Source organism: Astatotilapia calliptera, unplaced genomic scaffold (genome assembly GCF_900246225.1).
Source record: "Astatotilapia calliptera unplaced genomic scaffold, fAstCal1.2 U_scaffold_22, whole genome shotgun sequence".
Taxonomy (NCBI): Eukaryota; Metazoa; Chordata; class Actinopteri; order Cichliformes; family Cichlidae; genus Astatotilapia; species Astatotilapia calliptera.
In genome coordinates, this window is record NW_020535752.1 from 29856 (window position 1) to 318213 (window position 288358).

Genomic DNA, 288358 nt, shown 5'->3' on the forward strand with positions numbered 1-288358 from the left:
AATCCTTAGATTCAATTTCCCCCTCAATTCATAGTCTCCTTCTCTGTCATAGAACATCCTCTGTATATTTCCTGGTAACATATTGTATCTGGCCTTGTACATAATTTTTGCAGTTTTATATTTTATAAGATCCATAAACTTCAGTATTTTTAATTTCAAAAACATGATGTTAGTACAATAGCCTAACTGAAACTACATGTACTATGTTGAATAAATGTTTTAATCAAGAACCTCTACTAAAAGCTTAATATAAAATGACCTGACATAAGTGTTTTGTAAGCATGTATTGCAATCCTTCTCTTGTTCTAGTTTTCCCTCAGCATGGATCATCTGGACACTCTCACCAGTGAAGCTTAAGACCCTTAATGAACTGAACATCAACTCAAATAAGCACAGATATGCAAAATGTATAAAATAGTTATAACTGCATCTGGAATACAAGGTTAACATAATAACTGTGTGCATAAGCATCTTAAGGCCTTCTTAAAGCTATCTGTTACTTTGTTAAAGCAATGATCACACTGCAGATTATATTCTTAATGCAATGGTAATGATGATTCTTTAACAATAACAGTAAAATAATTTCCCTGCTCCACAACGTAGTCGACTTCAGGTTTAAACACTCTAATTAACAGGTTGAAAATAGTGACATTAAAGGAAGAGTATGCAGCGCCACCCTGGCAGACGCCAGTGATGGTGGAGCTCACTGATGAATCAGGTGAGCTGGATTCATGGCTGATTCAAAACTAAGATCCCCCTGCTGTGGTCAGTAAGGGGAGAACAGGGGGAAATAAAATTAAGAATAAAAGTGGCATTTATAAACGTTTATGGGTCAAGTGAAACGGGATAAAAGGGGGTTTTACTGTTATTTTAATATCAGCATTATTATTGTATGAGAATCATGCAATAAGCATTGCATTGATGATCATTTATTGAAGCTTTTGACCTTATACTAACATCTGTGTTCCTGTGATTGTTATAACTTCTGATGAATCTTCTATTTACAGGTGTTAGGATAATGATATAATTTTTCATTGCAGGTGTAACCATGATCATTTTCATACATATTGCAACTTGTTGCTCATTGTAGAGTTGTGCTCAAGTTAATAAGGGTTAAAAGCTACAGTCAGCGCGAATGTCTGACTGATCTATTGAGGGGAAAGGCTTCGAGCATAGAAGGCCGCACGCACTTACAAAGCACTGATATCATGTTATTCTTTGTGATCTTTTCTTAAATTATGTCTTTAAGTTTAGTTTAAATAGTGGCAGTTAATTAAACGACATTCATTAAAAATATCAAATGCCTGAGTCAGAACATTACACGCAGATCACCTTAAGAGTCTGGGAAACTTTGTAGCTGCATAACTTTTTTTTGAATGTTCTAGCTCCGTTGATTTGACACATTGGAATGTGTCAAAAAAGAGGGGGGGAAGTTGAGCTTTAACATCAAACAAGGATTATTTGAACATTTTATAACTTCATTTGTGTCTTTAATAACTTAGGAATGGTAAAGCTTAAGCTAATAGCGGTCCGAGAAGACGGACTTTTGTAGAGAATCAGTGAGAAGCATAGATCATCACGTCCATGTTTAAGCATTAATCATTGAAATGAACTGAATAGCGTTTAGAAGATTTGTTAATTTCTTTGTCTTTTGTTAAAAAGAGTGGTTTCAATAATTCTCAGACACACCTTGCAAATGTGCTTATAATGAGTTGGCACTTGGTCTTTTGAAGGTCATAAGCTTCATTCGGCGTGATGGTCCGGACTGATATATTGCAGGTATTGACTTTGAGTGCAGAGGGCTAAATGCAAACACGCTTACACACACATAGGATATGATTAGAATAAGTCCCTGGGACAGTCTGAATGTTTTAAACCAATTCTGAATCACTAGAAGGTCAATAGATAACAAGATTAGATTATTAGGGCCAGGAAGAGAGGTGTTTTGGTTTTCTGTCTCTTACAGAGAAAGGAACAGACACCAGACGAGGTCACAGAGATGCGAGGATCCTCCGCAGCAGAGACAGACACAGTGACTGCCGAGACATCAACTGGGTCCAAGGGTCATGGCGTTTGGGCTTGTTAAGGTTCAAAATTGAGGAGGGAGAGTACAAACCACTCTTGGTCCAGAAGCTCTTTGGTCAAACAATGATTTTAATGAACACACGTGTGGGAAGACACTCTGTACGCAGACAGCCAGTAGTCCTCGACTTAATCAAAGCATGAACAGATATTTTATAGCATCAGGGTTTGTTTACTGACGCCCCTTCATGCGTCACCGGTACATTTTATACATAGATCAGATCAACATCATCATGACTTTTCACCCAGAAAATCATCTTCTATTTTCATGGCTTGGTACTTTCCGTTCTTGTCTCAAAGTGAATTGTTCCTCTTTCTTGTCTAGACATAACTGATCTCTCCTCTAAATAAGTCTAACTAATATGTGTGTATGTGTTGACCTCACATGCTCTTTGTGTCACCTCTTAACTGTCTGTGTCTCGTCCTCAAATGCTCCTCAAAATAACCTGCACTTAGACTCTGCTTTCGGTTTCAGTTCTGCAAAAGGCACACTCTGCAAACCTGCAACTTCCTGTCAGCCTGCAACTTAGTCTCTCTGAAAGACACACACTGTTTAAACATCTGAATGCAATATAAACTCCAGATTATATTATTAATGCAATGGTAATGATGACAATTATTTAACAATAGCAGTAAAATAATTTCCCTGCTCCACACTCCCTCTCTCGACCTCTGGAACACCAGAGGTCGCAATACATTGTGTCCTCGCTCAGACCCTCTCTGGTGGTCTCGGACCTCGAGATCTCCAGGATCCTCGTCCCTCCTGTGGTCACCGAGATCTTCTGCAAAGGAAACAAAACACCTTTTCCTGCACCTCCCTAACTTATCCTATCTGGGACTCTTTAATCAAAAGCCTGATCCTAATTATCTTCTTAACTTATTGACTTATATTTATATATATTCTTCAACGTTACTCATCCCCTTAAAACTCTTTAAGCCCTGCTTTTACGTCCGGTTGCTCGCTCTATTTTTCCCTTATCTGATCATCAACATCCTGTGCACAAATTGTCGCTGCTGCAAGTTCCTCTACTCCAAAAGAAAACAACCACTTTAATCAATTAAGTTTAAGCATATAAGCAATTACTCCTGTATACATTTCATCATAGCTAAATGCTGCCTTGAAACAATTCCTATGTGTTAACTTCATTTTAACCTCACATTTCCTATGTTATAACCCATTTTGGTATAGCCTTTTAATTTCATTTGCTCCCTTTAATGTAACAATACCTCCTAATTCTACTTTATCAGACTTAACCAAAATATATGCTTTCCTTCCTCTTTGGTCCTTCTTTAAGTTCAGTTAAAAGCTAAATGAATTTGAGGCCTGTTGCCTGGAATCAATACTGTCATGTGTGTTTCTTAACTCTGTGTCTGTAAGCGTGTGCAATCCTTCATGAACTCATATTATCCTCACAGTAGATTGGCTAATCATAGCGCTAGCCAAAGGCTCGTGACCCTCCAGAGACAAATTTGAGCCACAACTCCTTTAAAAGCACAAAATGCAATATGTATAAAAATCATTTCTATTTACAAGCTCTCCCCTCTATCCTAAAGATAAACCTATGTAATATCTGTATGTGTACGCCTACATTATAACCACTTCTTCTAAAGATCAAAAAAATCAAACCTGTTCTACTCCTTCAACCCTCACTAATTTTCCCTCTAAGATTTATTCACAGCTTTGAAAAACCGGCATTGTATCTTCTAAACAGGATTCAGTTCTGTCATGGTCCTGGGCCATGTTGGCCCAGTATTCTTGGTTCCTTGTATTTTCGCTCCTTATTTAGGCCCGGTTTTCTGAGGTGTCCTGTTGTGGTGTTCCCTAAGTGTTTTTTCCCTTTGTGACTCTTACCCCCTTGTGCCCCTCTGTGTATTTATGAGCTCTCGTCTCTCTTTGTGTTTATTCCATGTTTCCCCCAGCCTGTTATGTCTGTGTTCTCCCCGTACTCTCTCCCCTCCTGTCTGAACCTCTGTGTACTTCCTGTTTTACTTTGACAGTCTCTCGTCAGTATGCGTAATGTTGTGTTCACTCCTGCCCTGTCTCGTTATGTTTATCAGTGTCACCTGTGTTCTCCACCTGTGTGTAATCTCCCTGTGTTCTCTGGGTGTATTTAAGTTGTGTCTTCTGTTATGGTAGTTGCTGGTTTGTCTGTGTTGTTTCCCCTCGGTCTCCCTGCGTCTCTTGTGTATTTCCCCGGACCTCCCTGCATCCTCGTTTCTGGTTTGTGTTATTAGCTTACCCAGTTTAGGTTTCCGGTTTCTTGTTTTTCCACCAGTGCTGTTTTGTGCCCACCGTTGTAAATAAATATTCACCTGCACCAGAGCTGCCGCCTTTTGGGTCCTTTTCTACAACTCCACACGGCTTGGCCCGCAAACCGTGACAAGTTCACTTTAATCCTTTAACCTTAACTTAAAACTAACAGTTTCAGTTTTACCATATCCAAATGATCAAAAACCCAAAAGGTCCTGAAATGATCCTAAATTATTAAACAATTAAATTATTAAACCCTAAACCCCCCTTTATCTTGATACATTTCATGTGTCAAGATACTATACAAAACTTAAAAATGCTCAGTTTTCCCACTCATGATCCAATGTATGTCATAAAAATAAACTTAAAACAGAACAGTTATCAGTCATGTGTTTCTTCAATTAATGATAACTGAGTTACATCAAAAACATTTCCCCTTTAGCATTTGGCATTCACCCAACAATATACTATAATCCCATAATCTAACCCCAGTCAACAAAACAAAACAGAAATTTTCTCTGGTAAAAGCAAATTGTTTGTCCACATTTATTCATCCTCACTCACATGCAGTCACACATTCACTCACATGCAGTCACACCATGTATTTGCTGATAGTGGAGCTTCCCACACGATCAGATACTCCACCCTCAGCAAAATGAGCTCAGTCATTTTTTATTTTCCATAGGAAAATATTTCTTTATGCTTTTGGACTGGATTGACTCGCATAAAATCCTTTTTACAGGGACTTACGACCTGAATAGTCCCCAGGTAGCTTTCTCCTCAGCCAATAGAAATCTGGAAAGCCGCCTTATATTTGCTCTTCCCGAGAATTTTCAGCGCCGTTATTCACTGTTGCAGGCCTGCTTAAAACAGAAATGAAAAAATAGAGCTGATTGTTAGCTCATAAAAACAAAACAAAATCACCTGACAGGTTTTCTTTAAGTGCACTGTTACAAAATAATGGGCCCAATTTTTAGACATGTCCATGTTTCCTAAAACTCCCTCTATTGAAAACAAAAATAACAACAACAACCTAACTGACAGAATCAACCCCTCACCACAACAACCTTAAACACACAAAAGTTTTGCCACCACATAATTTCACCTCCTCAATACACCGAAAGTCTCATTAAAACCAGTCAAGTTAACCTACAGGTTTCTTCCGACCGCTGCACGTGGAAAATTGATCCAGATCTGTTTCGCCCCTATAGAAACACAACTGAGACATTTTCATTATTATCATAAGTACTTAAACTATCCTTTTCCCTCTCTCTGGTCAGAGATCCCAACTTATGTCATGTATATACGTGTAAGCAGGTCTTCATTGCTTTTCCTATGTATTTTGTTCAGTGAGTGTAAGCTGCTTTCTTCATTGCCTCTATATGTTATAGTCAGGTTTAATTCATGCATCTTTTCTCTGATTTCTTAATTCAAAACTATCTCACTTCTGATCCTTTCCAGAAATAATTTCACATGTAACACTTTGTGTATGTGTGTTTTCTATTCTTGTTTACCCCTTTTTCTTTGTGACGGTGGACATCTCTAAACCATCATGAGTTCAAGCTTCACTTTCAGTCCAATTACACCCTGTATTCTCACAGTCGAACTCGTCCGGCTTCACCTCTCACTGGTCACCGTCCTCTTCTCTCAGTGTCCTTTTGTTGTCTTGAATTCCAGCAAACACAGTCTGTTTCTTCTCTGTTTCTCTTCAGTATTTTCCTTTTGGATCAAGTCCCAGCCTGGCAAAATACCACATTCAGTGCCTTTAAACAGTCATGTCACACTGTTCTTACCAGCCTGCTGTCCACCGTGCATGTTTCATCACGTGGTTTCTTCTTTTCTGTTGATCCTTTCACTCGTCCCTTTCAAGATTACTCCAAGCAAGACAAATCTGACAATCAATGTCCAGTGCTTTACCACCGTTCATTATCCCACTGTTCAACTGCCCAGCCTGTAATTTACAGTACATGTTTCCACCTCGTGGTTCCTTTCATGCTGCTGCTGGTGTCGTCAGTGTGGTTTCCGTTGCACTGTCTTTTGCCTGCTATTAATTCTTCTCAAGTCCACGATGTTCTGTCGGTCTTCATCAGGAGATTAACTGTCCTTTGAGCTTCTTCTCAGGATGGGGACAAGTGCGAGGTCAAGCTGTAAAATTTTAAGCCAAAATCTGGCCTGTTTTCTCCCAATTATGCTACTCTAGTGGTTTTGGCGCCGTACTCAAAATTCCAGGTTGAGAGAAGTCCACCTTTATTTATCTGTAATCTGTGTTGACACACTAAAACATACAATTAATATCCTTTTCATTTCTTTTCTCAAAACCTCCATACTTAATCTGCCTAGAGTTTAGCTCATCTGTTTCTCTCTCTGGGTGCTCACTCGTCACCTTATATGGGCATGCAAACTTCCTGTCACCCACACCATTTCCTGTTACACACACACAGCACGCAGCTGCTCTGCTGTTTCTCCAGGCTAATCAAACTTATTTTGTATTTACAATCTACAAACCCTCTGTAATTCTACTAACTTTTGATCTAAAATGTAGCATCATTCACACAATGATTTCATAATCCTCTCACACACACCTTTTAAATAAACTAAACTCTTATAACATCACTCATGCATCTCTTAAATTAAAAACACTTTCAAACTTTAAAACATCCTACTTTACATCACCAAAGAAATACCTCTCACACCTTTATTCATCATTCAAAACCTTCTAGTCACCGCATTCACACAAGAAATTGAAAAAATAAAACACACCAGCAACTATTGCTGGAGAGAAGTTACTACTGAAAGTAATATGTTAATCTTAAGTATACACAGTGCACTCAATATATTTATATATCTACATCCAACTTCAGTCAATTACTATACATCCCCTACGGCAACTCAAAACTTTATTTGTAGTCCTCTAATAAACATAAATGGCATTTTAAACACACACTCAACAATGTTTGCAGCAGTATTTGTAAAACCAACTGTGGCTTAAACAGTTCACTGCTTACTCATTTGCATTTTCACACTCACACACACCGTCTAAAAATAGCAGCAGGCAGTCAGTGCATTACTGACTCGACACACAGAGATCTCTCACACCAAATTTTCTTATTCTATATTACAACGACGTCTTATATTTACAACCACTGTCAGATCTGTCAGCTTTAGCGCCTACACAATTTAGACAAATTTTAAATAACCGCCCAGCGGATAAACTCCCTGAGTTTTTTGCGACCAATTCACCAGTATCAAGACTTTAACTGTTTCTGGCCTCATCTCTAAAATCCCTAACACAATTTAAAAGCGTCAACCAACCCAAACTTTGCCTGAAGCTCTATTTTTGGCATTACACAGCCAAGGCTTACCCTGAAGTTTTAAGTTAAAGTTACACGCCCAAAGTCCAACTTCTGCTGACCAAAAAAGCGCAGACTACCGTTCCAAACGGTAAGGAGACTCTAACTCCTAGTTATTCTGGAGTGCCCCAAGCTCCACCGTGACCAACTGACTATCCCTCTTCGAGGACAATGCCTAAGCGTCCTTGGCATTGGCAAGCGTTACCTCTGAGCACTGCGCTTCCTAGAACCCCCTCGGTTCCGTTCTAAAATAATTTATAATACTTTGGAACAACAGTAAAACACCCAACAAAGTGTAAGACTGACGCAGGTCCAACCTTATAACCAAAAAATAACCAAATTCCCTAAGATAGTAAAATCATTGAGCAGTCCAACTGCTTACCACGGTCCTAACCGTATTAAATCCTTTTAGCGGTCCAACCGCGTTCAATCATTACCAGCAGTCCAACTGCTTTTAAATCCTCAGTACTGTCATGAGATTCTCATCAAAATCAAAGCAGACATTTACCGGCAACTTTTACTGAATAGACATTTAATTTTATCATCCAATTCAGCACACTTCGGATAAAATCAACAGGCCTGTGCCTACCTCTTTTTAAAGGCGCCTGTCCCCTCAGTTTGGTTGCCGGGTCATGCCTGCCTGTCTGACCACAACGGACCATACATCACCGTCTACACCTCCAATCCTCCCTCCTCAACCACCGGACGAAGCCCCCAAATGTTAAGGTTCAAAATTGAGGAGGGAGAGTACAAACCACTCTTGGTCCAGAAGCTCTTTGGTCAAACAATGATTTTAATGAACACACGTGTGGGAAGACACTCTGTACGCAGACAGCCAGTAGTCCTCGACTTAATCAAAGCATGAACAGATATTTTATAGCATCAGGGTTTGTTTACTGACGCCCCTTCATGCGTCACCGGTACATTTTATACATAGATCAGATCAACATCATCATGACTTTTCACCCAGAAAATCATCTTCTATTTTCATGGCTTGGTACTTTCCGTTCTTGTCTCAAAGTGAATTGTTCCTCTTTCTTGTCTAGACATAACTGATCTCTCCTCTAAATAAGTCTAACTAATATGTGTGTATGTGTTGACCTCACATGCTCTTTGTGTCACCTCTTAACTGTCTGTGTCTCGTCCTCAAATGCTCCTCAAAATAACCTGCACTTAGACTCTGCTTTCGGTTTCAGTTCTGCAAAAGGCACACTCTGCAAACCTGCAACTTCCTGTCAGCCTGCAACTTAGTCTCTCTGAAAGACACACACTGTTTAAACATCTGAATGCAATATAAACTCCAGATTATATTATTAATGCAATGGTAATGATGACAATTATTTAACAATAGCAGTAAAATAATTTCCCTGCTCCACACTCCCTCTCTCGACCTCTGGAACACCAGAGGTCGCAATACATTGTGTCCTCGCTCAGACCCTCTCTGGTGGTCTCGGACCTCGAGATCTCCAGGATCCTCGTCCCTCCTGTGGTCACCGAGATCTTCTGCAAAGGAAACAAAACACCTTTTCCTGCACCTCCCTAACTTATCCTATCTGGGACTCTTTAATCAAAAGCCTGATCCTAATTATCTTCTTAACTTATTGACTTATATTTATATATATTCTTCAACGTTACTCATCCCCTTAAAACTCTTTAAGCCCTGCTTTTACGTCCGGTTGCTCGCTCTATTTTTCCCTTATCTGATCATCAACATCCTGTGCACAAATTGTCGCTGCTGCAAGTTCCTCTACTCCAAAAGAAAACAACCACTTTAATCAATTAAGTTTAAGCATATAAGCAATTACTCCTGTATACATTTCATCATAGCTAAATGCTGCCTTGAAACAATTCCTATGTGTTAACTTCATTTTAACCTCACATTTCCTATGTTATAACCCATTTTGGTATAGCCTTTTAATTTCATTTGCTCCCTTTAATGTAACAATACCTCCTAATTCTACTTTATCAGACTTAACCAAAATATATGCTTTCCTTCCTCTTTGGTCCTTCTTTAAGTTCAGTTAAAAGCTAAATGAATTTGAGGCCTGTTGCCTGGAATCAATACTGTCATGTGTGTTTCTTAACTCTGTGTCTGTAAGCGTGTGCAATCCTTCATGAACTCATATTATCCTCACAGTAGATTGGCTAATCATAGCGCTAGCCAAAGGCTCGTGACCCTCCAGAGACAAATTTGAGCCACAACTCCTTTAAAAGCACAAAATGCAATATGTATAAAAATCATTTCTATTTACAAGCTCTCCCCTCTATCCTAAAGATAAACCTATGTAATATCTGTATGTGTACGCCTACATTATAACCACTTCTTCTAAAGATCAAAAAAATCAAACCTGTTCTACTCCTTCAACCCTCACTAATTTTCCCTCTAAGATTTATTCACAGCTTTGAAAAACCGGCATTGTATCTTCTAAACAGGATTCAGTTCTGTCATGGTCCTGGGCCATGTTGGCCCAGTATTCTTGGTTCCTTGTATTTTCGCTCCTTATTTAGGCCCGGTTTTCTGAGGTGTCCTGTTGTGGTGTTCCCTAAGTGTTTTTTCCCTTTGTGACTCTTACCCCCTTGTGCCCCTCTGTGTATTTATGAGCTCTCGTCTCTCTTTGTGTTTATTCCATGTTTCCCCCAGCCTGTTATGTCTGTGTTCTCCCCGTACTCTCTCCCCTCCTGTCTGAACCTCTGTGTACTTCCTGTTTTACTTTGACAGTCTCTCGTCAGTATGCGTAATGTTGTGTTCACTCCTGCCCTGTCTCGTTATGTTTATCAGTGTCACCTGTGTTCTCCACCTGTGTGTAATCTCCCTGTGTTCTCTGGGTGTATTTAAGTTGTGTCTTCTGTTATGGTAGTTGCTGGTTTGTCTGTGTTGTTTCCCCTCGGTCTCCCTGCGTCTCTTGTGTATTTCCCCGGACCTCCCTGCATCCTCGTTTCTGGTTTGTGTTATTAGCTTACCCAGTTTAGGTTTCCGGTTTCTTGTTTTTCCACCAGTGCTGTTTTGTGCCCACCGTTGTAAATAAATATTCACCTGCACCAGAGCTGCCGCCTTTTGGGTCCTTTTCTACAACTCCACACGGCTTGGCCCGCAAACCGTGACAAGTTCACTTTAATCCTTTAACCTTAACTTAAAACTAACAGTTTCAGTTTTACCATATCCAAATGATCAAAAACCCAAAAGGTCCTGAAATGATCCTAAATTATTAAACAATTAAATTATTAAACCCTAAACCCCCCTTTATCTTGATACATTTCATGTGTCAAGATACTATACAAAACTTAAAAATGCTCAGTTTTCCCACTCATGATCCAATGTATGTCATAAAAATAAACTTAAAACAGAACAGTTATCAGTCATGTGTTTCTTCAATTAATGATAACTGAGTTACATCAAAAACATTTCCCCTTTAGCATTTGGCATTCACCCAACAATATACTATAATCCCATAATCTAACCCCAGTCAACAAAACAAAACAGAAATTTTCTCTGGTAAAAGCAAATTGTTTGTCCACATTTATTCATCCTCACTCACATGCAGTCACACATTCACTCACATGCAGTCACACCATGTATTTGCTGATAGTGGAGCTTCCCACACGATCAGATACTCCACCCTCAGCAAAATGAGCTCAGTCATTTTTTATTTTCCATAGGAAAATATTTCTTTATGCTTTTGGACTGGATTGACTCGCATAAAATCCTTTTTACAGGGACTTACGACCTGAATAGTCCCCAGGTAGCTTTCTCCTCAGCCAATAGAAATCTGGAAAGCCGCCTTATATTTGCTCTTCCCGAGAATTTTCAGCGCCGTTATTCACTGTTGCAGGCCTGCTTAAAACAGAAATGAAAAAATAGAGCTGATTGTTAGCTCATAAAAACAAAACAAAATCACCTGACAGGTTTTCTTTAAGTGCACTGTTACAAAATAATGGGCCCAATTTTTAGACATGTCCATGTTTCCTAAAACTCCCTCTATTGAAAACAAAAATAACAACAACAACCTAACTGACAGAATCAACCCCTCACCACAACAACCTTAAACACACAAAAGTTTTGCCACCACATAATTTCACCTCCTCAATACACCGAAAGTCTCATTAAAACCAGTCAAGTTAACCTACAGGTTTCTTCCGACCGCTGCACGTGGAAAATTGATCCAGATCTGTTTCGCCCCTATAGAAACACAACTGAGACATTTTCATTATTATCATAAGTACTTAAACTATCCTTTTCCCTCTCTCTGGTCAGAGATCCCAACTTATGTCATGTATATACGTGTAAGCAGGTCTTCATTGCTTTTCCTATGTATTTTGTTCAGTGAGTGTAAGCTGCTTTCTTCATTGCCTCTATATGTTATAGTCAGGTTTAATTCATGCATCTTTTCTCTGATTTCTTAATTCAAAACTATCTCACTTCTGATCCTTTCCAGAAATAATTTCACATGTAACACTTTGTGTATGTGTGTTTTCTATTCTTGTTTACCCCTTTTTCTTTGTGACGGTGGACATCTCTAAACCATCATGAGTTCAAGCTTCACTTTCAGTCCAATTACACCCTGTATTCTCACAGTCGAACTCGTCCGGCTTCACCTCTCACTGGTCACCGTCCTCTTCTCTCAGTGTCCTTTTGTTGTCTTGAATTCCAGCAAACACAGTCTGTTTCTTCTCTGTTTCTCTTCAGTATTTTCCTTTTGGATCAAGTCCCAGCCTGGCAAAATACCACATTCAGTGCCTTTAAACAGTCATGTCACACTGTTCTTACCAGCCTGCTGTCCACCGTGCATGTTTCATCACGTGGTTTCTTCTTTTCTGTTGATCCTTTCACTCGTCCCTTTCAAGATTACTCCAAGCAAGACAAATCTGACAATCAATGTCCAGTGCTTTACCACCGTTCATTATCCCACTGTTCAACTGCCCAGCCTGTAATTTACAGTACATGTTTCCACCTCGTGGTTCCTTTCATGCTGCTGCTGGTGTCGTCAGTGTGGTTTCCGTTGCACTGTCTTTTGCCTGCTATTAATTCTTCTCAAGTCCACGATGTTCTGTCGGTCTTCATCAGGAGATTAACTGTCCTTTGAGCTTCTTCTCAGGATGGGGACAAGTGCGAGGTCAAGCTGTAAAATTTTAAGCCAAAATCTGGCCTGTTTTCTCCCAATTATGCTACTCTAGTGGTTTTGGCGCCGTACTCAAAATTCCAGGTTGAGAGAAGTCCACCTTTATTTATCTGTAATCTGTGTTGACACACTAAAACATACAATTAATATCCTTTTCATTTCTTTTCTCAAAACCTCCATACTTAATCTGCCTAGAGTTTAGCTCATCTGTTTCTCTCTCTGGGTGCTCACTCGTCACCTTATATGGGCATGCAAACTTCCTGTCACCCACACCATTTCCTGTTACACACACACAGCACGCAGCTGCTCTGCTGTTTCTCCAGGCTAATCAAACTTATTTTGTATTTACAATCTACAAACCCTCTGTAATTCTACTAACTTTTGATCTAAAATGTAGCATCATTCACACAATGATTTCATAATCCTCTCACACACACCTTTTAAATAAACTAAACTCTTATAACATCACTCATGCATCTCTTAAATTAAAAACACTTTCAAACTTTAAAACATCCTACTTTACATCACCAAAGAAATACCTCTCACACCTTTATTCATCATTCAAAACCTTCTAGTCACCGCATTCACACAAGAAATTGAAACAATAAAACACACCAGCAACTATTGCTGGAGAAAAGTTACTACTGAAAGTAATATGTTAATCTTAAGTATACACAGTGCACTCAATATATTTATATATCTACATCCAACTTCAGTCAATTACTATACATCCCCTACGGCAACTCAAAACTTTATTTATAGTCCTCTAATAAACATAAATGGCATTTTAAACACACACTCAACAATGTTTGCAGCAGTATTTGTAAAACCAACCGTGGTTTAAACAGTTCACTGCTTACTCATTTGCATTTTCACTCACACACACCGTGTAAAAATAGCAGCAGGCAGTCAGTGCATTACTGACTCGACACACAGAGATCTCTCACACCAAATTTTCTTATTCTATATTACAACGACGTCTTATATTTACAACCACTGTCAGATCTGTCAGCTTTAGCGCCTACACAATTTCGACAAATTTTAAATAACCGCCCAGCGGATAAACTCCCTGAGTTTTTTGCGACCAATTCACCAGTATCAAGACTTTAACTGTTTCTGGCCTCATCTCTAAAATCCCTAACACAATTTAAAAGCGTCAACCAACCCAAACTTTGCCTGAAGCTCTATTTTTGGCGTTTCACAGCCAAGGCTTACCCTGAAGTTTTAAGTTAAAGTTACACGCCCAAAGTCCAACTTCTGCTGACCAAAAAAGCGCAGACTACCGTTCCAAACGGTAAGGAGACTCTAACTCCTAGTTATTCTGGAGTGCCCCAAGCTCCACCGTGACCAACTGACTATCCCTCTTCGAGGACAATGCCTAAGCGTCCTTGGCATTGGCAAGCGTTACCTCTGAGCACTGCGCTTCCTAGAACCCCCTCGGTTCCGTTCTAAAATAATTTATAATACTTTGGAACAACAGTAAAACACCCAACAAAGTGTAAGACTGACGCAGGTCCAACCTTATAACCAAAAAATAACCAAATTCCCTAAGATAGTAAAATCATTGAGCAGTCCAACTGCTTACCACGGTCCTAACCGTATTAAATCCTTTTAGCGGTCCAACCGCGTTCAATCATTACCAGCAGTCCAACTGCTTTTAAATCCTCAGTACTGTCATGAGATTCTCATCAAAATCAAAGCAGACATTTACCGGCAACTTTTACTGAATAGACATTTAATTTTATCATCCAATTCAGCACACTTCGGATAAAATCAACAGGCCTGTGCCTACCTCTTTTTAAAGGCGCCTGTCCCCTCAGTTTGGTTGCCGGGTCATGCCTGCCTGTCTGACCACAACGGACCATACATCACCGTCTACACCTCCAATCCTCCCTCCTCAACCACCGGACGAAGCCCCCAAATGTTAAGGTTCAAAATTGAGGAAGGAGAGTACAAACCAGCCTTGGTCCAGAAGGTCTTTGGTCAAACAATGATTTTAATGAATACACACGTGGGAAGACACTCTGTACGCAGACAGCCAGTAGTCCTCGACTTAATCAAAGCATGAACAGATATTTTATAGCATCAGGGTTTGTTTACTGACGCCCCTTCATGCGTCACCGGTACATTTTATACATAGATCAGATCAACATCATCATGACTTTTCACCCAGAAAATCATCTTCTATTTTCATGGCTTGGTACTTTCCGTTCTTGTCTCAAAGTGAATTGTTCCTCTTTCTTGTCTAGACATAACTGATCTCTCCTCTAAATAAGTCTAACTAATATGTGTGTATGTGTTGACCTCACATGCTCTTTGTGTCACCTCTTAACTGTCTGTGTCTCGTCCTCAAATGCTCCTCAAAATAACCTACACTTAGACTCTGCTTTCGGTTTCAGTTCTGCAAAAGGCACACTCTGCAAACCTGCAACTTCCTGTCAGCCTGCAACTTAGTCTCTCTGAAAGACACACACTGTTTAAACATCTGAATGCAATATAAACTCCAGATTATATTATTAATGCAATGGTAATGATGACAATTATTTAACAATAGCAGTAAAATAATTTCCCTGCTCCACAGGCTCCAGCTAGTCACCACAAAAGGATGGATCCCATAAACACAGCAATAACCATGAAGGGGTTGGCGGAAATCCGGGAACACCAGACCAACGAAGTTCGAGAGGCTTTTGGGCAAAAAGGGGGACACCTTCCTGTTCCTTTTTCTGGAGGATACACAGATCGTTGTTTGAAATCAGGGCAGAATAATCCCCTGATCTGTGCCACGACTGAAGGGTTGTCTAACCCCTAAGGTTGAAAAATGAAGAGCAGAGGATCACCCAACTGGACGACACTGGTAGCTGCAGCAATAAAATAAAGGCTAAAAGCTCTTTGGACAGAGGTTCTAGTCTGAGTACGTCGGAAGGGTATAAGGTAGCACCAAAATAAAGCTGTGGGAGAACTGGGGAGTGTCATCTATACCTGCTATTGTTGGAATAATAGTTTTTCTTGCATCTGAACTGCGCAAACATAGAGGTCATCCCACATATGGTTCGCCCCTCAGGGGGACAAAGGACCTCAGGAGTGAGAAGAGATGAACCCGGCCACACTGAATTGAAGGGTGTTGGTGAGGTCACTATTCTAATGACCTCATCAGGGGGAATTGTTAGATTATAATATTATTTTATGCCATGTTATACCCCTAATTAAAGATTGTGAATTATTAGGTAGTTTTAGTTTGCATTATTCTCCTGAATTAGAAGAAGCTGATAACTATTGCATTAGTTAAACTGATGTGCATTATATTAAACTGTTGACTTATTGTGAATGAATGATATTGTTTTATGATGCATTATACTGCTGAGTTATAAGAAATACTGTTCGCAGAAAGTTATTGTCTTATTTGTCTGATTAGAAGAGAACAGAATATGCTGGAGTTTTCTGCCCCATCTCAGCAAGAGCAGATAAACAGGGAGCCAAGGTCGTAGCTTAGGCGCCGTGTGAGAGAAAGCATGTGAATGTTTAGGCTTTTTATGATAAGGTGGAGGCACCAGAGGCTATAAAAGTTTGAGCAATGCTCCACCATTTTGAGATCAGAGGCTGTCTGCATCAGTGCCCATCTCCCACGTGTGTGATCATTAAATCATCGTTTGACTCAACCCGACCGGACCAGTGTTGTTATTGTGGTTTTTCTCTTGTCTCCATCCCCAATATTTTGAACCATAACAGCGTCGACCATGTTTTCAGCTCTTTGGAAGAAAACGTCGCCCTTTGCCATCCTTACTTTTCTTTGACTTCTTCAAATGCAGCTGAACTCCAGCTGGTGTTTTCTTGGACTTTGCAGCTGTCTCTGGTCATCAGTTCATTCCTGCAAACCTCTGAAGCTGAACAACAATGATGCTGCATTGCTGGCTGATCCCAAAAGGTTGATTCTGTTCATCTGGACGTTTTCAGAAACATTTGCTCACTGATCAGGTGACTTCTTCAGTCTCAGCTGACTGCAGCTTTACAAGCTTACAAACAGCACATTTGCACAATGACTGAAAGCAGCAGCACCTGATATATATGATACTAATATAATACATATACATATATAATCCATACTAATGATGAAGGAACTGAGCTCACAGTCCATTGTTCATTCAGTGAACTACTCAGTTTATTTTGGGCCTCAGAAATGCTCACTCTGTTTGTACATCACTGTCAGCAATAGACTCATTCTGCTGTGTGGACAGGAACACATGTGACATCACTTCCTTTTTGTTTGTGACTGAAGAGGAAGAAGTTTACAAGGAATCATTTAGAAGAGTTTCAAACATCAACTGATTGAATCCATGAATCTGAAAACGTGTTTGTGAGTGAAAGAGACAGACATGTACAGACTGAACTATCTGTTCAACAGTCAGAGTGTTTCTGTAACAGGAGACACTCTTTACACTCCACTCAGCACAGGGACACTGAGGCACCAGGAGACCAGACACTAAACCCAGGATAAAGAGTTTGAGTGAATGTGGTGTTGAAGGTGTGGAGGTGGATCAGAGTGTCAGAGGAGACTCTGTAGAAGGACAGAGTGCCAGCAGGACAGTCCACATACACTGCTGCTCTGTTAGAGACAGAGGAGGAGGAGGAGGAGGAGGAGATGGATGTTTGACTGTTATTGTGCCTGACATAATGAGGACCATCATCAGAGCAGAACAGACTCCAGGACTGATCATTCCATCCAAACACACAGTCATCACTGTCTCCTTTCCTTCTGATGCTTCTGTAACTCACTGATATACAAACGTCTCCTCTCCACTCGACCTCCCAGTAACAGCGACCAGTCAGACCATTTCTACACAGCAGCTGAGTATTAAAACCATCAAATCTGTCTGGATGATCAGGATATGACTGAACCTCCTCCACATGTGTCACCTTCCTGTTGTTGTCAGACAGTTGGAGCTTTGTGTTCACTGTGTTTGTGTCGATTGTGAGTTGACAGGAATCTGATGGAGAGAACAAACACAATCCAGCTGCAGTTATTGATCCATCATCTGTTCATTGATTGACACTTTGATGATGACTCCTGACATGATGAAGATGGTTGAATGTGTGCTGCTTTGTTTTCATGAATCCCATTAAAAACACACTTACACTTCCTCAGACCTGGTCTCAACCATCGGACTCCAGCAGGCTCCACCCTGAAAGGAGGAGGGGGGTCAGAGCAGCACAGTCAGCATGCACACATGGACATTACATGGCTCTCACACACACACTGTTACACACTGAGCTCAAAGCTCGGCTCCACTGTTTTATTCAAAGAAATCTACATTTATTTATCAGCACATTTAAAAACAGCTTGAGCCAAAGTGCTGCACAGAGTAGAGAGAAAATAGGAAACATACACAGTAATGACTATAAAGACTGGTCAGGATTGAAAGCTACAGAGTACAAATGTGTTTCCAACCGGCTTTTAAAAATGTCCAGTGTTGGTGACGACCTGATGTGAAGGGCGACTGTTCCAGAGTTTGGCTGCAGCCATCGATAAAGCTCACCTCTGTTTTTACGTCTAGTTCTGGTCAGAAGCTGCTTATCTGCAGACCTGAGGGCTCCACTTGGATTCTTTTGTTAAAGAGAGATAAGATGGAGCCAATCCATTCACAGATTTAAAGACAACCAGATCTGGAAGTGGATTCTACCACGTACTGGTAACCAGTGGAAAAAGCTGGTGATGGGTCGTCTAGCACAGACCCACCGCTGGAACCAGACAATTGATGAGGGAGAGAACTGTGACAGCGCCGTTCCTTCACTTGACCTCAGTCGCTCTCGTCTGCTCCCTCGTAACACTGCTCTTTATTGAGCTTACATGAATATGCACAAGTTCATTATGACGTCTTACACAGGTATGAACAAAGAGTACCAGTCTGTGCATAGTGTGTGTGTGTGTGTGTGTGTGTGTGTGTGTGTGTGTGTGTGTGTGTGTGTTCCAGATGTGACCCTGTGACCCCAAAGCTGGTGCTAAGAGTCCAGCGGTCCCCCTAACAAAGGGCTCTTATACTTAACCAGACACAGAGTAGGTGTCCTCCTACACCAGGGGTCTCAAACTATCGTCCTGCGGGCCGCAATTGGCCCGCGGGACGATAGTTTTTGGCCCCACCTTAATATGAAAATGTAATGTTAGTTTGATAATGTATGACACTTTACAGTGTTGTGGGCGGAGCTGAATTAACCCACCAATCAGGGTGGGATATGGATCTCAGGGGACACCAGCCGGGCTTGATGCAAGCAGGGAAACATTTCTCAATGAGTCAAAGTTCCAGCAGCGTTGCCCTGGAGTGTTTCTTTCTTTCCTGTGCCTGGCTGGCTTCCTCCTTTCTATTGGGCAAACGCCGACATTCGCCCCAGCGCGCTGCGTTCACAACACTTCAAAAAAAGTTGGTTTTTTTAAGTTGCTGCCCAGCGGGACATTATACGTATATAGATTTATACACACGTCAGTGGGATTTAAAGTTATTTTTCCACAGAGAGAGATCTCATATTAACTCTCACAGTGATGCGTAGGCGGCGGGATAAAAGAAAAGTCATGAACTCAATGCAGCCCAATTTAGTCTGCAGTCACATAGCGACACCTGTTCATCGGCAACAACAGTCCCCGGTAACCCGGACTAATTATAGGGTCGCACCGTAATTTGTGGCTCCATGTTTTTATTTGCATCACTGCGTTTGCATTGCAGCAAACATGAACATTACATATATTTCAATATAATGTAAAAGCAGTCAAAACAACTAACATCAGAAACAGCTGATGTTATTTGTTATATGTCACGGTGTCATTTCCGCTTCTTTCTCCTGTAACAACAGCCCAGCGCCGTGAGCAGTCAGCTTTTTTGCGCTCGCTATCCCTGCACTTTCTACCATCTGCAAACGCCACGGTGTTCGTGTCGTCATGAAAGACATGAACATCGAGCGTAAAAACAAAGGAGACTGCTACCGGCTTTTTATCTGCCGATCGCCGTGCTACGGTTGCAAGAAAAAGAAGCAGAAATGACGTTCTCTACGCGTTGAGACTCACAGTAATTCCAATGCATGGCCAGACCACCGCTCAGCAGATATTTACAAGCTGTGTGATGCCATTGAGAATGTTGGTTTGCCATGGAAGAGGTTTGTTGGAATAACAACAGATGGAGCGCCATCAATGACAGGGAGGGAAAATGGACTGGTGGCACAAAACAAACTGGAAGAGGAAGGCGTGGAGGAGGCCATTGCTCTGCACTGCATCATCCATCAGCAGGTCCTTTGCAGCAAATGCCTGAAGTTTGACAATGTGATGTCTATTGTTGTGAAATGCATCAACCAAATCAGATCCAGGGGCTTAAAGCACCGAAGGTTCTGAGCTTTTTTAGAGGAAATGGAGTCAGAATATGGGGATGTGCTCGACTTCACTGAGGTACGTTGGCTCAGCAGGGGAAATGTATTAAAGAGACTTTTTGAGTTGAGAGCAGAAGTGAAGCCTTCATGGAGAAGGATGGAGTTAGTGTTCCTGTGCTAACTGATCCCAAATGGCTCATGGACTCAGCTTTTCTTGTTGATATGACACATGAGCTTAATGTACTGAACAAGACGTTACAAGGCCAGGGGCAACTTGTCAGTGCTGCCTATGACAACGTGAGAGCATTCTCCACAAAACTGGCGCTCTGGAAAGCTCAGCTCTCTCAGACAAACCTTTGCCATTTCCCAGCATGCAAGGCACTCGTGGATGCAGGCACACCATTCAGTGCTGACGAGTATGTTGATGTCATTTTGAGGCTACAGGAGGAATTTGATCACAGATTTGCTGACTTCAAGACACACAGAGCCACCTTTCACATTTTTGCGGACCCCTTCTCCTTTGATGTGCAAGATGCCCCTTCTGTGCTTCAAATGGAGCTCATTGAGCTGCAGTGCAACTCTGAACTCAAAGCAAAGTTCAGGGAGGTGAGTGGAAAAGCAGACAAGCTTGGAAAATTTTTGAGCGAATTGAGCCCTAGTTTCCCTCGGCTTTCCCGAATGTTCAAGCGGACCATGTGCCTTTTTGGTAGCACATACTTGTGCCAAAAGCTCTTCTCCACTTTGAACTTCAATAAGTCCAAGTACAGGTCCAGACTTACGGATGATCATCTTCAAGACATACTGAGGGTCGCAACTGCTTCCTCCCTCAGGCCAAATCTGGCTCGGCTATGCGAGAGGAAACGCTGAGAAGATTGGAATTTTTTAACCATGCCTTTCTTGTGGAAAACCTAATGCGGCCCAGCCTCACCCAGACTCTGCCTGCAGCGGCCCCCAGCTAAATTGAGTTTGAGACCCCTGTCCTACACCATAAATCAGTAAGAGAGGGTACGACCTCTCTCATGGCCCCAAGTGGTGTGTGCATGCCAGAGCACTCTGGAAGGCACACAGAGTCTTTACAGACTACTCAGGATCAAACCTCTATCATCATGCAATCGATTATAAAACTAAGCATATAGGGCTTTGGAGCGTGATGTCACGGGGGTGGGCGTGGAAAGGGTTTTGGCCCGATCCGCCATTTTGGGGGTCTAGCGCAAGTGAAAAGGGAGCGAAGGCACACACAACAGCCATGGTTCGTATTTGCTGTGTGGTCGGCTGCAATGTTCGATCGCACGACCAGCAAGAAAATAAGCTTGAAAAGGGTTTATCTTTTCATTCTTTCCCAACCTGGAAGCGACATGAGGCAGCTCGTGTATCGGATGTTACCAAACGAAGGCATCCAGCCTGGAGAGCAGCTGTGAGACGAGCTGACGTGCAGTTCTCTTCCATCTCCAAATATCTGTTGGTGCTCCAGACATTTTCATTCTGGTAAGTTGTAAATATGTTCATATCACTCTTTATAGCCTATTAGTTTTATTTTCTATGCGCTCTGAGCTCATAGCAAATTAGAACAAACATCCTACTGAGTGATTTTGCAGAACTACCTTCTATTTATAGAGTTGCTAATTATTTGGCATTATTGCAGCAAACCAGCCTATGAAATGGATGAAACATCGTGACTGGGTTCCAGCGCTACACGAGGGACCTGCTTCAAACATACCACCATGCCAATCAGATTACTTCTTCCATGTGAGGGTGAAGAGGTGACCATTCTGGATAAGATGGTGAAGGTTTGCTGCGTTTGGTGAACAGTGTGATAATAAAACCAGGGAAAAATGAAACCTGCTCCTGTTAAATGTTCTTAAGTCTTGTGCTGTTATTTTTTCAAAAGATACAGTAAATAAAGTAATGTTAGTAGTGGGTGATATCATGTAAACACTCGTGATTTGGTGTAAACATTTTGTCATTTGTAAACTGTAAATGACATGGATTTTACACTGTTACTGATGTGATGTTCTATAAAGTGGTTTTAATAAAATAAAAAAGAGCAAAAATTAGTTTGTTTCTTTATTCAGCTTTTGAACAGCGGGACTCAGTCAGTACATATTCAGTAAATGCAAATTATTTACACGGCAGTGCACTACAGGCATAAATCTACACCCCTAGATAAAACATGGCATTATAGCAGTGACAACTCCTCCACAGTAGCAGGTGGGGTTTTTCTTTTTTGAGGACGGCTCCTTTTACCTGTCACTACAGATGGTCTGTTTATGTTTTGATCAAGAGCCTTTTTTTGGGCAGCTGAAGAGGAGAAGTCTATCTTATGGCCAACCTCTGGCTGTATCTTGGTCACATTACCCAGCAAAACCCAGTATGCAGGTTCATCTGTAACAGTCCTTGTGCCACAGATCAACACTGTTGCTTCTACATTAAACAGAAGAGCAGCGACGTGGGTGCAGGTCTCCGTGACTCCGGCCTTACAGCTGCAGCGGACGACTTCAACCTTCCCTGTGATGCTCACAGTGACCCATGGCTGCAATGCTGGTTCATTCAGTCTTTGAGAGTGCAGGACGTGAAACACACACAGACAAAGTTCATTTAAAGACAAGAACTATGAGCCAAGGCCGACATAAATGTGTTTTATCTACTTTATCATAAATGTAACAAATTGTTTAGAAAGTTAGCACATACATGTAATTTTTCATTTCTTTATGTGTCCATCTATAGAACGCTGCATGTTATAGTGTAAATCTGCCTGTTCTCTGTCAGAAACCTGCCTGCAGAAAATGAACCTAAAGTATGTAATGCAAGGATGTCATCACTTTAGAGATGGAGAAAGCATAAAGTGACAATTATGAATCACTTAATATGATAAGGAGATTCTGCAGGTCATTAATCAATGTATAAAACTAAAATAAAATGTATTTTTAGTGACACAGGATACAAACATGGAAGCAAGATGTGTAATTAGGATTATTTATAATAAATATGAATAAATTAGTGCAATTTCTTTAACCATAAAGAATAACTAAATCCTTCAGGCAATGTCACATCAATGCACTGAACTCACTGTTATCCCTCTAACAGCCTCCACATGTTCTCACTGTAATTTCCCCTCATGAATGAATTTATGCTGCACTAATCTGAATGTTTGCAGGGAAATCCAACGCATTTCACACGCAGTACTCGAGCTGACTTACCTTTGTTTGAATGACGACTTGTACGCGCTGACTCCACAGACAAGGTACGAAAATATGTCAGGCTACGTCAATACGGCTAGGTGTTCAGGGTTTCTACTCCACGGCCGTATGTCATACGGGTCCACATTTCCCATGCACGCTATTTTCTGCAAGTACCGCCGCTTCACCTCTGGACGCAATCGGTCTCTATACAGTTCATTCTCTTTTGAGCTGCTTTTAAGCATCTTTCTTATAGTCGTGGTTCCAACACAGTGTGTTTGTTTTGATTCGTAGACCCCGAAAATGGCGTTGCGCTCCCACATTGCATTGCAGCGTGACGTCAACTCCAAAGCCCTATATGAGTAAATATTTCTAAGCATAAATGACAATTAACAATATAAACCTTACAGCTGGTTTTAATAACAGAATTTATTTGTTTCTCAAATGAGAAAGAGCTATCGAGAAACACTCCTAAATCTTTAGTTCTGAACTTTTCCAGTGGGCCAAGGTCAACATCACCTGCTAATGCTAAATAGGCTGTCGTTATTAACTAATGCTAATTTGATGTGAATTAGCATTATGCACTAATGCTAACACTTACTTTTTAACAATGTGAGTAGCTAATGCTAACACTATTTCCCTTAACTTTATAACAATGTGAACGGCCAACACTCTTTTCCATAGCATTACAACAATCTGAGCTGCTAATGCTAAGTAGGCCACCATTAGCACCTACGTCTAATTTAAGGCAAATACGCATTAGAACCTATCGTTTAGCATTAGCTAATAACAGCAGTCTAATTTAATGCAAGTTAACCTCATTTGCATTATAACGATGTGAGGAGTTAATGCTAAGTATGCTGCCATTAGCGGGTAATTCTAATTAGGGGTGAATAATTATTACCAGCTAATGCTAATATCGTTTTCTCTTCCCTTTTAACAATGTGGGCAGCTAGAGCTAGGTAGGCTGATGCTAGCAGTTAATGCTAAAGCTAAAGCTAATTTGATGTGAATTAGCATTACATTAGTAAGGAGTTAATGCTAAGTAGACTTCCATTAGCAGGTAATGCTAATTTTAGGTGAATAGGAATTGGCAGCTAATGCTAATACCATATTTTCTTGCTTTATAACAATGTGACCAGCTAATGCTAAGTAGGTTGCCGTTATAAGCTAATACTAATTTGAGGTGAATTAGCATTATCCGCTTATGCTAACAATGTTTTTTCATACTTTGTAACAATACGCCATTAGTGGCTACTTCTAATTTTAGATGAAAAAGCATTAACAGCTAATCCTCATACTGTTAGCTTTGTAAGAATGACAGAAGCTAATGATACAAAGTCTACCATTATTAACTATTGCTAATTTGATGTGAATTAGCATTATCCGATAATGGTAACCCTTTTCCCTGCATTATAACGATGTCAGGAGTTAATGCTAAGTGGGCTGCCATTAGGGGCAAACTCTAATTAGGTGAAAAATTATTAGCAGCTAATGCTAATATTGTTTTCCCTTCCCTTTTAACAATGTGAGCAGCTAATGCTAATTTGATGTGAATTAGCATTATATTAGTGAGCAGTTAATGCTAAGTAGGCTGCCATTATTAACTAATGCTACTTTGACCTGAATTAGCATTATGTGCTACTGCTAATACTGTTTTCCCTTAATTTTAAACAATGGTAGCGGCTAATTCTAAGTACGCTGTTGTAAATAGCTAATCCTAATTTAGTGTGAATTAGTATTATTCAATAATGCTAACACTGTTTTCTCTTACTTATTAAAAATGATAATAGCTAATACTAATACTCTTTTCCGTTGGGTAACAACGATGTGAGGAGTTAATGCTAAGTAGGCTGCTTTTAGCGGCTTATTCTAATTAGGGGTGAATAATTATTAGCAGCTTATGCTAATGCCATTTTCTCTTTCCTTATAACAATATGAGCAGCTAATGCTAATTTGACGTGAATTAGCATTAGTAGCTAACGCTAATACCCTTTCCTCTTGTGTTATAACGTGGTGAGATGTTAATGTTAAATAGGATTCCATGAGTGACTCCTTTCCCTTGCATTATAAAGATGTGAATAGTTTATGCTAAGTAAGCTGCCATTAGCAGCTAATGCTAATACTGTTTTCCCTTGCTTCATACAACTTGAGCAGCTATTGCTAAGTAGGCCACTTTGCTCTGCTAAGGATTTATGTGACCATGATGGAAACTGATAAGCTAATGCTGCTAAGCTAATGCTGTTTATGGGCCCTGTTAGAATCAATATTTCATTCTCATTCTGTTATTTGAGAACAATAACAGAAAAAGGTGCACTTGAGAACAAATTTATTGTGAATTCAGCTGTGAATGTAGAGTTTGTCATTATTTAAGCTTCCATTTCCAAATGTTAGCTGACACTTTATTAGGTACACTGGCATCTATCTCAGGTACACCTGTGACCTAAATGTTCCTGCAAACAGATTCCTTGGAGACCCCTACATAAATATCCATGAACTATCCAGCTAGACTAGTGTGTCTGTCCCTGAAAATATTCCTGCATGTGTGATTGTTCATGTGTCATCTGCAGGAAACAAACAGGAAGTGAGTGAAAGACACAGGAAATGTTTCCAGCTATTCCTCCTCTATCAGACATTCTTCATACCTGAGAGTGTCCAGTCTCCAGCCTGGATCCTTCAGTCCAGCCGACAGCAGCTTCATTCCTGAGTCACCTGGATGATTGTAGCTCAGGTCCAGCTCTCTCAGATGGGAGGGGTTGGAGCTCAGAGCTGAGGCCAGAGAAGTACAGCCTTCCTCTGTGATCAGACAGCCTGACAGACTGCAGACACACAAAACAACAATCTATCTGTCAACAACCGTTTTCTCTTTGTCACAATAACATCTATCCATTTACATCCATTCAATGTAACTTTATTTATAAGTGAAAATACCCAACAGACAACAACTATCACTCCCTCCAGTTAATACACGACACCACGGTTATTCATTCACAGATGGATTTATTCTTCCGTCACACTTCTCCTCAGAAACACCATAAAATCCACCGTCAAACTGTTATTACATAAAAGTACAGAATGACCAAACATAAATATTACAAATAAACATTTAAACCCAAGTTAACAAATACGCGATAAACAAACACAGTTAACGTACCTCGCTGGCTGCACATAACTGTGAGGAAATGAGACCGCTTCAGGAACAAAAACTTAACGAAAATAATTCCCAATTTCTTCTTCTTCGCAGCTTTCTTTTACTTTAAACTGCTTATTTATTCCTTATACTGACTTAGTTAACTCATTAACTTAGCTTCTTTGCACATGCCTTTTACTTCCCTTTACGTCACTTAAAAAAGCCTGTGCGCAACACCGAATGAACCTTAGTTCCTACCTCAAAAGGAACAACAATAAATAAAGAAAATAAATAACATAAATAAACACAATAAATTAAACAAACTGACATAATTTACATTTATGGCAGTTAAAACAACAGTCATCTGAAGCTGTTTAACAGAGTAAGGTAACAGCCTCCAATATTAGAGAGAAAGCCCCAAACATCAGACAATCGACTGTGAGCAGCACTTGGTGATGGTGGGAAGAAGAACTCCCTTTGACACAAAGATCCTCCCAGTGAAAACAGGCTCCAGGAGGAGCATCTACCATGACTGGTTGCAGGGTGAGGGGAAAGGGAAAAGATGAGCTCAGAGAGACAAGAACAAAACACAAACTAAGGAGACAGAAGACAAAAGTTAAGGACACGCAGTAGTGACATATAAAAGCATCAGGAGTGAAAAGAGTGGAGAAGAAAGCAGAGCATCATGGGAAGTCCACTAACAGCCTGAGCCAATAGCATGGTGTATTTCTCAGTGTCCTGTCGGTGTGTGAGAGACAAACAGCCTCTGTATGTGTGTGTAAATACAGCATGAATATGTAGAGGACATGTTTGTGGATATAAGTAAATGAAAGCTCTGCGTCATTTGAATCTTTGACTCTTGTTTCTGTTGCAGGTCTGTGACTGAACTTCTGGGAGGAGAAACGTTGGTTTCATGCTCTGTGATTCTGTGTTTTGTCATCTCTCTCAGGTGATGGAGAGCTCAGATGATGACCCCGCCTACAAGGGACAGAGACTAAAGAGCTGTAGTTTCACAGCAGTGTGAACTGCAGACTGAACCCTTTGGTTGCTAATTTTGAGTTACTGATGTTTGCATTAAGAAAATTGTGTTTTATTAGCTGTGTTTTAATTAATGTATCATATTATATGGTTGGGAATGTTAAATGCTAAAGTGAAGAAAAGGTTTGATTCCACTCAGGACTGAACATGTTATTATTAACCATAGTGGGTAACTGCAAAGAGTCAATTAACTTTTATAGAGGAAAAAAAAAAAACAACCCTCCACCGAGGTCTGTCAATAACAGGGGAATGATAGACAGCCACACTCAAAATGGAGATATGTAATGATAAACACTGGTCCCCGTCTTTTGGGCGCTTTCTTGAAGTAGTCAACAATTTGAAAGTAAGATAAAATAACAGGGGCATGTGCTGAGGGGTGGTGCTGCACAAGAACAAGAGTAGAATAAAGAAAATATTGTTTTTAGTTTTGAGAAGTGCAAATTAAAATGTACCATTACACTCAGAGGATCAATATGAAGTTCGACATATGCTAATTTTGAATGAAGTACATGACTGGTGACTGTTCTGTCCTGAGCTTTTGTTTTTACAGCACCCGCTTGATCACACCAACAGTTTCTCGCCACCGAAGAGGGGTACTTGCAAAAATTAGAGAATGGGGAGGAATATCATCAAAACTGGAAAAAGGTAATCCCCAAAGGGGGTGATAACGCCATAACTTTCACTTATGGTCAAATTCTCAAAATTTGACCCTGAACTTGAAAAATTCTTCAAACATTTAGAGACAGAGTGGAGGTTTAGTTAAACATAATGTCACAAACCACGTAAGGATGGAGCACTTGAATCGATAAGATGGTGAATTGACACGCAGCAAAATGTTGATCATAGTGATTATGTTTATTCCAGTGTGCAGAGCAAGATTATTATTATTAAAGACAACAAATGAAATAATGAAAACTAGAAGTGGAAAAAAAATTGCGTTAACGGAAATAAAATCAAAACAAAAAGGAATAGTAACTAAAACTGTAATGAACGTTCACAAAACTAACTAAAATTAACTGGATTTATAGCAAAATGTGTTTAGTTGCATTGATAAGTATTTTCATTTTTTCTTTTTCTTTTTCTTTTTTCTTTTTAAGATAAATCAAGTGTTGGGACGGTAAAATAAACACAATACAAAAACAAATTTGTTTTTAACTAATTTTATTTAAATTTTACAACATGTGCACTACAGTGCACAAGGGGAGTTCATTGATCACGAATGTGAAACTAACAACATTCAAGAGCTATTTGAGAAGATTACATGTTCCACTGAAATTTTGTAAGCAGGATATTAAAACTTATTTATATAACAATATCATAAAAATGTAGATCAGGGATCAAATTAGAAGTCACTGACACTTCACTAGCTGTAAGCCACGGGTTCAGGAACAAGTGATTGCACTGGGCTTTCTATTTCACAAAAGTAAATTTATGATATCTGAGGAAGTACTGTGATTTTTTATTTTTATTTTTATTTGGAGACACAAAGGAACATTTGGCACTTCCCACATCTTACATATGTTTTCCTGTTGCACCCAACCATTCTACAACTGAAATGCCTTGGACTGTTAACCATTTCAGGCAAGTGGAGTGAACCATATTTTGCTACACTCTCATCTGATGGGGGCTTCCTTTTCTTGATTTTCGGAGAGAACTTTTCATTACTGGTACTATTCAGGTCTTGTTCACATGTTTGTCCCAGGGTTCTCAGCCAAGAGGAGCCTGAACTCCAGATACTGTGAGTTCTTTTCATACATTGAGATCACTGATAACTTTTAGCAACGACGTGATCTTGTAGAAAAAATTAGGTGTCATGGATTCAGTTATAATTGCGACCCTTATTTTTTACTTTACTGGAAAACATTTCTGCATTTTACCCATATTTTATTTTTAACTCAAAATCAAAATTCCAGATTCTCCTACATGTTGGTTTTGGACCAGATAGGACGACAGTTTCCAGGTGGCCCTGTGTCTTTCTCTATTACATCTGCCACTGCATCTCGATAATCTTTGTGTGGTTCTTCTTGGGTTCTCACCCTCTCATATCTGGCTCACATGACTCTCATATTTTGAAAAATCTATGTTTGAATCTCCCTCAATAATTTTGTTAAGAATTTTCTCTGCCTTTGTGAAAAGTTGTCTACTAGGAAACAGTGAAATAAATATAAGTACAAAGTCCCAATGTGTAGAGCACACATTAATAAATTAGTCATGTTCTCTGTGAAACTAAATAAGCTTAATCCTTAAAGACCCCTCAAATTATTTACTAGATGTTTATTTTTTGAATAAAATTTAACAAAACATTTTAAATGTGAATATCAAGCTTACCTTTCTTTCTTCCATAAAACGTGCTTGTGGGCACGCCAGCCATTTTGAAGAGGTGGGAAAAACAATTGGCAAGGCCACACCCCCACACATGTGATATAATTTTAAAGGTACTGTTGTCCTCTCTAAGAAACATCAGGACTTAGAGGAGTGGCAAGTAGAGTATGAGAGCTACAAGCAAAAACTAAATGTGTACTACAGTGCGCAAAAATGAAATACTGGGCCATCAGGGGGTTATGAGGGACATTTATGACACGAAAAATCCCACAAACCTTAAAGTGCACTTGAAAAGCTCACACAAGAAGGTTAACCTAGCTTACCTAGAAGACCTCATCAGGAGGAGCACTCTCCCCCTCCTTGAAGAGCTCCCCCACTCAACCCGCATCCCCCGAAGACAGCTAACCCCAGATAAGGCAGCGTGATGTATCCCGAGATAACAGGACTGGGACATCTAAACAAATGTGTGAAACAATCGCCTTCAAAAAGGTTATCAATTCACTTCAACCAAAATTAGGAACACTCGGTGCGGCAAGAGTTAATAGTGATTAGTCTCAACACCCAAGGATAACCAGAAGAGCATGATTGATATGATGGAGCTGAGATTTTGTTACACTTAATTTTTGCAAAACACAACTAAAACTAAACTGAAACTAAGGATTTTCAGAAAATAAAAACTAGACTAAACTAGCAAAGAATTGGTAAAAACTAATTACAACTGGTAAAAATTGAAAATCTGGAGTCGAAACTAAATAAAAATAAAAACTAATGAAAATGGCGAAACGTTTAAAACCCTGGTGCAGAGATTGGCAAATCTGACCAGGAAACGTTATAAAATGGATTGTCAGAACAGTCAGCGTTAAAGCCACTTTCAGTCCATACTAGGATGGCATTGGACATCTTCGGGGCGGAAAAGGGTTGGTGTGACCAAGGGGTGGTTTGGCTTGTTGCATGTATATTTGAGATCATATGGCTCTGGATGGACCAGTTACCAGGGCATGGAAGGAGGACAGACTCATTAAAGGAGGAGAAGGCATTTCCTGGGATTGGAGATCCTCTGGGTGAGTGGTTGATCAAAAGTATGTATAAAATAAAAGTTATCTGTTGTTATTGATTGGTAATAGATTGATAATTGGCCACATTTACAGCTGTATTGACTTGTTGTGGACGTAGTCGACTTCAGGTTTAAACACTCTAATTAACAGGTTGAAAATAGTGATATTAAAGGAAGAGTATGCAGCACCACCCTGTCAGACGCCAGTGATGGTGGAGCTCACTGATGAATCAGGTGAGCTGGATTCATGGCTGATTCAAAACTAAGATCCCCCTGCTGTGGTCAGTAAGGGGAGAACAGGGGGAAATAAAATTAAGAGTAAAAGAGGCATTTATAAACGTTTATGTGTCGAGTGAAACGGGATAAAAGGGGGTTTTACTGTTATTTTAATATCAGCATTATTATTGTATGAGAATCATGCAACAAACATTGCATCGATGATCATTTATTGAAGCTTTTGACCTTATACTAACATCTGTGTTCCTGTGATTGTTATAACCTCTGATGAATCTTCTATTTACAGGTGTTAGGATAATGATATAATTTTTCATTGCAGGTGTAACCATGATCATTTTATACATATTGCAACTTGTTTCTCATTGTAGAGTTGTGCTCAAGTTAATAAGGGTTAAAAGCTACAGTCAGCACGGATGTCTGACTGATCTATTGAGGGGAAAGGCTTCGAGCATAGAAGGCCGCACGCACTTACAAAGCACTGATATCATGTTATTCTTTGTGATCTTTTCTTCAATTATGTCTTTTGTTTAGTTTAAATAGTGGCAGTTAATTAAACGACATTTATTAAAATATTAAATACCTGAGTCAGAACATTACACGCAGATCACCTTAAGAGTCTGGGAAACTGCCTAACCTTTTCTTTTAATGTTCTAGCTCCGTTGATTTCACACATTGGAATGTGTCAAAAAAGGGGGGGAAGTTGAGTTTTAACATCAAACAAGGATTATTTGAACATTTTTATAACTTCATTTTTGTCTTTAATAACTTAGGTATGGTAAAGCTTAAGCTAATAGCGGTCCGAGAAGTTTCTGGACTTTTTTAGAGAATCAGTGAGAAGCATAGATCATCACGTCCATGTTTAAGCATTAATCATTGAAATGAACTGAATAGCGTTTAGAAGATTTGTTAATTTCTTTGTCTTTTGTTAAAAAGAGTGGTTTCAATAATTCTCAGACACACCTTGCAAATGTGCTTATAATGAGTTGGCACTTGGTCTTTTGAAGGTCATAAGCTTCGTTCGGCGTGATGGTCCGGACTGATATATTGCAGGTATTGACTTTGAGTGCAGAGGGCTAAATGCTAACACGCTTACACACACATAGGATATGATTAGAATAAGTCCCTGGGACAGTCTGAATGTTTTAAACCAATTCTGAATCATTAGAAGGTCAGTAGATAACAACATTAGATTATTAGGGGTAGGAAGACAGGTGTTTTGGTTTTCTGTCTCTTACAGGGAAAGGACAGACACCAGACGAGGTCACAGAGATGCGAGGATCCTCCGTAGCAGAGACAGACACAGTGACTGCCGAGACATCAACTGGGTCCAAGGGTCATGGCGTTTGGGCTCCAGCTAGTCACCACAAAAGGATGGATCCCATAAACACAGCAATAACCATGAAGGGGTTGGCGGAAATCCGGGAACACCAGACCAACGAGGTTCGAGAGGCTCTTGGGCAAAAAAGGGGGACACCTTCCTGTTCCTTTTTCTGGAGGATACACAGATCGTTGTTTGAAATCGGGGCAGAATAATCCCCTGATCTGTGCCACGACTGAAGGGTTGTCTAACCCCTAAGGTTGAAGAATGAAGAGCAGAGGATCACCCAACTGGACGACACTGGTAGCTGCAGCAATAAAATAAAGGCTAAAAGCTCCTTGGACAGAGGTTCTAGTCTGAGTACGTCTGAAGGGTATAAGGTAGCACCAAAATAAAGCTGTGGGAGAACTGGGGAGTGTCATCTGTACCTGCTATTGTTGGAATAATAGTTTTTCTTGCATCTGAACTGCGCAAACACAGAGGTCATCTCACATATGGTTCGCCCATCAGGGGGACAAAGGACCTCAGGAGTGAGAAGAGATGAACCCAGCCACACTGAATTATAGGGTGTTGGTGAGCTCATTAGAATAATGAGCTCATCAGGGGGAGTGTGAGATTAGAATATTATTTTATGCCATGTTATACCCTAAGTAAAGATTGTGAATTATTATGTAGTTTTAGTTTGCATTATTCTCCTGAATTAGAAGAAGCTGATAACTATTGCATTAGTTAAACTGATTTGCATTAAAGTAGACTGCTGATTTATTGTGAATGAATGATATTGTTTTATGATGCATTATACTGCTGAGTTATAAGAAATACTGTTCGCAGAAAGTTATTGTCTTATTTATTTGATTAGAAGAGAACAGGACATGCTGGAGTTTTCTGCCCCATCTCAGCAGGAGCAGATAAACGGGTGGCCAAGGTCGTAGCTTAGGCGCTGTGTGAGAGAAAGCATGTGAATGTTTATGCTTTTTATGATAAGGTGGAGGCACCAGAGGCTATAAAAGTTTGAGCAATGCTCCACCATTTTGAGATCAGAGGCTGTCTGCATCAGTGCCCATCTCCCACGTGTGTGATCATTAAAATCATCGTTTGACTCAACCCGACCGGACCAGTGTTGTTATTGTGGTTTTTCTCTTGTCTCCATCCCCAATATTTTTGAACCTTAACAGTGGTCAAATTCAAGTCTACATGCAGAACAGACCTGGAGACACGCAAGCAAAATGCCAACATTGTATATGTGAAAACTGCTGCTGGAGCCAGATTCAAGGAGCTCAAGTGTTTACCCAGATCTTACTGAACTCACTGCAGGAACAGAGGGTTGTTGGAGGGAAACCTGTGGAAGCAACAACATCCGAGCCACCAGAGAAGAAGTTGGCCCTGTTGGTGCTTCATCAGAGTGTGAACAGGAGGAAGACTCAGCTGAGAACAGTGTGGTGGATACAGAGCAGAGCCCACCATCAGTACAGAGGCCTGTCCATTAGAGTGCTGCTCCAACATGCAGCACATGTACTTGGCCACAGCTGCAACATCTGTACCTGTGAAAGCTTCTTCTCTGTTGCTGCTCATATTGTGCAGAAGAAGAGAGTTTCTTTATCATCAGAAAATGTCAATGAGCTTGTGAGTCTCAGCAGCTGGCTCGGTGCAGAGGAGGAAGAACATGTTGGTGGCTCTGGACGCTGAGGGAACTTTGTAAAAAACTAGATCAAATGTTAACGTCCTGGCAGAGGCAAAGAACTTTGATTTGATATTTGATTAGATTCATGTTTCAGCTCAGACTGACAGAAATATTTGAACTGCTGCTGTGTTAAAGGGAACACTGCTGTTAGAAAGCACCTGATCTGTTTCTGCACACTGAATGTTGCACTTCTCATACTGCAGTACTATTACAATAAGTACACAATGCACTACTTTTGAACTCATGATTGAATGTTGCTGTAACAAAGCCATTAATGTGATTCAAAGTGTTCATGGTTTCCCAGCACAACAAATGATCACACAAGTGTGACTGATCCACTTTCTAATGTGTGTGTAGCCCACACTGTGTGTCACTGTGTCACAGGTGAGTCTGTGTGTCCAGGTTCTATGAGGACAACAGGATATAGTGACTGAGTCCAGCAGCTTAAAGTCTGACTCCATCCTCCATTTAAATAACTCACAGCAACAACTGAATAGCTTTGCCTTTGTGTAGCTGACACTTCATTTTAATGTCCTTCTATTCTGGTTCATCTGGTCTCAGTTTCTATAAGCACACAGGTTTCATCAGGACTCTATGACCTCAGTAATCTTTGCTGGGCCTTAATGCTCTGAACAAAGCTGCACATCACAAGACTAAATAGAAATGAATCAGTCTTTCATTCTCACTGCTGTTTGACTTCAGCTCTCAATGTCCCACCATAACCCATGGAAAGAATTACTGTCCATCCAGGCTGCTGAACATGAAGCTGAAGAAGGTGGAGTATTGTGAGGGCTGATGGAGATGATGATGAGGAATCCAGGAGCAGTGGGTGGATGGCAGCATCAGCATGAAGGATCAGTGTGAGAACACATCATCATCCACAAAGGAAACCAGTCTGAGTGTCTGACGCTCTTGTTAGAAAGACGCAGTCCCAGCAGTTAGCTTGTCTGCTAGTTAGCTGAGAGCTAACTCACTTGTACATTGAATACCAAACTGTGTAAACCAGGGGTGTCAAACATATGGCCCGTGGGCCAAATCCAGCCCTTGAGATAATTTCATATGTCAAATATTGATGAATTTTCAGGCTTGCTGATAATCAATGTGAGCACGGCTGAGATGTTATTCTGATGAGCAAACCATGTGGCCAAACACTTTAAGAGACAGACTGGGATCATACCATTATGTGAAAGAAGACATGTCCCATAGACAGCAAGGGTAGTGGTAGAGACCAGTACACAGAGAAATGGGAGCTGTACTGAAATGCAAGCGTGTCAGGAAAGAGTGAAAAGGCAAAATGAGCAGCATCTGGCTGCATTTCAGTGATATTGGAGACCACAAAGCTGAGTGCAACATTTATACAGGAGATATACAGGAGACGCTGAGAGTAGAACTGATAAAATTAGGAGCTGGCTAAAGTGAGACCCATTTTTATTTCCACCCATTTTCCACTGTGGAGGACAAAAGGTTTCAAACTGGTCCAGGTCTTAAACCTCACGTGTTCTTCCTAATAGCAGTAAATGGATAAAAATAAGGCTTTTATGAAAACACTGAATACAACTTGCTGCCTTTAAAAAGACTAAATGTACAGTTCAGTATTGAACACTACATAAAATAAACTATATATAAAGTGTGTCTGAATGGCAGAGATGCAGAAATATGTGCATATAGCACAGAGCCACGGCTCAGTGTCTGAATGAGTCTCACAGACCTGAATGTGCTGTTGAAGCCATTTATAATTATAACGTAATTCTTTACTCGTTTGATCTGCTCCTTACCACAAGCCACCAGACGTAGAAGGTTTTGGACTTTTAACTATATTTTCTGAAGTTTTACAACTTTTCTTACTGTTAAAAACCTCGTTATGGCCATTCATGCTGTACAAAGTAATTAGACATGTGTGGTATCTACAGAAACGTCAGGATCTCAGCTAAAAGTTCACAAAACCATCTCAACAACCACCAAACAGCTGAAACAGCAGGTGAACAGATCACACAAAAAAGATGTAAACACAAATCCCCCTGATCATCTGTTTTTTAAACATGAAGCGTCGTTTTGGACGTTCATTTACTGCTGGTTCAGTGAATTTTGGTTGGACAGTGATGAAACCTGCAGCCTCAGAATCTGTGAGAAGTCTGCTTTCAGCACGCAACTGCATTGTTATGTTGTGTGGATTCACCTCTGCAAACTCATCACTGTTTCACCATCATGTTTCCACTTAGACAATAACAAAGGAAGCAGTTCCCAGGAACTACTTCCTGTCTTGTTAACATAAGAGTACGTTGCCCTTCAAAACACCTCCACTTCTCCTCTTATTAGAGGACTGCCTTATTATTAATCTGCTAATTCTGTCAGTTGATGAAAGAAAAATGCTTGATCTCACCTGAGAGTTTCCAGTGTACAGTGTGGACTCTTCAGTCCTTCAGACAGAAGCTTCACGCCTGAATCCTTCAGGTTGATGTTACTCAGGTCCAGCTGTCTCAGATTAGAGGTCTGAGAGCTGAGACCTGAGGCCAGAGCTTCACAGCTTCTCTCTGACAGGTCACAGTGACTCAGTCTGAAAAATAACAGATAAACAATTACAAAAATAAAACACTTATGTTGAAGTGTAATGAGATACTATTATATTTAGCAATATTTCATCTTGTTTTTGTCAGGAAACTGAGCACTTATGCAGAACAACATGTGGAGAGAATCAGAGGAGAAGAAGTGAAGAGAGAACAGCAGTAAAACAACAGATAAACAATTACAAAAATAAAACACTTTAAATAAACATTTAAAAACTAAAGCTATGATCACAGATTTACTTACAGAGCTTTGTTGGAGGCTTTAACCACTGGCAGCAGCCTCAGAAGAGCCTCCTCTGAAGCAGAGTATTTCTTCAGGTCAAACACATCCAGATCTTCTTCTGATGACAGTAAGATGAAGATCAGAGCTGACCACTGAGCAGGAGACAGTTCATCTGTGGAGAGACGTCCTGATCTCAGGGACTGTTGGATCTCCTCCACTAGAGAACGATCATTCAGTTCATTCAGACAGTGGAACAGATTGATGCTTTTCTCTGCAGACAGATTCTCATTGAGCTTCTTCTTGATGTACTGAACTGTTTTCTTATTGGTCTGTGAGCTACTTCCTGTCTGTGCCAGCAGACCTCGTAGGAGAGTCTGATTGGTCTGCAGTGAAAGACCCAGGAGGAAGCGGAGGAACAAGTCCAGGTGTCCATTTGGACTCTGTATGGCCTCGTTCACAGCACTCTGGTGGAGAGAGGTTAAACTCTTTAGAAATAATTTAGACCTCTTGGACGTAGTTTGTTGTTGTTCCAGCAGATTGAGTCCAGAGTTGATGAAGGTCAGATGGACATGAAGAGCAGCCAGAAACTCCTGAACACTCAGATGGATGAAGCAGAACACCTTGTCCTGGTACAGTCCTCTCTCCTCTTTAAAGATCTCTGTGAACACTCCTGAGTACACTGAGGCTGCTCTGATATCGATGCCACACTCTGTCAGGTCTGATTCATAGAAGATCAGGTTTCCTTTCTGCAGCTGATCAAAAGCCAGTTTTCCCAGAGACTCCATCATCTTCCTGCTCTCTGGACTCCAGTGTGGATCTGTCTCAGCTCCTCCATCATACTTGACCTTCTTCACTTTGGCCTGAACCACCAGGAAGTGGATGTACATCTCAGTCAGGGTGTTGGGCAGCTGTCCTCCCTCTCTGGTTTCCAGCACATCCTCCAGAACTGTAGCAGTGATCCAGCAGAAGACTGGGATGTGACACATGATGTGGAGGCTTCGAGCTTTCTTGATGTGGGAGATGATCCTGCTGGCCTGCTCCTCATCTCTGAATCTCTTCCCGAAGTACTCCTCCTTCTGTGGGTCAGTGAACCCTCTGACCTCTGTCACCATGCCAACACAGTCAGGAGGGATCTGATTGGCTGCTGCAGGTCGTGTGGTTATCCAGAGGCGAGCAGAGGGAAGCAGTTTCCCCCTGATGAGGTTTATCAGCAGCACATCCACTGAGGTGGACTTTCTAGGGTCAGTTAGGATTGTAGTTTTGTGGAAGTCCAGAGGAAGTCGACACTCATCCAGACCATCAAAGATGAACACAACCTGGAAGTCTTCAAAGCTGCAGATTCCTGCTTCTTTGGTTTCAGTAAAGAAGTGATGAACAAGTCCCACCAAGCTGAACTTTTCCTCTTTCAGCACATTCAGCTCTCTGAAAGTGAATGGAAATATGAACTGGATGTCCTGGTTGGTTTTGTCTTCAGCCCAGTCCAGGCTGTATTTCTGTGTTAAGACTGTTTTCCCAATGCCAGCCACTCCCTTTGTCAGCACTGTTCTGATTGGTTCATCTCTTCCAGGTGAGGCTTTAAAGATGTCTTCTTGTCTGATGGTTGTTTCTGGTCTGTCTGGTTTCCTGGATGCTGTTTCAATCTGTCTGACCTCATGTTCATCATTGACCTCTGCAGTCCCTCCCTCTGTGATGTAGAGCTCTGTGTAGATCTGATTCAGGAGGGTTGGGTTTCCTGCTTTAGCGATGCCCTCAAACACACACTGGAACTTCTTCTTCAGGGTGGATTTAAGGTTACGATGACAAACTGCAGCTTGAAGTTCTGAATGAGAAGAAAAACAAACACTCAATTCCAAAAGAATGAATCTTTAAAACACGTTGCTCCATCTCATAAGACATCAGTAAATGTCTCATTTATCCAGCAGCTTAAATCTTTAGATAAATCCTCTTACTGCTCTGCAGACGGTCAGCCAGCTCCTCCTGCTTCATTCTCCTCAGGAAGTCCACTGTGATCTTCACAAATGCCTCTCTGCTGCTGCTCCTCTGACTCTCTAAGCATTCTGGGTAATCTGGACTCAGAACCTTCTGGAGCTTCTTCAGCTCGTTCTTCACAAAAGTGATGATGTTGTCCTCCAGCAGCTGGAACAGAATATTTATGAATGAGCCAATCAGACTGAAATCATGGAGCCAAACATCAGATCCATGTTGGACACACTGACGATCCACTGGTCTACAAAGAGCAGCATGGAGATGACTGTGAACAGAACAGATGTAACAGTAGTTGTTGTACATGTACAGACCATAAATATGGAGTCCAGCTGTGTTTGATGCTGCTGGGCAGACTGACCACTGGGAACCTCTGAGCTCTGCTGGTCCACTCTGTGGAGGAACCATGAAGGATCAGATCAACACAGGATAAAGATCCAGGAGTTTCTGCTCAAATAACTTCATCTGAATCAAGTCTGTCAAGTTTTAAACTCTCAGATTGTGAACATATCAGTAATTTTCAGTCTGTTTTCATGGACGTCCTTTCAGTGGTGATGTCAGGGATGATTTTGAAGAAGCTCATCAAACTGAACCATCAGCAGATCACTGCTCCAAAACCAGAACATGATCCGAGGTCTCCCTCCACCACCAGAACACCAGCTTTACTAACGTGGTAGATCAGTGTAGTACAGATCAATAACTGATGAGTCATTTGATCAAAATCACTGAGTGCTTCACGTCTGACCCTCTGATGCTTCTGTAGACATTTTGCATATTTAATGAATGTCTGACAGTTTTACATTCATTCTATGAACACAGTGGAAATGTTGTGTTATAGTCTCCATGTTGTTTCCAGCATCATAAATTCTTAAGTTCAGAAAATTAGATTCTTTCTTCACAGCTGAAAAACAACATTTATTCTCTATTGAAATCTGCATCGTCCACTCCAAAGGTCACAATCTGAAGGTAACATCTGGTTTTGTTCCCTGTGGTTAACTCTGAGCATCAGTATGGTGGGATTTATCCACTACATCCACACCACTGTGGTTCAGTGTTGTCCTGATGGAGTAACAGCAGCCAGTATGATCCAGGCTTTAGCTGCTGGGTCTCTGTGTGACCTCTCAGACTGTTTAACAGATCAGACACAAAGAGAATCAGAGCAGCTCTGTTCTTTAAAGACAAACATGAACCCACTCAGGTCACACTTTCCCCACAGATATGAGCATCACTGTCCTCAAACAGCAAATGACCAAGTCGAACATTTGGATCTTTTCTCTTTCATTGTTTTCTTTTTAATGAATCTTTGTAACAATCTGAGGATGTTTCAGGTCATATTTATCCAGGAAACACAAACATGTAAAGGAGTCATCACAGCTCTCTGACCTCGTTGCTCCAGGTTCACCACTGAAGTTTGGATTTAGATCTTTGGACCGGTCACTCCTCACAGACGGACAGCTGGACCCTGCAGACTCTGCTCTGTCCTCCTCTTCCTCCATCATCATCTTCAGTCAGTCTGAGAGGTAAACCACAAACACTCAGTGAGTTCACATTAACAGGAGGAACTGAGTTACAGTCGCTGACCTCTGACCTGTCATGTGACCATGAAACCAGGTCAATATGTCTGTAGGTTCAGTCATCCAGGTCATGTGATCTAAGGAGCTTGGAGAGAAAAGAGACGTCTTTAAGTTTCTGGAAGACGTTTCATCTGAGAAGCTTCTTCAGCTCTAAAACCAAACGGTGGAGAGTCCCAGATATTTAAACCTGAGAGGGAAAGAAAGCATGTCGCTGACCCACCACTGATGTTATTTCAAGGAGGAAACTGAGAGCCTTTGCACCAGGAGCACAAACATCAGCTCCAGCAATGATCCACTGATGTGTTTTTATTCCATGTATGAATGTTGTTATTGACAGAGATGACGTTTGTGTGTCAGTGATGCAGTGACTGTTGTTGTTACCTGTACAGGCTGGTTAGACTCTATGAAACAGATCATACAGATCTCTGCATGTTAGAAGAGACTATTAAAGGTCATGAATGAGACAAAGGCAGGGAGGCGTCCTTTACAGCTAAACAGCAGAGTGAGAGAACAGCCAGCACCTCTACATTTATCACATTATACAGCACATGTATGATACTGACAGGGATGAGAAGAATTTAGTGATTCTGATCCCATCATTGATATTACTTATTGATTCTCAGTAGCTCTGCTCTGACAGTCACCACCATCACTGAGCAGCATATCAAAGACATTTGTGCACATTAACTGCATGTTGTGGCTCAAATGTTTGTGCATGTTGGAGGCATTTCCTCTTTGTTGTGATCAGTGTTGGTCATTACTCAAAACAGTCATTATTACACATATTACACAGAACACTTTAATTAAAAGTAATGGAGTACGTTACTTCATTACTCCTCATAACATTACTTTGATGTTAAAATGAACAAATGAGCATGTAACAACATAAAGCTGAGGTACAGCCCCACACACCAACACAGATCCTGATGAGGTCACGTGATGTTTCTCTGAGTGTTTATGAACACAAATCAAAGATGAAACAGCACAAAGACACTTCAAAGTGATTCTACTGTAGAAACATGAACAGGTAGAAACCTGCAGCCTGACTGCTCATCACTTTGTTACCTGTTCAAGTTCAGCAGCAGCAGCTCACTTTATCACGGTGCTGGTCTGGGGTCAGTGTTTACTCAGCTTTAACTAGTGATGTGACGTTCTGTATCGAGGCTTCGAAGTGTGTGTCGAGTAATGGAGGGGGCGTTTCCGCGAAGCGCGTATCGAGGCTTGCTTCATTTATGGGAGGAGCTGAAAATGATGACGTCCGAAGCCTCGCTGCCCGGCTGTACCACGTGACTGGTTCAGGAAGCGGTTCGAACTTTGCCGCGAGCTATGACAGCGATATAAACCCCTCAGACAAAATGTGGGCGTTTGATGGAGAGTTGCGGTTAGTGAGAGTTAGAGACAGTTTAGAAAAAAAAAAATCGCCTACGACCTGCCACAGTGGAGAAACTGTTTCTTTTTAATAAAAACCAATGATGTGTCCCCTAAACACTAATCACTGTCCTTGCCTCAATGTTACAAAAGCACAACCACTGTCCACACCTCACCTCACAGTATATGATCATTTCCATTTTAGGCATTTCCAAATAATCATGTTCCATACTGCCAGTATAAATATACACAGTACACTGCATCACTACAATATACATGTTTTACACACTCCTTTTGTTGTTGACATTTACAGGCTGTGTGCAAAAAGGCCACACTCTTCAAATTCATCAGCTGCTCTGCTATCAGTCCACTAGGTGGAGCCTGAAGCACACACGATGCATTCACTGACACACACTGAGTCACTGTGACTGGAAGCTTCAGTCAGTCCAACACGTGTGAACATTTTAAACCTTTCAGTTGATGGACTACTTTTAATTAACTGCTTTAGCCCACTTACAATGAAAATTTAAAAAAATCTTGTTCATGACGTGTGTAGTATGTTAACACTATTGGAAGGAAAAAAAAAACTTGAACTCCAATTTTGAAAACACAACTTTCTTTTTTTTTTATAAAGCTCTGACTTGTATTATGAGTCTGTGGTCTGGGAGAGAGTCTGTAACTCTGTCTGCAACATACAGTAAATAATGACCAATGTTGGTGATAGAGGATTTTTATTATGCAATATGATCAAGTATAATCAAATGTGCTTTATATTCAAATACAATATAATCAAGTGTGTTTTATTTTCTAGTGTTCATATATTTTCACGTAACTGAGTCTATTTGTTAACACAAACGCAATGTATTCTTTTTTAGTATCTGTGATGTCAGATAAGCATGATAAACTTCTGTATTCTTTACCCCAGTCTGAAAGGTCAGACAGGTTGAGATAATGCCTGAACTCTTGTTACAGGAAAAATGTTTCTATGTTTCTTTACCTTCTTTTAAATGTGCAAGCATGCCCTTTTGTCTATGGTTAGATTAGTTTAGAATTATCTTTTTAGACTTTCTCAGCAAAGACATACTGTTTTGGGACATATTGTTTTAGATTGTTTTATCTCTCACAGCCTTCTCCCAGCTCTCTGCTGACGAGACTAGCGCCACATATGGAGTTGTTTATTTTATTTGTTTTGTATTTTCTTATCCTGTTCTCACTGTCTTTCCTATAAAAATTACCAAGCCACTGTGCATGGTGTGAGTTGTTCGCAGCTCACCCGTGTACACGTTTGATAAAGAAAGTAACTTTGTCTCATTGTGTCTTTATTTCTCCTGGGTCTTTTGCAGAGTTTTCCCCCAACATTTCTTGGTCCTTCGACAGCCGGATCACCTCCATCGTGTCCCATCTCCGTGACCAGTCCACGTTGTTCGCCTGTCGACAGCCCACACACCAGGTGTGTGGAAAAAGACCAAGAGCGTTAAATTCGGGTCTTGGCCAACGTCTTAGAAAGCGACCCACGGTGGTGGGGCCCGATCGAGGTGGACCAGACCCGGCGACACTGACCAGGTAGATACAGACACACTGACACAATCTTGCGTAAAAGCGTATTTTAAATTCAGGGAATTTAAAATAGCGAAAGTAGCTCGTCGCGACTGGAAGCTCCCCACTTCTGTGGGTTTAAAGTAGCTCGTCGGCTGGTAGCTTGGAGCTCGTCGACTGGAAGCTCCCCACTCTTGTGGGTTAGGTTTGGAGCTCTGGGTAGCTCCCCCAGCTGGGTCAAGGGAATAAGTAGCTCGTCTACAGAAAAACTGGCAGCTCCCCTTATGATAAGGGTTCCGATCGCGCGAATAAGTGTGAATGTGAATGTATGTGTGTGTATTGTTTTAATTAACGGAGCAAGCTGAATTTTCACGGTCCAATAAGAGACTGAGCTGCTCCTACTGTGTTTTTCTTTTACTGCTATTCACTGACGTGCTGGTGAGTTGAGAGAACGGTCGAGTTCCGTCTCGTAAAGTTCACACCGCTTTTGGAAATAGTCCGAAAGTAGAAGGGCGTGTGAGCAACCACTCTCGTCTCTAATACCAGCGAAGGTGATAGCAGCTGTATTGTGTATATATTACTTAAACAAAAATAAGTAAATACATAAATAAGATGGGTAATCAAGCAAGTGAAATTAAAACTCACTCCTGCTGACGAGCAGTGGTGAGAAAAGAAAAGTCCAGGGGCCGGACAAAAACAGTGTCTGTAAACTGAGAGATTTAAGAAAACAAAATATAAACAGTCAGAAGAATAGAACTCAACTGCCAGTTTAGTAAAACCAGAAGACGAGACACTGTGCAGTTCCCACAATCCTTTTAGTAAACCATCACTCACTCCTGCAGCCGCATCTGCAGCAACACCCATATCAGGAAGAACATAATAATCCTTTATTAAGTGAAAACTAGAGATCACAGTAGTTTTGTAGTAGTTTAAAAGGGTTGAAAACAGACCCCACTGAGTAGATATAAATATAAAAAGTACGAAATAAAGATGAACAAAGGGAAAATTACAGTAGAAATTATCTTTAGAGTATTTGAAATTAATAATAGCAAGGATAACAACCTGTAAAGTGATATTAACAATGAAACACAGTTGGCATGATGACCATGCCCACAATGTATAAAATGAATATAAAGCAAATAATTCACACGAAAATATTTTAATAAAATAAATAAGGTATATTAAGGCTGTGTCATTGTTCAGCCAAGGACAGTGTGTGAAAAGGTAACTGTCTCCACCCTGGGAAAAGGATGATTCTGCAGGTCATCTGAAGCCCTTGATGGATACAAAGCTGGAGGAGACATTTATGAAGCTTTGCAGAATTTGTCCATTCTGCAAAAATATGTCACTGACCACACATCTGGAGCAGCTACACCGCCATGTCTAAGAGTAATGATTTCAAAGATGATAACAACTACAATGACTGCTTATGTTGCCGTGCCTCAAGAAGAACAGCATCCCGTTGCAATTCTGTTAGAGGAGAACTTGTAATAACTGCTAATGAATGACGTGGTGATTAAAAATGATTTCTGCCTTTTTCAAGTGATCATGCACTGATTAACACATTAGTAGGTTATGCAAGTTTTCATGCTTTTATTTTTTTTGAAGTCTTGAGTTTTAAACATAAGTTTTTCATTTTAAATATAACGTTTTCATGCTTTTATTTTTTGAAGTTCTCATCCTTTTATTTTTTGAAGTTTTCATTTTAAATATAAAGTTTTCAATTTAAGGTTTGCATCATTTTAAGTATAAGGTTTCATGCTTGTATTTTTTGAAGTTTTCATTTTACATATTAGGTTTTCATCATTTTTAAATACAAAGTTTTCATTTTACTTTTCACCCTTTTATTTTTTGTAAGTTTTCGTTTTAAAATATAAGGTTTTTATCCTTTATTTTTTGTAGTTTTAGTTTTATTATTTTTTCTTGTTTATTCCACTTGTTATTTCATTTACTATGATTTTCATTTACTATGTTTTTCTTTGTATTATTTTCTTTTGTTTTATTCTTTAGACCAAATGACTTCCATTTCTGCTATGCTGACATTTTGAAAATTTAAAAAATTGCTTAAGATACTTAATAAATAACCTTCACAGACAATTGTTGTATACATTTAAAATAAGTTAAAACAGGAGGGAATGTTACAGGAAAAATGTTTCTATGATTCTTTACCTTCTTTTAAATGTGCAAGCATGCCCTTTTGTCTATGGTTAGATTAGTTTAGAATTATCTTTTTAGACTTTCTCAGCAAAGACATACTGTTTTGGGACATATTGTTTTAGATTGTTTTATCTCTCACAGCCTTCTCCCAGCTCTCTGCTGACGAGACTAGCGCCACATATGGAGTTGTTTATTTTATTTGTTTTGTATTTTCTTATCCTGTTCTCACTGTCTTTCCTATAAAAATTACCAAGCCACTGTGCATGGTGTGAGTTGTTCTTCTTAAACGTTTCAAACTATTTACAGAACAATCAGCTGTTCTGCATCAAATCTGATGCCACACAAATTATTTGTGCCGCTCCAAAAAATAATTCCTGTCCACTATGAGATGAAGGAGAACAACAGCCTGATACCTGCAGGCCTGACAGCAGCAGATGTGTCACTGCTGTAACACCTGTAACACTCAGCAGTCGCCTCATTGTTCTGACACACACAACAACACTATTGACTACACTACACACTAACTACACACTGACTACACACTAACTACACAAGATTTGCTCTAAACGCCTCAAATCTCTCACATCTCAAACACGCCGTCACTCCGTTTCTTAACAACTAAATGCCATGTTTTGATTGGTTTACTTTAATTTCAATTCAGGTTAGAATTCTTTTTGTGTGCGCAACACAGATTTTCTCTGCGCAGAGACCGTGCCAACAGTGCGCAATTCAGAATCAGAATCAGAATCAGAAAGGGGTTTATTGCCAAATGTTGAGCAGGTTTACAACATTAGGAAATTGCTGCGGTGCTTCAGTGCAAACAAACTGTCATAAATTGCGCTTAAATAGACATGAAAAAAATAAAAGTAGGAATAAGAATTAAAAGTGCTACGTAGAAAGATATGTGCATGAGATATACATGAGATATATACATGAGAATAAGAATTAAGAGTGCTGCGTTGAAAGATATATACATGAGTGCAGGTGGTGATCAGTGCCAAACATGGAATGATGCAGTGAACACGTAGGGTCATGTGTTAGTGGCGGGGACAGTCATATGGTTATTGTTCATGTGTCCAACAGCAGAGGGGAAGAAACTGTTCTTATGGCGAGAGGTTCTGGTGCGAATGGACCGGAGCCTCCTGCCTGAGGGGAGCAGGTCAAACAGACTGTGTCCAGGGTGAGAAGGGTCAGCTGAGATCCGAGCTGCACGCCGCAATGTCCTGGAGGTGTACAGGTCCTGCAGAGATGGGAGTCTGCAGCCAATCACCTTCTCAGCAGAGCGCACAACACGCTGCAGTCTCTGTTTGTCCCTGATAGTGGCTCCAGCGTACCACACGGTGATGGAGGAGGTGAGGATGGACTCGATGATTGCAGTGTAGAACTGCATCATCGTCCGTGTTGGCAGGTTGAATTGCGCACGTGCGCAGCTTAGAGGGAACATTGCTCACAAGGTGACTACCAATAAAAATGAGTGTGCTTCACTGTCAGAGCTACGGTGATTCAACCAGTAGGTCGAATGACTTGATAATAAAAATGTTTATTTGATGCTTTGCATTGAGGCGCATTGTTGAATTTGCAGGGACACAATAACCACAGATCAGTTGTTCAAACCACTACAGTAGGGAGCCATGTCATGAATAATAAACAAATACTAATACTAATACTACTACTAATAATAATGTTAATTTAAGTAATTGTTTTCGACTGAACATCACATATAATGTAACAAGCAGTAAATTCAGGTTAAGTGCATTATCAGCATTTGGAGGAGCTCCTTATCCTTCTCTTTACTGCTCACCTCTTACAAAGTGTTCACACAGTTTGCTAGCTTCTTTCAGCCTGCTAGCTATGCTAACAAGTCTACTACACACACTTGACTCGGTCACATGACAGACAGCAGAGATAGCTGCTCTGCTAGCTAAGCTAACTCATGTTAAAGGTCAAAGAAATGAGGCGATGCTGCTGGGAGTTACGTCACAGACTAGCAGAATTTAGTTATTCAGCATAATATTTAATCCTTATTATCTGCTCCTCTCACCTCTGTTTACATCTGAAAACAAGAAAATTTAGCCAACAGTTTATTAGCTTCGGTGAAATTATAAACAGGCATCAGCGCAGTCACCTATACTGTGCTTTAATGCTGGAGCAGCAGGAACACCAGTTAATCTAAAATCTCCTTTTCTCTCTAAAAAGTGACAGCAGGCTGAGTCAAAGACAGAAACCTTATTTAAACACCAAATATTCACTTCCTGATCCAGGATTCAAAGAGGACGTTGAACTTACTCAGCTTCTTCTTCCAATGAACGTCTTCACTCTGCAGCTCTCTGCTGCCTGGACCAGGTCTGTGTAGAAACAGAGAAAATCCTCTGCTTCTTCTCCGTCAGCAGTCCTCTGTGTCTGCAGACTGCGTCACATTAAACACTTCACACCAGCAAAGAGGCTGAAGCTCACAGGTCAAAGGTCAGCTGCCACACTGTGTATAACAATTCACTTTTGAACAGTAGATAGCCTGTAGGCGTCTCTGCAGTGATAAACAGTTTACACATTAAACACTGAACCATAAAAGAAGCTTAAGCTGCATCTCACAGGTCAAAGTTCAGCTGCTGCACCCAGTTATGAGTTTAAATAAATCATGAACAGTCCAACAGCTATGAATGAAATTTAGAGGATTCAAAGAAATATTGATAAAAGTTCTCGGAGCTGCTGTACAAATATTTTTAACTCACTATGGAAACTCCTGGTTTCAAACTTTAAGCTTTTTTGCTGAAGCAGTTGTACAGAAATAATATTAAACTATAACAGTTCTGATATACAGTGATCCCCTCAAAAATAAACACAGAGATATAAAACTTCTGTCCATTCTGCCATTAAAACGGTAAAATAGATCCACTGATCTGATTTTTTTACTGTTTATGAAGAATAAGCAAATATATAAGATGATGAGAGGTGAGAAAAAAATGCTCAGAATCACTCGTTTGTATTCAAATGTCAAAGTTAGTATTCATCTGTTCCTCTCCTACACGTCACTATAAAGTTTAATCTTGTAAAAGTCAGAGTTTGAGTTCATATTCACTGCAGTTTAGTACAATATCTACATGTTAACGTTTGTTTGTGCTAAACTGTTCATTTGTTCTGTTTCATAATAAAATATATAAACATCTGTAACATCTGCACTTTAATATCTGGTATTTTGTACAGACAGAAGACAAAAGGTTTACTTTAGTATTAAAATATGAGTCCCGTACAAATCAAATATGTATATAAAACTTTAAACTGATTTTTTTCAAACTTTTTTCCTCACCAGGAAAAAAGAAAAACTTTTTACATGTCAAAGCTCAACATCTGACTTACTATTAATATAAAAACCGTGACTGAAGCATCTTTAAATGTTCAGATTTATTAACAGTGTTTTAAACTTAATACTTAAAACATGTTTTATCCTCCATCTTTGTTTCAGTGTGAACAGTCTGAGCGGACAGTTCGTGATATTTTTAACAGAGGCCGACCTGCTGAATCAAATTTGTTTTAAAAAACAAAGTCCTCTGCTGTCCCTCCACCTGCTGCCTCTGAACACGAAGGGTGAGAACTTTAAATTAACACTGTGGCAGATATGTAACCATCTTTAAATGATCTCACTGACTTACAGACAAATGAAGGCAGACGTCTGTGGTGGCTGAAACCTCCACCCAAAACATATCCACAGACAGCAAGGTTGTTGTAGTTTTGTAATTTTTAATTAGTTTTTATTTGCATTTCTTTTTCACTTTGTGTTTTTAATTCTGTTTAGTTTCAGTTAGTTTCCACGGTGAGTTTGCTTGTTTCAGTTTATATTTGATTTTTTATTTATTATATATTTACGGGGTCAGAGGCTGGACTGACGTAGATTAATGTAGATTTTATGATAAAAACTGAACTTTTTGAAAGCAGTGACTCAGTCTTTTTTTTTTAGCCAAACTAACAACACTAACAGGCCATTTCCTGTAAAATGTTAATCAGTTTTACAAAATCATTTCATTGATCATTCTCAATAATTTAGTTTTAGTTTGTGTTTTTATTTCTACTTGAACTTTTTTCAGATCTAGCTGTTCTAGTTCTAAGTTGAGTTTCAGTTTCGTGTGTTTTGTAACACTTCTTCCTGTTGGAGAGGAGCCAACAGTTTGTGACGCAGTATTTTTAAGACCAACATGTTGAACCTGAATCTAACACACATCTATACGAAGTATTCATTTACAAAGTGTGCTCTCTGTCTCCTGCTGTGCGTGTAAATAAAAACATCCGGAGCTCAGCGGCTCTCCGGTTGAGCTCAGGCCACATTCAGTATGTTTAGTCTGATTCCCGGACTCTGATCACACAAGCCCAGAAAATGGCGGAGACACTCGGCCTTGTTGGAAAACATTACACACTGACTTTAATGGAGAGACCGGAAATACAAACACACACAGTTTGTTGTGTGAAGAAATCAAACACGAGCTGAACAAACAGTAAAGTTCCTAAAGACAAACTGTTAAAGGAGGAAACAAAGCAAACTTACAGTTTCTTCACACACCAACAACAAGCTCCACTCCACACCTGGACACTAAACACGGACACACAGGTGAGCTGCTTCCTGGAAGGAGGCGGGGCTCCACCTGAAACTCAGCACAGGTGGGAGGGGCTCAGCTCTGTGTGTGCTGATGTGTTAACTTTAAAAATATGCCGTCTGACTGCTCAGACTGAGTCAGAGTAAAGTTCACATGCTGACGTGTGGAGACATGAAACCTTGTTGTAGCTGCAGGTGTGAACACACTGATCCCAGATCAGCTCTGCTGTGTTTGTAACATGAACATTTCTGCTGCAAAGCTTCAAATGTTCAGCATGTTTCTCTGTTTCCAGTCTATAGATCCAGTCACACTTTCTACCTTCACCTGTGCAGTAAAGACTGAGAGCAGAGCTGAAACCAAGCGTCCAATCAGTGAGCAGCATCAACACCTGAGCTTCATTCAGACTCTGTTATTGAAGATGTTGTTGGTACAAAGTTCATCTGCTGCTCACATGAATCCATGAAAGATTTATTTCACTGATGTTTCTTCAAAGCTCGTTTCAACCTGTTGAAGTCATGAATGAAAGTGCAGACTGAGAGTGGATCACATGATGTTTGAGGTGTGTCATGTGACATGTTCAGTATTGTCACACATGTCTAGATTGTCCCTGATATCATAACTGCTCAAACACTGATGATTATATTTGAAGAATTATTCCTGATGGCAGCAAAGTTTGAATGGAGCTCTCTGTCTGTGCTGATTTGTCGCCCTCTGGAGGTCAAAGCACAAACTGCATGATGTCACTGTAACCACCACAGTGACAGGAAGTGTTTTTATGACTGAAACACTGAAATGATGCTAACGGCTGTCGTTAGGCTCACTGACAGCAGTGCTGATGTGTTCATGTCAAACACTGGCTCAGGTCAGACTCCTTCATCCTTCTCCAGCGTGAGGCCGCCCTCAGACCCACAGGAGCTCTGACCTTTGACCTCCTGACCCTAACCATTTTAGTCTTGTTGCATCTTTAAATGCAAATCCATCCAAACTGTAGCCGAGCAAAAGAAGCTGGAAGTTGTTCTATGAATGATGTTGTTGAAGGAGCTTGGAAAGAAAAGCGTCTGGACTTCTTTAAGTTGCTTGAAGAGGGACATGGACGTCTTAACGCCCACTCACATCCTGGGACATTTGATCACAGGAAATCACATGATGGGGTGGGGCTAGATCTCACAATGGGTTCACCCAAAACCTTGGCTGATTGAGACCCACACCCGTTCTCACACCGTGGCTCGTGTGATTAGGTAGAGGATCAACAGGGGCTCCGTGTCCCTGAATTTAAACTGAATCTAAACACACCGTGCACAATGCCAAGTTAGATAATGGTTAAAAGAACAAGATAAGAATAAATAAAAAGATAAAATAAGGATAAGAAATAACTTAAAAAAATAAAATAAAAAGATAAATAACTGCAAATAAGTACAAATAAGTAACTGAAGACACGTGTGGTCTGCAGATGTCGATGTACATGGATGTACATGGAGTTTAATGTGCAAAATGAACTTAGTGTGCAAAGTGACCTGATGTGCAAACTGCAGTTTGAGGTCGGTCAGCTGTTCAGGAGTCTGATAGCAGTGGGGAAGATGGAGTTGTTGAGTCTGGATGTTCTACATTTCACACTTCTGAACCTTCGTCTCGAGGGCAGAGGTGTGTCTCTCCTCTGGACTCTGTGATGGTAGCTGCTCTGCAGAGAGGGCAGCGGGGTCCTGATGATCTTCTCCACAGTTGTTATCACTCTCTGCAGGCGTTTGCGGTTTGCAGTAGTGCTGCCGTACCATGCAGTGATGCAGCTGTCAGGCTGCTCTCCACAGTGCAGCTGTAGAACCTGCTGAGGATCTTGGCCAACATACCAAATTTCCTCAGCCTCCTCAGGAAATACAGCAGCTGCTGAGCCTTCTTGACCAGCTGTGTGAGTTTGAGTCCCTCATTGACTCAAACTCCTTCAGTGACACTTGCAGCCTTGCAGATTAGTTTGCTGATCCTGATGCATCTCTGCAGCTGATGCTGTCCCCCAGCAGACAACAACAACATAGATGCTCTCACTAGTCCACTTTACCCTCTAATCACATCTCTGACATCTGCAGGTTGCTCCATAGAGACTCTTGTGCAATGCCAGGTGTTTGTGTTTGTCTGTAGGTACACATTAGATATGACCATAGACGCACACACACAAGTGAACACAGCAGCACAGATGGTTTCCACCTGCTTCCCTCTTTCTTCACACAACTGTGAGGATGATGAAGAGGTTTCAGGACGAGGTGGTCAGCAAGCACAGGATAAAGCAGGGCCATGAAACTCTCTGGTGCAGCAGATGTTTAATCAGACTCAGCTTTAGGCTTCTTTTCCCACCTGGCAGCAAAGTAACAGCTTCACTAACGTGAACAGTCACAATGTTAAACGTTTCTATATCTTCATATATTTTTATCTGTTGATGCTGCAGAATAAAGTCTGTTAACAGAGTGCAGGATGTGTAGAGCAGGTCCAGCTCTCCCTTTACTGTGTCCACTTTCATCAGCCCCTGTGAAGTGACACAGAGTGCATGTGTGTCTGTCAGCTGTTGTTTGTTGTGAAGGATGGAACAAATGAACACACACTTTTAGAGAAATCTGAAAAAGCAACACGTGCTTGGGCTCCTTCTGTGCTCGTCTTCATTAATGCTGATCTTTCTTTCCTGTTTGTTCTTTGGCACAAGCTTCAGTCTTTTCTCCCAGGGCTCCTTCACACTTAGAAACACACCTACATTCATTTATACACAAACATCATGAAACAAAGGCTTTGGCTGGTGGCAGATCTGCATGCAGTGTCAATGAGAACGATCAACAACAGATCAGACAAAACACTCAGGCGGACACTCCTCTGTAGAAGGAAACATGGAGAAGTGTGAGGTAATCAAGTGCACAACATCACTTGGTATTTCAGGCTGTTTTATATAGAACTTCAGCACCAATGTAAAAAGTTCTGGTTTTAGGAAGATGAAGAACATTTTCAGGAAGGATGCCGTCTGCAAGCAGAGCTGCTTGAACCTCAGCGCTGAGGTCCAGGACTACTTCCTGTGAAGCCACGTGATGTAAATCTGCTGCTGTAACTTCACAGTTTACTGAAGCTAATGCAACGTTACCAATAATCTGTTTTCAACAAAGGTTTCACTCCGTCCGGTGTTGATGGAATGATTCAGGCCGTACTCGTCAGGCTTCCCGTCGACCACACGCATTTCAGTCACAAACCCGTGACTGACAACAAGGGAAACAGCAGAAGAAAAGATGTGAAAAATACTGGATGATGATGATGGAGGATTAACCGCGGTGGCTAAACTGTTTCCTGTCTTTGTGGGCGTACTCACAGGGAAGTTTCCAGGCACGTCAGTCTTGGTGGCTAAAGTCTCCATTTTCCAACATGTATCGCTACAGGTGCAAAGACACAACATTAATCATCAGTGTAAATATTTTAATGCTGTCCAAACGGTGTTTGCTTTGTCTGTCCTCTCGCACTCACAGAGGAAACGAGGACGCCACCTTCAACCCATCTTCAGTTGGCTCAACCATGGCCGGACTTCCTGTTGGCTTTGTGACAGCAAACCACTTGAAATGAGAGCAAACTGCAGTCAAGCACCACTTACAGCAACCTGTGGACACGCAAATGGAAAGCACTGAGAATCATACAGAAGCATAAGAGCTGTTTATTGTAACACGTGTGTGTGTGTGTGTGTGTGTGTGTGTGTGTGTGTGTGTGTGTGTGTGTGTGTGTGTGTGTGCACATTAATAACACACTGATGTATGTTAGTTTGATTTATGCTATATCTGAGAAAACAACTGCAGAATTTTACATCAAAGTTTCCAAAGCTGATGTTTTGTTGTTCACTCTGTTTTATATTCATATAGTTTGTTGTTTTTAAATCAGTGGACAAAATAAATATTATCACACAAAATCCAGGGTGACACATAACCAAATAACCTAAATGGTGAAGTCATTATAGAAGTACATGTTGCAAAGGTCAGCCTCCTGTATAGACTGCTAAACTGTCTGGGGGGCCCTGCCTGTCCTCGTTGGATAAGCTCCACCCCTTTTCCATAAGACGGAGACATTTGTATGAAAATAGATGGGCAGTAAAATAAAAAATAAAAAATATTATGGATGACTCTGTAAATCAAAGTCGGCCTGAGGCAGAAGCAGAAACCATGAGGAGCACAGCACCACTCCCAGAAGGGCACGAAGTGAAGCCATAGCTGCTGAAGAGTGAAGACGTGATGATGGAGGAGATCACAGATGAAGATCTGCTGCCTGCTGACTCTTTATATAGAAGAGTGAGACTATCTCCCCACCAGCAGCTGCACTTATACAAACCCCAGGTGCTGGGATGGCTTTGAACATGTGACATTCTCTGCAAACACATGGACAGTTTCATAAGCACAAAGATTATTCCTGCAGCGGCAGAATCGTATCCACTGTGTGAGAGGTGAACGTCAGACAGTTCTTAGAAAATGTAGTTTCTCTTTAAGCTTTTAACGTCTCTTTTACCCCCATTTGTCTAAAACTACTTGACAGCCCTTCATGTCAGAGGTTTATTACCTGTGCAGGATGGAGCACATGGTCTCAGTCAGGCTGGACACGATCACTCCTACAGGAAGTAAATGTGATTTTATTTCACCTGTGAAATGATGAAAAACAGCAGAATAGCTCACGCTAACAAACGGGTGTTGAAATGTTTCATTTTCTGCTGTTTCACAGGTCAAAAAGGGCGTCGAAGCAAACTGAAGCTGAGCTGCTGCTGCTGTTGTAGTGCAGCATCTGCTGTGTGCTTCATCAGAGAACCTTCTGTACACAGCAGACAGAGGCTGCTGCCACTGAAGTCCATCTGCTAGAGAGCTTTAAACACTGGTTATTGAAGTGGCTTTGATGATACTGATACACAGTCTTTGCTGCTGTCACAGGACAGGGATCCACCAGGGAGTAGTTGTCAGGATAAAGAGCCTTCGCTTCTCTAAATATAAACTGGATACTTGTAGGAAACTTTGGGAAGCAGCATTTTTCCTCATATCGTCTAAACTGAAGTTAGCTCAGGTGCTTCTTCCATACTTGCTCTGCAGAAAGCCAAAGAGTTTGGAGCTCTGCAAACATTTGCAGCACAGCTGGATGTTTGTAACTTTGGTCACCTCTGTATCATCCCTCAGATTCTTTCTGCACAGCTTTGAAACCACGACAGCACGAGTGATGCTGAGGAGACGTCCAGTTTAAACAGACCTTTATTCCTGGAACACAAACACATGAAGTGATGCTGCTAAAGAAGAACATTTAATCGCACTAATGAATCAAGCATCTGTTTGTCTGTCAGTCTGTCAACAGTTCCTCTGATCGACTTCAGACTTGGTGGGTATTTTGTTTTTGCAGCGGTCAAAGTCGATCAGCGTGTTGCTTTGTCTGCTGTAAATCTGCCTGTACAAAGGGAAACATGCATGTTTTAGATGCAAACTCACAACATGGCTGCATTTTTGTGATTATGTGTATTTTATATTGATTTATTCTATTATGTTTTGTATATGAATCTTTACAAGTGTGTCGATACAAAGGCTTGATTAAAACAAAGGTCTCAGCTGTGCTGTTAGGGATGCTCTCATATTTGTTTCAAATGTAATAAATCAAAGGATTTCAGGCTTTTCATCCTTTTTATTTGTTTGGTTCTAACAGCAGCTGGATAAAAACATGCAGGTGATGAATATAATTGTGTGATATTATGAGCATTGTGAATAAAGAAAGAGCAGAGATAGTAAAAAGGAAACAGGTGATGGACGTGAGATTTTCAGAACAAAAGCTCCTCAGTGAGACGATCACCTGGACACAAGGTCAGGCAGCTGGGACTCATCTAGAGAGCAAAATGGAAAAGTGATCTGTGCAGAACATCACTGTTGATTGCAGTTATTTACATCAGACTTCTTCTCTGAGATAAGAGCACCATTTGTGGGAAAGATGACAGTATTTCCAGGCTGGATGCTGTTTGCAGGGAGAACTGAATGAAAGTCTCCTGCACCTCAGCGCTGAGGTCCACACCTGTGAACACAGATGAGGTCAATATGCTGCAGCACGTAGAGCTTTACTGATCAGCAGGTTCAAAGGATTCAGCAGAGCGTAGAGTCAGAGCTAAATGCCACATCACCATAGAGTTTGTTAACAACAGCTTTCTTTGCCCTTTGTCTCGATGGACTGAATCAGGGATACTCGTCATACTTCACCTCAACCACGTCACTGAGAGACCCCAGCCTGACACAGCAGCAGAGATGATGAAAGCAGAAACAGCAAACAGATGCTTCAGTTGTGTTTCTCTCTGTGTGTGCGCTCACGCCCACTTGTGTGTGTGAACTTTCCACGTACCTCAGCTTGTTTCTCCAACATGAGCCATCAGGGCTGAAAAACATCACTAACACATGAATTCTTTCTCTTTTTGTTATCACCTGTGATCATGTGTCTCATGTTTCTGTCATTCACCAGTTCTTGTATAGTTACGTGTAACTAGACTTCTGTGGGACGTAAATGATTGTTTTGTATGCAGATCTGTACAAAGGATGTAAACACTTGATTACAAAGGAGATCTCAGCTGTGTTGTTGTGGATGGACTTCAACGTATTTGTTAAAAAAGAGAATAAAGCAAAGTGTTTTAGCTGTTTGGGAGTTTTTGTTTGATTCCATTCAGTTTTATTTCTATGGAGTCAAATAATAACAAAGGCTCTAGAACAGCCCTGAGTTTGTCCAGGTGACACTCCTCTGAAGAACAAAGACAAAGAGGAAGAAGGGGATTCGTTTTCAAGTCTTGTTTCTTTCAAAATAAAAGCTGAAATGTTTTGGAAGCATGATAATATTTCAGCCAGGATGCCGTCTCCAAGGAGACCTGCACCTCAGCGCTGAGCTCCACATCACGCCCTGTGAAAGCACATATATAAATCTGCTGCAGTGAGAAGAACTTTACCCAACACAAGTGTAGAAGTAGACATTTGACTTTACCTACAACCTGTTAACAACAAAGCTTTCATTGCCTCTGCTGTTGATGTCATGTAGGACTAATCATACTTCACATCAGCCATGCACACGTCAGAGGATCTCCAGGCTTTCAGTAATAAAGCCAAGCAGATGATGTGAACATAGCAATAGTAAAACATGCATCATAATCAGCTGTACAGTGGGGCAAAAAAGTATTTAGTCAGCCACCGATTGTGCAAGTTCCCCCACTTAAAATGATGACAGAGGTCAGTAATTTGCACCAGAGGTACACTTCAACTGTGAGAGACAGAATGTGAAAAAAAAATCCATGAATCCACATGGTAGGATTTGTAAAGAATTTATTCGTAAATCAGGGTGGAAAATAAGTATTTAAGTTTATTACTCTGTATCACACATGAGTGCCCGAGGGAGGCGGGGCTGACTGGGGAGACACAGGAAACAGAGAGACAGGGCTGACTCGACATGAAACGATGAAACGTGGGACACGGGAACAGAAACTAAACACAGGCTGAAATGAACACTGAGGGAGGGAGAACTAAGATTACTGAGAGCCTGATAAATAAGAAGAACAAAAACCAAGAAAAACAAGAGTCAAAGAAAACCAAAAACACAAAGCATTGGGCCAGGACCCACTGCTGTGACATTTATATGTGATAAAAACATTAAAAACTGCTCAGATGTTGAAATCTTTCTACGTATACTTTAGGTTCAGCTCTCCAGCCTGGCATTTGGTTAAGCATGATTCAAACATTTGATTTTGTTTAACTGGTTTTAATTATAGTTACTTTTTGTGAACATTTGTTGCAGTATTTAAAAATACATCATTTATTTTCAAACTTTTATTTGATTTAGAGCATCATATTTGACCAACGTAAATGTTTTAATTTCATATAAAATAACTGAAACAGTGAACTAAATATCTGAAATCTTTCCTGCCTTAAAAGTTATAATCCTACTTAAGTTATAGTGCAAACGCTTAAGCAACAAATATACTTGATGCTAATTAATTCATATTTCCCTTTGATGTTGCAACTATGCGGTCACTTCTGTCTTTAAACAAAATAATATTTTCCAGTTACAGAAATCATAAAGTCCAAACTAAAGCGCTACTGTTGCTATATGCATTTTATATAAATCATGGATGATGGTCCTGACATGAAGGAAGAGAAAGTTACAGGTTGCATCCTTTGACTTTGTCTCCGTGCCTTTGGGCGATTTTCAGAAGGACAGATGTTTCGGTTCAATTCTTAAATCAATTTTTTCAAACACAAACACTATTTTAAAGCTTGTAGAGAGTAAAATATTAATGATAATTATAATAACAATAATAACAACAAAAGCTCTCAGATCCATCAAACCAAGCAGCAGAAAGAACAATAACTGAAGAGAAAACTTTAACCTTGTAGACTTCATTATGTTCCAGCTGCTCTACAGACGCAGTGACCTCGAACTTAAGCAGGTCATAAAGTATGTGCAGCTCAATAACTTCATAATCAGACCCTGTGGTATTTAGGCAGCAGAACAACTAAGAATAACAACTACAAATAATGTTTTTAGGTTTCTGTTGTACTGCAAGGTTCTGTACAGGAGAACCAAACCAAGAGCAAATATTACGTCTCATTTACACCTGAGCACGAAGAGCCATCAACATTTAGCAAATTGAATCATCTTTGTTTAGATGCAAGAAGAATCATCTAGAAATGAAAAAATAGAAATAGAAATCCAGAGCAAAGATATCCTCTAATTCAGCGTAGCACATGTGCAGCTGCTGCGATTCACGTAAGCATTCGGCTCGTCGCTGTTGCAGATTTTTCTCTCGCTGTTCTGGCTCACAGCGCTGCAAACACAAAAATCCAATAACAAGGTGTGTAACATCTAGCAGGGTGACAGAAAAACCCAGGGTAACTTCTAAGGACCTCAACGTCTCTCTCACATTGTGTTTTTTAAACATGCTTCCATTTGTCACTTCAGTCTCTACTCTGAAATACAGGAAGAGAAATCATGGCTGAAACAATTTCTCATGAAACCAGGGGTGTGGTCCAACAGTCAGTTTGGTGAGGAAGGTTCCTAACTGAGAGAAGTGACCCAGAAGTATCTGTGTAGCAGCCACAATGAATCCAGATCATGAGCTTTATTAACTGATCAAAGTCTCTTCTTTCATCTTCTGTATCATTCAGTTTGCATTGGTAATGCCCATTATTGTAATGCTTTTTTAAGACCAGCAAAACTTTATTTCACTTTGGGTTAGCTGGGATAAGTGATGGATGGAGGGAATTTTACTTCAGCCACAGAAATCCTAAACAGGAAGGAGGAGCAGAGTTACAGTGGATCACTATCCAGCAGGGAAACAAGGTTTATTTCAATTTCTTGGCCATGAGTGAGATTTACTGAGTGGGCAATTTAGGGAGACGACACCATCAGATCCCGAGCCCTCCATGTGTTAATCAAGAGACGGCTGCTGTGCTACATCCATAAATAATGAATAAATTAGGAGCTAAAGCTGAAAGGACAGTTTATTTGTACCATCTTCACGTGAACACATTCAAGAACATCACAGATGAAGAAACATTAAAAACTTCCACACTACATAAAGCAAGAAAAATAGTTTTTCTTTCAGGTGGTTTCAGAAAAACAGAAACATCAAACATCTCCAAGACTCTCTTTGAAAGAACTAAAATCCTTTGTTCTCATGGTCCAATCATGAGTGAACTCCCCGATGAAGCCTTGTGTGCTAAAACATGTCAGAGTTTTAAAGGTTAAACATGAGTTTCCAAAACGTTTTGCTGGAGAACAATGAACTATTTGACTGAGTTTCAATCATTTACAGACGAGCAAAACCAGGACAGAGAAAAAAGGACAAAACTGACTCAGTAAAACACAGAAAAGAAGATCCCATGTAGATCTGTATTATGTAGAAGTTCAGCCCAGCAACCAGTTCAGTTCAACACAAGTTTAAATGATTCTATCTGAACTCTGTGGAGCCTGATCTCAAGCTTTTTGAGTCTGACACAGAAACCAGAGGATCTTTCTGTGTCTTCAGATTCACTGTGATCCAGTGATGGGAGTGATTTCAGCCCTGAGTGATCGCGCTGATGTTTGCACAGAGCAGACAATGAGGTGAATGTTTGGGCACATTGGTAACAGTGAAACAGTTTATTAGTAACGTGGGATCGTTTGTGTTCAGAGTATGAACTGAGATTCCTGAAGCTCTTGTCACACTGGTCACAGCTGTAGTTTCCTTCCATGTGTGCACGTTCATGCCTGTTACAAGTACTTGAATGTGAGAAGCTTCTGTCACAGTGTCTGCACTTGTGTGGTTTCTCTCCTGTGTGGACTCGTTTGTGTGTTTTAAGCTGACCTGCAGTGGTGAAGGATGACCCACACTGATCACAGAGGTGCTTTTTAACCCCACTGTGAATCAGTTCATGTTGTTTTAAATCACTTGGTGTGGTGAAGCTTCTCCCACATTCTTTGCAGTATTTCAGTTTGTCTCCAGTGTGTCTACGTTGATGTACTTTTAGGGTCTTTTGCTGACTGAAAGTTTTTCCACAGAGGTCACAATGAAAGTCTTTCCCACCACCACAGTGATGACAGGGTTGAGAACTGGATCCATCTGTGTCGCTCTGCTTCTAAACAAAGACACAAAGACAGTGTAAGTCAGTCCTTCAACATTTGTATCCTGAACGTCGCCTGAAATAAACAGCATCTCTGCAGACGTCCAACTACATTTGACTGTTTCAGTTAACACACTCAGTTTACTGGGCTGCAATAACTACAATACTACCACCATAATACTACAGTAATACTAAAATCATAACTGAAAGGAAAATCTGAATAATCACTCAGAGCTGCTTTTCCATGCAGTAGAATTGCTAACATGCTAACACAGTTTAATAAGCAGACTTGTTCCAAACAGTCAGGCTAAAATGACAAGATAACAATATAAATACATACCTCACAGTAGCTGCACTTGTAGAGTCTCTTTCTGGTGTGGATCTGTTGGTGTTCTCTCAGGTGATGTGGAGCTTTAAAAGTCTTCTCACACAGGTCACATCGATAAGGTCTCTCCTCAGTGTGGGTAAACATGTGTCGTTGTAACTGTGCGTCTGTTGTAAAGTATTTGCCACACTGTTCACAGCAGTACACATCATGTCTGGTGTGAATGCGTAGGTGTTCATTTCGGTACCCTCTCTGGCTGAAAGTTTTTCCACAGATGTCACAGCTGTATGCCTTAATTCCAGAGTGGGTAACTAGATGCTTCTGTAAGTGGCTACTGTGAGTAAAAGCTCTGCCACACTGATCACAGCTGTACGCTTTAACTCCACTGTGGATGAGCTGGTGTTTTTTTAGGGAACCCTTCAAGGAAAAAGACTTTCCACACAAGTCACAGCTCAACGGTCTCTCTCCAGTGTGGATGACCTGATGCCGTTTTAGTGAAGCTTTCAGAGTAAAACCCTTCCCACACAAGTCACAGCTGTATGACTTAATTCCAGAGTGGGTAACTAGATGCCTCTGTAAGTGGCTACTTTGAGTAAAAGCTCTGCCACACTGATCACAGCTGTACGCTTTAACTCCACTGTGGATGAGTTGGTGTTGTTTTAGGTAACCCTTCAAGGAAAAAGACTTTCCACACAAGTCACAGCTGAACGGTCTCTCTCCAGTGTGGATGACCTGATGCTGTTTTAGTGAAGCCCTCACAGTAAAACCCTTCCCACACAAGTCACAGCTGAACGGTCTCTCTCCAGTGTGGATGACCTGATGCCGTTTTAGTGAAGCCCTCACAGTAAAACCCTTCCCACACTCGTCACAGGTGTGTTTTTTCTCTCCCTTTCTTCTGTGAGGTTTGTCGGCCTCCTGAGAGCGCTGACTTCTGGCTCTATGTTGGTCCTGCAGTGACAGAGATACAAACAGAGGCAGTGAGTGAAATGCAGTCGTGGAACAAACTCAACCTTCAAACTCCATTAACAATAGTTTTAAACCTGAAGGTGGAGCGTGGCACCAAACACCTTAAAGGTCTCTTATCCCCACCTGCTGGTAGTTCTAACACATTACATCCAACCTGCTGTTAAAGATAATTCATGACTGTTCAAACACTAAACTCATGCGCACACACACACACACACACACACACACACACACACACACACATTATTTTATAATTTAGATTATTTTGTTGTTTCCTATTACATATTTCTATAATTTGTATAGATTTATACATAATTATTCAGTGATAATAAATCCTATGTTTGTTTATTCTAAAGGAACCCCGTCAGCTTCCACAACAGATGTTGCTCGTCTTCCGTCAAATACTCACATAAAATATTACACAATGAAGTGGATTCAAGATATCCACATAATTTCACTCTTACATCCACAGTGAGGTTTCACAATTGTTCAAATATAAGCAATCAATAATAATAATAATAATATTTCTCTGTCAGCCTTCTCGGTTACGAATCGTCTTCTGCTCCTCTGTCATGCGGCGTCCCACAGGGCTCAATTTTAGGGCCACTGCTCTTTTCACTGTATCTATTGCCTCTGGGTTCTATCCTTAGAAGGCATGGGATCTCATTTCATTGTTATGCCGATGACTGCCAACTTTATTTGACACTAAAACACATGGATGGCATCTCCATAAAACCTCTCTTGACTTGTCTAGATGACATTAAAGCTTGGTTGGCTCTAAACTTTTTAAATTTTAATGAAAAGAAAACAGAGCTGTTGGTGTTTGGACCCAGTGGTCCCTGTGAGTCCTCCCCTGTTGTTTTAGGATCCCTGGAAGTCTATTTTAAATCTGTGGTTACTGACCTTGGTTTTAAGTTGGACAGTGATTTTAAATTGGACAACCAAATCAGAGCAGTGGTGAAGTCCGGTTTTTATCATTTAAGGCGACTGGCAAGAGTAAAATCTTTTCTTTCGAGGCAGCACCTTGAAACAGTGATCCATGCTTTTATTTCTTCCCGCCTGGACTACTGTAACTCACTTTATGTGGGGGTCAGTGAGTCGTTGCTCTCACGTCTGCAGCTGGTTCAAAATGCGGCTGCACGACTCCTAACAGGGACTCAAAAAAGAGAGCATATAACCCCCGTGCTAGCCTCTCTGCACTGGCTGCCTGTGTCTTTTAGAGTTAATTTTAAAATTCTTATGTTTGTTTTTAAATGCCTTCACAGTCTTGCCCCGCCTTACCTCTCTGAGCTTCTTCATCTCCACACACCCTGTCGGTCTTACAGGTCAGCTGACCAGCTGCTCCTGGAGGTACCGAGATCCAGGAGGAAGCTCAGAGGGGGCGGGGCCTTCTCTATTGTGGCTCCAAAGTTATGGAATGATTTGCCCATGCACGTTAGAGAGGCCCCTTCACTGTCCACTTTTAAATCACGTCTTAAAACCCACTTTTATTCCTTGGCTTTTAACCTCAGTGAGACTTAGTTTCTTTTTTAATTGAAGTAGTTATTTAATGATTTCACTCTTCTTTTATTTGTGTTTCATTTATATCTCATGTAATTTTATTTTACAGTTCCAATGTACAGCACTTTGTGTCAGCTGTGGTTGTTTTAAAGTGCTTTATAAATAAAGTTCATAATGTTGATGATGAATATCAATAACATTGAGGCACATTACACAAATTTCAAAAACAAATCATGTCTTACAATATTTACAACAACTAAAAGCTCTGTAAATCGGCTTTTAAGTGTTCATTGAAGTTTTGAATAATTCTCTAATTTTTTAAGGCAACTTATTCCACTTAAAAGTTGCTCTAAATGTAACAGTTTAACAAAACGTTACTTTTAACTCGAGCATTTACTAAATTGCAGCTTGTTGAAAACTGTGTAATATGATGATGTATTTCATCTGGATACTGCAGCTGAGCAGAATAAATGTGGTGTGTTTAACAGAATTGCTTTCTTTAGAACTACAAGTAAGCCATAGAATATTTTAGCCTGTACAGGAAGCCAAGAAAGGTTATTATGCATTTGATCAATATTAGTATAGTATGAACATCTTCACACTAATCTGGACGCCTTATTCTGGACTAACTGAAGTCTGTTAAGATCTTTCTTATTAGCTGCTGACCAAATGATTGAACAATACTCCAGATGAGACATTACTAGTGGATTAATGACATCTTTCATAATGAAGAAGTGATACACAAAGAGCATTTCATAGCCATAGCTATGCCTTGTCGGCAGAGTTATGTGACATTAGTGATGTTTGTACTTTCAGCGTTAACTTGGTTTTAAAGCCTTTAAAATATACGCCGTTCAATAGTCGACCTTAATCTGACAGAGAATGTGATGATTTTGTGGATAATTAAAGTCAGTCATATATCCACAAACACAACAAGCTGAAAGTCAGTGATGCTGCTCGGTTTGCAGTCCTGAACATCACGGCACAAGCAGGATTCACTGCACTGTTAATGTTAGCTGTGTTATATTGCTGCCTCTGTTTGGTGGTGTCGAGCCAAACGCACTTTAACGTGTGTTTGAACGAGCTGACGGTTCACTCGTTAAGCTGAAAGAAAGATGCTTTAATCACAGCAGTCACACATGTGTCCACTGCACCATCTGGAACTCTTCTTGTTTACACTCGTAATAACACAAACACTAAATCCTGCTTCTCTGGTGCTGTTGTGTAGCAGTGTGTACACCTGAGACTGTCACCCGTCTGTCTGTCCTGCACTCTCTCTCTGTTTCTTTCTCTCTGATTGTGGAATAAAAGTATGAACATGTGTTTATAAGTTACACTTGTGTTTGAATCCTGCAGCTTATCACACATTTGATTTCCATGTGTGACGACTGCAAGTGTCCAGAGTGAGGACAGACTGAGGGACCCACTGCTGCACATCATCTGTGAGGCTTTGCAGCCCTGATGATCCACCAGGACAAACTCAGCAGTGTGTGAGGAAGAGGAGGAGGAAGAGCCAGCAGCAGCTGACAGATGGAGAGAATAGACAGACTGTTCCCTGTTTGTGAAGGACTGCTAGGAAAGTTTAACATGACTGTCTGTCCTGAATCAGTGTTGGTCAAGTTACTTGAAAAAAGTAATCAGTAACTAATTACTGATTACTTCCCAAAAAAGTAATCCCGTTACTTTACTGATTACTTATTTTCAAAAGTAATTAATTACTTAGTTACTTTTTAAAAACACGATTCTACATAATCCATCATATAAAATGTAATCAAATGGAAAAGTCTCTTTTTTTTAACTTGTTTTATTAGTTTTAATCTTTTAACTTTATGCATCAAGCAAAAATTTAATTATATGCAACATTCTCTGACTGGAAGAAATTAGTTTAACATTGAAACCTATTTTCTGCACATTCCAGCACATAAAATAAAATATTTGTTGTGTTTACACTCAGTCTTTCAAATAGATGCAAGTAAAACACAGCAGAACATAAATAAAGTCAAAGACTCAGCGGTCCTGTTGCTCTATTTTCACCTGTAAAGCAGGAGTTGGGTAGGCGGAGGTTTACCCTGGTGCAGGTGTGCCGCGGTCAGTGGAAGAATCCGCAAGTTTCTCTGTGAGTTTCCCATTACGTCGTTGCGCACTTGGTGCTTCCTTGGAAGTTTAGGGTTTTTTTTCCACTGTAAAAAGAAGTTTTCTTCCCACGCACGATGGACGCTAATGTTTTTGTCACTTCTTATGGAATCAAACTCAAAGTAAGGTCAGTACTTCCACGCTTTAAACGCTGCACGCTCATACTCTCTCCCACAATCGATATATGATCCAATGTTGATCTCCACACAGCTGTTGTCACTAACGGCGCACTCGCTTACGTCACTGTCGTGAGACATTCTCGCAAAGAAATCACGGTTTTAGTAACGCAGCGTTCCTACGGGAAAGTAACGGTAATCTAATTACCGTTTTTGCAATAGTAATCCCTTACTTGGGTTACAAGTAACGCGTTACTGCCCATCTCTGGTCCTGAATCAGTCTTATTAGGTAATGTTCAAATAATGTGATCATCCCAGTGTTTTCAGTGTGGGAGAAAGTACTCAGGGCCTTCAAGTTACACACTATGAAAGGCAGCAACAAGTTTAATGTTCAGAAACCTAAAGTCTGTATCAGCAGCAGAATGGAGCTAAAAATAAATGTTTGTTTCAGTTCTATGAAGCTTTGAGTATTTTGGATCAGTAGCTGCTGTGTTTGTTGCATCATATTGCTGTAACTGTTTATATGCTTTATATATTCTGAGCTAAGTTGATCTATAGTGTTACATCATATTCTATAAGGATGTTATGTGTTTGTAGACTTTCTGCCCAGTTTGACCCATTTAGCAGACGTCAGCCTGTTTAAGGCTCTGATATCTATTCTGTGTGACTTACAGCAGTTATGACATGGTCTGATTTTCTCACCCAATAAAGGAATATTTCATATATCAGTCTACTCTTCATTCTATCAGACACAGTTATCACAGCTCCTACATTTGCTTTTTACACATATATGTAAGCACTGAGCCACATTTAGTACCAACATATTAAATGAACAACATTTGTCTCTTATATATGATACATCTGTATACACACTGTCACAGATACTTGTCTGTGAGTGAAGTGATTAATATAATAACTATAATATTGGCCATATTATATTTACATTACCACAGTGTGATGACTTTAGTCTCATGAACAACATCAGCTAATTGTTATTTACAGCTAATCTTAAACGACTGTTCAGCACAGAAATGAAGCCCAACAATCATGTTTCACAGTCCTGTGGTCTCAGCCTCAGATACTCATCAAATCACACAGAGCTCATGTAGAAACAAATGAACTAAATATGTTCTCCTTCATTTCTGTCAAACAAAGCTGTATGAAACGTTTCCAGCTGTTAGTATCATGGTTGCTAGGCAACCTGGGCAGCGCGACGGAGGCTAGACGTCCCATTTCACGAGCCTACGAGCCTCGCACTTCGGCCTTAGCGGTCTTTGAGTACGCGGCCCTTGAGGACTTTAAAGCTGCAGAACCTGAATCGGGATACAGCCATGATGATCTCCAGCCTCGTGCTCGCCAACATTCTCACCTGAGTTAAGAAGACGATCACTGAAATGGTCTCAGCAGGTCCTTTGATGACAGCAATGAAATGCAGCGGTAAGGCTTTTTGGGAATTAAGTTCGTTTTCATGGCAAAGAAGGACGATGCAGTTCATCTGATCACTCCTCATAACATTCTGGAGTGCAGGCAAAATGCTATTATAAAAACTTAAGCAGCAACTTCTCCAGGTTCCAATATTTATGCAATTCTCAAACCTTTTGGCCACGACTGTATAACCTCTTCTGAAGTTTAGTGGATATTATACATGGTTATGCTCAGGATGTGTCGGCCAGTTTCCACTGGAAACGCCTTTTGGTTCAACTGTCAGCGAGGAATTTGCATTTGCACTGTTACATTTTTATATAACTTTAATGCACATAAACAACAGCTGCTTGTTTCAGTGAAAATACATTGATGGCTTTTTAATAAAGTTGTGCAGCTGTAAAGTATTTTGTCTGGTGTCAATTCTATCGTCAGCTACATCGTTATGGCAAATGTTCAGATGTATATGGTGATAAATATCTTTGGTCATATGGTCCTGCTCTGTCTGTCACCTTCTGTGTTGAGCTCATTGTTTCCTCTGTAGTGGCTGAGCTGAGTCCAAGTAGCTGAAAATGTTCCTCTGCTGCTCCGTCAGACTCTCCTCCTCCTGCTGATCAGCTGGGACACAAAACAGATCTTTGTTAGGCTCCACACTGCACTGAAGAGTCAAAGTGTCTCATATGTTCATCTGACAAGTAAAAGAACACATTTTTGTTTCCCGAGGTGGGCAACTTGTTGGAAACAAACACAAAAGCTTTGAGCACTGATACCTGCCATTGCTGGCATTGAAAGATGCAACGCCAGCAATGTGGATTGTCAAGACTCAAACCAATCATCAAGCAAAGACAACAGGGATCATTTGTTTCTCTTTATTTAGCATTCACAGCATTTGTAGTTGCCTTCTGTGCAGGGGAAGTCCACGCACACTGTGTGGTACCGCCATCCGCAGAAGGTGCATTCAACCTCTGTAAGAGAAACGAGGTTGTCTGAGACTGAAATGATATTCACTAAAGAAGTGGTGATTTGTAAAACTTCACATTTTGATCCGGGACGTACTCTGCATAAAAACAAGCGCTCACTCTTCCTGCTCAACAAATGACAAGGGCGGAGCCTTATACCACGTGATACAGAAGCTGTGCCGTGTGATGCTAAAATTAGCAGGGAAAAAACAACGGAGAGCACGTCAGGGATGACGAGAAAGTGACAGGAGAAAATCCGTCCCGGTCAACCACCCAAACATCAATAACGGGAACCTTATACAGCGCTTCCCTATACACGTCGAACTCCCGCAGGCACAAAGACATTACGGAGGCTATCACTTATCACCTGACCAAAGATATGGCTCCATCAACACTGTGCAAAACGAGGGATTGTCACCTGCATGAATAACAATCCTTGATCTAGTCAGGACTGCAGTGCTCCTGTGATCCCAGCTTATAGATGGAGGCTAGCAATGAGAGCCAGCAGCTAAAGCAGCACACCTGGTCTCCCAGCCTATTAAAAGCAGCCCTTTGCTTCACCTGCTTCACTAAACATTATTATTATTATTTAAGCAGAGTGGTGTGATTCATGTAGGCATTGCTGTGTGGACAGGAGGACTTTTCTTGAAACAGCTCGTGTGACGTGAGCTGACGTAAAAACAGTGATGTTAGCTTGATTCTCTTGGCTAAAACTATTTTAAAAGAGGGTCAATCATGCAAATCTGCCAATAGAAGCCAAAGTTACAGCCCCTCAGAGTTTAAAGAGAAAAGGCCCGTTTCCAACACTCGGTTGTGCAAAGGGAAAACAGGCCCACAGTGCCTGAGTGTGTGGGTAATTCTTCAAATAATATTCAAAAGCAAACATTTTTAAGCATGTAAATAAAATTCAATCATTTCTGCTCTTCAATACCTAAGAAATGAAAACTGGCAGATGGTCCAAAATGTGAAACGCCTGGCTATCTGTGCATTTAGTGCTGCAAGTTTTCACTGTTTACCTTCAGAAGCATAAATCTCTGCACAGATAATGTTCATATGTGGATTCCTGGTTTTCTGCAGTTAATTGTGACCCAAAGCGTATTTTTTAAAGTGGTTCCAGGCAATAAAGTCTAAAAATAAATACATCTACTTCCTTTTTCTGTGTTCCAGCCTCAGTGACTCTGACACAGTGCTGTAATATTTACACTTCTGATGAAAGCAGAGTTTGTAGTTGCAGAGAAATACTCGACTCATTTTGGGCATTTACGAGCAGGACCTCAGAAAGCCCCTCGCTGCTTCACTGGTTAAGAAAGCAAAGCAAACATTAGTTCACAGTGATGTTAATTAAGGCCCAAAGTTTAGGAACGAAACGTCAGCACTTCACTAATGAATGTAATGCTGATTCATGTGCTTGTTTTGTAATGTGCATGTTGTGCGTTGCTATTTCCCATATTCTTTGGCACTGATAGATGAAGATCTCTCAGGCAGGACCGAGGCTGCCAGCTGCTGACAGTGAGCAGGGAGAGAGCAGCAGAAGCTGGGCAAGAGCAGGGCACCTTCAGCCCCCTTTCATCAGTCAGAAATCATTTGGGTGTCTGTGTGAAATGTCTGATTTTTAAAATCTTTTTGTAGACATATTTATTAAATGTTTAACAATTATATAGAAGAAAGACAATGTAAAGAACAAAACATGACAAAACAAAAATGAGTTGAAGTTATGAACTGTTTTCTGAGAGACAAATAACACCAGGATCCTTTTTGTGTAGCTGACAGCTGGTAACTGTGCAGGGGCGGGTCTAGCAAAGTGTTGCCAGGGGGGCAGGTAGGGCATTAACAGGGAGGGGGGACACAAAAGAAATACTTTTTCTTTCTTATTCTCATTTAAAATGTCTCACTTTTAATAAATAATTATCTGAGGAAAACGATCAACACCCTAGACAAACGCTACACAGTGCCGTCCCGCAACTATTTTTCTATTGTTGCACTACCTGCTCTGTACACGCAGCGTCGAGCAACGGTGGAGACGGAATTTCAAGCAGTACAACATTTTGCTGCAACAACAAAACGAGAGACATTTGTTGTTTCATGTTTATTTATTGTTATGAGAGAATCATGATCTCAATTCTAAGCCAAAAAATCGTGATTCTCATTTTATGCAAAATCGTGCAGCCCTAACATTTCACACAACCCAGGATTCAGATCGTGAATCCATGATGGACTTGGATTTACATCATTATAAATGAAATGTGCTCTACTTGGAAGCAGCCGGCCCCGCCCCTTTTGACGGGTTGTGTGAGACTTTAAATCATCAAACTGTAAATTTTAAATTGTTATTGATCCTTTACCCCGAGTCCTAAAGTGTAGATTTATTTTCTTACTCTTCTTATATTTATTGTTTGTTTACTTGCACCGCTGTAACTGCAGCCTCGTCGTCTCGTCTCTCTATATGCTGGACTGTCTGTAGCGGAGATGACAATAAATTTTACTTTGACTTCAGCAGCGCGCAGGCGCACCGAGGGCTCTCGCGCTCACTTTATAGAATTTAGAAAAAACATCGGTGCAGATTATAAGTCTGTATCATAATATCTGTTTGTTGTTTTTATTTTGTTTTGCGAGTTGGTTATTAGATGCCGCTCCAGCCAGCCAGAGACTCCCCGCCGCCCCGCCCTCTCCTCCCTGTGCCGCCAGCAGCAGGCGCACCTCGCAAACGGAGAGCGCCCTTACTCCCAGCAAATGGCTGATAGAAAACCGATCGGTGCCTACGAATTTCCCAATATGCGCTGGCATGACGTCGGGGAAGCATGGGTACGACCGATTATTTTATTTTTTTCTTGCCCGTGATGCCCCCCCCCCACCACGATGCATTCTATTGGTTTGCACACTTACACACACCCAGCTGTGGTTTCCTGTTTTGCTGGACTCTGGAGAGCCCCGCCTTTAACGCTCTTCTCTCACAGAGAGCAACAGAAAACTTGGAAAAACTCCAGATTGACTGAACTCAGTTCAAAGTTACCTTGACACCTTTACATGTGAGACGTAGTGATGGTCCGCTTGAAGCTGACGTGTGTCAGAAAGATCAACGCGCTGCTTCAGAAGCACCGTGTCGAGGCTTGATTCGTTTGGCCAGAGTCACGTGATCAGTGACGTATGAAGCTTCGTTTAGAACGTACCTTTTTTTAAATCGAACTTTATTGAAACACAATGAGTATACAACATACAAACAGATGAAGTTTACAAAAGAACAGAACATGAACATACAGAACCAGGAGTAAAAAAATTATGATATGAGTAGGCGAAAAAAATCAACATATTGTAACGTGCAGTGGAGATGAAGCCAGCCGCGGAGGTGTGTAGGTGGATAGCGAATGAGCAACAGCTTCTGACTTTCCAAAAAGTACTCATTTATTTACAATATCAAAAATAAAAGTGCTACCTCTACCACACATTACTAAAGAGCACACTAGTCCGCGTACACACGGGAGCATCCATTACAGGAGGAGTGTGAAGAAGAACAAAAAGGGGGTGACACCAGTCGTGAGACAGGAGGCGCCGCCATGTGGTGATACACTGCATTACAATAGCAACTGTTACATAGTCCCCCCCTGGTGAGAAAAAGGCTGTCCTCAGCCGTACACAGCTGAAAAAGCACACACCACACCTAACAGTACCCTATACATAGAGGTTACAGCTAAGATTGGTGCACACACACAGGGCAAAAGACCATTTAAAAATGAAATTGGTGAAAATAAGACGAATATGTACAGTGGAAAATCAGTTTTCTTAGTTTTTTTTCACTTTTTTCTTTTGTTCTTTTTTTTTTCCTAAGTAAATGCCAAGAATGAACCTTAACGCACGAAAGAGCCATAAAACTGGATTAAGTAGAGCAAACAGAAACATCTACATATCATGACTCAAAGTAGCAATGCAACAAGACAGCATCAAACAGGTTTAACCAGAACATTTCACTTCAGATCAAGCCTGGTTGTGTGAAAATCATTAGTCCATCTTTTGTTGCTCCAGCCAGATGTAACTCTGGGGCAACGTCTGGGCCTGAGATTGTAATGTCCACCAGCAGCTGGGTGCTGGACAGATCTGGGTGAAACACTCTCTGGAACAGCGCCCACACCAGAAGAAGAGTCAATGTCCGGTAAATCAAAGGGGAATGGCTCAGAGTCAATGTCAGTGTCTGCAGGGGGGCCAGGGTGGGCCTGAGAGTCAGAGTTCAGACCCTCTGTGGTCTCTCTCTCAGCAGGCAATGAAACAGAATGTTCTTTGGAAGTGAGAGAGTCCCAGGTATGGAACGGTTGCATGTTCACAACATGATAAACACCTGCATCCACACCGGAGTCCACCCAAGTGAGCCTGTAATTAACATCACTGAGTCTGAGATACACACAATGGTCCCTGAAACAGTGGTGCAAGTTTAGCAGTAAAGTTAGACTGAGCGTCTGACCTGGGGTGCGTCTTAACTCTCACAAGGTCACCAACACGAAACGTGGCATGTCGATGTCTCAAGTCATAGTAATGTTTTTGTCTGTCATGGCTATAGTCCAAAGCTGCTTTGGCGTGGTCATGAGCTTCCTGCAGGGAGGCTCTCAGAGTCTCAGGGTAAGGCACACCCGGTTCATCAACACCTGCTGTAGAAGGCTGAGTGATAAGGTCAAGCGGGGTGTCTAACTCACGACCATAAAGCATCATGGCAGGAGTCATACCTGTACTGTCATGGGGGGCGGTGCACAGAGCAAAGCAAATCTGAGGGAGAAACTTGTCCCATGATGTGTGCTTATCACCTACATAAGCGCGGATTGCAGTTTTCAGAGTCCGGTTGACGCGTTCAGTAGCATTTGTCTGAGGGTGATATGCCGTAGTGAGTCTGTGCACCGAGCCTAAGGCAGAAACAACATGTTCAAAAAGCTCACTCACAAAAGGAGACCCTCTGTCAGAAATGAGGTAAGTAAGTAAGTAAAATTTTATTTATATAGCACATTTCTAGATAGAGATCACAAAGTGCTTTACAAGATATAACAGATTAAAAAGACAAAATACAAACAAAGTTAGCAAAAAGCAGTTTTAAAAAGATGTGTTTTTAGCTGTTTTTTTAAAAGTAATCAATGAATCAGCAGATCTTAAGTCCTGAGGAAGGGAATTCCACCGTCTGGCGGCCACAGTAGCAAAAGCTCTATCACCCCTAGTTTTCAGTCTCGTACACTGAATGACAAGTAGGCCCTGACTACTCGACCTCAGAGACCTACTAGGGGCATAGGGCTGTAAAAGTTCAATAATATATGGTGGTGCTTGTTGTTGAAGAGCCTTAAAAGTTAAAACCAAAATCTTAAAATGGACTCTAAATGCGACAGGAAGCCAATGTAACTGCATAAGCAACGGTGTTATATGTGAATATTTAGAAGCTTTCGTCAAAAGTCTTGCTGCAGCATTCTGAACGATCTGCAGACGCTCCAAAGAACCTTTGTTTAGACAAGTAAACAGGGAATTGCAATAGTCCAGTCGTGAAGAGATAAAAGCATGAATAACAATTTCCAGTTCGGTATAGGATATTATAGAGCTCAATTTAGAAATATTTCTTAAATGATAAAAGCAAGACCGAACAAGAGATTTAACATGACTATCTAACGTAAGAGCAGGATCAAGGATAATCCCTAAGTTCCTGACAGATGGTTTTACAAACGTTGAAAGAGGACCAAGAGCATTTATTATACTGGGTATATGTCTATCTGGGGCACATAAGAGGACTTCGGTTTTATTTTCATTTAGTTGGAGGAAGTTTTCAGCCATCCAGCCTTTAATGGTTTCCAAGCACACATTTAAAAGCCGCAGCTTAGAAGCCTCTTCCGGTTTAAAAGATATATAGAGTTGGATATCGTCTGCATAACAATGGTAACAAATATCCTCAAAAGGGCTCAAAATGTGCTGGAGAGGGAGTAAATAAACTAGAAACAGTAATGGCCCTAGCACAGAGCCTTGTGGCACACCAAAAGACAGGGACGCAGAAGATGATCTATACTTAGAAACTGCCACAGAAGAATATCGTTCAGAGAGATACAGGGAGAACCATTTCAATGCAGTCCCAGAGACACCGACCCAGTGTTTCAGCCTGTTAAGTAAAATATAGTGGTCAACAGTATCAAAGGCCGACGTAAGATCCAACATTAAGAGAACAGAACATTTACCTGCATCGCTTTGTAACAAAATGTCATTAGAAACTCTAAGAAGGGCTGTTTCAGTGGAATGAACTTTACGAAAGCCAGATTGAAATTTGTCGAAAATACTATATTTATCTAAAACTGCTGTAAGCTGCTTAGCCATGATCTTCTCTAGAATCTTAGCAATTAACGGAATTTTTGAGATCGGTCTATAATTGCTAGTGAGAGATGGGTCCAGCATAGGCTTTTTTAACAAGGGATGTATAACAGCAGTTTTAAAATAGGCAGGGACTATGCCCGAGGCCAAGGAGGTATTAATTATAGTAAGAATACAGGGAGCAGTAGAGTAAAAGACATTTTTGAATAATGATGCAGGTAAAAAAATCAAGAGAGCAAGAGGATAATTTTGTTGCACTAACTATTTTTCCCAGCTCTGGTAGTGAAACAGGTGAAAAACCTTCTAAAACAACAGGCCGAGCTGGCGTGGGAACAGACAGCGCAGACGCTGAAAAAGACAGGTTTTTCCTTATGTTGCTAATTTTTTCTAAAAAGAAAGCAAGAAAAGTTTCACAATCTTACACAGAAGAAATAATAGCAGCAGGTGGAGCAGGAGTAATAATATTAGTAATAGTATCAAATAAAACTTTAGGATTACCTCTGCTCTTTGAAACCAACTGAGAAAAGTAAGCAGCCCTCGCAACTCTAATAGCATTGTCAAAGGAGGCTAAAAGATCCTTTAAATAAAGGAGATGAACATTTAAGTGGGTTTTCCTCCATAACCGCTCAGCTTTACGACAATTACGTTTTATAAGACGAATGTTGTCATTTAACCAGGGTACAGACTTGGAAACAGGCACAGGTCTCATTTTAATCGGACAGATTTCATCTAAGATCGAAAGACAATGATAATTGAATAGATCTATAGAAAAATCAACATCGTTTTGTGGGGATAATGTTAAATTAAAAACATCAGAGAACTTCTGTGCTGTAGAGGAGTCTAAAGTGCGGGAAATAACTGTCCGATGAACAGGAGACATAGGCTCATAAAAAGACATATTAAAAAAGACACAATAATGGTCAGAAATAAAAATGTCCTTAGAATAAATATAATCAATATTCAGACCCAAAGAAAAAACAAGGTCCAGTGTATGGCCTTTGTTATGTGTGGGGCCAGATACATGTTGGATAAAATGAAAAGAGTCCATGATGCTGGTAAAACCCCTAGCAAAGAGGTCGGACTCATCATCAACATGTATATTAAAATCCCCCACAAGAAGCAATTTAGACAACCTCATAGTAGAGGACAGAAAATCACTAAACTCGGCTAAAAACGAGCTGTTTGGGCCAGGAGGGCGATAAACCAACGCACAGTAAAAAGGATCCTTCTTTCCGATTTTGATGAGCTGCAGTTCAAAAGACAGAAAGTGTCCAACTTTCACTGAACGGCAGTTAAAACGGCTCCGAAATGCCACCGCGAGGCCTCCTCCACGACCAGATCCTCGAGGCTGGCTAATGACAGAGAAGCCATATGGGCACATTTCAATAGTAGCCGAATAATCCGACCCCCGTTGCCAGGTCTCAGTCAAAAACAGGAAGTCCAGATTTTTAGAAACAATAAAATCGTTAAGCACAAACGATTTATTCGTCAAAGATCGGGCATTAAAGAGCGCCATAGACAGCGGGGTGAAAACATTGTTGTTGGAAGAAGCTCGAGTTTCTCGAATTAAAGGGCGTAAATTCTCGGGATCAGAGCCTTCACGTTCATATATTCCACTCACCGAGGGGATGAAAAGCCAGTCGACAGGAGAGTCTGGATGAACCCTTCTGAGATAACACGGCCTCGGAGAGCCAGGCCCCCTATATCCAAGTAGGGCCTTGGGAGACAGATTCCTCTCCATATAGCTGTCATGGTAAGTGGGTGTACCATGCCTAGCAAAAATGTCAGTGACGAATTTACCAGCTGCTACTTGAGATGTAGCTTCTTTGACAGCACTGGCTTCAACCCATTTAGTCAAATAGTCAACAAACACGATCAAATAAGCATTACCAGTGGGGGTGCGGGGAAGTGGCCCAACAAAATCCACACCCACATACTGCCAGGGTTTCTGGGGGACAATGGGAACCATAAGACCGGCTGCTTTTTTCTGACTTGGCTTGGTGAGTTGGCACACTGAGCATGAAATCACATAGCGTTTCACATCAGCTGCCATTTTGGGCCAGAAAAACCTAAAACGCAGTCTAGCCAATGTCTTAGAAACACCCAAGTGACCTGCTGTGGGGTGGTCATGGTAATAGTCCAGCAAGGTGCCTCTCATGGAAGTAGGGGCAAACAGTTTCAGCTCTTTCAAAGGGTGCAAAGCACATGTGGACTTGGGTTCTCTGTGATACAAAAGAGAGTCATACACAACATACTGTAACAAGGTGGCGTTGTCCGAGCTGTTCAGAGAGTCTGCTTCAATGTCTCTGAGGAGTGGACCTGTGACATGATCGTCTAACTGCAGCTGTCTGAATTGTGAACGGTCAGCCAGAATGACGGGGGGCAGAGTACGAATGTCCAGGCTGCCCATAACAGCATGATCTGGTAAAAGATCAGTCGGCCTGTCACAGGTCAGAGGCAAAGGGTTGCGTGACAGTGCGTCGGGAACTTTGTTCTGTGCACCAGGTTTGTGCACTATTGTGAAATCAAAGTCCTGCAAACGAAGTGACCAGCGGGCGAGTCGGCCCGTTGGGTTTTGACGAGGGCGGAAGTGTTCCAGAGCCCATATCACAGCGAGTCACTCATTCTCTGAAGTGCAGTAGGGGAGTTCAGCTTTGTGAAGGGAGCGACTAGCAAAAGCCACAACGTACTCACGACCCTTGTCATCCTTTTGCATCAACACTGCCCCAAGACCAATGTCACATGCATCGGCGTGAATGGAAAAGGGACGGTTGAAGTCTGGAAATGACAGGATCGGGGCTGATGTGACATAATCCTTCAAAGTGTCCATGGCCCTTCGACAGCTGTCGTCCCAGTGGAAAGCATTGTCCTTTCTGGTGATGGCGTGAAGAGGTTCGGCATGGCGGGCATAATTCTGAATGAAGCGTCGATAATAGCCAGTCAAGCCAAGGAACTGACGGATGTGTTTCACTGAGGTTGGGGTATCAAACTCCTTAACCGCCTTTACTTTGTCCGGATCGGGCTTAACACCTGATGATGTGATGCGGTACCCGAGAAAGGTGAATTCATCGAGGCAGAATTGGCACTTTTTGAGCTTCAATGACAAGCCAGCAGCCTGGAGTCTGCCCAGCACCTCCTCAAGATCCACTAAGTGCTGTTCAAAGGTAGGTGAGGCGATAACAATGTCATCCAGGTAGACTGCGCACGTTTTGTAAATGAGGCCAGCAAGCACACAGTTCATGAGTCTCTGAAAAGTTGCAGGTGCGTTGCAGAGCCCAAAGGGCAGCACCCGAAACTGGAAGAGACCGCAGTGAGAGATGAAGGCAGTTTTAGGCTTCGAGTCCTCTGCTACAGCAACCTGCCAATAGCCTCGCGCTAAGTCCAATGTCGAGACAAACTTTCCTCTTGCCAGAAAGTCCAAAGACTCATCTACACGAGGCAGGGGATAAGAGTCTTTTCGGGTAACTTGGTTGAGCCCTCGAAAGTCCACACAAAACCTTGGTTCCATGGCCGCTCTATTTACAATGACTACAGGAGCTGCCCAAGGGCTTGTGGAAGGTTCAAAGATGTTGTCCTTCAACATTTGTTGCACTTGTTCTTCAATCACACGTTTCTTAGCAGGTGACGTGCAATAGGGTGGGAGATTGACAGGTGTTGCATTGCCAGTCTCTATGGCGTGCTCAGTGAGAGCCGTTCGACCAAGTTGACCATCAAACAAGGAGCTAAACCTGCTGAGCAGATTTAGTAAAGCATCCTTGTTGTTCTCTGAGAGACTTGCTTCAGACAGTTTGGCTGTTAAGTCGGAGCGAACCAAGTCCAAAGACATCAGTGTTCCAGGTGAATGTGAGTAATCATTTTGAAGGTCCTCTTCATTGTCTGCGAGTGGGCAGGGGATGTCCTCAATGTAGACTCGTCTAGTGGGAATGTGAATAGAAACAGAAGCTCTTGCCATAAAATCCATTCCCAGAATGAAAGGAGAGGACAAATCTGGTATTATGGCAAAACGCTGGTAAAAGTTCTTGTTCATGAATCCAATATTGAGCCAAATAACACCAACAGGGATACAGGGAGCATTATTGGCGAGGTTAACTGCAGGACCATTCCACTCACTTGTGTTTCTAGGGTAAGAGTCATTTACTTGAATGAGATCTGCTCGTACAGCCGAGAGGGAAGCACCCGTGTCGAGGGTAGCATCCACAGATGAAGCATTGAAGTTCACTTTCGTTCTTAGTGGGGTATTCCAGTGGACTTGTGAAAAATTGTCTTCCAAGTGTCCAAGACTGTGTCCACCCTGTAGTGAATCGGGCGTGTGAGGCTCCGTTAGTAACTGGGGGAAGGTTGGCCTCTGTGAAATGTCCTCCCCCCCCCCCCCCTGTAGTTTCCCGACTGCCTGTATTGTGGCTGGGATGTGGTGCTGCTTAATTCCACCTTTTCATGGCCAGGGTCAGAGGGGCCAGGTGCTGGCAATGGCTGGACTGGGCCATGCCTAGTGGTGTTCGAGGCTCATTGTGGGTGTTACAGTTTGGGCAGGTGCGTGTAGTGAACCCTGGCTGAGAGCATTTGAAGCAGTAAGGTTCAGGCTTATAGTTGTCTTTGCTACATAAAGCAGGCTGTGGTCTTTGTGGTCCAAGCACTGAGTGAAGCTCATGAGCACGTAGCAGCAGGTCCATTACAGAAGTGACATTAGCGCCATACAGGGCAACTCTGTATTTTTCGAGAGCATGTTTACTAATTAGGTCAATTCTGTCTTTTTCAGGTGGGGGGCTCTTCAGTTTGTCAAACTCACTCAACATGTGGGCGACAAACGTTGGGAGCTCGTCCTGAGCCTGAACACGATCCAAAATTCCTCTCAGGATGCGTTCTTGGTTGTCGGAGGACAGAAAAACTGTCTTAAACAGTTGACAGAATTGAGCCCATGATGTGATGTGGGAGCTCAGTGCCTTGAACCATTTCCCGGGCTCTTTTGCAAGAAAGTGTGGCAGTTCGTTTAGCAATTGCCCATCAGTTAGGTTCAATGAGGCTTTGTATGTGCCAACTGTATTTAACCAGTCCTCAGGTTGCACTTTTCCGTCCCCAGCATACACAGGAGGCTCCAGCTTTGCGTGATGTAAAGCTGCCGCAATCACTCTGGAAGTGCTGCTGAGTTTAAGTGAGTGAGATGGGAGGAAAGGATTTGTAGGTTGAAATGGGTTGCTGGGCAGGAACGGATTGGTACTGTTGGTGGGTTCAGTTTTGTCCATCACATGAACATGAGGTGTCGATGTGGCCATTGGGAAAACAGGAGACTGTGGGACTGCAGGAGGGGGAGAGTTCCCCGTTGTGAGTTGGTCCCACTGCCTTAGTAAACTCTGCTGTATGTTCAGTGAGTCACGTAAACAATCACTAAGCTTATTCACCTCAGTTCTTAACTCCACCACTTGTTGGCTAAGGCTAGGAGTCACATTTTCAACTATCTGGCACATAGGTAACGAGGTAAGTTCCATGTCTGAGTCAGAGTCGTCTGGGCAGTGTGCCATTGCGATTTCAAAAAAATTAAGCCGCTCCAGGGCACAGCGCAGTTATTGATATAGCAGTAAAAGAGTCAGTTAGGTCAGACTAGAAAGACAAAACTGCAAAAATGCGTTCAAGATTAAATTTAGAAAAAACACATATAAAATTTCGCCCAACATCTGAAATTAGACTGGAGTGATCAGAACCATGTTATTACAATAGCATATCTGCAACACTAGAGCTCAATGCAAGATTAGTTTTAAGTCGTTTCGTTATACTGAGCCGAAGACCAGCACCAACGGTTGTAGTCGGCCAAGCTATCACTTACATGTGCTACAGTCAGTCTCAGCAGAGGGAAAGGGGAATGAAAAGCCAGCAGAAATGTTCATGTCCAGGCTCTCCACAGAAGAATTAATCCTTAGAAGACGAAACCAACAACAAATAACAAATCCACGGAGTCCATTCGCGTCGCGGAGTCAGCTTCTCTCTTTTTCTTTCTCCCAAGCGGAGCAGCGGCACACCACGGTATCCAGAAATTAGTCGGGTCCCACCTGAGCTGAGGCTGCGGCCATGGCTGGAGAAAACGTCCGAGCGTCTGCAAAACTGGGGGGATTTCCGAGACCGTTCACGTGCTAGAAGAGAAGAATCCTCGGCGGGATGCAAAAATTGTCTGAAGTCCAAGGGGAAAAAGTTCGGGCACCAGTTGTAACGTGCAGTGGAGATGAAGCCAGCCGCAGAGGTGTGCAGGTGGATAGCGAATGAGAAACAGCTTCTGACTTTCCAAAAAGTACTCATTTATTTACAATATCAAAAATAAAAGTGCTACCTCTACCACACATTACTAAAGAGCACACTAGTTCGCGTACACACGGGAGCATCCATTACAGGAGGAGTGCGAAGAAGAACAAAAAGGGGGTGACACCAGTCGTGAGACAGGAGGCGCCGCCATGTGGTGATACACTGCATTACAATAGCAACTGTTACAATATAAATATTGTTCTGAGAGGCTTTTTGTTGGTTGAGTCTGAAATTGATTGTATTTATAATTTATATCCTTATAAAAAGGCAGAAATATGGTGTTTTATTAATAAACTTACATTTATGGATATAAAATAGCTAAAAGTATTAACAATTTTTTTTATAAAAAAACATTTATCATTCTTCCTGGGGAACTTAAAGAAAAAGAATAAAACATTTTCCCATCGTAAAGAAAACTCCCTTAAAATATGGACAATAACAAAACTGCTAAATTCTTCCAGAATCTCTGTGTAGAGGAACCAAAAGAGATGTGCCACAGTTTCTGGATGATCCCCACAGAAAGTTCAATTAGTATTTATGTCTCTTTTAAATGTTACCATATAGTGACTGGCTGGGTCACATTTATGAAGAATTTTATATGAGATTTCCTTCACCTTGTTCACAATTAGATATTTATGGGATCATCCAGACTGTCTTCCAGGTGATATCTGGAACATGTCGGTTCCAGTAAGATATTCTATATATGGGAGAGACATGATATCTTCTTGGAATAAACTACGTATTCTCTTATTGCTGTTACCAAGTTCCTGTGAAAAGCAGATTTTTCCCACTGCTGACTCAGCTGGATCAGGGAGAGTGACTGAGGCAGATATTGAGCTGTCAGTGTTTTTATATAACATTAAAGTCCCTGAGGGTATGGCACCAAGCACCATTGAGAATTCCCCAACAGTGTTTGACAAGTTTGACGAGCATCTTGACTTTTGGTCTTTGGATGTTAACAGTCCTGGATATGTGACTTCTTGTTTAACAGAAATGTTACAGAGAGCATTTGCAGTGCAGCCTTTAATTGCTAGTAATTCACATTTTTTTAGATTTCGACATAAAGCAGATGCCTCAGAGAAATCACTAATAACACTAAGGGCTGGACGGATTTGATTTGCATTCTTCAAGAAGAGTGTGGTGTCATCAGCTAGCTGGCTGATGATGAGCTCCTTATCAGCTGTGCTGATTCCTTGTATAACAGGTCAAATCTCGGGATGGAGTCTTAATCGTTTTAATTGAGCTATTGCCATTCGTGTACAAGGTTTTGATAGCTTTACAGAAAAATGCCAAATTTTTCCAAAGAGTGGAAAATAAATTGATGTTCAATTGTATCAAAAGCCTTTTAAAAATCCAGGAAGAGAATGAAGCTATAGTCAGATACCAAATCAGAGTAATCAAGTAGATCTAAAACCAGTCTCATGTTCTTAGAAAGGTGTCTGTTTCTCATAAAGCCTGATTGTGTCTCATCGATAATTGTGTCCAAGAACTCTTTCATTCTGTTAGCAAGTACTAAAGCCATAATCTCATAGTCATCATTAGGGATGGGTATCGTTTAGGTTTTATCCGATACCGGTGCCAAATCGGTACTTTTGAAACGGTGCCGGTGCTCAAACGGTGCTCAAACCGGTGCTTAAAGAATGGAGAACACAAAATTGGTCCAAAAACCTCTCATGTTCAGCTGGTTTTGTGTAAAAAGATAACAATGTTAGCCTTTTCTGCAGCTATGGGGCATATATGGTATCACTCTTAGCTGGAAGCAGTGCTTAACCAATGGAAAAAATACAAACTTTATCCAAAAACCTCTCATGTTTAACTGTTTCCCTCTTTTTCTTTGGTCATTTTAGCCTTTTTGGCCAGGGTGAAGGGAGTATCTGCCATCAAACAAGAAGACAGCCGCATGTAGCTATGATGATGTTTGCTAGTTCACCTTACATGCATTAATGTAATAACGTGGTTAGCCTACTCAACGTAAATTACACGCGAACAACAGAGAAGAACGGCTGCTGCTGCCATCAAATACGGTGCATTTCTCGGCTTTAAAAAACCCGCTATGCGTCGCCAGGTGTTTCATCGGATTTGAGGTGTTACCCCCTTTGACAGTATCACAGTATCAGCTTAAAGCACTTGTTGCAGGCTGCTGAGTTTGCATATTTTGCTGTGAAGTACACCCAGACTTTTGACCGCTTCGTCTTGGGCATTTCTAATTGGTAGCTCTGCTCTAACAGAACGTACGTACCTGGCCCCGCCTACTATCCTCGGAAACGTAAAATGATTGGCCAGAAGTGTATCAAGGCTCAGGAAAAAAAGCACCGAAATAAAGCACCGAAATGTGCGCTGCTTTTCGGTCTGGTTGCTACCGTTTATGTCAGAACCGGTGCAATCATGGCACCGGACACCGGTACCCATCCCTAGTCATCATTGAGCAGACAGATGGGTCTCCAATTATCTTTGGAATAAGTGTTATGAGACCCTGAGTAAGAGTAGGAGGGAGGATGTTATTCTCTACACTTCCTATGAAAAGCTGCAGTAAGAACGGAGCCAGGAGATTAGAAAATGATTCATAAAACTCTGCAGTTAAACCATCTGTGCCGGGAGATTTGTTGGCCTTAAGTGCAGAAATAGGATTACAAACGTCCTCCACAGTCAGAGGGCTGTCACAGTGACTTCTATCTTCCACAACAATAGTTTTTAGGTTTTTAATATTATTGAGAAACAGCGTTGAGACATATATATATATATTCTACTTTTCTAAATGATTGACTATTTCAATGGAGAACCTAAATGACACGGACCCGTGTTTGTTATTACATATCTCTATTTTGAATGTGACAAGTCTATCATTCCCTGTTATTCATAGGTATTAACAGAGTTTTTGGCCTTTTTTTCCTCTATAACAGTTAATTGACTCTTTACAGTGGCCTGCTATGGTTAATAATGACATGTTCAGTCATGAGTGAAATCAAAGCTTTTCTTCACTTTAGCATTTAACATTCCCAACAATATAATGTGATACCTTAATTAAAACACAATTTTCTTAATGCAAACATCAGTGACTCAACATTAGCAACCAAAGGGTTCAGTCTGCAGCTCACACTCATGTGAAGCTACAGCCTCCCCCTTTAGTCTCTGTCATTTTTCTGCTCCTGCACAAACAAAGCAAGACAAAACCTCCACCCTTCTTCTACAGGCTGGGTGAATTGTTGTGGACATTCACTAATCCTAAAGTCGGCACCGTTTTTGTCTCAGTATCAAGTCAGTTAAACTTTTAGTCGTCAGTCCATCACAGTCCAGTCACATGCATACATCCACACACATTCATACCAGATATTGCTGATAATGGAGTCTCACGCGCAGCCTATTCGAGCCTCCATCGCCAGCAAGATGACGTCATCATTTTAAAGGAAAACAGCTCCTTGTTTTTGGACTGGATTGACTCGCTGCAATCCTTTTAGGCTCAGGATTTCTCATGTGATCAATGTCACATATAAGTGAATTTCTCCCAAGCCCATTATAATCATGGAGAAAAACACTTTGCCACTGTTTCCAGTAAGAATATTTTATAGCGCTTTAAAGTTCAACCTCTCAGGTCTGGATTAAAGAGCTGATTTGTTAAATCGGGAACTCACAAAATACCAAAATATCACCACCGGTGGATCATCCATCTTTCTCTCTCTTAGAGAAAGAAAACAATCCAAACCTCACTGATAAAATCAACCTAGTGTCAAGCAAAACCCAAAAATCAACCAAAACTTCACCAGAAAGTTTTTCTCCCTCCCGGGACAATATTGTGCAGGAATACAGGCACCGTAACTCCTTTTGCACTGACAAAAACATGTTGGATTTACTTGATTCAATAGTGGACACTGGTTGCACACAAAGGTTTTGCTTTGGCAGAAACTTAAACAACTGAGTTAAATCAACACAACCTTTTCATATTCAGTAAACCTGCATGTTGTGTTCATAAAACACGATTGAAACATGTTCAGATGGAGTAAGTTGAGCTCCTGGAACATTTTAATCCTTCAATTGAAATTGAATGGGTCTACAACAACTACCATCCTCCTATCTCTATCCTGGTTGCAGCAGGGCTGGGAAATAACCCTGAAGTGATAGGTTACCAGGCAGGGTACACCCTGGACAGCTCACCAGTCTATCAGATAGAAACACACAGCCGTTTACATTCATGGATAATTTAGCCCAGGACCTTCTTACTGTGGAGCAACAGCACTAACCAGCATGCCAACAATGGAGGAAATACAGGAAAGCTATGATTTCCTGTATTTGAGGCAGAATTCTTTTGTTCTTGCCCTTGACAGGTTAATCCACAATAAATAGCAACAGCATGCATGTGGTGTGTGTGTCGTTGTCTGCCTCTTATAACTCCAGTGATTTTCCTGTAGTTTGAAATCTTATGCGGTGTTGACACAATAATTTGTTGTAAACCAGGAAATTCCCAACTGTGGTAGAAAGCACAGCTTAGCCTTAGCAAATGTTCAAAGAAAAGTCGTCACTTCCTGATTTCTGCTTCACTGATAAATATTGTCACACTGGGGTTTTTGCAAATGATATCAGTGAGCACTGTGTGGCAGCTGGAGTCAGACAACTGAAGCTCCCACAATCAAGACCACAAACAGCTTTCAAAGGAGATTTGAAGCTTTTCTGGCAGCAAGCTTCATGATTTATGGGACTGGAACTGGAACAGAAACTACCTGATCACCAATGGTGAGCTGGCATGGAATTATTTTTATGACATTTTATCAAAGTTATAAATAAGCATGCCCATTAACACATAGTGAGTGAGCATGTTGTCTTCCCACGCAGTGAACAGCGGATGCTAATGTTTTTGTCACTTTTTACAGAGTCAAACTCAAAGTAAGGTCAGTGCTTCCACGCTTTAAACGCTGCACGCTCACACTCTCTCCACACTCGATAGATTATCCATTGTTCATCTGCACACAGCTGCGGTTTTAGTAACGCAGTAACGCAGCGTGCTTACGGGAAAGTAACAGTAATCTAATTACCTTTTTTGCAATAGTAATCCCTCACTTTACTCGTTTCTTGAAAAAAGTAATCGGATTACTGCCCATCTCTGGTTGGAGCTGTGCACTTGTGGGTTCCACCTTGTGTACACGTTTATCTTTGCTGTGTGTACTTGTACCTCTGAGTGGAAGCTGAACTCTTGAGTTCGAGTATCGAAGCATCAGCTGTGACGTTAAAGTCCAAACAGCTCGTTCATTTGACGTGCAAATGAACGAAGGTAACGCCGTTTTCATGTGGATGTGTCACTGAGACACTTTCCACATCCACAGCTCACAAAATGGGAAAACTATAGAAGTATAACAATGAAGAAGTTACTATGTTACGGGTCCCAAGGATGAAGACCTCGATGACAAATATGTTACCTGTAAAAGCAGGTGAAGAGCAGAGTAAGGAAGACACGATGCGTCTCTGCTTTCCTCCAGAACGTGTCTGAGTCTGATTTATTTCACACAAATAAATGCTATAAAACACTAAACATGAGCTTTCAATATACTGTTCAGCTGGTTCCTCATTCACATCAATTACATTTACTTATTTCACAACATCAGTGAAATATACTCTTTTTAACTGGTTCAGTTTCTCAAGTTCACACTTCTTTCCATAACAGCTACATCCTTTTATCATATCAATAAACACATCACATTGTCTTCTGCAGTGTCTTACTGGCTAAACAGTTCTATTCAATAACAGCATTGGTAAATACATTACATTTGTTCCCTCCAGTAATTTACTGGCAAAATCACTATTTAGTGCATCATGAAACACAGCTTGTTGAATCAACCCATGAATGCCTCTGTTAGCTACACAGAGTTGCTCAGAGTGCTTGTGTTACACTAGCTAATCTACTCAGTCACTTTAACAGAACTATTAACATTCACATCTCACAGAACTGATTTGATTGGAGCATTACAACACGTTTGCACAGAGCATAGGAGCGCACTGACTCTGCTTCACGAGCGCTCCACCTAACGAGCGGGCTCGCGGTGCGGTCGCGCGGGACACTCCTCTGGTTTTCTCCCGTGTTTACATATAAATAACTTTGGCGGACCGCCTTAACTCTCCCATTCACATTAACGTGGGTAACCATGGTGACAATAAACAACATTTTCGGTGCGAGCACCGTGTACCGACCTGTAAAAGCAGGTGAAGAGCAGAGTAAGGAAGACACGATGCGTCTCTGCTTTCCTCCAGAACGTGTCTGAGGAAGCAGCGGAAGGTGGGCTCCACTTACTGCTCCCCGAAACCCCGGAGCAAGCACCAAAGTTCCGCCCTCACTGCTTTCTAACATAAAATGAATCCCTGTTACATGGATTTTCTATCCTCTTAAAGAAACTGAAAATAAATACATATAGCAATGAAAAATGTCCCGTTACATGAGTGTTTTACACAAAATAATATTCATGTGGTCATTCCCTCACAGGGGTGCCACAACTACACTGCTGTTTTGACAGAGACACAGTGTGTTTATCTAACTTGGCTGAAGCCAAAGTTCTCCAGACAAATTCAGTCTGTTTCTGCCAAGTGTGAACTCACTGGATGAGCGCCAGATACACAGAATCAAAAAGGGATAAATTACTTTTCTTATGTCATGTTCCCGTCACAAACTGGCTCAAGGAGAGGGGAAGCAGGAGTCCACAGATGAAATGTTCCTATAAATAAAGTGGAATTTATTCAAACTTTACCAAAACTTCAACACATCAAATACAAGCAGCTCAGCAGGGAGTGGATGTGTGTTGCATGTGCCAGGTGGATGCAGAGAGAGGCCAGGGCCACGTTCAAACCTGAACACGCTGCACAGTGTTTTGTTCCATTTGTTAGGGATGAATGAAATGCTTCCTTGAAAGGATGTGTGCAGTCACCAGTGGGCGTGGAAGCATGTGCGCCCTCATTTGGTGGGTGTGCAAGAAAAGTCATCCTGTCACACAGCAATGCCTACATAAATCACACCACTCTGCTTAAAATAATAATGTTTAGTGAAGCAGGTGAAGCAAAGGGCTGCTTTTAATAGGCTGGGAGACCCAGGTGTGCTGCTTTAGCTGCTGAGCCTCTTATGACAGAACAGCGGAGAGTGGTAAGAAGGGAGGAGGGGGTCTGGCTGTGTTTGTGAACGATAGATGGTGTAACTCTGGGCATTTCTCTATCAAAGAGACGCTACGCTGTAAGGACATTGAGCTTACATTACATTACATTTTATTTATGTAATGAACACATTTTGAGCTCTTAAAGAAATATAACAAAGGAAAGCTGAACTACAATGATCCATTTAGCAAACACAAACTGTTATATCGCCTTTGGGCTTTTGGAGCCTTGACCTGACTTTTAAAAAAAGCGCGTTCATGCAAACATCGTCGGGTCTGCCGTGATATGTTTACAACGGGACTTCTGCTCCTGAACCTCTGCGCACAGCGTCTGCAGGTCGGGGCTGTACGAAGTCACTTTATCTCTACAGACTGTAAGCTGTCGTCTGTGAGGCGTGAGCGTGTTTGTTTGAACACAGTTCACGGTGGAGAACAGCTGCTGACATAATGTGGATCCGAAGATCCATAACTGGCCTACCTGGGGCTGAAAGTCTCCATAAATGCAGGCGTTTCGGCGGCTACACCGGCTTCCACGAGTGTGACGCTTATTTTGAGAAAATAATAGAATATAAATGTATTTTTATATTTCAATATCACAATAATCTTCCAATGTAGAACTACAAGTTAAAAAAGAACTAAGATAAATCAAATCCACTTCAGCTAAATACTTCTCATTTATTTCCATCTTACATGCTGTGACTGCAGCCATTCCCACATCTCTGTGAATGGGACTCATGGACATGGATCAGTGGTTGTTGATCAATGGTCCTGAGAATCTGCATAATTAAGATGAAGGAACGGAGCTCCCAGCCCATCGTTCCTGCAGCTGCTTTCAGTCTTTATGCAAATGTCCTGTTTGTAAGACTGAAACCTGCAGCTGAGACTGAAGACGTCACCTGATGATGACGACACGTTTCTCCCACAAAACGCTGCGTCCAGATGAACAGAAGCAACAGACTCACTTTCCTGGATGATTGAGATGCATCAAGACTTCATTGTGTGTTACTTCTCATTCAGCACAGACACATTATTCCTGTTAGGTCATGTCAGCTGTCACTCAGTACAAGCACAACTGTGAACAACACAAACTTCTCTTCAATGTGTCACAGAAACACTAAGTGTGAGAGCCTGTATGACACACAGGACAGACTGTAAGCTCTGCTGGCTGCACAGCACTTTGTAGCAGTTTTCCAACATGTCCTCCACCCGTGATGTCAGTGGTGGGACCCCAGTCACAGCACTCAGCACCACCTCCTTTAAATGTATTTTATAGCAGTTCCTCCCGTTACTCGGTGCAACGCTTCTTAAATGTGTTTTTGCAGGATAAAACACAGCAGGTGGTGTAGAGAGGACGTCAGCTGACGGAGCAGAGGGAGGCAGACTGTGGATAAATGACAGAGTGAGAGGAGAGCAACCATGACAGAAGCACAGGTGTGGCAGATAGAAGTGGCTTTATAGACACTTATTGTCAGTCCTCGTGCATGCTGTGGAAATAAGTGTCTGTGTCATGAGGTGACATGTGAGCTTATCTTTGGTCAATAAAGCTGAACGACCAGTTTTCACTTTGCTTGTTACGCTTGTTTAGTGACGTCTGGGTTTCTGTGGAGCCCGAATTTTGATGAGTTCTGGTGAAATCATCTGAGATCATCTGAGCATCGGTGAAGAGTCAGCAGAGAAAGTGTGGGACAGAAGTTTGCTTTGGACACATGGACTGAAATCAAAAAGTAACAAACAGGATTTCCAATGGACAGTATGGAGAAGTGAAAGTACACAAAGGCTGTGCTGGAACACGTGTGTTACACTTTTTGACAGCTGAGAACAAAACACAATATTTTGCATCATCTCTGCAGTGTCTCTTCTTTCCTCTGCTGTTGTGCTTTTAGCTCCAAACTGTTTCAAATGGTTTGTCAGCAAGCTGACCTCTGACCTCTGCAGTACTAACTCCTGACCCGTACAAAGAGCGGGCGTTTCTGACCTTTGACCTGCAGCTGTATGTCTCTCAGTCTCAGTTCTTCTCTCCGTCACTGATGGAGCAGGTGTAGTTGCTGCTGACAGTCAGTCGTTTGTTTTCTCAGAGTGAGGCTGAAGTCTGAACTGTTCAGAGCATCAGGTCTCATCAACGTGCGCTGCTGTAACGCCGCTTTGTCCTCTGAGATCACCAGGTATGAAACCTGAGTGCTGACAGAGCAGCATGTTCCCCCTCATTCACCTCCACCACCACAGCCAAGGCATGCTGGGAAACTGAGGACACACAGACGGAGAACTGAAGTGTCTGCTGTGTGTTCATCTCAGAGTCCTCACAGGTGACACATTAGCTCCAGAACACCAAGCCAGGTGTTTGAAGCCTGACAGGGATTCTTCCCATCCAGAGGGAGGATTTAGCTGCACAACAATGAACATTAGTGTGTAGTTTAGAAACACAGACTGTGCCTGCACTGCATCTAGTGAAGAAAAGTGTTACTGCGAGAGAACGAGGCTCCTTTAAAGCAGCTGATATTAAGGTTGAAAAATCAACAATAAGCTGATGTAATCAACGTTTCACAAAATGGTCAGCAGCTAAAATCTGGAGCCGTTCTTTGCTGGTAATTAACAGTTTGTTCTTGTTAGCTAATTATGTCATTAAAGGTAGCAGCAGAAGCCTTGTGTTGAAAGCCCATTCACTCACACATTCACACAGTATGTGTGTGTCTGTGTTACACTGTGGACATCCCTTCTGTTGGAGCGCCATCTTGTGGCAGGTTTAAGAAATGTTCTTCTTGTAAATCCAAACTGATGCACCTCCATAGCAGACTGTGGAGGCTTTCAGTGACATGAAGACTTGATTTATACTGTCATATTCTCCTGTTACACAAAGCACAGCACGCTGAACATGGATGAACTGAAACTCCCAGCATCTGACTGAGGAAAAGCACAAATTATTCTCACACTGACTCCTGCTTGATTTTAGATTTGCTTTCAAATAGAGATGGCACGATACCACTTTTTTATGTCCGATACCGATACCGATATCATAAATTTGGATATCTGCCGATACCGATATGAATCCGATATAGTGTTTTTTAATCAACAAAACTGTTTTTTAAAATATCTTGCTGCATTTTGCAAGTCTGCAAGTTCATACTCAAGTTTAAAACAACAACTACACTAAAGCTATTCTGTTATACCTGTATACAAAAAAAATATTTCATAGTTCAGCAATACTGATCAATCTAATAAACTTAGACCTACACCATCCTCCCTATTCTGGTATTTTAAAGAGTACTTAGCGTAAATATTAAGCAACCTAACTAATAGGGTTCCAACTCCCAGCAACAACAAAAAGAAATAAATAAAAAATAAGGAACCACCCCTCACGCTCCACCTCATGATGCTTAATCGACGTAATCAACCTTAATTTGATGCAGTGTGAAAAAAAATGCACAGAAATCAATTATTTTTCAAGAAATATTAAATAGATTCAACATCTTTCTTCAACAAAATTGCAGACTGCACAGATGGTACCTTCCCAAAGTAAAAAGTACTATAGCTTACTAGGGTATATATATTAGACTTAATAGTCACTATATACAGTAATTGACTTCTATTCATTTTACATCAAATTAAAACTTTGGGTGTCAGATAATTATTTATTAAAAGCTCGACATTTTAAATGAGAATAAGAAAGAAAAGTATGTCTTTGTGCCCCCTTTTCCCTGTTCATGCCCTATCGGCCCCCCTGGCTAAACTTTGCTAGATCCGCCCCTGCACAGTTACCAGCGTCAGCTACGTAGAAAAAGATCCTGGAGTAGAAAGTAATATTAAATACATTCTAACAACAGCTGATCAAGCTTAAACGTGCTGCTGTTGTTCAGCCGCTGGTTTCCTCTTTCTGGTGCAAAGTGGGCCAAAAACAAACAAGAGACACGGACTCGCGACAGAAAAGCCGATCAGCTGATCATTTAAGCAGTTTCACGATTGAAGTAGCAGCCGGAGAGCGAGAGGCAGTCGCTTGTTAAGCTTAACGTGGGAATGCTTTACAAACATTCAGAGATGGACTTACACACTTGCTTTACTTCTCTCGGGGATAACTTTGTCGGAGATGAAATGCCAGGTTGCTAGCGAAGCTCCACATGTTATCCAGACCACCGACAGGTCCTGCATGCCACAGCTGCTCTATCACGTGATGCATACTGCTCCGACTGCTAACGTTCTGAGGCGAGTTACGGCGTGTTGCAAGTTTTGTGAGGTGCTTTCGTGATATTTAATGGATCGGATTACATTTTTTATTTTTCTCCGATATCCGATCCAGTAATTTAGGTCAGTATCGGACCGATACCGATACGTAATATCGGATCGGTCCATCTCTACTTTCAAATCCTCACACTTTCATATGAAGCACTAAATGGGCTCCAGACTGTTTATCTCAGCTTGGTTGGTTGTGCACCGTGCACAACACAGTGAAGCCACTAAAGGGCAGGAAGCTGACCACACAAGAAACAGAATCTTCACAAGAGATGTGTCGACAATAATCCTCCCCCAGCACAGAGTGGCTGGAGAGGTGGTCAGGATCAAAGGAATGTCTTGATCCTACAGATTGAACTAAGACCTGTAAAATTTAAGAAACACATTCAACAATTAGACTCAACAGGGGCCATTAGGAAAGCCACAATGTTCACAGAGGGGCAATGCAGCTCACACTTGACTGTGACTCCTGACCAGGGCTGGACTGGGAGAAAAAATGGTCCCGGGCATTTTGACTGGAGACCGGCCCCCCAGGTATTAAAGGAAAAACCATAAAGCCTTTGAATGAAAACAAACGCTGTTGTCACAGTGATGGACGCTGTCTTGTTGGTATACATGCATCAGTCTAATAAACTTAAACCTGCACCATCCTCCCTGTCCTGGTATTCTAAACAGGAAGTAGACTGTTGGTCGAGTTAACCTCCTGAACATCTACAACACACGGTGGAAACCTGACATTAAGACAGAGACTAGAGGTGAGACATGATCATTGCTGATTACTGATGACAGATTTAGATATGTTTTCATAAACCTTTCATTTGCCACATCAATAAACAGCACGGCAGGGCAAAATATGTTTTCTAACATGGCAACCTTTAAAAAGTGAAAGGAGACAGAAAGACAGCTGAGAAAGAATCAAACGGACTTTTTGATGCATTTTACACACAGTACTGGTGCAGAATCTAGAAAATGTGGGAAACACTGGCATCATATGCAGTACTTACTTCTGAAGAAATTATGATGGGACCCTAAAAAATGACTATGTACAATAATGGATTTCTATACATTTTACATCAGATGGAAACGTTTGTTGTAAGATTCAGATAATTATTTATTAAAAGTGAGACATTTTAAATGAGAACAAGAAAGAAAAGTATTTCTTTGTGCCCCCCTCTCCCTGTTAATGCCCTACCTGCCCCCCTGGCAACACTTTGCTAGACCCGCCCCTGCACAGTTACCAGCTGTCAGCTACACAAAAAGGATCCTGGTGTTATTTGTCTCTCAGAAACAGTTCATAACTTCAACTCATTTTTGTTTTGTCATGTTTTGTTCTTTACATTGTCTTTCTTCTATATAATTGTTAAACATTTAATAAATATGTCTACAAAAAGATTTTAAAAATCAGACATTTCACACAGACACCCAAATGATTTCTGACTGATGAAGGGGGCTGAAGGTGCCCTGCTCTTGCCCAGCTTCTGCTGCTCTCTCCCTGCTCACTGTCAGCAGCTGGCAGCCTCGGTCCTGCCTGAGACTCTTCATCTATCAGTGCCAAAGAATATGGGAAATAGCAACGCACAACATGCACATTACAAAACAAGCACATGAATCAGCATTACATTCATTAGTGAAGTGCTGACGTTCGTTCCTAAACTTTGGGCCTTAATTAACATCACTGTGAACTAATGTTTGCTTTCACAATTAACTCCAGAATACCTGGAATCCACATATGAACATTATCTGTGCAAAGACTTATGCTCACGTCACACGAGCTGATAAGGAGAAGCCAAACCTGGAAGCCACGACTTTGTTGAGGGTGTTTTTTGCAAAGTTCTCTCCACAAATTCACATTTTCAAACTACTTCAACATCTCACTCTGTGTGTTCGTGTGTCTCTGAGCTTCGGTGCAGGATCATCATTAAAATGGTGGGAAAATTGCAACGACCACAGCACAATGGATCAAGTTACAAAAATTAAGCGATACTGACCAACGCACCACAACGACTGTGTCGCACGACACAGGATGTGATGTCACAACTGGTGCGAGACTTGCTGGCCTGCTCCTATGAGGGTTGTTTTCCGGGGAATATATTCAGTTTTAGCATTTATATTCACTGCTGACTGTAACTACGCTCAAACTGTTAATGCGATCTTATTTTAATAAACAACACCGTCATATGCAAAACTGGGGTGGCACTTGGGGTGGCAAGAGATCATTTTGGGGTGGCAAGTGCCACCCCATGTCTTCAGGGGCGGATCTAGAAGGGTGGCATGCATGCCACCCTTCTAGATCCGCCCCTGAAGACATCACATGTTTGCCAAAGTGCTCTAATGTTTTCGGAGACAACCCCTTGGCTTCCGTACTTGCGCATCGCTGTTCCACTGATGTATTGTTGTTCTAGTTAGAGTATTGTTGTTAGCCTATAGCCTATCATTCAGCATCGCCTCACTCGAAACGCGCAATGGGTGCTTCGACTTACAAAAATGTTCCACTTACAAAAATGTTCAACTTACAAAAATGTTCCACTTACGAAAATGTTCGACTTACGAAAGACCCTCGGGAACGAATTAATTTGGTAAGTCGGGGTTCCACTGTACCTTACAGTGTAAACAAGTATGACTAGGTGTCTGTTGAGTCTCAAGTAAGTTGCCTGCAATGATATTTAAAGTCCAGCAGGTGTCAGTATGGAGCAAAACAGCAACACTGTGTCGACACAGTATCGGTACAGTTTGGGGAATGTGCTGAAACGCTTCACGAAGCCTCATCTACCCATCACTAAACAAAACTAACCTCAAACCTGAAATCCTTAGAAAGATATGCAGGGAGACGTGAAGGAGACGACACAGACGAACCAGCGACGAACACGAGACAACACACACTATAAATACACAGAGGGGAAACTACACACAGGAGGGAGGCACGGCCGATTCTGATTGACAAGACGAGACAGGGGAAACGCAAACTGAACACTCTGGCATAAGACACAGACCTTCACAATAAAACAGGAAATGCAGAAGGAAGCCACATAACAAGCCCTAAAACTAGAACTCAGGAAACACTAAAAAACTAAGGAACCATGAGAAGAAACCAAAACTCAAAAAACACTGGGCCACCCACCCAGTCATAACACTTCAGATCTGAGCAAGCACGCTGCCATGGGAACGTGACATTGACAGAGAAACCCCCGGATCCTCCCACTGACATGACCGCTGTGGGCAGACCTCCACCCGCCCCACTCCGGAGTGGAAACACAAAACATTATTTTATTTCATGTGCTGGAATATACAGGAAATGGGTTTAAATGTTCTTCCCTGGAAGATTGTTCAACTTGAAAACAGCCAACATCATTATCAACACCTCTCACTGTAAACTCAAACCATAAAACCCTTAAGGATCCACGGCCTTATGGTTTTTTAAACTGATGATCTTAAACATGTGAGCTCATCAGAACTGAAAATGAAGACAACCAGTTGGCTCAATTCTACCGAGTGCAGCTACATTTCAAGCTTAAATACATTTCTCCTGTAACTGTGTTTTCTTGGCCTCCATCAATGAAATACTGCACAGTTTATATTTAATAAATATACAAACAGATCATTTTAAAAAGAAAACATGTTTAAGATCGTGTAAGTACTGTTGAATATGTTAATGGCAGGTTTGATGAAATTACAAACGTGGTCAGTCTGATGTATGATCTGATGCAAACTGCAGTTCTGTTAAATACTGTGTTGACATGTTGATGCGTCACAAAGATCAGGTCTGCTCCAAATGAAACTCTGCTGCAGTTACCAGTGTTTCCAGTTTAAACTTCCATGGAGACTGTGTGCTTGGCTGAAAACAGCAGCATCATTGAAACACGTCTGATTGTCATGAATATGATGTGAGAGCGAGCAGAGAGCTGATGCTGACTTCAGTAAAGAGCTCAGCTGTGACTGACTGTGTGGATTATATATGTTATACCTGGAAGTGTCTCTGCATGTCTGTGACTCTGGATTAATGTGATCCGTGAACAACTTTGTGACGTCTGCATGTTAGTGATGGTCTCACAGTAAAGTCTAGAGTATTACATGAAACACAACCTTATTGACGCCACTGATTTGTGTGTTGTTTCCCAGAACACGCGACTCTTAGCAAGACATTCTTGGAGATACACGTTTACCTCGTAAAGTCTGGTTAGCGTTGCTGAAAGGTTTTAATTCAACCCAAACGATGATGCTGAAATAAAAGTCCGAGACAAAACTGTTTGGTTCCAGTGTGTCCAAACTCTGATCTTGTGTTTCCTATATTAGAGCTGGAAAGCTGCTGAACACGTTTCCATGTTAGTTCCTGCAGCAGCCACTGAAACAGCATTTCTACAGTCCAGCACTGATTCAGCTCATAACAAGGTTCAGGTTGGTTCCTGCTGTAGACTCTAATAAAGAATGACTATCTATTACAAACCAGACAATTTTTCTTGGATTGACGTTTTGTAAATGTCCACAGCAGTAGGTGGAGGAGGAGGTGGGGCCCTCAGGCAGCAGACTCTCTTTGTAGGACCAAGAAACCAATCAGAAGGAACTCGGGTTAAAGAGAGCGAGGAGGATTCAAATGCAATGACATCCTGCTCAGCTACAGCTGAGAAGTTTCCTTATGAGGAAGTAGGAGAGCCGCTGACCTTGGCTATTAGCTCCTTTTCTCAAACCTCAGCTGTTGCATTCTCCACAACTGTTACTCCACCACGTCCACGTTGGTCAACGATGCATGAAGGGACTCATGCTGTTTAGAGAGGGAGAGTGTAATCTCTGGTTATTTTATTGCTATGGTGTTTTATTTTAAATGTTACTTTTTGTAGAGCAGTGAGTTTCCCCATGCACCATGAATGCACCGTAGTGCTGCTCATGGTTTCACTGCATCTGTCTGCATGGAGCAGGGTGAGTTTCTCTGTATATAGAGCCTGTGTTTCTTTAGCTCCATGAAACGAGGCACTGATTTTGTTTTGTAGATGCACAAAGCTGTTGTCAAAGTTTCTGTCCAGTAACGTGTTGAACCACAGAGTTTATTCTGTGAAGAAGATCCTGGTGAATCTCGTTTATTTGCAAATTGAATTGTGGTTCACAGTCCGGTGTCTGACTTCTAAAACCAGTCAGGATACGACGTTTTGTTGGAAATGTGATTGTAGAAGCTGCTAATGATTTCTTAGCTGTGTTAGCCTGTGAATGGATGCTAGCGTATCCACATGTGCTCCCTGGGCTAACTTGTGTTGTTAGTTTCAGCTAACACACCATGTGAGACACTTTCCATGGTTCCTTTGCACTCAAATGTATTTTGTTATGGCCAATAAGAACTGCACAGATGTAAGATATGTGGAGACAAAGACCACAGCAAAATTAGACTTTTATTGCATTTTGTACAGATGTGATACAGGAACCATCAGTTGATTGAAATATGTGCTTAATTACAAGTGAAGTCACCGGTTTCCTTGGAGGCTGTAGATGCAACGATTCACCTCTAAAAGGATTCAGTTTTTCTAACACCGAGATCTCAGGATGTTGCTACTTTATTTGATCTATTTATTTATTTATAGCACTTAACAAAACTGATGTACTCAGCTGAGACGGACACAGGGTTCATACGGGTGCTTGAAATCCGTGAAAATCCTTGAATGTTGTCTTTTCAAGGTTTGAAAAGTGCTTGAATTTCAGATGTGGTGCTTGAAAGTGTAACTGTATTTCATTCACCACAAATAACTATCTGGTTGAATACTTTTCTTGTCAAATATAAAAATAAAATGAGTCGCAAAATGTAAAAGCAAAATTTCCCCGCCTGGCTGCCTTGCGTCTGTTTCACCGTGTGACCCCGCCCCTCCGTCGGACAGTCGGGGATGAGTGCGCTAACATACCTGTAGGTCGCTGTTTTAATGAGTGTTTGATGGAACAAATGGCGGAGTTTGCGCTCTCCAGTCATGATAGGTGAGTGCTAGTAAATAATTTTCCAGTATGTGTATGTTACACACGCTATTTTTAAAAAATTATGATTATTATGTTGCTATCAAACTCGCTGGAGCAATGATCGAAATGCACTGAGTGTGATGCAGTATGGCAGCGCTGTTATGGAATATGCTGTGAACATAGCTAACATCACTTAGCAGTGATATGAGTTAATTTACTCAAGTGAAAGCTTTAAACATTAGCCCGATACATAACTATCAGTGTGTGAATGTGTGTGTGAATAGGTGGATGATTGTGTAGAGTGTAAAGCGCTATACAAATACAGACCATTTACCATAACTAGCTAACTTAGGCTTTCTAATTAACCCTCTGGGGTCGACGGACCCAGAGTCTCCATTTCAACTTGGGTCGAACGTGCGGATTTCAAACTAAGTACCAGGTTTTAAATTGTGTTGATAGGCAACGTAAAACTGATGTTTTTCCTGAATAAAACTGGCGTTTCCTCCGGGAAGAAACGGTAAAAACGGCGTTTTCTAAGGAGAGCGCTAGCAAACACGCTTTGCTTGTGAGTGAAAAAAGAGAAAGAAAAAAAACACTCCTTCCCTATTGGTGGAAAAATGTACCGTGTGGACCAATCAAAAAAATGATATGGCAACATGTGGCATGTGGTTGTTTGGGAAGAGAGGGAAGTTTTAGGAGTGACCAGCGAGAAGAGAGAGAGAGAATTTTGATACGTGAGCGGTTTGTGACGTTTACCGTGTTTGGAGTCTAGCAGAGTGAAGCTGACCCCCCACCCACTTGAAACGTAAAGGCAAATAGGCGGAGCGGTTAGTGCTACGTTTGTGCAGATTTGTGCAGGTAAAATGAGCGTTTGTGCTGCTACAGTATCTGAGATATTAAAAGTTGTATTTTTTGCTGATGACATCACCATCCCCCCAGACTGCTCCAAAACAAACAAAAATGGTCTACTTTTTTAGTGCTACGTTTGTGCTGATTTGTGCAGGTAAAATTAACGTTTGTGCTGCTACAGTTTCCGAGATATAATGATTTTAATTATTACGGCCTACGCTGTATAACACCAGTGTCTTTGGCAATGAGTTTCAGCAGCTGTGGAGTTTTGCACTTTTTCTAGGCTTGCTGCATATTAGCTTTTATTAGTTTACACCAGGGGTGCCCAATCCCGGTCCTCGAGAGCTACCGTCCTGCAGCTTTTAGATGCATCCTTGTTCCCACACACCTGAATCAAATGAATGGCTTGTTATCAGGCCTTTGCCAAACATGATGGCATGCTGAAGAGATTAAACCATTTGATTCAGCTGTGTTGGAGTAGGGATGCATCTAAAAGCTGCAGGATAGTAGCTCTCGAGGACCGGGATTGGGCACCCCTGGTTTACACTTTAGTAACACAATTTATTCAGCGGAAAGGTCGATATTTCTTTTGTTACTAGTGCAGAAACGTACACAAGGTAGGCTAAAGTTTTTATTTTTTCTGTGGCAAAACTGAGTTTCATGTGAAGTGATTCACGTATCCCTAAATTATTATTTTTTACATACCCAGTTGGCCTCTATGATTTTGTTTTGAATTATATATGTTCATTATTATTAATGTAGCTGTCTCAGAAAAAATGAAGTGTTTGCTTTGATAGATTGTTACCTACGTGTAGAAAACTGAATATTCCACAGCACCTAGGCGAGGGATCTTCAACCTGCGGCTCTAAAGCAACATGTGGCTCTCCGGCCCCTCCACTGTGGCTCTTATAAGACCAAGTAAGTCATTTTTTTATTATAAAGACAATGTGATGGACCGAGTTGAAAAACAGGAGGAGCCCAGGAATTATTAGAAAAATATAGTTTCCATTTATTTAACCCGCAAAAATTATATTTACAAGACTAATAAATGTTGAGCTCATAAAAGAGGTCAAAGAAACAAAACTGAACTCAGGCAAAGACTGCGAACTTAACAAACCAAATGACTGCCCAAACATACATAATTGACCTAAACATGAAATGACATACAAGGGTATATATAATGGCTGATCAGACCATTATGACACATGAGGGGTAACAAACAAAACACAATCATAAATCACAAACAATGCAGTACAATAGTTTGTTAATAAACTAAACACTAAAGAAGAAAACCAAAAACCCCATTAAACCTTAACTCAAATATTTAATTAAATACAAATACTTTGTTTTTAAAGTAAAGAAAACACACATTCCCTCCTTCAGCAGGAAGTGGTGGTGTGATCCAATTATCTTCCTTCATATTTAATGGTTTCAAACCCTGGCTACCATCTTTTGTCTGGCAACTCCCAGGGATGATAGCAGGTAAGAAATAAAAAGACAAAGGTTAGTCAGAAAGCAAAGAAATGAAGTATGAATACATAAGTAAACTAAATGTGCGCGCTTACAAATAGAACAAATGTATCCAAACCAATCAATAAAGTTATTGGAAACTAAAATGTATTGCTATGTTCAAAATGAAGAATGAAAATACAAAAGTTACCGACTTTAGAGTGTGGCCACGGGTTTGGCCATCACAGACAACAAGAAAGGGTTCTGTTAACAGTTTGTTTTTTTTATGAAATATCTGCATTGACTATTCACTGAATGTACAAGGCTTTCAAAAGTAATTTAATGTTTCTTAGGTTCAAATCTGTTTACTGTAATTTTCAAGTTGGTTGCCCATCTTTCCTAATTTTCAATTATTATGGAAAGGACTCACGTAGCTGGCTTCATTTTAACAAATACTTTTTTTCCGTTATAAAGCTTTGATGATTCATTGTCTTATCAAATCTAAAAATAAACATTTTTATTTACATTTCCATAGCTTACACGATACAACAACTCATTTTCTAGATATTTATAGGCTCTTTCTTTTTTTAGGCTCTAGACAGGTTTTGTAGCAGCAGGGGGAAAAGGGGCCCTTTGAAATGAAAAGGATGCTGACCCCTGACTTAAGCCACCAGGTAAACACAAAACAAATACAGAAAAATTATTAACAGAAAAATGGAACGGTTACTTTCAAGGCTACGGGTGAAGGTGAATGGGTGTGTAAAAGCAAATATGCATCAGACTGACAAAGAAAAGAGTGTTAAAAGATTTTTAATTTAGAACTTTAACTTTATGTGCAAAACTGAACTTACTGATAACACACACTAGCCATTTGAACATATGTAACTGTAATGAACCAAATAAAACAGAAAAATGCAGGCAGCACTCATTATACTGTGTATAACACAGCATGGGGTTGTATTTTTTTCTTTTCAGATGCTCCTGTCACTCCATTTCCCAGGTCATCATAGCACTCCCACACACATGGAGCTCTCCTGCAGTATGCAGTGTAATGACCCAAACCATCAGTGGTCATCTTTCCATGGAAAGCAATTAATGCCCTCAAAGTGAACGACTTTCCTTGGAGAACCAGGTTGGAGGGAAATTCATTCAGTGGAAATTCTGTTTGGTTTGCAAGGTCAGTATCAATCCACACGATATCTCCAATGTTGTAGCTGTGAGTAACTGTCCCTGCACAGAGCTCATTTCCTGTGGTGCTGTCTTCTGTTTTGAATTCTGATGGACACAGAGATGGATTGGAGAGTGGCCTGAGGCAGGTAGACTCAGGTAGGCCAAGTCCTGCTTCCACAGCCGTGCCAAGATGAGCCATACCAGACTCTTTGAGGACAGAGATGGCAGGAGAAACAAATGGCACTTCCCTTGTCATCCCTTTGCTGAGGTAGCAGTGCTGTGAAGAGCAGTGTTTGGTCAAATAAACACTTGAGATGTTCCTCATTGTCTTAGCAATTACAGCGGAGATATTGCACTGAGCATCGATTTGGATCGCAGCAGACCTCAACGAGACAGCTTCAAACATTACACTAGCAGCTCTGCTCTCCTTCTGTAGGTTTGTTGGGTCACACCATCTGTGGCAATGGCTTTCACCAGCTGCAGGACTGGGTTTTCACTGTCTTTCAGAACAGCATTTTGAAATGTGGAGCTGTCACAGAAGGCACAACATAAGCACTGAAAAAATGCATCAAATGCACAGGTATTGAGCACAGAGATTGTCGATTCCCCTAATCGAATAGGCTGATGGAGGTTTCCATTTTTTAATAATCCCACTTTCACTCTTTTGGCCCCAAAAGTTTCATCTGCATGGAGCCATTCAGTACATGAAGAGAGGTAGGAAGTCCTCTTCCTTTTTTTGGGTGGAACAGCTAGGCCCCTCCAGTTCTCAACTGCATCCCCATCAGCCGGAAGAATGTTTGTGGTAGCATCAGATCCCACAAACGGGTGAGCATCCATTTTTATTTTGTCTTCTGCATTGTGAGTCGTCATGGATCCAGAATTGGCATCTGTGACTTTCAGTGATCCCACTGTTGGCTCATCTTTGACCTTTTCTTTTGCAGAACAAATCCGCATATTTCCCTCGATGAAGGAAAGATGACGAGCAATGAAGCGATCGACTCGAAGAGGCAAGTTGTCATGCTTGAAAAGGCCATGTTTTATGTTTTTGAACTCAACTTCAACAGTGGCTGAACTTTCTGTGATGCTGGTGCTTTGGAAGAGAGGGACCATTATTCCTGTCCAGAGTGGCAAGTAACTTGCGAGTCTTATTATATGAGGAATAATCTCAGGGAGAAAGTGAATATTATCTCTATCCCCGTTTGCTGCAGTAAGTGACCTGCTCTCCTCACATATTTCTGTTACCCACTGTCGTAGGTCAGTCTGGATCTCATCCACTGAATCCACTCTCTCACTTTCCTCCGTCTGTTCATCTGGAATGATGATGGAGTCTTGAGCAATTTGGGCTTTCAAGTATTTCTTGCACCTTTCTGAAGGAAGAGGGGCTCCAGAACTGTCATCACCTTCTGCCTCACTGAGGGCCACAACAGTGATAGCATGTAGGAGCTGTTTTGCATGGTCCAAACATTGAGACTGAATAAGTTTTGCTAATGACCTGACAAAGAAATCTTTAACACGATGTGTTTTCTTCTTCAGGTAATCCCACTGGCATATCATCTTGATGCAGTGCGCAACATCAACCCTGATATAACAAGGGGGGAGTTTGGCAGACTGGGTTCCAAGAAGGACATGAAAGCATTCATTAAGGTAGGACTTCAGATCAGGATGAGGAGTGAAAGCCTTGACCAGAGCTCCCAGAATTGCCAGAGAAAAGTCACTCACAGCTTCCTTTGGCACAGGTGCACCTGCACGAATCCATTCTGTCAACCAGTTTGCGATGGCATTAACATCATGTTTCTCTGACAGCATTTGCACCACTGGGACACTGGGGCAATTGTTTTCTTTCAGAATACCTTGATAAAGGAAGATATGGCCAGATTTGCCATTTGGTCTCAGCAGTTTTTTCACAACTGAACCGGTTGCATCAAAACACACAGTTGGGGGAGATTTTTTTGACAATGTCTTATAAACATGCATCTGTGTTTGACTCCAGTAGTGACAGAAAAACCTGTCCAGTCCAATATCTCGGATGCTACCACTGTGAGGAACACTATATTTTAACAATTGCAGAGATGCAATGGGGTCCTTATCTCCTAATTCCAAGTATTTTCTCTCTTGTTTGGCTTTTCGCAGAGTGGCCAAATTTGGAAGGTGGCTTGGCTCAGGATCTCCAACATCCATCAGATCTGCTGCCCTCGCTGACCTCCATACAGCCGGTTCCATTCTGCCCTCACGCAGCTCTTTAGCGATCTGTTCACGCAGGTTTCCAGACATGAACCGCTTGGAGTGGCCAGTGTGCAGGGAGAAATCTGTATTTCTCATGAAACACTGGAGCACCATTGGACTATTAATTGCTGGCTGTCTGTCACATGACATTTCTAACTGGCCATGACACTCCTTACAGTCGCCTCTGATGTCCAGATATTTATTGTTGACAGTTGGATGGACCTTTGCTCTACGGAACACAAGTGTACATGTATTTTTGATCCTCTTCCATATAAGATCGTTGATGATATGAGTCCAAGTGCCAGGTTTCAAAATTGTGTATTCCCTTTTTTGGGTAGGAGAAAACTTGTCATTGTATTCAACCTTTTCAGGAATAAATTTAACCCAGTCCTCAAAAGGGACTTCTAGTTCAAAAGCTTGACAGTTTTCTTGTCCAGGAGAAATGCAATGTGAATCTAACTCTCCTTCACTATTACTTTCCTGATCACTGATTTCCAAAGCTGACCAGATGTTGTGTCTATTTAGCTTCACAAAAGTGTACAGGGCCTTTGCTGACATCTTGTCTTCTAGCTGCTGACTCAGCTCTTTCCAGACTGATGTAGCTGGAGTGGCTATTTTGCCATTTTGGACTATGGCCTCTTTTGAATTGCAAAGAACTGCAAAAATGGAAACCTTGTCTACAGATGGCTTTCGGGGCATCTAAAAAAAAACAACACACTGATTATGATGGAGCAAAATGTGATTTCTGAACTATATATACAGCCAGGAGCAACCCCTCCCCCAAGTTCTCCACCAATCTACACTTTCATATTTTGTGGAATTATTGTTTTTAAGATGGAGCTATTGAATTTGTGAGTTTATTAAATTGAGTCTGAGTATTTAACCCATGTACTGTACAGCACTTTAGTCCAGTGTGCTACATGTTTTAAAGTGCTTTAGAAACTTTTTTTCTTGGACATTTTTGAAAATGTTTAACATTGGAAAAAAAAAAATCATTTTGATCCAGACAGTTAGCTATATCATGTATTAACTCAGTAACTAAAACCTCAGTATTTTAAATGTAAGCTTACCTTGTTCAGAAATCAGATGAACGCTGTTCTAAGAATCCTTCAGACACAGTAATGCCAAATAATAGTTTTTTCTGCCAGAAAATGTGTATTTGATGCAAAAGACTGCTAGCTTGTTCGTTTCTCAAAAAGTGTTCATGGGAGTGTAAAATGTTCAAATGTAGTTTTCAATAAAGTTTTTTTAATCCACTCTAAAAAAAAAATAAATACTCAAGCATTTGCATCGTGGTTTTATGAACAAAAAGTGATTGAAGTAAAGAAATTGAAGTTAAAAAAAAAATACACTCATTACAAATTTAGCTGATTAAATACAACAAGAGGGTTTTTTTTAACAGAACTTTATTGAACAAGTGAACACACAAAGTGAAAGGTCATTTGAAAAAGACATTTTTCAGCAAAAAATATAACTTTTAATATCTCAGATACTGTAGCAGCACAAACGCTAATTTTACCTGCACAAATCAGCACAAACGTAGCACTAAAAAGTAGACCATTTTGGCCCGTTTTGGAGCAGTCTGGGGGGATGGTGACCTTTGAATGACCTATAAAATAAAGTTTAATATCTCGGAAACTGTAGCAGCACAAACACTAATTTTACCTGCACAAATCTGCACAAACGTAGCACTAAAAAAGTAGACATTTTGGCCCGTTTTGGAGCAGTCTCGGGGGATGGTGATGTCATCAGCAAAAAATATAACTTTTAATATCTCAGAAACTGTAGCAGCACAAACGCTAATTTTAGCTGCACAAATCAGCACAAACGTAGCACTAAAAGTAGACCATTTTGGCCTGTTTTGGAGCAGTCTGGGGGGATGGTGACCTTTGAATGACCTATAAAATAAAGTTTAATATCTCAGAAACTGTAGCAGCACAAACGTTAATTTTACCTGCACAAATCAGCACAAACGTAGCACTAAAAAAGTAGACCATTTTGGCCCGTTTTGGAGCAGTCTGGGGGGATGGTGACCTTTGAATGACCTATAAAATGTTTAATATCTCAAAAACCGTAGCAGCACAAACGCTCATTTTACCTGCACAAATCTGCACAAACGTAGCACTAACCGTTCCGCCTTTACGTTTCAAGTGGGTGGGGGGTCAGCTTCACTCTGCTTTGGAGTCTTAGGTTAGTGTGTTGTCTTGTGTAGTTAGTGTGTAGCTGTTGTTTTGTGTGTCAGTTCTACTAGTGAACGCCACAGCTGCTGCCTTAAAGCCACCAAAGGCAGGTTGCAGTGTAAACGCTGACACAGCTGCTGTCAGACCTGCAGGTTTATCCCTGTGCTGTTCTCCTCTGTGTCAGAGTGACACTATTTTTTGGAGTTGCATAAATCATTCGTGTGCCTTCTTCTTTGATGCAGAACAGCTGATTGTTCTGTACATAGTTTGAAATGGTTATATGAAAAACGTCTGAGCCTCGGCTGAATTTTTAGGTAAACAGTACCAAATAACTTTGTTGTTTGCAAAACTTGTGCATATTTTTTAAAAATGCACAATTTCTATTTGCATTTCAAGTTATGAAAATGATTTGTTAAACATGCCTGTGGTTTTACAGTCAAAAATATCACTTTCTACTCATGTTTTAAGCACAATATTTACATATTTACAGTTTGTCAAAATGAGTAAATAACAGATTGGCAAGATAAACAGTTTTTAAAGGTGAAATCTAGAGAACAAATCAAAAGTAGTCAGAAACAGCCAAGTATACCCTGGACCCCAGAGGGCTAGAGGCTAAAAGCAAAGTTGTCATCAAGTACTGTTTATATTCGTGTGTATTGCTGCAGCTTTTTTGAGTATTAACTTGGTGCCTTTGGGTGAAATAACGGTAATGTGACCGATCCATATGGTCACAAAGAATAGCCTCTTGTTTCTGTGCTACCAAAGTTTCATTCAAACTGTGTTTGTGGTCAGCACCGACACATCAAACTACTTAAAGATTATAAATGTCTCCAAGCTCACACTGAGGCCTGTGGGGCACAATCAGCCACTGAGACAGTACACACATTTTAGGGGTGCAACGATACACAAAATTCACGGTTCGGTTCGGTTCGATACTTTGGTGTCACGGTTCGATATTTTTTCGATACAAAAAAAATGTTCATGCCTTTTTAATTTGTCATTTATTAAAATTATAAATATATATTTTAACTCAAAAGTACAGTTTTTAAATTTAACCCTAACCCTTGTGCGTATTTTTTATTTTGACAGCGAATACGCACCTGTGGACCACTTATGTGCAGCCCTGGTTATTTAGCTCGTCATATTGCAGCCACAGAAATTCTTTTGTCCATGAAACCATAAAGCTGCACTTTCTCTTTGCCTTATAGTCTGATTTGTCATAACTTCTCCGTTTTGTGGTAAGCTTTTCTTTGGCTGTCACTTCTTCACCCTGACCTGTCTTATTTGGCTCAGCAGAACTAAAATATATATCTGTCTGTGAAGGTTCTCAGTCATCCAGGTCATCGTAGTCAAATATATATCCTGTTGCTTTTACACACGCACTCACATAAGCTCAGCGATTCTCTGCGCGATCAACCTCTCACATGTTTAAGCTGCGGGAGATTTCACTTGTCATGTTTGCATAGTAAGCTAACAATTAATAAGACGATGTCAGAGGAATTGGTGCACAAATTATCATCACTCACAGATCAGTGCTGTCGCTCTCTATACACAGTTCGCGCGATTGCAAAGTGAAAGCAAAAAAACAAGCGCAAATTCAAACGCGATTTCAATATATCACATATTGACAGTGGCTCACCGATGCCAATGACATAATTACCCAGCTACATTTCTGAAAGAATGCAAAAGCATTGACATATATTTTTCCTTCCTACAATAGCCCAACGGGCAGGGCAGAGATAGCCCCGGGATGTCGGGCTAGCGATATTGCGAGCCCTGTATCTGATTGAGGAATCACTCATCTTTGGAAAAGAGAGTTTATTACAGAGAAATGTCTCTTTCCAAAATAAAAGCTATACTATCCGCTTCTTCTGGGCTATATTCTCAGCAGCATATTAAACATATCAGGTCTCCATAAGGAGAATCCTGTGCTAACAGCTGTCTAAATGACTCGGCTAAAGTTTGTAGCATGCATGCTTGTTGTTTTTTTCTGCTTCCACTTGTCTTTGCACCAGGATGATGTCGGTGTAAATGTGCAGTCATATTCGTTGTGTTCCCACTAGTGCTTTCAGGTTAATCTCGTTGAAATAACCTTAACGCCACAACACGGCAAATCTCCGTTAACGAGCTACCGCCGATCGCCCCGTGCATGGGGCTGGACGGCCAACACGTTAACGAGCTAACTGCGCTAACACACTAGTTCCTACCCATGTAATTGAGCATTGCATGGCACATCCAACATACTGTTTTACTTTAGTCCATGACGCGCTTACCTTCAGGGTCATACGTCACATGAAAACTAAAATAATTCCAGGGTGGCCTTTTGTTGTGGGCAGTCTGAGGTACACCTGTGCACTACTCATGATGTCAGATCAGCATCCTGATGTGGCACACCTGTGAGGTGGGATGGATTATCTCAATATAGCAGATGTGCCCACTACCACACATTTGGACTGATTTGTGACCACTGTTTGGGAGGGATGGTTATATTGTGTATCTGGACTGAATTTTAGGTCTCTACGTCCATCCCATGGGGAATGGGAGCAGTAACAAAGGTGTTGCGTTTATATTTTTGTTGAGTGTAGTTGCACCGCTCACCAGTCTCACAAGTGTGTCAAAACCATTCGTATGGTCGCCCACATGCCAGAATGCTTTTGAGTCTGCCAAAGCTCTCCTCTGCAGCACACCAGTACTTGCCGCTCCTGTTTTCACACATCTGTTTAAACTCGAGGTGGATGCCAGCGCCGACGGTGCAGGTGTGGTGCTGATGCAGGAGGATAGGCGTAGGTGTAGGATAGGTGTTGATGACCCAATTGGTTACTTTTCAAAAAAATTCAACTCCCACCAACAGAAATACAGTACCATTGAAAAAGAAGCTCTTTCTCTGTTGCTTGCTATACAGCATTTCGAGGTCTATGTCAGTTCTAGTTCATCACCTGTCATTGTTTACACCAATCACAACCCCCTCGTGTTTTTGACTAGGATGCAAAACTCTAACCAAAGGCTCATGAGATGGTCCCTGTTAGTGCAGGATTTCAATCTGGAGATCCATCACAAAAAAGGGACCGAGAATGTAATGGCAGATGCGCTGTCGCGTGGTTTTCTGAACTCCTAAGTGCCAAACATCTATAGGGGAGATGTTTGGTCTTGGGAAGGGGGGTGTTATGGCCCTGGCCATAATCTGTTTTGGTGGCTGTTTCTTTGTCTGTGTCTTTAAGTCTTTGCAGTCCCTGAGTGGATGAGCTGATGGCTGCTGATTGGTCCCCTGGTCATGTGGTCTCATTCAAAATCCCTCACCAGCAGTTGTCCCAGGGCAGCCACTGACAGCAGCAGCAGACCTGACCCTGGCCTCCAAAACCTGTAACATTTGTGCCTGTCACTTGTGCGACTTTCTGAGTTCTGTATATAGTGTGTACATTCGTTTTCATTGTAAATAGCACCTTGTAAATAGCACTGGAACAGAAGGGGTGAGCTGCCTTATTGTTTTCCCTTGCACTGTTTTCTCCTGTTTATCTCAGTTAGGGAGTTAGGTGTAGCGCTTGTCTTTTGTTTGATTTTTGATTTCACATAGGGTTTCAGATAGCACCTCCTCCTGACTTAGCTTGTTTTGTTTGTTATTTTGGCCTTTGTTCACCCCGGAGCTTCATTTTGCAGTGTAGAAAAATAAACTATCGTTCACTAAGAAATTGGTTTTACCTCTGTGTATGGTTTTGGGGACCAGGGCGGGGCAATCTTCAAACTTATGTTGCGTTCCTGTACCGCTAGACTGCGGCGTAACAAGGACACTCTTTACATTCAACTCAGCACAGGGACACTGAGGCACCATTAGAGAAATAAAATCCAGGATAAAGAGTTTCAGAAAATTTGGTGTTGAATGTGTGGAGGTGGATCAGAGTGTCAGAGGAGACTCTGTAGAAGGACAGAGTGCCAGCAGGACAGTCCACATACACTGCTGCTCTGTTAGAGACAGAGGAGGAGGAGGAGGAGGAGGAGGAGGATGTTTCTCTGTTATTCTGCCAGACAGAATGAGGGCCATTATCAGTGCAGTACAGACTCCAGGACTGATCATTCCATCCAAACATACATTCAGCATTGTCTCCTTTCCTTCCGATTCGTCTGTAACTCACTGATATATAAACGTATCCTCTCCACTCGACCTCCCAGTAACAGCGACCAGTCAGACCATTTCTACACAGCAGCTGAGGATAAACATCAAATCTGTCTGGATGATCAGGATATGACTGAACCTCCTCCACACGTGTCACCTTCCTGTTGTTGTCAGACAGTTGGAGCTTTGTGTTCACTGTGTTTGTGTCGATTGTGAGTTGACAGGAATCTGATGGAGAGAACAAACACAATCCAGCTGCAGTTATTGATCCATCATCTGTTCATTGATTGACACTTTGATGATGACTCCTGACATGATGAAGATGGTTGAATGTGTGCTGCTTTGTTTTCATGAATCCCATTAAAAACACACTTACACTTCCTCAGACCTGGTCTCAACCATCGGACTCCAGCAGGCTCCACCCTGAAAAGAGGTGGGGGGGGGGGGGGGTGTCAGAGTAGCACAGTCACTTTCAGCATCGACACATTGACATTACATGGCTCTCATACACAGACTGCTAGACACTGATAAAGGAACAGTCCAACAGTTTCCCAAATACAATTCAGTCCATACGTGGATTTGAAAACGGTGAAACTGCTGATGATTTGGACTGGTCCTGGATCTGCCAGTACGCCACTGTATTGAATTAAATAGGACCAATTTAAACTGTGACCTTAATTATCTTTATCTTCCTCTCCTGTTTAGCTGGAAATGAGGTTTTCTTGTGTTCGTTCTCATTCATGACCTTTAATATTTGTTTCCTAATGTCATGACATGCATACCACACATTAAAGTGTCTAACAAACCTGGTACAGTTCAGCAACACTTAATGCTGATTCTCTTCCTTTTTTAGCTGAGTGAGTAGTAAATGCTAGGAAAGCCGCTTTGCTTCTGTCTAAATTTTGGTAACCATGACATAGTGTCATGGTCTGACCAGCCCTGCTGGGCAACCTGATCGTTTATGTTTGTGTTTATTTTGATGGAGCCGCGCTTCCCCAGAGGCACGTCCACCAACACAGAAGTAGCTCCGTTCTGAGTTTCTGCACACTGCCGTTTAATTAATACTCACCAGTTGCCATGAATTATCCGGCATCAGACCCCGATGTATTTAACGCTGTGACCAGGCGTCAGCCAGCGCTGGATCATTAGACTAAGCTTGTTAGTAGTGTTTTGATCGCGTGCTCTTTCATACTCTCTTTCGGATTGCTTCTCACTAGTGATGGGTCCAGCAACACTGACGCACCGGCGCTTGTATCAAGCTCACAGAGTGAAGCCTGTGTCGGTGCGTGTGTCACTTTAACAAAAAGTCACGTGATCGATACAGCTACTGTGTCGCTCAGTGCCAAAACGCCAAACTGTGTTTAAAAGGTACAGCATCCGCATCTGTCAACAGAATGTGTCGCTACCAAAAAAACCACAAAATTACTCTCGCAAAGATAAATAAAAATACACATCTCTCCATAACAAAATGGAGCTCGAAAGAAAAAGAAATGTTTCTGCTGTGTGTGATCATTTTGATCTTTTAACTGTAAATAGTTTGTCTGTCTTTGTTTCTGTGTAATCTATCAGAATAGGAAAATCGGACTTGCAGTGTAAATTATTTATTTCACTTTATGCAGGTTAAATGTCGCAACTGTTCTGCATTTCTTACACAAACAAAAGCGCCTCCTCAGTGTTTAGGCATTACAGAGCCAAACGTAAAAATGAGGCGACAAACACACCAAGAACGAACACAAGTAGGCCTATATTGACACTGAACAGCTTTATCATCATTTTTTGGACCAGGCAGTCCTGAATTTTATTATAAAGGACTGTCAACCCCTTAGTATTGTGGAGAGTGTCAGAGAGGAACATTCCAAGATCAGAGGATCCTTTAACGTACTGGGGGAATAGGGAGACATCTTATCAGAATCTTTTTCACCTGGCTTTACAGTTTTTGTGTTCCCCAGCTTCATCTGTGCCTGTGAATTTTCCAAAGCTGGGGAAATGGTGTAAAAAAAAACAAAAAAAAAAACGCAATAGACTGAATGCAAAAACAGTGGATAAACTTATTTTTCTGAATAGAAATTTATAATAAACTCTGAGTCAATTACATTTAAATGGGTAATATTATATTCAAAATACTTTCATTTAATTTTCACTTAATGTAATTCACAGTATGTTTTAAAGATTTCTACAATACTTGCAATGTAAAACATATAAAATGATTCCATGGAAAGTACAATACCTTACAGTGTATACAAGTATAAAAGTATAATATAACTAGGTCATTGAATCAGTGTCTGTTGTGAGTCTCAAGTAAGTTGCCTGCAATGATATTTAAGGTCCAGCAGGTGTCAGTATGGAGCAAAACAGCAACACTGTTTCGACAAAGTATCGATACAGTTTGGGGAATGTGCCGAAACGCTTCACGAGGTCTCATCTGCCGATCACTACTTCTCACTCTTTTTGTCTGGGTGAACTGACCACGGGGAGCCATGGCCGATGGATTTCACACTGGACTGTTATTATTTCCCACTGTAAATAAATTCACTGTCTCATTGCAAAAGGAGATCTGCGTTCGAGTCCGCTACTTCCACACACCACGACCCATAGTCTGACAAAATCTACATTTAATGCCAAATCCACAATAAATTATGTCTCGTACATATTTTCTCTCTTATTGATATCAAACAAGAGAATAATAACTAAACATGTATTTTAACATGGCTCAGTAAAACTTTTTTGCTATTGTTACATTTGCATGAAAGACTAAGGATGTGAGTGAAGGACACAGGAAATGTTTCTAGCTCTTCCTCCTCTATCAGACATTCTCTCCATACCTGAGAGTGTCCAGTCTCCAGCCTGGATCCTTCAGTCCAGCCGACAGCAGCTTCATTCCTGTGTCACCTGGATGATTGTAGCTCAGGTCCAGCTCTCTCAGATGAGAGGGGTTGGAGCTCAGAGCTGAAGCCAGATAGGTACACCCTTCCCCTGTGATCATACAGCCTGACAGACTGCAGACACACAAAACAACCATCCATCTGTCAACAATCATTTTCTGTTTGTCAGATATAACAACAGTTAACTACTTCAGTCCAATCAAAATCATTTAACTTTATTCATAGGTAACACCTGTTAGATTCTAATATTATTTTATGCCATGTTATACCCCTAATTAAAGATTGTGAATTATTATGTAGTTTTAGTGTGTTTGTGGGATTTGCAAATAATGATACAAGCTTGTAATAAAAACGCTGATTTTGTTGATTATAATATTATAAATAAGGATTTGAATGACTACGCTGAATGTTTGATGTTCGGCTGGATTTTAATATAGAAGAGATAAATTGTGACCGGCACTTCAGTCGGCAGAGTGTGATTGTGATGAAAATGATATTAAATAAATCTCTTAGTGTGTTGATACAGGTGGCTACGGGCCTGGACCACCCGGCCCCATGAGCAAACAAAAAGTTAAGTTAACCCACCTACAAACGCACATACACGCAATGAAGAAACAGCTTACACCCATGAACATGTGAAGATTTTCCAGCAAGTTTAAAGCAGTGAAGCTTAACATACACCCGCCGTTACACAATAAAGTTTATCCACTACTAACGAATAAACTCTCTGGGTTGCAGGACAACATCTTAACTTCAAAAAAAAAACAACAAAAAACACTGGTCTGACAAACCAGTGAAGATATGACAAATTTAGTGGTTAGAAAAGTCAAATTGTGACAAGTTTTCTGCCGATTGATAAATATAGGTGATAACTGAATGAAAGAAAATTCCATTTTGAACTTTAAATACAATCTTAAGAATTTTAAAATGTACCTGTGTCGTCCTGTCAGCTTGGTGGGTTATGAGAGGATTATATGGAGAGAAAAAAAAACAAAAAAAAAACAAAGGGGGAGTGAAGGCTGACACAGGGCCTGGCCCCGGTGTTTCTCCCCTCTCTGACTGATATAGCCAATACAACATCATTAGTTTTGTTTTGTTTTGTTTTTGTTTTGTTTTTTTTGTTTTTTTTCTCTTTATGTTTGATTACAGGTAGGGAAGCCGAGGCTGACCTGGACGCCTGCTCTCCCCTCCACCATCGTTGCTCACTCCTCCACCATCTTTGAAGTGACCCTGACCAAATGCTACAGCAGCTGGACCTATAACAACAGCTTGAAAATGTCAACAGTGCTGCAGGAAAACGATATCAGGCTGTGGAGATGGAGAGTGTTAAATCCAAGGCCCGTTTCACTACACGGGGAGATTTCCGTCAGTCTCTCTTCTTAAATGAGAAGATTGAGAAAGGTCCGGCTCCCACCAATGACTTTGACCACCTGCTATAGAGGAACTATCGAGAGCATACTGAGCAGCTGTATCACTGTCTGGTTCGGGAACAGCAACATGCCGGACAGACGAGCTCTACAGAGGGTTATGCGAGCAGCTGAGCGCACCATCCGCTCCGACCACCTTGACCTGCACTCAATCCACAGCAGGCAGTGCCTGATCGGACACACCCCTCTCACACACTCTGCACATTCTTGCCATATGGAAAAAGACAGCTTCAGCGGAGAGAGCTGTGACGACACGCCCATTAAGCCCGGAGGAAAAGTGAGGCCGAGCAAAACAATGCTGACCTTAACAACTCTGCATTAAAACTGTGCAGGACAGTGACGGACCAACACTGATGATCGGGCAGCAAAATAGGGCGTGCCACAAACAAAGGAAAACTGAGGACAGGAGGCACCTCAGAATGGAGAAAAACACCAGGAGAAAATAAGCTGAAGGCACAGGGGTCGGGGCTCAGACAGGAGCTGACCTCTGGGAAGAGCCGAACAGCAGAACCACAGAAGGTCCAAGGGAAACATCAATGGACTTTAATCTGATTTCTACGGAAAAGACTCTGAGGTTTCTGCCCTCAATAAGACCTCAAGGCATCAGAGCAGAAACTGAGCATGGCCCAGGAGGAACTAGCTGAAAATCGAACCCATCAGGCTTGGAGTCCAAGACACCGGACTTGAAATCAGGCCGGAGCATCCTGGAGCTAGATGAGCAGTGTGATTTGTCCGGTCTGCTATGGAGCGAACGTTAGGGGGATGGCTTCCTGTCGCCTCTGCCGTCCTCCGGTCGCTCAGCGTCCTGGGCTACCCAGCTCCGGACTGAACGCTCGGGCCGAGACACCCAAACAACCATGGACTCCATTCCCCTGGAATGGGACCACGACTACGACCTGAGCCGTGGGCTTGAAAGTGCAAGCAGGGATCCCAGAGAGCCTTGAGGCCTGTGTAAAACTAACAGAACAAAGATTGAGGTCTTCCACTGGGGAGGTGGAAGCTGCAGGCTCTCCTATACACCTTCTGGATGTCAGCCGTTCCACCTGCAAACAAACGGACAGCAGTCGCACTTCTGCAAGCAACAAACGGACATCCAGACAATTGAGCTGCGTATCAAAACCCTGAAGGAAGACCGAAACAAAAGGGTCAAGTTAAGGAGGAGCGAAATAAGGAGAAGATGCTGGACACTGGAGAAAAGGACTGCCTCAATTGGGGCCAGAACCAGTATGGACAGAACTTTGAGCAGCAGCACCAACGGATGCAAACGGACTGAAAAGGAGGAGGGCAGGACCCAGGGCACGCTTCAGGCCGTGGTTTACCCAGAACACTACAACAGGAAAGTGATGAACACAAACACCCACACAAACACACACATCTACATGCACCGACTCAGAGTGAAAAGAAACATACATATGAACATATGCACTCGTTGATTGAGGGAGAAATGACACACACACACACACAAATTAAAATGTTGATTCAATGAACTGAGAAGTGATCCACACACACACACGCTGATGCAATGAAGAATGCTTTACTAACAAATGCTGCACACAAACATCCAAATACGGAGTTGGTTACAACAGCAAGAACTGATTGATTATTTATTGCTTAAATGTATTTCATGCCACGCAGAGGGCATTTGTGTAGATTTAGAGGACATGGTCTGAAGCACTTTGATAATGAAAACAATGTCTGTGCGTGATGTCTGTTTATGGCTCAAAGCCTCCACTGAATTGTTTACTGTGCTTCACACAGTCTAACAAGGAGCAGTGGTACAGAGCGAAAATGATGAATGAATGGTGTGAGTTTTATTTCGAAGAGATTATGAAAAGGTTGTGTTGATTCAACTTAGTTGTTTACGTTTTTGCCAAGGTAAAGAGTTGGTGTGTAACTAGTGTCCACTATTGAGTCAAGTAAATCCAACATGTTTTGTTGGTGCAAAAAGGAGTTTTGGTTGATCTTTGGGTTTTGTTTGATACTAGGTTGATTTTATCAGTGAGGTTTGGATTGTTTTCTTTCTCTGAGAGAGAAAAGGATGGTTTTATGCTTGGGCATGTTTGTAATGGGCCCCAGTATCTGTTATTATATGAGTGTTTAATTGGTTACGTCTGTGTTTGCTTTCGTTACAGTGCACTGAGATAAGAACATCTGAGAGGTGTGATCCACCGGTGGTGATATTTTGGTATTTTGTGAGCTCCTGATTTAACAAATGGGCTCCTTAATCCAGGCCTGAGAGAGTGAATTTTAAAGCGCTATAAAATATTCTTACTGAAAACAGTCGCGAAGTATTTTTCTCCATGATTATAATGGGCTGAGGAGAAATTCACTTGTATGGGACACTGGTCGAATGAAAAGTCCTGATCCTAAAAGGATTGCAGCGAGTCAATCCAGTCCAAGAAGGAAAGCAACAAACAAGGAACTGTTTCCTTTAAAATGATGACGTCATCTTGCTGGTGAAGGAGCCTCGAATAGGTTGCGCGTGAGACTCCATTATCAGCAATATCTGGTATGAATGTGTGTGGATGTGTGCATGTGACTGGACTGTGATGGACTGACGACTAAAAGCTTTAACTGACTTGGTACTGAGACAAAGACGGTACCGACTTTAGGATTAGTAAATGTCCACAGACAGTTCACCCAGCCTGTAAAAGAAGGGTGGATGTTTTGTCTTGCTTTGTTTTGTTTTTGCAAGAGCAGAAGGTTGACAGAGACTAAAGGGGGAGGCTGTAGCTTCACAGGAGTGTGAACTGCGGATTTAACCCTTGGGTTGCCAAGTTGGAGCTACTGATGCTTACATAAAAAAATTGTGTTTTAGTAGCTGTGTTTCGATTAAGGTACCATTATAAAATGGTTGGGAATGTTAAATGCTAAAATGAAGAAAAGGTTTGAATTCACTTATGACTGAACATGTTATTAGTATTAATCATAGTGGGTCACTGTAAAGAGTCAAGTAACTTTTATAGAGGAAAGAAAGAAAAAAAAAGAAAAAACCCTCTACCGAGGCCTATAAATAACAGGGAATGATAGACTTGCCACACGCAAAATAGAGATAATGTAATGATAAATACTGGTCCCCGCCTTTTGGGTGACATCTTGAAATAGTCAGCAATTTAAAAGTAAGATAGAACCGACAGGGGTGGTGCTGCACAAGAATGAGAGTAAGATAAAGTAAAATATTGTGTTTAGCTTTGAGAAGTTTAAATTAAAATGTACCATTACACTCAGAGGATCAATATGAAGTTCAATATATGCTAATTTTGAGTGAAGTACATGACTGGTGACTGTTCTGTCCTGAGCTTTTGTTTTTACAGCACCCGCTTGACCACACCAACAGTTTTTCGCCACCGAAAAGGAGTACTTGTAGAGAATAGAGAATGGGGAGGAAAATCACCAAAACTGGGAAAGGTAAGCCCCAAAGGGGGTGATAACACCATAACTTTCACTTATGGTCAAATTCTTAAAATTTGACCCCGAACTTGAAAAATTCTTCAAATATTTAGAGACAAAGTAGGTTGAAATAAAATATAAGGTTATAAACCACAAAAGGATGAAGCAAATGAATTGATAAGATGGTGAATCGATACGCAGTAAGCTGTCGATCACGTTGATTATGTTTATTCTAGTAAGCAGAGCAGGATTATTATTACTAAAGAATACAAATGAAATAGCAAAAACTAGAAGTGGAAAAACATTTGTGCTAACCGAAATAAAATCAAAATAAGAAAAAAGGAAAATTGACTAAAATTCTAATGAGTGTTTACAAAACTAATTAAAATTAATTGGATTTATAGCAAAATGTGTGTAGTACCATTGTTGTGTGTATGCCCTACGATAGTCAAGTCATTTAAACTTTACATAGTGCACAAGGGGAGTTCATTGATCACTACTGTGAAACTAATAAGATTTAGGAGCTATGTAAGAAACTTACAGGTTCCACTGAAATTTTTATAAGCAGGATATTAAAACTTATTTATATAACAATAAAAAATGTAGATCAGGGACCAACTTAGAAGTCACTGACACTTGACTAGCTGTAAACCATTGGTTTAGGAATAAGTGATTGCACTGGGCTTTCTATTACACAAAAGTCAACTCATTTATGATATCTGAGGAAGTATTGTGATTTAATTTGGAGACACAAAGGAACATTTGGCACTTCCCACATCTCACATATGTTTACTGTTGCACCCAACCATTCCACAACTGAAATGCCTGTGACTCCTAATTATTTCAGGCAAACGGAGCGAACCATATTCTGTTATAATCCCATCTGATTGGGGCTTTTATTCTTGACGTTTGGAGAGAGCTCTTCATTACTAGTACTAGTCAGGTTTTGTTCACATGTTTGTTCCAGGTCTCTCAGTCAAGAGGAGTTTGAACTCCAAATATGGTGAAGTCTTTTCACACATTGCGATCACTAATAACTCTTAGCAAAAATGTGATCTTGTAGAAACAATCAGGTGACATGGAGTCAGTTATAAGTGCGACTCTCAGTTTTACTTTATTGGAAAATATTTTTGCATTTTATCCATATTTGTTTTTAACAAAAATCAAAATTCCACATTCTCCTGCATATCAGTTTTGAACCCGATAGGACGACAGATTGTGGCCCTGTGTTTTCCTCCATTACACCTGCCACTGCATCTCGATAATCTTTGTGTTGTTCCTCCTGGGGTGTCACTCTCCCCTATCTGGCTCACATGACTCTTACCTTTTGAAAAATTATGTTTGAATCTCGCTATTCGGTCAAGAATTCTCTATGCCCTTGTTAAAGAGTTGTCTACTAGGAAAAAGTGAAATGAATATAAGTATAAAGTCCCGACGTGCACTACAGTATAAATTAATAGGTTAGGCATGTTCTCCGTGAAATTAAATAAGCTTAAAATAAATAAATAAAAATAATAAAATAAAACTCTGAGTTTAACAAAATGTTTCAAATGAAAATATCAGGTCTATCTCCCTTTCTTTCATAAAATGTAAAAAGGGTGGGAAAAAACAATTGGTAAGACCACCACCCCACACATGTGATATTATTTAAAGGTACGGTTGTCCTCTTTAAGAAACATCAGGACTTAGAAGAGTGGTAAGTAGAGTATGAGAGCTACAAGCGAACACTAAATGTACACTATGGTGTGTTAAAATAAATTAGAGGGTCGTCAGGGGGTTATGAGGGACATTTATAAAGCAAAAATCCCACAAATCTTGAAATGCACTTGAAAAGCTCACACACGAAGGTTAGCTTAGCTGACCTTGAAGAGCTCCCCCATTCAACCCACATCACCGGAAAACAGCTAACACCAGATAAGGCAGCGTGGTGCAGCCCGAGACAACAGGATTGGAACATCTAAATAATTGTGCAAGCACCTTCAAAAGGTTTGTCGATTGACCAAAATTATGTGAACACGCAGTGCAGCAGGAGTTAATAGTCTTAATACCCAGGGATAAGCAGGGGAGCATGGCTGATGTGTTGAAACTGGAATTTTGTGACACTTAGTTTTGGCAAAATACAACTAAAATTATAACTGGCACTAATCAACATTAACCTGAAACTGAGGATTTTCGGACAATATAAATTAGACTAAACTAGCAAAGACTTGGTAAACATTGATTACACCTGGTACAAACATCAGGACTGATGACTATTGTAAATCTGGAGTCGAAACTAAAATAAAAAATAAGAACTAATGAAAATAGTAAAACGATTTGAACCCTGGTGTGGAGTTTTGCAACTCTGACCAGGAAGCAATATAAAATGGATTGTTGGAACAGTTGGCGTTAAATTCTCTTTCGGCACTCCAGTCTACGATGGCATTGAACATCTTTAGCCGTTGAACATCTTTAGGGCGGAAAAGGGTTGGTGTGACCAACGGGTGGTTTGGCTTGTTGTAAGTATATTTTGAGATCAGGTGGCTCTGGATAGACCAGTTACCAGGTCTTGGAAAGAGGACAGACTCATTAAATGAGAAGAAGGAAGTTCCTGGGATTGAAGATCCTCTGGGTGAGTGGTTGATTGAAAACATTCATAAAATAAAAGCTATCTGTTGTTATTGATTGGTAATAGATTGATAATTGGCCACATTTACGGCTGTGTTGACTTGTTGTGGACGTAGTCTGCCTCATGTTTGAGCACTCTGACTAAACAGGTTGAAAATAGACACATTAGATGAGAAGAGTATGCAGCGCCACCCTGTCAGACCCCAGTGACGATGGAGCTCAGTGATGAATCAGGTGAGCTGCATTTATGGGTGTATCATGGCAGAGTTTCCCCTGCTGTGGTCAGTGAAGAAAAATCAGGAGAATGTCAAATTTAAGAGAGCCATCTATAAACGTTTATGTGTCAGGTTGAATGGGACAAAAGGGGGTGTTTTACTGTTGTTTTAATATCAGCATTTTATTGTTGTATGAGACTTATGCAACGAGCATTTATAGAAGCTTTTGACCGTATTCTAACATTTGTGTCCCTGTGATTGTTATAACCTCTGATTAGTCTTTTATTTACAGGTGTTAGGATATTGATTTAATTTTTCTTTGCAGGGGTAATCATGATAATTTATATACATATGGCAGTTTGTTGCTCATTATAGAGTTGCGCTCAAGTTAATAAGGGTCAAAAGCTACAGTCAGCGCGAGGTCTGACTGATCTATGGTGTGGAGTGACTTCGAGCATGGAGGGCTGCACGCGCTTACATAACACTAAGATCATGTTATTCTTTGTGATTTTTATTCAATTATGTCTTTTGCTAGGTATAAGTAGTGGCAGTTAATTAGACGATATTCATTAAAATATTAAAAATACTTGAGTCAGAACATTGCACGCAGATCAACTTAATATTCTGGGTAACGTGGTGCCTGCCTCACCTTTTCTTTTAATGTTCTAGTTCTGTTGATTTGACACATTGGAATGTGTCAAAAAAGGGGGGGGGGGAAGTTGGGTTTCAACATCAAACAAGGATTGTTTGAACATTTTTATAACTTGATTTGTGTCTTTAATAACTTAGGAATGGTAAAGCTTAAGCTAATGGTGGCCCGAGAAGTTTCCGGTCTTTTGTAGAGAATCAGTGAGAAGCATAAATCATTATTTATTTATCATTATTTCCATCCACTAGAAGGTCAGTAGATAATAACATTAGATTATTAGGGCTAGGAAGGGGGTGTTTTGGTTTTCTGTCTCTTACAGAGAAAGGAACAGACACCAGACGAGGCCACAGAGATACGAGGGTCCTTCGCAGCAGAGACAGATACAGTGACTGCCGAGACACCAACTGGGTCCAAGGGTCATGGCGTTTGGGCTCCAGCTAGTCACTTCAAAAGGATGAATCCCATAAATACAGCAATAACCATGAAGGGGTTGACGGAAATCCGGAAACACCAGACCAACGAGGTTCGAGAGGCTCTTGGGCAAAAGGGGGACGCCTTCCTGTTCTTTTCTGGAGGATACACGGGAGACACAGGACCCGAGGATACACAGATCGTTGTTTGAAATAGGGGCAGAATAATCCCCTGATCTGTGTCACGACTGAAGGGTTGTCTAACCCCTGAGGTTGAAGTAAGAAGAACAGAGGATCACGCAACTGGACGACACTGGTAGCTGCAGCAATAAAATAAAGGTTAAGAGCTCTTCGGACAGAGGTTCTAGTCTACGTCTGAATGGTATAAGGGAACACCAAATAAAGCTGTGGGAGAACAGGGGAGTGTCATCTGGACCTGCTATCCTTGTAGTAATAGTTTGTCTTGCACCTGACTTGCGCAAACACAGAGGTCATCTTACATATGGTTTGCCCGTCAGGGGGACAAAGGACCTCAGGAGTGAGAAGAGATGAACCCGGCCACACTGGGCTACAGGGTGTTTGTGAGCTCATTAGAATAATGAGCTCATCAGGGGGAATCGTAAAATTATGATATTATTTTATGCCATGTTAGACCCCGAAATAAAGATTGTGAATTATTATGTAGTTTAAGTTGGCATTATTCTCCTGAATTAGAAGAAGGTGATAATTATTGCAGTATTTAAACTGATTTGCATTGCATTAGACTGCTGATTTATTGTGAATGAATGATATTGTTTATGATGCATTATACTGTTAAGGAATACTGTTCGCAGAAAGTCATCGCCTTATTTGTCTGATTAGAAGAGAATAGAACATGCTGGAGTTTTCTGCCGCATCACAGCACGAGCAGATAAATGGGGAGCCAAGGTCGTAGCTTAGGCGCCGTGTGAGAGAAAGAATGTGAATGTTTAGGCTTTTATGATAAGATGGGAGAACCAGAGGCTATAAGAGTTTGAGCAATGCTCCACCACTTTGAGATTTGAGGCTGTCTGCATCAGTGTCCATCTCCCACGTGTGTGATCATTAAATCATCGTTTGACTCAACCCGACCGGACCAGTGTTGTTATTGTGGTTTTTCTCTTGTCTCCATCCCCAATATTTTGAACCTTAACAGTTATCAATTCACTTCAACCAAAATTAGGAACACTTGGTGCGGCAAGAGTTAATAGTGATTAGTCCCAACACCCAAGGATAACCAGAAGAGCATGATTGATATGATGGAACTGAGATTTTGTTACACTTAATTTTTGTAAAACACAAATAAAACTGAACTGAAACTAAGGATTTTTAGAAAATAAAAACTAGACTAAACTAGCAAAGAATTGGTAAAAACTAATTACAACTGGTAAAAAATTGAAAATCTGGAGTTGAAACTAAATAAAAAATAACAACTAATGAAAATGGCGAAACGTTTAAAACCCTGGTGCAGAGATTGGCAAATCTGACCAGGAAACGTTATAAAATGGATTGTCAGAACAGTCAGCGTTAAAGCCACTTTTGACAGTCCATACTAGGATGGCATTGGACATCTTCGGGGCAGGAGAGGGTTGGTGTGACCAAGGTGTGGTTTGGCTTGTTGCATGCATATTTGAGATCATGTGGCTCTGGATGGACCAGTTACCAGGGCATGGAAGGAGGACAGACTCATTAAAGGAGGAGAAGGAATTTCCTGGGATTGGAGATCCTCTGGGTGAGTGGTTGATTAAAAGCATGCATAAAATAGAAGTTATCTGTTGTTATTGATTGGTAATAGATTGATAATTGGCCACATTTACAGCTGTATTGACTTGTTGTGGACGTAGTCGACTTCAGGTTTAAACACAATAAATTAACAGGTTGAAAATAGTGACATTAAAGGAAGAGTATGCAGCGCCACCCTGTCAGACGCCAGTGATGGTGGAGCTCACTGATGAATCAGGTGAGCTGGATTCATGGCTGATTCAAAACTAAGATCCCCCTGCTGTGGTCAGTAAGGGGAGAACAGGGGGAAATAAAATTTAAAAGAGGCATTTATAAACGTTTAGGTGTCAAGTGAAACGGGATAAAAGGGGGTGTTTTACTGTTATTTTTAATATCAGCATTATTATTGTATGAGAATCATGCAACAAGCATTGCATCGATGATCATTTATTGAAGCTTTTGACCTTATACTAACATCTGTGTTCCTGTGATTGTTATAACCTCTGATGAATCTTCTATTTACAGGTGTTAGGATAATGATATAATTTTTCATTGCAGGTGTAACCATGATCATTTGTATACATATTGCAACTTGTTGCTCATTGTAGAGTTGTGCTCAAGTTAATAAGGGTTAAAAGCTACGGTCAGCGCGAATGTCTGACTGATCTATTGAGGGAAAAGGCTTCGAGCATGGAGGGCCGCACACGCTTACAAAACACTGATATCATGTTATTCTTTGTGATTTTTTCTTCAATTATGTCTTTAAGTTTAGTTTAAGTAGTGGCAGTTAATTAAACGACATTTATTAAAATATTAAATACCTGAGTCAGAACATTACACGCGGATCACCTTAAGAGTCTGGGAAACTTTGTAGCTGCCTAACTTTTTTTTTTTGAATGTTCTAGCTCCGTTGATTTGACACATTGGAATGTGTCAAAAAAGGGGGGGAAGGTTGAGCTTTAACATCAAACAAGGATTATTTGAACATTTTATAACTTCATTTGTGTCTTTAATACCTTAGGTATGGTAAAGCTTAAGCTAATAGCGGTCCGAGAAGACGGACCTTTTAGAGAATCAGTGAAAAAGCATAAACCATCACTTTCATGTTTAATCATTACTCATTGAAATGAACTGAGTAGCGTTTAGAAGATTTGTTGATTTCTTGGTCTTTTGTTAAAAAGAGGGGTTTCAATAATTTTCAGACACACCTTGCAAATGTGCTTATAATGAGTTGGCACTTGGTCTTTTGAAGGTCATAAGCTTCATTCGGCGTGATGGTTCGGACTGATATATTGCAGGTATTGACTTTGAGTGCAGAGGGCTAAATGCAAACACGCTTACACACACATAGGATATGATTAGAATAAGTCCCTGGGACATTCTGAATGTTTTAAAACCAATTCTGAGTCACTAGAAGGTCAGTAGATAACAACATTAGATTAGTAGGGTTAGGAAGAGAGGTGTTTTGGTTTTCTGTCTCTTACAGGGAAAGGAACAGACACCAGACGAGGTTACAGAGATGCGAGGATCCTTCGCAGCAGAGATAGACACGGTGACTGCCGAGACATCAACTGGGTCCAAGGGTCATGGCGTTTGGGCTCTAGCTAGTCACCACAAAAGGATGGATCCCATAAACACAGCAATAACCATGAAGGGGTTGGCGGAAATCCGGGAACACCAGACCAACGAAGTTCGAGAGGCTTTTGGGAAAAAAGGGGACACTTTCCTGTTCCTTTTTCTGGAGGATACACAGATCGTTGTTTGAAATCGGGGCAGAATAATCCCCTGATCTGTGCCACGACTGAAGGGTTGTCTAACCCCTGAGGTTGAAGAAAGGAGAGCAGAGGATCACCCAACTGGACGACACTGGTAGCTGCAGCAATAAAATAAAGGCTAAAAGCTGTGGGAGACCTGGGGAGTGTCATCTGTACCCGCTATTGTTGGAATAATCGTTTTTCTTACATCTGAACTGCGCAAACACAGAGGTCATCCCACATATGGTTCGCCCCTCAGGGGGACAAAGGACCTCAGGAGTGAGAAGAGATGAACCCGGCCACACTGAATTGAAGGGTGTTGGTGAGGTCATTATTCTAATGACCTCATCAGGGGGAATTGTTAGATTATAATATTATTTTATGCCATGTTATACCCCTAATTAAAGATTGTGAATTATTATGTAGTTTTAGTTAGCATTATTCTCCTGAATTAGAAGAAGCTGATAACTATTGCATTAGTTAAACTGATGTGCATTATATTAAACTGTTGATTTATTGTGAATGAATGATATTGTTTTATGATGCATTATACTGCTGAGTTATAAGAAATACTGTTTGCAGAAAGTCATCGCCTTATTTGTCTGATTAGAAGAGAAGAGAACATACTGGAGTTTTCTGCCCCATCTCAGCAGGAGCAGATAAACGGGGAGCCAAGGTCGTAGCTTAGGCGCTGTGTGAGAGAAAGCATGTGAATGTTTATGCTTTGTATGATAAGGTGGAGGCACCAGAGGCTATAAAAGTTTGAGCAATGCTCCACCATTTTGAGATCAGAGACTGTCTGCATCAGTGTCCATCTCCCACGTGTGTGATCATTAAAATCATCGTTTGACTCAACCCGACCGGACCAGTGTTGTTATTGTGGTTTTTCTCTTGTCTCCATCCCCAATATTTTTGAACCTTAACACACCTTAAAATGTTAGAGACTAACCCACAATCAGACAATCCCATGTGAGCAGGTTTTGGTGATGGTGGGAAGAAAGAAATTAATCTTACAGAAAAATACTGCCAATGAAAATAGGCTCCAGGAAGCTCAGCAAAGCCCTGACTCTGTTTTTTTCCCCAGACATGAATAGCTGGCCATTTCTTTTATGAATAAAGCTGCTATAAAAGTTATAATTTTCTTCTTAAACATGCAATATAAATTTTAAAAAAAGTCCTAGATCTCTAAACTGACCACAACATGAAATAATTCTTTTAACAAATACACAAAAATGTGAATATTAAAAATCTTTTGTTTATATTTCCACCCAATTCCACCCAAAATTAAATAAAGGTTATTTGACAAAATCTATACAGGTGATCACAGAAAAGTCTGAATCCTGACCTTAGAGTTTCCAGTTTACAGTGTGGACCTTTCACTGAAACTGAGAGAAGATTCACTTTTGAATCATGGAGATCATTGTTACTTAGGTCCAGCCGTCTCAAATTAGAGTATTGGGAGTTGAGGACTGAGAATAGAGCTTCACAACTTCTCTCTAAGGAGTTACAGTGGTCCAGTCTGAAAAATAAAAGGTAAACAATTAAACTAACTCAACTTTTGTTAAGGTGCGGTGAGGAGTTACAAAATTCAGTAACATTCAGTCAGTCCTGATTTTTTTTTCTTTGGAAATTTCCTAGTAAGATGTGAACACAACAGACAATTTACTGCAAAGCAAAATATTACTTTATCTGACCTCAGAGTATTCAGTTTACAGTTGAGACTCTTCAGTCCAATAGACAAAATCTTCACTCCTGAATCATGCAGTTTATTGTTACCCAGGTCTAATTCTTTTAAACTAGAAGACTGGGAGCTGAGAATTGAAGACAGAGTGTCATAGCTTCTCTCTGAGAGGTTGCAAATATTCAATCTGAAAAAACAAAACAAAACACAAACATCAAAACAAATATTGGTGTCAAACTATAATCAAGTTATAGTGAGGATCTACTACTAATAGCAATATTCAATTTTGATCTATTTTTTATGTTTCTTTTTAAGAATCATTATTATTGTGTGTTAATGTTAGAAAAAAAAGGCTGTTTACTTTATTATGGACATGCATTTAAGAAACAACAACAATTAGATACAAATGAACTTTATTAGCCAAATTCTTTAATTAGTTGATTTTCTAAATGAATGAAAAGAAATTAAGACAAGATCTGACCTGAGCGTTTCCAGTCTACAATGTGGACTCTCCAATGCAGCAGAAAAAATCTTAAATCCTGAATCCTCCAGGCTGTTAATACTCAGGTCCAGCTCTCTCAGACTGGAGTACTGGGATCTCAGAACTGAGGACACGCCTTCACATCCTGTCTCTGAGAGGTTAGGAACACTAAGCCTGAAACAACAAATGCAGTTTGTAATGAAATGAAATCTCTTTATACCTTTATGCACTGAACATATACAAGAGAAATACATATTTATGTACGCAATAGAATTCATAGTTAACACAATAATCAAATCAAATCTTGTATATTTGCTTCCCCAGATGACAACTTTAGCGCATTTGGTATTTGTTCAATAAAACCTCAATTGCATTTTATATATTTAAATGGAAACCAGTTTGGGGCTGAGAGATTTGGTCAAATATACTTTATCTGAGGCAATGTTTGAACATATATCTCTCAAAAACTAATGACATAAAAGCATGTATTTAGTGAAATTAATTTTTGCTATGATCTAAAGAATCTGATTCTGTTCGTGTAGGCGTAAGGTTTTCAGTGAGAGGAACATTTTGTGGTCTCTTCTTAGATCCATTAGCACTGAGCATGGCTGTTATATGTCTGTGAAGGTTCTCAGTTATCCAGGTCATCGTAGTCAAAGGAGCCTGCAAAGAAAACACTTTTCTTTGAAAGCTCCTTTGACCATGGCTGTTATAGATTGCAGCTTTCTCCCATATAATCTTTCAATACTGCTCTGTCTCTGGCCATGGTGCGGCTGTTCTCATATTGTTCCCCTGCCACTGAGAGTGCACCTTGGATGGTTCTTGTATGGCCTCTCTTGCATACTTCTTCAAGTGGTACAGGCTGTGAGTGTTCCTCTGGCAGTTCCCCAAGGCCTCAGGTATGAACAGCTTGCTGTACTTCTTAGACACCTTATTAGTTGCACCTTTCTGCAACTCTAATAGTTTGCTAACTTGCCTCTGTTCGACACAAATTCATATACTGAGCAGCAGATATACCACTGACTAGATGTTCTTTGTTGTGGCAAATGTATCATATACAAACACCGCCATGGGACCTTGAGCCACATTGCTATAAATACCCTACACTCATTAGGTGGTATTCAATTGAAATGGAAAACAACCAAAAATGTGTTGAGTCAAATTGCTTCAAGTCAAACGTTGTAGATACTAGTGGGAAAGGGATATTATTATAGCAAAAATGTCTTGATGCACGTTCAGTTATCCAGGTAAGTAAATCCCCAAGCATTGATTCTGTTCATGTGGATGTAGCATTGGCAGTGGGAGAAACGTTTAATCACTCATCCAAGTGACTTCTTCAGTCTCAGCTGACAGCAGGTTTCCCCCACTCTTATAAACAGTACATTTGCATAATGACTGAAATTAGCACCATTAATGAACAATGGGTTTGTGAGGTCTGTTCCTTGATCCTTAATATGCAATTTGTCATAACCATTGATCAACAACCACTGATCAAAGACCACTGATCACTGATTATGACCATTGATCAATGGCCATGAGTACCATTCACAGAGAGTTAGAGAATGGCTGCAATCACAGCATTGTAGGATGGTGACAGATAGGCCCGTTCCTCGATACAGAGATGGTCTTTCCCTTTTCATGTAAATTGCCTCCCTGACTCCGCGCTCAAACCAGCGTTTCTCTCTGTCCAGGATGTGTGGATGGTGAGAATCACTGAGTCATTGATTTAATTAGGGTTAGGTGCAATTTTTTTTGGTTACTTTTACATTTTCCTGTTTTTCTTTAACTGGTTTATATATTTTAGTTAATCAGTTTATCTTCTTGCAACCAGGTTTAAACTGTCTTTTATTAAAAGGTGGTAAAATATCAAAGTTGAAATCCATGTAAAAATGTAAAATTATAATGGTTAAAATATTTTGAAATTCCTTTTGCTGTTTTAAACGTATGAAACAATTTGTTTCATATGTTTAAAAGACCATCTATTGATCATTTTTACAAATATGCTGTTTTATTGTTTAAAGACTTTAAGTCTTTTAAAGACTTTAAGTCTTTAAACATTAAAACAGCACCTTTGTGTGCACCTTTCAGCAGCACATTTTAGCAGCATGGTGGTGCTGTGATTAACACTGTTGCTTCACAACAACAAAGTCCTTAGTTCATTTCCACCACCACCTCAGAAATGGTGGAATCCCTGAGTGCAAAGACCCTGGTTGGTTTCCATGTTCTCCCCGTGTTTGCATGGGTTCTCTCCCAGTACTTCGGCTTCCTTCCAGAGTCCAAAGATATGCAGTTAGTGGGAATAGGTTCATTAATATTTCTAAATCGCCCAAAGGTGAGAATGTAAGTGTGTATGTGACAGACTGTCGACTTGTCCAGAGTGTACCCTGCCTTTTGTCTTCTGCCTTTTGGTAGCTGGGATAGGCTCCAGCTAGGAATTTAAGAACCAAGTACAATAACCTCAGTTTTATCTACATTTAGAAGCAACGAGTTAAAGGTCAGAATAAAAATTTTAAATATGTAGATATACTTACAGAGCTTTGTTGGAGGCTTTGACCACTGGCAGCAGCCTCAGAAGAGCCTCCTCTGAAGCAGAGTATTTCTTCAGGTCAAACACATCCAGATCTTCTTCTGATGACAGTAAGATGAAGACCAGAGCTGACCACTGAGTAGGAAACAGTTTATATCTAGAGAGACGTCCTGATCTCAGGTACTCTTGGATCTCCTCCACTAGAGAACAATCATTCAGTTCATTCAGACAGTGAAACAGATTGATGCTTTTCTCTGCAGACAGATTCTCACTGAGCTTCTCCTTGATGTACTGGACTGTTTCCTGATTGGTCTTTGAGCTACTTCCTGTCTGTGTCAGCAGACCTCGCAGGAGAATCTGATTGGTCTGCAGTGAAAGACCCAGGAGGAAGCGGAGGAACAAGTCCAGGTGTCCATTTGGACTCTGTAAGGCCTTGTTCACAGCACTCTGGTAGAAGTGTTTCTCTGCAGATTCTCTTGTGTCAGAGTTCTTGGAGGTTATTTGTTGTTTTTCCAGCAGATTGAGTCCAGAGTTGCTGAAGGTCAGATGGGCATGAAGAGCAGCCAGAAACTCCTGAACACTCAGATGGATGAAGCAGAACACCTTGTCCTGGTACAGTCCTCTCTCCTCTTTAAAGATCTGTGTGAACACTCCTGAGTACACTGAGGCTGCTCTGATATCGATGCCACACTCTGTCAGGTCTGATTCATAGAAGATCAGGTTTCCTTTCTGCAGCTGATCAAAAGCCAGTTTTCCCAGAGACTCCATCATCTTCCTGCTCTCTGGACTCCAGTGTGGATCTGTCTCAGCTCCTCCATCATACTTGACCTTCTTCACTTTGGCCTGAACCACCAGGAAATGGATGTACATCTCAGTCAAGGTCTTGGGCAGCTCTCCTCCCTCTCTGGTTTCCAGCTCATCCTCCAGAACTGTAGCAGTGATCCAGCAGAAGACTGGGATGTGGCACATGATGTGGAGGCTTCGTGATGTCTTGATGTGGGAGATGATCCTGCTGGCCTGCTCCTCATCTCTGAACCTCTTCCTGAAGTACTCCTCCTTCTGTGGGTCAGTGAACCCTCTGACCTCTGTCACCATGCCAACACAGTCAGGAGGGATCTGATTGGCTGCTGCAGGTCGTGTGGTTATCCAGAGGCGAGCAGAGGGAAGCAGTTTCCCCCTGATGAGGTTTATTAGCAGCACATCCACTGAGGTGGACTTTCTAGGGTCAGTTAGGATTGTAGTTTTGTGGAAGTCCAGAGGAAGTCGACACTCATCCAGACCATCAAAGATGAACACAACCTGGAAGTCTTCAAAGCTGCAGATTCCTGCTTCTTTGGTTTCAGTAAAGAAGTGATGAACAAGTCCCACCAAGCTGAACTTTTCCTCTTTCAGCACATTCAGCTCTCTGAAAGTGAATGGAAATATGAACTGGATGTCCTGGTTGGCTTTGTCTTCAGCCCAGTCCAGGGTGTATTTCTGTGTTAAGACTGTTTTCCCAATGCCAGCCACTCCCTTTGTCAGCACTGTTCTGATTGGTTCATCTCTTCCAGGTGAGGCTTTAAAGATGTCTTCTTGTCTGATTGTTGTTTCTGGTCTGTCTGGTTTCCTGGATGCTGTTTCAATCTGTCTGACCTCATGTTCATCATTGACCTCTGCAGTCCCTCCCTCTGTGATGTAGAGCTCTGTGTAGATCTGATTCAGAAGGGTTGGGCTTCCTGCTTTAGCGATGCCCTCAAACACACACTGGAACTTCTTCTTCAGGGTGGATTTAAGGTTACGATGACAAACTGCAGCTTGAAGTTCTGAATGAGAAGAAATATGTAGAATATCTTTTGAAAGTGGAAACAAACACTTAATTCCAAAAGAACGAATCTTTAAAACACGTTGCTCTATCTCATAAGACATCAGTAAATGTCTCATTTATCCAGCAGCTTAAATCTTTAGATAAATCCTCTTACTGCTCTGCAGACGGTCAGCCAGCTCCTCCTGCTTCATTCTCCTCAGGAAGTCCACTGTGATCTTCACAAATGCCTCTCTGCTGCTGCTCCTCTGACTCTCTAAGCATTCTGGGTAACCTGGACTCAGAACCTTCTGGATCTTCTTCAGCTCGTTCTTCACAAAAGTGATGATGTTGTCCTCCAGCAGCTGGAACAGAATATTTATGAATGAGCCAATCAGACTGAAATCATGGAGCCAAACATCAGATCCATGTTGGACACACTGACGATCCACTGGTCTACAAAGAGCAGCATGGAGATGACTGTGAACAGAACAGATGTAACAGTAGTTGTTGTACATGTACAGACCATAAATATGGAGTCCAGCTGTGTTTGATGCTGCTGGGCAGACTGACCACTGGGAACCTCTGAGCTCTGCTGGTCCACTCTGTGGAGGAACCATGAAGGATTAGATCAACACAGGATAAAGATCCAGGAGTTTCTGCTCAAATAACTTCATCTGAATCAAGTCTGTCAAGTTTTAAACTCTCAGATTGTGAACATATCAGTAATTTTCAGTCTGTTTTCATGGACGTCCTTTCAGTGGTGATGTCAGGGATGATTTTGAAGAAGCTCATCAAACTGAACCATCAGCAGATCACTGCTCCAAAACCAGAACATGATCCGAGTCTCCCTCCACCACCAGAACACCAGCTTTACTAACGTGGTAGATCAGTGTAGTACAGATCAATAACTGATGAGTCATTTGATCAAAATCACTGAGTGCTTCACGTCTGACCCTCTGATGCTTCTGTAGACATTTTGCATATTTAATGAATGTCTGACAGTTTTACATTCATTCTATGAACACAGTGGAAATGTTGTGTTATAGTCTCCATGTTGTTTCCAGCATCATAAATTCTCAAGTTCAGAAAATTAGATTCTTTCTTCACAGCTGAAAAACAACAACATTTATTCTCTATTGAAATCTGCATCGTCCACTCCAAAGGTCACAATCTGAAGGTAACATCTGGTTTTGTTCCCTGTGGTTAACTCTGAGCATCAGTATGGTGGGATTTATCCACTACATCCACACCACTGTGGTTCAGTGTTGTCCTGATGGAGTCTCATTAACAGCAGCCAGTATGATCCAGGCTTTAGCTGCTGGGTCTCTCTGTGACCTCTCAGACTGTTTAACAGATCAGACACAAAGAGAATCAGTGCAGCTCTGTTCTTTAAAGACAAACATGAACCCACTCAGGTCACACTTTCCCCACAGATATGAGCATCACTGTCCTCAAACAGCAAATGACCAAGTCAAACATTTGGATCTTTTCTCTTTCATTGTTTTCTTTTTAATGAATCTTTGTAACAATCTGAGGATGTTTCAGGTCATATTTATCCAGGAAACACAAACATGTAAAGGAGTCATCACAGCTCTCTGACCTCGTTGCTCCAGGTTCACCACTGAAGCCTGGATTGCTACGTTTGGACCGGTCACTCCTCACAGACGGACAGCTGGACCCTGCAGACTCTGCTCTGTCCTCCTCTTCCTCCATCATCATCTTCAGTCAGTCTGAGAGGTAAACCACAAACACTCAGTGAGTTCACATTAACAGGAGTAACTGAGTTACAGTCGCTGACCTCTGACCTGTCATGTGACCTAGAAACCAGGTCAATTTGTCAGTAGGTTCAGTCATCCAGGTCATGTGATCTAAGGAGCTTGGAGAGAAAAGAGACATCTTTAAGTTTCTGGAAGACGTTTCATCTGAGAAGCTTCTTCAGCTCTAAAACCAAACGGTGGAGAGTCCCAGATATTTATACCTGAGATGGAAAGAAAGCATGTCGCTGACCCACCACTGATGTTATTTCAAGGAGGAAACTGAGAGCCTTTGCACCAGGAGCACAAACATCAGCTCCAGCAATGATCCACTGATGTGTTTTTATTCCATGTATGAATGTTGCTATTGACAGAGATGACGTTTGTGTGTCAGTGATGCAGTGACTGTTGTTGTTACCTGTACAGGCTGGTTAGACTCTATGAAACAGATCATACAGATCTCTGCATGTTAGAAGAGACTATTAAAGGTCCTGAATGAGACAAGGCAGGGAGGCGTCCTTTACAGCTAAACAGCAGAGTGAGAGAACAGCCAGCACCTCTACATTTATCACATTATACAGCACATGTATGATACTGACAGGGATGAGAAGAATTTAGTGATTCTGATTCCATCATTGATATTACTTATCCGATTGTTAAGTGATGACGCGACGAATCCTACTTCCGGGCCTAAAATAGTCTGCGTTTAATATGGCTTTTGTGTTGTTAACATGTGTAATGTTTTGTATTTTCTTCTATTTAATCTCAAAAAGCTCCTAAAACAGTCAGTGATCACTGTTGACCTCCCTCGGCTTTTATTACCGCTAATCATTTATTTAAGCTCAGTTTTTAAAACCTTACGATGTAACTACAGCACAGCCCATGCAGCAGTATATGAATGACTAACCTCGTATTGTGGATGGATTATCTCAGTTGTTCTCCTGGCTGAAGTTTGGTCCTTTTACAGCATCCTGCCATGCGATTACATTTGTTCCTGACCACCAAGAACACTCACGTTAACTTTTATCCAGTGGAAAAAAAAGTTAGCTTGTTCATATTATGCTAACATAGCTGTGTCGCTAGCGGTCACGTAGCACATCATTATATACCAGCTAGCCAAACTTCAGTAACCCTACAAACGTCACTGCTGTTTAGCTTTCAGGTCTTCATTTATGCTGGAAGTGATAAGAAACCTGTACGCTTGAATTTGTTTCCAAAACCCCGCAGTCAGGACATGCTGGGTGGCGCTGTCACTTGGTGTTCGCTCGCTCTGCGGTAGAGTATCACTTCCTGTTCCTGCTCAAACATTAATTAATAACTTTTAAATACATTCTTTCATAGTATAATCTTCACGTGCTTCATCCGAAGCACACTTTCTGTGTACTCACTACCTCATTTATAGCCAAAGTATTCACTCACTGTCTCTGTACTGTCTCGCTAGTTTAGCTTAGCTTGTAGCCGACTCATTAGCACCATGGCTACTTCACCTGTCCCTCCTGCACTTTCTTGCTCATTGTGTCAGATGTTTAGTTACTCCTCGGCCTCCTTTAGCAGTAATGATATCTGTAACAAATTTAGCATATTTGCAGCGCTGGAGGCCAGGATTACTGAATTGGAGACTCGGCTTCGCACCCTTCATTCACCCGTAACTAGCCAGGCCCCTGTAGCTGGTGCAGCCGAAGATAGCGTAGGCCCCGCTAGCTGTTCCCCGGCAGACCCCAAGCAGCTGGGGAATCAGGGAGGCTGGGTCACGGTGAGGAGGAAGTATAGTCCTAAACAGAAGCCCCAGGTACACCACCAACCCGTTCATTTGTCTAACCGTTTTTCCCCACTTGGCGACACACCCGCCGGGGGTCAAACTCTGGTAATTGGCGATTCTGTTCTCAGACATGTGAAGCTAGACACCGGCAACCATAGTCAATTGTCTTCCAGGGGCCAGAGCAGGCGACATTGAAGGAAATTTAAAACTGCTGGCTAAGCCTGGGCGTCTATTGTCTCATGCAGTCTGGAAGACGAGTGGATGGTGGGGTGGGTGCAGTTTTCTCTGTGGTGGGGTTGGGTGGACTGTCCCGGGCTCTGTGGGGCCGGGGGGCGCTGCTGCGCTGGGCCCCGGTCTGGATGGGCCTGGGCCCCCTTTTCCCTGGCGGGTCGCGGAGTATGGGGGTGCCTACTGGGGTCAGCGGGGGAGCTGGCCCCAGGGAGGGGCCGCCTGCCCCTCCCTTCCTTCCCTCCCCATCTCCAGCTGCCTCCCTCCTCCCGCTCCACCACAACCACCCACACATGCAGGGCCTTGGAGTAGGGGTATGTCACCAGGGTGCAGAGGAGGCTACCCCCCCCCCCCCCCCCTCTGTCCCCTTCTGGCTACCTCTGCCTCAATTTTATCCCACAACTTAGACATTCACATTACTCACACCCTCATTACACATACATATAGGATCTTGGGGGTGGGCACAATACACGGAGTCCAAGTTACCATCAGGGTGTACACCTCACCCCTGGCATCGTTGCCCACCTCTCAATTTTAAATACACGTAGACATTGAGGGCTAACAGGAGGGACTATGCGCTTACCTGCTGCTCTCTGGCAGGTAGCTCCATGCCCCCCTGGGTTTTAATTGCACCTTAGAACACACATGCATCAACATTACAATGAGCGGGTGGAGGGAGGTTTGGAGTCTTCTCTCACCCCCGTTCTCTGCGGCCTGCTGGAGCAGGGGGGCTGGGAGGAGTTGGCCGTCCGGCTGCGGTCTGGGGTGTGGGGCCTCCCTGCTGCTGCGGAGTCGGGGCGGTCTGCCTCTCCCCACCGCAGGGAAAAGGGTAACACCACCTGGGTCTGGGTGCGGTTCTCCCCTCCGGGGGCAAGGGTACCTAGACCCGGTTTGTAGAGTATGCTTGGGGAGTGTGATCGTGTATACAGCGTCTCTTTATGTCTGTCTCCACGTCGGTTGAGTGTGAAGTGCACATGAGAGCATGAGGGTGGGAATGGATGTTTGTGTCTGTGTGTGCCTGTATGTTTGTGTCTATATGTCAGGTTGGGTATCAGACGCCACCTCTCTGGGGACATCTCGGGCCCTCCAAGGTTTAGAGGCCTATCTCCACCCACCACCACTTCCCCTGCCGGTGGCGGACTCCCTCAGGTGTCGGTGCGTTGGTGGTTCTTTGTATCTGGGGGTGGGCGTCCGGGTACACACCGGCTCACTCCTTGGCGGCCGCTTATTGGGGCTCGCTCGGGCCATTTCGGAGGTGGGGTGCCCCCGGCCTCTCGGCCTGGGGCTCGGTCACTCAGGCACAGCTGGCTGCCGGCGGAGCTCACGGGCGCATCACTGCAACTCCCCCTTGCTTCTGCTCTGCGGCTGCTGAATGAGCCCTCATCTGGGACTCTCCTTAGCTCTTACTGGGACAGTGGCGCAGCTGCCCCTCTGTGGGTCTTCCTTGGTCTCTTGTGTTCTGGGGGCCTCTGGATGTCTGGAGTTTTGATCTCCTCCATACCTGCTTGATACCATAAAGGACAGGGCTGTGGCTCCCCACACTCCCTAGCAGATCATTACATGGAGAAGCCGTTGGAATGCAAGCATGCTGATCCACACAGGTATGCACACAGGTGTACACATGGGTATTCACAGACGCGGACTACAGCTTTCTTGGCTGCTGCCTCAAAGCACACTGTGCGCTGTCTATCTTGCGTGTTGCACAATATCGTTTATTATTTAGTAACTATTGATATCTATGGCTAGCTAGTTTATTGTGATGGTGCTTTTTTTTTCTATTATTATGTTGCTCTTTGTTGTTTGCTGTCTCCTCTGTTTTGTTTTTTTCTCCATACAGGTGACCCAGGAGTTGTTTGCTTGTTTTTTCTCTCTTCCTGTCATGACCCTGTGCCTTCTCGGCTGACTCTGTATGGCTACAAGTGTTTTTGTTGTGCTGCATCTCTCTCTCTCCCCTGCACTGCGCTCTACCGGGGCGGAGTCATGACGGCTCCAGCCCCTGGCTCGGACACCTGCAAGCAATCATCTCACTCACTTCTTAAGGCGGCTGCTGAGAGTGCTTCCTCGCTGGATTATTGTGTAACACTCGTCAGTGTCATCACCTATCTGAGCCTTTTTCCGAGTTTCTGTCGTGCCACTACTTACCTGCCTTTCCTCTCTGTGCCAGGATTCTCGCCAGCCTGAGGACCGCCGTTGGTGAGCTAAAGCCGGAGTCCGAGCTACCTGAGCTTCAGTGGATTTTGTACATAGCCCTTTTCTTCCCGTGCCTGTGCTTCCCGGAGACCCTCTTCCTGTGCCCCCTCACCTGTATATATTCGCACCTGGTGTCTGTGTGTGTAAATAAAACGTGAACTTTAGTCTCTGGAGGAGCTTCTGCACCGACACGAACAAATGCTAGTACGGCTCAGCGGAGACGTGGCGTCTCTAACTCAGGCCTTCGCCCAACGGATTCCACTGGCCGACGATCAGCCTCCTGCGGCCCCTCCCCAGGTAACACACGCTCCTGCCGTCACTGCAGCAGCCACAGCTACTCAGGCGGCTAGCGCGGTGGCTCCAGTTGCCTCCGCGGTTTCACTGGATAAGCTTTTACCTTCACCTGAGGCTTTCTCTGGGGAGATGGGAAAATGTGCGGGATTTTTGTTGCAGTGTTCCATGCAGTTTCAATTACTGCCTCATGTTTTTGTTTCTGACGGGGTTAAGATCGCTTACATCACCCAGCTCCTACGTGATCGAGCCCTGGCCTGGGCGCAGGCCCAGCTACAGGCTTGCCCCGGAATGTCTTATGATGACTTCCTGTCTCGCTTCAAATCGGTGTTTGATAAAGGCGCTAGTACGGAGGCTGCTGGCTATCGTTTGATTAATCTGAAGCAAGGTAGGCGAAGCATGGCTGACTTTTCTGTTGATTTCTGGACTCTAGCTGCACAGACCAAATGGGGACCTGAGGCCCTGAAGACCACTCTGTTAAATAATATCCGCGAAGAGCTCAAGGATGAGATAATGATGCGGGAGCTTCCTGCTTCTCTAAATGCTGTGATGTCCCTGTGTATTCAGGTGGATGATCGCCTGCGGGCGCGCCAGAGCTCACGAAGACAGCAGTTTCGCGAGCCCCTGGCTTCTCGGGAGCCCCAACCCGACGCACGGGAGGCTAGAGCTTTTGGAACTGAGGAGGAGGTACCCATGCAGCTGGGACGTTCTCGACTCACCCCTGCGGAGCGACAACGCCGGTTTTCCGCGGGTGAGTGTTTGTATTGCGGCCGCAAGGGGCATTACATCTCTGCCTGCCCGGCGCTGGCAAAAGGAGGCGCCCGCCAGTAATTGAGAGGGTACTGGTGGGCGACCTGTCCAGCAACAAGCCTCTTCCCCGTCTCTTGCTGCCTGCTAAACTCACCCTCCGGTCGTTGTCCCATTCCCTCTCTGTGTTAATTGACTCTGGTGCAGAACAGAATTTCATTGATGCGTCGCTAGTCTCCAAGCTCAACATTGGCACACGGCCACTGCCTCATCCTCTCCGCGTGTCCGCCCTGTCTGGTCACCGGTTGCCTGACATAACGCACGTCACCCTACCTGTCACACTCACTCTCTCCGGTAACCACGTTGAGAACGTTTGTTTCTGTGTGTTTAAGGCTCCAGTAACCCCGCTTGTACTAGGTTATCCATGGCTTTCACAACACAACCCACACATCGACTGGAGGAAAGAGCAAGTTATGGGGTGGGGTGTGGGCTGCCACATGACCTGCCTTCGGGCCGCCACGCCATCTGCTCCCTCTCCCCCCCCCCCGGGAAGCCTTCAAAGTCACCAGAGCTGTCTTCGGTTCCTTCCGTCTATCATGACCTCGCAGCAGTTTTTAGTAAGGATGAGGCGGGCTCGCTTCCACCACACCGGCCCTATGACTGTGCCATTGATCTTCTCCCTGGGGCGCCTCTCCCCTCTGGCCGCCTCTACAGCCTCACACAGCCCGAAAGGGAAACCATGGAGAGATACGTCAACGACTCTCTGGCTGCTGGGTTAATTCGCCCGTCATCCTCCCCCGTGGGGGCAGGTTTCTTCTTTGTTGCAAAGAAAGACAAGACGCTCCGGCCATGTATTGATTACCGCGGCCTCAACAAGATCACTGTAAAGAACAAGTACCCTCTTCCCCTCCTTAATTCTGCTTTCGAACTACTCCAGGGGGCCACGGTGTTCAGCAAACTGGACCTGCGAAACGCTTACCACCTGGTGAGGATCCGGGAGGGAGATGAGTGGAAGACCGCTTTCAACACGCATATCGGACACTATGAGTATCTCGTCATGCCCTTTGGCTTAACCAATGCGCCCGCGGTCTTCCAGGCCCTTGTTAACGATGTTCTGAGGGATTTTATTAATCGATGTGCTTTTGTGTACCTTGATGATATTCTCATTTTCTCTAAGTCCCAGGCGGAGCACGAGAGTCACGTGAGGCAGGTCCTGCAGCGCCTCCTGGAGAACCGGTTGTTCGTGAAAGCGGAGAAATGTGAATTCCACGTTGACACGGTGGCCTTCCTTGGCTATATCATCTCTCAGGGGGATCTCAAACCTGACCCCGAGAAGGTCCGGGCCGTGGTGGACTGGCCTCAACCGCCGAACCGCCAGCAACTCCGACGGTTCCTAGGATTCGCCAACTTCCACCGACGCTTCATAAAGGACTACAGTAAGATCGCCTCACCTCTCACTGCGCTTACCTCTCCCAAAGTTCCTTTTCAGTGGGACCTCTCTGCTCAGGAGGCCTTTTCCCTACTAAAGGAGAAGTTCACTACCGCCCCCATCCTCCGTCAGCCCAACCTCAGGCAACCGTTCGTGGTGGAGGTGGATGCTTCGGACTCTGGAGTGGGAGCAGTTCTGTCTCAACGATTTGAAGGTACGCTCCATCCCTGTGCATTCTTTTCTCGTCGTCTCTCACCCGCAGAACAGAACTACGGCATCGGTGATCGGGAGCTGCTAGCAGTCAAACTGGCCCTGGAGGAGTGGAGGCACTGGCTTGAGGGCGCGGAACACCCGTTCATCGTGTGGACCGACCATAAGAACCTTGAGTACATCCGGTCCGCCAAACGCCTAAATTCACGACAAGCCAGGTGGGCCCTCTTCTTCACAAGATTCAATTTCACCATCACTTACAGACCAGGGTCGCGCAACGTGAAGCCCGATGCACTCTCCCGTCAGTTTTCCAGTACGGAAGGAGACTCCGATCCAGAACCGATTCTTCCAGCTACCTGTGTTATTGGAGCTGTCACATGGGAGATCGAAGCTCTCGTGCGCGAGGCCCAGGATACTGACCCCGATCCGGGGACGGGCCCCCCTGGTCGGTTGTTTGTCCCTGCTGCTGTCCGACCTCAGGTACTCCACTGGGGCCACACTGCCCGGTTCACCTGTCATCCAGGAGCCCGCCGCACCATCACCTTCCTCCAGCTGTTTTTCTGGTGGCCCTCCTTGGACAAGGACGCCAGGGAGTACGTTATGGCGTGCACCACGTGTGCCCGGAACAAACGTCCCAACCGACCACCCGCCGGGCTTCTTCAACCACTCCCCACGCCAGGACGGCCATGGTCTCACATAGCGCTGGACTTCGTTACGGGGATCCCACCGTCATCCGGTAACACCACCATCCTCACTATTGTTGACCGTTTTTCTAAGTCGGCTCATTTCATCGTCCTCCCCAAGCTCCCTACAGCCCTGGAGACCGCCCAGCTGCTCACCACCCACGTCTTCCGGCTTCATGGCATTCCGATGGACATCGTTTCCGACCGGGGACCCCAATTTACCTCTCGGGTTTGGAAGGAGTTCTGCATGCAGATCGGCGCCGCAGTCAGTCTCTCTTCGGGCTTCCACCCTCAGAGCAATGGACAGGCCGAGCGTACCAACCAAGAGCTCGAAGCGGCACTCCGCTGTGTCGTCTCTCTCAACCAGGCCACTTGGAGCGAGCAGCTCCCCTGGATTGAGTACGCCCACAACTGCCTGACCTCTTCAGCCACTGGACTGTCGCCGTTCGAAGCCTCATTGGGCTACCAACCACCCCTGTTCCCGGCCGTGGAAGGTGAGCATGCCGTCCCATCAGTACAACATCATTTCCGCAGGTGCCGCCGGGCCTGGCGGTCCACCCGAGCCGCTCTGCTGCGGACGGCGGAGCGCAATAAAGAGATCGCTGACCGCCACCAGATCCCTGTGCCTGCCTATACAGTTGGGCAACAGGTATGGCTCTCCTCACGCTTTGTTCCCCTTCGTGCAGAGTCAAAGAAACTTTCCCCGTCTTTCATCGGTCCGTTCGAGATTGAGGCCCTGGTCAATCCGGTATCCGTCCGTCTGAAGCTGCCTCGCAATATGCGTATCCATAATGTTTTCCATGTCTCCCAGGTTAAGCCCGTGCTCTCCAGCCCGTTGTGCCCTCCTTCCGGGCCCCCTCCGCCCGCCCGGCTCGTGGATGGGCAGGAAGTGTTTAACATCACCCGCATTATGGACTCTCGGCGGCGGGGGCGGGGCGTCCAGTACCTGGTGGACTGGGAGGGCTACGGGCCAGAGGAACGTTCCTGGGTGCCCCGGTTGGCGGTTCTGGCTCCTGGTCTGCTCCGCGAGTTTCACCGGCGGCATCCGGGTAAGCCGGGTGGGTCGCCGAGGGGCTCCCGTTGAGGGGGGGGGTACTGTCATGACCCTGTGCCTTCTCGGCTGACTCTGTATGGCTACAAGTGTTTTTGTTGTGCTGCATCTCTCTCTCTCCCCTGCACTGCGCTCTACCGGGGCGGAGTCATGACGGCTCCAGCCCCTGGCTCGGACACCTGCAAGCAATCATCTCACTCACTTCTTAAGGCGGCTGCTGAGAGTGCTTCCTCGCTGGATTATTGTGTAACACTCGTCAGTGTCATCACCTATCTGAGCCTTTTTCCGAGTTTCTGTCGTGCCACTACTTACCTGCCTTTCCTCTCTGTGCCAGGATTCTCGCCAGCCTGAGGACCGCCGTTGGTGAGCTAAAGCCGGAGTCCGAGCTACCTGAGCTTCAGTGGATTTTGTACATAGCCCTTTTCTTCCCGTGCCTGTGCTTCCCGGAGACCCTCTTCCTGTGCCCCCTCACCTGTATATATTCGCACCTGGTGTCTGTGTGTGTAAATAAAACGTGAACTTTAGTGACGGTCTGACTCCGAGTCCCTCCTGAGCCTGACACTTCCCCCCCTTCTCACCGTCTCTTCTCCCCTTTGGTTTTCTTTCTTTCTCTCCCCCTCTTTCTTTCATTCTTTCCCCCTGTCCTATCCCACAGTCATGTCTGTCTCGTTTGTAACTGAAAATAAAATAAATTCATAATTATAATAAAGGTCAATCAAATGGACCAATATGGCAAGGCCATGATGATCCACTTCGTAAAATAAATCCGCTTGGCATCTTTCTTGGCCTCAAGACAACAATTCTGATGGCTATAGATCCAAACGGGACAAAAAACAAACAAACAAAAAAAAAAACTGCTGGCTAAGGGTAAACGTAAATTCAGTAAAATCATAATTCACGTCGGCAGTAATGACACCCGGTTACGCCAATCGGAGGTCACTAAAATCAATATTGAATCGGTGTGCAACTTTGCTAAAACAATGTGGGACTCTGTAGTTTTCTCTGGTCCCCTCCCCAATCAGACCAGGAGTGACATGTTTAGCCGCATGTTCTCCTTAAATTGCTGGCTGTCTGAGTGGTTTCCCAGAAACGATGTGGGCTTCATAGATAATTGGCAAACCTTCTGGAGGAAACCTGGTCTTGTTAGGAGAGATGGCATCCATCCCACTTTGGATGGAGCAGCTCTCATTTCTAGAAATATGGACAAATTTATTAAACCCCCCAAAATATGACTATCCAGAGTTGGGACCAGGAAGCAGAGTTGCAGTCTTACACGCCTCTCTGCAGCTTCTTTCCTCCTGCTACCCCCCAAAAAACCCATCTCCATAGAGACTGTGTCAGCTCCCAAACAGACAAAAAACAAACTAAAAACCAGCAACAAACAACTTAAACATAAACAATCACAAAGAAAGAACAATACAGTATCCACATCTGAACCAAAGAGTAAAACAGTGAAATGTGGATTATTAAATATTAGGTCTCTCTCCTCCAAGTCTCTGTTAGTACATGACTTAATAATTGATCAACAAATCGATTTACTCTGCCTTACAGAAACCTGGTTGCAGCAGGATGATTATGTTAGTTTAAATGAATCAACACCCCCGAGTCATTCTAACTACCAGAAATCTCGAAGCACAGGCCGAGGGAGCGGTGTGGCAGCAATTTTTCACACCAGCCTATTAATTAATGAAAGCCAAGACAGACTTTTAATTCATTTGAAAGCCTGATGCTTAACATTGTCCACCCCAGCTGTGAAACTCAGAAACCAGTCTTACTTGTTATCATCTATCGTCCACCTGGGCCTTACACAGAGTTTCTGTCTGATTTCTCAGACTTTATATCTTATTTAGTTCTGAGCTCAGATAAAATAATTATTGTGGGTGATTTTAACATCCATGTAGATGCTAAAAATGACAGCCTCAACATGGCATTTAATCTGTTATTAGACTCAATTGGTTTCTCTCAAAATGTAAAAGAACCCACCCACCACTTTAATCACACTCTAGATCTTGTTTTAACATATGGCATAGAACCTGAACATTTAACAGTGTTTCCTGAAAACCCTCTCCTGTCTGATCATTTCCTGATAACATTTACATTTACAATAATTGATTACACAGCAGTGAAGAGTAGACTTTATCAAAGTAGATGTCTTTCTGAAAGTGCTGTAACTAAGTTTAAGAATATAATCCACCCACTGTTATCATCTCCAATGCCCTGTACCAACACAGAGCAGAGCAGCTATCTGAACGCTACCCCAACAGAGGTCGATTATCTTGTTAATAATTTCACCTCCTCACTACGTACGACTCTGGATACTGTAGCTCCTGTGAAAACTAAGGTCTCTAATCAGAAGTACCTGATTCCGTGGTATAATTCTCAAACACGTACCCTAAAGCAGATGACTCGTAATCTGGAGAGGAAATGGCGTGTCACAAATGTAGAGGATCATCATTTAGCCTGGAGAAATAGTTTGCTGCTTTATAAGAAAGCCCTCCGCAAAGCCAGAACATCTTACTATTCATTACTGATTGAAGTAAATAAGAACAACCTCAGGTTTCTCTTCAGCACTGTAGCCACGTTGACAAAAAGTCAGAGCTCTTTTGAGCCAACCATCCCTTTAACGTTAACTAGTAATTAGAGATGGCACGATACCACTTTTTTATGTCCGATACCGATACCGATATCATAAATTTGGATATCTGCCGATACCGATATGAATCCGATATAGTGTTTTTTAATCAACAAAACTGTTTTTTAAAATATCTTGCTGCATTTTGCAAGTCTGCAAGTTCATACTCAAGTTTAAAACAACAACTACACTAAAGCTATTCTGTTATACCTGTATACAAAAAAAATATTTCATAGTTCAGCAATACTGATCAATCTAATAAACTTAGACCTACACCATCCTCCCTATTCTGGTATTTTAAAGAGTACTTAGCGTAAATATTAAGCAACCTAACTAATAGGGTTCTAACTCCCAGCAACAACAAAAATAAATAAATAAAAAATAGGGAACCACCCCTCACGCGCCACCTCATGATGCTTAATCGACGTAATCAACCTTAATTTGATGCAGTGTGAAAAAAAAATGCACAGAAATCAATTATTTTTCAAGAAATATTAAATAGATTCAACATCTTTCTTCAACAAAATTGCAGACTGCACAGATGGTACCTTCCCAAAGTAAAAAGTACTATAGCTTACTAGGGTATATATATTAGACTTAATAGTCACTATGTACAGTAATTGACTTCTATTCATTTTACATCAAATTAAAACTTTGGGTGTCAGATAATTATTTATTAAAAGCTCGACATTTTAAATGAGAATAAGAAAGAAAAGTATGTCTTTGTGCCCCCTTTTCCCTGTTCATGCCCTATCGGCCCCCCTGGCTAAACTTTGCTAGATCCGCCCCTGCACAGTTACAGCCGTCAGCTACGTAGAAAAAGATCCTCGAGTAGAAAGTAATATTAAATACATTCTAACAACAGCTTATCAAGCTTAAACGTGCTGCTGTTGTTCAGCCGCTGGTTTCCTCTTTCTGGTGCAAAGTGGACCAAAAACAAACAAGAGAGACGGACTCGCGACAGAAAAGCCGATCAGCTGATCAGTTTCACGATTGAAGTAGCAGCCGGAGAGCGAGAGGCAGTCGCTTGTTAAGCTTAATGCAGGAATGCTTTACAAACATTCAGAGATGGACTTACACACTTGCTTTACTTCTCTCGGGGATAACTTTGTCGGAGATGAAATGCCAGGTTGCTAGCGAAGCTCCACATGCTATCCAGACCACGACAGGTCCCGCATGCCACAGCCACTGCTCCGACGTGCTAACGTTCTGAGGTGAGTTACAGCGTGTTGCAAGTTTTGTGAGGTGCTTTCGTGATATTTAATGGATCGGATTACATTTTTTATTTTTCTCCGATATCCGATCCAGTAATTTAGGTCAGTATCGGACCGATACCGATACGTAATATCGGATCGGTCCATCTCTACTAGTAATGACTTCATGAACTTCTTCACAAATAAAATTTTTATCATTAGAGAAAAAATGACCAATAATCATCCCACAGATGTAATATTATCTACAGCTACTCTTAGTACCATTGATGTTAAGTTAGACTCTTTTTCCCCAATTGATCTTTCTGAGTTAACTTCAATAATTACTTCCTCCAAACCATCAACGTGTCTTTTAGACCCCATTCCTACAAAACTGCTCAAGGAAGTCCTGCCATTAATTAATTCTTCGATCTTAAATATGATCAACCTATCTCTAATGATCGGCTATGTACCACAGGCCTTCAAGCTGGCTGTAGTTAAACCTTTACTCAAAAAGCCATCTCTAGACCCAGCAGTCTTAGCTAATTATAGGCCAATCTCCAACCTTCCTTTCATATCAAAAATCCTTGAAAGAGTAGTTGTCAAACAGCTAACAGATCATCTGCAGAGGAATGGTTTATTTGAAGAGTTTCAGTCAGGTTTCAGAGCTCATCACAGCACAGAAACAGCTTTAGTGAAGGTTACAAATGATCTTCTTATGGCCTCTGACAGTGGACTCATCTCTGTGCTTGTCCTGCTAGACCTTAGCGCAGCGTTCGATACTGTTGACCATAATATCCTATTAGAGCGATTAGAACATGCTGTAGGTATTACAGGTACTGCGCTGCAGTGGTTTGTATCATATCTATCTAATAGACTCCAATTTGTGCATGTAAATGGAGAGTCCTCTTCACACACTGAGGTTAATTATGGAGTTCCACAGGGTTCAGTGCTAGGACCAATTCTGTGTACATTATACATGCTTCCCTTAGGCAGTATCATTAGAAGACATAGCATACATTTACACTGCTATGCAGATGACACCCAGCTCTATCTGTCCATGAAGCCAGATAACACACACCAATTAGTTAAACTGCAGGAATGTCTTAAAGACATAAAGACCTGGATGGCCGCTAACTTTCTGCTTCTTAATTCAGATCAAACTGAGGTTATTGTACTCGGCCCTGAAAAGCTTAGAAATATGGTATCTAAGCAGATTCTTACTCTGGATGGCATTACCTTGGCCTCCAGTAACGCTGTGAGGAACCTTGGAGTCATTTTTGACCAGGACATGTCCTTCAACGCACATATTAAACAAATATGTAAGACTGCTTTCTTCCATTTGCGCAACATCTCTAAAATTAGAAATATCCTGTCTCAGAGTGACGCTGAAAAACTAGTTCATGCATTTATTACTTCCAGGCTGGACTACTGTAATTCATTGTTATCAGGATGTCCTAAAAACTCACTCAAAAGCCTTCAGCTAATCCAAAATGCTGCAGCAAGAGTCCTGACAGGGACTAGAAAGAGAGAGCATATTTCTCCTGTTTTGGCTTCCCTTCATTGGCTTCCTGTTAAATCCAGAATTGAATTCAAAATCCTGCTCCTCACATACAAGGTCTTAAATAATCAGGCCCCATCTTATCTTAATGACCTTGTAGTACCATATCACCCTATTAGAGCACTTCGCTCTCGCTCTGCAGGCCTACTTGTTGTTCCTAGAGTATTTAAAAGTAGAATGGGAGGGAGAGCCTTCAGTTTTCGGGCCCCTCTTCTGTGGAACCAGCTTCCAGTTTGGATTCGGGAGACAGACACTATCTCTACTTTTAAGATTAGGCTTAAAACTTTCCTTTTTGCTAAAGCATATAGTTAGGGCTGGACCAGGTGACCCTGAATCCTCCCTTAGTTATGCTGCAATAGACGTAGGCTGCCGGGGGATTCCCATGATGCATTGAGTTTTTCCTTTCCAGTCACCTTTCTCACTCACTATGTATTAACAGACCTCTCTGCATTGAATCATATCTGTTATTAACCTCTGTCTCTCTTCCACAGCATGTCTTTATCCTGTCTTCCTTCTCTCACCCCAACCGGTCGCAGCAGATGGCCGCCCCTCCCTGAGCCTGGTTCTGCTGGAGGTTTCTTCCTGTTAAAAGGGAGTTTTTCCTTCCCACTGTCGCCAAACTGCTTGCTCATAGGGGGTCATATGATTGTTGGGTTTTTCTCTGTATCTATGAAGCGCCTTGAGGCGACTTTTGTTGTGATTTGGCGCTATATAAATAAAATTGAATTGAATTGAATTGCTATATTGTATTTAGATAGAAGCTAGCGAGCTAACTCCCTGCTAACTTCTAACTCCGTTAAATGTCTTAAATTCCGTTTTCATGGATGCCTGGATGTTAAACTCAATTGTTACACCTGGTAGAGCAGAACGCGGATCATTTTATTAAAGATGATGTGGCGGTGCTGAAAAGACTGTCAGAACATTGCGAGTTTGGTGCGTATCTGGAAGATGCTCTACGAGACAGATCTGTGTGTGGATTAAAGGGTGAAACTGTGCAGAAGCGTCTTTTGACTGAAAAGGATCTCACGTTTCGCAAAGCAGTTGATTATGCTGTGTCGGCAGAGACAGCAACACGTGAAGTGCAGCAGTTGAGTGGTTCCCTTAAAGTGAATGCGGTGCTGTCACAAAAAGGTGATAAATGCCGCCGCTGCGGGAAAATTAATCATACTGATGATGACTGCTGGTACAAAGACCGTGACTGTCACCAGTGTGGAAGGAAGGGCCACACGAAACGCATGTGTAAAGTTAGAGCCAGAAGCAGCCAAGATTGGAACAGGAAAGAGAAAGAGGGGAAACCTGAGCTGAAAGGCAATGCCGTTATAAACAGAGCAAAGGACAAAAAGAGGAGAATTCATCATGTTGCTGCAGAGGAGAGTGAAAGTGAAGGAACCAGACCCGACACTGATAGTGAGTTGGAGCTGTATTCTTTGTCACGAAAAGAGAAATATTCACGTATCTCCCTAATGCCTGTAGTTAACGGGAAGAAAATGGAGATGGAGCTGGATACAGGGGCTGCTGTGTCTTTGATTCCATGGGAACAATATAAAAGTATGCTGAGTCAGTTGCCGCTGCAAGCCACTGACATCATGCTGAAAACGTACACTGGGGAGCCGCTGGCACCAGAAGGGGTCATCAAGGTGCAAGTTGAACTGAATAAGCAGTGTGCAACTCTACCCTTGTACGTGGTAAAGGTGGATGCTCCACCACTGTTTGGTAGGGAGTGGCTGAGAGTGATTAAGCTGAACTGGAAAGACTTAAAGATGGTCCATGCCAGAGAGCAAAGCGGAAATGACAATCTGGAGACTGTGTTAAAGAAACACTCAGCCGTTTTCTCGAAGGAGCTGGGCACAATGAAAGGAATTAAAGCCAGATTGACTATTAGGCCTGATAGTGTCCCCAAATTCTGTCCACCACGTAACGTGCCTTATGCTCTCCGCCCTCGGGTGGAGGCAGAACTGAAACGCCTGACTGAGCTTGGGGTGATCACACCAGTGGAGCATAGTGATTGTGCTACGCCCGTGGTCCTTGTCAACAAGAAGGATGGCTCAGTGAGACTCTGTGGTGATTTCAAGGTCACTCTTAATTCGCACCTCTGTATGGATAAGTACCCACTTCCACGCATTGAGGACCTGTTTGCTTCTCTAGCAGGAGGTCAGCATTTCAGTAAGCTAGACTTAGCAAATGCCTACCTACAGATAGAGGTAGAAGAGGAGTCTAAGAAGCTGCTGACTATTTCGACACAAAAAGGGCTGTTCCGTTTCAATCGCTTGCCTTTTGGAGTGGCGTCTTCACCTGCATTGTTTCAGAAGGCTATGGATCAAGTGCTTCTCGGCCTACCATACACCCATTGTTATCTGGATGACATCCTCGTCAGTGGTCCAGATAAACAGACACACCTGAGAACCCTTAAGGCAGTTTTGGGCAGGCTGGAGGACTATGGCCTGCGTCTCAAACAGGAGAAGTGCCTGTTTTTCCAAGAATCGGTGGAATACCTGGGCCACATAACTGATGCGGCAGGGTTACACAAATCACCAGAAAAAGTGCGTGCCGTTATGGAAGCTCCAGCACCAGCTGATGTCAGCCAGTTACGTTCTTTTCTGGGAATGCTCAACTATTATGGATGTTTCATACCTGATTTAGCTACAGTCCTGAAGCCGCTGAATGAGCTACTCAGTAAAGAGAAGAAATGGCAGTGGACATCAGCCTGCGAGTCAGCTTTCCAGAAAGCTAAAGAACGTCTGGCCTCACCAACCCACTACAATCCTGAACTGCCTCTCCGTTTGGCATGTGACACTTCACCATATGGCGTTGGAGCCGTGCTCTCACATGTCATGCCTGATGGCCAAGAACGGCCAATTGCTTATGCTTCACGAACCCTCAGCAAAGCAGAACGAAACTATGCTCAGATCGAGAGGGAGGCGTTGGCAATTATTTTTGGAGTGCGCAAGTTTCACCAGTATCTCCATGGTAACAAGTTCACCTTGCTCACTGATCATCGCCCACTGACCTCAATTCTGAGTCCAGTAAAAGGTACACCATCAATGGCAGCTGCGCGAATGCAGCGTTGGGCGCTCCTTCTGTCAGCACATAATTACACCTTACAGTATCGGAAGAGGGCACATCACGCCAATGCTGACGGTCTGTCACGTTTACCTCTGCCCCTTGCACAGAAAGAGAAACAGGGAGCGGTTGAGGTATTCTACGCATCTCAGCTGGACACATTACCAGTCAGTGTCGCCGAGATCAGACGTGACACCTTGTGTGATGTCACTTTGTCTCGTGTGCTGGAAATGGTAACAGCTGGACGTTTTCCAGCAACAAAGGACACAGATCAAGAGCTGTCACCCTATCTGATGCGCAGACATGAACTCACAATACAGCAGGGATGCCTTATGTGGGGCTTGTGGGTGGTTGTGCCACCTAATCTGCGCTCTCATGTCCTGAAAGAGCTACACACTGCACATCCAGGGATGGTGAGGATGAAGAGCTTAGCTCGCAGCTATGTTTGGTGGCCTGGCATTGATTCTCAAATTGAGCTTCAAGCTAAAGCCTGCCACTCTTGTCAGCGTGTGCAAAAAGAGCCTGGGTTAGCACCTTTACACCCTTGGCTGTAGCCTTCCTGTCCGTGGGAATGGATCCATGTGGATTTTGCGGGTCCATTTGAAAGTCACATGTACCTGGTGGTGGTAGATGCAGATTCCAAGTGGCCTGAAGTGCATATTATGGATAGCACCGCAGCTGGTAAAACCATACAAGTGCTACGGGGTCTCTTTAGTCGCCATGGCATTCCCCACGTCCTGGTGAGTGATAACGGACCGCAGTTCTGTTCTGAGGAATTCAGGGTGTTCCTGAAAGCTAATGGAGTCAAACACATCCGCTCCGCGCCGTACCATCCTGCCACTAATGGTTTGGCTGAGCGTTTTGTGCAGACTTTCAAGCATGCACTGAAAGCTTCCAGGGGTACAGCACCTGTGCAACAACGCCTTGACACGTTCCTCTTGACATATCGCAACACTCCCCATGCAACAACTAGAGAAACGCCAGCTATGTTGTTCATTGGACGCAAGCTGCGCTCTCGACTGGATTTTTTGAAGCCCAGTGTGGCCGGAGCAGTGCGTCGGTCACAAGATGCGCAACAACAATGCAGACAGCAACACAGGGACAGACGGTTCACTGTTGGCGAGCCTGTCCTGGTGCGCGATTATAGGAAGGGAGAGGATAAGTGGACGCACGGTGTCGTACTGGAGAAGACTGGGCCAGTGTCATACAAGGTGAATGTGGGAGCCCAAGGAGTGTGGAAACGTCATGTGGATCAGATGCTGACACGACCTGAGTCAGTATCTCAGCAGGTCACAGTGGATCCTCCGACAAGCTCTCAGATGTCACCAGCCCAGAGTGGTAGTGACACCATGCTTCACCCTTGTACAGCTCTGCAGGAAGAGACTGTTGAACAAGTTATGGGGACCACCGTACCTCCAGAAACACCCCAGTCTCTTAAATCATCACCGACTGACTGTACACAGGTTACAGAGTCTGTAAGACGTTACCCAGTGAGAGTCACCAAGCCACCCGCTCGTTATCGTGATGGGTGAGCGTATTAAGTAGTTCAGTGAGAATGTTGGCGTTCAGAGACAGTATTCTCAACTAAAAAGAAATTCATACAGAAAGCAACATTAGTTCCAGTTTTCATGAATGTTGTAATAAAAAAAAGGTGCTACTTTGGTTATGGGAAATGTTTCTGCGGGTGGTGCCACGGTCGCATAGCTTAGTGGGGAGGAGATGTTATGTATGAACCAAGAATTATTGTGTGCTATGCAAGCCATCGCCGGTAGGGGGCACCACGCCCAGTTATGTGTGTGTGTTACTTCTGTGTGATCCCAATAAAGAAGAAGTCAACTTGTAAACAAACTATTGTGTGTGCAGTCTGATTCGGCATAAGCTCTAATAGTGTATTGACACCACAGTCGGAATAGGGCTTTGGAGTTGACGTCACGCCGCAATGCATTGTGGGAGCGCAGCTCCATTTTCGGGGTCTACGAATCAAAACAAACACACTGTGTTGGAACGCTGACGACAGGAAACATGCTTAAAAGCAGCTCAAAAGAAAACGGACGGTATAGAGACCGATTGCGTCCAGAGGCGAAGCAGCGGTACTTGAAAAAAATAGAGTGCATCGCAAATCTGGACCCATATGAAATACGGCAGTGGAGTAAAGACCCAGACGACTTACCGCCACTGTCCTACCCCGATATCTTCACGTATCTTGTTTGTGGAGTAAGCGCTTACACAGCGAACCAGTTTCGTAATTACAAGTCACTGGAGGCGCATATCCAATTTACAAATGGCTGGGTGCAAGATTTGGCTATTTTCAAGCCGCCAAACTCTGAGTACGTAGTCAAAGTAAGTCAGCTGGAGTGCATCGAGTGAAATAGCCATTTTCCACCCCCCACCATAATTAATGTTATACATTTATCATTGAACTGCTAAAATATCGTTATCATATTATATGCCCGTAATTGTAAAGTACATGCAAATTAACACATTGATAATCGGGCAAATTATTAACACCAATTTGTGTCCTTCCTGTCTCATTTCATTTATTGTCTTTACATCAACCAATCAAGTCACTCCATTGGATGTTTGATCGCAATTTCTATAACTTCCGAGACCACCAACGATGATATTATTCAGCTATAAAGTGTGATGTGAACATATTTAGAACTTACCGGAATGAAAATGTCTTGAGCACACCAACTGATATCTGGAGACGTAACAGAACTTGATATCACCTCGTCTCACGGCTGCTATCCAGGCTAGACGCCTTCGTTTGGTAATATCCGATACATGAGCTCCTTCATGTTGCTTCCATGTTGGGAAAGCATAAAAAGACAATCCAAACTTATTCCCGTGCCGGTCGTAAGATCGAACATTGCAGCCGGCAACACGGCAAGTACGAACCATGTGTCACGGCGGGGTGCGCCGGTGTGTGTGTGGAAACAGGACCCAAAAGCAGATGACGATGAGGAGTAGTAAGGTTTTAACAGAAGGTGAAGCTTTATTGCGATGCCGGCAGGAAATAAACCAAGAGACCAAAAACACTAAACTGGCAAGACACTAAGAAACAAAACACTAAAGGTACTAAGACCAAAAAACTATAACTATGACTGAGGTGAGATTAAACAGACGAAAACTATAACCATGACTGCGGTGATGTAAACAGACGAACCGACAATGGCGTGGAGAAAACAAAAGGCTTAAATACAGACATGAGGTGATCAGGGGAAGTGGCGACACATGGGGGAAAACAGCTGACAGACATAAACCTAATGACAGGACCAGGAGAGGAAAGCTAAATACAATAAACAAAGAACACATGACATTGCCAGAATAAAACAGGAAATACTAAAACATGACAACACAACTTAACAGACCTAATACGTGATGAATAATTACAGAACCCCAAAACATAGAAAACCAAGAACAATAACTGCCTAAACTAAAGGAAAATAGGAAATAACACAAAACTGATCACATAACAAAATGAGACAAATACAAAGAAAACTCAGAGTGCTGGGTCAGAGACCCAGCCTGTGACAGAGCCCCCCCCTCAAGGGCGGATTCCAGACGCCCGAAAACACCCAGAAAACAAAACCACAACAACCCACCAAGGGCGGGCGGCGGGGGCCCAGGACGGAGGGCCAGAATAGGAGCGAATGGCGAAGCGGTTCAGGTGGCCGCCCCGGAGGCCGACAACAAAACAAAAGACAGTTCAAAAGTTCAGGAGGCCGACCAGGAGGCCAACGGTCCAGCAGTCCAAAATCCATGAGCTCAGGGGGCCGACCCGGAGGCCAACGGTCCAAGAGCCCAGAAAACAGTTCAGGAGGCCGGCCAGGTAGAAGGCACCGGTGGCGACGGAGCAGATCAGGAGGCCGACCGGGCGGGAGGCAGCGACGGCGACCGAGCAGGTCAGGAGGCCGGCCGGGTGGGAGGCACTGGTGGCGTAGCAGTTCAGGGGGCCGTCCATGACGGCGGCGTAGTTCAGAGGGCTGTCCATGACGGCAACGACGTCCAGTCATCGGCCGGACAGAACGTGCAGGACGAGCAGGCCGGACAGGATGTGCAGGCCGGACAGGACGTGCAGGACGAGCAGGCCGGACAGGACGTGCAGGACGTGCAGGAGCAGACGAAGCTGAACACTCGGAGGCCGGACCAGGCGGAGCTGCAGAGGCTGAGGCCGGACCAGGCGAAGCAGAAGCACAGGCTGAAGCTGGGCCAGGCGAAGCAGAAGCACAGGCTGAAGCTGGGCCAGGCGAAGCAGAAGCACAGGCTGAAGCTGGAACAGGCGTAGCAGAAGCAGAAGGTGGCTGGACGAGCTCCTCGGGCCCGCCAGCAGACGTGGCATGAGGCTGGAGGGGTTCTCCTGAACCCCCAGCAGACGTGGCATGAGGCTGGACGGGCACCTCGGGCCCTCCAGCAGACGAAACTTGAAGCCGGCTGGGTTCAACTGAACCTCCAGCAGACGAAGCACGAAGCTGGCTGGATTCTTCTGAAACTCCAGCAGACGAAGCACGTAGCTGGCTGGATTCTCCTGAACCTCCAGCAAACAAAGCATGAAGCTGGCTGGAGTCTTCTGAACCTCCAGCAGACGAAGCATGAAGCTGGCTGGGTTCTTCTGAAACTCCAGCAGACGAAGCATGTAGCTGGCTGGATTCTCCTGAACCTCCAGCAAACGAAGCATGAAGCTGGCTGGAGTCTTCTGAACCTCCAGCAGACGAAGCATGAAGCTGGCTGGAGTCTTCTGAACCTCCAGCAGACGAAACATGAGGCTGGCTGGGTTCTCCTGAACCTCCAGCAGACGAAACATGAGGCTGGCTGGGTTCTCCTGAACCTTCAGCAGACGAAACAGGAGGCTGGCTGGGTTCTCCTGAACCTCCAGCAGACGAAACATGAGGCTGGCTGGGTTCTCCTGAACCTCCAGCAGACGAAACATGAGGCTGGCTGGGTTCTCCTGAACCTCCAGCAGACGAAACATGAAGCTGGCTGGGTTCTCCTGAACCTCCAGCAAACGAAACATGAGGCCGGACGGGCTCCCCGGGCCCTCCGACTGACACTGAAATTGGCTGCACCAGCTGTACCTCCGTCTCCAAACCGGCCTGGATAGCAGTCCCACAGCAGCTTAGCTGAGCCTGATGGCTAGCTTTTCCAGGGCAAACAGTCTCTGTATAGCCGGGCTCATTAACCGGAAAAGTAGTGTCAGTTTCCATAACCTCCGGAGAAAAAACATGAGGTGCCAAGATATAGTCACTCACTTGTGTTTGTGTAATGGAGCGTCGGCGGCGCGCACGCCGCTTTTTCTTAGGAGTGGAAGACGGCGGTGAAATAGGTGGAAGTCCCTGGTAACTCCGAGGTCCCCCGAGAGCCAGTCGAGTTCCCCGGAAAGAGTGCTCGTGCTCCGGAATGAGCCACGGCTTCCACCGGAGCTCCTCCTCCAAGAGAGCGCAGAATATAGACTGGCGCTCGTCGTCGTCCAAGTCTATGGTGTCCGGCGCTTCCTCGCGCTGAACTGTGACAGGAGTATGGCGAAACTGTGATGAGGGCGTGGAAACTGGTGAGCTGAGAGGTGGTGACGCTGCGGCGAATCTCAGCGAACCGACACGAACACACTCAGGTTCCGGAGGCAGCAATGGAGATGACTGATTGTGGGGTTGTTGTGACTGGTGGGTGCTGGAAGCCTTTTCCTGACTCGACAATCCCTGGGCCTGCAGCATCTCCTTTATCTTTGTAAAGGCATCAAGTATGGCAGGTGAGTCCGGGAGCTGGAGAAGGCGGGGATCCCTCTCCATGATAGCTTCAGCAGCGCTAATCATTACCTGCTTGCTCTTTAAATCGGGCGCTGTAAGGATGCGGTCGAGGATCACTTGGATCCGAGCAGTCTCCTCCAGACACTCGGTGAGAGCAGCATCCGCTGGGTCCATACTGGTTCGGTTCGTTCTGTCACGGCGGGGTGCGCCGGTGTGTGTGTGGAAACAGGACCCAAAAGCAGATGACGATGAGGAGTAGTAAGGTTTTAACAGAAGGTGAAGCTTTATTGCGATGCCGGCAGGAAATAAACCAAGAGACCAAAAACACTAAACTGGCAAGACACTAAGAAACAAAACACTAAAGGTACTAAGACCAAAAAACTATAACTATGACTGAGGTGAGATTAAACAGACGAAAACTATAACCATGACTGCGGTGATGTAAACAGACGAACCGACAATGGCGTGGAGAAAACAAAAGGCTTAAATACAGACATGAGGTGATCAGGGGAAGTGGCGACACATGGGGGAAAACAGCTGACAGACATAAACCTAATGACAGGACCAGGAGAGGAAAGCTAAATACAATAAACAAAGAACACATGACATTGCCAGAATAAAACAGGAAATACTAAAACATGACAACACAACTTAACAGACCTAATACGTGATGAATAATTACAGAACCCCAAAACATAGAAAACCAAGAACAATAACTGCCTAAACTAAAGGAAAATAGGAAATAACACAAAACTGATCACATAACAAAATGAGACAAATACAAAGAAAACTCAGAGTGCTGGGTCGGAGACCCAGCCTGTGACACCATGGCTATTCTGAATATAGTTTTTCATATTTATATCCTGTTCATAGCCTGTACATAGCTTGTACTCACTACAGCCTGTACATACTTAGTTATAGAATATTCACAACATACTTCATACCGTGTACATTATAACATACCATAATAGACCCATTTCTGTAATATACTTACATATCTATATTATTGCTAATATATATTGTAATATATCTATATCACTAAAGCACTTCTGGATGGATGCAAACTGCATTTCGTTGCCCTGTACCTGTGCATGTGCAATGACAATAAAGTTGAATTCTATTCTATTCTATTCTATTCTATTCTTTCGCTCCTTACTTAGACTCCCAAAATGGCGGATCGGGCCAAAATCCTTTCCACGCCCACCCCCGTGACATCACGCTCCAAAGCCCTATATAACACTAAGCTGCACACAGCTGATGTTAGCCAGGAAACATTACACACTGACTTTAATGGAGAGACCGGAAATACAAACACACACAGTTTGTTGTGTGAAGAAATCAAACACGAGCTGAACAAACAGTAAAGTTCCTAAAGACAAACTGTTAAAGGAGGAAACAAAGCAAACTTACAGTTTCTTCACACCAACAACAAGCTCCACTCCACGAAGTTCAGGAAGTGAAAGAAAACTTTGAGCAGGAAGGAAACACCCAAAGAGACGTTTGAGGACAATCAGGAGCATTGGAACACTGTGCTGCGTTCAGTTGCACCTCGGAAACTCCAAACCTCTGGCAGGCTGTGATTTATTTCTGCTGGTTTTCCTGTTTGAAGCGCAAACATCCGTCATCACTTTGTTGTTGTTCTTCCTGCAGCATTTAAATATTTCAGCACTGAACTGAATGTTTCTTCAAAGCTCATTTCAACCTGTTGAAATCATGAATGAAAGTGCAGACTGAGAGTGGATCACATGATGTTTGAGGTGTGTCATGTGACATGTTCAGTATTGTCACACATGTCTAGATTGTCCCTGATATCATAACTGCTCAAACACTGATGATTATATTTGAAGAATTATTCCTGATGGCAGCAAAGTTTGAATGGAGCTCTCTGTCTGTGCTGATTTGTCGCCCTCTGGAGGTCAAAGCACAAACTGCATGATGTCACTGTAACCACCACAGTGACAGGAAGTGTTTTTATGACTGAAACACTGAAATGATGCTAACGGCTGTCGTTAGGCTCACTGACAGCAGTGCTGATGTGTTCATGTCAAACACTGGCTCAGGTCAGACTCCTTCATCCTTCTCCAGCGTGAGGCCGCCCTCAGACCCACAGGAGCTCTGACCTTTGACCTCCTGACCCTAACCATTTTAGTCTTGTTGCATCTTTAAATGCAAATCCATCCAAACTGTAGCCGAGCAAAAGAAGCTGGAAGCTGTTCTATGAATGATGTTGTTGAAGGAGCTTGGAAAGAAAAGCGTCTGGACTTCTTTAAGTTGCTTGAAGACGTTTCACCTTCATCCGAGAAGCTTTTTCAGTTCGAAGGTCAAATGGTGGAGAGTCCCAGATTTTAAGCCCTATGGGAGTGTCACGAAAGAGGGACATGGACACCTTAACACCCACTCACATCCTGGGACATTTGATCACAGGAAATCACATGATAGGGTGGGGCTAGATCTCACAATGGCTTCATCCAAAACCTTGGCTGATTGTGACCCACACCCGTTCTCACACCGTGGCTCGTGTGATTAGGTAGAGGATCAACAGGGGCTCCGTGTCCCTGAATTTAAACTGAATTTAAACACAACTGCTGACTTCATGTGTTCTGCTCTGACAGCTGCCATGTGTCACAGCCTGGATAATAAAGCCATCAAACTTCACTCAGCTCCAATAACACCATCAGTGTTTGATCTCCAGAGGATTCATCAGCTTTAACCACAATAGAAGCAGGAAGTTAAGATGAAGATGCACCAGGTTGTGACTGAAGGACAAAGCTGAAACATACAGATGTGAACAGATTCAAGATTCAAAGATTCAAGATTCAAAGCGTTTATTGTCATATGTACAGAAGAAAGAGCATGCACAATGCCAAGTTAGATAAGGGTTAAAAGAACAAGATAAGAATAATAAAAACATAAAAATGAGGATAAAAAATAATATAAAAAAAATAAAATAAAAAGATAAATAACTGCAAATAAGTACAAATAAGTAACTGAAGACACGTGTGGTCTGCAGATGTCGATGTACATGGATGTACATGGAGTTCAATGTGCAAAATGAACTTAGTGTGCAAAGTGACCTGATGTGCAAACTGCAGTTTGAGGTCGGTCAGCTGTTCAGGAGTCTGATAGCAGTGGGGAAGATGGAGTTGTAGGTAGGCTGATAGGAAAAAAACAACGAAAATACACTACATGAGGTAAGAGGAGGAGAAAAAAAACTCCACTCAGACTGAGCTCCTAGTGGGAGAACAGTTTGATAACAGAAAAAACACCTCAGCACAAAAGCACATGACTATCAATACACCATAGAAACACGAGACAAGCAACAGGGGCAGGTAAAGGGTAAGAGAGAGCCGGCGTAGACAGCGCATCCGGTCCTGCAGCGTCTGTGCTGGTCCAGTTGACTGCTATCTTCCCCGATAGGGCACAAGCATCGAAGGCGTTGGAAAGGGAGGGGGATGAGTGAGTGCTTATCAGTGTAAGTGTGTGTGTGTGCGTGTCCATAGTTTAGCTGAGACAGTGTCCTTCGGCCTATCAGGCTAAGTAAACAGTCCTCCAGCCAATCCAGGTGTCCTTCATGGGGCGGGAAGAATAGTCATCACACAGTCGTTATCAGGGAGTTGTTTTGGTGGGCTCCAGCCTTGGGCCTGCAGCTGGGGCCGTGGTGTCCAAATGTTGAATATTGTTGATTTCTCCTTTGTGAGCAGCTCGAATTCTAGCACTCCGAGACTGGTCTCTCGATCTCCCGTTGAAGAGCTGCGAGCCTCCCCATGATGGTATCAAACTTCTGTTCCGTGGTGTTGTCAGTCTTTTGATTCTGAGATCTCACAACTGCAGTGATCCGTTCCGCGATGTTTTCCAACTGTCGCTCAAGGGTCTCATTTTGAGCAGGCCTCTCTCTGATGTTTCCCCTCATACGCTCAATGGTGTTGTTTTGAGCCTTCACAGCAGCTGTAAGCGTCTCCAAGGTGTTGACCATATTACGTTCGTTGTGAGAGGTCGCACCTCGTCCCGTCGCTTCGAATCCAGCGGGCAGCCTTGTGGGGGTTTGAACAGCCGGTTCCGCTTTCTTATTTCTCTAATAAACCAGGGCTAAGCCAACGCTGATCAGCATGAACCCTGTTATCATGGTTCCGAATAGGTAGATATCTTCAGCGTCCTCGATCGACAGTCCCGCCAGGCACATGATCCTCCAGTTCTGCCACCCGTCCATCGTGTAACCGGCAGGGAAAGTCCCTGCAGGGCACTCAGGCTCTCCCGAGCCCCGACTTCTCGTTGAGAAAAGGGTGTCAATAGCACTCAGAGACCAGTTGATCAAATCCATAATTCTCTTTTAGGTTTAGAGAACGACAGTGAGAGACTGTTCCAGGGAAAGTAAATTCACACAAGACAAGACAAGGACATAGAGTCGAAGCAGGGAAGATAAGGGTGAGGAGGAGAGGAGAAAGTGCGACCGCCTTCGCTGAGAGCTCAAGAAGAAATGGACTTAGTTGTTACTACAATAACTTATCATTGAGCAACTTGTATATTTAATTTTACTTGTAAAACTATGCAAGTAGAATTGAATGGGGCACAGTGAGCTGAGCACAGGCCCACTCTGTGACACTCAGAGGTTTGTGGATATCATACTGAGAGTATTGGACACAGTGCAGCCAGCTTGCAGCCACTTTCCCACCACTTTAGCACAATGTTTACATGAGACTCAGCCACACTAATGTTCCTGGGCAGACATGTGGTGCAGCATGGCTGATGGCACTGTACCTGCAGCTGTCATGGACAAGAACCACTCAATACCTCACCCAAGCCAAGCCTGTGCTGATGTTGTGATCTGAGACCGAGACACTAACCCAGGATCATGATATGATGTTATGAGAGTTTCACTAAGAATTAGCTCTGATTACAAGATTTCAATCTATCGTAACTCTAATTTGTATTTACTTCAGTTTGTTCATCTTGGAGCTGTGTGCAGCTGAGGACAGTCTTATTATTACCAGGTGAGGATATGTAACAGCCACAGTCTGTAGAGATGATGTCACCATGGAGTGGTGATGTCACTGGAGCTGCCAATATGTGCTCCAGCCAAAGCTACACCAGAGGGTTGTGCTGTGTAACAGGTTGGTGCAGGTGGTGTTATCTACATTTGAACATTAGGCAACAGTCTCATGAAGACACTTTCTATTGTTCACTAAAGACCAACAATAACAGAGACAAAGGGAGAGCAGCAGAACTAGTGCTAACAATTAGCACTGCTAGCCTGCCCACCAACACCAGCTAATGTTCTAAAAACGATGATCAATGATTTTGCTGTAACGGCTCCAGCTGTCTGTGTCAGGGACACGTTGGAGATGAAGTGAGTGATCCAGTGACAAAGGTTTGGAAACCTGCAGTCAGCTGAGACTAAAGGAGTCACCTGACCGAGAGACCAAATGTTTCACTGAGAACGTCCAGATGAACAGAATCAACCTTTGGGATAATCTGTTCCACACATCCATGTTTCACTTACTGCATTATATTTCCTCATTGCTGTGCACACAGGCCTGTGGCTTATAACCAACTCCAAGTTCAGACTCAGAGGCTGCTGAAGCTGTTTTCTGGAACAGAGACGTGTTGGATATAAAACCAACTCTTCTTTATGTGTCAGCACTGAGGAAAGGAGCAGCTTCGTTTCTAAGTGTATGAAGGACTGTAGCAGTGTGTGTGTGAGCTTTATTTCACAGACAGAACCATGTCAAAAACACAAGTTCAGGTAAAAACAATACAAAATCAAAGAGTCTGATCAGAAGGATTAAACAGAGGAGTGTGGGACTGTTTTTAACAGACAGCAGGTTAAGCCAGGCTGGAGGAGTAAACTGAGCCTCGGTGTGAGCAGCAGTGTGTTTGACAGGAAGCTGAGATAAACAGTCTGGAGCCCATTTAGTGCTTCATATGAAAGTGTGAGGATTTGAAAGCAAATCTAAAATCAAGCAGGAGTCAGTGTGAGAATGATTTGTGCTTTTCCTCAGTCAGATGCTGGGAGTTTCAGTTCATCCATGTTCAGCGTGCTGTGCTTTGTGTAACAGGAGAATATGACAGTATAAATCAAGTCTTCATGTCACTGAAAGCCTCCACAGTCTGCTATGGAGGTGCATCAGTTTGGATTTACAAGAAGAACATTTCTTAAACCTGCCACAAGATGGCGCTCCAACAGAAGGGATGTCCACAGTGTAACACAGACACACACATACTGTGTGAATGTGTGAGTGAATGGGCTTTCAACACAAGGCTTCTGCTGCTACCTTTAATGACATAATTAGCTAACAAGAACAAACTGTTAATTACCACCAAAGAACGGCTCCAGATTTTAGCTGCTGACCATTTTGTGAAACGTTGATTACATCAGCTTATTGTTGATTTTTCAACCTTAATATCAGCTGCTTTAAAGGAGCCTCGTTCTCTGGCAGTAACACTTTTCTTCACTAGATGCAGTGCAGGCACAGTCTGTGTTTCTAAACTACACACTAATGTTCATTGTTGTGCAGCTAAATCCTCCCTCTGGATGGGAAGAATCCCTGTCAGGCTTCAAACACCTGGCTTGGTGTTCTGGAGCTAATGTGTCACCTGTGAGGACTCTGAGATGAACACACAGCAGACACTTCAGTTCTCCGTCTGTGTGTCCTCAGTTTCCCAGCATGCCTTGGCTGTGGTGGTGGAGGTGAATGAGGGGGAACATGCTGCTCTGTCAGCACTCAGGTTTCATACCTGGTGATCTCAGAGGACAAAGCGGCGTTACAGCAGCGCACGTTGATGAGACCTGATGCTCTGAACAGTTCAGACTTCAGCCTCACTCTGAGAAAACAAACGACTGACTGTCAGCAGCAACTACACCTGCTCCATCAGTGACGGAGAGAAGAACTGAGACTGAGAGACATACAGCTGCAGGTCAAAGGTCAGAAACGCCCGCTCTTTGTACGGGTCAGGAGTTAGTACTGCAGAGGTCAGAGGTCAGCTTGCTGACAAACCATTTGAAACAGTTTGGAGCTAAAAGCACAACAGCAGAGGAAAGAAGAGACACTGCAGAGATGATGCAAAATATTGTGTTTTGTTCTCAGCTGTCAAAAAGTGTAACACACGTGTTCCAGCACAGCCTTTGTGTACTTTCACTTCTCCATACTGTCCATTGGAAATCCTGTTTGTTACTTTTTGATTTCAGTCCATGTGTCCAAAGCAAACTTCTGTCCCACACTTTCTCTGCTGACTCTTCACCGATGCTCAGATGATCTCAGATGATTTCACCAGAACTCATCAAAATTCGGGCTCCACAGAAACCCAGACGTCACTAAACAAGCGTAACAAGCAAAGTGAAAACTGGTCGTTCAGCTTTATTGACCAAAGATAAGCTCACATGTCACCTCATGACACAGACACTTATTTCCACAGCATGCACGAGGACTGACAATAAGTGTCTATAAAGCCACTTCTATCTGCCACACCTGTGCTTCTGTCATGGTTGCTCTCCTCTCACGCTGTCATTTATCCACAGTCTGCCTCCCTCTGCTCCGTCAGCTCACGTCCTCTCTACACCACCTGCTGTGTTTTATCCTGCAAAAACACATTTAAGAAGCGTTGCACCGAGTAACGGGAGGAACTGCTATAAAATCCATTTAAAGGAGGTGGTGCTGAGTGCTGTGACTGGGGTCCCACCACTGACATCACGGGTGGAGGACATGTTGGAAAACTGCTACAAAGTGCTGTGCAGCCAGCAGAGCTTACAGTCTGTCCTGTGTGTCATACAGGCTCTCACACTTAGTGTTTCTGTGACACATTGAAGAGAAGTTTGTGTTGTTCACAGTTGTGCTTGTACTGAGTGACAGCTGACATGACCTAACAGGAATAATGTGTCTGTGCTGAATGAGAAGTAACACACAATGAAGTCTTGATGCATCTCAATCATCCAGGAAAGTGAGTCTGTTGCTTCTGTTCATCTGGACGCAGCGTTTTGTGGGAGAAACGTGTCGTCATCATCAGGTGACGTCTTCAGTCTCAGCTGCAGGTTTCAGTCTTACAAACAGGACATTTGCATAAAGACTGAAAGCAGCTGCAGGAACGATGGGCTGGGAGCTCCGTTCCTTCATCTTAATTATGCAGATTCTCAGGACCATTGATCAACAACCACTGATCCATGTCCATGAGTCCCATTCACAGAGATGTGGGAATGGCTGCAGTCACAGCATGTAAGATGGAAATAAATGAGAAGTATTTAGCTGAAGTGGATTTGATTTATGTTACTTCTTTTTTAACTTGTAGTTCTACATTGGAAGATTATTGTGATATTGAAATAGAAAAATACATTTATATTCTATTATTTTCTCAAAATAAGCGTCACACTCGTGGAAGCCGGTGTAGCCGCCGAAACGCCTGCATTTATGGAGACTTTCAGCCCCAGGTAGGCCAGTTATGGATCTTCGGATCCACATTATGTCAGCAGCTGTTCTCCACCGTGAACTGTGTTCAAACAAACATGCTCACGCCTCACAGACGACAGCTTACAGTCCTGTAGAGATAAAGTGACTTCGTACAGCCCCGACCTGCAGACGCTGTGCGCAGAGGTTCAGGAGCAGAAGTCCCATTGTAAACATATCACGGCAGACCCGACGATGTTTGCATGAACGCGCTTTTCAGCATCTCTTTATTGACCACTTTACACACACGGTTGCTGTGCGCACACAGCCGGCTGTAGCTTTGCAGCTCACAGCCCGACACACACCAACAACAGCAGAGAGAGCACAGACGTTAAGGTGCGTCCGCCTCCCCTGCAGCGGCGCTGCAGACCACGCCCGCCACACGCAGTAACCAGGTAAAATACATACTTGGGCAGAATTTTGCAAATATCTATTTTTCATTTTGTAGCAGCATAGAGCTTTTTTCCAATTATTTTTTAAAAGTCAGGTCAAGGCTCCAAAAGCCCAAAGGCGATATAACAGTTTGTGTTTGCTACATGGATCATTGTAGTTCAGCTGTTTGAGTGAGTTAGTGTTTGTGTGTCTCTCTGTGTGTGTGACTTCCAACTGTTTCTAACAGCATCCTTAGCCATAAAATGGTGATCTCCCCCACACCCAATATATGGTTCACTTCCTGTATTGGTTCAGCGTGCACAACACAGTGAAGCCACTAAAGGGCAGGAAGCTGACCACACAAGAAACAGAATCTTCACAAGAGATGTGTCGACAATAATCCTCCCCCAGCACAGAGTGGCTGGAGAGGTGGTCAGGATCAAAGGAATGTCTTGATCCTACAGATTGAACTAAGACCTGTAAAATTTAAGAAACACATTGATAACATTCAACAATTAGACTCAAGAGGGGCCATTAGGAAAGCCACAATGTTCATAGAGGGGCCATGCAGCTCACACTTGACTGTGACTCCTGACCAGGGCTGGACTGGGACAAAAAATGGTCGCGGGCATTTTGACTGGAGACCGGCCCCCCAGGTATTAAAGGAAAAACCATGAAGCCTTTGAATGAAAACAAACGCTGTTGTCACAGTGATGGATGCTGTCTTGTTGGTATACATGCATCAGTCTAATAAACTTAAACCTGCACCATCCTCCCTGTCCTGGTATTCTAAACAGGAAGTAGACTGTTGGTCGAGTTAACCTCCTGAACATCTACAACACACGGTGGAAACCTGACATTAAGACAGAGACTAGAGGTGAGACATGATCATTGCTGATTACTGATGACAGATTTAGATATATTTTCATAAACCTTTCATTTGCCACATCAATAAACAGCACGGCAGGGCAAAATATGTTTTCTAACATGGCAACCTTTAAAAAGTGAAAGGAGACAGAAAGACAGGTGAGAAAGAATCAAACGGACTTTTTGATGCATTTTACACACAGTACTGGTGCAGAATCTAGAAAATGTGGGAAACACTGGCATCATATGCAGTACTTACTTCTGAAGAAATTATGATGGGACCCTAAAAAATGACTATGTACAATAATGGATTTCTATACATTTTACATCAGATGAAAACGTTTGTTGTAAGATTCAGATAATTATTTATTAAAAGCTCGACATTTTAAATGAGAACAAGAAAGAAAAGTATGTCTTTGTGCCCCCCTCTCCCTGTTAATGCCCTACCTGCCCCCCTGGCAACACTTTGCTAGACCCGCCCCTGCACAGTTACCAGCTGTCAGCTACACAAAAAGGATCCTGGTGTTATTTGTCTCTCAGAAACAGTTCATAACTTCAACTCATTTTTGTTTTGTCATGTTTTGTTCTTTACATTGTCTTTCTTCTATATAATTGTTAAACATTTAATAAATATGTCTACAAAAAGATTTTAAAAATCAGACATTTCACACAGACACCCAAATGATTTCTGACTGATGAAGGGGGCTGAAGGTGCCCTGCTCTTGCCCAGCTTCTGCTGCTCTCTCCCTGCTCACTGTCAGCAGCTGGCAGCCTCGGTCCTGCCTGAGACTCTTCATCTATCAGTGCCAAAGAATATGGGAAATAGCAACGCACAACATGCACATTACAAAACAAGCACATGAATCAGCATTACATTCATTAGTGAAGTGTTGACGTTCGTTCCTAAACTTTGTTTGCTTTGCTTCTTAACCAGTGAAGCAGCGAGGGGCTTTCTGAGGTTCCTGCTCGTAAATGCCCAAAATGAGTCGAGTATTTCTCTGCAACTACAAACTCTGTTTTCATCAGAGGTGTAAATATTACAGCACTGTGTCAGAGTCACTGAGGCTGGAACACAGAAAAAGGAAGTAGATGTATTTATTTTTAGACTTTATTGCCTGGAACCACTTTAAAAATACGCTTTGGGTCACAATTAACTGCAGAAACCAGGAATCCACATATGAACATTATCTGTGCAAAGATTTATGCTCACGTCACACAAGCTGATAAGGAGAAGCCAAACCTGGAAGCCACGACTTTGTTGAGGGTGTTTTTTGCAAACTTCTCTCCACAAATTCACATTTTCAAACTGCTTCAACATCTCACTCTGTGTATTCGTGTGTCTCTGAGCTTCGGTGCAGGATCATCATTAAAATGGTGGAAAAATGAGCATGATTGCAACGACCACGGCAAATGGATCAAGTTACAAAAATTAAGCGATACTGATCAACGCACCACAACGATTATGTCGCACGACACAGGATGTGATGTCACAACTGGTGCGAGACTTGCTGGCCTGCTCCTATGAGGGTTGTTTTCCGGGGATGGCTTGTTCCTCTTAGTTGCGCGGTCGGGGTTCCCCCAGGTGTCGGGTGGTTCTTGGGGTCCAGGGTCCTGTTTTTGGCTTTCTCTGAAGTGGCCGGCCTCTGCATTGGTTGGCTGGCCGCTGCTTCTGGACTGCTAGTACTCCTTCCCCTGGCTGTGGGAGCTCCATCTGTGGCAGCAAGACCAGGGGCGGATCTAGAGAAATTTTCTTGGTCGACATGGTGCATTTTTCCACCGATAGGAAACGTGGATTTTTTCCTTTCTTTACTGTTTTCGCGCTGTCCTTAGAAAACGCTTAAAACACACACAAACGTGATGACAGTGTTTAGAACAAAGCGTGGCTGATATATATGATCATAACTCTGGATTTACTGGCCTGTAATTAAAATTTAAAAACTTTGAAGTCTGAACTTTCAATGTGGCTGAAACAGAGACTCAGCGTTGCTGCAGCTTGTTGCTATGGCAGCTTACATCAGTCATGTGATTTGGAGGTGCAGCGTGTCCGTGGACCACAGAGGGTTAATAACACTCACCTTCCTCCATTTCCACAGTGTAACATCCACCCACCTGTGTAAAATCCAAAATTCCCATGGTGTTGTTCAGAATGTGCTCTGGCACGATCATAAGCATCGCTTGCTGCTGAAAACAAGAAAAAAGCTGTCCTGCTATGGGCTGAACCATTTGTTACTGATGCAGGGGGGGACACTATGGAATATACTCAGTTTTAGCATTTATATTCACTGCTGACTGTAACTACGCTCAAACTGTTAATGCGATCTTATTTTAATAAACAACACTGTCATATGCAAAACTGGGGTGGCACTTGGGGTGGCAAGAGATCATTTTAGGGTGGCACTTGCCACCCCACACTCAGAAAAATAAAGGTGCCAACTGGAACCAAAAGTGGTTCTTTAGACTGATGCCATAGAAGAACCTTTTTTGGTGCCACAAAGAACCTTTCAAACAATGGTTCTTTGAAGAACCATTTCTTTCAGTGGTTCATTGAAGAACCTTTAAAGGAAGGCACGTGCAGAGGGGGGGGCTAGAGGGGCTTGAGCACCCGCCCCTTTCCTGATGGGTGCCCAAGGTGCCCTTTTGTTGAGGCAACTTTAAAAAAAAAAATTATTATTATTTTTTAATGTGTGCGTGCGGAGTCCTGTCTGTGCCCCTCAACAATAATATTTAACTATTAATCACAGTTTTGCTAAATAAAAGGATCTGGCTTGCATCAGTCACATGATCACATTTAACCAATGATCGCCCTTGACGGCAGAACGCTGTTGTGCCAAAGTAGTTACCCCCGTCAAAAATTGTTTCCCCTTTCACGGGAGTGCGCAAAGTAGGAGGAGCCACTTGCCCAGCTCCGTTCTGTACGCTACTTGTCACTGATCTGCAGTCGACGCGATAAAGAGTAAAAGCTGGAAAACAGCAGACTCGATGAATTTAATATTAGTTTCGTGACATTGTAATGTGCCGTGTGGAAGACAGTTTACCTTATACTGTACACTGAAATAACCTGCTGGGAATACTTTGTCTAGAAAAAGACTTTGATACTATAATACTGTAAAACCAGATGGAAACACGTCGCTCTCCAGTGAATTTACACTCGGTTTACACTTTGTAGCAAAGCTATCACGAATGAGTTCATTTGCAAAATCAATCTCAATCTAACCAATAAGTACTGTAACTTCAGAGAAGATGTCTTATTCACAGCAAAAGTTATGGAGGGATACAGATTTTATCAGGCTGTGTGGCATCGGCTGCCAAAATGTGTGCCCCCCCCCCCATCTGTAATCCATATTGGCTTTGTTATCACAAAGGGTATATTTGCCAAATAAGTCACAGTATAACCAATAAGTACAGTAACTTTGGAGACCATTTGGTTTTTTTAGACTTCTTAATTTAACATCTACATCTAGATCACTGTACCAATTTGTTGGATATCCCAGTAGAATAATTTGTAAGCACCAATTCTGGAGAGTAGAATGTGAGGACTCTTTCCAGCCCAGGCATCCATTATATCTACAAAAAGTAATAAGAAAAAGAGATAAGTCAGCAGGACTAAATGTAAATCAAAATTTAAAATGCATAATTTCTTATGTAGTGTCTGACAAAAGACGTGTTTCAGGGTAAATACTTTTAAGACGCTGATAAAATGGGCACATGGTTTAACATTGTATTTTGTAAAAAAAAAAAAAACAAAAGAGCACTTAAATTTGCTTTTATTTGGGGGTAAAGTTACACTTACAATGTTCTACAAAGACATTTAAATAAATTCATATTAATGAAAGAAAAGAAATTTAAATACATAGCAATAGAAAAGCTCTTGGCCCCTATCAAATCTTTTTTCCTGCAGAAACACCTATTACAACAAATTTTTAAAATTATGTTTAGTTGAAGCTACATGACTATATTTTAAAATACTCAGGCTCAAGGCTTGCACCTGTGGCCTTTACTATTACATAACCGTTTCTGGAAAAATGTTATTTTTCTCCTCCAAAACTAGTTTTATTATCTCTAAAATATAGTGTCAATTTTTGGGCTGTTAAAAGCAGCGTCTTAAAGAGTATTTGATCTTTCAAACTGTTGCTGGCAGGCAGTCATCATCACAACATTAATATACTTCTTGTAGTGGGCATTCTATGTCACTAGCAGCATATATGACAGCAATTTTAGAAAATAAGAAAATGAAGAACATACACTACTAGTCAAAATTTGGGACACACCTTCCCATTCAGTGTTTTTCTGTGTGTTCATGCTTTTAATGCAGTGACAATCATCTTAGGTGACTACCCCATGAAGCTCACTGACAGAATGCCTAGAGTGTTCAAAGCAGTGATCAAAGCAAAAGGTGGCTAATTTGAAGAATCTAAGATATAAAAAATATTTTTGATTCTTTCATACTTTTTGGTTTACTACATCATTTGTGTTAGGGTTAGTGCTCCATATCAATCAATCAATCTTTATTTATAAAGCACTTTTCATACAAAAAAAATTTAGCACAAAGTGCTTTACATAGTTAAAAGCAGCCCACCCCACCCTCCAACTCACTCCCCACACTCTCAATACACATATATCCACACACACACACACACACACACACACACACACACACAGAAGATTAAGAAGATTAAAAAATTAATAAGAATAAAACCAAAAAATATTAGGTAAAGCCTAAATTAATAATAGAATGACAGGATAGAATAAATAAGCATAAAATAAATAAACGCTAAGTAAAAGCTAAATTAAAAAGGTGGGTCTTGAGCCTGTTCTTAAAAACATGTACGTTCTCTACGGCCCTGAGCTCCTCCGGCAGGCTGTTCCACAGCTCCATATGTGTCCATTCATAGTTTTGATGCCTCGAGTTCTAATCAACAATGAATCTACAAAATAGACAAGGAAATTAAGAAGCAACATTAAAATGAAGGTGTGTCCAAACTTTTCACTCTTAGTGTACATCAGATATACAATATAAATCATGAACATTCTGGGTTACACAACAACAAAAGAAAGATTCACAGTTTTGAAGGACTCACTTTTTCATTTGTGTAATTTTACACATGTGGCTTACATTCTTTTACAAGTTTTCTATAATGTTTTGCCCCATGAATGTTTTTTAAAGCATTAACATATTATATTCTGTTAGGAAATATACCTAACAAAATCTTTTTAAAGGTGTAAAATTTCCTATGCCATGATCTACAGAGTACTGAAACAAACACTGTCATAGGAACAAAAGTCCTTTTTTTAAAAATAAAAAAATATTATATTTATTTACATTTCTCTGCAACTGTTGGTTCTATGGTTTGTGCTGTAGATTGCTGGGCTGTAATCTGTGGAGCTGAGGCTTGTGTGGTTGTAGCATTTGGAGCTGTGGTCTGTGAGGCTGGGTCTGCTGTTGTGGTTTGTGAGGCTGGGTCTGCTGTTGTGGTTTGTGAGGCTGGGTCTGCTGTTGTGGTTTGTGAGGCTGGGTCTGCTGTTGTGGTCGGGTCTGCTGTTGTGGTTTGTGAGGCTGGGTCTGCTGCCGTTGTGGTCTGTGAGGCCTGGTCTGCTGTTATTGTCTTTGAGGCTGGGTCTGCTGCTGTTTTGGATTCGCTTTGTAGAGCTGTAGCGTGTTCTGGTGCTGTAACACTTATGGCTGGTTCTGGTGGTTCGTTCTCTTTCTGTGCTGTTGATCCTGACTCTGGTTCTGATACCGTTATTGGTATACCTTGTGGAACTGGAGATGGAAGTTGTGTTTGAACTGGTAGTGATGTAAGTGATGCCATTGGTGCTGTAGCCTGTGTAGCTCTAGGAGGAGGTGGTGGTGCTACCGCCACTGGTGCTGCTGTAGCCTGTGAAGCTAGAGCAGATGCTGGTGCTGCTGGACCTGGTTGTGCTGTTAGTAATGTGGCTGCTGTTTTCTTTAAACCCTGGTGTGGCACTCTTGGCATGCTGTCTTTGCTTAACTTTAGTTGGTCAATATTTACTTTTGGAATGATTGTCCCATTGGAATCCTGAAGATCTGCACTTTTACCTTGGATTGCTGTAATAATGTAAGGGCCTAAAAAGTTTGCTTCAAGTTTCCCCCCTTTCCTCTGCTAGACTCTTATGTTAGCTCTTAAAACTTTGTCACCAACTTTGAAGACGACATCTCTCTTCATCATTTTTATTTTGCCCTTTGTTTTTTCCTGAGCTTTGACCACGTTGTCCTTCACCAGTTCCAACAGTTTTTGATGCTTTTGAATGTCTTCCGACACCTTCCGACAGATCAGTTTCAGTGAACATTATTCACAGAGGGATCTACAGAAACTGTAACACTGTGCAGCTCTGCGACTCAACAATATGACAACAATGTAACACACACTAGAATCATCAAATAAAGCCCCACTAACCACTAGAACTAGAACTAACTAACTAGCACTGGACACTTGCATATTAGACATTTCTACCACCATAGGAGGCGAGATATCATCCTTGAACCAGAGCATCCAGCCCTCAATTTCGGACATAAAAAGCGACGTGGCCAGGCATGATAACACTTTGACTGAACTGCAGGACTGTGCCTCGAACCACTCTGACACCATCGCCACTCTCCAGGCCACTGTGGAGCGTTTGTCTGCGGAGGTAAAGAAGTTAGATGAGAGATGTGGAGCTCTTGAGGCACTCCAGGAGGAATAATTTAAGAACTGCAGGAATACCAGAAGGCACAGAGGGACCCAAGATGACTGAGTTGGTTCACACCTGTTGGCGGAGGCGCTATCTCTCGAGGAGAAGCCACTCATCGATCGAGCACATAGAGCGAATCGCCAGCGTCCCAAACAAAGTCATCTTCCTCGGCCCATCATCTTGAGATTGCACTACTACCACATTGGTGAGGAAATTCTGCTGAAAGCTGCAGAGAACAAGAACCTGATGTATAAGGGTTTTTAAAATAAACATCCTCCCAGATTTCCCTCCCTCTGTTGGAAACGCAGAGCCGCATTTGCAAATATGAGAGGAAGACTACGTGGGATGACCGGCATCAGGTACAGACTGCTATACCCTGCAAAGCTGTTAGTGACATGAACTTGACATAAGAAAAGTAATTTATCCCTTTTTGATTCTGTGTATCTGGCGCTCATCCAGTGAGTTCACACTTGGCAGAAACAGACTGAATTTGTCTGGAGAACTTTGGCTTCAGCCAAGTTAGATAAACACACTGTGTCTCTGTCAAAACAGCAGTGTAGTTGTGGCACCCCTGTGAGGGAATGACCACATGAATATTATTTTGTGTAAAACACTCATGTAACGGGACATTTTTCATTGCTATATGTATTTATTTTCAGTTTCTTTAAGAGGATAGAAAATCCATGTAACAGGGATTCATTTTATGTTAGAAAGCAGTGAGGGCGGAACTTTGGTGCTTGCTCCGGGGTTTCGGGGAGCAGTAAGTGGAGCCCACCTTCCGCTGCTTCCTCAGACACGTTCTGGAGGAAAGCAGAGACGCATCGTGTCTTCCTTACTCTGCTCTTCACCTGCTTTTACAGGTCGGTACACGGTGCTCGCACCGAAAATGTTGTTTATTGTCACCATGGTTACCCACGTTAATGTGAATGGGAGAGTTAAGGCGGTCCGCCAAAGTTATTTATATGTAAACACGGGAGAAAACCAGAGGAGTGTCCCGCGCGACCGCACCGCGAGCCCGCTCGTTAGGTGGAGCGCTCGTGAAGCAGAGTCAGTGCGCTCCTATGCTCTGTGCAAACGTGTTGTAATGCTCCAATCAAATCAGTTCTGTGAGATGTGAATGTTAATAGTTCTGTTAAAGTGACTGAGTAGATTAGCTAGTGTAACACAAGCACTCTGAGCAACTCTGTGTAGCTAACAGAGGCATTCATGGGTTGATTCAACAAGCTGTGTTTCATGATGCACTAAATAGTGATTTTGCCAGTAAATTACTGGAGGGAACAAATGTAATGTATTTACCAATGCTGTTATTGAATAGAACTGTTTAGCCAGTAAGACACTGCAGAAGACAATGTGATGTGTTTATTGATATGATAAAAGGATGTAGCTGTTATGGAAAGAAGTGTGAACTTGAGAAACTGAACCAGTTAAAAAGAGTATATTTCACTGATGTTGTGAAATAAGTAAATGTAATTGATGTGAATGAGGAACCAGCTGAACAGTATATTGAAAGCTCATGTTTAGTGTTTTATAGCATTTATTTGTGTGAAATAAATCAGACTCAGACACGTTCTGGAGGAAAGCAGAGACACATCGTGTCTTCCTTACTCTGCTCTTCACCTGCTTTTACAGGTAACATGTTTGTCATCGAGGTCTTCATCCTTGGGACCCGTAACATAGTAACTTCTTCATTGTTATACTTCTATAGTTTTCCCATTTTGTGAGCTGTGGATGTGGAAAGTGTCTCAGTGACACATCCACATGAAAACGGCGTTACCTTCGTTCATTTGCACGTCAAATGAACGAGCTGTTTGGACTTTAACGTCACAGCTGATGCTTCGATACTCGAACTCAAGAGTTCAGCTTCCACTCAGAGGTACAAGTACACACAGCAAAGATAAACGTGTACACAAGGTGGAACCCACAAGTGCACAGCTCCAACCAGAGATGGGCAGTAATCCGATTACGTTTTTTGAAGAAACGAGTAAAGTGAGGGATTACTATTGCAAAAAAGGTAATTAGATTACTGTTACTTTCCCGTAAGCACGCTGCGTTACTGCGTTACTAAAACCGCAGCTGTGTGCAGATGAACAATGGATAATCTATCGAGTGTGGAGAGAGTGTGAGCGTGCAGCGTTTAAAGCGTGGAAGCACTGACCTTACTTTGAGTTTGACTCTGTAAAAAGTGACAGAAACATTAGCATCCGCTGTTCACTGCGTGGGAAGACAACATGCTCACTCACTATGTGTTAATGGGCATGCTTATTTATAACTTTGATAAAATGTCATAAAAATAATTCCATGCCAGCTCACCATTGGTGATCAGGTAGTTTCTGTTCCAGTTCCAGTCCCATAAATCATGAAGCTTGCTGCCAGAAAAGCTTCAAATCTCCTTTGAAAGCTGTTTGTGGTCTTGATTGTGGGAGCTTCAGTTGTCTGACTCCAGCTGCCACACAGTGCTCACTGATATCATTTGCAAAAACCCCAGTGTGACAATATTTATCAGTGAAGCAGAAATCAGGACGTGACGACTTTTCTTTGAACATTTGCTCAGGCTAAGCTGTGCTTTCTACCACAGTTGGGAATTTCCTGGTTTACAACAAATTATTGTGTCAACACCGCATAAGATTTCAAACTACAGGAAAATCACTGGAGTTATAAGAGGCAGACAACCACACACACACCACATGCATGCTGTTGCTATTTATTGTGGATTAACCTGTCAAGGGCAAGAACAAAATAATTCTGCCTCAAATACAGGAAATCATAGCTTTCCTGTATTTCCTCCATTGTTGGCATGCTGGTTAGTGCTGTTGCTCCACAGTAAGAAGGTCCTGGGCTAAATTATCCATGAATGTAAACGGCTGTGTGTTTCTATCTGATAGACTGGTGAGCTGTCCAGGGTGTACCCTGCCTGGTAACCTATCACTTCAGGGTTATTTCCCAGCCCTGCTGCAACCAGGATAGAGATAGGAGGATGGTAGTTGTTGTAGACCCATTCAATTTCAATTGAAGGATTAAAATGTTCCAGGAGCTCAACTTACTCCATCTGAACATGTTTCAATCGTGTTTTATGAACACAACATGCAGCTTTACTGAATATGAAAAGGTTGTGTTGATTTAACTCAGTTGTTTAAGTTTCTGCCAAAGCAAAACCTTTGTGTGCAACCAGTGTCCACTATTGAATCAAGTAAATCCAACATGTTTTTGTCAGTGCAAAAAGGAGTTACGGTGCCTGTATTCCTGCACAATATTGTCCCGGGAGGGAGGAAAACTTTCTGGTGAAGTTTTGGTTGATTTTTGGGTTTTGCTTGACACTAGGTTGATTTTATCAGTGAGGTTTGGATTGTTTTCTTTCTCTAAGAGAGAGAAAGATGGTTTTATGCTTGGACATGTTTGCAATGGGCCCCAGTATTTGTTACTTTATTAGTATTTTATTGGTTGCGTTTGTTTGTGCTTTTGTTACAGTGCACTGAGATAAGAACATCTGAGAGGTGTGATCCACCGGTGGTGATATTTTGGTATTTTGTGAGTTCCCGATTTAACAAATCAGCTCTTTAATCCAGACCTGAGAGGTTGAACTTTAAAGCGCTATAAAATATTCTTACTGGAAACAGTGGCAAAGTGTTTTTCTCCATGATTATAATGGGCTTGGGAGAAATTCACTTATATGTGACATTGATCACATGAGAAGTCCTGAGCCTAAAAGGATTGCAGCGAGTCAATCCAGTCCAAAAACAAGGAGCTGTTTTCCTTTAAAATGATGACATCATCTTGCTGGTGATGGAGGCTCGAATAGGCTGCGCGTGAGACTCCATTATCAGCAATATCTGGTATGAATGTGTGTGGATGTATGCATGTGACTGGACTGTGATGGACTGACGACTAAAAGTTTAACTGACTTGATACTGAGACAAAAACGGTGCCGACTTTAGGATTAGTGAATGTCCACAACAATTCACCCAGCCTGTAGAAGAAGGGTGGAGGTTTTGTCTTGCTTTGTTGTTGCAGGAGCAGAAGGATGACAGAGACTAAAGGGGGAGGCTGTAGCTTCACATGAGTGTGAGCTGCAGAGTGAACCCTTTGGTTGCTAATGTTGAGTCACTGATGTTTGCATTAAGAAAATTGTGTTTTATTAGCTGTGTTTTAATTAAGGTATCACATTATATTGTTGGGAATGTTAAATGCTAAAGTGAAGAAAAGCTTTGATTTCACTCATGACTGAACATGTTATTATTAACCATAGCAGGCCACTGTAAAGAGTCAATTAACTGTTATAGAGGAAAAAAGGCCAAAAACTATGTTAATACCTATGAATAACAGGGAATGATAGACTTGTCACATTCAAAATAGAGATATGTAATAACAAACACGGGTCCGTGTCATTTAGGTTCTCCATTGAAATAGTCAATCATTTAGAAAAGTAGAATATATATATATATGTCTCAACGCTGTTTCTCAATAATATTAAAAACCTAAAAACTATTGTTGTGGAAGATAGAAGTCACTGTGACAGCCCTCTGACTGTGGAGGACGTTTGTAATCCTATTTCTGCACTTAAGGCCAACAAATCTCCCGGCACAGATGGTTTAACTGCAGAGTTTTATGAATCATTTTCTAATCTCCTGGCTCCGTTCTTACTGCAGCTTTTCATAGGAAGTGTAGAGAATAACATCCTCCCTCCTACTCTTACTCAGGGTCTCATAACACTTATTCCAAAGCCAAACAAAGACTTACTTCTTATTGATAATTGGAGACCCATCTGTCTGCTCAATGATGACTATGAGATTATGGCTTTAGTACTTGCTAACAGAATGAAAGAGTTCTTGGACACAATTATCGATGAGACACAATCAGGCTTTATGAGAAACAGACACCTTTCTAAGAACATGAGACTGGTTTTAGATCTACTTGATTACTCTGATTTGGTATCTGACTATAGCTTCATTCTCTTCCTGGATTTTTAAAAGGCTTTTGATACAATTGAACATCAATTTATTTTCCAGTCTTTGGAAAAATTTGGCATTTTTCTGTAAAGCTATCAAAACCTTGTACACGAATGGCAATAGCTCAATTAAAATGATTAAGACTCCACCCCGAGATTTGACCTGTTATACAAGGAATCAGCACAGCTGATAAGGAGCTCATCATCAGCCAGCTAGCTGATGACACCACACTCTTCTTGAAGAATGCAAATCAAATCCGTCCAGCCCTTAGTGTTATTAGTGATTTCTCTGAGGCATGTTAATACTTTTAGCTATTTTATATCCATAAATCAATGGCGTGTCCAGCGGGGTGGCCAGTCTGGTTGGGGGGGGTGGCCTGGGGGGGCACAGGCCACCCCCCCCAACCAGACTGGCCACCCCAGGTGCCACCCCAAAGGTAAAACAATAAAATTCAATCAAATATCAAATGTACGATTATGTTTTCACGGTGAAGCTCAGATATCCGAGTGTAAGTGAATGCAGCATCGGCTTCTGCGCTATGCGCATCACGTTAGCAAAGGTAGGCGAGCCAAGCACGAAGGACAACACTGCAGGAAACAATTTTTCGGTGAAAGAAAATGAGGACAGAATAAATGTCCCGGTAAGTAATATTAAGTTTGTTGAGTTTAGTAAACTTCAGTGAAATTAGAATCCCAAGGAAAAAAATAACACTTAAAGAATTTTTGCAGCCGTCGAATATTTCAGACAGTATGCTACTGAGGGCAGCTAACATAAGAGTTATGAGTTATAAGATGCAGGTCGATGTGTAAAAATAACTCAATTGTTTGGTGGTGGCTATGGCAGGGCTTCCACAGAGGCCAGCAGGTGGATGAGGGAAGGAGAGGCAGGAGGAGAGACCCGAGGCAGCCGCCAGTCCGAGTGTCAGGTGAACTGAACTTCAGGTAAGAAGTTATGACCTGCAGTCTATCTGGGTCAGATATAAACTAAGTTTAGGTGGAGTTTATTTTCGTTGTGCTGACTTTACCCTCAGTTGCAATAACTCGTACTGCGTTCTAGCCAGCTTGATGGAGTTTTTATACAGGTGGGTGGGTGCTATGATGTTATTGATAGTGAACTTTATTTTATTCATGCCAACGGCTCCTTAAAAAAATGGAATGGTCCCTCATTCAGAGAAAATATTACACGTTTCGTATTGAGCTGAGAAGAGACGCAGTTTGTCCCGGACTTTAGCTAGAATGGAAAAAGACACAAAGCTGGAGTTATTCTGTCGTTACGCTGCACAGCTGCCTCCTCTTCTCTCATTCTCTCACCCTCTCTCTCCTGCTGCTACTTCAATCATGAAACTGATCAATGATCAGCTGATCGGCTTTTCTCTCTCATTTATTTATCGCCCACTTTGCTGGGTGATGTCGGTTTGTATATGTGGTGAGAGGGAAACATGAAGATGAAACCAGGAGATGTCCTTACTGAACCATCAGAGCTGAACAGGTGATGGAGAAACAGGTTTACCTTTTAGGTCACATGAATGAGTTGAAGGGAAGTTATGAACTGTTTCTGAGAGACAAACAACACCAGGATCCTTTTTTATGTAGCTGACAGCTGGTAACTGTGCAGGGGCGGGTCTAGCAAAGTGTTGCCAGGGGGCCAGGTAGGGCATTAACAGGGAGAGGGGGGCACAAAGAAATACTTTTCTTTCTTATTCTCATTTAAAATATCTAGCTTTTATTAAATAATTATCTGAATCTTACAACCAAAGTTTTTATCTGACGTAAAATGTATAGAAATCATACATATACCAACAAAACTGTACATCACTGTCACAACAGCATTTGTTTTCATTCAAAGGCTTTATGGCTTTAATACCTGGTGGGCCGGTCTCTAGTCAAAATGCCCGATTTTCTGTACCGGTCCAGCCCTGCAGGTTAATACTGGCAGTGTCACCATGCCAGCTGACTGTATTTCATCATCAGCCAGTGTTGTTCTTTATCAATATTACCAAAGTTTACCATAAGGCAGCATAGAAAGTATTTACTTGCTTTCAGGTTTTATTCAAATATTAGTCTTTTCAGTTGTTTCCCCACTTTTTCCCTGTTTCAAAATCAAACACCAGTTTGTGAGAAGATTATCTTCTTTTTTTAATAGGCAGATAAAGTTTTGCATTGGCATTGGCTAATTTGTCAATTGTTTGCTACAAATGTTCGTATTTTAATATTAAAAAATGTTTTTGCCCAAAACATATGTGCACTATATGTCAGTAAAAACACTATGCAAATATTGCTGTCCTTGAATGCTGAGTAAACACTGACAAAGCACTGATTGTATCTCTTGTACTTTATCAACGCACTATCTAAAAACTTTGCACCGGAGTGGTTGAAATCTCATTCTAATAAGAGTTAAAAGCGCATTCGGTTATTAGGTTTACAGGATTATTGAATTATGGTTAATGGTTGGTAGAATTTTTTTTAAACATTATCTGCCAATTACATCTGCCACCCTTCTCCAAATCTGTGCCCCTACCTGGCCCCCCCAACAAAAATTTTCTAGACACGCCACTGCCATAAATGTAAGTTTATTAATAAAACACCATATTTCTGCCGTTTTATAAGGATGTGAATTGTACATACAATCAATTTCAGACTCAACCAACAAAAAGCCTCTCAGAACAATATTTATATTGTAACAGTTGCTATTGTAATGCAGTGTATCACCACATGGCGGCGCCTCCTGTCTCACGACTGGTGTCACCCCCTTTTTGTTCTTCTTCGCACTCCTCCTGTAATGGATGCTCCCGTGTGTACGCGGACTAGTGTGCTCTTTAGTAATGTGTGGTAGAGGTAGCACTTTTATTTTTGATATTGTAAATAAATGAGTACTTTTTGGAAAGTCAGAAGCTGTTGCTCATTTGCTATCCACCTGCACACCTCCGCGGCTGGCTTCATCTCCACTGCACGTTACAACTGGCGCCCGAACTTTTTCCCCTTGGACTTCAGACGATTTTTGCATCCCGCCGAGGATTCTTCTCTTCTAGCACGTGAACTGTCTCGGAAATCCCCCCAGTTTTGCGGACGCTCGGACGTTTTCTCCAGCCATGGCTGCAGCCTCAGCTCAGGTGGGACCCGAATAATTTCTGGATACCGTGGTGTGCCGCTGCTCCGCTTGGGAGAAAGAAAAAGAGAGAAGCTGACTCCGCGACGCGAATGGACTCCGTGGATTTGTTATTTGTTGTTGGTTTCGTCTTCTAAGGATTAATTCTTCTGTGGAGAGCCTGGACATGAACATTTCTGCTGGCTTTTCATTCCCCTTTCCCTCTGCTGAGACTGACTGTAGCACATGTAAGTGATAGCTTGGCCGACTACAACCGTTGGTGCTGGTCTTCGGCTCAGTATAACAAAACGACTTAAAACTAATCTTGCATTGAGCTCTAGTGTTGCAGACATGCTATTGTAATAACATGGTTCTGATCACTCCAGTCTAATTTCAGTTGTTGGGCGAAATTTTATATGTGGTTTTTCTAAATTTAATCTTGAACGCATTTTTGCAGTTTTGTCTTTCTAGTCTGACCTAACTGACTCTTTTACTGCTATATCAATAACTGCGCTGTGCCCTGGAGCGGCTTAATTTTTTTGAAATCGCAATGGCACACTGCCCAGACGACTCTGACTCAGACATGGAACTTACCTCGTTACCTATGATAGGTTTGTAGTTTGAACCCATCCGCTGGAACGTTGGAGACAATATAATTACACTGCAAAGCAAGACACAAGTAGGCAAGCTTCTTCATGTTTCTCGTGCACGGGAGAAAACCGGACAAAGCGCCGTCCCTTCGCTTGACCCCAGTTGCTCTCGTCCGTTCTCCCGTACCACTGTTCTTTTATTGAGGTTACATGAATATGCATAAGTTCATTAACATATGACTTCTACATACAAACAAAGAGTACTGTGTGTGTGTGTGTGTGTGTGTGTGTGTGTGTGTGTGTGTGAGAGAGAGAGAGAGATCTGTGTGGGGTCAAGATGTGACCCTGTGAAGACTCTGGTGCTAGCTGGTGCCAGGACATCTGGGTCCATCTAACAAAAGGCTCTTATACTTAAACAGATATACGTGTGCTTGCTATACCATAAATCAAAGATAAACTCTCCTAGGGAGTATGTGATTTATACCAAGGATAAACTTGGTATAAACTTTAATCCAGACCTGAGAGGTTGAACTTTAAAGCGCTATAAAATATCCTTACTTGAAACAGTGGCAAAGTGTTTTTCTCCATGATTATAATGGGCTTGGGAGAAATTCACTTATATGTGACATTGATCACATGAGAAGACCTGAGTCCGATGCATGTGACATTGGTCTTGGGGCAGTGTTGATGAAAAAGGATGACAAGGGTCGTGAGTACGTTGTGGCTTTTCCTAGTCGCTCCCTTCACAAAGCTGAACTCCCCTACTGCACTTCAGAGAAGGAGTGCCTCGCTGTGATATGGGCTCTGGAACACTTCCGCCCATATGTTGAAGGTGTTCATGTTACTATCTTCACTGACCACAACAGTCTCAGGTGGCTCATGTCTCGTCAAAACCCAACGGGCCGACTCGCCCGCTGGTCACTTCGTTTGCAGGACTTTGATTTCACAATAGTGCATAAACCTGGTGCACAGAACAAAGTTCCCGACGCACTGTCATGCAACCCTTTGCCTCTGACCTGTGACGGGCCGACTGATCTTTTACCAGATCATGCTGTTATGGGCAGCCTGAACATTCGTACTCTGTCCCCCGTCATTCTGGCTGACCGTTCACAATTCAGACAGCTGCAGTTAGACGATCATGTCACAGGTCCACTCCTCAGAGACATTGAAGCAGACTCTCTGAACAGCTTGGACAATGCCACCTTGTTACAGTATGTTGTGTATGACTCTCTTTTGTATCACAGAGAACCCAATTCCACATGTGCTTTGCACCCTTTGAAAGAGCTGAAACTGTTTGCCCCTACTTCCATGAAAGGCACCTTGCTGGACTATTACCATGACCACCCCACAGCAGGTCACTTGGGTGTTTCTAAGACATTGGCTAGACTGCGTTTTAGGTTTTTCTGGCCCAAAATGGCAGCTGATGTGAAACGCTATGTGATTTCATGCTCAGTGCGCCAACTCACCAAGCCAAGTCAGAAAAAAGCAGCCGGTCTTTTGGTTCCCATTGTCCCCCAGAAACCCTGGCAGTATGTGGGTGTGGATTTTGTTGGGCCACTTCCCCGCACCCCCACTGGTAATGCTTATTTGATCGTGTTTGTTGACTATTTGACTAAATGGGTTGAAGCCAGTGCTGTCAAAGAAGCTACATCTCAGGTAGCAGCTGGTAAATTCGTCACTGACATTTTTGCTAGGCATGGTACACCCACTTACCTCATTTCTGACAGAGGGTCTCCTTTTGTGAGTGAGCTTTTTGAACATGTTGTTTCTGCCTTAGGCTCGGTGCACAGACTCACTACGGCATATCACCCCCAGACAAATGCTACTGAACGCGTCAACCGGACTCTGAAAACTGCAATCCGCGCTTATGTAGGTGATAAGCACACATCATGGGACAAGTTTCTCCCTCAGATTTGCTTTGCTCTGCGCACCGCCCCCCATGACAGTACAGGTATGACTCCTGCCATGATGCTTTATGGTCGTGAGTTAGACACCCCGCTTGACCTTATCACTCAGCCTTCTACAGCAGGTGTTGATGAACCGGGTGTGCCTTACCCTGAGACTCTGAGAGCCTCCCTGCAGGAAGCTCACGACCACGCCAAAGCAGCTTTGGACTATAGCCATGACAGACAAAAACATTACTATGACTTGAGACATCGACATGCCACGTTTCGTGTTGGTGACCTTGTGAGAGTTAAGACGTTCAGTCTAACTTTACTGCTAAACTTGCACCACTGTTTCAGGGACCATTGTGTGTATCTCAGAGACTCCGGTGTGGATGCAGGTGTTTATCATGTTGTGAACATGCAACCGTTCCATACCTGGGACTCTCTCACTTCCAAAGAACATTCTGTTTCATTGCCTGTTGAGAGAGAGACCGCAGAGGGTCTGAACTCTGACTCTCAGGCCCACCCTGGCCCCCCTGCAGACACTGACATTGACTCTGAGCCATTCCCCTTTGATTTACCGGACATTGACTCTTCCTCTGGTGTGGGCGCTGTTCCAGAGAGTGTTTCACCCAGATCTGTCCAGCACCCAGCTGCTGGTGGACATTACAATCTCAGGCCCAGACGTTGCCCCAGAGTTACGTCTGGCTGGAGCAACAAAAGATGGACTAATGATTTTCACACAACCAGGCTTGATCTGAAGTGAAATGTTTTGGTTAAACCTGTTTGATGCTGTCTTGTTGCATTGCTACTTTGAGTCATGATATGTAGATGTTTCTGTTTGGTTCATTCTTGGCATTTACTTAGAAAAAAAAAGAACAAAAGAAAAAAGTGAAAAAAACTGTACATATTCGTCTTATTTTCACCAATTTCATTTTTAAATGGTCTTTTGCCCTGTGTGTGTGTGCACCAATCTTAGCTGTAACCTCTATGTATAGGGTACTGTTTGGTGTGGTGTGTGCTTTTTCAGCTGTGTACGGCTGAGGACAGCCTTTTTCTCACCAGGGGGGGACTGTATAACAGTTGCTATTGTAATGCAGTGTATCACCACATGGCGGCGCCTCTTGTCTCACGACTGGTGTCACCCCCTTTTTGTTCTTCTTCGCACTCCTCCTGTAATGGATGCTCCCGTGTGTACGCGGACTAGTGTGCTCTTTAGTAATGTGTGGTAGAGGTAGCACTTTTATTTTTGATATTGTAAATAAATGAGTACTTTTTGGAAAGTCAGAAGCTGTTGCTCATTCGCTATCCACCTCCACACCTCCGCGGCTGGCTTCATCTCCACTGCACGTTACAATATGTTGATTTTTTTCGCCTACTCATATCATAATTTTTTTACTCCTGGTTCTGTATGTTCATGTTCTGTTCTTTTGTAAACTTCATCTGTTTGTATGTTGTATACTCATTGTGTTTCAATAAAGTTCGATTTAAAAAAAGGTACGTTCTAAACGAAGCTTCAGACGTCACTGATCACGTGACTCTGGCCAAACGAATCAAGCCTCGACACGGTGCTTCTGAAGCAGCGCGTTGATCTTTCTGACACACGCACCGGAGCGTCAGCTTCAAGCGGACCATCACTACGTCTCACATCTAAAGGTGTCAAGGTAACTTTGAACTGAGTTCAGTCAATCTGGAGTTTTTCCAAGTTTTCTGTTGCTCTCTGTGAGAGAAGAGCGTTAAAGGCGGGGCTCTCCAGAGTCCAGCAAAACAGGAAACCACAGCTGGGTGTGTGTAAGTGTGCAAACCAATAGAATGCATCGTGGTGGGGGGGCATCACGGGCAAGAAAAAAATAAAAGAATCGGTCGTACCCATGCTTCCCCGACGTCATGCCAGCGCATATTGGGAAATTCGTAGGCACCGATCGGTTTTCTATCAGCCATTTGCTGGGAGTAAGGGCGCCCTCCGTTTGCGAGGTGCGCCTGCTGCTGGCGGCACAGGGAGGAGAGGGCGGGGCGGTGGGGAGTCTCTGGCTGGCTGGAGCGGCATCTAATAACCAACTCACAAAACAAAATAAAAACAACACAACAAACAGATATTATGATACAGACTTATAATCTGCACCGATGTTTTTTCTAAATTCTATAAAGTGAGCGCGAGAGCCCTCGGTGCGCCTGCGCGCTGCTGAAGTCAAAGTAAACTTTATTGTCATCTCCGCTACAGACAGTCCAGCATATAGAGAGACGAGACGACGAGGCTGCAGTTACAGCGGTGCAAGTAAACAAACAATAAATATAAGAAGAGTAACGGTGTGTTCACACCGAACGCGATGGATGCGAATAAAACGCCCCAAACGCCCCTAATTTGACGCGTGCACATTCGCGTCTCAACACGTGTCCAAGAAAAATCCATCGTCAACCGGAAATGTGGGAGGAATGTGGGAGGAAGTTGTGCCAGACATCTTTGCAAGATGGCAGCTGTCGAGCTAGCGCTTGAAGAGAGACTCTCCCTTCTCTATGTACTGTGGAGAGCAGAGCAGCAGCGTAAAAGACGTCCTCGCCGTACCCGGGTCCATCAGGTCCTCCAGAGGCATGAGCAGTTTGGTGAGTTTCACCACTTGCTCCAGTAGCTGCGCCTGGATGACGGCCGATTCCAGCGCTATCACCGTCGGCCAGTTTGAGGACCTGCTTTCCCTCGTCGGTCCCAGAATCGCCCGCCTAGACACCAACTACAGGCGCTCAATCCCACCTGCAAAGCGCCTGTCCGTCTGCCTGAGGTTAGTAAAAGTATTTAATACGGTAGTCCTTTAATGATACCTGTGCTAATATATGCTAAACCATCCATTTATACACTGCTAACATGGATGTGCTATGCTAACAGTGAATGCTGTCGGTGTTTACTGAAAGCAAACTGTGGTACAGAGACGACTGTTTATAATATTTCTAGTGATACTCAGAAGGTCTCATCAAGTCCCGATTTAATTCGATTTATGCTGTTATCAGTGTTTGCAATGATAGCATGGCTGTGGTGTCACATCAATGTATGCGCTCGGTGTTTGCTGATATCAAACTGTAGCATTAGGACCACTGAGTTAACCTTGTAGTGATACTCACTCCTTTATATTTAGACCTGGTTTAATTCTGGGATAGTTGAATATTTGTATATAATCCCTGCAGCTGTCAGACTCTATAGCAGGGGTCACCAGCCTTTATTAAAACAGAGTTAGATAAAACTGTGAACAGTTTGGTTCATCTCTAGTTACATGGTTCTATCTTGATAAGCTGTCTTATCACAGATTAATTTTTCAAAAATATTAATGATTTAAGCAAGGAAAGGGCTACATGTCAACATACAACTCTTTATTTCTATTAATGTCTTACTTCATTCCTACCTGATTGACATGTTTAGGAATTATGAGTGATTGGCTCACTGTAGTTGTGAAAGTTGCTACCAATCAAATTATGATATGTTAAAGTTAAAACAAAACACAACTGTTTTAGATATTATCTAATATACATTTTGTAATTATCCTTATAATTACAAAATGTTTTATGTAAGATTTAAGTTTTGTGATTTAAATCTGACATCACAAAAGTATTTTGGAATTTGAATAATGTATTTTGTAACTGCAGCACACATAATACTGATTTTGAACAATTTTGTCCAGGTTCCTTGTCACCGCGGACTCCTTCACGACCAAGCGTTCAGTTACAGAGTCGGTGTGTCCACGGTGAGCCAGATCATCCCCCAGGTAGCGACGGCCAACTGGGACTGTCTAGTGGACGATTTCATGGCTGTGCCTTCACCTGGAGACTGGCGGTCCATCACAGAGGGATTCCAGGAGCGCTGGAACTTTCCTCTCTGCTGTGCAGCTCTGGATGGGAAGCACGTCCAGACAAAGGCACCCCATATATCATATAGGAGACACACACATTGATATACACTAAATATTTATTTCATTTCTTTTTTGTGGTGCCCAAATTTATGCACCTGCTTGATTTTGTTTGAACAATTATTGCACACTTTCTGTAAATCCAGTAAACTTCTTTTCACTTCTCAAATATCACTGTGTGTGTCTCCTGTATGATATTTAACTGACATTTTTTATTGTAACAACCAACGATTTATACAGGAAAATAATGTCTATTAACAAGGTTGCCCAAACCTTTGCATCCCACTGTATTAGTATATTTTGTCATTAGTATAATATGAAATAAATTCTACATGTGTCAAGTCGTGTGCCAACATTTGCTGTGTAGTAGAACTGAGACATCAGTCATTATAAAAATTTATTTGAAATAATATTAAAATTCTCAAACAAAAAAACATTAAACATAAATATATAAAATATAAGAATTTACAGAGAGACAGGAATAAAAAGGACCAGCTGCTCTCCAGAGCAGGAACAAGGCTGAGGAGGAAATGCTCCATTGGAGACTGGTGTGAACTCTTCAGGCATACCAGGATGGCCAGCTCCACCGCCGATGGACCGTCCTGGGACCCGTCCCTCATCTGCCTCGGAGCTGTCCTCCCCTGTGGGCCTGTAAAACAGCACAAAACACAAAGAAATGAGAAGGCTGCTACTAGATTTTAATTTCAACATTGAAAAAACCAAAAACAGGATATAATCAGATTGGTTTTAGATATTTAGTAAAGGTGATCACAGGCAATCCCACCGACTAAAAAGGTATCAGTGCTTGCTGTACATATCTGTGGGTGCAGCAGCAGGAGCTCAGGGACTGGGGAGCCAGGAGAAGCAACAGGGGATGCTCTGCTGCAGAATCAGTTGGTTCTATCAATACAGTATTAAATGTTAACAGGTTGAATATAATAATCGTAGAGTAGACAGTGGTCCCTCATTTATTGCAGCAGGGGTTCTCAGAATAACTAGCCCCTGGCCACGCACTTTATACACTTTTTTCCACACACACACATGAACATTGGTCACAGTTCTCACAATTGATTCTCAAAGTGCAAACCTTTGTAGATTGCAAAACGTAAAAGTATTATTATGCCGCGGTTTGTCTTCATCTGCCCGCCACTTTCTTGCACCTTTTCCCCTCGCGGTGCAGGTGTTTATTTCCGAATGAGGCTCATAGTTATGGGTGTTTTTGTGCTGTTTTTTCTATTGAACGTGATGGTTATCAAAACCAAACATGATAAATTTGGCAAGCGCAGGAGACACGACACGGAGCAGATTTGTCAATCAGGCTGCAGAATGCAATGCTGTACGGTGCAATAAAAAAATCAGCAAAAAAGCGAAGCAGTGACGGATGAGCGGGACCACTGTGTGCTGTTTATTAATAAAAAATATATATTCCTATGGGAAGCAGGGAAAGCTGTGATGAGAGGTAAAATAATTTCTTTCTCATCACACAAAAAGAAAGAAGAAAACAAAAATATTCAGGAATTAGAAAAAAACATCAAATCACTAGAAGAAGCCTACGCGTCCCACCAAGATCAGGAAACATTGAACAAAATATGCAAAACAAAACTAGAATTAAATGAAACTATTAATAAAAAAACACAATTCCTTATACAAAGACTTCGCTTGCAGAATTTTGAACACAGTAACAAATCAGGTCGATTTCTAGCTAACCAGCTAAAAATAAATAAAGAAAAAACAACTATATGTGCTGCTAAAGATTTATCGGGGAACACAATATATGATCCTGGAAGAATAAACAACATTTTTAGGGATTTCTATGAAACTTTATACTCACCACAAATAAACCCATCTAAAAATGAAATTGATCTGTTTCTTGACAACGTAACTCTTCCAAAATTACTAGACAGTCAAGCAATGGAACTGGATTCGCCACTTACGCCAAGTGAACTCCAGGAAGCCCTGATAAGTATGCCCAATAATAAGGCTCCAGGTCCAGACGGCTTCCCTGCAGAATTCTACAAAGAATTCTGGACAATTTTGGCACCAGTATTCCACAGCATGTTGCAGGAAATCGAGGAAAAGGGCAGACTACCACCAAATATGAATTCTGCCAACATTAGTCTCCTGCTAAAACCAGGCAAAGACCCTTTATTTCCCTCAAGCTATCGTCCAATTTCTCTTTTAAATGTAGACCTTAAAATAATCTGCAAAGCTCTCTCAAAGAGATTAGAGAAAATGACCCCCCTCTTAATTCATCCTGACCAAACTGGTTTCATAAAAGGTCGGCACTCCTCAACAAACACTCGTAGATTACTTAATTTAATAGACTACTCATACGATAAAAACATCGAAGCCATAATATTATCTCTAGATGCAGAAAAAGCATTTGACAGAGTTAATTGGAAATTTTTATTCGCAACTTTACACAAATTTGGTTTTGGAAACTCTTTCATAAACTGGATAAGAATATTATACAATTCCCCAACGGCTCGTATCAGAACAAATGACCAGACATCCTCCAGCTTCTGTCTCCTGAGGGGCACCAGACAGGGATGCCCACTCTCCCCCTCACTTTTTGCAATTTTTATCGAACCTCTAGCAGCAGCATTTAGACAGGCTACAACAATTAAGGGCATAAAATGTAAGAACATAGAACATAAAATCAGTCTCTATGCGGATGATGTGTTGCTTTTTCTGCAAAACACACAAACCAACCTCTCTGAGGTAATTATTTTAATAAACTGGTTTTCAAGAGTTTCAGATTATTCAATTAACTGGCCAAAATCTACAGTTCTCCCCATTAACTGCTCCTTCCATAATTCTTCCTCTGCCCCACTGCAATCCGGAAATATTAAATATTTAGGTATTAATGTCTCTCCTAAGCTTTCAGACTTAACTAAACTAAACCACATCCCACTTCTAAAGAAAGTAGAAGGCGATCTGACTAGATGGAAATCTTTACCCATATCACTCATGGGAAGGGTCGCCACTATAAAAATGATGATCTTGCCAAAAATAAATTACTTATTTTTGATGATCCCTAACAAACCATCACAAGATTGGTTCAGATCTCTGGATTCATATATTTCCAAATTCCTTTGGAAAGATAAACCCCCGCGTATTAGCTTAAAAACGCTACAAAGAACCAAGGATAGAGGAGGATTAGATCTGCCTAATTTTCACCAATACTTCTTAGCCAACAGGCTTCAGTTCATCTCAGAATGGTTAAAACATACCTTCTTAGTTGAGCCCTGGCTAGATGTTGAACAGGCACTATGCAAGGATCTAGAGATTTCAGACCTACCATTTATTAGCTCAAACATCAAAAGACATGAATGCTTTAAAAGTATCAACATCAGCTTTTCTCTAACAGCATGGTGGGAGTTTCTAAAAATAACGGAGTCTTCATTAATCCCATGCAAACGTACACCTATCTGGAATAACCCTGACATATTACAAAACAATAATATGATTAATTTCCCAGAATGGAGTTGTAAAGGAATTAAATACTTAGAACATATATTAGAGGGAACAGAATTTATTCCATTTGACAGACTAGTTGAACAATATGGGATCAACAAGACAAGGTTTTTAGAATATCAACAAATTAAATCCATAGTAAAAAAGAAATTTAACCTCAGTCAAGTTGAATTACAAACACCACTAAGTGCGGCACATTTTCTTACTCTTAAATCCCCCAAATTATTATCTAAAATATACAGAACACTTTCTAAATTAGATGAATCAATATCCCTTCCTACTGCAAAGTGGGAAGCAGATTTATCAGTCAACCTAGACCAAAACTTCTGGTCTCAGATTTGCTTAAAAACTTTTAAATTAATTAAAAATCCCAGTCTGCAATTAATACAATACAAAATACTTCATAGAGTGCACTATACAGGTCATCGGATGTTCAAGATGGGCTTTACATCTTCCAACAACTGCTCACACTGTCAAGGCAATACACCAGACAATTACATCCACGCTCTTTGGTTCTGTCCACCAGTGCAAAAGTTTTGGCGCGAGATATGTGAAGACTTATCAAAGTGTCTGAAATGTAACATTCCAACCTCCCCTTTAGTGTGTTTGTTGGGCAGCTTAGATAATATCACTTCAGAAAAGAATATAGCCCATATGATCTTCACTGCCCTATGCATAGCCAAGAAAACAGTCCTCATGAACTGGAAAAATAAAAATAATCTTAATTCTAACCAATATAGAAATTATCTATTAGATTACATTAGTCTTGACACAGCCTCTGCCACCACATCAGATCAATTGCTCTGGGCCCCTTTTATCAGCTCCATCACCTAGTGGGGGTGGGGGGTCATAGTTTGGTCCCGCCTTCACTGTTGTGATTGGTGAGGGGGTAGGGACAGGCTTATGGCGTCGGGGGGTTCCCCGGAGGCATCTTCCTTGGGGGGCTCAACCCGGGGTAGCGGTCACGTCCGGTTGAGGGCTCTGTTGGCTCTCAGGTGACTGTTTCCTCGCGGCTGCGTGCAGCGGGGCTAGGGGAGGGTCTGTGCTGACGGACGTGGGTTACTGACCTGGCAACCTGGCTGCCCCTGGGTGGGTCCGGGATGGGCGTGAGGTTCTGGGGGCGCTCCGTCTCTGGGCTGGGGGCCGGGCCTCGGGGGCTTGGGTCCTGGTTGGTGTGTTGCCGGGGTTGTGGGCGGGTGGGTGCATGGGGGCCCGGCCCTGGAGCAGGGTGCCGCCGGTGCGTCGAGCCGCCTGGGGGGCTCTTCAACTGGTGGGGGGGATGGTCACATCTTGCAGGAGCTTTCTTCTCTTCAGGAACTCTCTGCAGGAGGGGGAGATACAGGAGAGGTGGAGGAAGATCTCAGCCTGGGCGTTTACCGTCTTATGTAGTCTGGAAGATGTGTGGTTGGTGGGGTGGGTGCAGTTTTCTCTGTGGTGGGGTTGGGTGGACTGTCCAGGGCTCTGTGGAGCCGGGGGGCGCTACTGCACTGGGCCCCGGTCTGGATGGGCCTGGGCCCCCCTTCCCTGGCGGGTCGCGGAGGGTGGGAGTGCCTACTGGGGTCAGCGGGGGAGCTGGCCCCAGGGAGGGGTTACCTGCCCCTCCCTTCCTTCCCTCCCCATCTCCAGCTGCCTCCCTCTTCCCGCTCCTCCACAACCACCCACACATGCAGGGCCTTGGAGTGGGGGTATGTCACCAGGGTGCATAGGAGGCAACCCCCCCCCCCCCCCCCCTGTCCCCTTCTGGCTGCCTCTGCCTCAATTTTATCCCACAACTTAGACATTCACATTATTCACACTCTCATTACACATACATATAGGATCTTGGGGGTGGGCACAATCACGGAGTCCAAATCACCATCAGGGTGTATACCTCACCCCTGACGTCGTTGCCCACCTCTCAATTTTAAATACACTTAGTCATTGAGGGTTAGCAGGAGGGACTATGCGCTTACCTGCTGCTCCTTGGCAGGTAGCTCCATGCCCTCCTGGGTTTTAATTGCACCTTAGAACACATATGCATCAACACTACAATGAGCGGGTGGAGGGAGGTTTGGAGTCTTCTCCCACCCCCATTCTCTGCGGCCTGCTGGAGCGGGAGGGCTAGTAGGAGGAGTTGGCCGTCCGACTGCGGTCTGGGGTGTGGGGCCTCCCTGCTGCTGCGGAGTCGGGGTGGTCTGCCTCTCCCCACCGCAGGGAAAAGGGTAACACCACCTGGGTCTGGGTGCAATTCCCCCCTCCAGGGGCAAGGGTACCTAGACCCGGTTTGTAGAGTACGCTTGGGGAGTGTGATTGTGTGTACAGCGTCTCTTTATGTCTGTCTCCACGTTGGTTGAGTGTGGAGTGAGTGCATATGAGAGCATGAGGGTGGGAATGGATGTTTGTGTCTGTGTGTGCCTGTATGTCTGTGTCTATATGTCAGGTTGGGTATCAGACGCCACCTCTCTGGGGACACCTCAGGCCCTCCAAGGTTTGGAGGCCTATCTCCACCCACCACCACTTCCCCTGCCGGTGGCGGACTCCCTCAGGTGTCGGTGTGTTGGTGGTTCTTTGTGTCTGGGGGTGGGCGTCCGGGTACACACCGGCTCACTCCTTGGCGGCCACTTGTCGGGGCCTGGGGCCTGGGGCTCGCTCGGGCCCCTTTGGAGGTGGGGTGCCCCCGGCCTCTCGGCCTAGGGCTCGGTCACTCAGGCACAGCTGGGGGCCGGCGGAGCTCACGGGCGCGTCACTGCAACTCCCCCTGACTTCTGCTCCGCGGCTGCTGGGCGAGCCCTCATCTGGGACTCTCCTCAGCTCTTACTGGGACAGTGGCGCGGCTGCCCCTCTGTTGGTCTTCCATGGTCTCTTGTGTTCTGGGGGCCTCTGGATGTCTGGAGTTTTGATCTCCTCCATACCCGCTTCACACCCTGGAGGACGGGGCTGTGGCCCCCCCACACTCCCTAGCAGATCATTACATGAAGAAACCTTTGGAATGCAAGCATGCTGATCCACACAGGTATGCACACATGGGTATTCACAGACGCGGACTAAAGCTTTCTTGGCTGCTGCCTCAAAGCACACTGTGCGCTGTCTATCTTGCGTGCTGCACAATATCGTTTATTACTTAGTAAATACTGATATCTATGACTAGCTAGTTTATTGTGATGGTGCTTTGTTTTCTCTATTATTATGTTGCTCTTTGTTGTTTGCTGTCTCCTCTGTTTGTTTTTGTTTGTTTGTTTGGTTTTTTTTCTCCATACAGGTGACCCAGGAGTTCTTTTTTTTTTTCTCTCTCTTCCCCCCCCTTCTCACCGTCTCTTCTCCCCTTTGGTTTTCTTTCTTTCTCTCCCCCTCTCTCTCTCATTCATTCCCCCTGTCCTATTTATTAAAAAAAAAAAAAAAAAAAAAAATGACAAAGGATGAACTGAAGCTCTGCCATCACGTAATGTCGCATACTGCTGTTTCTGATGTCGTTTAAAAAAAAATATATATATATATATATATATATATATATATTCCTATATGACAACATGCATAAAAGCAGAACGGTATTTGTACGTCAGTGGGAAAATAGCAGTGGCTTGCTAGCTTTTGTGCGGCTTCCCCGGGTCAGTGAAAACTTTCAAAAGAGAAATGAATGAACTTACCAGGTTGCCCGATCTCTTCACATATCTTCCTCCAAGCTCGGTCCTTTTTATTCCTGTCTCGGTACAGAAAGCAGCTGGTGTCGTACAGCTCCGAGTTGATTAGCCTTCCCTCCATTGAAGTATGAAGGGATTTGGCTGGATCTGCCCCTTTGACCTAGGTCACAGCCACGTCACCAGGCTCCTGATTGGTTGTCGCGGCGCGATTTGATGCTGGAGTTCAGCTTTTTCCAACTCGAGCGGTAGACGCGAAACGCGCGTATGCACAAAATGCAACACAAAAACTGACGCGCGTGGTTTTATTCGCGCGTCAAACGCGCCAGACGCGCTACACTGACGCGCGTTTCACGCGTTTTGGCGTTTTGGCGTTTTGGCGACGCAAATCTGCTTCCGAATTTTCGCGGGACCCGCAATCGCGCGTCATCGCGCCTTTCCATTGACTTTACATGTAAACCTGACGCTCTATTCGCGTCCATCGCGTTCGGTGTGAACACACCGTAAGAAAATAAATCTACACTTTAGGACTCGGGGTAAAGGATCAATAACAATTTAAATTTATAATTTACAGTTTGATGATTTAAAGTCTCACACAACCCGTCAAAAGGGGCGGGGCCGGCTGCTTCCAAGTAGAGCACATTTCATTTATAATGATGTAAATCCAAGCCCATCATGGATTCACGATCTGAATCCTGGGTTGTGTGAAATCCCAGAAATCAACCTTAGACAAAGTGAATCTGTGAACTAAGGTGTAGGTCTGTTAGGTTAATTGTGCTGATCCTCGGGTTGGGGGATTTGTGTTTGTACTGGAGCGCAAAATTCAAACCAATAAAAGTTCAAAGCCATCAGGTGCTCAGGTTAGAAAAAAGAGAAAAGATGCAGGTAAGCAGACGTGTGATTGGATAATGGCAGCTCATCCTGAACCAATCAGACTAAACTCCAAACAATACATTATGTTACAGATTTTAATATTAATTAGTCATTGTTACTTGTTGATTTGTCCTTTTCTCATTGTGTGACGAATTATGACGACTGTTTGGTAGCTGTTATTGTCTCTCTCTCTCTCTTCATGTGTGTTTCTCTGGTGAAACAATAGTTTTGTGTTAATGTTAGGGCTGCACGATTTTGCATAAAATGAGAATCACGATTTTTTGGCTTAGAATTGAGATCATGATTCTCTCATAACAATAAATAAACATAAAACAACAAATGTCTCACGTTTTGTTGTTGCAGCAAAATGTTGTCCTGCTTGAAATTCCGTCTCCACCATTGCTCGACGCTGCGTGTACAGAGCAGGTAGTGCAACAATAGAAAAATAGTTGCGGGACGGCACTGTGTAGCGTTTGTCTAGGGTGTTGATCGTTTTCCTAAATCCCTCGTTTTGCACAGTGTTGATGGAGCCATATCTTTGGTCAGGTGATAAGTGATAGCCTCCGTAATGTCTTTGTGCCTGCGGGAGTTCGACGTGTATAGGGAAGCGCTGTATAAGGTTCCCGTTATTGATGTTTGGGTGGTTGACCGGGACGGATTTTCTCCTGTCACTTTCTCGTCATCCCTGACGTGCTCTCCGTTGTTGTTTCCCTGCTAATTTTAGCATCACACGGCACAGCTTCTGTATCACGTGGTATAAGGCTCCGCCCTTGTCATTTGTTGAGCAGGAAGAGTGGGCGCTTGTTTTCATGCAGAGTACGTCCCGGATCAAAATGCGGTACATTTGATCCCTGTTGTCTTTGCTTGATGATTGGTTTGAGTCTTGACAATCCACATTGCTGGCGTTGCATCTTTCAATGGCAGCAATGGCAGGTATCAGTGCTCAAACCTTTTGTGTTTGTTTCCAACAAGTTGCCCACCTCGGGAAACAAAAATGTGTTCTTTTACTTGTCAGATGAACATATGAGACACTTTGACTCTTCAGTGCAGTGTGGAGCCTAACAAAGATCTGTTTTGTGTCCCAGCTGATCAGCAGGAGGAGGAGAGTCTGACGGAGCAGCAGAGGAACAGTTTCAGCTACTTGGACTCAGCTCAGCCACTACAGAGGAAACAATGAGCTCAACACAGAAGGTGACAGACAGAGCAGGACCATGTGACCAAAGATATTTATCACCATATACATCTGAACATTTGCCATAACGATACATCCTGAGCATAACCATGTATAATATCCACTAAACTTCAGAAGAGGTTATACAGTCGTGGCCAAAAGGTTTGAGAATTGCATAAATATTGGAACCTGGAGAAGTTGCTGCTTAAGTTTTTATAATAGCATTTTGCCTGCACTCCAGAATGTTATGAGGAGTGATCAGATGAACTGCATCGTCCTTCTTTGCCATGAAAACGAACTTAATCCCCAAAAAGCCTTACCACTGCATTTCATTGCTGTCATCAAAGGACCTGCTGAGACCATTTCAGTGATCGTCTTCTTAACTCAGGTGAGAATGTTGGCGAGCACGAGGCTGGAGATCATCATGGCTGTATCCCGATTCAGGTTCTGCAGCTTTAAAGTCCTCAAGGGCCGCGTACTCAAAGACCGCTAAGGCCGAAGTGCGAGGCTCGTAGGCTCGTGAAATGGGACGTCTAGCCTCCGTCGCGCTGCCCAGGTTGCATAGCAACCATGATACTAACAGCTGGAAACGTTTCATACAGCTTTGTTTGACAGAAATGATGGAGAACATATTTAGTTCATTTGTTTCTACATGAGCTCTGTGTGATTTGATGAGTATCTGAGGCTGAGACCACAGGACTGTGAAACATGATTGTTGGGCTTCATTTCTGTGCTGAACAGTCGTTTAAGATTAGCTGTAAATAACAATTAGCTGATGTTGTTCATGAGACTAAAGTCATCTCACTGTGGTAATGTAAATATAATATGTTCAATATTATAGTTATTATATTGTTGGCATTACTAAATTTGGCTCAGTGCTTACATATATGTGTAAAAAGCAAATGTACGAGCTGTGATAACTGTGTCTGATAGAATGAAGAGTAGACTGATAGATGAAATATTCCTTTATTGGGTGAGAAAATCAGACCATGTCATAACTGCTTTAAGTCACACAGAATAGATATCAGAGCCTTAAACAGGCTGACTTCTGCTAAATGGGTCAAACTGGGCAGAAAGTCTACAAACACATAACATTCTTATAGAATATGATGTAACACTATAGATCAACTTAGCTCAGAATATATAAAGCATATAAACAGTTACAGTAATATGATGCAACAAACACAGCAGCTACTGATCCAAAATCCTCAAAGCTTCATAGAACTGAAACCAACATTTATTTTAGCTCCATTCTGCTGCTGATACATACTTTAGGTTTCTGAACATTAAACTTGTTGCTGCCTTTCATAGTGTGTAACTTGAAGGCCCTGAGTACTTTCTCCCACACTGAAAACACTGGGATGATCACATTATTTGAACATTACCTAATAAGACTGATTCAGCACAGACAGTTATGTTAAACTTTCCTAGCAGTCCTTCACAAACAGGGAACAGTCTGTCTCTCCATCTGTCAGCTGCTGCTGGCTCTTCCTCCTCCTCTTCCTCACACACTGCTGAGTTTGTCCTGGTGGATCATCAGGGCTGCAAAGCCTCACAGATGATGTGCAGCAGTGGCTCCCTCAGTCTGTCCTCACTCTGGACACTTGCAGTCGTCACACATGGAAATCAAATGTGTGATAAGCTGCAGGATTCAAACACAAGTGTAACTTATAAACACATGTTCATACTTTTATTCCACAATCAGAGAGAAAGAAACAGAGAGAGAGTGCAGGACAGACAGACAGGTGACAGTCTCAGGTGTACACACTGCTACACAACAGCACCAGAGAAGCAGGATTTAGTGTTTGTGTTATTACGAGTGTAAACAAGAAGAGTTCCAGATGGTGCAGTGGACACATGTGTGACTGCTGTGATTAAAGCATCTTTCTTTCAGCTTAACGAGTGAACCGTCAGCTCGTTCAAACACACGTTAAAGTGCGTTTGGCTCGACACCACCGAACAGAGGCAGCAATATAACACAGCTCAGATTAACAGTGCAGTGGATCCTGCTTGTGCCGTGATGTTCAGGACTGCAAACCGAGCAGCATCACTGACTTTCAGCTTGTTGTGTTTGTGGATATATGACTGACTTTAATTATCCACAAAATCATCACATTCTCTGTCAGATTAAGGTCGACTATTGAACGGCGTATATTTTAAAGGCTTTAAAACCAAGTTAACGCTGAAAGTACAAACATCACTAATGTCACATAACTCTGCCGACAAGGCATAGCTATGGCTATGAAATGCTCTTTGTGTATCACTTCTTCATTATGAAAGATGTCATTAATGCACTAGTAATGTCTCATCTGGAGTATTGTTCAATCATTTGGTCAGCAGCTAATAAAACAGATCTTAACAGACTTCAGTTAGTCCAGAATAAGGCGTCCAGATTAGTGTGAAGATGTTCATACTATACTAATATTGATCAAATGCATAATAACCTTTCTTGGCTTCCTGTACAGGCTAAAATATTCTATGGCTTACTTGTAGTTCTAAAGAAAGCAATTCTGTTAAACACACCACATTTATTCTGCTCAGCTGCAGTATCCAGATGAAATACATCATCATATTACACAGTTTTCAACAAGCTGCAACTTAGTAAATGCTTGAGTTAAAAGTAACGTTTTGTAAAACTGTTACATTTAGAGCAACTTTTAAGTGGAATAAGTTGCCTTAAAAAATTAGAGAATTATTCAAAACTTCAATGAACACTTAAAAGCCGATTTACAGAGCTTTTAGTTGTTGTAAATATTGTAAGACATGATTTGTTTTTGAAATTTGTGTAATGTGCCTCAATGTTATTGATATTATTATTATTATTATTGATTGCTTATATTTGAACAATTGTGAAACGTCACTGTGGATGTAAGAGTGAAATTATGTGGATATCTTGAATCCACTTTATTGTGTAATATTTTATGTGAGTATTTGACGGAAGACGAGCAACATCTGTTGTGGAAGCTAACGGGGTTCCTTTAGAATAAACAAACATAGGATTTATTATCACTGAATAATTCTGTATAAATCTATACAAATTATAGAAATATGTAATAGGAAACAACAAAATAATCTAAATTATAAAATAATGTGTGTGTGTGTGTGTGTGTGTGTGTGTGTGTGTACAATCAGGAGGGATGGGCATGATTTTAGTGTTTGAACAGTCATGAATTATCTTTAACAGCAGGTTGGATGTAATGTGTTAGAACTACCAGCAGGTGGGGATAAGAGACCTTTAAGGTGTTTGGTGCCACGCTCCACCTTCAGGTTTAAAACTAGTGTTAATGGAGTTTGAAGGTTGAGTTTGTTCCACGACTGCATTTCACTCACTGCCTCTGTTTGTATCTCTGTCACTGCAGGACCAACATGGAGCCAGAAGTCAGCGCTCTCAGGAGGCCGACAAACCTCACAGAAGAAAGGGAGAGAAAAAACACACCTGTGACGAGTGTGGGAAGGGTTTTACTGTGAGGGCTAAACTAAAACAGCATCAGGTCATCCACACTGGAGAGAGACCGTTCAGCTGTGACTTGTGTGGAAAGTCTTTTTCCTTGAAGGGTTCCCTAAAACAACACCAACTCATCCACAGTGGAGTTAAAGCGTACAGCTGTGATCAGTGTGGCAGAGCTTTTACTCAAAGTAGCAGCTTACAGAGGCATCTAGTTACCCACTCTGGAATTAAGGCATACAGCTGTGACGAGTGTGGGATGGAGTTTACTCTGAAGGCTTCACTAAAACAGCATCAGGTCATCCACACTGGAGAGAGACCGTTCAGCTGTGACTTGTGTGGAAAGTCTTTTTCCTTGAAGGGTTACCTAAAAACACACCAACTCATCCACAGTGGAGTTAAAGCGTACAGATGTGATCAGTGTGGCAGAGCTTTTACTCAAAGTAGCAGCTTACAGAAGCATCTAGTTACCCACTCTGGAATTAAGGCATACAGCTGTGATCAGTGTGGCAGAGCTTTTACTCGCAGTAGCCACTTACAGAGTCATCTAGTTACCCACTCTGGAATTAAGGCATACACCTGTGACGAGTGTGGGATGGAGTTTACTCTGAAGGCTTCACTAAAACAGCATCAGGTCATCCACACTGGAGAGAGACCGTTCAGCTGTGACTTGTGTGGAAAGTCTTTTTCCTGGAAGGTTTCCCTAAAAACACACCAACTCATCCACAGTGGAGTTAAAGCGTACAGCTGTGATCAGTGTGGCAGAGCTTTTACTCGCAGTAGCCACTTACAGAGGCATCTAGTTACCCACTCTGGAATTAAGCCATACAGCTGTGACATCTGTGGAAAAACTTTCAGCCGGAGAGGGAGCCGAAATACACACCTACGCATTCACACCAGACATGATGTGTACTGCTGTGAACAGTGTGGCAAACAGTTTACAACAGACTCACACTTACAACAACACATGTTTACCCACACTGAGGAGAGACCTTATCAATGTGACCTGTGTGAGAAGACTTTTAAATCTCCACATGACCTGAGACGACACCAACAGATCCACACCAGAAAGAGACTCTACAAGTGCAGCTACTGTGAGGTATGTATTTATATTGTTATCTTGTCATTTTAGCCTGACTGTTTGGAACAACTCTGCTCATTAAACTGTGTTAGCATGTTAGCAATTCTACTGCATGGAAAAGCAGCTCTGAGTGATTATTCAGATTTTCCTTTCAGTTATGATTTTAGTATTACTGTAGTATTATGGTGGTAGTATTGTAGTTATTGCAGCCCAGTAAACTGAGTGTGTTAACTGAAACAGTCAAATGTAGTTGGACGTCTGCAGAGATGCTCTTTATTTCAGGCGACGTTCAGGATACAAATGTTGAAGGACTGACTTACACTGTCTTTGTGTCTTTGTTTAGAAGCAGAGCGACACAGATGGATCCAGTTCTCAACCCTGTCCTCACTGTGGTGGTGTGAAAGACTTTCATTGTGACCTCTGTGGAAAAACTTTCAGTCGGCAAAATACCCTAAAACTACATCAACGTAGACACACTGGAGACAAACTGAAATACTGCAAAGAATGTGGGAGAAGCTTCTCCACAACAAGTGAGTTAAAACGACATGAACTGTTTCACAGTGGGGTTAAAAAGCACCTCTGTGATCAGTGTGGGTCATCCTTCACTACTGAAGGTGAGCTTAAATCACACAAACGAGTCCACACAGGAGAGAAACCACACAAGTGCAGACACTGTGAGAGAAGCTTCTCACAGTCAAGTAATCGTAACAGGCATGAACGTGCACACATGGAAGGAAACTACAGCTGTGACCAGTGTGACAAGAGCTTCAGGAATCTCAGTTCATACTCTGCACACAAACGATCCCACGTTACTAATAAACTGTTTCACTGTTACCAATGTGCCCAAACATTCACCTCATTGTCTGCTCTGTGCAAACATCAGCGCGATCACTCAGGGCTGAAATCACTCCCATCACTGGATCACAGTGAATCTGAAGACACAGAAAGATCCTCTGGTTTCTGTGTCAGACTCAAAAAGCTTGAGATCAGGCTCCACAGAGTTCAGATAGAATCATTTAAACTTGTGTTGAACTGAACTGGTTGCTGGGCTGAACTTCTACATAATACAGATCTACATGGGATCTTCTTTTCTGTTGTTTTACTGAGTCAGTTTTGTCCTTTTTTCTCTGTCCTGGTTTTGCTCGTCTGTAAATGATTGAAACTCAGTCAAATAGTTCATTGTTCTCCAGCAAAACGTTTTGGAAACTCATGTTTAACCTTTAAAACTCTGACATGTTTTAGCACACAAGGCTTCATCGGGGAGTTCACTCATGATTGGACCATGAGAACAAAGGTTTTTAGTTCTTTCAAAGAGAGTCTTGGAGATGTTTGATGTTTCTGTTTTTCTGAAACCACCTGAAAGAAAAACAATTTTTCTTGCTTTATGTAGTGTGGAAGTTTTTAATGTTTCTTCATCTGTGATGTTCTTGAATGTGTTCACGTGAAGATGGTACAAATAAAGAGAAAGAGAAGTGGAGAAAGGACAGAGAGGAAGGGGAAAAAAAGAAAGTGGCAGATCTCAGTGAACGACTACGGCGTAGTGGGTCGGTCCCGGAATGAGCCCCGTGGGTGCTGGGACGTAGCGCAGCGTCTCGGCGTTTGTTGCGGCCCATTTCTTCCCATCTTTGGAGGTCCACGCCGCTGCTTCCTCCGGCGTCCTCCCCTCGTTCTCATCTTCAGATGAAAAATCAGAGGACGACTCCTGGTGATCAGTGTCGAGAGACAAATCATCCGTGTCATCCCCGGAATCAGAGTCACTCTCGGCAGATGAAGAGGAGAGATCCTCGCTGTCAGAGCGCATCAGGATGTCCACTACTTCCTCGGTCCTGTAGTACCGTGCCATCGTGAAAATGCCTACTCCCGCGCTACGGCTTATTCTTATAACCTCTCCTGCCTGCACCTGCATAAACAAGCTGAGGTTGGCGACAAAATAAAGTCTAATTTGTTTTTTATTCTTGTTTTCATGTTAGATTTGTTTGCATTGCAGGGTGTACTTCAAAGAGGGAGGGAAGGCTTTTATCTAAACTTAGAATGAGACCGACACAATTTTTTTTCTTTTAGGCAGAGAGACCTTTATTTTATTTTATCAGAATCAGAATCAGAAAGGGGTTTATTGCCAAATGTTGAGCAGGTTTACAACATTAGGAAATTGCTGCGGTGCTTCAGTGCAGACATAGTGTCATAAATAGCACTTAAATAGACATGAAAAAATAAAAGTAGGAATAAGAATTAAAAGTGCTACGTTTATATTTTATTTTTAATATAAAAGGTCAAAATGCACCCTCTAAAATGGTACCGAACGAGCAGCGGCCCAAGCTGCCGCTGCACGCGGGGAATGAGGCTGCCTTTTCCGGGTATCTGTTTCGAGCAGGCCGCTGGAGAAGGTGTATGTTCCAGCAGGCGTCACATGTGGAACAAGGGCGCCACCCGGTGGCCAAATAAAAAAATTACAATTCTAAGGCCTTTTGTCCAAAGCAAAAGCGATCACCCAGATGTTTACGGTATAAATCCTGCAGTGAAAAATAGCGTTTATAAAGGGTTTCAATGGGGCGATTTATGGCTCTAGGACCTCATGTGGATGGCGGTTTTTAGCTTAGCCACCTTAAGCTAATCGAATAAACGGAGACGGCAATTCTAAAGAAAAAAAAAAAAAAAGGGTTGGAAGGTTTGGCTATATTCTATTCAACACAGTGAAAATGGCCTAATATTAAAAAACGCTGTGGATGAAAAATGGCCGTAGGTACTACCAAGGGTTAAGACAATAACAAAATCAGCTTACTATCGCCTCAAGAATATTTCAAGGATAAAAGATCTGATGTCTCAACAGGACCTGGAAAAACTAGTCCATGCATTCATCTTTAGTAGGCTTGATTACTGTAACAGCATCTTTACAGGTCTACCTAAAACATCAGTCAGACAACTACAGCTCATTCAGAACTCTGCTGCTCGAGTCCTCACTAAGACCAAAAAAGTGGACATCAGTCCAGCTCTGAGGTCTTTACACTGGCTGCCTGTCCGTCAGAGGATAGACTTTAAAGGTCTGATGCTGGTCTATAAAGCTCTGAATGGTTTAGGACCAAAATACATCAATGACCTCCTGACCCAGTATGAACCTTCCAGATCCCTCAGGTCATCTGAATCCGGTCTTTTATCAGTTCCCAGAGTCAGAACCAGACACGGAGAAGCTGCATTCAGCTTTTATGCTCCTTATATCTGGAACAAACTCCCAGAAAGCCTCAGATCAGCTGAAACACTCAGTTTATTTAAATCCAGGTTGAAGACTCACCTGTTCTCAGCTGCATTTGAATAAAGCACCAAATCCACACTTTTAAGCTTAAATTTCAAAACATACATTTAACTACTGATTTTATCTACTGTTCTGATCTGTTTTGATTTTATATACTGTTTTGTTTGTTTGTTTGTTAATTAGTTAGTTTGTTTGCTTGTTTTAATCAATTTTAAATCATGCTTTTTATTTGTTTTTGTTTCTAATGTCTCTGTAAAGCACTTTGAATCACCTTGTTGTTGAATTGTGCTATACAAATAAACTTGCCTTGCCTTGCCATCAGAAGGGCTCAAACCTCCTGCTGTTTCTACTGGACCATAAATTCTACTTTATGATGATCTTCAAAGATAAAAACGTGAGTTTATTTGTGAACTCTGTGAAATGTGTCTGATGTTTAGTTTGAACCAATCCTGTGTCAGCCGCAGCCACATCATTGCCACACATACAAATGGGTGCGTTCCTGTTTAGACCTGCTGGCTGTCAATGGGCTTCATTCCATTTCAGACTGCCGGTGGTCGGCTGTGATCTAAACTCAACATGGCTCCTGTGTTAGAAGAGCCTCTGATTTTAAACTTTGCACATTTAATAGTTTCTTTCCAACACTGTGGAGCTACCAGCCCAGTATATGTAGCCACAGTAGATGGAGTTATCAAGCTGGACTGACAAACATCAGGACTCATGTGATTCCTACATGTGGACCTTTCACAGATGGATCCAAGTGCAGATTCAACTCTGCATCACATTTGACTTCAGCTGTTACACACTTTCTAGCTGTGTCACTTCCTGCTTTTTGGATCAGATAGTTTATCCATGTCCACAAATGTTTGGCTGCATGTTTTTATCATCTATATTTCCAGTCTTCATACAGCCGATATTTCATGTGAACTCCAACCTGCCAGCTGCCATCATGTTTTCAGGGTTCATTCAGTGTTGAAATGTTGGACAAACAGCAGCACATGTTCTCTAAATGTTTGCTGCAGTCAATTTAAATGAAGCTGATACTACATGAGACATTTTCCATATTTACTGTCTTTGAACAGAGAATAATAAAGCCATCAAACATATACAGGCTGTGCAAATACAAACTTCTGTGGTGCATTTGATGACCTGCAGAGGAGAACAAGTCGGGCTTTTCAGCCCTAACACAACCTCTTTGTTCTCAATACTACAAAACCTTCAAAGGCTGATATGCAAGTTTGCATGAATCACCAACACAGTTGTGTTTGTTTCTAGTATAGTTATAAATAAGCTGATCAAATATCTGCTGACTGATTAGATCCAGTATCTATTACAGATGAAATGGATATCACAGCGCATGTTGTTAATCCGTCATATCAAACTAAACCGTGTTGCTGGTGTAAATATTGTGGAGCAGCGAAATTATTTTACTGCTATTGTTAAAGAATAATTATCATCATTACCATTGCATTAATAATATAATCTGCAGCATGGATATTGCATTCAGAGGTTTAACAGTGTGTGAAAGATTAAAGTCACAGGCTGACAGGAAACTGCAGGCTTGCAGAGAGTTTGCAGAAGTGAAAGCAGAATCTAAGTTATTCTGAGCAGCTGGCTAGACGAGGCTATTTGAATTACTAGGTTATTCAAATTGATCATTGCTTTAACAATGTAACAGATAGCTTTAAGATGGCCTTAAGATGTTTATGCATACAGTTATTATGTTAACCTTGTATTCCAGATGCAGTTATAACTATTTTATACATATTGCATATCTGTGCTTATTTTGAAGTGATGTTCAGGTTCATTAAGGGTTTTAAGCTTCACTGGTGAGAGTGTCCAGATGATCCATGTTGAGGGAAAACTAGAACATAGAAGGAATTGCAATACATGCTTACAAAACACTTATATCAGGTCATTTTATATTAAGGTTTCATTAGAGGCTCTTGATTAAAACATTTATTCAACATAGTACATGTAGTTTCAGTTAGGCTATTGTACCTAAGGATGAGCCTCTGGTCTGGTGAAAGGTCAGAAGTGCAACGGTGAGATGAGAGCGCATGTGAGGTCAACACACACACACACACACACACACACATTAGTTGGATTTATTTATAGGTAAGAGATTAGTCATGTCTGGTTGTAACTGCGAAAGTGTCTCTGTAAAAGAGGAACAGTTTCTTGTTGTCTCGGCAAGAAAGAGGAACAATTCACTTTAAGACAAGAACTGAAAGGTAGACAGGAAGTACCGGCCATGAAAATAGAAGACGATGTTCTTTTGAACTGTGTTAAAAGTCATTGTGGTTTTGATTTGACGTATGTATATATCCTGTCTGTGACGTATGAAGGGGCGTCATTAATTCAAACCCTGATGCTATAAAAATCTGTGTATGCTTTGATTAAGTCGAAGATCAGTTCCTGTCTGCGAACGGAGCTTGACTTCCCACGTGTGTATTCATTAAAATCATTGTTTGACCAAGATCTTCTGGACCATGGTTGTTTGTACTCTCCTTCCTCAATATTTGAACCTTAACAATATCCTCCAATAAAGTCAGATGAGGGCTACTGTTGCCAGGTAACGATGATGTCACACTGGATCTTCTGATCTTTAGCATCGTAGCGCTCGGAGTCTGATGTTGGCTCATGTGTTGTTAAACACCAACATGACGTTCTACTAGTCAAGGCCTCACCTTAACCCACTGATGCTGATCACACAGACCCACTAATAGAACTGTTTTATCAGGGTTTGATGCAGCGTCAGCATTAATGTCACATTTAATCAGAACACATTTACATTACAAGCCCACTACAACCATATGGAACTCCAAAGTGTTCAAAATTAAATAAATAAATAAGTCATGATGAAATAAATAACTATGTGAATAAATAAGACACAGATATGTAATGTGAGAATGATATTGTGAAATAATTGAACACATTTTGAAAAAAAGATCATTATTGTGAAATATATTGTATTCTGCTATATAAATTTACTTATTATTGTGAAATATTATTTCATGATCATTATTTTTCACAATAACAGAGATTATTCCTGAGGCATTTTATTTATTGCCAGCCATTTTTAATCCAAAATGTCCTTTTTTTCAAAGTCAGTCTTTATTTCAAAATCCCGTTTTTCCCAATGGCCTATTTATTTCATTATTATTACACATTATTTGACCACGAGCAATCTTTTCTGGTTTGACGCCGTCTTTGTAGCCAGAAACCAGCTCTCTCCTCGGCTTCCTCCACTACACGCTTCCCCCACGCCAGTCTCCTCCGTCACTATAAAGGGGAGAGTCATGAGCTCCATCACCCTCACCTGTGCCGTCCAACGTCCCGCCACCAGCCTCCACTGCAGCAGGCCAGAGACCACACCCGTGCCACAATAAGTAAAAGTATATCCTTGCTGTACCCTTAATGCTAAATGTGCTAAATTAACCGCTGCCTTTGCCCCTTTGGGATTATTCTTATGTCACTGGGATGTTGACCTTTGACCTTCACATTAGAGAGATGGGCAGACATAATTAGTGTATGAATTTTAAAGTAACAGGTAATAAAGAGAGTGTAGCAAATGTAGTCAGGTTTATTACTCTGTATCACACATGAGTGCCCGAGGGAGGCGGGGCTGACTGGGGAGACACAGGAAACAGAGAGACAGGGCTGACTCGACATGAAACGATGAAACGTGGGACACGGGAACAGAAACTAAACACAGGCTGAAATGAACACTGAGGGAGGGAGAACTAAGATTACTGAGAGCCTGATAAATAAGAAGAACAAAAACCAAGAAAAACAAGAGTCAAAGAAAAGCAAAAACACAAAGCATTGGGCCAGGACCCACTGCTGTGACATTTATATGTGATAAAAACATTAAAAACTGCTCAGATGTTGAAATCTTTCTACGTATACTTTAGGTTCAGCTCTCCAGCCTGGCATTTGGTTAAGCATGATTCAAACATTTGATTTTGTTTAACTGGTTTTAATTATAGTTACTTTTTGTGAACATTTGTTGCAGCATTTAAAAATACATCATTTATTTTCAAACTTTTATTTGATTTAGAGCATCATATTTGACCAACGTAAATGTTTTAATTTCATATAAAATAACTGAAACAGTGAACTAAATATCTGAAATCTTTCCTTCCTTAAAAGTTATAATCCTACTTAAGTTATAGTGCAAACGCTTAAGCAACAAATATACTTGATGCTAATTAATTAATATTTCCCTTTGATGTTGCAACTATGCGGTCACTTCTGTCTTTAAACAAAATAATATTTTCCAGTTACAGAAATCATAAAGTCCAAACTACACTGAAAAAAATATGTTGTTGGATTTACTTAATTCAATGGTGGACATTTGTTGCACACAGATGTTTTGCTTTGGCAGCAACTTAAACAATTGAGTTAAATTAACACAATTTATTCATGTTCAATAAGCCTGTGCAATTTGTGTTGATAAAATGTGACTTAAACATGTTTTGATGAAGTAATTTGAGCTCTTGGAATATTTTAATCCTTCACAATTTTCTCACTTTATCCCAACACCATTCAATAACTTTTACCCAATACTACTTGGTCACTTAAATACTACATGTTATCTTCAAATTACATTTTGCTATTATATTCTAGTATCAAATACACAATTTTCAAATGGAGGCCTTATAACAGATTATATTGTTCTCTTCCAAGATGGTTGCTGGCATCCACCAGTAACCTTTCAAAACAAAATGTCTAATTTCACTGCATTGACAGTAGGTAAAGAATTAAACTGACATTACTCCTCCACTGAATCTACATAAATCAACAGTTAAATAATGTCAGTTCTTCCGTGTTCTCTGGAATCAATCACAGCAAAGAAATTAGACTGTTTCTTTTGAAAAATGTTGGGAAAGAACAAATCAAGATCAAAAATCAAGATTCAGTTAAACAACAATTATAACTAAACAATTTGAGATAATGTTAGTTTCCATTAACATTAAATTAGGTTACTGAATTGGCAAACACCTTCCTATTAACATTACCCATTTTACCCCAATAACTAAAGAAATTAGCACTTGCAGGTCAAAACCTTTATTCAAGAGATGCAAAAATAACATTGATACAGTGACTGTCAAAAATTACAGCACTGATCATACTGTGACATGTTGGTTCAAAACAGCACACTTAGAAATATTCAACGTTCTTTACTTCAGCTGAATGAAACTGAAAACACCATTTCACACGACCCATATGGGATATTTAGACTGTATAACTGTTCACGCTACATCTCTTCACTAGTAAAAGAAAGAAAAAATACAAAGAGAAATTTAAAAATGCTGCCAAAGTGCTGCACAGAGCAAAAGGAAAAACAAACAACAACAAAAAAATGGCCCTGTCCTCATGGCAGTTGCAGTGTATATAAAAATGAACCCTGCGATCTGTTCCTGGAATTGAGCTTCAAAAATGCAGCAGAACAAGTGTGAGATTTAAATGTCTTCTCACCTAGAGCTGGTCACCTTGCATGCATAACAGTGAGCTTTCCTTGCAGGAGCAGTTTTGTCTTAGTTGTGAGCTTTTCTTGTACCGGACTCTGCGCCCCAATTTTAGTGTCAGACCACACCTTCAGAGTATTCCATCAGAACCAACCACGACGCAAGAGGAACACTGATGACGTGCAACCCCATGACCCAATCTGGGGCAGTGATGTACCAGCGGAGTTCAAGTCGTGGACCACCGGACAGAAGGTCCTGCACTCACTGTTCCCATGGGTCGGAACTGGAAGAAACACGCTAAGAATTGAGACTCTTGACTACCGATTTGGACTTTTCCTGAACAGCTCAACAAAGATAAATAAGGCTCAGAATGAGGAAATCGACGCGATCAGAATAGTGGTCATGCAACACAGGGTCGCCCTGGACATGATTCTCGCTGAGAGAGGGGGCCTCTGTGTCTTATTCAACACCACTTGTTGCACCTATATCCCGGACAACGTGCACTCCTTGACCATGACCACCGCCCTAGACAAGTTGCGACAACTGAGTAATGCGCAGCAACAAGACTATGTCACGAACAATGAGGACTGGCTGACCTGGCTGCTGAGTGGCAGCTGGAAGACCCTCGTGATAAAAGGACTCGTACTGATAGGAGTTCTGCTTCTATTATTGTGCTTGTTTTCTACATGTGTCCTACCATGCATAAGATCCATGATTGACAAAATGGTACAGGCCACAGTAATTACCTATGTTGGACTGCCACTAGAAGATGAACCGGATGAAGAAGATTTAGTATAGAAACACACACACACACATACTGAATGATGCTACAATTGAAAATGTTATAAGCAAGTGATTGTTGGCTGATAATAAAGTATGATTAAGTGAAAAATATTAACATCAGGAGGGGATGTTAAAGAAGAAACGCTTTTATGAGTTTTATGTTGCATTAAAGTACATGTTCATATTTTACTCTTAATAGGAAAAGAACAAAATGTACTACTCGCTCTGTTTATAGAAAGAGGAAGTTCACCCTATGACATTTATACGAACTTAGACACACACACACACACACACACACACACGCAAAATTAGAGGAAACTGCTATGCTTGTTTCACCCTGCTATAAATAATAAACGACTACTGCAGCTCGGTGTGAGTCCTCTCTGAGCCCTCACCCGTGCAGCACGTTAACCGTCTCCAAGTGTCTCAGTGTTGTTTATTCACCTGTTTGATAACTGTAAATCTCTGAGAACAGTTTATTTATACCATCTTCATGTGAACACATTCAAGAACATAACAGATGAAGAAACATTAAAAACTTCCACACTACATAAAGCAAGAAAAATAGTTTTTCTTTCAGGTGGTTTCAGAAAAACAGAAACATCAAACATCTCCAAGACTCTCTTTGAAAGAACTACAAACCTTTGTTCTCATGGTCCAATCATGAGTGAACTCCCCGATGAAGCCTTGTGTGCTAAAACATGTCAGAGTTTTAAAGGTTAAACATGAGTTTCCAAAACGTTTTGCTGGAGAACAATGAACTATTTGACTGAGTTTCAATCATTTACAGACGAGCAAAACCAGGACAGAGAAAAAAGGACAAAACTGACTCAGTAAAACAACAGAAAAGAAGATCCCATGTAGATCTGTATTATGTAGAAGTTCAGCCCAGCAACCAGTTCAGTTCAACACAAGTTTAAATGATTCTCTCTGAACTCTGTGGAGCCTGATCTCAAGCTTTTTGAGTCCGACACAGAAACCAGAGGATCTTTCTGTGTCTTCAGATTCACTGTGATCCAGTGATGGGAGTGATTTCAGCCCTGAGTGATCGCGCTGATGTTTGCACAGAGCAGACAATGAGGTGAATGTTTGGGCACATTGGTAACAGTGAAACAGTTTATTAGTAACGTGGGATCGTTTGTGTGCAGAGTATGAACTGAGATTCCTGAAGCTCTTGTCACACTGGTCACAGCTGTAGTTTCCTTCCATGTGTGTACGTTCATGAATGTTACGATTACCTGACTGTGAGAAGCTTCTCTCACAGTGTATGCACTTGTAGAGTCTCTTTCTGGTGTGGATCTGTTGGTGTTGTCTCAGGTGATGTGGAGCTTTAAAAGTCTTCTCACACAGGTCACATCGATAAGGTCTCTCCTCAGTGTGGGTAAACATGTGTTGTTGTAACTGTGCGTCTGTTGTAAAGTATTTGCCACACTGTTCACAGCAGTACACATCATGTCTGGTGTGAATGCGTAGGTGTGTATTTCGGCTCCCTCTCTGGCTGAAAGTTTTTCCACAGATGTCACAGCTGTATGCCTTAATTCCAGAGTGGGTAACTAGATGCCTCTGTAAGTGGCTACTGTGAGTAAAAGCTCTGCCACACTGATCACAGCTGTACGCTTTAACTCCACTGTGGATGAGTTGGTGTTTTTTTAGGGAACGCTTCAAGGAAAAAGACTTTCCACACAAGTCACAGCTGTATGCCTTAATTCCAGAGTGGGTAACTAGATGACTCTGTAAGTGGCTACTGCGAGTAAAAGCTCTGCCACACTGATCACAGCTGTACGCTTTAACTCCACTGTGGATGAGTTGGTGTTTTTTTAGGGAATCCTTCAAGGAAAAAGAATTTCCACACAAGTCACAGCTGAACGGTCTCTCTCCAGTGTGGATGACCTGATGCTGTTTTAGTGAAGCCTTCAGAGTAAAACCCTTCCCACACTCGTCACAGCTGTACGCTTTAACTCCACTGTGGATGAGTTGGTGTCTTTTTAGGGAACCCTTGAAGGAAAAAGACTTTCCACACAAGTCACAGCTGAACGGTCTCTCTCCAGTGTGGATGACCTGATGCCGCTTTAGTTTAGCCCTCACAGTAAAACCCTTCCCACACTCGTCACAGGTGTGTTTTTTCTCTCCCTTTCTTCTGTGAGGTTTGTCGGCCTCCTGAGAGCACTGACTTCTGGCTCCATGTTGGTCCTGCAGTGACAGAGATACAAACAGAGGCAGTGAGTGAAATGCAGTCGTGGAACAAACTCAACCTTCAAACTCCATTAACACTAGTTTTAAACCTGAAGGTGGAGCGTGGCACCAAACACCTTAAAGGTCTCTTATCCCCACCTGCTGGTAGTTCTAACACATTACATCCAACCTGCTGTTAGAGATAATTCATGACTGTTCAAACACTAAACACACACACACACACACACACGCACACACATTATTTTATAATTTAGATTATTTTGTTGTTTCCTATTACATATTTATATAATTTGTATAGATTTATACATAATTATTCAGTGATAATAAATCCTGTGTTTGTTTATTCTAAAGGAACCCCGTTAGCTTCCACAACAGATGTTGCTCGTCTTCCGTCAAATACTCACATAAAATATTACACAATAAAGTGGATTCAAGATATCCACATAATTTCATTCTTACATCCACAGTGAGGTTTCACAATTGTTCAAATATAAGCAATCAATAATAATAATAATAATATCAATAACATTGAGGCACATTACACAAATTTCAAAAACAAATCATGTCTTACAATATTTACAACAACTAAAAGCTCTGTAAATCGGCTTTTAAGTGTTCATTGAAGTTTTGAATAATTCTCTAATTTTTTAAGGCAACTTATTCCACTTAAAAGTTGCTCTAAATGTAACAGTTTTACAAAACGTTACTTTTAACTCGAGCATTTACTAAATTGCAGCTTGTTGAAAACTGTGTAATATGATGATGTATTTCATCTGGATACTGCAGCTGAGCAGAATAAATGTGGTGTGTTTAACAGAATTGCTTTCTTTAGAACTACAAGTAAGCCATAGAATATTTTAGCCTGTACAGGAAGCCAAGAAAGGTTATTATGCATTTTATCAATATTAGTATAGTATGAACATCTTCACACTAATCTGGACGCCTTATTCTGGACTAACTGAAGTCTGTTAAGATCTGTCTTATTAGCTGCTGACCAAATGATTGAACAATACTCCAGATGAGACATTACTAGTGCATTAATGACATCTTTCATAATGAAGAAGTGATACACAAAGAGCATTTCATAGCCATAGCTATGCCTTGTCGGCAGAGTTATGTGACATTAGTGATGTTTGTACTTTCAGCGTTAACTTGGTTTTAAAGCCTTTAAAATATACGCCGTTCAATAGTCGACCTTCATCTGACAGAGAATGTGATGATTTTGTGGATAATTAAAGTCAGTCATATATCCACAAACACAACAAGCTGAAAGTCAGTGATGCTGCTCGGTTTGCAGTCCTGAACATCACGGCACAAGCAGGATCCACTGCACTGTTAATGTTAGCTGTGTTATATTGCTGCCTCTGTTCGGTGGTGTCGAGCCAAACGCACTTTAACGTGTGTTTGAACGAGCTGACGGTTCACTCGTTAAGCTGAAAGAAAGATGCTTTAATCACAGCAGTCACACATGTGTCCACTGCACCATCTGGAACTCTTCTTGTTTACACTCGTAATAACACAAACACTAAATCCTGCTTCTCTGGTGCTGTTGTGTAGCAGTGTGTACACCTGAGACTGTCACCTGTCTGTCTGTCCTGCACTCTCTCTCTGTTTCTTTCTCTCTGATTGTGGAATAAAAGTATGAACATGTGTTTATAAGTTACACTTGTGTTTGAATCCTGCAGCTTATCACACATTTGATTTCCATGTGAGACGACTGCAAGTGTCCAGAGTGAGGACAGACTGAGGGAGCCACTGCTGCACATCATCTGTGAGGCTTTGCAGCCCTGATGATCCACCAGGACAAACTCAGCAGTGTGTGAGGAAGAGGAGGAGGAAGAGCCAGCAGCAGCTGACAGATGGAGAGAATAGACAGACTGTTCCCTGTTTGTGAAGGACTGCTAGGAAAGTTTAACATAACTGTCTGTGCTGAATCAGTCTTATTAGGTAATGTTCACATAATGTGATCATCCCAGTGTTTTCAGTGTGGGAGAAAGTACTCAGGGCCTTCAAGCTACACACTATGAAAGGCAGCAACAAGTTTAATGTTCAGAAACCTAAAGTCTGTATCAGCAGCAGGATGGAGCTAAAAAATAAATGTTGGTTTCAGTTCTATGAAGATTTGAGTATTTTGGATCAGTAGCTGCTGTGTGTGTTGCATCATATTGCTGTAACTGTTTATATGCTTTATATATTCTGAGCTAAGTTGATCTATAGTGTTACATCATATTCTATAAGGATGTTATGTGTTTGTAGACTTTCTGCCCAGTTTGACCCATTTAGCAGAAGTCAGCCTGTTTAAGGCTCTGATATCTATTCTGTGTGACTTACAGCAGTTATGACATGGTCTGATTTTCTCACCCAATAAAGGAATATTTCATATATCAGTCTACTCTTCATTCTATCAGACACAGTTATCACAGCTCCTACATTTGCTTTTTACACATATATGTAAGCATTGAGCCAAATTTAGTACCAGCATATTAAATGAACAATATTTGTCTCTTATATATGATACATCTGTATACACACTGTCACAGATACTTGTCTGTGAGTGAAGTGATTAATATAATAACTATAATATTGGCCATATTATATTTACATTACCACAGTGAGGTGACTTTAGTCTCATGAACAACATCAGCTAATTGTTATTTACAGCTAATCTTAAACGACTGTTCAGCACAGAAATGAAGCCCAACAATCATGTTTCACAGTCCTGTGGTCTCAGCCTCAGATACTCATCAAATCACACAGAGCTCATGTAGAAACAAACGAACTAAATATGTTCTCCTTCATTTCTGTCAAACAAAGCTGTGTGAAACGTTTCCAGCTGTTAGTATCATGGTTGCTAGGCAACCTGGGCAGCGCGACGGAGGCTAGACGTCCCATTTCACGAGCCTACGAGCCTCGCACTTCGGCCTTAGCGGTCTTTGAGTACGCGGCCCTTGAGGACTTTAAAGCTGCAGAACCTGAATCGGGATACAGCCATGATGATCTCCAGCCTCGTGCTCGCCAACATTCTCACCTGAGTTAAGAAGACGATCACTGAAATGGTCTCAGCAGGTCCTTTGATGACAGCAATGAAATGCAGTGGTAAGGCTTTTTGGGGATTAAGTTCGTTTTCATGGCAAAGAAGGACGATGCAGTTCATCTGATCACTCCTCATAACATTCTGGAGTGCAGGCAAAATGCTATTATAAAAACTTAAGCAGCAACTTCTCCAGGTTCCAATATTTATGCAATTCTCAAACCTTTTGGCCACGACTGTATAACCTCTTCTGAAGTTTAGTGGATATTATACATGGTTATGCTCAGGATGTGTCGGCCAGTTTCCACTGGAAACGCCTTTTGGTTAAACTGTCAGCGAGGAATTTGCATTTGCACTGTTACATTTTTATATAACTTTAATGCACATAAACAACAGCTGCTTGTTTCAGTCAAAATACATTGATGGGTTTTTAATAAAGTTGTGCAGCTGTAAAGTACTTTGTCTGGTGTCAATTCTATCGTCAGCTACATCGTTATGGCAAATGTTCAAATGTATATGGTGATAAATATCTTTGGTCACATGGTCCTGCTCTGTCTGTCACCTTCTGTGTTGAGCTCATTGTTTCCTCTGTAGTGGCTGAGCTGAGTCCAAGTAGCTGAAAATGTTCCTCGGCTGCTCCGTCAGACTCTCCTCCTCCTGCTGATCAGCTGGGACACAAAACAGATCTTTGTTAGGCTCCACACTGCACTGAAGAGTCAAAGTGTCTCATATGTTCATCTGACAAGTAAAAGAACACATTTTTGTTTCCCGAGGTGGGCAACTTGTTGGAAACAAACACAAAAGGTTTGAGCACTGATACCTGCCATTGCTGCCATTGAAAGATGCAACGCCAGCAATGTGGATTGTCAAGACTCAAACCAATCATCAAGCAAAGACAACAGGGATCATTTGTTTCTGTTTATTTAGCATTCACAGCATTTGTAGTTGCCTTCTGTGCAGGGGAAGTCCACGCACACTGTGTGGTACCGCCATCCACAGAAGGTGCATTCAACCTCTGTAAGAGAAACGAGATTGTCTGAGACTGAAATGATATTAACTAAAGAAGTGGTGATTTGTAAAACTTCACATTTTGATCCGGGACGTACTCTGCATAAAAACAAGCGCTCACTCTTCCTGCTCAACAAATGACAAGGGCGGAGCCTTATACCACGTGATACAGAAGCTGTGCCGTGTGATGCTAAAATTAGCAGGGAAACAACAACGGAGAGCACGTCAGGGATGACGAGAAAGTGACAGGAGAAAATCCGTCCCGGTCAACCACCCAAACATCAATAACGGGAACCTTATACAGCGCTTCCCTATACACGTCGAACTCCCGCAGGCACAAAGACATTACGGAGGCTATCACTTATCACCTGACCAAAGATATGGCTCCATCAACACTGTGCAAAACGAGGGATTTAGGAAAATGATCAACACCCTAGACAAACGCTACACAGTGCCGTCCCGCAACTATTTTTCTATTGTTGCACTACCTGCTCTGTACACGCAGCGTCGAGCAACGGTGGAGACGGAATTTCAAGCAGGACAACATTTTGCTGCAACAACAAAACGTGAGACATTTGTTGTTTTATGTTTATTTATTGTTATGAGAGAATCATGATCTCAATTCTAAGCCAAAAAATCGTGATTCTCATTTTATGCAAAATCGTGCAGCCCTAACATTAACACAAAACTATTGTTTCACCAGAGAAACACACATGAAGAGAGAGAGAGACAATAACAGCTACCAAACAGTCGTCATAATTCGTCACACAATGAGAAAAGGACAAATCATCATCATCATCATCATCATCATCATCGTTTATTTGTATAGCACTTTAAGAACACACCAGGCAGACCAAAGTGCTGAACAACACAGATCAAAACAACAACCAAATTAAAAATACCATACCAAATACCAAATCAACAAGTAACAATGACTAATTAATATTAAAATCTGTAACATAATGTATTGTTTGGAGTTTAGTCTGATTGGTTCAGGATGACCTGCCATTATCCAATCACACGTCTGCTTACCTGCATCTTTTCTCTTTTTTCTAACCTGAGCACCTGATGGCTTTGAACTTTTGTTGTCCATCTGCCATTGGTTTGAATTTTGCGCTCCAGTACAAACACAAATCCCCCAACCCGAGGATCAGCACAATTAACCTAACAGACCTACACCTTAGTTCACAGATTCACTTTGTCTAAGGTTGATTTCTGGGATTTCACACAACCCAGGATTCAGATCGTGAATCCATGATGGGCTTGGATTTACATCATTATAAATGAAATGTGCTCTACTTGGAAGCAGCCGGCCCCGCCCCTTTTGACGGGTTGTGTGAGACTTTAAATCATCAAACTGTAAATTATAAATTTAAATTGTTATTGATCCTTTACCCCAAGTCCTAAAGTGTAGATTTGTTTTCTTACTCTTCTTATATTTATTGTTTGCTTACTTGCACTGCTGTAACTGGAGCCTCGTCGTCTCGTCTCTCTATCCGGTTGTTCAGTGATGACGCGACGAATCCTACTTCCGGGTCTAAAGTAGTCTGTGTTTAATATGGCTTTTGTGTTGTTAACATGTTTAATATTATGTATTTTCTTCTATTTGATCTCAAAAAGCTCCTAAAACAGTCAGTGATCCCTGTTGACCTCCCTCGGCTTTTATTACCGCTAATCATTTATTTAAGCTCAGTTTTTAAAACCTTAGGATGTAACTACAGCCCAGCCCATGCAGCAGTATATGAATGACTAACCTCGTATTGTGGATGGATTATCTCAGTTGTTCTCCTGGCTGAAGTTTGGTCCTTTTACAGCATCCTGCCATGCGATTACATTTGTTCCTGACCACCGGGAACACTCACATTAACTTTTATCGAGTGGAAAAAAAGTTATCTTGTTTATATTATGCTAACATAGCTGTGTCGCTAGCGGTCACGTAGCACATCATTATATACCAGCTAGCCCAACTTCAGTAACCCTACAAACGTCACTGCTGTTTAGTTTTCTGTCTTCATTCATGCTGGAAGTGATAGCAGAGCTGTACGTTTGAATTTGTTTCCAAAACCCCGCAGTCAGGACATGCTATATTGTATTTAGATGGAAGCTAGCGAGCTAACTTCCTGCTAACTTCTAACTCCGTTAAATGTCATAAATTCCGTTTTCATGGATGCCTGGATGTTAAACTCAATTGTTACACCTGGTAGAGCAGAACGCTGATCATTTTATTAAAGATGAAAGACTTTAGACAGTTTTTCAACTCTCAGTAATGCCATAGTGATCGTTTGATATATGGACCTGCAGCGGAGTTTAGACCCAGACACGGCTAGTGACGTCAGACTGAACAACCGGATATGCTGGACTGTCTGTAGCGGAGATGACAATAAAGTTTACTTTGACTTCAGCAGCGCGCAGGCGCACCGAGGGCTCTCGCGCTCACTTTATAGAATTTAGAAAAAACATCGGTGCAGATTATAAGTCTGTATCATAATATCTGTTTGTTGTGTTGTTTTTATTTTGTTTTGCGAGTTGGTTATTAGATGCCGCTCCAGCCAGCCAGAGACTCCCCGCCGCCCCGCCCTCTCCTCCCTGTGCCGCCAGCAGCACCTCGCAAACGGAGGGCGCCCTTACTCCCAGCAAATGGCTGATAGAAAACCGATCGGTGCCTACGAATTTCCCAATATGCGCTGGCATGACGTCGGGGAAGCATGGGTACGACCGATTCTTTTATTTTTTTCTTGCCAATGCCCGTGATGCCCCCCCCCCCACCACGATGCATTCTATTGGTTTGCACACTTACACACACCCAGCTGTGGTTTCCTGTTTTGCTGGACTCTGGAGAGCCCCGCCTTTAACGCTCTTCTCTCACAGAGAGCAACAGAAAACTTGGAAAAACTCCAGATTGACTGAACTCAGTTCAAAGTTACCTTGACACCTTTAGATGTGAGAGGTAGTGATGGTCCGCTTGAAGCTGACGCTCCGGTGCGTGTGTCAGAAAGATCAACGCGCTGCTTCAGAAGCACCGTGTCGAGGCTTGATTCGTTTGGCCAGAGTCACGTGATCAGTGACGTCTGAAGCTTCGTTTAGAACGTACCTTTTTTTAAATCGAACTTTATTGAAACACAATGAGTATACAACATACAAACAGATGAAGTTTACAAAAGAACAGAACATGAACATACAGAACCAGGAGTAAAAAAATTATGATATGAGTAGGCGAAAAAAATCAACATATTGTAACGTGCAGTGGAGATGAAGCCAGCCGCGGAGGTGTGCAGGTGGATAGCGAATGAGCAACAGCTTCTGACTTTCCAAAAAGTACTCATTTATTTACAATATCAAAAATAAAAGTGCTACCTCTACCACACATTACTAAAGAGCACACTAGTCCGCGTACACACGGGAGCATCCATTACAGGAGGAGTGCGAAGAAGAACAAAAAGGGGGTGACACCAGTCGTGAGACAGGAGGCGCCGCCATGTGGTGATACACTGCATTACAATAGCAACTATTACATAGTCCCCCCCTGGTGAGAAAAAGGCTGTCCTCAGCCGTACACAGCCGAAAAAGCACACACCACACCTAACAGTACCCTATACATAGAGGTTACAGCTAAGATTGGTGCACACACACAGGGCAAAAGACCATTTAAAAATGAAATTGGTGAAAATAAGACGAATATGTACAGTGGAAAATCAGTTTTCTTAGTTTTTTTCACTTTTTTCTTTTGTTCTTTTTTTTTTTCTAAGTAAATGCCAAGAATGAACCTTAACGCACGAAAGAGCCATAAAACTGGATTAAGTAGAGCAAACAGAAACATCTACATAGCATGACTCAAAGTAGCAATGCAAATAGACAGCATCAAACAGGTTTAACCAAAACATTTCACTTCAGATCAAGCCTGGTTGTGTGAAAATCATTAGTCCATCTTTTGTTGCTCCAGCCAGACGTAACTCTGGGGCAACGTCTGGGCCTGAGATTGTAATGTCCACCAGCAGCTGGGTGCTGGACAGATCTGGGTGAAACACTCTCTGGAACAGCGCCCACACCAGAAGAAGAGTCAATGTCCGGTAAATCAAAGGGGAATGGCTCAGAGTCAATGTCAGTGTCTGCAGGGGGGCCAGGGTGGGCCTGAGAGTCAGAGTTCAGACCCTCTGCGGTCTCTCTCTCAGCAGGCAATGAAACAGAATGTTCTTTGGAAGTGAGAGAGTCCCAGGTATGGAACGGTTGCATGTTCATAACATGATAAACACCTGCATCCACACCGGAGTCCACCCAAGTGAGCCTGTAGGGTTGCTGACGACACCGTCGTGGTGGGCCTGATCTCTGATAACAACGAGACGGCCTACCTGAAGGAGATTAGGAATCTGGAGAACTGGTGCCAGAGGACCTCCTTCTAAACGTCAGTAAGACAAAGGAGCTGATAGTGGACTTCAGCACTAAGCAGGAGAGGAACTACCAGACCCCCGTCATCAACGAGTGCCCAGTGGAGAGAGTGGACAGCTTCAAATACCTCGGAGTTCACATCACGCAGGACCTGTCATGGTCCTGTCACATCAACTCCGTGGTGAAAAAGGCCCGTCAGCGTCTCTACCACCTCAGACGCTTGAGAGACTTCCAACTGCCCTCCAAGGTGCTCAGGAACTTTTACTCGTGCACCATAGAGAGCATCCTGACAGGAAACATCTTAACCTGGTTCGGGAACAGCACCATGCAGGACAGACGAGCTCTACAGAGGGTTGTGCGATCAGCTGAGCGCACCATCCGCTCCAAGCTCCCTGACCTGCACTCAATCTACAGCAGGCGGTGCTGGACCAAGGCCAGGAAGATGGTGAAGGACCTCAGCCATCCCAACAACAGACTGTTCTCTCTGTTGAGGTCAGGAAAGCGATTCCGCTCCCTGAAGACCAACACAGAGAGACTGAGGAGGAGCTTCTTCCCGCAGGCGATACGGTCTCTCAATCACAATCACACCACCACACAGTACTGACCCACACATATAGTTCTTACACACACACTGGACATTCTGGACATTGTTTTCACTTCATCACTTAAATCACTGCTGCTGTTATTGTGTATATATTATTTATACTTCTTGTGTATTTTGTTCATACATTCTTATATAGTTCTATATTGTGTATTTTGTTGTACAGTTATTTTATTTTCAATTTAATTTATATATTTTATCTTATTCTATCCCAGTGTGTTGTACAGTTATTTCATTTTTAACCTTAATTTATATTTTATTCCTTCCTAGTTAAATTTACCCTTTTTAATTTTTCATATTTATTTCCTATCTTATTCATAGCCTTTTCCTTTTTTGTTTTCTTTAGGTCACGAGCAGTTGTCCAAGCATTTCACTACATATCGTACTGTGTATGACTGTGTACGTGACAAATAAAAATTTGAATTTGAATTTGAATTTGTAATTAACATCACTGAGTCTCTGAGATACACACAATGGTCCCTGAAACAGTGGTGCAAGTTTAGCAGTAAAGTTAGACTGAGCGTCTGACCTGGGGTGCGTCTTAACTCTCACAAGGTCACCAACACGAAACGTGGCATGTCGATGTCTCAAGTCATAGTAATGTTTTTGTCTGTCATGGCTATAGTCCAAAGCTGCTTTGGCGTGGTCGTGAGCTTCCTGCAGGGAGGCTCTCAGAGTCTCAGGGTAAGGCACACCCGGTTCATCAACACCTGCTGTAGAAGGCTGAGTGATAAGGTCAAGCGGGGTGTCTAACTCACGACCATAAAGCATCATGGCAGGAGTCATACCTGTACTGTCATGGGGGGCGGTGCGCAGAGCAAAGCAAATTTGAGGGAGAAACTTGTCCCATGATGTGTGCTTATCACCTACATAAGCGCGGATTGCAGTTTTCAGAGTCCGGTTGACGCGTTCAGTAGCATTTGTCTGAGGGTGATATGCCGTAGTGAGTCTGTGCACCGAGCCTAAGGCAGAAACAACATGTTCAAAAAGCTCACTCACAAAAGGAGACCCTCTGTCAGAAATGAGGTAAGTGGGTGTACCATGCCTAGCAAAAATGTCAGTGACGAATTTACCAGCTGCTACCTGAGATGTAGCTTCTTTGACAGCACTGGCTTAAACCCATTTACCGTATTTTCACAACCATAAGGCGCACTTAAAAGTCTTAGGTTTTCTTCAAAAAGTACGGCGCGCCCTATAGCGCAGTGCGCCCTGTGTGTTGTAATGAGGACGTAGTAGAGAACGCCATGAGAACGCTAAAGGGTGAAGTGCGTGCGTTGACTTTATCGCACATACCTGTATAAAAGAACAGGTATGTGCGTTATGCAGGACATCGTTGTTTTAACAACCCTGAAAATGGCAAAGAGACACGCTTACGAAGCACAGTTTAAACTGAAGGCCATCAGCTACGCGGAGGAACATGGAAATCGAGCAGCGGTGAGAGAATTTAAGATTAACGAATCGATGGTTCGCAAATGGAGGAAGCTAGAAAACAAGCTCCGGCAGGTCAAGAAAACGCAGCTGAGTTTCCGCGGACATAAGGCGAGGTGGCCCGAGTTGGAGGAAAGACTCGAGCGGTGGATCATCGAGCAAAGAACGAGCGGGAGAAGCGTTTCGACGGTTACCATTCGGCTAAAAGCAGTTTCACTTTCACTTTTTATGAAACAGTGCCATTTTTCCATCCGGACCAGGACTATGGTAGCGCAGCAACTTCCAGCGGATTATAAGGAAAAGCTGGCCATCTTCCGCTCCTAGTGCAGCAAACACATCGGCGACAAACACATCCAGCGATGGATGACCGATGGAGACCACAGTTTCACCAAGAGTGGAAGGCAGCGCCGGGCGAGTTACGCCACAATTTGCCAATGGATTGTAGATGCTTGGGCTAATATGTCTGCTGGCACTGTTGTTCGAGCTTTCGCAAAAGCCGGCATCGTTTCCGAGGAGCCGCACGGCACGGAAAGTGACTCTGACAGTGAAGAAAGTGAACCTGGAATGTTTGATGGAGATTTAGCGCAGCTGTTCAATTCAGACACAGAGGATGAGGACTTCGATGGGTTTGATTGATGATAAAAATGTGAGTACCAAACTTTGTTTTGCTCCTGCTTTATTTTTAAATACGCACACTTGTATGCTTGTGTGTTGTTGATGATGACGATTACTGGTAATAAAAATGTGAGTAAGGTACCGAACTCAGGTTTGCTCCCGCTTTATTTTTAAATACGCATACGGTACTTGTATGCGCCCTATAATCCAGTGCGCCTTATGTGTGTGTTAAATACAGTAATGGCACACATAACTGAGACTGCGCCTTTTAGCACAGTGCGTCTTATGGTCGTGAAAATACGGTAGTCAAATAGTCAACAAACACGATCAAATAAGCATTACCAGTGGGGGTGCGGGGAAGTGGCCCAACAAAATCCACACCCACATACTCCCAGGGTTTCTGGGGGACAATGGGAACCATAAGACCGGCTGCTTTTTTCTGACTTGGCTTGGTGAGTTGGCACACTGAGCATGAAATCACATAGCTTTTCACATCAGCTGCCATTTTGGGCCAGAAAAACCTAAAACGCAGTCTAGCCAATGTCTTAGAAACACCCAAGTGACCTGCTGTGGGGTGGTCATGGTAATAGTCCAGCAAGGTGCCTCTCATGGAAGTAGGGGCAAACAGTTTCAGCTCTTTCAAAGGGTGCAAAGCACATATGGACTTGGGTTCTCTGTGATACAAAAGAGAGTCATACACAACATACTGTAACAAGGTGGCATTGTCCGAGCTGTTCAGAGAGTCTGCTTCAATGTCTCTGAGGAGTGGACCTGTGACATGATCGTCTAACTGCAGCTGTCTGAATTGTGAACGGTCAGCCAGAATGACGGGGGGCAGAGTACGAATGTCCAGGCTGCCCATAACAGCATGATCTGGTAAAAGATCAGTCGGCCTGTCACAGGTCAGAGGCAAAGGGTTGCGTGACAGTGCGTCGGGAACTTTGTTCTGTGCACCAGGTTTGTGCACTATTGTGAAATCAAAGTCCTGCAAACGAAGTGACCAGCGGGCAAGTCGGCCCGTTGGGTTTTGACGAGACATGAGCCACCTGAGACTGTTGTGGTCAGTGAAGATAGTAACATGAACACCTTCAACATATGGGCGGAAGTGTTCCAGAGCCCATATCACAGCGAGGCACTCCTTCTCTGAAGTGCAGTAGGGGAGTTCAGCTTTGTGAAGGGAGCGACTAGCAAAAGCCACAACGTACTCACGACCCTTGTCATCCTTTTGCATCAACACTGCCCCAAGACCAATGTCACATGCATCGGCGTGAATGGAAAAGGGACGGTTGAAGTCTGGAAATGACAGGATCGGGGCTGATGTGACATGATCCTTCAAAGTGTCCATGGCCCTTCGACAGCTGTCGTCCCAGTGGAAAGCATTGTCCTTTCTGGTGATGGCGTGAAGAGGTTCGGCATGGCGGGCATAATTCTGAATGAAGCGTTGATAATAGCCAGTCAAGCCAAGGAACTGACGGACGTGTTTCACTGAGGTTGGGGTATCAAACTCCTTAACCGCCTTTACTTTGTCCGGATCGGGCTTAACACCTGATGATGTGATGCGGTACCCGAGAAAGGTGAATTCATCGAGGCAGAATTGGCACTTTTTGAGCTTCAATGACAAGCCAGCAGCCTGGAGTCTGCCCAGCACCTCCTCAAGATCCACTAAGTGCTGTTCAAAGGTAGGTGAGGCGATAACAATGTCATCCAGGTAGACTGTGCACGTTTTGTAAATGAAGCCAGCAAGCACAGAGTTCATGAGTCTCTGAAAAGTTGCAGGTGCGTTGCAGAGCCCAAAGGGCAGCACCCGAAACTGGAAGAGACCGCAGTGAGAGATGAAGGCAGTTTTAGGCTTCGAGTCCTCTGCTACAGCAATCTGCCAATAGCCTCGCGCTAAGTCCAATGTCGAGACAAACTTTCCTCTTGCCAGAAAGTCCAAAGACTCATCTACACGAGGCAGGGGATAAGAGTCTTTTCGGGTAACTTGGTTGAGCCCTCAAAAGTCCACGCCAAGTGAACTCCAGGAAGCCCTGATAAGTATGCCCAATAATAAGGCCCCAGGTCCAGACGGTTTCCCTGCAGAATTCTACAAAGAATTCTGGACAATTTTGGCACCAGTATTCCACGGCATGTTGCAGGAAATCGAGGAAAATGGCAGACTACCACCAAATATGAATTCTGCCAACATTAGTCTCCTGCTAAAACCAGGCAAAGACCCTTTATTTCCCTCAAGCTATCGTCCAATCTCTCTTTTAAATGTAGACCTTAAAATAATCTGCAAAGCTCTCTCAAAGAGATTAGAGAAAATGACCCCCCTCTTAATTCATCCTGACCAAACTGGTTTCATAAAAGGTCGGCACTCCTCAACAAACACTCGTAGATTACTTAATTTAATAGACTACTCATACGATAAAAACATCGAAGCCATAATATTATCTCTAGATGCAGAAAAAGCATTTGACAGAGTTAACTGGAATTTTTTATTCGCAACTTTACACAAATTTGGTTTTGGAAACTCTTTCATAAACTGGATAAGAATATTATACAATTCCCCAACAGCTCGTATCAGAACAAATGACCAGACATCCTCCAGCTTCTGTCTCCTGAGGGGCACCAGACAGGGATGCCCACTCTCCCCTTCACTTTTTGCAATTTTTATCGAACCTCTAGCAGCAACATTTAGACAGGCTACAACAATTAAGGGCATAAAATGTAAGAACATAGAACATAAAATCAGTCTCTATGCGGATGATGTGTTGCTTTTTCTGCAAAACACACAAACCAACCTCTCTGAGGTAATTACTTTAATAAACTGGTTTTCAAGAGTTTCAGATTATTCAATTAACTGGCTAAAATCTACAGTTCTCCCCATTAACTGCTCCTTCCATAATTCTTCCTCTGCCCCACTGCAATCCGGAAATATTAAATATTTAGGTATTAATGTCTCTCCTAAGCTTTCAGACTTAACTAAATTAAACCACATCCCACTTCTAAAGAAAGTAGAAGGCGATCTGACTGGATGGAAATCTTTACCCATATCACTCATGGGAAGGGTCGCCACTATAAAAATGATGATCTTGCCAAAAATAAATTACTTATTTTTGATGATCCCTAACAAACCATCACAAGATTGGTTCAGATCTCTGGATTCATATATTTCCAAATTCCTTTGGAAAGATAAACCCCCGCGTATCAGCTTAAAAACGCTACAAAGAACCAAGGATAGAGGAGGATTAGATCTGCCTAATTTTTACCAATACTTCTTAGCCAACAGGCTTCAGTTCATCTCAGAATGGTTAAAACATACCTTCTTAGTTGAGCCCTGGCTAGATGTTGAACAGGCACTATGCAAGGATCTAGAGATTTCAGACCTACCATTTATTAGCTCAAACATCAAAAGACATGAATGCTTTAAAAGTATCAACATCAGCTTTTCTCTGACAGCATGGTGGGAGTTTCTAAAAATAACGGAGTCTTCATTAATTCCATGCAAACGTACACCTATCTGGAATAACCCTGACATATTACAAAACAATAATATGATTAATTTCCCAGAATGGAGTTGTAAAGGAATTAAATACTTAGAACATATATTAGAGGGAACAGAATTTATTCCATTTGACAGACTAGTTGCACAATATGGGATCAACAAGACAAGATTTTTAGAATATCAACAAATTAAATCCATAGTAAAAAAGAAATTTAACCTCAGTCAAGTTGAATTACAAACACCACTAAGTGCGGCACATTTTCTTACTCTTAAATCCCCCAAATTATTATCTAAAATATACAGAACACTTTCTAAATTAGATGAATCAATATCCCTTCCTATTGCAAAGTGGGAAGCAGATTTATCAGTCAACCTAGACCAAAACTTCTGGTCTGAGATTTGCTTAAAAACCTTTAAATTAATTAAAAATCCCAGTCTGCAATTAATACAATACAAAATACTACATAGAGTGCACTATACAGGTCATCGGATGTTCAAGATGGGCTTTACATCCTCCAACAACTGCTCACACTGTCAAGGCAATACACCAGACAATTACATCCACGCTCTTTGGTTCTGTCCACCAGTGCAAAAGTTTTGGCGCGAGATATGTGAAGACTTATCAAAGTGTCTGAAATGTAACATTCCAACTTCCCCCTTAGTGTGTTTGTTGGGCAGCTTAGATAATGTCACTTCAGAAAAGAATATAGCCCATATGGTTTTCACTGCCCTATGCATAGCCAAGAAAACAGTCCTCATGAACTGGAAAAATAAAAATAATCTTAATTCTAACCAATATAGAAATTATCTATTAGATTACATTAGTCTTGATACAGCCTCTGCCACCACATCAGATCAATTGCTCTGGGCTCCTTTTATCAGCTCCATCACCTAGTGGGGGTGGGGGGTCATAGTTTGGTCCCGCCTTCACTGTTGTGATTGGTGTGGGGGTAGGGACAGGCTTAGGGCGTCGGGGGGTTCCCCGGAGGCATCTTCCTTGGGGGGCTCAACCCGGGGTAGCGGTCATGTCCGGTTGGGGGCGTGAGGTTCTGGGGGCGCTCCGTCTCCGGGCTGGGGCCCGGGCCGGGCCTCGGGGGCTTGGGTCCTGGTTGGTGTGTTGCCGGGGTTGTGGGCGGGTGGGTGCATGGGGGCCCATCCCTGGAGCAGGGTGCCGCCGGTGCGTCGAGCCACCTGGGGGGCTCTTCAACTGGTGGGGGAGATGGTCACATCTGCAGGAGCTTTCCTCTCTTCAGGGACTCTCTCTGCAGGAGGGGGAGATACAGGAGAGGTGGAGGAAGATCTCAGCCTGGGCGTTTACTGTCTTATGTAGTCTGGAAGATGAGTGGATGGTGGGGTGGGTGCAGTTTTCTCTGTGGTGGGGTTGGGTGAACTGTCCCGGGCTCTGTGGGGCCGGGAGGCGCTGCTGCACTGGGCCCCGGTCTGGATGGGCCTGGGCCCTCTTTCCCTGGCGGGTCGCGGAGTGTGGGAGTGCCTACTGGGGTCAGCGGGGGAGCTGGCCCCAGGGAGGGGTTACCTGCCCCTCCCTTCCTTCCCTCCCCATCTCCAGCTGCCTCCCTCTTCCCGCTCCACCACAACCACCCACACATGCAGGGCCTTGGAGTAGGGGTATGTCACCAGGGTGCAGAGGAGGCTACCCCCCCCCCCCCTTCTGTCCCCTTCCGGCTGCCTCTGTCATGGTCCTGGGTCGGTGACCCAGCGCTTTTAGTTATCATTTTCTAGTTTATGATGATGATTATTATTGTTTGAGTTCTGTGTGTTATATTTGGTCTGCCTTTGAGTCTGTCTCTGTCTATGGTGTCACCCCATCTGTTTGTGAATCTGTCTGTTTAGTTCAATGTCTTGCCTGGTTCCATGTGTCTGAGTTTCCTGTTTTATTGTGAAGGTTTGTGTCATATGCGAGTATGCTCAGTTACGTTTCCCCTGTCTCGTCAGCTGTGATTTCTCCCAGGTGTGTTCCCCTTCTGTCTCTCATCCCTTGATTACTGCCGTCTGTGTATTTAAGCCCTGTGTTTCTCTGTGTCAGTGTCGCGTCGTACCCTCAACTAGCTGTGTGTTCTGCTTCTATGTTCCTAGTGTTTGGTCTCCCGCTCCAGTTTAGTGTTTCTTTCCAGTGTTTCAGTCCTTGGTTCCGCTGTTCTGACTTTTGGTTTTCTTTTGGTGAGTTTAGTTGTACGAGGTTTTTCCCAGCAATAAAGCTGCGCCTTAAGTTTCACTTCCGTGTCTGAGTTCTGCATTTTGGGTCCACCACTCCTGCTTGCCTGCCACACAGCGATTCATGACAGAACGACGCGACCAGTAATGGACCCAGCAAACTCCGTACGGAACCGGCAGCGTGCAGACTCCGCCTTCCCTAACGAGAGAAGGCAGGAGGCTCGGCATGCCCGGGAGCGCGAGTCTGCCTTCTATGGGACTCGATTGGCTCTAGGTGGGCCGCGAAGCCTCCAAACTGCAAACGCTGCTGCCTTTTCCCCACATCGTCCCACGGTGATAATAGTTGGAGGATTCAGCCTATCGCCTGCCTCAACTCCTCCGGCCTTCTCAACTTCCGGTTCACCTCCCCAGTCGCCGCCCACGTCCTGCGCAAAGAAGAGGGTTACTCGGCGGCCGAGGAGAGATTTCGTGCCTCCGACAAGCAGCCTATCTCCGCTGCAGTCCTTTGCGCTCTTCCTGGGACTTCCACGCTCGGAGCTGCACAAGCTCCCCGTCTCTCCGGCGCAGCCCGGTTCGTCATCGGCTCAGCCAGCCGACATCACCGAAGTGCCTGCGCCCACTGCCTCGGGAACTCACGGCACAGTTCCCAGGAATAAACGGCGCTCACGCCGTCGCCACCCTAAAGTCACTCACCAACTCCGTTGGTGAGTGACTCTGACAGTTTTTTCCATGCCACTTCCAAGTCGGACCGACTCGGACAATATTCTGCTCCTGAGTCCGCTGTTTTTCAGGTCCGTAACACATCAGAAATGAATAGTGAGTTTGAATATGACTGTGTTTCCAGGGCTCATAATGTTTCTAAGTTCACCTCCGCACCTTTTAAGCACGAGACTGAGTTCATTACCCCCCCAGAGACTGCTGTTCATGCTGAATTAAAGAATCCTGGCACTGTAAGCTCCATGCGCGTCATCCCAGAGGCCATTAACTCCGTGTCTGGTAATTCTGGGTCGGTTAATCCTGAACCTGCATTACCTACCCTCACGCCCATGTTTCAGAGTGACTATTTTTCCTGTGCTCCTCCCAGGTCAGCAGCAATTAACACACAGACTGATAATCTCACCTTAGAGAAGCAAAAGACTATTGTTGAGCTGCATACTCATGAACAACACCGTGAAGTTAACAGTTCTGAGGTCCCTGTACCTGCTGAGTATAAGACTGTGAATGGTGTTTCTTCACTCCTGGACTATGCTGCTCTCCAACCTATATATTTAGAAACCGTTTGTGTGAATGCTCCTGTGTCCGCAACGGATCCCTTTGTGCTCGGTATTACTGACTCTGACTCTGCTAAACCTGGATCTTCCTGTGCTATGACTGTTTTAGAGACTGCTACTCCTAACATGGACAGCTTAAGGCCTACAGAGTTGCCAGGAGTGACTCGCCATGAATCTCTGTTATCCGCCCGGCCCGAAGCTCAGTCGCCACCTCCACCACATTCAGTCTCGCTTCCCATAGCACAGTCACATCCACAGCCTGACTTACTACAAACCTTATTTCAATCCTTAGCCCAGTCAATAGCTCAGTTGGTAGAGGAATCATCAGCCTTATCGTCAGCTCGGTTTCCAACTTCACAACCATCATTTTCCCGACCTTTTCTTCAGTTGCCCTCAGCTCAGCCACCTATACAGCCATCATCTTCACCTACACCTCCGGTACAGCAAGCTATGTCTATCCAACCCTTACAGAACTGTTCCACAACCTTGAATCCTAATCAGAGAGACAAACCAAACAATATTGTTATCAGTCCTCAAAAGCTGGCCAGTTCTGAGACTGAGATTCACTCCAGGGCCTCCCCAGAGGCTGGGTTTCAGCCCCCAGCAGACTCTGGACCCCTGGCGGTTAAGAAGCCAGCTGAGGACCGCACCCGGCCGTTGCTGCCTGAGCAGACTCAATGCTCTGTGCAGCTGCAGTCTGCCATGTGTTTGCCAGAGGCCCGTGTGCCTGCTGGTCCTGTTCTGTCCCTGCCAGAGGCCCGTGTGCCTGCTGGTCCTGTTGCGTTCCTGCCAGAGGCCCGTGTGCCTGCTGGTCCTGTTGCGTTCCTGCCAGAGGCCCCCGCGCCTGCTGGTTCTGTTGCGTTCCTGCCAGAGGCCCCCGCGCCTGCTGGTTCTGTTGCGTTCCTGCCAGAGGCCCCCGCGCCTGCTGGTTCTGTTGCGTTCCTGCCAGAAGTCTCCGCACCTGCTGGTTCTGTTCTGTGTGTTCCAGGGGCTCCAGTGCCCACTGGTTCTGAGACTGTTTTTGCTGGGGGGCCCGAGGAGCCCGTCCAGCCTCCTTTCTCGTCAGTTGGGGGGCCCGAGGAGCCCATCCAGCCTCCAGCTGCTCCACCAGCAGCCTCATCCACGCTTGCAGCAGCGGTTTCATCCATGCCGCCACCTGCTGCAGCGCCTCCGTCTGCATCCTCCACGCCGTTGCCTGGTCCGGCCTCTGCTTCAGCCTCGCCTGGTCCGGCCTCTGCATCAGCCTCGCCTGGTCCGGCCTCTGCATCCTCGTCATCCCCGTCTGGTCCGGCCTCTGCATCCTCGTCATCCCCGTCTGGTCCGGCCTCCGCTTCGCCTGGGGCTGCAGGGGCCACGCAGCCTTCAGGTCCCCAGGCCGCTTGTTGGGCATCTCCGCCACCGTGGACGCCCTCCTGAACACCCTCCTGAACGCCGCCGCTGCCTTCCGCGTGGCCGGCCCCCGGATCTGCTCTGTCGCCGCCACTGCCTTCCGCGTGGCCGGCCCCCGGAACTGTTTGCCCGTCGTCGCAGTTGCCGTCCACACGGTCGGCCCCCGGAACTGAACCGTTTTGGCCTCCTGTGCTGTCGGCCTCCGGGTCGGCCCCCTGAACTTGACCTTCTGGGTCTTTCTGGGCTCTGTCCCTCCTTCCTGGTCCCCCGCCGCCCACCCTGGTGGGGTTGTTTTCTGTTTTTGGCTGTTTTTTTGTGCTTCTGTTGGGCGGTCTGGAGCCCGCCCTTGAGGGGGGGGGTACTGTCATGGTCCTGGGTCGGTGACCCAGCGCTTTTGTCCGTCAGCCAGGGCACACATCGCACCACCGTGACGTGAACGCTGGTTTGAGGCGGAGTCAAGGAGGCCATTATGTGAAAAGGAAAGACCATCTCTGAATGGAGGAGGGGCCTAAGGGTACATTTGTCACCATCTTACATGCTGTGATTGCAGCCATCCCAGCTTCTCTGAACTGACTCATGACCATTGATCAACAACCATTGATCAATGGTCCTGACAATATGCGTACCAATGATCAATGAACTGACCTCCCAGCCCATTGTTCCTTCAGTGGGCTGGTTTCAGTCATACAAATGTCCTGTTTTATGAGATTGAAACCTGCAGTCAGCTGACTGAAGAAGTCACCTGATGATGATGAAACGTTTCTCCCACTGAAACATCCAGATGAACAGAATCAAGCTTTTTGGGATTTACGTACCTGGATGATTGAGCATCAAGACACAACTCTGTGACTTTTCTCAGATGAATAAATCCTCTCCTCCAGCTTGTTTACATCTACCAGCCCTGTGGCGCTGCCCAGGGACAATAATCTATGTGAGAGGTGGAAAGTCATACAGGGTCTGCTCCTGCCTTCAGTTATTTTATCTACTGTGTGTCAACTGGCTGAACCTCTCCAACTGTCTACTGTCTCCCTAAACTCAACAATGACTTAGTGATCTATCCATTCTCTGACCAAAGACATCCTGCTGCAGGAGGTTAACATAGCAGCCAATGATGATCCCACTCACTGTGAACAACACATTTGGACCTGATTTGCTGCTCTGGTTTACACGTGAACTTCCACTGCTGCTGTCACCAACTTGAGAGGCTCTACAGAAAAACTGGACTTGTCCATAAAAATCATAAACTACATTACAAGGACAGCATTGCTCAATCAACTCTAATTACTATGACCATGTTATCTCTTCTAACTAAGGTACAGACACTCAAACTTGCTGCTTTCAGTGAGAAGTCAAATGTCTGAATATGAGCTGGAAGCCGCTGAGAGTCCTCCTCCTTCCCGTGGGGTTTACTTTCTCTACTACTTTCACTATAAAACACGCCCTTTCGTGCACCTGCAGAGGCCACCAGCAGATGGAGCTGTTCTTTAAACAAATCCACTGGATAGTTAGCTGTAGATGACTTATCAGTATGATTGTAGGATTTTGAGTTATTCTTTAGATTTATTTAAACTCCTATATTGTGCACAAGTGTTGAGCGACCCATAATTTCTCTGTACTTTTCATAAGAGCAGCCAGACTTTCAGCTAGTTTTTGTTTTTTAAGAGCTCAAAGATATTGAAGAAACAGTTATTCAGCTTCATTCCCACTGATCTCGACTACAAACTGTTTCACTTTGGTTTCTGTTTAAAGCCTCGATGTTTAAAACGTTTCCCTGTGATCACATTTGCACCGTCTGATTTCAAAGTTTGTTTTCTTTTGGTCATTTAGTCCACAGAGTCCTTGGTGTTCTGAAAGGGACCTATAAATAAATGCATTATTATTAATATTAATAATAAAGTAGTTGTTGTACATGTACAGACCATAAATATGGAGTCCAGCTGTGTTTGATGCTGCTGGGCAGACTGACCACTGGGAACCTCTGAGCTCTGCTGCTCCACTCTGTGGAGGAACCATGAAGGATTAGATCAACACAGGATAACGATCCAGGAGTTTCTGCTCAAATAACTTCATCTGAATCAAGTCTGTCAAGTTTTAGACTCTCAGATTCTGAAGATATATTTTCTGTTTTCTATGAACTTTCTTTCATCAGTGATGGAAGTGATGATGCTGCAGAAGCTCAGAGGAAACTTTGAGAAAACTGTGATGAACCATCAACTAATGCTCTCAGGAGGCCAAAGGTCCCTGAATGTAACTGTGCAGTAGATTCATCGAGTGTTTGAAACCTGACCACTTCCATATGTTTTCATTCTAACACAAGAAGTCCTTTTCTCATTGCTTTGATTTGAGTTTTCATTTGAGTTTTCCGAGTCTCGTATTTGGAGTCGAGTCTAATCAATGATCTGACAGAAGAACATTAAAAAGGATTTACCACTGCTGTCAAAATTAACATGTAGGGTTAGGGGTTCATCTGTTTATCATGATTAACATGATAAAAACCTTTAACACGACACATCTGGATGCAGAACGACTCAAAATCCCTGAAATGTTTCTATCAACGCACTTCGAGCAGTTTGTCCGAGTAGAGTTACCTTTGCACACGTGCAGATGTGCAGCACATCTGTTAGTGACGGAAGCTGAACCAATCAGCTCAATATGGAAGATGACAAACACACACTGACCTCTCGATGAAAAGTTTGAGCATTAAAAAAATAACAAGACGGACCAGCCGACCAACATGAAGGATTCTGCACATCGTGACAGAAGGAATTTTCTTTTCACCGAAGCACTTCCAGCTTAAAATATCACAACAATGCAAAGCACTGATGACACAACTGCCAAGTGGACAAACTGCAGACCTGTTAGTGTTGTTAATGACATAGTTTTGGTTCCTCGTGTCAAAGACTTGAAGAAGAGTGACAGAGAGTGTTAGACTGCTGCAGGATCAGTGCCACCTCCACAGACCTGTGAAGAAAATGATTGTTTGACAGATGGGCTCAGATTCAGGATCAGCTGAGGAGTTTGTGGCTGACAGAATCCTGCAGGTACAGAGCAGAGCCCATCATTAGCATGCAGGACTGTCCCTGGGGGGGTCGGCTCATTCAGGAGGTTAATCAATGTTTACATGTTCAATAAACATGTTAAGTGTGTAAATTTGCCCTTTTCTCTCGAGTCTGTTTGCTCATGAAATGAAATTTGATTCGTTTACATTAAAAATGATGTTTAATGGTGATTAATCCAAATGAATCCACAGTAAACCCTGTGATGAGTCTGATTAAACATTTTCATTAACAGCAGTAATATAGATTATATATTATTATATATTAGTGCACACTTAGCTTTTAGTATATATGTTTGTTACAAAGTTGTATTTACAGCAGAGAAGCTGAGTTAAAGACTGAAAACTATTCAAAGTCTCTTTGAATTGAAGCGTTTAACATTCTTTGTGTTTATTCTGCATTGACTTCATTATATGGTGTAAACGTCTGTTACAGGCTTAAATATAAAGTTGGAAAAATGTAACTGCAGCTATTGATCAAGTAATTGTGATTAATCAGGATTAATGACAGAAGATTGTGTCATTAATTAGTCATTTTTAATCTACTGACAGCACTAGTGTTCACTCTGGTGCCTCCAACTGTTTTACGCCCTTTCAACACCTTCGTGGTCAAAAGTGTACACGCACAAAATCTACAATAAAATCCTCACGCAGCAATAGGACAGACACACAATCCATTTATCTCTGTCTCAAACACACACACGTGTATTCAAAGCCTCGATTTGTTCATATTTCATCTGTTGTGTTTTTATCTTCAGCGTTTTCAGTGTTGCTGCATTTACACCAAAAATGTTTCCATTGATGAATCAGATTGATTTGAATGTGTTTCATCCATACAAATCCCTCCCTGGTGGTCACATGACTCTATAACATAACAGGAGTCATGTGACAAGAGTTTCATGCTGTAAAATGTCAAAATGGTTGAATGTGGTGGAGTAAAAATGTGAGATATCAACGACTTTTCTTCAATATGAAATGTTTGCAGGGCCTGACAGGAAGTGGACGGACGCTCTGATCACTTCCTGTTTGCTGAAGTGGGTTTTCAGTTGTTTAGAAACCAAAGGCTTGTTTTAAAAGACAGTTTAAATGGGACTGAGGGAACGACGTGTTTGTAGTTTATATCCAACAACATCAAGCAGTTTAATCAAAGAGTTCATGTTGCTAACAGCTCACCTCTCTGCAGCAGACACAGGCTGGACTTTAAAATCAATGGGGTGATCTTTAGACCGGTCACTCTGTAAGGACACAGAGCTGGGTGGAGGTCCAGGCTGGTTCCTGTGAATAATGATGCAGCAGTGATGTGAGTGCTGAGCTGTGACATGGAGAAGAGTCATGGACAGTTAGAGATGGTCATCTCACCTCTGAGCTTTGGTCTGGCTCTCATGTTCCCCACACAGAGTGCTTTTAGAGGGAGGGACTCCCTCCTCTCTGTCCTCACACTGATCCATGCTGCTCAATTCAGCTCACACACACTTTCTACCTGCAGAGGAAACACAAATCATTCATGTGCACATCAGCTGAAATCCTCCTTTCATCATGTGTGCTGTCCAAATATCAGCTGCTTCTTTCCTGCTTCATCTCAGTGTCAGCTGGATGCAGTCAGACAGCAGTGTGAGGCAGAGGAAGCTGCCATCAGCTGCTCTGCTATCAGTCCACTAGATGGAGCCTGAAGCACACACGATGCATTCACTGACACACACTGATTCACTGTGACTGGAAGCTTCAGTCAGTCCAACACGTGTGAACAACATTTTAAACATTTCAGCTGATCCAGGATTCAAAGAGGATCAGCAGAGTTAAAGCTTCACACTAATTCTTCCTGCTGAGTTTGCAGAGAACTGCACACACACTGATTCACTGCTAATGAGAAGCTTCTTCCATCCAGTAATTCATCATCCATCAGCTCTGCTGCTGCTCTCAGTCCCTGGACTCTGATCACAAACTAAAAGCAGCTTTTTAACTCGTGTCTGTAAGAACTCTTAGTGTTAGCTTAGCGTTAGCTTAGCTTTAGCTTAGTGTTAGCTTAGCGTTAGCATGCTGTGTGCTAGCTCAGCGTCAGAGCTCTGCAGGTGTCTCGTGTGTAAATATTAATCACAGTGACAGTAAAGGAGGTAAAGGGCTTGTCTAGTTTATGATGATGATTATTATTGTTTGAGTTCTGTGTGTTATATTTGGTCTGCCTTTGAGTCTGTCTCTGTCTATGGTGTCACCCCATCTGTTTGTGAATCTGTCTGTTTAGTTCAATGTCTTGCCTGGTTCCATGTGTCTGAGTTTCCTGTTTTATTGTGAAGGTTTGTGTCATATGCGAGTGTGCTCAGTTACGTTTCCCCTGTCTCGTCAGCTGTGATTTCTCCCAGGTGTGTTCCCCTTCTGTCTCTCATCCCTTGATTACTGCCGTCTGTGTATTTAAGCCCTGTGTTTCTCTGTGTCAGTGTCGCGTCGTACCCTCAACTAGCTGTGTGTTCTGCTTCTATGTTCCTAGTGTTTGGTCTCCCGCTCCAGTTTAGTGTTTCTTTCCAGTGTTTCAGTCCTTGGTTCCGCTGTTCTGACTTTTGGTTTTCTTTTGGTGAGTTTAGTTGTACGAGGTTTTTCCCAGCAATAAAGCTGCGCCTTAAGTTTCACTTCCGTGTCTGAGTTCTGCATTTTGGGTCCACCACTCCTGCTTGCCTGCCACACAGCGATTCATGACAGCCTCTGCCTCAATTTTTTCCCACAACTTAGACATTCACATTATTCACACTCTCATTACACATACATATAGGATCTTGGGGGTGGGCACAATCACGGAGTCCATATTACCATCAGGGTGTACACCTCACCCCTGGCGTCGTTGCCCACCTCTCAATTTTAAATACACTTAGACATTGAGGGCTATCAGGAGGGACTATGCGCTTACCTGCTGCTCTCTGGCAGGTAGCTCCATGCCCTCCTGGGTTTTAATTGCACCTTAGAACACACATGCATCAACACTACAATGAGCGGGTGGAGGGAGGTTTGGAGTCTTCTCCCACCCCCATTCTCTGCAGCCTGCTGGAGCGGGAGGGCTAGGAGGAGTTGGCCGTCCGACTGCGGTCTGGAGTGTGGGGCCTCCCTGCTGCTACGGAGTCGGGGTGGTCTGCCTCTCCCCACCGCAGGGAAAAGGGTAACACCACCTGGGTCTGGGTGCAGTTCCCCCCTCCAGGGGCAAGGTACCTAGACCCGGTTTGTAGAGTACGCTTGGGGAGTGTGATCGTGTGTACAGCGTCTCTTTATGTCTGTCTCCACGTTGGTTGAGTGTGGAGTGAGTGCACATGAGAGCATGAGGGGGGGAATGGATGTTTGTGTCTGTGTGTGCCTGTATGTCTGTGTCTATATGTCAGGTTGGGTATCAGACACCACCTCTCTGGGGACACCTCAGGCCCTCCAAGGTTTGGAGGCCTATCTCCACCCACCACCACTTCCCCTGCCGGTGGCGGACTCCCTCAGGTGTCGGTGCGTTGGTAGTTCTTTGTGTCTGGGGGTGGGCGTCCAGGTACACACCGGCTCACTCCTTGGCGGCCACTTATCGGGGCCTGGAACCTGGGGCTCGCTCGGACCATTTCGGAGGTGGGGTGCCCCCGGCCTCTCGGCCTGGGGCTCGGTCACTCAGGCACAGCTGGCTGCCGGCGGAGCTCACGGGCGCGTCACTGCAACTCCCCCTGGCTTCTGCTCCGCGGCTGCTGAGTGAACCCTCATCTGGGACTCTCCTCAGCTCTTGCTGGGACAGTGGCGCGGCTGCCCCTCTGTTGGTTTTCCATGGTCTCTTGTGTTCTGGGGGCCTATGGATGTCTGGAGTTTTGATCTCCTCCATACCTGCTTCATACCCTGGAGGACGGGGCTGTGGCCCCCCCCACACTCCCTAGCAGATCGTTACATGGAGAAACCTTTGAAATACAAGCACGCTGATCCACACAGGTATGCACACGGGTGTTCACTGCTCGTAGACTTAAATTACACCCTTCTTGGCTACTACTTCGAAGCACATCTGTCCTGCGTGCTGCACAACAACATTGAATATTTAGTATTTACTGCTGTTTACACTTAGCTAGATTAATGCAATGGTATTGTGTTTAGTATGTTGCTTTGTTTTTTTGTTTGTTTTCTATTCTTTTCTCAACAGGTGATCCAGGAGATTTTTATTTTTTTTCTCCCCCCCTTTCTCACTGTCCCTCTCCCCTTCTGTTTTTCCTTTCCTTCCTCTTTCTTTCTCCCTTTCCTATCCCTCACTGATGTCTGTCCCGTCTGTAACATCTGAAAATAAAATATAATAAATAATAAAAACAAAGATCGACCAAATGGACCAATACGGCAATGCCACGAAGATCCATTTGGCAAAGTAAATCCATTGGGTATCCTTGTTGGTCTTCAGACAACAATTCTGATGGCTAAAGAACCAAATGGGACAGGCAAAAAAAAAAAAAAAAGTCCACACAAAACCTTGGTTCCGTGGCCGCTCTATTTACAATGACTACAGGAGCTGCCCAAGGGCTTGTGGAAGGTTCAATGATGTTGTCCTTCAACATTTGTTGCACTTGTTCTTCAATCACACGTTTCTTAGCAGGTGACGTGCGATAGGGTGGGAGATTGACAGGTGTTGCATTGCCAGTCTCTATGGCGTGCTGTGAGAGCCGTTCGACCAAGTTGACCATCAAACAAGGAGCTAAACTTGCTGAGCAGATTTAGTAAAGCATCCTTGTTGTTCTCTGAGAGACTTGCTTCAGACAGTTTGGCTGTTAAGTCTGAGCGAACCAAGTCCAAAGACATCAGTGTTCCAGGTGAATGTGAGTAATCATTTTGAAGGTCCTCTTCATTGTCTGCGAGTGGGCAGGGGATGTCCTCAATGTAGACTGTTCTAGTGGGAATGTGAATAGAAACAGAAGCTCTTGCCATAAAATCCATTCCCAGAATGAAAGGAGAGGACAAATCTGGTATTATGGCAAAAAGCTGGTAAAAGTTCTTGTTCATGAATCCAATATCCAATATCCAAAATTCCTCTCAGGATGCGTTCTTGGTTGTCGGAGGGCAGAAAAACTGTCTTAAACAGTTGACAGAATTGAGCCCATGATGTGATGTGGGAGCTCAGTGCCTTGAACCATTTCCCGGGCTCTTTTGCAAGAAAGTGTGGCAGTTCGTTTAGCAATTGCCCATCAGTTAGGTTCAATGAGGCTTTGTATGTGCCAACTGCATTTAACCATTCCTCAGGTTGCACTTTTCCGTCCCCAGCATACACAGGAGGCTCCAGCTTTGCGTGATGTAAAGCTGCCGCAATCACTCTGGAAGTGCTGCTGAGTTCAAGTGAGTGAGATGGGAGGAAAGGATTTGTAGGTTGAAATGGGTTGCTGGGCAGGAACGGATTGGTACTGTTGGTGGGTTCAGTTTTGTCCATCACATGAACATGAGGTGTCGATGTGGCCATTGGGAAAACAGGAGACTGTGGGACTGCAGGAGGGGGAGAGTTCCCCGTTGTGAGTTGGTCCCACTGCCTTAGTAAACTCTGCTGTATGTTCAGTGAGTCACGTAAACAATCACTAAGCTTACTCACCTCAGTTCTTAACTCCACCACTTGTTGGCTAAGGCTAGGAGTCACATTTTCAACTAGCGTCATCACGTACGCTGCGTCCTCTGTGGGCTCTGAGTGAACTCAAAGTACAAACTACAAGTACACAAACACGAACGTAGCTCAGAGTGGCGGACACACTCGGCCTCGTTGGTCCAGCTGTGAGTCCGTTACCGTGAACTATGGAGCGGCAGATTTGTGCTGAACTAAGCTGCACACAGCTGATGTTAGCCAGGAAACATTACACACTGACTTTAATGGAGAGACCGGAAATACAAACACACACAGTTTGTTGTGTGAAGAAATCAAACACGAGCTGAACAAACAGTAAAGTTCCTAAAGACAAACTGTTAAAGGAGGAAACAAAGCAAACTTACAGTTTCTTCACACACCAACAACAAGCTCCACTCCACACCTGGACACTAAACACGGACACACAGGTGAGCTGCTTCCTGGAAGGTGGCGGGGCTCCACCTGAAGCTCAGCACAGGTGGGAGGGGCTCAGCTCTGTGTGTACTGATGTGTTAACTTTAAAAATATGCCGTCTGACTGCTCAGACTGAGTCAGAGTAAAGTTCACATGCTGACGTGTGGAGACATGAAACCTTGTTGTAGCTGCAGGTGTGAACACACTGATCCCAGATCAGCTCTGCTGTATTTGTAACATGAACATTTCTGCTGCAAAGCTTCAAATGTTCAGCATGTTTCTCTGTTTCCAGTCTATAGATCCAGTCACACTTTCTACCTTCACCTGTGCAGTAAAGACTGAGAGCAGAGCTGAAAGCAAGCGTCCAATCAGTGAGCAGCATCAACACCTGAGCTTCATTCAGACTCTGTTATTGAAGATGTTGTTGGTACAAAGTTCATCTGCTGCTCACATGAATCCATGAAAGATTATTTCACTGAATGTTTCTTCAAAGCTCATTTCAACCTGTTGAAGTCATGAATGAAAGTGCAGACTGAGAGTGGATCACATGATGTTTGAGGTGTGTCATGTGACATGTTCAGTATTGTCACACATGTCTAGATTGTCCCTGATATCATAACTGCTCAAACACTGATGATTATATTTGAAGAATTATTCCTGATGGCAGCAAAGTTTGAATGGAGCTCTCTGTCTGTGCTGATTTGTCGCCCTCTGGAGGTCAAAGCACAAACTGCATGATGTCACTGTAACCACCACAGAGACAGGAAGTGTTTTTTATGACTGAAACACTGAAATGATGCTAACGGCTGTCGTTAGGCTCACTGACAGCAGTGCTGATGTGTTCATGTCAAACACTGGCTCAGGTCAGACTCCTTCATCCTTCTCCAGCGTGAGGCCGCCCTCAGACCCACAGGAGCTCTGACCTTTGACCTCCTGACCCTAACCATTTTAGTCTTGTTGCATCTTTAAATGCAAATCCATCCAAACTGTAGCCGAGCAAAAGAAGCTGGAAGCTGTTCTATGAATGATGTTCATCCCAGAGTTTCTGTTAAACGCTGCTGCTGTGCTACATTTGTCATTTCCTGCTTTCACTACCATCCATGTCAAAGTGCTGAACTCATCTGATCACTTTAATGCAGTAAAGCAGGAGCTGTAAGTCTGACATTTATTTACTGTCATTACAAACACACACAGCTGGATTAGCATTCAGACAAAGGGCTGAAAAAAAATCAGCATTTGATTATTATTATTATATATCCTGTCTATCTGTCAGTGCTGAAGCAGACGTCACTGATCACATGACTCTGAGGGATGTTTCCAGCACTTTGCTGAATCTGAGCCATGAAGATTTAAGGCTCAGCTCTGAAGGCAAAGCAGGTCTGAGCCTGTGTTAGCAAGCTGTACCTAATAAAGTGGCAGCAAGGACTCAGTCAGTAATGATCAGAGCCAGCAGGGGGCAGCACAGAGAGGCGCTGTCAGAGAAGCAGGCTGACATCAGACTGGTCATATTCCATCATCTATACCTGAAATAATCATCAAACACACACAGAGCAGAAACATGTGGAAACATCTGGAGCTCAGTCTCAGTTTGATCCCTCAGAGGTTTACCTCAGTCTTGCTCCTCTACTTCCTGTTTACAGCGCACACATCATGCTGTGTACTGAGAGTCATGTGGTCAAAGTGAGGCCCTGGTACTCTGACAGAGAGCGAGCACAGTTATCTTAATGTGTGACATCACTTCTAACCACAGAGCATTCAGCTTTCACAGCAGCCAACATCCTGTCACACTGAGCATGTGCAAACACAGCAGCCAACAACCTGTCACACTGAGCATGTGCAAGCACAGCAGCCAACAACCTGTCACACTGAGCATGTGCAAACACAGCAGCCAACATCCTGTCAAACTGAGCATGTGCAAACACAGCAGCCAACATCCTGTCACACTGAGCATGTGCAAACACAGCAGCCAACATCCTGTCACACTGAGCATGTGCAAACACAGCAGCCAACATCCTGTCACACTGAGCATGTGCAAACACAGCAGCCAACATCCTGTCACACTGAGCATGTGCAAACACAGCAGCCACTATCCTGACACACTGAGCATGTGCAAACACAGCAGCCAACAACCTGTCACACTGAGCATGTGCAAACACAGCAGCCACCATCCTGTCACACTGAGCATGTGCAAACACAGCAGCCAACATCCTGTCACACTGAGCATGTGCAAACACAGCAGCCAACAACCTGTCACACTGAGCATGTGCAAACAGAGCAGCCAACATCCTGTCACACTGAGCATGTGCAAACAGAGCAGCCACAATCCTTTTTTTTTTTTTTTTTTTTTTTTTTCCATACTTTAATTAAATTTATGCACATATTACAATCTCTCGTTGGGAGACAACATTAGTGCAACAACATCTTGAAAAGGTTGAATAAGAAACCAAACGAAATAGGAAAAAAAACTAAAAGCAAGAACAAAAAAAAAACAAAAAAAAAAAAAACCACATATATATATATATACATAAATATATATATGAAGGCCATTTTTATGACATATAACAGTTTCCTTTCTGTGAACACTTTAACATACATGTGGCTTACTTAGTACACCAAAAACACAATCATTAAAAGGATAGAGATTGAGTCCCATTGTCGCATATCAAAGCAGCCTCTTTACATGAATCCCTCAGTAATTCTAAAGATGACAGAAAAGATTTTAATTCAATTTTCAATACAGTTAGGGAAGGTCTTTTACTTTGCCATTTACATTTGTGTATGTGGTATTTGCCCATAATTATCACCACCTTGTGTAGCATGGACAGTTCCTTAGATGGATCACCATTATTATATAAAACTTGTGTTAGAGTCAGTGGGTTCATCCCATCTATTCTTATACTCAACCAGTCTACTAAATCTTGCCAAAAGTCAGTCGTTACTGAGCAGGAAAAAAACAAATGATCAATACTTTCCACCTTTTGTGAACAAAATCCACATGGCTCTACCTCAAACCCAAACCTTTTTTTAAGCATTTCAGCTGCTGGGTAATATCCATTAATTATTTTAAATTGCATTTCTTTGACTTTGGGGGGGATAGGCCATTTTAAAAAGTGCGTATATTTGTTCGTTATTTTAACATTACTCCCTTTTAGTTTTGTGTTACTGTTAAAGTCGTGAAATAATTTGTTTTTAAATATCTTGTTCATGGTTTTATTATTACAGTTTTTATCCGTCAAAGGAATCTGGTTTAGATGTAAAGAAGGTAGACTAATTTGTGCCTTAGAGTAATACAAATAACCTTGAATCAAACTCAACAGAGGTAAGGGGATTGCCTTACAAACCTTGTCATATTCTCTAAGGGAACACTGAATGTTAAACTTCACATTAAAAACACCCACTGAGAGAAACTGACCCCTTTCATCAAGTAAGTCTGTTATAAAGATTATGTTTTTTCAAACCACTCTTTAATAAACAATGACTTCTTATTAATTGTAATTGTTCTGTTATTCCACAAGGTGGAGCAATGTGGTGAAAAGTTATGGGCAAACACCATCTTCCAATAAGACAAGACCTGCTTATGATATTCTGACAGTTTCACAGGCAACTTCAATATATCAAAATCACATTTCAGGAGAAAATCCAACCCTCCTACCTTTTTGAAAATATTTTTTGGGATATGGAACCATATGGAGTCAGGTTTCAAGAGGAAGGCTTTTATCCAGTTTATTTTAAATACTCCAACCATTGATTGAAAATCAATTGACTTTATACCACCTTTAGCGTAATCTTTGACAAGTTGTGATTTTTTAATGTAATGTGTTTTATTGCGCCAAATGAATTGATAGATTATAGAGTTAATCTTTTTAATGCTTTTCGGGGTAATGTATAGTGAGTATGCTGGATAAACCATCTTTGAGACGCCCTCTGATTTGGATAATAGATTGCGTCCAAAAATTGTAATATCTCTCGTCAACCAATGATTTAGTGTTTTGGACATGCCATCAATTTTGTCTTTTAGGTTTTTTGATTCTCTAGTGTTGATGTCTTTGTCTAAATAGATGCCTAGATACTTAACTTCATTTTTCACTGGAATCGTCCTCATGCTATTTTCCAAACAATCATAAAGTGGCAAAAGTTCACACTTCTTTAGGTTCAGACACAAGCCTGAAGCTTTAGAAAAAATTGAAATGACATTCAATGCTTTCTCGAGTATTGATTTATCCTTTAAAAATATTACTGTGTCATCTGTAAACTGACTTATTTTCAGTTCAATATCAAAAATGTTTATTCCTTCGATGTCTGAATGGTTCACAATGAGGTAAGCCATTAATTGAGTGCAAAGAATAAATAATTTTGGAGAAATTGGGCAACCCTGTCGAATTCCACAGAATATGTCTATCCTAGATGTTATGCCTGGATTGAGCGAAACATAACTATAAATTTGCTTGTAGAACAGTTTGATCACTTTGCAAAATTTGTTTCCAAATCCAAAAAGTTCTAAAGATCTAAATAAAAAATTATGGTCTATTGAATCAAATGCTTTAAAAAAGTCAATAAATAGTATTAAACTTTCTGAGTTAATAAAGGATCGATAGTCAATCATATCTAATATTAATCTTATGTTATTATGAATCTGCCTTCCTTTAATAAACGCTGATTGGCACTCATCAATCAATTTGGTTAAGACGCTTTTAAGCCTATTTGCATATACTAAGGCTAATAATTTGTAGTCGTTACATAAAAGTGTTATGGGTCTCCAATTGTCTAGCATTTGTAAATCTTTGTTTGGTTTGGGTAATAAGGTTATTAATCCTGTTTTCATTGTTGGGGATAGTTCTTCATTTTTTAAACAATCCAAAAAGCCATTAAATAACAAATCTTTAATGTCTTGCCAAAAGGTTTTATAAAATTCAATCGTTAGACCATCAATTCCAGGCGATTTTCCATTTTTCATTTGTTTTAGAGCTGTATCTAATTCGGATATATTCAAATCTTCTTCTAACCATGTTTTATCATCCTCTTCCAATTTTCTTACCTGGTCTTTAATCATATCAAAAAAGATATCTGCATTTTCTTTTTCAGTTCTTGATTTATACAGATTACTATAGAACATGTTAATTTCCTCACTTATTTTGTTTGGTTCCTCAATTATAGTGCCATCCTTACTCAATTTAGTTATTTTTTTTCTTTGTTTGTCTACGCTTCTCTAGACTATAGAAATAAGATGAATTCTTTTCTCCATGCTCAATCCACTTGGCTCTAGACCTTACATATGCTCCTTTAGCTTTAATCAAGTACACCTCATCTAGCTTATTTTGTAAAGATTGTAAGCGTTCTGACTCTTCCGCAGTCATACAGGGTTTACCACATAATAAATGAATTTGTTAAATTAGATTTTTCTGTTCACGTACGCGTAGGGCAGACACTTTCTTTCCCGTTTCTATAGCTAATTGTTTCACACTATATTTAAACCATTCCCATTTACTGACATTAGTCATGCTCATATTGTTAATTTCTGATTTAAGTTCTTTAACTTGTTTACAGAAGTCTTCGTTTTGTAATAAACTATTGTTAAATTTCCATATGTTGTCAGATCTTTGTTGTTTACGTAGAGATAATAAGAGACTTATCAGACAATGATCAGTAAGTGGGGTTGACTGGGTCTCACATTTCGTAACATATGATGATACTGTTTGGGAGACAAGCCAATAATCTAATCTTGAACATACGTTTTTATTTGATGGACTAAACCAAGTATATTTCTTCGTATTTGGGTTTGTCATCCTCCAATAATCGATCATATTGGTTGTCGTACAAAAGTCACAAATAATGCTATCGTGTTCTGGTTGATTTCCTCTTTGTGGTTGTCTGTCAAGCCATGAGTTAGGAGCCAGGTTAAAATCGCCTCCAGTTATTACCTGGGTAGAACCATATGTAGTACTCCACTTTGCAATTAATTTACTTAAGTTAGACATCATATTTCTATTTAGTGACCTGTTATTGTATCCATACACGTTAATAAGAATAATTTTCTGTTCACAGACTTCTACCAACACCATGATCCAATGCCCCATTCCGTCGCTTTTATGATCAATAACTCTCCCTGCAAATTTGTTGAATAAGATCATAACTCCTGCTGAGTGAGTAGTACCATGTGAATAAAGAATACTATCTCCCCATTGATGTTTCCAAAATGTTTCCTCTTCCTTACCAGAATGTGTTTCTTGTAAAAACAAAATGTTTGCCTTAATTTCCTTGCAGAATAAAAACATGGCCTTACGTTTGACATTATTTTTTAAGCCTCGAACATTTAAGGAACTTAATAGAACAGCCATCTATAAGATAAAGAAAAAACAAAAACAAAAACGCAAGAACAAAATACAAAACAAGAACAGTAACGGCTTCCTTGGCACTTACTAGAAGAAAAAAAAAGTGCTTGAAGCAGGAATAAGCCTAGTGTCCTACCTATGTAATCATAACAGTACTCCGACCCTATCACAGTACTACCCCTTTATATATGCGGCAATTTTAGCTCTGTATAGCTCACATTTAACTACGACTTTGCTTTTTGACCCTCTCCTATTTTTTATTTGTGTATTTTTAACAGATATGTATATATAAACATATATATACACACATACATACCCACATTTTTTGGTTAACAAACACAGCAGCCAACATCCTGTCACACTGAGCATGTGCAAACACAGCAGCCACCATCCTTTTTTTTTTTTTTTTTTTTTTTTTTTTTTTTTTTTTTCTTCATACTTTAATTAAATTTATGCACATATTACAATCTCTCGTTGGGAGACAACATTAGTGCAACAACATCTTGAAAAGGTTGAATAAGAAACCAATTACACAATCAGATGAACAGACATGAAGGGATATTTGTGGTTTTATGCACAGAGTCAGAATCAGACTCAGAGGTGTTCCTCATGATGTTTGGTGATGGAAACAGTCTCATCGACGTTTCCATCACCAAACTAGAGAAACTAGTAGCTGCATGCAGCAGAGTTTAGCACAGCTGATCTCTGTGACGCATCAACAGGAACAACATGTTGTTAAACAGGACTGTATAAAGACTCAGAGTCTGACTCACACCTGAACAATGAGGCTGTGCAGCATCGTCCTGTCACACCTGCTAAACCACTCGTATCAGTTTGAGCCCGAACAGTAACACGGTCACATGACCGACGAGGCCAACGCGCCCAGACGAACGTCTTCCTCGTGGAACTAACTTGTTCCTGTTATCAGATTTGTGAGCAGCAGCTGAAACTACCACACGAATAAATGTTCTTCAAACTGTTTGATTCCAGTCAATCAATAATCAATAATCTATAATCATGAGGATTCAAACACAAGAGCTGAACGTGTGGTTACATTGTAACCTTGGTTCTCTGAGTGAGAGACTCTCTCCCCTCTGTCACATGGAACAGAGGGGAGAGAGAGTGTCGGTGTGATGGAGAACATCAGGTCCAAACATCACAGAAACAAACAAACTGTTAAAGGAGGAAACAAAGCAAACTTACAGTTTCTTCACACAGAGACACCAACAACAAGCTCCACTGTCCCACTCTGATCCTGTCTCCTCCTCTTTTATTCTTGCTCTGAGCTCTTTTTGGGTGTGTGTTTCTGTCTCCACCCACAGGAATGCATTGATACACTGTTGATAACGACTCGAGAGCAGACGTGTTACAGAAAAATAACCTAAACACCTAAATAACGTAAAATAAACAGAATATTTATTAATGTTTAATTTCTCTTTAAAAGCTTTTCTTCTCCTCAAATCCTTTGTTTAAGTTCAATCTAAGGAAAGAAAAGCGTCTTCTTTAAGTTTCTCAAAGAAGTCCACGATCTGTAGGCTCATGGAAATTCATTTTGTTGTTCTTTGAGCAGAAACACCAGAGTGTAGAGCAGGAAAACGATCCCAGCAGGACGTCTCTGTTGGGGAAATATCCCAGTTATTCCCCTGAGCCTGGTTAGTGAATTGAATCAGAGCTGTTCATCGATCCTACAGGTACTAACATACAAACACGATCAGCAGCTTCTCTCATATGGAGAACACACTTCAACATCTGCAGCAAATCCTGTGTTTTATGTTGATGTGACCAACATCTTGTGTTGAGTCTTTGAAGATGAGGAGCCAAACACAGACAGTGGATCCAGAAGGACTGTTTATTCAGGGCTTTAATACGACTGAACTGATGCTTCACATCCTGTTTAGAGACGATCGACCAACACAGGCTCAGTCCTCACTCATCACACGGACTTCAGTCACACTGGGATCAACAGAGGAGACTGTTCACCATCACAGTTCAGCAACAATAATCAGAGCTTTTCTCTCTTGGTGAGGATCACATGTTCTGACACACAAAATATCTTCTGCTTTAACTCGTCTCTCTTTTTTAGTTTGGTTGTCGTGTTTTTTACTCTTTGTTCCTGTCAGTGTCAAATATGAGAGCAAACTGTTTTATGCAGGAGCCAAACCAACACCAAGCTGACCAAGAGAACCTATAACACCACCAGAATTTATTATCCAGACTTTACTGACAGATTTATGTGCAAGTAAAGCTGTTTTTTAAATTATGTTCACTGCTTTCAGCCAAGGAAGCATTCGTTCTTAAAAGTTCACGAAACGAGTAAATCCAGTTCAGCAGAGTTCCAGTTTGTAGCACAGCTGATCTCAGCTGATCAACAGTAACAACAGTAGGGGTGGGCCATAGAAACGATATACGATAGAAACGATATAAATTTGGCCAAAGATAGAGATTGTGACTATACCGCATGTTGATGATGTCATCAAGCTGCGCCTGTTTTGGTCGAAAGCATCGCAGCGGCTACAACAATTATCATCTGCAATTATGGCGGGCGACAGTCATAACAAAGAGATGAAGCACTATTGAAATATGGGGAAAGCCAAAAAGTTAGCATTCATCCTCCAGCTTCACTGTGCTAATGTTATGCTAACATAGCTGTGTCGCTAGCAGTCATGTAGCACAACATTATATACCAGGTAGTCCAACTTCAGTAACCCTGCAAACGCCACTGCTGTTTAGTCTTCATTTATGTTGGAAGTGATAGCAGAGCTGTACGTTTGAATTAGTTTCAAAAATCTCTCAGTCAGAATATGCTATGAAATGTTTAGGTGGAAACTAGCGAGCTAACTTCCTGTTAACTTCTAACTCCGTTAAATTGAATAAATTCTGTTTTCATGGATGCCTGGATGTAGGGCTGCTCGATTATGGCAAAAATGATAATCACGGTTATTTTCATTGAAATTGAGATCTCAATTATTTGACAATATTTATTTAACAATAACAATGTGTTGAATAATGACTTTAAAGGTTGTCAAAAAATAATATTAAATAGTGTGCAAATACTGATAACAGTGCAAATGTTTGCAATATAAAAAAATAAATGAAAAATGTAAACATCTATGTTTAGTGAACTTTGCAGTGTTGCTCTGTGGTGCAGCTATGACACCGTAGCAAAGTTTACACACAGTCTACTTGATCCACGTCTGACTGAACCCATGTTTCCAAACCACTGAAGTTTTTTTTACCTCTTTTCAACCAACAGCAGTCACTCTCCTCTCCAAATAACTTCTGTTTAGCTTTCCAAGCTTCCCTCGGGTCCTCTTAATCAGCGGTCCCCAACCCCCGGGCCTCGGACCGGTCCCGGTCGGTGAGTCGTTTGGTACCGGGCCGCGAGAGTTGAGGCTCAGGTGTGAAATGTATGGTTTTCAGGGTTTTTATCGGTTTTCCATGTTATTTTGTTATCGTTTTTATCGTTGACTCGGTTTTCCTGGGTCTTTTCACGTGTGTTATGAATAAATTTTCTTTTTTTCGGTACCGGCACTAGTTTTATTTTGTTGTATTTATCCGCGACACCTTAATGGCCGGCCCGTGAAAATATTGTCCGGCATAAACTGGTCCGTGGAGCAAAAAAGGTTGGAGGCCGCTGCTCTTAATTGTTGTGACACGTGTTTGAAATGCAGAGAGGTGCGCTCGATTTGCCACACGGAGCAGCGCGAGAGTAAAGCACGAGGGAGGGGCTAATAATCGGCTCAGTCATTTTTAATGATCGTTGAAAGCCCAGATCGTAATCGAGATTAAAATTCGATTAATTGAGCAGCCCTACCTGGATGTTAAACTTAATTGTTACACCTGGTAAAGCAGCAACGCTGATGATTTAATTAAAGATGAAAGAATTTAGACCATTTTTAACTCTTTGTGTTCGTTTGACTTTGGGACCTGAAGCTGTCGGAGTTTTGGACCCAGATTACTCCGTGAAGCTCCTCACTACGGCAGCCATAATGCTCTGACGATCCATCAAGCAGTGCTGCTTACCAAAGTTGTACTAAAACATTTTTAACAGATTTCTGCAGCCAAAATCGGTTCGAGGTCAGTAAGCACAACCAGAATTCATACATAAGGCACACTCTCGATTTTTGAGGAAATTAAAGGATTTTAAGTGTGGAAAATATGTTATACAGAAGAATATATCGTGATATGGATTTGAGGCCATATCGCCCAGCCCTAAACAACAGGTTATTAAACACATCAGTTTGATCCACAGATCAGATCATACATCAGGTTTACTTCATGTAAAATAAACGTCTCACTCTATGAGCTCCATCAGTCTGTGTACCTCCTCATTGTCATTTCTGAGCAGAGTTTACCTGCACACTTCCTCATGTCTGACAGTGTCACAGTGTGTGTGTGTGCCAACATTAACCAGCTTATCATCAGCTCCTTGTGCTTCATGAATAACTCAGACTGACAGAGTGATGAACAGAGCACAGAGGGAGGCTCTGCTCTGGTCCATCAAGCAGGATTCACATAGTAACATGTTTTTCCTTTGAACACTTCATTGTGTTTAACTTGAAACAGATTAAAAAGTGTTCGATTGTGCACTTCACACAGTCCTGAGTCACAGAGGCTTAAATGTGTTTGATTCTGAGAGGCTTTACTCCTGCATCAACATCAAGTATATGTAGGATTTAAACCGCAGTGAAAACATCCTTAAATATTGATGGTGTGAGAGAGTCTGTATTTACTTCTGATTATCTCTGTTTGCAGTGACCCTGAACTGAGCTGGAGCAGCTTCATGTTGTTTTGACGTCACTCAGTAAAACCTGAATGTCGGCTTCTGAAGAACAAACTGGTTTCATCTGTTTCCAGTTAAAGGGACGATCATTGTTCCACCAGTGATGTTGGATCCAAAGTTTCATTCAGATCGTTTTAAACTGTTTATCAAAGACAAATGTTTGAGTGCAGAGTTACTGACTGATAACCAGAGTGGATTCAGCCAATCATCAAATCATCTCATTGGTTTTATTTTATGTAAATACAAACGTCTCACTTCCTGATCTGCTCATAAAGTTCCTAAAGACAAACTGTTAAAGGAGGAAACAGAGCAAACTTACAGCTTCTTCACACACCAACAACAAGCTCCACAGCTGCACACTAAACACAGACACACAGGTGATTCCTGGAAGGAGGCGGGGCTTCACCTGAAGCAGGACAGGTGGAGACTTGATAGGAATTTTCCCCGTACAGGGAGGAGGCTGATCTTCAGATGAGTTCCTGTTAAATCTGACGAAACAAAGTTAAAAGTGGACTCAGTCTTGTCTGATTTCACTCTGTTTTCACTGAGCAGGTTTAAGTTTTATTAATGAAAATCAGCAGAGCTTGGTACTGATGGAAGACCCTCCTCTAATCGTTGTCATTCAGAGTGATCCAACCTGTTTGTGAATGCAGCTCACAGACTCTCCGCATTTCCACACGACTTAACAGACTGATGGTGTTTTTCCTTCAAACAAACTTTACTGAGAACACTCAGTGACACTCATGGACGCTCCAACAGAGTGAAGATGGTGATCAGGATGAAGAAGACTTTAGAGAGTTCTCAGAGCTGCTGAGCTTCTCACAGTGGAGACTCAAAGTCAGGACTTTAACCTTTTTAAGCATCTGTATTAAAGCAGATATAATATTAAACAGTGCTGTCATATACAGGCTCACCTCCAGGAATAAACATGCAGACACATAAACTTGTGTTCATGCTGACATTAAATAGGAACATACAAAATGATTTTATCAACTCTTACAGTTCAGATCAGGCAGAGTGGAGCTGTTTATAAAGACCAGTCAAACCTAAGATAAGATCATGAGAGGTGGAAACAAAATCCCCAAATGACTCGTTTGTATTTTAATGTCACAATAACTCGTGTGTTGCTCACCTAAAGTATAGAAAATGAAAAAATCAATTGAGTTTAATGTCATCAAATTAATGTTGCAGTTCATTTTCACTGCAGTGAGATAAAAAGGTTTAGTATCTACGTGTTAGCTGGTGTTTGTTTGCTTACAGCTGTTCAGTTTTTAATGTTTGTCAACATCTACAAAGATTTTAGTTTTCTATTATAATCATGTAAAATACTATTCTCACCGAGAAAAAGCAACGATTGAATGTCACAGCTCAAAGTCTGACTTTTCCTACTAAAATAAAACGTGTGAGTGATACGTGTCAGGCACGCTGTCCACAGGGTTCATACACCTTTTTCAGGGTGAAATTCAAGTACTTTTTAAGCACTTTCAAGGTCCTTTTTCAAGCTTTTTTGTTCATCTCCCTTAAATAAACAGGCAGCCTGTAAGTATGAAATATTCATATACAAACACACATAAATGTGTGTACTGTCGCAGTGGCTGATTGTGCCCCACAGGCCTCAGCGTGAGCTTGAAGACATTTATAATCTTTAAGTAGTTTGATGTGTCGGTGCTGATGATAAACAGTTTGAATGAAACTTTGGTAGCACAGAAACAAGAGGCTATTCTTTGTGACCATATGGATCGGTCACATTACCGTTATTTCACCCAAAGGCACCAAGTTAATACTCAAAGAAGCTGCAGCTGTACACACGAATATAAACAGTACTTGGTGACAACTTTGCTTTTAGCCTCTAGCCCTCTGGGGTCCAGGCTGTAATTGGCCGTTTCTGACTACTTTTGATTTGTTCTCTAGATTTCACCTTTAAAACTGTTATTTTCTCATTTTGACAAACTGTAAATATGTAAATATTGTGCTTAAAACATGAGTAGAAAGTGATATTTTTGACTGTAAAAACCAGAAGCATGTTTAACAAATCATTTTCGTAACTTGAAATGCAAATAGAAATTGTGCATTTTTAAAAAATATGCACAAGTTTTGCAAACAACAAAGTTATTTGGTACTGTTGAGCTAAAAATGCAGCCGAGGCTCAGACGTTTTTCATATAACCATTTCAAACTATGTACAGAACAATCAGCTGTTCTGCATCAAAGAAGAAGACACAAAAATGATTTATGCAAAAATAGTTTGTGTCACTGTGACACAGAGGAGAACAGCACAGGGATAAACCTGCAGGTCTGACAGCAGCTGTGTCAGCGTTTACACTGCAACCTGCCTTTGGTGGCTTTAAGGCAGCAACTGTGGCGTTCACTAGTAGAACTGACACACAAAACAACAACTACACACTAACTACACAAGACAACACACTAACCTGAGACTCCAAACACGGTAAACGTCACAAACCTCTCACCTATCAAATCTCTCTCTCTCTCTCTCTCTCTCTCGTCACTCCTAAAACTTCCGCCACATGTTGCCATATCATTTTTTGATTGGTCCATTTTTCCACCAATAGGGAAGGAGTGTTTTTTCTTTTTTCACTCACAATCAAAGCGTGTTTGCTAGCGCTCTCCTTAGAAAACGCCGTTTTTACCGTTTCTTCCCGGAGGAAACGCCAGTTTTATTCAGAAAAAACATCAGTTTTACGAGGCCTATCAACACAATTTAAAAGCTGGTACATAGTTTGAAGTCCGCACGTTCGACCCAAGTTGAAATGGAGACTCTGGGTCCGTCGACCCCAGAGGGTTAATCAGAAAGCCTAAGTTAGCTAGTTATGGTAAATGGTCTGTATTTGTATAGCGCTTTACACTCTACACAATCATCCACCTATTCACACACACATTCACACACTGATAGTTATGTATCGGGCTAATGTTTAAAGTTTTCACTTGAGTAAATTAACTCATATCACTGCTAAGTGATGTTAGCTATGTTCACAGCATATTCCATAACAGCGCTGCCATACTGCATCACACTCAGTGCATTTCGATCATTGCTCCAGCGAGTTTGATAGCAACATAATAATCATAATTTTTTAAAAATAGCGTGTGTAACATACACATACTGGAAAATTATTTACTAGCACTCACCTATCATGACTGGAGAGCGCAAACTCCGCCATTTGTTCCATCAAACACTCATTAAAACAGCGACCTACAGGTATGTTAGCGCACTCATCCCCGACTGTCCGACGGAGGGGCGGGGTCACACGGTGAAACAGACGCAAGGCAGCCAGGCGGGGAAATTTTGCTTTTACATTTTGCGACTCATTTTATTTTTATATCTGACAAGAAAAGTATTCAACCAGATAGTTATTTGTGGTGAATGAAATACAGTTACACTTTTAAGCACCACATCTGAAATTCAAGCACTTTTCAAACCTTGAAAAGACAACATTCAAGGATTTTCACGGATTTCAAGCACCCGTATGAACCCTGTGTCCGTCTCAGCTGAGTACATCAGTTTTGTTAAGTGCTATAAATAAATAAATAGATCAAATAAAGTAGCAACATCCTGAGATCTCGGTGTTAGAAAAACTGAATCCTTTTAGAGGTGAATCGTTGCATCTACAGCCTCCAAGGAAACCGGTGACTTCACTTGTAATTAAGCACATATTTCAATCAACTGATGGTTCCTGTATCACATCTGTACAAAATGCAATAAAAGTCTAATTTTGCTGTGGTCTTTGTCTCCACATATCTTACATCTGTGCAGTTCTTATTGGCCATAACAAAATACATTTGAGTGCAAAGGAACCATGGAAAGTGTCTCACATGGTGTGTTAGCTGAAACTAACAACACAAGTTAGCCCAGGGAGCACATGTGGATACGCTAGCATCCATTCACAGGCTAACACAGCTAAGAAATCATTAGCAGCTTCTACAATCACATTTCCAACAAAACATCGTATCCTGACTGGTTTTAGAAGTCAGACACCGGACTGTGAACCACAATTCAATTTGCAAATAAACGAGATTCACCAGGATCTTCTTCACAGAATAAACTCTGTGGTTCAACACGTTACTGGACAGAAACTTTGACAACAGCTTTGTGCATCTACAAAACAAAATCAGTGCCTCGTTTCATGGAGCTAAAGAAACACAGGCTCTATATACAGAGAAACTCACCCTGCTCCATGCAGACAGATGCAGTGAAACCATGAGCAGCACTACGGTGCATTCACGGTACATGGGGAAACTCACTGCTCTACAAAAAGTAACATTTAAAATAAAACACCATAGCAATAAAATAACCAGAGATTACACTCTCCCTCTCTAAACAGCATGAGTCCCTTCATGCATCGTTGACCAACGTGGACGTGGTGGAGTAACAGTTGTGGAGAATGCAACAGCTGAGGTTTGAGAAAAGGAGCTAATAGCCAAGGTCAGCGGCTCTCCTACTTCCTTATAAGGAAACTTCTCAGCTGTAGCTGAGCAGGATATCATTGCATTTGAATCCTCCTGGCTCTCTTTAACCCGAGTTCCTTCTGATTGGTTTCTTGGTCCTACAAAGAGAGTCTGCTGCCTGAGGGCCCCACCTCCTCCTCCACCTACTGCTGTGGACATTTACAAAACGTCAATCCAAGAAAAATTGTCTGGTTTGTAATAGATAGTCATTTTTTATTAGAGTCTACAGCAGGAACCAACCTGAACCTTGTTATGAGCTGAATCAGTGCTGGACTGTAGAAATGCTGTTTCAGTGGCTGCTGCAGGAACTAACATGGAAACGTGTTCAGCAGCTTTCCAGCTCTAATATAGGAAACACAAGATCAGAGTTTGGACACACTGGAACCAAACAGTTTTGTCTCGGACTTTTATTTCAGCATCATCGTTTGGGTTGAATTAAAACCTTTCAGCAACGCTAACCAGACTTTACGAGGTAAACGTGTATCTCCAAGAATGTCTTGCTAAGAGTCGCGTGTTCTTGGAAACAACACACAAATCAGTGGCGTCAATAAGGTTGTGTTTCATGTAATACTCTAGACTTTACTGTGAGACCATCACTAACATGCAGACGTCACAAAGTTGTTCACGGATCACATTAATCCAGAGTCACAGACATGCAGAGACACTTCCAGGTATAACATATATAATCCACACAGTCAGTCACAGCTGAGCTCTTTACTGAAGTCAGCATCAGCTCTCTGCTCGCTCTCACATCATATTCATGACAATCAGACGTGTTTCAATGATGCTGCTGTTTTCAGCCAAGCACACAGTCTCCATGGAAGTTTAAACTGGAAACACTGGTAACTGCAGCAGAGTTTCATTTGGAGCAGACCTGATCTTTGTGACGCATCAACATGTCAACACAGTATTTAACAGAACTGCAGTTTGCATCAGATCATACATCAGACTGACCACGTTTGTGATTTCATCAAACCTGCCATTAACATATTCAACAGTACTTACACTATCTTAAACATGTTTTCTTTTTAAAATGTTTGCATATTTATTAAATATAAACTGTGCAGTATTTCATTGATGGAGGCCAAGAAAACACAGTTACAGGAGAAATGTATTTAAGCTTGAAATGTAGCTGCACTCGGTAGAATTGAGCCAACTGGTTGTCTTCATTTTCAGTTCTGATGAGCTCACATGTTTAAGATCATCAGTTTAAAAAACCATAAGGCCGTGGATCCTTAAGGGTTTTATGGTTTGAGTTTACAGTGAGAGGTGTTGATAATGATGTTGGCTGTTTTCAAGTTGAACAATCTTCCAGGGAAGTTTAAACTAGAAAAACGAGTCACTGCCTGCAGCAGAGTTTCAGTTTGCAGCATTCCTGATCTTTGTGCAGCAGCAACAACATGTTGTTAACAGAGCTGTGTAAAGACTGACTCACCTCACCAGGCTCTCTTTCATTCACATCATACACAACATTTACTTCATTACAAGCTGTGCTGCTCAAGTTACTGGAAATAAGCACTCAGTTACTAAGTAATCCCATGTCTTTACTGATTACTTATTTTCAAAAGTATTTGGTTACTTTACTCTTTAAAAAACACGACTTGAATACGTAATAAAGTAGAAAGTAGACGTTTCAGCCCGAGACTTTTTTCTGCATAATCCATCATATAGAAATGAATCAAATTAAAAAGCCTTTCTTTTAATTGTTTTATTGTTTTTAATCTTTTTATTTTATGCATCAAGAAAAGATTAAATTATATTATAACTGTTTTTGACTTGATGAAATGTGTTTAACATTTAAACCTATTTCCTGTATATTCCAGCACATGACATAAAATAATGTTTTGTGTTTCCACTCCCGAGTGGGGCGGGTGGAGGTCTGCCCACAGCGGTCATGTCAGGGGGAGGATCCGGGGGTTTCTCTGTCAATGTCACGTTCCCATGGCAGCGTGCTTGCTCAGATCTGAAGTGTTATGGTCCTGGGTGGGTGGCCCAGTGTTTTTTGAGTTTTGGTTCCTTCTCACGGTTCCTTAGTTTTTTAGTGTTTCCTGAGTTCTAGTTTTAGGGTTTGTTATGTGGCTTCCTTCTGCATTTCCTGTTTTATTGTGAAGGTCTGTGTCTTATGCCAGAGTGTTCAGTTTGCGTTTCCCCTGTCTCGTCTTGTCAATCAGAATCGGCCGTGCCGCCCTCCTGTGTGTAGTTTCCCCTCTGTGTATTTATAGTGTGTGTTGTCTCGTGTTCGTCGCTGGTTCGTCTGTGTCGTCTCCTTCACGTCTCCCTGCATATCTTTCTAAGGATTTCAGGTTTGAGGTTAGTTTTGTTTAGTGATGGGTAGATGAGGCTTCGTGAAGCGTTTCAGCACATTCCCCAAACTGTACCGATACTGTGTCGACACAGTGTTGCTGTTTTGCTCCATACTGACACCTGCTGGACTTTAAATATCATTGCAGGCAACTTACTTGAGACTCAACAGACACCTAGTCATACTTGTTTACACTGTAAGGTACAGTGGAACCCCGACTTACCAAATTAATTCGTTCCCGAAGGTCTTTCGTAAGTGGAACATTTTCGTAAGTCGAAGCACCCATTGCGCGTTTTGAGTGAGGCGATGCTGAATGATAGGCTATAGGCTAACAACAATACTCTAACTAGAACAACAATACATCAGTGGAACAGCGATGCGCAAGTACGGAAGCCAAGGGGTTGTCTCCGAAAACATTAGAGCACTTTTGCAAACATGTGATGTCTTCAGGGGCGGATCTAGAAGGGTGGCATGCATGTGCCACCCTAAAATGATCCCTTGCCACCCCAAGTGCCACCCCAGTTTTGCATTTGACAGTGTTGTTTATTAAAATAAGATCGCATTAACAGTTTGAGCGTAGTTACAGGCAGCAGTGATATATACACATATATAGTATATATACACATATATATATATATATATAGTATATATATATATATATATATATATATAGTATATATATATATATATATATATATAGTATATATATATATATATATATATATAGTATATATACACATATATATATATATATATATATATATATATATATATAGTATTATATATATATAGTATATACACTGGGTGAATGTGCAGTAGTAGCAGCAAGCAGGTGAATTCTGTACATTAATATGAATAGACGTCTGACTATTTTACAGGATAGACAATATAAACATATTTAAAATTAAAGGAATTGAAATGTACATTGTGCCTTGGTTTAGTGTCTGGAAGAGTCCTGTCTCAGTCAGTTATAGATGATGTGAGAGGGCGGGTTTGTGTGTTTAGGGCACGGATGGCTTGGGGATAGAAGCTCCTCTTGAGTCTCTCTGTCCTTGCCCGGATGATGCTGAACCTTCTACCAGATTGCAGGAGTTGGAACAGTTTGTTGCCAGGATGGGACGGGTCCTTCAGTATCTGCTCTAGTCCGGCATCTCCTGGTGTAGGTGTCCTGAAGCGGGGGGAGAGCAATCCTGCAGCAGCGTTCTGCTGTACGGATCACTCTCTGGAGAGCTTTTTGGTCCTTCACACAGCTGTTCCCAAACCACGATGTCATGTTCTGTGTGAGGATGCTCTCCACAGCGCCTGTATAGAAAATCCTGAGGATCTTTGGAGAGACCCTGAACTTCCTCAGTTGTCGTAGGTGATACAGGCGCTGCCTAGCCTTTTTGGTCTGGACCTGAATGTGTCAGGTCTGAGGAGATGTGGACACCAAGATACTTGAAGGACTGCACCCTCTCCACTGGAGCTCCATTGATGATAATGGGCTTGTAGTCTCTGTGCGATGTGAATTATATTATATGTGAATGATATAATGTTAAATTACTATTAAGCAAATGGCTGACTAAGTATTGTAGACTTTAGTTTACTGCAGCCATGTTTCATATAAATCAGGTATCATACAAAAATAAAAATAGCTTCAAATACAGTCATGACAATAAAGAATATGACTTTAAGGACTTAACATCATTACTTCAGTTATAGTACACCAACATCTCTGATACATTAGCACTTGTTAGGTGTGGCTGTGTGAAAACAGTAGATCGCGACACAGACACAGAGAAACACAGGGCTTAAATACACAGAGGGAGCGATCAGGGAATGGGTAACAGGAGGGAAACACAGCTGGGGCAAATCAGGCCTAACGAGACAAGAGGAAGCAAAACCAGACACATTAACATCAGACATGGACTTTCAAAGTAAAACAGGAAACATAACACAGACTCACGGGCAGGCACTATAACAAAGGGAACAGAGACGTGGGAACAGGGCAGACACAAACACTGACTGAACACGGGGATATAGGAACTTAGGATACACATAGACGCGAACTAGACAAGGGAACTCAGTGTACTAAGGGAACACTGAATGACCTGCTGGGTTTTGTCCATAAAACTACTCATCTACTGACCTTGGTTTTAAGTTGGACAGTGATTTTAAATTGGACAACCAAATCAGAGCAGTGGTGAAGTCCGGTTTTTATCATTCAAGGCGACTGGCAAGAGTAAAATCTTTTCTTTCGAGGCAGCACCTTGAAACAGTGATCCATGCTTTTATTTCTTCCCGCCTGGACGACTGTAACTCACTTTATGTGGGGGTCAGTCAGTCGTTGCTCTCACGTCTGCAGCTGGTTCAAAATGCGGCTGCACGACTCCTAACAGGAACTTAAAAAAGAGAGCATATAACCCCCGTGCTGGCCTCTCTGCACTGGCTGCCTGTGTCTTTTAGAGTTCATTTTAAAATTCTTATGTTTGTTTTTAAATGCCTTCACAGTCTTGCCCCGCCTTACCTCTCTGAGCTTCTTCATCCCCACACACCCTGTCGGTCTCTCAGGTCAGCTGACCAGCTGCTCCTGGAGGTACCGAGATCCAGGAGGAAGCTCAGAGGGGGCGGGGCCTTCTCTATTGTGGCTCCAAGTTATGGAATCATTTGCCCATGCATGTTAGAGAGGCCCCTTCACTGTCCACTTTTAAATCACGTCTTAAAACCCACTTTTATTCCTTGGCTTTTAACCTCAGTGAGACTTAGTTTCTTTTTTAATTGAAGTAGTTATTTAATTAATGATTTCACTCTTCTTTTATTTGTGTTTTATTTATATCTCATGTAATTTTATTTTACAGTTCCAATGTACAGCACTTTGTGTCAGCTGTGGTTGTTTTAAAGTGCTTTATAAATAAAGTTGATGATGATCTCAGATGACCACAAAGTAAAAGATCTCTCAGCAACATGATGCAACAGTTTAGGCACTGTTGCCCCGATCAGATCAGTGAGCTTTTTATTCTAAACATGAGCTGCTGTTACAGCAACAGACATTAATCCTACTGGTGTCCCACACAACAACTCAGTGTCCACTATGTGAAGCAGCCAAACACAGGCCTGCTCCTCTCACTAACAGAGACAAACTGCTGGCATGTTGGTTTCCATCTATACTGTCCAGTCTCTGCTGGTGGACACACAGCAGCATTGTTTCATCTCGTTTGAGTCATTGTTGACCTTAGCATGTTTTTAGTCTTCTGAGAGCACTGAAGCTTCTTTCAGCCTCAGTACCTGCGTTTTATCCTCAGATTAAATTATTATTCTGTGCTTGATGGGCCTCACCTTTGGCCCTGGCTCCTCCCCTCTGACTGCACTAGGACATACTGTCACCTGATAAAATAACACATGGATTCGTGTCATATAAAAAGTGAGACGTGTCAATTCAGATTCTTTGTCAAATATACACTAATGAATCAGTTTACATCAGCAGCCTGACAACTGTCATGATAAATACTAGTTAATCTACAGTCACCTGTGAGCTCTCCTCTCCACCTCTGAGCTACATGGCAGAGCTGCCTCTGTCACCTGATCAATAACAGTGAGACACTCCACATACATGCAGTCACACATGTGCTTCAAATACAGTCATGAACCATCAGGTCATCCTCCAGTTTCACCTGTGACCTTGTGTCACCATTGCTCTCTGAGCTTTGTGTTGGTTCTTCTGTCACCTGACAAACAGGACAAACATGACAATAAGAATAAAATGTGGAGCTGCTTCAGTGTTTCTGTCACTTTGTGCAGATCCTGACTCGTCAGTAATGTTTGTAGGCTGAGTGCATTTTAAAACTGTGCAAACTGCACTACAAGGTGGAATATTTGCAAAATCGTGACTACCTCATGATATTCTGTCTCAAAAATTAACCCTATGAATACGTCAGTGCCATTAGGATGAAATTATTGTGTCACCAACATTTTAACATTAGACATATAATTCTAACAGCCTCTGTAAACTAATATCCGGGCTGCTCGAGGCTGCCGTTTTCTCTGACAGTTTCAATCAAAATTAGAAACGCTGCTCTGAGACTGAGAGAACTAACAGTGCTGATGGTCCGCTTGAAGCTGAAGCTCCGGTGCGTGTCAAAAAAATCAACACACACCGGCTCACTCCTTGGCGGCCGCTTATTGGGGCTCGCTCGGGCCACTTCGGAGGTGGGGTGCCCCCGGCCTCTCGGCCTGGGGCTCGGTCACTCAGGCACGGCTGGCTGCCGGCGGAGCTCACGGGCGCGTCACTGCAACTCCCCCTGGCTTCTGCTCCGCGGCTGCTGAGTGAGCCCTCATCTGGGACTCTCCTCAGCTCTTTCTGGGACAGTGGCGCGGCTGCCCCTCTGTTGGTCTTCCTTGGTCTCTTGTGTTCTGGGGGCCTCTGGATGTCTGGAGTTTTGATCTCCTCCATACCTGCTTGATACCATAAAGGACGGGGCTGTGGCCCCCCCACACCCTCTAGCAGATCATTACATGGAGAAACCTTTGGAATGCAAGCATGCTGATCCACACAGGTATGCACACAGGTGTGCACATGTGTATTCACAGACATGGACTACAGCTTTCTTGGCTGCTGCCTCAAAGCACATTGTGCGCTGTCTATCTTGCGTGCTGCACAATATCGTTTATTATTTAGTATCTACTGATATCTACTGCTAGCTAGTTTATTGTGATGGTGCTGTTTTTTTTTATTATGTTGCTCTTTGCTGTTTGCTGTCTCCTCTGGGTTTTTTTCTCCATACAGGTGACCCAGGAGTTTTGTTTTTTTTATTTGTTTGTTTTTTTCTTTCTTCCCCCCTTCTCACCGTCTCTTCTCCCCTTTGGTTTTCTTTCTTTCTCTCCCTCTCTTTCGTTCATTCTTTCCCCCTGTCCTATCCCACAGTCATGTCTGTCCCGTTTGCAACTGAAAATAAAATAAATTCATAATTATAATAAAGGTCAATCAAATGGACCAATATGGCAAGGCCATGATGATCCACTTGGTAAAATAAATCCGCTTGGCATCTTTCTTGGCCTTAAGACAACAATTCTGATGGCTATAGATCCAAACGGGACAAAAAAAAAAAAAAAATCAACACACTGCTTCAGAAGCTCTGTGTCGAAGCTTGATTCATTTGGCCAGAGTGATCAGTGACGTCCGAAGCTTCATTTAGAACCTAACTGCTTCGGTGTCTGATTCAATGGTTTATAAGGAAGTGAATCATTCACGGCATTTGTGGAGTGTTTGGTGGTGACAGATAGTGAACCACTGATCATTCCACTGAGAGATTTGGAGCCAGTGAGGAATAGAGGAGGTTCTGTTGTGTGGGAGAATTTTGAGTTGATTTTGGTCGATCCGGTGGGTTTTCCAGCTTTGTGTTCTGGCTGTTTGCTTTTGTTTTGTGCGTGTTTATTATATCTGAAAACGGGAAAAAGATAAAATGTCAAAAATCTGCTTCCATAATATAAATATCATTAAATAACTTTAGAAAACTTCCACTTGACTCTTTACATGTAATGTTGTAAAAATATATATTTTATTGTTTAATTAATCTGAAAATGTTAGTCTGCCAAATGTGCAGCAATTGAATTTATTTATTCTCTTTGGCTGATAGTTTGTGGGGCCCAGGTAGACTGTATACCTGCATCTCTACCAGTTTCTCTGCACTCCAGCCTCCTCTGTGCCATGTGAAGGGATTTTCCTTAAGGCAGGAGAAATGATCTCCACGAAAAGGAACAGGTTCGGCCATCGCACACTAGAACAAATTCTCTGCTTAAATAAAAATGAAAAAGGGTTACCGTCAATGCATCATGTTTTTCATTTGCAAGTTCATAAGCATTTTCCATTTCACAATCAATTCTACCCCCAGGTCAAAAATATGTCTGGGAAAATTTCCCTAATATAATATTATTTATTATATTTATACCAACACGGTGGCACAGTGGTTAGCACTGTTGCCGCACAGCAAGAAGGTCCTGAGTTCAATTCCACCATCAGGCCGGGGTCTTTCTGTGTGGAGTTTGCATGTTCTCCCCGTGTTTGCGTGGGTTCACTCCGGGTACTCCGGCTTCCTCCCACCGTCCAAAGACATGCAGCTTGTGGGGATAGGTTAATTGGATAATCCAAATTGCCACTAGGTGTGAGTGTGAATGGTTGTCTGTCCCTGTGTGTTGGCCCTGCGACAGACTGGCGACCTGTCCAGGGTGTACCCCGCCTCTCGCCCTATGACAGCTGGGATAGGCTCCAGCGCCCCCCGCGACCCTGAAAAGGATAAGCGGAAGCGAATGGATGGATGGATAATATTATTTATAAATATACCCCTCCGGCGATTAAATGCATACCTGCATGGAGGCAGGACCTCACAGCAGAAGCATACTCCATAATGTGTTGTACATTATTACATGTATATATATGTAACGTGGTATTTTTCAATTATTGTATTTACCAACATCAAGAAGTCACAAGCAAAGAAAGACCACACCATGGTGCATGTTTAAACAAGAAGAGTTTACCGGTCAAAACTATTTATTAAACAAATAAAACACATTTTTTAACCACCAAAAAATACACGTTCAAAGCAACACAGCGGCGGCCCAATATCAGACAGAACTCCACTCTGTAGAGTGAGCAGTCATTATGAAGCAGTTGGTTTTCTTTTGTGGATTCAAGCTGCTCTTCATATTTTTGGCCACCAGATGTCACCAGAGAGGACTGTGTTGAAAAGCTTCGAGTAATGAACCGTTTTTCAATACAAGCTTCAGAAAGCTTCATTTAGCCATCACTACCTGTAACGTTATTGTGACACATTTTATGAGTGAACTTGGCTCTAAGTGACTCACAGGTTTCTTTGAAAAACACTTTCTTACATCCAGCTTCTTCCTCTTTGCTGCCGTCCTCCTCTCCTCCTCGCAGCGCAGGCTTGCCGCTGTAAGAGATAGTGTAACAACAAAGTCTTATGAGGACAAAGTCTTATGAGGACACATTTAATTAATTATTTATGTATTTCACATTTTAATTAATTATTGACACATTTCATTAATTATTGACACATTTAATTAATTAATTATTGACACATTTAATTAATTATTGACACATTTAATTAATTAATTATTGACACATTTAATTAATTATTGACACATTTAATTAATTAATTATTGACACATTTAATTAATTATTGACACATTTAATTAATTAATTATTGACACATTTAATTAATTATTGACACATTTAATTAATTATTGACACATTTAATTAATTAATTATTGACACATTTAATTAATTAATTATTGACACATTTTAATTAATTATTGACACATTTCATTAATTATTGACACATTTAATTAATTATTTAATGATATATTTATTTATTTCATTTTGGCAGTCCTGGCGCCTGGCTTTCATCATGAAATAATTTTATCTGTCAGCCTCACCCATCAAACTCAGGGGGCGGGGTTAACGCTGATCGAGTCAAAACCATTGCTTTGGCCTGGTGGCCATTGTTTCTAGCACACAACAACCGGCATGTGGAAGCTAACAGAACTGAGCTTTGAAAAACCCTGTTTGTGTGTCACCAAATACCGTTTTAATATTTTTTTAGCCGAGAATGTAGCGGTTTAATCTTCATGTGTCTGGTCGGTTTGTCAAGATACAGCCTCTTTGCAAAAGTGCTTCGATGATTTCGGAGATGTCTGCCCAGTCTCACGGCAAAGCGTGGGATAGACCCGCTCGCCTCGCAAGCAATCGAGCTGTTATTACCGCCGACAAAGCGCAGGCCCCGGTACACAGCTGTAGTAACCCCCGCTGACTTCTTTTACTGAGGTTATATTTATCAGTGTTTTATTTCCTGATGTTCTTATGTGTCCTACGTGTTTCAGTCTGAATTATAACTAACATTAAAAACATGTTTAAGGAGGCGAGAGAGCAAATAAATCTGTTTAACATCTGATCTTTGGGTTTTTGTTCAGTAATCAGCGTGACCTGTGTATAAACACATAAAAGAGATAACGTTGGTGTTTCCGTCATGTAGTAACTGCTGGCTTTAACTGTACAAAGGTTGTTCGACACTATGAAACACATACAGACTTCATGATGTTCGGCTAATATTTTTATTGTGAATATTAATCATGCTGACCTCGCTCTGTACACCACGCAGCGAGGTCAGCATATCCACGATATCCTCAGCTCCATGAGTTAACACAAAGTTTCCCAGCTGACTATCTAACTTCCAACTATTCCAGAGACGTGAAAATATACAGAATAATGAAAAGTGTAAGAGACTCAGCAGCAGATTAGAATAACAGTTATACATTTAATAAATCACCAAATGAATCCAAGAAACGAGCAAACCTGTTCCGACAATTTGAGTTTGTATTCCCTCAGCTGCAGACTCGCTGCTGTTTAAATGTTTGAAAAGGAAGATTAGATATAAACAAACGTCAAACATAGACTCAGTCTGCCTTCACATTTGATATGAGGCCAGCATGTATAGTGGCCTCAGCTATTACTGAAATACACGTGCTATATCATAAACTATGATATAAACAGGGAGGTCCTATTAACATGTTTAGTTTTAAAGGACACCTTCCTGCCTTTAGTCTCATTCATGAGCAGTATTAGTTTTCTTCTAACATCCAGAAGTCTGCACGATGTGTTTCATAGTTTGTAACAAGCCTTTGACAGGTAAACATAACATGACCGAAAAAGCAAAAAAAAGAGAGAGAGAGAGAGAGTGTTGACATAAGAAGAGAAAATGCTCTCAATTATGGAGACAGACAAATGGTTCATTTATGTTTGATGTGTGTTTATTCCTCCCTAAATATCGTCGGTGAAGTTTGCCATGCACGTCAGATTTTCCTGCGCATTTTTATACCTCTGCCAACAGAGAGAGAAAAAATCACATTCTAACAGACAGCTGGTGCTTAGAATACAGTTGAATAACTATTAAAAAACAGATGATATTTAGATGATAGTTCAGTCTAACACATGTGAACCATTAAACGTCTGTGAAACTATGCAGTTATGAAACGTAACTTTAACCTCAGCCAAACCGATTTGCTCAGTTGTAAATAAAACAGCGAAATAAACGTGACCCGACAGACAGAACCTGAGTGAATGAAGTCCAGCGTTTAACCACTGAGAGCTAAAACTCAGCTGAGGTTTCAAAGCTGTGTGCCGGTGATTGGACATCAGCCGCTGATGAAGCTGTTCGCCTATAAAGTGCTCTGTAAGGAAACGAGCTCCAGCAGCTCTGCGCTCGGGGAAAACACTATATTTACTTATCTTGTGCAGAAAAATGCGCTGACATTGCGTTATATCGAGCACCGGCTGCCCAGTTAAACTGTGACTATCACCAGGTAACGTAGGCGTGTTTCTTGAATTAGCAGCAGGTGTTAAACAGCTGACAGATGCATGCAGGTAAACTGAGGGTCTGTTGAGCTGATCGCTGGTTCAGTGAGAAAAATGTCAGCTCGTTCTTTATGTTACAGAAGCACAGAGACACAAGACCAGGCGGAAAGAGACGATCGTTCGGTGAAAATGAGAATCTGCGAATGCAACATGTGGAACACGGAGAGTGGAATATGTAAACAAACCGGTTAACGTAACCCCCTCGGTGCACTCTGCATGCTAACTGTTAGCAGAGCTAGTGAAATCTCTGAAAACATCTGAGCATTTTTGCAAACATGTTCTATGTTGACAACCTGACCAGACATACGTCGCGACACTCGCGGCTAAAACACTGTTAAAAGTGTAGCTGGTGACAGAAAAACGGGGTATTTTAAAACTACACCACCACCATTGCTGCCTGTGATTTGATCTGCATTCTGGGATACCTGGCTGCCCCAAGTCTACACAAGCAATCGATTATCTAGGATCGACCTGTTTTGACTTACTTTGCACGGTAACCAATCAAATGTTAGAGAAGCTGCATGGGCAGCGTTAACCCCGCCCCCTGAGTTTGATGGGTGAGGCTGACAGATAAAATTATTTCATGATGAAAGCCAGGCGTCAGGACTGCCAAAATGAAATAAATAAATATGTCATTAAATAATTAATTAAATGTGTCAATAATTAATTAAATGTGTCAATAATTAAAATGTGAAATACATAAATAATTAATTAAATGTGTCAATAATTAATTAAATGTGTCAATAATTAATTAAAATGTGAAATACATAAATAATTAATTAAATGTGTCAATAATTAATTAAATGTGTCAATAATTAATTAAAATGTGAAATACATAAATAATTAATTAAATGTGTCAATAATTAAAATGTGAAATACATAAATAATTAATTAAATGTGTCAATAATTAATTAAATGTGTCAATAATTAAAATGTGAAATACATAAATAATTAATTAAATGTGTCAATAATTTATTAAATGTGTCAATAATTAAAATGTGAAATACATAAATAATTAATTAAATGTGTCAATAATTAATTAAATGTGTCAATAATTAATTAAATGTGTCAATAATTTATTAAATGTGTCAATAATTAATTAAATGTGTCAATAATTAATTAAATGTGTCAATAATTAATTAAATGTTGGCTGTGTATCACGTGTGGCATGTCATTGTGGGGCTGGCCTCTGTTGGGATTGAGAATATGTGATGGCGGGGGCAGGGTTGGTTACTGGGGTTTATCCTGATCTCCTGTTTAGTGGAACTGTGCTCCTTTGAATCCACAGCACTAACCTGGCACACACACATAAAATGCATCATTGCTACAGAGCACAGCAGGACTCATTATGAGTGGTGGGGCAGGCTGGATGGTGTTGAGGAGTCGTATCGCAGTGACATTGGCTCCCCTGCTTCACTCTCTCCTGCCCCACTAATGCAACTCACTAATCCCTCTGTCCCCTTTAGGTGGGGCTCACGCTGACAAGATAAAATAAGCTGCACGACTGGTGGGTGGGGGCTGTGCTGTCAGCCCCCCTGGGTCTGCTCCTCTGTGATCCTCAGTGGGCCAGTATGCCTCTCCTGGTAGCTCCATGGGGGATGGTGTGGTGGGTTGGTGGGTGCCATGGCGACTATGTGCGGACTTCACATTTTTGTCTGCTGTGACAGCTCCTTGATCTGGGCGGGGCCAGTGGGGTGTGGGGGCTGGTAGGTCCTTTGTGGGGCTTTGGACGTTGCCTGCAGGCACGTGCAGAGGGGGGGGCTAGAGGGGCTTGAGCACCCGCCCCTTTCCTGATGGGTGCCCAAGGTGCCCTTTTGTTGAGGCAACTTTAAAAAAAAAAAAAAAGATTATTATTTTTTTAATGTGTGTGTGTGTGCGGAGTCCTGTCTGTGCCCCTCAACAATAATATTTAACTATTAATCACAGTTTTGCTAAATAAAAGGATCTGGCTTGCATCAGTCACATGATCACATTTAACCAATGGTCGCCCTTGACGGCAGAACGCGCTGGTTACGAGCCGGGAACGAGCTCACAAAGAGCACGCGCATTTTTAGCGGTCCGGAGCTGTAGGAGAAACACAAGTTAACTCAGAGACACAGACTGATGCGACACAACCAGTAAGTAGGTGTACAGCGCACACTGTAGTGTGTAGCACCCAGGAGTATTAGCTTATTACATACACGTTGGTAAGCTGTCTTGTTGCAACTGACGAACTGAAACAAACGAGCGTGCTGTGTGTGCAACAGCGCGACAAACATTACCTGTCCTTTTATTAACTGCACAAGTAGTGCTGGTCACAGCTGCTGGCTGCCTGTGCAAGGCTGTCATGGGTCTGTAGCTCTGTCACCGTTTTAGGGAACATATTTAGTTTTAAAGTATTTAGAACTTATTTAGTTTTAAAGTAAGTTTCCGGGCTTTTCCTGCCTTTCTGGAGGGATTATATTTCACTAAAAACGATCTAATATGCATGTCCACATAATAATTATTATAATTATAATATATTAAAAACACAAGCTGTATTTTAAAGAACATACATTAAGAAGCAGATTATATTAGATTTATATTTTAAATGAGACAAAAGTTGGATGTTACAGCAGTAAAATGATTGTATCTCTACAGTTTAAACATGTAATAAGCTTTGCCCTGCACAGAGTGGATAGTGAAACACATGGAATCATCATAATGACATTATTTCATATTTATTACTTCCCCCTCCTCATTGCTTTATTATTGTAGCTCTAGTAATAAATAATAATGTAAGGATGCCCATAGTATATACAGTATTCTGAAGAAGGTCTAAAGTGTCACTGTGCGTGCGTGCATGTGTGTGTTTTATTTAGCTGGATTTAAAAACATATTCCTCATGATATAACATTGTGCAGACATGGCTGGTAAGGACATGAGGAGGAAACAGCAGGAGCTGTGTGAGGCTACTAAAGGCAGGGCTATAACATTTTTCTGTCATCATTTTATTATAGATTAAGTGCAAGAGTTGTTAGGTGTGGATAATTAGATTATAGTTTATTGCAATAGCAAGTTGTGCCTTGTTCTCACATAGACAGCAAGTGCAGAGTGATATATGAAATGATGGGATGGAAGGAAGAAGAGAAGCAAAGAGTGATTCACAGGCAGAGCCTAAATTATTTCTCACAGTTTTTTGTTGCCTTATGGTTCCAAGCGCTGTCACCAATCTTTGCATTTTGTTATTATCTCATGACACTTGTTTAATCAGCTACCATCTCTCCTGTGGACTTTTTACTGTCTACAGTCTCAGACCAACACAGCCCTGCCCTCCAGCACTATCCACAGCAACCCCTCAACAGCAACATTGTACCCATCAGGTAAAGCATCGGCTACGTTTGCTTTGCCTTGTTGCCCATATTAGATTCTTGATGAAAGTGTGTTGTTGTTATTCAGCCTGGTTCAATGTGCCCCTTTTTAACTTTGAGCACCCGCCCCTTTAAACCTCTCTGCACAGCCCTGCCTAACAGACCTACACCTTAGTTCACAGATTCACTTTGTCTAAGGTTGATTTCTGGGATTTCACACAACCCAGGATTCAGATCGTGAATCCATGATGGGCTTGGATTTACATCATTATAAATGAAATGTGCTCTACTTGGAAGCAGCCGGCCCCGCCCCTTTTGACGGGTTGTGTGAGACTTTAAATCATCAAACTGTAAATTATAAATTAAATTGTTATTGATCCTTTACCCCGAGTCCTAAAGTGTAGATTTATTTTCTTACTCTTCTTATATTCATTGTTTGTTTACTTGCACCGCTGTAACTGCAGCCTCGTCGTCTCGTCTCTCTATATGCTGGACTGTCTGTAGCGGAGATGACAATAAAGTTTACTTTGACTTTGAATTTAGAAAAAACATCGGTGCAGATTATAAGTCTGTATCATAATATCTGTTTGTTGTGTTGTTTTTATTTTGTTTTGCGAGTTGGTTATTAGATGCCGCTCCAGCCAGCCAGAGACTCCCCGCCGCCCCGCCCTCTCCTCCCTGTGCCGCCAGCAGCAGGCGCACCTCGCAAACGGAGGGCGCCCTTACTCCCAGCAAATGGCTGATAGAAAACCGATCGGTGCCTACGAATTTCCCGATATGCGCTGGCATGACGTCGGGGAAGCATGGGTACGACTGATTATTTTATTTTTTTCTTGCCAATTGTTAGCAGAGCTGCTCTGTGCAGCGTTATGGCATAATACTTTTAAGGGAGAATAAAAAGTCGACACATACATCTCATTCCTGACGGAGGACTCTACCACAACCCCTCTCCAGTCCATTCACAGAGTCATTGCATGATAAGACATGGATAGGATATGGGCGGGGCCTTTTACCGTCATTTTATTAAGGCACAAAGTACAAACACCTGTGGACACACAATCCAACACCCCCACTTGTACACAGGTTGGGGAAAAACAATCCTCCGGAAAAAACATCTTACATTCCAAACACAAATACAGAGAATTTTTCTAACTTAGACTTTGAAACTGGTTTCGTCATCATATCTGCTACCATTGACTCAGTTGGACAGTAATCAATGAGCACTTTCCTTTCATGTACAGCTGACCTTATAAAATGATATTTCACATCAATGTGTTTACATCTTTGTCTGTTCACTGGATTTTTTGACAAAGCGATTGTTCCCTGATTGTCCTCCAATATCATAGGTATTTCATACTCAAACTCATCAAGATCTTGAATCAAATAAGTCAAATACATACATTCCTGAATTGTTGCTGCTAATGCCATGTATTCGGCTTCACATGTTGATAGTGCTGTAGTTGTCTGCTTTTTGGTTTTCCATGATATCAAAGGACCATTTTCATTTAGGCTTACACAATAACCTGTCATACTGCGTCTATCAGAAACATCGGATGCCCAATCTGCATCACTGTATGCTTGTAGACCCAGTTTTCCACTTGAACGTTTCCTAAAACACAGTTCTTTTCCTCGACTACCTTTTAGATACCTCAGAACATGTTTCACTGCTGTCCAATCATCAACAGTTGGCGCATTGAAATGTTGTAACAGTTTGCTGACAACATAGCTTAAATCAGGTCGCGTACAATAGCTCAGATAAATAAGACATCCTACCGCTTCACGATATCTCCTCACATCTGGTAATGTCTCGGATTTATCAGAATGAGTCCATTTCTGTTCACAGGGTGTTAACCGTGGCTTACAGTTTTGCATGTTAAATCTCTTTAAAATGTTCTCAATATATATTTTCTGTGACATTCTGACACATTCTTTTTCTTGAAGAAAATCTATTCCTAGAAAATGGTTAAGTTTCCCCAGATCTTTCATTTGGAATTTAGAAGAGAGCATTTCTTTCACGCCTGAAAGCACATTTTCATTGTTAGCTGCAATGAGTAAATCATCCACCCACACTATGATGATTACTTTTTCACTTTCAGTCTCTTTTGAATACACACAATGATCAGCAATATTTTGTCTAAATCCACAACTGCTTAAATAGTCATGTAAGGTTTGGTTCCAGTTACGACCCGATTGCTTCAGCCCATAAAGTGATTTCTTTAGTCTGTACACCAGTTTATTAGTCTCACTTGATTCTATCTCAAAACCTTCTGGTTGTTGTATATATATTTCTTCATTTATTGGTGCATGTAAATAGGCGGTTTTTACATCCATCTGGTGAACCAACATATCATCCTGAACCACTTTCTGCATCAAAACTCTCACACTCGATAAATTAGCAGTCGGTGAAAAAGTCTCCTCATAATCAACTCCTTTCGTTTGACTAAAACCTTTAGCCACAAATCGAGCTTTATATCTGTCTGATCCGTCTGAGTTCTTTTTAACGGCATAAACCCATTTACCCCCCACTGCTTTCTTTCCCTCTGGTAAAGTGGTTAAAGTAAATGTGTCATTCTCCTTAAGGGATTGAATTTCTTCACTCATCGCTTTTTCCCATTCTTTTGACTTGCTTGACACAATAGCTTCGCTAAATGATGTGGGTATTTCACACAACAATCTGTAGCAATAATCAACACTAGTTTGCATCTGTTCATTTTCACACTCTTTCACATCCGTGATATAATCACTCAAATAATCAGGTCTCTTTCTGATTCTGGATGGATAACGTGTAGCTCCAGCATCTACTTTATCATCAGTTTTAACCTCGGACTCAGTTTGACTGCTTTCACTACCATCCTGAACATCCTCATCCTTCGTCTGTTTGGGTTCACCATCTTTTCTGGATTCATAAACCTCATCTTCACACATCTGATCACTCTGTGTTTGTTGATCCATTGTCGCGGGATTTAGTATTTTTATCAATCTGTGCTTTTCAACTTTCCCGGTTTTTGGGAAATAGATCAAATATGCTGGACTGTTTTTGTCATATCCCAAGAAAACACCTTTGTCGCATCTTGGATCCAGTTTTCCCCTATTTTGTTTATAAGCATAGCACAATGATCCGAATTTCTTCATTCTAGAAAGATCAGGTCTTTTTCCAGTTAACATCTTATACGCTGTCTGACCTGTGCGTTTATTAAAACACCGGTTCCGAATCACTCCCGCGGTTTGTACTGCATATGGCCATAAAGACTTTGGCAATTCGCTCTCAACTAACATGCATCTCGCCATGTCAAAAAGTGTACGCCAGTTCCTCTCTGCTGTTCCATTTTGATGAGGCGAATATGGCGCCGAAGTTTCCTGCCTAATGCCGTGTCTACTTAACAAATCTCTGAACTGTCTACTTGTAAATTCAGTTCCATTATCAGAACGAATGCACTTGATTTTCCCATATGACGCCACCTCTGCAATAAATCTTTCAGTTGCTTGAGTTGTATCACTTTTGTGTTTCAGATTATATACAAATGTTGCACCTGAATAATCATCAACAAACGACAAAACATACTTAAACCCTTCTTTCGAGTTTGGCGTAATCGGACCAGCTAAATCCGTATGTACCAACTCTAATGCTGCCCTGGCCTTTTCATCTGGTTCTCGGTTCCTAGTTTGAGTAAACTTCCCTTGTATACAGGCTTCACATTGCATGTTTTTGTTGATTTTACCCTTAATGTCCATTCCATCAACGACATTTTGCAGATTTTGAACATCCTCATAATTACAGTGTCCTAGAATTTCATGCCACGTTTGCATATCAAAACATCCATTACATTTCTCTTCAAACTCTTGCACAGTGTTTATAAAGAACAGTCTCTCGTGTTCACATATAGGGAATTTTGTTCCATCAACATGTTTAAGAAAACTGTCCCCGTGTTTGAAAACCACAGTGGCTCCGTTACTAGTAGCTGCTTTTACTGACAAAATGTCCTGTGTAAACGATGGAATGTAGAGTGCTTGTTTCAATGTTACCTTGTGACTTCGTCCTTTACTGTCAATCATACTTATCTCAGCATCTCCTCGCCGCTTTGCAGCTCCTCTGCTCCGCCTTCCGTCAGCCAACTCTACACAATGAGCCTCGGGTCGAAATGTATCATCAAACGTCTTAAAACTCTCGAGCTTCGTAAAGATATGTGACGTCGCTCCCGTATCCACCAGTAGCTGATTGTTCAGCATCTCCCGGCCGCCGTCCGGGACCCTCTGGGGTTCGGAGCCCGTCTTGAACACGTAGTCCTTCTCCACAACCCCTCTCGCTTCATCCCGTCTCAGCTTCCTTCTACAGGTCGCATCTTTGTGTGTACTACTCCGGCAAAAACTGCACCATACTCTGGATCGGCACGTTCTTGCAGTGTGTCCCTTTAGTCCACATTTAAAACACACAATCTCATTATTCTTTGATCTTCGGTCATCTGCTCGCCATGAAGTAGAATCCTGGTCTAATTGCACTTTTGTCCTCATTACGTTGTCATCAGTTACAGCCGCACGCATTCTCTCGGTTTCTTCATAACTTCTGAGTTTTACTTTAAACTCTGAGAATGTGATTTTTGCTTCGCTCTGTGTAACGTGCACAATCAGGGGTTTAAATGTCTCTGGTAGTCCTTTCATTATCATTGCGATCAGAAGTCCATCAGTTAATGACTCACCCGCATTTTTTAACGCTGTGATAATTGCTTCTGCTCGGATAATATAGTCCGTCACACTTTCATTCTTTTCATTTGTGAGAGAAGTAAGTTCGGTGTACAGACTTATGATCCTTGGCTTGCCCACTCCTGCATAATGACCTCTCAAAATTCTTAGAGCTTTCCGTCCGTCATCAACTGCATCTCTCATAACTAACGATAAACTTTTGTCATCCAGAAATTGTATCAACTCTGCATATGCTTCTGCATTTTTGTCATCATCTTCACCATCGGCTTCTTCATCACCCTCAGCCTTCAAGATGACATCTTTCAAACCTTGTAGTCTGAGATGACCAAGGAACTTCGTTTCCCATATCTCATATTTCCTTTCATCTCCATCAAACTGCAAACGGGAATATCGACTACCCGACTCTGCCGTGCGTCTGCTCATGATGCTCAAAAACGCTTACTCACTCAATCGTGCCAAACTTTTAACACCTGCCGGTAACCTGCGGCTTTCCAGGAAACGCTGCCCTTCCTTTGGCAGTTACAGGATCTCTAGGATCTCTTTCCTGCTGCTCTGGGCCCATAACCTGTTAGCAGAGCTGCTCTGTGCAGCGTTATGGCACGATAATCTTAAGGGAGAATAAAAAGTCGACACACATATCTCATTCCTGACGGAGGACTCTACCACTACACTTCTCCAGTGCATTCACAGAGTCGTTGCATGGTAAGACCTGGATGGGAAGTGGGCGGAGCCTTTTACCGTCATTTTATTACGGCGCAAAGTACAAACACCTGTGGACACACAATCCAACACCAATGCCCGTGATGCCCCCCCCCCACCACGATGCATTCTATTGGTTTGCACACTTACACACACCCAGCTGTGGTTTCCTGTTTTGCTGGACTCTGGAGAGCCCCGCCTTTAACGCTCTTCTCTCACAGAGAGCAACAGAAAACTTGGAAAAACTCCAGATTGACTGAACTCAGTTCAAAGTTACCTTGACACCTTTAGATGTGAGACGTAGTGATGGTCCGCTTGAAGCTGACGCTCCGGTGCGTGTGTCAGAAAGATCAACGCGCTGCTTCAGAAGCACCGTGTCGAGGCTTGATTCGTTTGGCCAGAGTCACGTGATCAGTGACGTCTGAAGCTTCGTTTAGAACGTACCTTTTTTTAAATCGAACTTTATTGAAACACAATGAGTATACAACATACAAACAGATGAAGTTTACAAAAGAACAGAACATGAACATACAGAACCAGGAGTAAAAAAATTATGATATGAGTAGGCGAAAAAAATCAACATATAAATATTGTTCTGAGAGGCTTTTTGTTGGTTGAGTCTGAAATTGATTGTATGTACAATTCATATCCTTATAAAACGGCAGAAATATGGTGTTTTATTAATAAACTTACATTTATGGATATAAAATAGCTAAAAGTATTAACAAATATTTTATAAAAAACATTTATCATTCTTCCTGGGGAACTTAAAGAAACAGAATAAAACATTTTCCATCGTAAAGAAAACTCCCTTAAAATATGGACAATAACAAAACTGCTAAATTCTTCCAGAATCTCTGTGTAGAGGAACCAAAAGAGATGTGCCACAGTTTCTGGATGATCCCCACAGAAAGTTCAATTAGTATTTATGTCTCTTTTAAATGTTACCATATAGTGCCTGGCTGGGTAACATTTATGAAGAATTTTATATGAGATTTCCTTCACCTTGTTCACAATTAGATATTTATGGGATCATCCAGACTGTCTTCCAGGTGATATCTGGAACATGTCGGTTCCAGTAAGATATTCTATATATGGGAGAGACATGATATCTTCTTGGAATAAACTACGTATTCTCTTATTGCTGTTACCAAGTTCCTGTGAAAAGCAGATTTTTCCCACTGCTGACTCAGCTGGATCAGGGAGAGTGACTGAGGCAGATATTGAGCTGTCAGTGTTTTTATATAACATTAAAGTCCCTGAGGGTATGGCACCAAGCACCATTGAGAATTCCCCAACACTGACGAGAAAATTATATAGTGTAAGGAATTCATTGTAAGTAAGTAGTACTCCCTCGTTAAATTTTAAAACTTAGTAGCGGCCGCCATTGTTGGCAGCTGAAATTTGGCTGGGCCGCGCTATGAATTCTGGGATATGGTGGGCCACGAAGGACACACCCGACCCATCCTTCAAACTCGGGGGAATGAAGGACGCATTTGAAGGAGTCGAGGAATCGGGACAGCCTTCGTCGCCTGGCTGTGACGTCATCGGCCTTCAAATGCGGCCTCCGGAGGATGCAGCCGACGTTTTGGGACACAGCTTGTGTGTCTTTGTTGGTCATGTGACCTCCCAGGGACTACACATGGAAACGAGCAGTTTAGCTCAAATCTGGCAGGTTTCCATCGTCTGTTTTTGTCCTGATGTCCATGAACATGAACACTGTCCCTGTCAAACACGTCCAGATAATCTGATCCAGTGTTGTTCTTCTTCTGTGGTGTTTGTGATGGAGCTGCTGATCCTGATGTCCTCCACCAAGGGGGCAGCAAATTCAGCTGACTGTCATCATTTATTAATTTTATCTTGCAGGGTTTTTTTCAGCAAAACAAATGCTGCAGACAACCTCAATCATACTGTTGTGCTTTATTGCTCCAGCCGTCCTGTAAACGAGTCCCATCTTGTGGCCACATTTGGTAATGTTTCTGGAAACTAGCTTTACTATGAGCCAGTGATGATTATTTTTAATGAGACTGTAAGTGTCAGGGCTCTGTGTGCGGGCAGGCGGAGAGGAGGATCCAAACGCAGGACTCAGACACTAACTTGAAACTCAAAGACCTCAGCTTTATTGCTGGTATGAAAGCAAAACATGAAGTGAACATGGAATATGCAGAACCGAAACACAGGCATAATCTGATGGTACGACGTGACACCTAGCATGGGAAAACACAGGGCTTAAATACACAGGGTAGTAATGAGGGAATGGGCCACAGGAGGGAGACACAGCTGGGAGAGATCAGGGCTAACGAGACGGGGGAGCTAAGCTGCACACACTAACATAAGACAAAGACTTTCACAATAAGACAGGAAACAAGTACTAAACCAGATGCAGACATGACACTGAACAGAAACCGCAATACACATGAGAACCCAAAACCTAAGAACTGATCCCTCACCAAGAATAACAGAAACAGATCCATAATGATAATAATAAACAAAGCACCAGAACATCAGAAAACAATCCATAATGCAAAAATAAACCAAAACATAATAAACTCAAAATACTGGGTCCAACGGACCCAGAACCGTGACAGTACCCCCCTCTAAGGGCTGGCTCCCGACAGCCCCAAACAAAAAAGCACAAAGCACCAGGCCAGGGCGGGCGGAGGGGGCCCAGGACGGAGGGACAGAGACCAAACAAAAAACAAGGAGCACCAGAGTCCAAAAACGCAGAAAAGCACATCAAAATGAAACCAGAGCTCAACAAGAGTCCATGAAAAGTTCTGGGGGCCGACCGTGCACACGGCAATGGCGGCGGTGCAGGCAAAACCAATCAGGAGACCGACCACTTGGAAGGCAGTGGCGGCCACTGAGCAGGTCCGGAGGTCGGCCGCGTTGCCAGCGGCGGCAACGAACTCCTTCCGGAGGCCGTCCCGAAGGCCATGATGCCAACTTAGCGGCCTGGAAAACGGCTGGCAGAGGCGAGGCGGAACAGGTCGAGCTGGCTCTGACGGCGGTGTGGCAACCACAGGACCAGGCGGGGCACGACCAGACGAAGACGAAGGCAGAGCTGAAGCCGGACCAGACGAAGACACGGAGGCTGGACCAGGCGTGGATGAAGACACGGAGGCTGGACCAGGCGTGGATGAAGGGACGGCTGCGGAACCTGACGGCTGCAGGCGGTGATATGAATGCTGCAGGCGGTGATATGAATGCTGCAGGCGGTGATATGAATGCTGCAGGCGGTGATATGAATGCTGCAGGCGGTGATGTAGAAGTCGCGGGGATGAGTCAGCAGGTGACGGCTGAACAGACTTCCCCGGACTGTCAGCAGATGTGAGGATGTGCTGGCTGGGTCCTCCAGGACCCTCAGCTAACGAGGCGTGGTGGGCTCCTCGGACCCTCCAGCAGACGAGGCAGGACGCTGGCTGGAATCTCCCAAACCCCAGCGGACGAAACATGAGGCAGACGAAACATGAGGCTGGCTGGAATCTCCCAAACCCCCAGCGGACGAAACATGAGGCAGACGAAACATGAGGCTGGCTGGGTTCTCCCGAACCCCAGCAGACGAAACATGAGGCAGACGAAACATGAGGCTGGCTGGGTTCTCCCGAACCCCCAGCAGACGAAACATGAGGCAGACGAAACATGAGGCTGGCTGGGTTCTCCCGAACCCCCAGCAGACGAAACATGAGGCAGACGAAACATGAGGCTGGCTGGGTTCTCCCGAACCTCCAGCTGACGAAACTTGAGGCTGGACGGGCTCCTCGGGCCCTCCAGCTAGAGCAGATGCAGGGCCAGAGGCAATAGGGACCCCTGACTGAGGGTGAAGATGAGAGGCTGACTTAGCAGATGACAAAGCTAATGATTCCTCCCACTAACTGCGCTACTGACTGGGCTATGGACTGCAACAAGGTTCGGAGAAGGTCTGATTGTGGTAGAGCCTGAGCTATGGGTAGCGGGGGTGAAGACTAAGCTACGGGTGACTGAATTGAGATGAAAGCGGGTGGAGTAGGTGACAGGGCTACAGGTGGATGCTGAGCAGCGGGGACACTGGAAACTGAGCTACAGACAGCTGCTGATCCAGAAAACTGAAGCTGAAAGTGGACGGGCAGCTGACTGAATAAACATAGCCCCAGAATCAACAGTTCCAGACGAAACAGTCTTAAACTCCTGGATCTGAAAGAACATCAGGCGCACAGTCTTCTGAACCAATGGGAAAATAGTCATTCTTAAAACGAAAACTTTTATTTTCCCGAACCGGAGAAACACGAGCTGTAGTGTTCATGAAGCTGGCGTTCGCAGCTTTGGGGGAAACTGTCTGTCTATCCCTTGACAAAAAAGGTGAATGAAGGGAGACTCTGTCAACTCACCCTAGGCGGTTGTTTGAGCTGAATCCCAGGCTCCTGCTGGAGCTGTGAGTGCTGGCTGCATGTTCGCTGCCTTCCCTGTTGAAGAGGGAGCGGCGCTGGCGGAATGTGACGAGGGAGGACTCTGCTGTGGCTGCTCCTGCTGTGATGTGGAAATGCTGGTGAGTTAGGTGGCACGATAATCATCCCCTAACATCTTGTAAAAAGCTTGTGCAGGTGTAAGCTGATTGCTGTTAGACTCGTAGTAATCCTCCCGGGACCGGCTGGAGCGTTTTCTTGCGAGACCGGGGCGTCCGCGGGGAGGAAACAGACGAGTGGGCCGAAGGGTAGGCTGCTAGCGAGGAACGGCAGCACGGAGGCCCTCCAAAGCGCTAGCCGGGTCCGTCAAAACGGGAGCTGCGCTTCCACAGTGAGTCCGCTAGATCCATTACTGGTCGCGTCGTTCTGTCAGGGCTCTGTGTGCGGGCAGGCAGAGAGGAGGATCCAAACGCAGGACTCAGACACTAACTTGAAACTCAAAGACCTCAGCTTTATTGCTGGTACGAAAGCAAAATGTGGCGAGACGAGGTTGGGATATAAGTAATACTCTTCAGTTTTAAAGAACGACAACGCCACCCTGGGAATTTCACCCAGAGAATACTGGAAAATGACACTAAATCACCAAAAAGGCACTTAGGTTCGCTATACTCAATCCAGAGACGAGGTTCAATAATAAACAAATTGACAATTTATTGGTAATTATTTTAAAACACCGAATTAAAAACATAATCATAAATATTCAAATACAATATGCTTAAAAAGGTATTCAGAGCTGAGGCTTACCAGTGGGGGGGCAGGGATGCCACACACAACTAAAGAAGAAAACACACCAAAACACAAGTGCAACACACTATCACACACTCACACTAATAAACTAGACAAGGCAGGTGTGTACACTCAAGGATCCCACCACCAAGGCACCCTAGTCTCCACCACGTCGGCACTCCGCATCTGAATAAAGAAACAAAGAAAATTTTAATATATTACAACAAACTAATGTGTAGCACCGGGGGATAACCCAACTGCAAGGACCACACTGGTGATCTACAGCTAGAAAAAGGGCCTCCCACCAGTGGTGTAACCAAAAATCCCAAACTACAAAATCAAAAGCAATAAAACAACATACAATCTGAATAAAACTCAAATCTGGAGCAAACGGAATCGCCGTACTGCTCCAACTTGCCGTCACCACGACGACAAGTTAACAGTCAATTCAATATGCACGCCAGCTGGACTCCGATAACCGGCATGCATATGGCCGTTGTCCCGCCGACGTCCACTGTAAAAGCTGACAGCAGCAGGGAAAGAAATCTCACAACGGGAACAGACGGTAAAAGCACAGCAAGGCAAACAGCAGCACTTCAGTTCGTGTAGCTTGGCGCAAAACTAAAGGCCCACACTTCCTGCGAAACATAATAAATAATTACTATAAAAAGAACAATAGAAGGCAGAGAGCGTACAAAAAGTTGATTACGTACAAGTAAGCCGGGTCACAGAACGTAAGCAGAATAGCTTCAGAGGAGGCCTCTATAGCTACGACCAGCCGCGATGGAGGCCTCAGAAGAATAACCCGCAAATGATCTCCACCACACTGAGGGGAAGTCAGGTGACCAAAAAGGAGACCACAGGCAAGCGACGCAGAGACACTCAAATGGCCACTATTTATACCAGCGCCCCCCAATGGGCCAGGCCGAAAGTGGGTTGGACCGAAGGATAACATTCATCCTGCCACAAAAACATGAAGTGAACATGGAATATGGAGAACCGAACCACACAGGCATAATCTGATGGTATGACGTGACACCTAGCATGGGAAAACACAGGGCTTAAATACACAGGGTAGTAATGAGGGAATGGGCCACAGGAGGGAGACACAGCTGGGAGAGATCAGGGCTAACGAGACGGGGGAGCTAAGCTGCACACACTAACATAAGACAAGACTTTCACAATAAGACAGGAAACAAGAAGTACTAAACCAGATGCAGACATGACACAGAACAGAAACTGCAATACACATGAGAACCCAAAACCTAAGAACTGATCCCTCACCATGAATAACAGAAACAGATCCATAATGATAATAATAAACAAAGCACCAGGGGCCCGTTCTTCGTAACCTCGCTAAGTAGGTTAGCCGGATTAGATTGTTGACGATTTCGCGTGATCCTGGATCAGTCGGTTCCTCGAAGCTCATCCGGGACTTGCTGTCATAGCAACAGAGGCCGTAAGCGTAAACCTGCTCGGGAGCAGGTTTTACTTTATGTAAACAGGATTAGATCGCGGCCACGCAGGTATGTCCGCTTCATTTATACGAAAGCAACAGCGATATTTTTTCCACTGTTTCACCATAAATAAATATTATCAATGTAACTAAAGATAATGGCAGCACTTGATCCTTTTATTGATGTCACACAGATACATACAGGTCATTTCCTAAAAAAGGGAAATGTACTATTAACATTCTATTACATGTATGTGATTATTACAGATGTAATTCATATTTCAGAGTAGTAATTGTAAATTACTTCGTGTAATCAAGATGAGAGACCACGGCTATAAAAGCGAAGGTGGATTTGGGAAGGTCTCTCGCAGCCATGTCCTGTCCGTATACGCGAGCCACCCATTGCGGAAGGTTGCAAGATTGATAAGGAGAGTCCTCAGAATTCAGCGTATATTGCGGGACAGACAGGATCCTTTAGCTCAGCGCGACAGTGTGCTCATAGAGAGATATCGATTTTCCCGTGAGGGTATTATTTACGTAACCAACTTGTTGACGAGGGGGTGCAGGACCACCACCTGTCTTTTTTTTTTGCTCTGCCCTTTTCTTGGTTGCTGTTATGAACAAACTAACAGAGTATTACAGGCCAGTATTACCTTGCCAAGAGACGCAAAGCAATCTAAGAGATAAATATTACCATTCTGTAGAATACTCCTGTATTCCACTTTTACTTGTTCCCATGTTCTTGTGGGTCCTGTTGTGGCTCTAATGTGAAAGGGGATATAATATAACATATTATAATATAATATAATGCCATATGATATTGGACAATATAGTGTCATATGATAGATCTACCCTACTGCCTACTGGTGTTGGCCAGAGGGGCCGATGGCGCGATATGGCAGCCTGGCTACAACCGTAGCTGCCTCCACCAGTGTGTGAATGTGGGAGTGAATGAATAGTGGTATCGTAAAGCGCTTTGGGTGCCTTGGAAAGCGCTATATAAATCCAATCCATTATTATTATTATTATTAAATTACCTACGAGTTTAATTTGTCAGCAACTTCCTGCCAGCCCTCTCTCCTTGCTTCTGCAGCCTTTGCAGTGTTCTCTTGCGTTTTAATTAAACTCTGAAACTCCTGAAATCCCTCACTCATGAGTTCTTGCTCTGCTGCCGGAAAATACCGAGCACGCCCCTTGGACATTTTCGCCGACCAATCAGCGGGTTGCCGATCAATGTTTCTACTATCGATGCGTAGCCCCTTTTACGACACCCAGTGATGTCACATTCCTGCGTCCAGCTGTAGTAATCGTCAACAGCAGGTGTGTTCGGGGAACCGGATTAGCGAGCTCACGGTTAGCGCGATGGTTTGATCTTGGATGTGTCATTTGATCTTGGATGTAGTAAGCGACGTACGAAGAACGGGCCCCTGGGCCCTATTTCAGGAAGCCGGTTCAGAAAACTCAGAGTGAAAAACGATACTCAGGGTTGAGTAACCCCGAACTGTCCAACTCGGAATATTCGGTTTCAGAAAGGCTGATAACAATTAGTTCAGTCAACGCGGAGTTGCTTTAACCCCAAGTTAGGCGCGCGCACGAGGATACATAAAGCCCTGATTAGTGGAGCACAGATTAAGCGAGTCACCATGGAGACGGAGGGAAAGAAGGCGCGGTCAATGTATTTTACAGCGCTTGACGCCGAAATTCTGATGGCAGCATATGCCGATAACATGCAAATTTTGCAGAAAAAAAGTAACACAGCCTCAGCTGCAAAAGAAAGAGAGCATGCATGGCAAAACATAGCCGACAGAGTCAATGCGTGAGTGTTAATTTAAACATTGATCTAGGGATTTCCACCCATTTAACACGTTATTTTATTATATTTTATTTTTTATTTTATACATTTTATTTTGTGATGATGTGAGCTGTTAGATTATTCTGTTATTATATGTTACCTTATATATGTAATCAAAGTAGTTGAATTAGAATACTGCTGTAGATCACATTATACCCTTTAATATAGAGTGTGTGAGCTGTATGTAGTTTAGTTCTCGTTATACTTTTGAGTTAAAAGAACATATTCACATATTAGTTCATTAGATAAATGTGCATCACTCTGTATCCTTGATCTGCTGGGAATGTGTTACACTTGACATGCTTAATTGTTGAATCATGAAGAGAAGGTTGTAAGCAGGAGACTCTGTGCATTATTTGTACTAGAGATGGCACGATACCACTTTTTTATGTCGATACCGATACCATATCATAAATTTGGATATCTGCCGATACCGATATGAATCCGATATAGTGTTTTTTAATCAACAAAACTGTTTTTTAAAATATCTTGCTGCATTTGCAGTCTGCAAGTTCATACTCAAGTTTAAAACAACAACTACACTAAAGCTATTCTGTTATACCTGTATACAAAAAAAATATTTCATAGTTCAGCAATACTGATCAATCTAATAAACTTAGACCTACACCATCCTCCCTATTCTGGTATTTTAAAGAGTACTTAGCGTAAATATTAAGCAACCTAACTAATAGGGTTCCAACTCCCAGCAACAAACAAAAATAAATAAATAAAAAATAGGGAACCACCCTCACGCTCCACCTCATGATGCTTAATCGACGTAATCAACCTTATTTGATGCAGTGTGAAAAAAAATGCACAGAAATCAATTATTTTCAAGAAATATTAAATAGATTCAACATCTTTCTTCAACAAAATTGCAGACTGCACAGATGGTACCTTCCCAAAGGAAAAAGTACTATAGCTTACTAGGGTATATATATTAGACTTAATAGTCACTATATACAGTAATTGACTCTATTCATTTTACATCAAATTAAAACTTTGGGTGTCAGATAATTATTTATTAAAAGCTCGACATTTTAAATGAGAATAAGAAAGAAAAGTATGTCTTTGTGCCCCCTTTTCCCTGTTCATGCCCTATCGGCCCCCCTGGCTAAACTTTGCTAGATCCGCCCCTGCACAGTTACCAGCCGTCAGCTACGTAGAAAAAGATCCTGGTGTAGAAAGTAATATTAAATAAATTGTAACAACAGCTTATCAAGTTTAAACGTGCTGCTGTTGTTCAGCCGCTGGTTTCCTCTTTCTGGTGCAAAGTGGACCAAAAGCAAACAAGAGAGACGGACTCGCACAGAAAAAGCCGATCAGCTGATCATTAAGCAGTTTCCATGATTGAAGTAGCAGCCGGAAGCAGAGGCAGTCGTTGTTAAGCTTAACGTGGAATGCTTTACAAACATTCAGAGATGGACTTACACACTTGCTTTACTTCTCTCGGGGATAACTTTGTCGGAGATGAAATGCCAGGTTGCTAGCGAAGCTCCAATGCTATCCAGACCACCGACAGGTCCCGCATGCCACAGCCGCTCTATCACGTGATGCATACTGCTCCACGTGCTAACGTTCTGAGGTGAGTTACGGCGTGTTGCAAGTTTTGTGAGGTGCTTTCGTGATATTTAATGGATCGGATTACATTTTTTATTTTTCTCCGATATCCGATCCAGTAATTTAGGTCAGTATCGGACCATACCGATACGTAATATCGGATCGGTCCATCTCTAGTCTAAAGACAGGGGAGATAGACAGACCACATTCCACACCCCCACCTTACAGAAAGCAGAGAAACAACTGCCGAGGTCATAACTTAGGCGCTGTAACAGAGAAAGAATGTGATGTTTTGGCTTTTACGACTAGCTGGGGGCCACTAGAGACTATAAAAAGCTGAGCAACCCGTCACCATTTTGAGACATGCTGTCGAACCTCTGCAGGCATCTCTCCCGTCCGGACGTTGTAATGCTCTGACTGTTGAATTGTATGGAAATAAATGATTGTTGATTGAGCATTTATACACCGAGTATTGTCCTTCCTTCAGCCCAAAGATTCAAAGAATTGGGTGATTTCAACAGAGCACAAGTGCAACCCAACAGGCCCCAAACGTTCCTGGCAGCAAGTAAAAATGAAATATAAAAATATAGTCCAAACAGGTAAGGTGTAATTGTATTATGAGCCATAGTGCTTGGTCTGTTTGTCCCATGTAAATCAATTGCAGTTAGAGGCTACATTAATTTCCCCTCTGTAAGCACTTATTGAAATTATCTGAGCACATTACAAGTACATATTTGCTTACTCTGTATGCTCAAATGTGACCCGTTATAGCCAACAGAAAAAAAGCGGAGGCCCGAAAAACAGGTGGGGGTCCTCCACCACCACCACTCACAGAGCCTGGTCACTTGGCTTCCACATTTGTGATAATGTTGGCAGCATCACATATGATCTTCACAGTGCAGAGAACACAAATTAGCATCCATTACTATAATGAAATAATTTGTTAGTTTGAAATGCTACAGGGAACTATGTACCTGTACATTAATGCTGTGGAAAGACTTCCTGTTCACATAGTCTCCTTCATTTACTGAAGGAGCAATGATTGGAATGTGAGTGCCATCTATACAGCCAATCACGCCTGGGAACCGTGAGAATAAATGTAAAATTTAAGTAGTAGTCCAAGTATCACCACATCATACATTAAGTTTTGTTCATCCTGATACCTGCAATTTTGTGGCATCCCTCTTTGATAAATCTTGTGGGTCTATGACCGGGGAACACCACAGACGAGTACAGGAGACGTTTCAGTGCAACTGTAACATTCCTGACTGCCCGACAGACGGTAGCCTTGGAAACGTGCTCAGCGTCACCAATATTATACAGAAAGCTCCCGTTTGCAAAAAACCGAAGTGCAATACAAATAATATGCACAGAACTGAGAGGATGTCCGCGATGTGTCACATGAGCAATATTAGGCCTGAGGATGTTCTTCAAATAAATTATAGATTGTGCTGAAAAACGGTAACGTTCACACAGGAAATCATCAGGAAATGATAAAATGTCCAAACGCGCTCTAATCACTCTCTCCTGGCGGAGAGCTCTGCGGAGAATTTGGGCTTCAACATCTACTGGCTCTTCAAGGAAGGGGCACGCCATGTCTGACACTTCCTACAGTCAGGTTTCCGACAAAGAGGCGGAGAACGTCAGGGTTAGTTGAAGTAAACCTGCTAGGGGGCAGGTTAGCTTCACGGAGTGTGTCGTCATAGTGACTCACTCAGGATGAATCTAAACTCGCTTTGTG

General features: G+C 42.5%; 3 protein-coding genes and 4 long non-coding RNA genes across 8 annotated transcripts; 4 read left to right on the forward strand and 3 right to left on the reverse strand.

Moving 5' to 3' along the window:
* Window positions 1-17187: 17187 nt before the first annotated feature.
* On the reverse strand, window positions 17188-50065 carry LOC113017843 (NLR family CARD domain-containing protein 3-like). Its single transcript, XM_026160950.1, has 10 exons — window positions 50040-50065; window positions 40459-40529; window positions 40254-40383; window positions 39185-39263; window positions 38837-39023; window positions 36909-38706; window positions 36481-36654; window positions 25966-26139; window positions 17931-17977; window positions 17188-17782 (listed from the first exon to the last, which is right to left on the reverse strand). Exons 3-10 carry the CDS (start codon window positions 40370-40372, stop codon window positions 17241-17243), a joined length of 3120 nt encoding a protein of 1039 aa, XP_026016735.1. The 5' UTR covers window positions 40373-40383; window positions 40459-40529; window positions 50040-50065; the 3' UTR covers window positions 17188-17240.
* A 28479-nt stretch (window positions 50066-78544) lies between these two features.
* Window positions 78545-79938, reverse strand: LOC113017844 (uncharacterized). 2 transcript variants are annotated; one of them, XM_026160952.1, is made up of 2 exons: window positions 79249-79938; window positions 78545-78774 (listed from the first exon to the last, which is right to left on the reverse strand). In XM_026160952.1, exons 1-2 carry the CDS (start codon window positions 79933-79935, stop codon window positions 78550-78552), a joined length of 912 nt encoding a protein of 303 aa, XP_026016737.1. In that variant the 5' UTR covers window positions 79936-79938; the 3' UTR covers window positions 78545-78549. The 2 variants fall into 2 exon arrangements, with proteins under 2 accessions (XP_026016737.1, XP_026016736.1); XM_026160951.1 differs by lacking the exon at window positions 78545-78774 and adding an exon at window positions 78835-79127 and having other exon boundaries at window positions 79167-79938.
* Window positions 79939-99375: 19437 nt separating this feature from the next.
* On the forward strand, window positions 99376-102452 carry LOC113017845 (uncharacterized). The gene is made up of 6 exons (XR_003271598.1): window positions 99376-99744; window positions 100867-100949; window positions 101251-101713; window positions 101882-102025; window positions 102123-102270; window positions 102387-102452. It is a non-coding gene; the product is annotated as an uncharacterized LOC113017845 (long non-coding RNA).
* A 154-nt stretch (window positions 102453-102606) lies between these two features.
* On the forward strand, window positions 102607-104588 carry LOC113017848 (uncharacterized). The gene is made up of 3 exons (XR_003271601.1): window positions 102607-102881; window positions 102979-103089; window positions 103576-104588. It is a non-coding gene; the product is annotated as an uncharacterized LOC113017848 (long non-coding RNA).
* Window positions 104589-109376: 4788 nt separating this feature from the next.
* LOC113017842 (NLR family CARD domain-containing protein 3-like) lies at window positions 109377-236025 on the reverse strand. The gene is made up of 10 exons (XM_026160949.1): window positions 235937-236025; window positions 235751-235852; window positions 132026-132104; window positions 131678-131864; window positions 129724-131521; window positions 127193-127366; window positions 126376-126549; window positions 112779-112952; window positions 110333-110379; window positions 109377-110184 (listed from the first exon to the last, which is right to left on the reverse strand). Exons 1-10 carry the CDS (start codon window positions 236023-236025, stop codon window positions 109649-109651), a joined length of 3360 nt encoding a protein of 1119 aa, XP_026016734.1. The 3' UTR covers window positions 109377-109648.
* LOC113017847 (uncharacterized) lies at window positions 137147-137597 on the forward strand. The gene is made up of 2 exons (XR_003271600.1): window positions 137147-137328; window positions 137408-137597. It is a non-coding gene; the product is annotated as an uncharacterized LOC113017847 (long non-coding RNA).
* LOC113017846 (uncharacterized) lies at window positions 141623-142368 on the forward strand. The gene is made up of 2 exons (XR_003271599.1): window positions 141623-142099; window positions 142179-142368. It is a non-coding gene; the product is annotated as an uncharacterized LOC113017846 (long non-coding RNA).
* Window positions 236026-288358: the final 52333 nt, after the last annotated feature.

Excerpts from the sequence above, each read along its gene's own strand:
- LOC113017844 (XM_026160951.1), bottom strand. The coding sequence starts at position 79,935 with ATGGCACACTGCCCAGACGACTCTGACTCAGACATGGAACTTACCTCG. Across the intron at positions 79,128-79,166 it reads GAGCCCCCCACCTGAAAAAG|ACAGAGTTGCCCTGTATGGC; the intron begins ACAGAATTGACC and ends CTCTCGAAAAAT.
- LOC113017842 (XM_026160949.1), bottom strand. The coding sequence starts at position 236,025 with ATGGATCAGTGTGAGGACAGAGAGGAGGGAGTCCCTCCCTCTAAAAGC. Across the intron at positions 132,105-235,750 it reads CCTGTGTCTGCTGCAGAGAG|AGTGGACCAGCAGAGCTCAG; the intron begins GTGAGCTGTTAG and ends GTTCCTCCACAG. Across the intron at positions 131,865-132,025 it reads AGCTGGACTCCATATTTATG|CTGCTGGAGGACAACATCAT; the intron begins GTCTGTACATGT and ends ATTCTGTTCCAG.
- LOC113017843 (XM_026160950.1), bottom strand. The coding sequence starts at position 40,372 with ATGATGATGGAGGAAGAGGAGGACAGAGCAGAGTCTGCAGGGTCCAGC. Across the intron at positions 38,707-38,836 it reads GGCTGACCGTCTGCAGAGCA|AACTTCAAGCTGCAGTTTGT; the intron begins GTAAGAGGATTT and ends CTTCTCATTCAG. Across the intron at positions 36,655-36,908 it reads AAAGCCTCCAACAAAGCTCT|ACTGAGTCACTGTGACCTGT; the intron begins GTAAGTAAATCT and ends GTTATTTTTCAG.